We start from the raw sequence: 231,427 nt of genomic DNA, 5'->3' as shown, positions 1-231,427 counted from the left end.
ACTGTACAGTGGTACCTTGGTTTATGAACACAATTGGTTCCGGAAGTCTGTTCATAAACTGAAGCATTCATAAACTGAAGCGAACTTTCCCATTGAAAGTAATGGAAAGTGGATTAATCTGTTCCAGACGGGTCCGCGGAGTACTCAACCTGAAGCGTACTTAACCTGAAACATAGGTGTAATTTGTTCCGGAAGTCTGTTCCATAGCTGCCAAGTTATCCCTTTTTTAAAGGGATTTTCCATTATGCTGAATAGGCTTCCTCGCGAGAAAAGGGAAAACTTGGCAGCTATGGTCTGTTCATAAACTGAAGCGTTCATAAACTGAAGCGAACTTTCCCATTGAAAGCAATGGAAAGTGAATCAATCCATTCCAGATGGGTCCGTGGCGTTCATAAACCGAAAATTCGTAAACCGAGGTGTTCATAAACCGAGGTTCCACTGTACCTTGAAGCAATTCCTCATAAAAAGCATCAGCAATAGAAACAGTTGCACAATTTCATACTGTGGCAACTGTAGCAATTGCGGAATTGGGGGTGGGGGAGAGAAACAGTCTAAAGCACTGTACTGTACTAAAATACCGTATTTTTCCATCTATAAGACTCCCCCATGTATATATTTTGGGGCTCCAAACTGAGAAAATTGGGGGGGGGGGAGGATTGCCCAGACTTGTTGAGCTTTTTATGGGGGGTGGTGTCGAAAATCGCTAACCTGCAGGACCGCCACAGCCAATTGTCTGCATGCTCACCAAAAGCAAGCGCCAATCGCACGCCCAAGTGCCGCAGCAGCCAATAGCCAGCGGACATTCCCGCACCTGCCAATCACACGCAAAAACGCCACTGACAATCTCCTGCTCGCGGCAGCCACCAATCCGTGTATAAGACGACCCCCAACTTTTAGCATAATTTTTAAAATAAAGTAACCTCGTCTTATACATGAAAAAATACGGTAAATATCCAATGTGAAACGGTTTTTCAAGTCCAATATAGATGCAGCATGAGCTGGGCTAAAGGGCTGCAGTTTTAAACTGGGGTGAGGGAGGTGAGGACCCAATTGCCCCAAGAGAACAGTGGGGTGAATTGGTGTGAGCTGTAAAATGGGGTCACACCTGCTTATCTGCTTGCCTTTAAGCCTTCACTTTTGGTTTAGCTAGCTGGGCAAGGGCAGGCTTCTCCTGCTGCCTGCCTGCCAGCTACATGCCAGTAGTGGGGAAGAGGCCTCTAAGCCAGGAGTGGTTGAGGGGGCTGTTGCTGCCGAGCTTGCTTTTCCTGCAAGTAAGCCTCCCACATCAGTGGCCACCCTGAAGTGTAGCGGCAAGGAATTCTGCATGTAAATCTCTTGATACACCTTTATAATAAAGCATTTGAATTAGAATAGAATTCCAAGAGAATTGTCGAGTTGGAAGGGACCCAGAGGATCATCTATTCTAGTGGAACCCCCTGCAATGCAGGAATATGCAGCTGTCTCTTGCAGGGATCGAACCTGCAACCTTGGCGTTATCAGCGCCACGCTCTAACCAACTGAGCTACTCTGGAGTTTTGTGCATCTTGCTTTGGGTTCCCTGCAACTGGGTCCTTCGAAGCATCAGTCAACCCTTTGCCCTGGTCTGCATTTGGATCTGCAGATCAGAACAGGAGGGCATGGCGGACCCTCAGCATTAAGGATATCACCTTAAGTCCTAATCCATTGCAAAGATGCTTAGGATCGTGGACTTGGAAGCTACCCCAGGGGTCATCTAGTCCAGAGTTTCCCAAACTCAGTCCTCCAGCTGTTTTTGAACTACAGCTCCCATCATCCCTGACCATTGGTGCTGGTAGCTTGGGATGATGGGAGTTGTAGTCCAAAAACAGCTGGAGCCCCAAGTTTGGAAAACACTGATCTAGTCCAACCCCCCTGCAATGCAGGAATAAGTACCGGTACGGTACTTCTTATGCAACAGTGAGTCTCCTTGACTGAAGTCTTTGGGAGATCTGCTTGGCGTATGCCCAGGGCCTCACTCAGCCTTCCTGGAACAAACAATTTTATGGTTGTTAATAAACTGCACAGATCATGATGAGAACTTAGCAGCAGGCGGACTGCCTTGTCAAATCAGGCCAACGTGCACCAACCTGGGCCTGTCCTTGATTTGCGAAGCTGGCAAAGCAGATTCCTGGGAGATAGGAGACTTTGCTCTGTTGGTTGTGCTCAGAATCAGGTATTCAGAGATAACCTTTATCTGGCTATGGAGAAGGCAGTTAAGAGTGTTATAAGAATTCTAAGGTCTCAAACATAGAATAAATGTTCCTAAATGCACAAAAGCAAAACAGTGCATAAACCACGTGTTTGAAATAGTACAGGAGAGCAATCCTGAAGCCATTTTTGACTCTCCCGAATTGACCTCAATATATTTTTCTGCAAGGAGGAAGGAAATGAGAAAAGCTTTCCAATTGTCGGGCTGTAGGAACCTCCCTGCAAATACAATCCAGCAAGTATCTGTTGAAGTTGAGCAAACTATAGATAAGTGTAAGAGAGATTCAGGAACTAAAGTATTTACCATCCCAGGCTACTCAGAAAATGCAACCAAGTAAGGCATTATCGGGTATCCTGGCAGACAGGAGGGAAGCAACCCTCTCAAATTTCTGCTGGAGACCACCTCCTTCTGTGATGTACATAGGTATGATGTTTTTGGGGGGGTCTTGGGCTACAGGGTAGGCAATTTCAAAAGTCTATATAAGTCTTTATAGGGGCTTGTTCTGGATAGCTCCTATCTCCTTGCAAGGAGGGGAGGGAACTCCGTTGCAAAAGAAAAATAAAGATCTGCCTTGCTTTCTATGGATCTGTTATAGAAAATTATAAGGGGGTTGCAGGACACCATTACTAATGAACAGAGAGGGGTGACCGAACCTGACAGCTGCAGTTACCCAGAATCCCTCGCAACACCACCTTCTTCGCCTCTGCTCCACTCCAGAGACCCTCACCCCTCCCACTTGGACTCAACCCTGCCTTAAGGAAGGCTTAAGGATCAGCATATGCACACATTTCCACATGACTAGCAACTTGGGAGCCATAATTCCCTGTCAATGGTACCTCATTCACAATGGAAGACTCCTCTGAACAAAAGACAGTGATCAACTCTTATGAAAATGTTAATTTCTCTTTGTGTTTAGGAATTCACACCTGGGAGGGGTGATAGGAGGACTAGGAGAGGTATCAAAAGTGCTCAGATTTCTACCTTGAACCCTCCTTTTTTGTGAGGTATTGATTACATAGCTGTGATGTAGGAATGATGTATTGGGGGCGTTTCTTGGTGATGGGGAAACTGATAAAAGTGGAGGTTCTCTTTTGTTCTGGGTTCCTTCCTTGTTCTCCTGCGTGAGGGGAAGGACCCTGTTGCAACAGCAAATAAAGGCTTTGCTTCTCAAACTTCTCTGGTTGGCCTCTGTTATATATTCTCCGACCGATGGAGAACCCAATAAGGCTCTTGTGTACCCCATAAGGGAATTGTTGTTGTTGTTGTTGTTTAGTCGTTTAGTCGTGTCCGACTCTTCGTGACCCCATGGACCAGAGCACGCCAGGCACTCCTGTCTTCCACTGCCTCCCGCACTTTGGTCAAACTCATGTTCGTAGCTTCGAGAACACTGTCCAACCATCTTGTCCTCTGTCGTCCCCTTCTCCTAGTGCCCTCAATCTTTCCCAACATCAGGGTCTTTTCCAAGGATTCTTCTCTTCTCATGAGGTGGCCAAAGTATTGGAGCCTCAGCTTCAGGATCTGTCCTTCCAGTGAGCACTGAGGGCTGATTTCCTTCAGGATGGAAAGGTTTGATCTTCTTGCAGTCCATGGGACTCTCAAGAGTCTCCTCCAGCACCATAATTCAAAAGCATCAATTCTTCGGCGATCAGCCTTCTTTATGGTCCAGCTCTCACTTCCATACATCACTACTGGGAAAACCATAGCTTTAACTATACGGACCTTTGTCGGCAAGGTGATGTCTCTGCTTTTTAAGATGCTGTCTAGGTTTGTCATTGCTTTTCTCCCAAGAAGCAGGCGTCTTTTAATTTCGTCCATAAGGGAATAAGAGCAGATTTTGCTTAAAACAGATCTTACCTCCATCCATTCATCTCTGACAATAATGGACTTAGGGGACCCAGTCCCTTGGGGAGTTTGGCAGCAAAAGCCAAACCCCCTTTTTTCTATAACAAGAACATTACAGAAAGAAGAGGAAGAAATATCCCTCAGAATAAGAACTGAGTTTGTTGGCAACCTACACTATGTCCAAAACACACAGAATTGTGTTGTAGAGTTTCCCCCCCCCCCCCGCAAAAAAAATCTGCTTTTCAGACCAGATCGGCAAAGTTTGCATTTGAATTTGAATGGCCCTTCCGGCTGCTCGTAGTGGGTTACTGATTCTTTACTGTTTAGATCTCAGGATGGGACTTTCTGAATTCAAAGCATGATCTCTGCTTGCTGCTGCTGAGCTCTGGGAAGATTTTACATAACAGAGATTAGAACTTTGGACTTTTGAGACAAATAGTGAGTTCTAATTCCAGGAAGGAGTGGCTTGCTTGTTGCAGAACCGGATGCTTTCTATTAAGGTCCTAGAAAGCAGATGGCATTGACCGCAGCTGATTTTATCATTTTGCAATTTTGAATAAATTTGTGCTCCTGCGAGTGATTCTTCCAAACCATAGAAATGAGACCTGCCAAGGAAGCTGTTTCATCGGATCGACTCAGGCAGTTTGCTTGCTCGTCACTGAATAGGGCAGAGAGGAGAGGAACTCTGCACATGCTTTTGGGTTGCTGTTTTTTAAGCTGCTACTTCACACCTCCTATCTGGGCCCTGGGAATGACCAGTCCTGAAGGGGCTGAAGAGCACCTATGTAAATGCATTTATTAAATAATATTAAAGCAAGCAGGCAGGCAAGTTGCAGGTGGAGTGAAGCAAGCTGGCACCCTGACCTGGCAAGGGGTTGATTTGTAGGGGGTGCAGAAGTCCAGCAGGGGAAGTATGAATCTGTTCCATTCCCCACTCGCTATTATCAATGACAATAATTACTTGCATTTATATTCAACCCCTTTCTCCGAGGAGTGCCTGGTTCTCCTCCTCCTCATTTTATCCCCCCCAACAGCAACCCTGCAAGGTAGGTTAGGTTGAGAGGAAGTCTGGCACCCAAGGTCATCCTGTGAGAGCTTATGGGCCTGGTGAGGAATTCGAACTCTTCTCTCCCCCAGGTCCCAGTCTGACACTCTAACCCAGTGGGGGCCCAAACTTGGCCCTCCAGCTGGTTTTGGACTACAACTCCCATCATCCCTAGCTAACAGGACCAGTGGCCAGGGTTGGTGTGAATTGTAGTCCAGGTTTGGCCACCACTGCTCTAACCACTGCACCACACTGCCTCTGTCTCTTTCATGCAAACGTTTGTTCTTGTTTTTTCCTTATTAAACATTTTTGTTTTGAGGCTGAAAGTAGCCACATGCAAGCAGCTCTAGCAGGCAAAACAATCAGCTGTCAGATTCTCCCCAGCTGCTTCTTTCCATTCCAAATGCTGCTTTTCAAACACATTCAATACTCCTCCCTTACTATCCAGGGAGGATAGTAGTAAGAATTGTGTCTTTTAAATCAACCAATTAAATCATTTCATTGCTTGATCGATCAACCAACCAACCAATCCTATAACTTGCCCCTCTCTTTCTTTCCCTCCCTCCTTAACAGCTGCATGAATAGCGCCGGATTAAACACGCCCCTCGCAGGGAAGCTGCAGGGCTCCACTGCGCAGGCGCGCAGGAATCCTCCTGGGAGGGGCGGGGTCAGCGAGCCTTTCCAGCCGCCGGGGACCAGGAGGCTCCACCCACGCGCCTGCGCACTGGGTACGTGAAAAACCTAGAGCTAGAAAAAAGTAAAGAGGAGGAGCACTTCCGGTGAACGAAATTGGGGGAAACAAACCAGATCCGAAACACACCCCACCGCAGCAGAGCGCTTCCGGGGCATAGCAGATGCGCTTCCGGGGGCATGGGGGATTCGAACCAGGGCCGGCTTCTCCCTCAGCAGCGAAGTGGGAGGTGAGGGGGGAAGGGAAGGGAAAGGGGGGCAGGAGATAAGGAAATGCACGTGGGGGAGGGAACGGGAGGCACCGCGGGCTCAATGACCCGGATGCTGTTGGCCACTGGAGGTCATGGCCTTTGGCAGTTCCAAAAATAGGGCGGGAGATCTCACTTTGTGAACCCCCAAAGGCCCCGCCAAGTATCCCTGGGCTTGAGAGAAAGTTGGGGGGGGATCCTGACCCCATAGAAGGAGGGAGAGAAGGAGGTGCCCCCAGCTGGGGTCCCTTGCTTAATATTATATTATAATTGTGAATGAATGAATGAATGATTTGTTACGGTCGGAGACCAGCTTATAAAAGCACATTTGGGGGAACAATCCCGGAGGACAAAACATATATATAAAACATTGAAGAACGGTAAAATTAATGTTTATACGTGCAATAAGCATATAATTACTTTAAAACTTTAATTACAGGTAGGTAGCCGTGTTGGTCTGTCGTAGTCGAAACAAAATAAAAAAAATCCTTTTACTAGCACCTTAGAGACCAACTAAGTTTGTCATTGGTATGAACTTTCGTGTGCATGCACACTTAAGCTGCCGCAGAGAACTGACACTGGGTCGCTCGCGGAACCAAGTTTAGGGATTTTCTAACAAACTTTGTTTCTAACAAACAAACAAAGTTTGGATCAGGGGAAGGTCTATGCCTGCAGATCTGAACACAGAATCTGGCGACCATCCCGGTCGTCTTCTGGTCTTTGCCTAGCAGGAGCAGGCCGAATTTTCGCATTTCCAGGAGGTCAGCTAGCCTCACCAGCATGGAATCAGTGGTCTCACTATGTGCCTCTTCATAGAAGGGGCATCTAAAAAACAGGTGCTCTGGGCTTCCTATTTCCCCCAATGAACAGGCGCAGAGTCTTTGAGCATATGGGAGTTTTTTGTAAAAGTTTTTCCAGGACTGGCAAGGGCAGAGCCAATCTTCTGGCGAGTGTAAAAGCCCTTCTTGCATTTTTTGATAGGAGAAAGAAGATTATTTTTATTTGTTTCTCATCTTGTGTTTGCTGAAGACCATGTGTTGGGTACTGCCTGTGCCTGGGATCCCTTGGTACAATGTGGTGATGGTTTGGGTTTCATGGGCTGTGCGGCGGATGAGTGGAGGATCATTCTTTGGGGACAGAGGTTCAGACCTGCCTCTGTCCTTTACAGTCTCATAGCTGACTATAGTGCTTTTCATTCCAACCATTTTTCTTCTCCCAATCCCTCAGGAAGACATGTCCACGCTCTTTCCTTCCCTCTTCCCACGAGTCACTGAGGCGCTGTGGTTTAACCTGGACCGGCCATGTGTGGATGAGAATGAGCTTCAGCAGCAAGAGCAGCAGCATCAGGCCTGGGTGAGCCATGCAAGGAGCAGAGGGGGCTTTGGGAATAAAGAAGAGGAAGGAGCAGGGCTGTCAGATGGAGCCAGCCATACATTAGGAAGAACTTTCTGACAGTAAGAGCTGTTCAAAAGTGGTGGCCTCTCCTGTCGGGGATTCTTGAGCTGTGATTGGTTGGACTGGATGACTCTGGTGGTCCTTTAAACCAGGCTTCCTCAAACTCGGCCCTCCAGATGTTTTGGGACTACAACTCCCATCATCCCTAGCTAGCAGGACCATGGTCAGGGATGATGGGAATTGTAGTCTCAAAACATCTGGAGGGCCGAGTTTGAGGAAGCCTGCTTTGAACTCTATGCTTCTGTGAAGTGAACAGGAAAAAGAGATTTCTCCTGAGGGCAATCTTATACTTTGTCCGTTGGAAAGCCTGTCCTTTCGCCCGCTCCCTCCCTCCCATTCACATGCCTTCATCTTGAACCTTCCTTCTGGATGTCCTTGATAGTCTCTCTGGATTAATTTTTTAACATTTTCTCCCTTTGTCACAGCTGCAGAGCATCGCTGAGAAAGATAACAACTTGGTCCCAATTGGGAAGCCTGCCTCCGAGGTAACAACCATGTCAGCCCTTGGCATACTCTGGGGTGGGGCGGGGGTGTTCTGCACCTAGATTGGGAGGGCTTGTTCAAGGAGCTATGGATTTGGGTAGGTTATGGGCTGCCATTACTATTTTTATCACCATCATATACTTAGATAATGAGGAAACGGCCATGTTGCCCTGGGATTGCCTCCACCTCCGTCACTTATCTTAGATGTGCCTAATGGCTTCACTCCATCTCTTGGGTCGTTTCCTCTCTTGGTTCCTCTCACTTGGACCATTTACATCAGGATCTCACAATTGCCACCCCCATATCATCCCTCCTCCTCTGCAAGCCTAAACCCCCTGGTCCCTATCAAGCCTTTCCCTGGTTGCTCTTAAAAGCGGAATGGTTCCTGCTCTCCTGGTTGCTGTTATAACCATCTTCTGCAGAGTGCACAGAAAAACAGGCACCTGTATCTTGCGGGGAGGGGGGGCAAAAGCACAAGGCCTTCTAGGCTTAATTAGGATGTGAGAAATTCTAGGCTTAGGAGATTTGAATTACCCTTTAGGAGCTATGGAACATAAGAGCCGAGAAATCCTGGACTCCTTTTAAGAAGATTGTAAGAAAGGGAAAGGAACCGAGACGGGTGTTTCATATCGTTTAGAAGGAGAGCTTGTAGGATTGAGAGGAACTTCCTGCGTTTTAAAGCTGCAGTCCGCCTTGAGGATAGCAGGGGCTGTAGATAAACTGTTAATATTGTCTTGAGGGCTTACATTGTAATTCACATAGTTGATTTTATTTGAAATATTGTTATATCACATTTCACGGTAACAGCCGCATCGAGGCAATTTGCAAAACATAAAGCAGAGTAGCCAGTTAAGTCAGCTGTTGACCAGGGGCTGGAATAGGAAAGATCCCACATTGTGGACAAGGGCTCTGTGGCGCACAGGAGCCGGGAGGAGAGGCTGGCAGGAAAGTGACGGCTGCGCCTTTGCTTTGCCTTAGCAGACTTATGACGAGGAGGAAGAAGAGGACGACGAAGATGACGAGGACAGCGAGGAAGACTCTGAAGATGACGAGGACATGCAAGACATGGACGAGATGAATGACTACAATGAGTCTCCGGATGATGGGGAGATCAATGAGGTTAGTAGGGGGTTCCTCACGGGTCTTGGCTTCCTTGTTCCCATGTCTAGATCTGGGAAGAATTCTGTGGGATTCACTGTGGCGCCCTTGTAGCCAGACAGCGGACCATGAGGGAGACAGCAGTACATACGAGGAGGGCCTCAGCGGAGGAGCAGTGCTGAAGGAGTTGAGCAGCTCAGGGGGCCTGGGCACATAGCTCACATCCTCACAAGAGGCCATCCATTCGCAGTGGGCATCCCTATAAGCGTGGCCTCTTAACAATTCATCGTTTTGTGTCCCTCCCCAGGTGGATATGGAAGGGGCTGAGCAAGATCAGGACCAGTGGATGATCTAGATTCCCAAAAGGACTAAATCCAGCCTTTGGGTGTGTATCTGTCCTCCGTGGAGCAGGAAAACAGGGGAAGGTCTCCCCAAGCCGGGCTGTTTGCAAAGCAGGCTGGGGTGTGTGTGATCCAGGCCTGTCCTGAATCCTGGCTGGAAAAGTGGGACTCCTTCGTGCCCCCATCCCTGCCACAGAAGTGCTGCCCTGCTGGGCTCTTTGCTTGTCGTTCTGCTGAACTGTTTGAGGCAGCTAAAGACTCCAGAGAGGAAAGGAGTTGAAGTACAGTGCTTGACTTTGGCAGCAAAGGTCTTTTGTTTGCATTTGGTGTGTGTGTGTCTGTTTTCTGCTCTCGGCAGAAACATTTTTGTCAATAAACCTTTTTCTTTTGTTATCTGGCCTATGTTTTTTCTCCTCCTCCCTGGCATGTGGTTTGAGGCTACATCACAGTGGTGGTGGGGAATTGCCTGCCCACCTCTGAGAAAACAACATAAGAATCAAAGACTCTTAGAATCATAGAATTGGAAGGGACCAATCTAGTCTTGAATTCTGGTGCTGGAGGAGACTCTTGAGAGTCCCATGGACTGCAAGAAGATTAAACTTCTCCATTCTGAAGGAAATCAGCCCCGAGTGCTCACTGGAAGGACAGATCGTGAAGCTGAGGCTCCAATACTTTGGCCACCTCATGAGAAGAGAAGACTCCCTGGAAAAGACCCTGATGTTGGGAAAGATGGAGGGCGCTAGGAGAAGGGGACGACAGAGGACGAGATGGTTGGACAGTGTTCTCGAAGCTACGAACATGAGTTTGACCAAACTGCGGGAGGCAGTGCAAGACAGGAGTGCCTGGCGTGCTATGGTCCATGGGGTCACGAAGAGTCGGACACGACTAAACAACAACAATCTAGTCCAACTCCTGCAATGCAGGAATTTTTATTTGCACAATGAGGGATTCAACCCCATGACCCTGAGATTAAGAGTCTCATGCTCTACTGACTGAGCCATCTGAGAAGAGCCTGCTGGATCAGGCCAATAGGGGCCCATCTAGGCCAGCATCTTGTTCTCATAGTGCAGACTTCCTCAACCTCAGCCCTCCAGATGCTTTGAGACTACAATTCCCATCTTCCCCGACCACTGGTCCTGCTAGCTAGGTATCATGGGAGTTGTAGGCCAAAAAACATCTAGAGGGCTGAGGCTGAGGAAGCCTGTCATAGTGGCTGTCCAGATGCCTGTGGGAAACCTCCAAGCAGGATCTGAGCACAAGAGCATCTCTCCCTGTGGTTTCCAGCAAGTGGTGTTCAGAAGCATTGCTGCTTTCGACCACGGAGGGCAGAGCATAGCCAATTCCTGCTCTTTAAACAATGCATGCAGACTGTAGCGGAGGCAGAAATTCAGTTTGGAACAGAACTGGTGTGTGAAATAACAGGCAGGCTCAACAGCGCAAGCAATGCAGAGAATTTGTTGTGCCACTAATATTTTAGAGGCATTAGTGAAAAAGTGTGATCCAATTTGCTTGGAGGTTAAACGGCAGGGTGGGGGGAGGTTACTACAGAGAGGGACGGCACCCAAATTGTGAGAATTCCTCCCTGATCATATTCACCTTGGACCTTTCATTGCTTTTTTTTTGGCACCAGGCTAAATCTGGCCTGTTAACAACTTGAAATAATGTCTGAGCCCCCGCTTAATCGTCTTCTGTTGTTTGGTGTTTTAATGGCCTGGTTTCACGGATTTCGCCTGCCCTGCTGTTTTTATTGTAGTTTTTAAACAAAAATTTGTTATTATAAGCTGCTTTGGTGACATCGTTGATTGCAGGGCAGAAATCTGATTAAATTAATTAGTACAAGGAATTTGTGGTGGTTTTTCTCTTGGTCTTCAGTCAGTCAGGGTGTTGTAGAATTTGCTGTGGTTTTGAAATGGGCACATTTGGTTACTGACCTTTGAGCAAAGCGCATCTAAACATTGCAATCCCTGGCCATCTAGGAGAGGTGCTATTTGCTAACTCCTTCTATTTTGTTCAGACTGAAAAAAAGACCGTTGGAATCAGTGCAGATAATTTTATTTTCTGCATACAGGTAGGTAGCCGTCATCTGAAGAAGTGTGCATGCACACGAAAGCTCATACCAAAATAAAAACTTAGTTGGTCTTTAAGGTGCTACTGAAGGAATTTTTTTATTTTATTTTCTGCAATCATTCAAGTTAGATTTCTAAATATAATTCACAGTGTTTCCCTCTTGCCTTCTTTTTGAACCGCCTTGAACTAGACTGAGGCCCGTTAGAAACTTAGAATTGGCGAGGTTGACAGGAAGAATAAGAGATCAGAAGGAACAAAGGTATCAGGAAGAATGGGGAAAGTTTGTAGAATATCTAAAGGAATACTGTTAAAATATTAAAACACTAGTAGGATTGTTTTGAAAATACAGCACAAAAAGCATATAGTCATTGTCAATAACACATGTTCGGAAATTGTTAGGGCAAAATTCTGGGTGCGAGAATGCTCAGCCACCCAGCTCATCAGGCAAGGGCCTGTGGTCGTTGCGGAGTATAAAAGGAAGGAGTCCAGCCACGATCCAGAGCAAACAGCAAGGTTTATTACTGCGCAGCAGGTTCAATGCCAGACTGAACACCGTGAAGAGGACTGCAAGAACTTTTAAAAGTTCCCACCACCATCCCATAATGCACATCGAAAGCATCATACATACATCACTTGTGACAGGGTAAAACGTCAGAAAAGGGGAAGGTGCAAGGGGCATTAGCATACAGGTAAACAGGAGGTAAGCAGGATTAGCATAAGGTAACAATGCAGGATGTCCCAGGTCATTGTTAAGCAAGTACCAGTAAGTATCTGGGAGGGGATCCTTGAGTTCCTGGTGGGGAAAAACAATGGGTCCAGGTGTGAGTATTGCCTCTGGCTTCAGAGGGTTGGGAATGGCAGGAGATGGTACCTGAATGGATTATGGATATGCAGAGGAGCACCACCCTGGCTACCTGACCTCTTGCTTAAGGGATTATGGCTGTTCCCTGCATCCCTGAGAGCCCTTGGCCAGAGTAGAAGAAGGGGGTTTCATTTAGAAATAAAGATACACTGTATTCATTCATAAAGAAATATGGTTACATAGAGTCTCAGGCAACAGAGAAGGGTTAGGAAAGGGAGCCTTTATTACTCAGGGCTTGATCTTGAGGGGGTTCGTGTTGGTGCGATACTAGAGTGGTGTTGTAGGATCAGACGGGGTCCCCTTGAGGGCATTTGTGCCAATCTTGATTCCCAAATGAAGCCTCGTTTGGGTGCCCCCCCCCTATAAAATTCCCTAACAGTAATGTTCGAGGTGAATGACGGACAAGAAAAGATAAAACGCAGAACGTGGAAGATGGTAAATAAAACCAAGAGAAAAGAAAGAGGAAGTCCAGTTCGAGAGAACAAGTCTAGATGATAAGAACATATAGGAGGATCAAAGGAGGTGTAAATAAGAAATGATACATTGGTATGTTTGGAAAACAACTTTTGTTTTTCAATGTAATTGACATGTATTACCAGATGCATGGCAGTTTATTTGTATATTGATTTAACAAACTATTTGTATGATAAATGGAAACAATACAAAATGAAGTTCAAAAAAAATAAGATAGACTGAGGCCCGTTAATCAATTCCAATCTAGAAATCTCGGGGGGGGGGGGGCGTTCTGTTTGCTGACAGAGAAGATTTCAAACGGCCAGTTGATAATTGCAACATCAAATAGCTCACTTGCCTCAATTTTATCATCTGGCAAGGCCTGCCATGAGGAACTCAGGTCTGCATTCCCCAGGGACTCAAACTAAATAAAGACATAAATAGATCAGCTTAAAAACTGGCCGGTCTTGTGCTAGGAGAGGAGCGTTGGCAGGTCTTCAGTACTCGCCCAAAAACCGGAAATTTGCATGAGAACAAAGTCATTTTGCTTTCCTTATATTTGTGTCATTTCCATGGCTGTTTGCAGGGGTGTGTAAATCGGGACAGAATCTTCTTTTGCTCTCCCAGCAAGGAAGGAGAACACCCCGTCTCTTTGTAGCCGCATCTCAGGCTCTTGAGGAAGGAGCTATCTAGGCCCCCATTGGCGATGTTATAAGAATTTTAAGGTCTCAAATATAGAATAAACATTCATAAATGCGCACATATCTAAATATATAAACCATGTGTCTGAAATAGTACAGGAGAGCAATCCTGGGGCCATTTTTGACTCTCCCAATGACCTCAGGTATTCCTCTGCAGTAAAGGAGGCAAATGGGGGAAGCCTTCCCATTGTCTTTTTGCTTGCAAATCCTGTCTTCAGGGCGTATTTGTGTATGAATAGGGTGAGCCTGTGACCTGGATTCAGGAACTAAATTACTAAAGTATTAGCCATCACAAAAGAATGTCCGGTCTGCTCAGGTAATGTAATCAGTGAGCATTATCAGGTATCCTGGCAGGCAGGATTTCTGCTGTAGACCACCTCCTTCTGTGGTGTGTATGTGTGTGTGTTGGGGGGGGGGGTCCTTGGGCAACCAGGTGGGCAATTTCAAAAGTCTTTATAAGGACTTGTGCACCATTGTTCTGGGTTCCTCCTCCCTCCTGTGTGCGGTGAGTGGGGACCCTGTTGCAACAGCTCCTTGAATGAAGATCAGAACTAGCCGCTTTGCTTCTCAATATTCTCTGGTTGGCCTCTGTTATTTCCTCTTAAGGACTCTGTATGGGCTCCGGAATACCCCATAAGGGAAACAGAGCAGTTTCCCCTATAGCAGTGACATCTCCCATCATTGCAGACCCGTCCAGGTGAGCTGGGCCATGCCGTCAGGTATGGCTCGGAAGTACTGCAGACTGGTCCTGTGAATCCTCCACTTGTACTTGCCGCAGGCCTTGACGTACTGCAGGAAATGAGGCGCGCCGGGGAAGATGATGTTGTCGGCCACGACGGTGGCCCCTTCCAGGAGGAGGTCGTGGGCTTCCAGCAGCTGCAGGTCCCTCAAGTAGCAGCGTTTCCAGTGGTCCATGAAGATGAAATCCACGTGGCTGAGCCCGTATTTCTCCTTGAGCTGGGGGATGACTTCCTGCGAGGGTCCCCGAATGAGCTCCACCTACGCGAGAGAAGCGGTTGAAAGAGAGGCAGCCTGCCACCAGGATCCATCCACAGAGAAATCTGCCCAGGGGCCCATCTAGCCCAGTATTGCCTGCACAGCTGCTCTGCAGGATCTCGGACAAGGGAGTCGTGTTTAAAGGAAAATGCTTAACAAACTTAAAAGCTGGTGTCTGGGGAGGGGAATAAATTGATTGAAAATGTAATGCATTGTATTGTAACTTTTGAATAAAGGGCTTTGTGTTGTTGTTTTTAAAAGGGGGGAATTATATGTAAATATTTTAAAGTTTAATAAAAAATTGACAAAAACAACAACAGAGTGGCCTCTACTCCCTGTTACTGTCTCTTGGGAATGTGACTCTCTCCTTCTGATAGCTCGAGTTTCCCCTGCTTGAGTGTGTCCCAGGCCAGGGCCTAGCCCTGCAGGTTTTGCTGTTAGGGGTGTTACGAGAATTTTAAGGTCTCAAATATAGAATAAATATTCATAAATGCACACGTATCTAAATATATGAACCATGTGTCTGAAATAGTACAGGACAGCAATCCCGAAGCCATTTTGACTCTTCCAATGACCTCAAAAAGTCCTCTGCAGTAAGGGAGGCAAATGGGGAAAGCCTTCCCATTGTCCTTTTGCTTGTAAATCCTGCCTTAATGGGGTATTTGTGTATGAACAGGGTGAGTCTGTGACCTGGACTAAAGTATTTACCATTGCAAAAGAATGGCCAGGCTGCCCAGGTAAAGCAATCAGTGACCATTATCAGGTATCCTGGCAGACAGGATTTCTGCTGTAGACCCACCTCCTCCTGTGATGTATGTATGATGTTTTGGGGGGAGGTCTTGGGCTACAGGGAGGGGGGGCAATTTCAAATGTCTCTCTATAAGAGCTTGCCTCCTGCGTGTGGTGAGTGGGGACCCTCTTGCAACAGTTTAATAAAGATCAGGTTCACTAGTCCAGTGTTTCTCAACCTTTTTTGGGCCAAGGCACACTTGTTCCATGAAAAAAATCTCGAGGCACACCACCATTTAAAAAGTTAAAAAATTTAACTCTGTGCCGCCCTATATTGACTATATAATTATGACTGTAAGAAACACTTGCCAAAAAGATAGTAATTTGTGTCTCACTTAAGATTGTATTTTTAAAGTTTGGTTGTTAATTTAAAAGAAATAGTGAAGCTTTTGTTTCATTAGTTTGATGAATAAAAATGATGTCCTTTTATGATTATGTACTCAATAAATGGGTTTTTTGGGGGGGGGAATTCCCTGGATGCGCACTTTAATGAAATGTGTGGCGTACACCTATGCAAAATTGTTTTGCTGGGATTCTCGACAGGAAGTGCTGTGTCATTAATCGAAATGATTTAGCCTGCCTAAAATGAAAATACGTGTTAATATCATGACAGACTTATGCTGAAGAGTTTACTTTTCATCAATAAAAGTTTAAACACACCTACACAGAGTTCAGAGCCCCGCCGAGGGAGGAGGAGGAGGAGCGGACCCAGCGACACACCTGCCCCGCGGCCGCCTGCTTGGAGCCCAGCCAGGTGCGCGGCGGCAGCCATGGCGGGAGAAGGGCCGCCGGCGGGAGCCGAGCACCTGCCTTGACGGCCCCTGGGCGCCCCGTGAGCTGTGCCGGGCTGCCAACGTCGGGAGAAGGAGACCTGGCTGGCAGAGTCGGGAGACCATGAGAGCGTCAGCCCTGCTCCCTCCCACACAGTGCGGGCTCCGGCGGGTGCCTTGCGGCCGTCTGGAGGATGCCGGACGACTCCCGGCGTTCGGGAGAAACCGCCGGAGTTCACAGCTGCGCTTTGCGCATGTGCAAAGGACTCCCGAACGTCGGGAGCGTCAGCGTCAGCCCCTGCCCCCTCCCACACAGCGCAGCTGTGATGACAGGCGCCTCGGGCGCTGCACGGCTCGGGAGTCGGGCGCAACTGCCGCGGGCGCCGGACAAGTGCCGCGGGCGCAGCGGCTCGGCGCCCCTGGCAGCCCGGCACCCTGGTGCATTGCTGGCGACAAGTGCCCTTCTCGTCGCCGCACGTCGCGGCACACCAGCCAGCGTCTCGCGGCACACTACTGTGCCGCGGAACAGCGGTTGAGAAACGCTGCACTAGTCGCTCTGCTTCTCAATATACTCTGGTTGGCCTCTGTTATTTCCTCCTACTGATAGGCAACCTATTTAAGGACTCTACATGGGCTCTGGAAAACCCCAAAAGGGAAAGGGAGCAGGGGCAAATCAGAAAACGCCTTGTCCTCTTCTGCCTGCCTGCCTGCCTGCCTGCCACATGGCTGCAGCTACGTGCCTGGCCGTGGCAGCGGTTGCACAACAGACACGCGGTAGAGAACGGAGGAAGCACAAACAAGCACAGGAGGTGAATCTGCCAGCTCTCCAGAGCCTGCCACCCTAAGGCAACTGCCTCGCTTTGCCTCTATCTCTGCCCCCGGCAGTTTGGCAAGGGCAGCTGCGGAAGCCCAAGCCACTCACGGTGTCATCGTCGAAGCCAGCGAGGCGGATGACCTTCTCGGCCACGGCCGCTTTGCGGTCGTCCATCTCCACGGTGTACAACCGGGCGCCCAGCGGCAACAGCTGTGCGATGAGGATAGTGGCATATCCACAGTAGGTGCCCAGCTCCAAGACTCTGAGGGGGGCCTTCTCGTAGATCAGCCGCTCCAGGATCTTGGCTAGAAGGCACCAAATAAATGTTGCGTTTGGGGTGAGGAAGGATCGAGGGTGCGCAGCAGCCAGCCACCTCTTCTCAATTTCTTCCCTGCAGAAGGGCGGTTGTTCTAAGGCAGCGTTCTCAAAGACGGTGCCCTCCGTGGGGCTGACCAGGACTGTTGGGAGCCAGAGTCCAAAATCTCAGGAGGGCACCGTCTTGGGGAAGCCTGTGAAACCAAAAAGTCCACCTACGAATAGCCGCTGCCTTCGCAGTCCGAGGGCTAAAGTCTCATGCTGCTTGTACAGCTGTAGAAGCTATTTGGGACCTGCTATTTTTGGCTGGCTGGCCTTAGGGAGCCCTGTCTCCTGCCTGGATCAAGGCAGAAATGTGACCCTCTGGCTCCAAGCCCAAGACTTGTGTTGTGGTTACTCCGTGCCAGAGGTAAAGACTCTCTGCCCGTGCTCAGAGGCGATCCTAGCTGGCTGGAGCGTGGTGCTGATAACGCCCAGGTTGCAGGTTCAATCCCCGCAAGGGGGGCTCGGACTACATGATCCCTTCCAACTCTACAATTCTAAGCCATGTTGGGATGCGCCAAGGCGCTGAAACCCGGTTCGCAGGCAGCTTCAGTGTGCCAGCTGCCAATGCAACAGGGCTCAACACTATTCACAGCTGCACTGCTGGCTCCCCGACCAGAAACTGGCGCAAAGCACCCAAAAGTCTATTACATGATTCTTTGCTTGTGTTGGCTGTGGGGTGGGCCCTCGGGGAGGGGGTGGAATCGATTCCGCTGTGCCTCTTTCGTGAATGTTGCTTCACTTAAACGCTTTGAAACGTCGTCCTTTGAAAACCAACCAATTCCTGGTGAGTTTGAAAGCTGCAATAAATTGTGAGGGAACACCCGGGACCAGAGGCCACTGACCCCTACAGCTCGCTTTTACAATTGTATATTGAGTGTCTTGCAGCAGAAGGGGGAAATATAACGTAATAATAATTATAATGCAAATTAATGCAAGTAAAGGTAAAGGGGCCCCTGACCATCAGGTCCAGTCGTGTCCGACTCTGGGGTTGCGGCGCTCATCTCGCTCTATAGGCTGAGGGAGCCAGCATTTGTCCACAGACAGCTTCTGGGTCATGTGGCCAGCATGACTAAGCCACTTCTGGTGAACCAGAACAGCACACGGAAATGCCGTTTACCTTCCCGCTGTAGCAGTACCTATTTATGTCCTTGATCTTTGACATGCTTTCAAACTGCTACGTTGGCAGGAGCTGGGACCGAGCAATGGGAGCTCACCCCGTTGCGGAGATTCGAACCGCCGACCTTCTGATCGACAAGCCCTAGGCTCTGTGGTTTAGACCACAGAGCCACCAGCGTCCATTAGTGCAAATAAGCAGCCCTAAAAAACAGCCCAGGTGCATCAGGGCTAAAAGATGTTTCAAAGTGAATAACTAAAAGAGATGGTGAGCTTAGAAGGTCATTGAAACCAGGTTGTTTTGAATAACTGGCACACAGGCGTCTGACTTGATTACTGTAAATGAACCTATCATATTTTTTTTCTTCATTCAGCAGGGTTAAAGCATCTTGAGTCTGTCTGTAAACCACAAGGTTGGTTGTTTGAGCTGTGGACAGAAGATTCCTGCAATGCAGGGGGTTGGACTGGATGACCCTCGATGTGCCTTCCAACTCTACAATTCTGTGGTTCTACATTCCTTAATTGCTGCTGCGGTCTCTCTAGTCTTTGGCACAGCCTTCTAGCAGAGGCGGTCTGGAGCAGTTTAAATAGGCAGAAAGAAAGAGGGATAGTGTGACCTGGCCTTATCTATTTGCTGTTTGTGCTTCTAGCTTAAAAGGTAAAGGTAAAGGGACCCCTGACCATTAGGTCCAGTCGTGACCGACTCTGGGGTTGCGCGCTCATCTCGCATTATTGGCCGAGGGAGCCGGCGTATAGCTTCCAGGTCATGTGGCCAGCATGACAAAGCCGCTTCTGGCAAACCAGAGCAGCGCACAGAAACGCCGTTTACCTTCCCGCTGTAGCGGTTCCTATTTATCTACTTGCACTTTGAGGTGCTTTCGAATTGCTAGGTGGGCAGGAGCTGGGACCGAGCAACGGGAGCTCACCCCGTTGCAGGGATTCGAACCGCCGACCTTCTGATCAGCAAGCCCTAGGCTCAGTGGTTTAACCACAGCGCCACTTGCCCTTCACCAAATACTTCCAGGGCAGGTTACTGATTATCACAACTGACAATAGTACAAAATTATAGACTAAAACCACAAAAAACAGCCACGGCTATAAATAAAAAACTCAGATTTGGGATCAGCAGTTTTGCTGCCTGCTTTAGAAATTTGATTGCTTCCACTATGATCTGCTTCTGAATGTGTAGATATATCGTATTGGCCTGAATATAAGCCTCACCGTTTTTCCACTCCAAATTATGACTGAAAAGTTACATTGCGGCTTAAATTTGCGACCTTACAAAATGGGCTTTTACGATATCGCTGCTGAAACAGACATGCGGTAAAATGAAAAGGGAGCGGCTTATATTCTGGTATTGTCTTTTTTTCTCCCCCCCCCCTTGAATTTTAAAGGTCCAACTTATATTTGGGTGCGGCTTATATTCGGGCCAATACGGTACATCTAATAAAACAACATCTTGAAGGGGCAACAGGAAGTTTAAAAACTACAGAATTCTCTCCCCCAGGAGGCAGTGAGGGCCAACAGCTTTCATGGCTTTAAAAGAAGATTAGACAAATTCACGGAGGAGACAGTTGCTAGACACAGTGGCTATTTTCTTTCTCTGCTGTTGTGCCTCTGAATACCAGTTGTTGGGAATCACAGGAGGGGAGGGCACTGTTGCCCCCCTGTCCTGCTTGCAGGCTTCCCCAGGGCATCCAAATGGCCACTGGGAGAACAGGAGGAACCACAGAATGGTTGAGTTGGAAGGGACACCAAGGGTCATCTAGCCCAACCCTCTGCAATGCAGGATGGGACCTTTGGCCTGATCTAATACGGCTCTCCCTATGTCCTTACCAGTGTGCGCTCTCCCTCTCACTACAGTTAGACCTAAGAAGAGCCCATTCCCTGGAACTCCCCGCCACTTGATTGAGTCAAGGGGCCAAGGCAATCGCCTCGTGTCTCAGGCCTTCAACACGGGGCAGGTTGTTCAGAAAGAAACAAAGACAAATGGGAAACCAACAGATCCGGGATTCCTCACTGCATTCCCACCCCATCCAACATTTCTCTGGTGAAAACAGGGACATCCTATTATTCCATCCCCTCCAACATTTCTCCGATGGAAACAGGGACATTCCCCCGTCCCCATCGCACACCTTTCTGGGGTCCCAGGTTGCTGAGATACTCGCAGTGGTAGCTCCAGTGGTCAAAGGTCTCCAAGATATGCTGGGGGTCTCCTGGGATGGTGTGGGTCAGGACGTACTGGAAGGCCCTCTCTTCCTTGGGGATGCCCGTTAGGTAGTCTCGCAGCCGCCGCACCAACACTGCCCGGTAAAAGAGGCAGAAGTAGTGCCGGTAGCGGATGAGCAGGGTCACCACGAAAGGGATGAACGCCAGCGCAATAGCCGGGGAGACCATGGCGGTGTGCCGAGAAGCCGTCCGCCGTCCTCAGACCTGTGGGAGACACAAGCGGGGCAGGGGAGGCCTGGGTGACACCCTCAAACTCTGGATCAGCCTTCAGTCTCGTTTACTTCCCTGGGAGCAAACCTCACGGGTCTGGATGGGGCTTACTTCTGAGTAGACACGAATAGGACTGTTAGTCCCTTTTCTATGTCTTGGGCCCAGGCTATCTGAAGGAGCGTTTTATCCCAAACGAATCTGCCCAGGATCTGAGACAGTGATGGTGAACCTATGACACATGTGTCAGACATGACACGCAGAGCCCTCACTGCTGGCACACGCCCCATCGGCCCATTCACGCTGTTGTTGTCCCCCCACCCATTTGTTCTCCAGCTCCTCCTCCCGCTACAGCTTGTCTCCGCTGTTAAAACCCGGATCCTTTTTTGTTGTTGTTGTTGCTGCTGGTAGCCAGAGATTGGTTTTTAACCCTTTCTGTGCTGTTTTTTCTGGCGCTTTGGCAGACGATTTGGTGTAACAGCATTCGTTTTTTAACCCGTTCTGTGCTGTTTTTTTTGGCGCTTTGGCAGACTATGTCGGTGCTGCGTGTTAGTTCCAGCGAAGGTATTATTTGTCATTTATTTGTCATTTATTTCTGTTCTCTTTCCACCACAAAAAGAGCAGCAGCTTTGGGGCATCCCCCCAAAAGCAAAGCAACTTTTGCACCCCCCAAAAAACCTCCAATTATACATTTTTGTTATTTAAACTATAAATATCACGAAATTATGGTTTTTTTCTCGAAGTGACACACCACCCGACTTATGCTCGGTTTTTTGGCGAATTTTGACACACCAAGCTCAAAAGGTTGCCCATCACTGATCTGAGATCTTCTTCAGGGGAAGCCCTTCTCTCTGTCTCACCAGCCTCTCGGACATCTTCGGTGGGGATGCAGGAGAAGACCTTCTTGGTGGTGGCTTTCAAACAAAGACGCGCTCTTCTAAGCCCACATCCCCAGACTGTTCACATTCCTGTCTATGCTGGCTTGGTCACGTCTACAGAATGGAAGATGGCAGGGTCCTCGAGGACGTGCTCTTCAGGCGCCAAGACAGTTGGCAGACCAACTCTGCACTACGAAGATGCAAACATGCCATGAGCGCTGACGGCATCAACCCGCCCTGTGGGAATCCCTTGTGGGATTGTGCCTGGAGACAGCCAGTCGGGTTGTGCATCTATAGCAGTGACCAGAGAAGGAATGACCTCTGGGAGGAGAGCAGAGAGAAGAAACGCCCCCCCCCCCCGGTGCATCTGCAGCAGCACAACCAGAAGCCTTCCTCTGCCCCAGCTGAAACAAAACATGTCTCTCCTCTATCAGTCTCTACACTTTGACTTCAGCCCCAAAGGCACGCTCCTCCAGTGGTTGTAGTCTGGCACTCTAACCACTACACCTCACAGCCAGCGAGACCCTCCACCCAGGCTGCATTATTCCAAAGCATGTAACTTTTCTAACAAACCAGATCCAGGTTAACTGCTGGCTGCCTGCCTTGCTTTTAAGAGACCTCCAATATAGATAGGTGCATCTTTTGAATTTGGTACCCACAGCAGCTCTTCAGGGTGGGGATACAGTAGTTCAGTAACATCAATGCCAGCCGTCATTGGACAGATATAGTTTGCCATAAGGGGGTCATTCAGCGTGTGAAATTGAAGAGGCAACTACGGTATTATCTGGCGGTCATTTTATCATCAGAAGGGAATGGGGAGCGGGGCAGAGTGGGGATCCAAAAGGACGAAGAAACAACCTCATGTGTTTTGCAAAGAACTTTTGGGGGTAGGATCTGTGGGGGGCAGTTTAATAGAACGAGTAATAAACCAAATGGAATTGGTTTCCTCGTGGATTCTGAGCTCTGGGAGTGACCAAGAACCAGTGTTTAGACCCAGAGTGTCAGACTAAGACTTTGGAGAGGCCAGGGTTCAAATGCCCATTTGATCACTTGAAGCTCGCTGGGTGTGATGTTGGGGGCCAGTCCCTGCCTCTCAGCCTGCCCTACCTCACAGGGTTAAAGGTAAAGGTAAAGGGACCCCTGACCATTAGGTCCAGTCGTGACCGACTCTGGGGTTGCGCGCTCATCTCGCATTATTGGCCGAGGGAGCCGGCGTATAGCTTCCAAGTCATGTGGCCAGCATGACAAAGCCACTTCTGGCGAACCAGAGCAGCACATGGAAACGCCGTTTACCTTCCCGCTGTAGCGGTTCCTATTTATCTACTTGCATTTTGACGTGCTTTCGAACTGCTAGGTTGGCAGGAGCTGGGACCAAGCAACGGGAGCTCACCCCGTCACAGGGATTCGAACTGCCGACCTTCTGATCAGCAAGCCCTAGGCTCAGTGGTTTACCTCACAGGGTTATTGTGGGGATTAAATGAGGAGGGGGAGAATCGCGCACACCATGCTGGGGACACGGGGGGGGGGCAGCAGCTCTTACCTGCTCGATTGTGTCCCACCTGGAGGCTGGGATGCGGAGCCCCTCTTGACTCCCCTAGGCGTCTGGGGCGAGAGGCCGAGCGGAGCAGCAGCCCTCCTGCCGAGAGCCATAAATGATGGATGGTGTCACCTAAGCTGCCTCTTGGGTTTCGCTTCGCACCTGCCGTCATCCTGGCACAGGTGACAAGGCAGAGGGAGCTCCCCTTCTGAGGGAAAGGTGGAGGCCCTCCCCCCCCCCCGGGCAGCCTCTGCAGAAGCAAAATAAGCCACCTCGCAGGGTTACTGGGAGGATAAAAGGAGGGGAGCTAGATCAATGAACCCTTGCATGAATGGTGGTTTAACAAAATACAATTTTTTATTATGAGTATTTTGAAACAACAGGCATGCCCATACGTCCCAACAACGGAGTGAGCCCTTTTTGCATCTACGTTCTTGATTAGATTTTCAAAAACCAAATTCCTCAGTGCCAAAGAGCATAACTGGAAACACGTTGGAACAAATCTCATTTCGTCTCGACTGTTTCAGCTCCCTTTGAGAGGGGCCAGTTTCTCCTCCCCTGATCCCACCCAGAGGTCTGCGCTTGACCTGCTTCCTTTCAGCGGCTCCGAGGCTGAGATTAGCCCAGTCGGTGCATTTAGCCAGAACGCTGCGTGGAAAGGAGAAGCTGAGCCTGTTGAACTTCTGCCCGCCACTCACCTTCCACCATTATTGTTGCTATTTATTAAATTTGTCTGACTGCGGCGTCATGCTCGAGAACCACCACCAATGTTGTGGTGGCCAATGCCATCAGTTTGCAGGCTGGCTCACCGCCTCAGATTCCTTAAAAGACCCAGGCTGGCAGTGTAGCAGATAAGAGTGTCAGCACCTCCTCGGAGGAAAAGGTGGGATATAAATGGAATAAACAAATCATAAATAAGAGGAGCTCCACGGACGAAGAGGTGCTTTATGAACAGCCCCTGCCCAAGGTCTTAGAATCGTAGAGTTGGAAGAGACCACAAGGGCCATCCAGTCCAACCCCCTGCCGAGCAGGAAACACCATAAAAGCATTCTTGACATATGCCTGTCAAGCCTCTGCTTAAAGACCTCCAAAGAAGGAGACTCCACCACACTCCTTGGCAGCAAATTCCGCTGCCGAACAGCTCTTACTGTCAGGAAGTTCTTCCTAATGTTTAGGTGGAATCTTCTTTCTTGTAGTTTGAATCCATTGCTCCGTGTCTGCTTCTCTGGAGCAGCAGAAAACAATCTTTCTCCCTCCTCCATATGACATCCTTTAATATATTTGAACATGGCTATCATATCACCCCTTAACCTTCTCTTCTCCAGGCTAAACATAGCCAGCTCCCTAAGCCGTTCCTCCTAAGGCATCGTTTCCCGGCCTTTGACCCTGAGAGAGACACTTATTTGACTTGTAGAACACGTGTGCCTCTGAGTATGTGCAGAGTGCCTTTCACTGAGCTAGCCAGAGCCTGCTCCTCCGCTTTCTCTCAACACACGTCTGGGATGAGGCGATGGAGCGTCTGCTTCAGAGAGCTTCATTTCCGCTGAGCTTCATTCCCGTCCGACTGAGCTTCCCTCCCTCCCAGAAACCACGAAGGAACTTTCACAAACCAGCCGTATATTTATTGATTCATGTGTTAAAAGCAAACATTTTAGTGGATAAAGAAGCCACGAAATGCAAACACACAGTATAAAATGCTGGGTTTCGGGGGAAATATCACACACACACACCCAGTAGTCTACTAATTTGAGGCTGGGGAGGGACAAATGTCTTTTAACACTGCCATTTCCATGCAGATGAAAATTCTAATCCAAATGGAAGTATGGAATGGTGGCATCCTAGAGCCTGAAACTGGCTGTTTCTGGCGTCCAACCCCTGGCCGGTGAAGTTGCTCCCCCCCCCCATACCTACAGAAGGGTCATGGCTCCACCAGATATTTATCCAATATTAGATACCATATCCTAACACAATCTGGAGGAAGTGTCAGGCATGCCAGAAGCCCGGCTAAATCTAAACGCATTGTCTGGCTTGAATCATAGATGTGCAAAGTTGGAAGGGACCCCACAGGGTCATCCATCCCACCCCGCTGCGATGCAGGAATTCCACTGCAGAAGATAAATTGCAGAACCTGGTTATGGGAGGGGAGGAGGAAACGTTGCTGCCTCTTAACACTGCATTTTCCGCACGGCCCGGGTGAACTTCTTCAGCTCCTTCTCCCCCCGCCGCCACCTCCTGACCCAGGACAGGACGAGCCGGCCAGCTACCCTGTGCCCCATGGCAAGGACCACGGACCCAGGGCCTGCCGCTGCCACTTCCTCGCAGGAGCAAGCCTCTCCGCCAGTCAGCCACAGAACCGGCCTCTTCCGCTCTTCCTCTGACCAGCCGTCCTGCCTGTAAAGGGTGCGTCCCCGGAGCTCAGGGATCAGCTGGAGGTCCCCGTCGATGGCAGATGAAGATTTGATGCTCATTTTTAAGGCTGTGGGAGACAGGGAGACGCAGGGGGGAGGGACAGGGTTAATGGGAAGTCTCCTCTGCAAGTCGGGGGGTTTTCCGCCTCCTGTTTTGCCCACCTCGCTCCCTGCCGTCAAGGGTTGCCCCAGCAATTCCTGTGGCGTTTCTGGTCACCATTGGCTAGGACCCCCCCCCCACCTCCGTATGCCTCCTCATGAGGGCCGGATTTAGGTCTGAGGAGGCCCTGAGCTACTGAAGGTAATGGGGTCCTTTATATGTCCAGCTGTCCTTTGTCAACAGCAAATGGTCGCTGCTTTTTTGTGTGTGTTGAATATGCTATGGACCTAATAGGTATCTAAAGTCATTTGCACATAACATAATATGTATTTTATCAAAGTAATTGTTGAACTGCATTACAGTTAAGAAGAAGTACATTAATAGTGAAATAATTATTAAGCTCTAACTTTAAATGATTTTTTATTCATAACAAACTTAAGAATGCCAACACATTGGCATTTGGCAACAACAAAAGTTCCTTTAGAAACGCAATTTACAAAGACTAGTCTCTAGAAACTTTCTATAACATGAAATAATAATAGGTGTAAATATATGATGCAAACTACTAATAATTATAAATAGCAGAATGTAGGCACTCTATATATAGAAATGAGCAAACCAGTGATATTTTAGGGAGCAGGCTAGCATGACTCACATCCTAGGAGCCTACGCAACACAAAACACTGTTGCTGTGCGTAGCTTTTATTTTATTTGTTTTTTAATCTTATATTTTGGAAATGTACATCCTTTTAAAATTTGGGGGGGGCCCCAAGAGAGTGGGGCCCTAAGCTATAGCTTGTTTAGCTTATACGTAAATCCGGCACTGCTCCTCATAGAATTACAAGGTTGGGAGGGACCCAAGGGTCATTTAGTCCAACCCCCGCAATGCACGAGCCACGGCTAATTTGGGGCAGGCAGGCAGGGTTGTAGGTTGCTGATTATGTTCACATTCGTGGCTTGAAACACGGCAATATCATTCCATCCACTGTTGCTTTGCAAGCTGCATTTGCACAGAGAGGTGTTTTCTGTTATTTATTTATCAATCAAATTTATATACTACCAGCCATCTAAAGATCTCAGGGCGGTTCAAATCAGAAGGGGGGAGGGGTATGCCTTCAACCAATGTGCAGGACTTTTTTGGGGTGGCCTTTCCCGCAACCTCCCCCTGCCTGCCCGATGTTCACGAAGCTGTCAAATGCACCAGCATAATGGCTGTTATAGGGTGTCCACATTGTGGCTCACCCCGTATCCAGTTTTGTAATCAAATAGCAGCACTAGCCAAGAAACTACTAAACTGGTATGGATTTTGCCGAACGTCTTGCGAATGTGGCTTCAAAAATTAGATGCGGAATAATTGGTAATGGGAGCATATCCTGAGTCAATGCGCCAGTTGAAGAACATTTGTGAGTGCAATGAATGAATGGCCCTTCCACCTTCTCTCCCAAGGAACTACTTCTGGGGATCCCCCAGTAATTTGGGGTTGAAGGAGAAGAGAGGGAAGTGACATTGCACTTGTGGGCGTTTTTCCATTCACATGATTCTGCCCCCCCCCCGACATGCAACACCACTTTTCCCCGGCCAACACACAGAACGAGAGACTCACCAAAGTCCTGGCTGCAGACGTTCTCCAGGAATTCCTTCTCCCCGATCTCAGTATGCAGACAGGCCGCACACACTGTGTCTGGAGGAGCAAAGGGAATATACCCTAAATATACGCAGCTCCTTCAACCGTTCCTCATCAGGCATGTACCCCGAAGCCCTTGGTTCATCTTGGTCACCCTCCTCTGCACACCTTCCAGCTTCTCAGCATCCTTCTTAAACTGAGGTACCCAGAAATGGACGCTGCCTTTCCCAATTGAATCACAGCATACATCTGCTGATATCTGTCAGGGCAGGTAACCAATTGACTGAGTCACACTGACGCACTGATTTATTTTATGTACTGCATTTCTGTTTTGTCTATTGCACTTGGTTAGGGTGGTGCTGTGGTCTAAACCACAGAGCCTAGGGCTTGCCGATCAGAAGGTCGAACTCTCGTTGCTTTGGTCCCTGCTCCTGCCAACCTAGCAGCTCGGAAGCACGCCAAAGTGCAAGTAGATAAATAGGTACCGCTGCGGTGGGAAGATAAACGGCATTTCTGTGCGCTGCTCTGGTTTGCCAGGAGTGGCTTAGTCATGCTGGCCACATGACCTGGAAGCTGTACGCCAGCTCCCTTGGCCAATAAAGCGAGATGAGAGCTGCAACCCCAGAGTCGTCCGTGACTGGACCTAACAGTCAGGGGTCCCTTTACCTTTAAGGAAATAATATGTCCGACCTTCCTCTCCAAGGAGCTCAAGGTGGTGCACATACCGTAGTTCTTCCCCCTCCTCGTTTAAAACCCCAACAACAACCCTGCGAGGTAGATTGGGCTGAGAGAAGCTGGCGAAGGGTGCCCAGGGAGCTTCATGGCCGAGGGAGGGTGCGTGATTCGAACCCATGTCTCCCAAGTCCTTGTTAGACTCTCTGAGGGAAGCGATGAGGGGGAAAGGCAGCTCAGAGGGAAGGGAGGACCTGGCTGCTTGTAACCCACGGATGGACCTCCCTGGGGACTTTCCCACCCCAGCCACCCACCCCGCTCACCTCCCGCCTACCTTCTTTGGGGATCTGCACCCTGTCATCCGGGCCAGCCGGCGGGACGCAGAGCTCGTTCCCCCGGGGGAACCGGCTGCAGTTGAGCATCTCCGGCCAGGGGAAGCCAAAGGCAGCCATGACGGGCGTGCAGCCGTCCCGGACGGCCTCGCAGAGGGAGCGGCAGGGGAAGATAGGCTCGTCCAGCTCGCTGATGCAGACGGGGGCGAAGAGGGAGCAGAGGAACTTCTTGGTGTCTCGGTGGCACTGCTTGGTGAGGAGGGGCACCCAGGAGGCGGCCTGCTGCAGCGCCTCCTTCATGGTCTCGTGGCCCAGGAGGTTGGGCAAGCGCATCTCACTGTAGCCCACGCCGTGGCACAGGCTCATGCTGCTGGGCACGGGCTTGCAGCTGCTGCGGCGGCTGCTCAGTTGCGCCAGCTGGTGGGTGAAGGAGGGCGAGGAGGAGGAGCAGGAGGAGGGGAAGGAGCAGCTCCAGGCGGCCAGTAGGAGAGCAAGCGGGATCTGGACCTCCATCAGGAGCCTGGAGGGGAAAGAGAGAACTGCAGTGGTACCTTGGTACTCAAACTCTGAAAACCCGGAAGGAAGTGTTCCTTCCACCACAAAAGAACAGAAATGAAAACAAATCACTTCACATACAAAGAAATTTTCGCATATAAAATAAAATTCTTCCATATATTGGGACTTCTGTCATTCTCAATAGGGGTCCATCATTCTCTTGTTGAGTGCATATTTGCATATTTTAAAACTTATCATTAATTGCCCAAATTCTTGGTAGAATATATCATTGCAGAAGTTATTCAAAACATGTCAAATATTTTAACTGAGAACCATGTTCTTTTAAATATAATTTGAATAAATCCCATTCTTTGTTAAATTCTTGGTTTGTCTGATTCCTAATTTTCCCTGTCATCTTTGCCAAGTCTACATATTCAAATAACTTTGCCTGCCATTCCAATTTAGTTGGTATTTTATCTCCCTTCCATCACCTGACTATTAACATTCTCGCCACAGTCGTTGCGTACATAAATATCTTCCTTAATTCTTTCGGTATATCTACATCAATAATACCTAACAAGAAGGCTTCTGGCTTTTTGATTTGAACATTTTAAAAAGCTCATTAGAGATGATTTCCAAAAAGTTTTTTTTAAATCTTTATTACATTTCCACCACACATGATACATTGTCCCCTCTGATGCTTTACATCTCCAGCAAAGATTTGAGCTGGTTTTATACATTGTCGCCAGCTCACGGTGTAGCGTACCATTGGTAGAACATCTTCATATAATTTTCTTTTGAAGTATAGCATGCCATAAACTTTAAGTCATTTCACCAAAGCTTTTCCCATGATGCCATTCATAATAATTAGTATTATTAGATGATTACACCTGCCGTTATCTATTAAACGGCTCTGAGGGTGCGATCTTGGCACTGACAAAGCAGCCACACCAGGCAGGGATGGGAGAGAGGTTTGGGGGCTAAGCAAGGAGGAGGAAGGAAGGATCATTGGGGCAACAGTCACCAACCCACATAAGATAAGATAAGATATCTTTATTGTCATTGTCCCCTTGCGGGAACAACGAAATTACTCGGTTGCTACATCCACTCAGATAAAGCATTCCGCATAATCCAAAATTTAAAAACCTAATTAAAAACAGTAAATATAATACAAATAACAAGTAAAATAAGATGACTTCAAAGTCCAGGCTTTCCATTTACGGTAAGGCCAAAATCACTCTAGAGAAGAAACTGTTCCTGAGACGGCTCGTTCTTGCCTGCATAGTTCTATATCTATATCTATTTCAGCAGGAGCTGAAAGAAATGGTGACCAGGGTGCGTTGGATCTCTTGATATGTCTAGCGCTTTTCTATGGCACCTGGTGGTATAGATTTGTTCTAAGGTGGAGAGTGGGCAGCCAACAATTCTCTCTGCTGTTTTAATAATTCTACACAGCCCTGCTCTGTCCTGAGAAGTACAGCTTCCGTACCACACACATAAACCGTACGTGAGCACGCTCTGTATGGCACAGTGATAGAAGGAAAGCAGCAGCTTTTGCGGAAGATGGTTTTTCCTTAAAATTCTCAAAAAATACAGTCTCTGCTGCGCCTTATTCACAAGCCCCCTTGTATTAACACTCCAGGACAGATCCTCCTGTAACTCAATGCCTAGAAATCTAAACGTCCCATGATGCCTGATTAAGTTTTCCCATGGGCAAATATAGCCAGGTCCCTGCCGCCATGGAGCTTACAGAAAAGGGCTTGGTTCAAGAAGCAGGGGAAGCAGGGGATGAGTCGTGTTTGTGTGCTATTCTAGGCATGGGGAGCAGGAGGGCAGAAGTCATGAGACATGGACCATAGCACGCCAGGCACTCCTGCCTTCCACTGCCTCCCGCAGTTTGGTCAAACTTATGTTCGTAGCTTCGAGAACACTGTCCAACCATCTCGTCCTCTGTCGTCCCCTTCTCCTAGTGCCCTCCATCTTTCCCAACATCAGGGTCTTTTCCAGGGAGTCTTCTCTTCTCATGAGGTGTCCAAAGCGATCCTTCATGGATCACTGCCTTGTCGTGGCGAAGGGGCTTGAATAACTCGGAGAAGCTATGAGCTATGCCATGCAGGGCCACCCAGGATGGACAGGTCATAGGGGAGAGTTTTGACTAAACGTGATCCACCTGGAGAAGGAACTGGCAAGCCACTATAGTATCCCTGCCAAGAAAACTCCATGGACAAAGACAACAGGCAAGGAGACAAAGAGGGTTCAGCAAAGCAGGGAAGTGGAGTCAGGCAGAAATGCCACTGGGAGAGAACAATGTGCTATTAGAAGGTGGGGAGTTAAATATCTGGCATGCAGTGGATATTTCATGCATTGTTTTCCAGGCTTGTTACCTTCTTTCCTTCCTCTAGCCCAGGCTTCCTCAAACTCGGCCCTCCAGATGTATTGAGACTACAATTCCCATCATCCCTGGCCACTGGTCCTGCTAGCTAGAGATCATGGGAGTTGTAGGCCAAAAACATCTGGAGGGCCGAGTTTGAGGAAGCCTGATCTAGCCAGTTGGTTAGAGCCTTGTGCTGGTAACGCCAAGGTTGCAGGTTCGATCCCCATATGGGACAGCTGCATATTCCTGCATTGCGGGGGGTTGGACTGGATGGTCTTCAAGGTCCCCTTCCAACTCTGAAATTCTATGTGCTACCCCATAAGGGAAAAGGAACAGTTTTTTCTTATATTCTTATATCCTTATATTTTTCATATTCCCTCGCTGTGAGAAGCCAAGTTACAGGGAACCAGGCAGAGGGCCTTCTCGGTAGTGGCACCCGCCCTGTGGAACGCCCTCCCACCAGATGTCAAAGAGAAAAACTACCACCAGACTTTTAGAGGACATCGGAAGACAGCCCTCTTTAGGGAAACTTTTAATGTTTAATAAATTATTGTATTTTAATACTTCTGTTAGAAGCCGCCCAGAGTGGCTGGGGAAACTCAGCCAGATGGGCGGGGTATAAATAATAAATTGTTGTTGTTGTTGTAACATATGGTTCCCTTAGCCCAGCATTCCCCTTTAGACATTGGTCCATTTGGCTCCGAATTGCCCACCCAGCCTGGCAGTGCCCCCCCCCGGGCTTTGTGGAGAGGAGCAGTCCCAGCCCTACCTGGAGAGGCGTGGGGTGGGGTTGGGGTACGAACTTGGTTCCTCCTTCTGCACGCCAAGCAGATGCCCCCCTGCCTCTGAGCAACAAACTCCCTTTCTGCAGATCCGCAATTTGCGCCTGGTTCCAAGCTCGCAAGCTTCCCCCCCAGTCTGCTTCACCCCTTTACCCTCCGTCTGACTTTCACCCCCCCTTAGAAGAGCCCCCCCCCAATTTAAGGTTTTACCTGGCTGGGTCTGGCTGGGCAGGAAGCCTTCCTGAAGAAGTCAGGATGTTTTCAGCTCCTCTGGAAAGGAGAGAGGTTGCAGGAACAGCCAGGGATGCGTTTGGTCTTGAATGAGCAAGACGCGGGAATTTAACTGCAGGGAATCCGGTGGGGCTCACAAAAGGGCTGTAAAAGGCGGAGGGGGGGGGAAACCCACCCCACCCTGTAATTATACCTTAGTTCTCTCTCCAGAACAATAAACTTAGATCTGGAGGCTGTTTGTTCCCCCCCACCCCACCCACTCAAAATGACGTCCTCCCCCCTCCTTCTCCTCCTAGCTTTGGCTAAGGAACATATGCCATGCTAAATGGTTTCTGCCTTGGAAAGCAAAAAAAGAAAATAAGCAAAAGCCACTATCTCTCCCAGCCATCAGGAAAAAGAGGTTGAAAACTTCAAGAGAAGAGAGGGAGGGAGACCCCAGACAGCAATACATTTCCTTAAAAGCCTAGATAAGGAGGAATTTGCTTCTCAAAAGCTGCTTCCTCTTGCCCCCAAGCACATTTAGTCTGCATACTTCGTCTGACATCTATCCCACTTCAGTGGGGCTTCCTCCCACTTGAGCATGTCTAGGATCTCCGCCTTACAATCACTAATTTTCCTCTTTTCTCTTGCCAAGGTGCATAAGTCAATTAGCGAAATCTACCCTGCAGGGGAGCATTGGGATGTGGGTGGCGCTGTGGTCCAAACCACTGAGCCTAGGGCTTGCCGATCAGAAGGATGGCAGTTCGAATCCCCATGGCGGGGTGAGCTCCCGTTGCTCGGTCCCTGCTCCTGCCAACCTAGCAGTTCAAAAGCACGCCAAAAAGTGCAAGTAGATAAATACGGTAGGTACCGCTCCAGCAGGAAGGTAAACGGCATTTCCACGTGCTGCTCTGGTTCGCCAGAAGCGGCTTAGTCATGCTGGCCACATGACCCGGAAGCTGTACGCCGGCTCCCTCGGCCGGTAAAGCGAGATGAGCGCTGCAACCCCAGAGTCGGTCACGACTGGACCTAATGGTCAGGGGTCCCTTTACCTTTACCCTGGAGGGAAGTCCAATATCTACATGAATAATAATGATAATAATAATAATCTGGGCGGCTTCCTACAAAGATTAAAATACATTAAAATGTCACACATTTAAAACTTCCCTAAACAGGGCTGCCTTCAGATGTTTTCTAAATGTCAGGTAGTTGTTTATCTCTTTGACATCTGATGGGAGGGCGTTCCACAGGGTGGGTGTGGAAGGCTCTCTGCCTTGTTTCCTGTAGCTTTGCTTCTTAAAGTGAGGGAACTGCCAGAAGGCCCTCGGTGGTGGACTTCGGTGTCCAGGCAGAACGATGGGAGTGGAGACGCTCCTTCAGGTACACTGGGCTGAGGCTGTATAGGGCTCCAAAAGGAGCGCTCCGAATTGAGAGTGAATGCGTGGGAAAATGGCAAATGCAATTCAGTGCGAACAAGTTTAAAATGATGTGTGTGGGTGCAAAAATAAAATAAAATCCTAATTTCACATTTTGACTCACGGCGCCTGAAGTGGTGGTGATGGACCAGGAATAGGAGCTTGGCTTCACAGCAGAGAGCTCAGTGAAGATGCCAACCCAGTGAAACAGGCAAATTCCATGCTAGGGATAATTAGGAAAGACAATTAAAACTTCCGATATCACAGTGCCATTATGCGAGTCTATTGTGTGACCGCATTTTGAGTACTGTGTACAGTGTTGCTCGCTTTGCCTCTAAAATATTATTGTGGAGTTGGAAAAGGTTCAGAAAGCGGCGACCAAAATGATAGAGTGACTCTCCTATGAAAAGAAGTCTGCTTTGAGACTTTGTAGTTTAGAGGAAAGGCGAGCCTGAGACAGCATGGCAAAGGTTTATGAAGTTATGCCAAGAGGAAGTGGACAGAATAAAGTTGTTCTCCCTCTCTCATAATACTGGAACCGGTGGACATTCGGTGAAGCTGAATGTTGGGAAATCCAGGACAGATAAAAAAGGGACTTCATCATGCAACTGTGGAACTCTCTCCCACAGGAAATAGTGACGGCCACCGACCTGGATGGCTTTAAAAGAGGACTAAGCAAGTTGATGGAGAAGGCAGCCAAAGGCTAGTAGCCACAATGGCTTAGTGGCCAGAGGCTGTATGTCTCTGAATATCATTTGCAGGTGGGGAATATCGCAGGTGGGGAGAATAATCTTGCGCTGCCTGGAGTCTTGCTTGTATATTTTCCACAGGCGTTAGGCTGGCCACGGTGAAAGCAGGAGACTGTATTAAATGGCCTCTTCTTGTGTTCTTACGGCAATGCTTAAAAATGTGAGGACAACGTGCAGTGGAGAGGGAAGGTCAGTTAACTGGAATAAGGGCTGATGAACTTGTGTACATAAAGATTAAAGGACAAAGGAATTCATTCGTGGAGAAGAAGACGTGATACTTGTCATGTTTCGGTTCATCATCTTGAGTCAACATCAAATACTGCTGTTCTTTTCCAAACTATATACAGTGGTACCTTGGTTCTTAAACACCTTGGTTCCCAAACACCGAAAACCCGGAAGTAAGTGTTCTGGTTTTCAAACATTTTTCGGAAGCCGAACGTCCGATGTAGCTGTCGGCTATTGTTTCCGGGGCGCTTGCACCAATCAGAAGCTGCCCCTTGGTTTTTGAACATTTCAGAAGTCAAACGGACTTCTGGAAAATATTAAGTTTGGTGCTTTTGTTTTTGCTATTGATTTTGTGCTTTTATTTTTGAGGATTTTTCAGTCAATTTGTTTTTGTGACTGTGTGGAACCCAGTTCAGCTATTGATGGATTGATTGTGTGACTGTGGAAATGGATAAAAGCCCCCCATCCAAACAATGACTATCATCAGTGCAGGTAATAAAAAAATTAATTTTAATCTTTATCATCTACAATACTGTCTTATTTATTTTATAGTATAGAACATTGATTATTGCTTTCATTTATGGGTCAATAAATCAGGAAATCAGCCCTGAGTGCTCACTGGAAGGACAGATCCTGAAGCTGAGGCTCCAATACTTTGGCCACCTCATGAGAAGAGAAGACTCCCTGGAAAAGACCCTGATGTTGGGAAAGATTGAGGGCACAAGGAGAAGGGGACGACAGAGGACGAGATGCTTGGACAGTGTTCTCGAAGCTACCAACATGAGTTTGACCAAACTGCAGGAGGCAGTGGAAGACAGGAGTGCCTGGCGTGCTATGGTCCATGGGGTCATGAAGAGTCGGACACGACTAAACAACTAAACAACAACATGGGTCAATGGTCTCATTAGATAGTAAAATCCATGCTTTGGCCCAGCCGCTTCATCAGCTCTGAATCTACTTGTACTTGTCCTCCGCTCTTCCTCAGTAGCATGTTGGACGCCTTCCGACCCGAGGGGCTCATCTTCCAGCGTCATAACTTTTATATGCCTGTTGTCTTTGTCCATGGAGTTTTCTTGGCAGGGATACTGGAGTGGCTTGCCAGTTCCTTCTCCAGGTGGATCACGTTTAGTCAAAACTCTCCACTATGACCTGTCCATCTTGGGTGGCCCTGCATGGCATAGCATAGCTCATAGCTTCTCTGAGTTATTCAAGCCCCTTCGCCACGACAAGGCATTGATCCATGAAGGGGGGTGATGGGATTAGGCTTGGCCAACCAAGTGCCTCTTGGCACTTCCTGGAGTCCCTTTTCAAGGGCAAAAAAGCATTGCAATGGAGGAAACTGGAGTTGATTTTATATGATTTTAAAAACTAGGTAACTTCCCTGAGCTGTCAAGTCGAAAGGATACATTTATACATAATATTTATAACATTTCATAGAATCATAGAATCATAGAGTTGGAAGAGACCACAAGGGCCATCCAGTCCAACCCCCTGCCAAGCAGGAAACACCATCAAAGCATTCTTGACATATGCCTGTCAAGCCTCTGCTTAAAGACCTCCAAAGAAGGAGACTCCACCACACTTCTTGGCAGCAAATTCCACTGCCGAACAGCTCTTACTGTCAGGAAGTTCTTCCTAATGTTTAGGTGGAATCTTCTTTCTTGAAGTTTGAATCCATTGCTCCGTGTCCGCTTCTCTGGAGCAGCAGAAAACAACCTTTCACCCTCCTTCATATGACATCCTTTCATATATTTGAACATGGCTATCATATCACCCCTTAACCTTCTCTTCTCCAGGCTAAACATACCCAGCTCCCTAAGCCGTTCCTCATAAGGCATTGTTTCCAGGCCTTTGACCATTTTGGTTGCCCTCTTCTGGACACGTTCCAGCTTGTCAGTATCCTTCTTGAACTGTGGTGCCCAGAACTGGACACAGTACTCCAGGTGAGGTCTGACCAGAGCAGAAGCGCATTTAACAACTTTAAAGATGTGCGCCCCCCCCCCGGTGATTTCCATAACAGGTGGCAAACACCTCTGTGGACTATTGAAGCGCATCTGACATGGACTGTACTCCACGAAAACTTAGGCTATAACGTCACACGCCACCCCAGTCTCCAAGGGGAAGGGGACTCCAGGGTTCTGTTTCCTTTGGAAGAGGCCAGTGGAGACCTCTGTGTCTTTAAGATGTGTGGTTTAACTTACACATATATACAACCGGAGCATAGGATGGAGGGGCTTACAGTGCTAGCACTCCCCTGGCTGGGTTCCCCCTTGGTTTTTCCAGGGGAGCCCCAGGGGAGCGCAAGACACCTTGCTCTGTCCTGCAGCTTCCAGCCCTTTTTCACTCTCTCACATGTTAGGGCAAAATTCTGGGTGTGAGAATGCTCAGCCACCCAGCTCATCAGGCAAGGGCCTGTGGTCGTTGCGGAGTATAAAAGGAAGGAGTCCAGCCACGATCCGGAGCAAACAGCAAGGTTTATTACTGCGCAGCAGGTTCAATGCCAGACTGAACACCGTGAACAGGGCTGCAAGAACTTTTAAAAGTTCCCACCACCATCCCATAATGCACATCGAAAGCATCATACATACATCACTTGTGACAGGGTAAAACGTCAGAAAAGGGGAAGGTGCAAGGGGCATTAGCATACAGGTAAACAGGAGGTTCCTGCCAACCTAGCAGTTCGAAAGCATGTCAAAATGCAAGTAGATAAATAGGAACCGCTACAGCGGGAAGGTAAACGGCGTTTCCATGTGCTGCTCTGGTTTGCCAGAAGCGGCTTTGTCATGCTGGCCACATGACCTGGAAGCTATACGGCCAATCATGCGAGATGAGCGCGCAACCCCAGAGTCGGTCACGACTGGACCTAATGGTCAGGGGTCCCTTTACCTTTAAACAGGAGGTAAACAGGATTAACATAAGGTAACAATGCACGATGTCCCCGGACATTGTTAAGCAAGTACCAGTAAGTATCTGGGAGGGGATCCTTGAGTACCTGGCGGGAAAAACAATGGGTCCAGGTGTGAGTATTGCCTCTGGCTTCGGAGGGTCGGGAATGGCAGGGGATGGTACCTGAATGCATTATGGATGTGCAGAGGAGCACCACCCTGGCTACCTGACCTCTTGCTTAAAGGATTATGGCTGTTCCCTGCATCCCTGAGAACCCTTGGCCAGAGTCGCAAAAGGGGGTTTCATTTAGAAATAAAGATACACTGTATTCATTCATAAAGAAATATGGTTACATAGAGTCTCGGGCAACAGAGAAAGGGTAGGAATTTGTTGTTGTTTAGTCGTTTAGTCGTGTCCGACTCTTCGTGACCCCATGGACCATAGCACGCCAGGCACTCCTGTCTTGCACTGCCTCCCGCAGTTTGGTCAAACTCATGTTCGTAGCTTCGAGAACACTGTCCAACCATCTTGTCCTCTGTCGTCCCCTTCTCCTAGTGCCCTCAATCTTTCCCAACATCAGGGTCTTTTCCAAGGATTCTTCTCTTCTCATGAGGTGGCCAAAGTATTGGAGCCTCAGCTTCACGATCTGTCCTTCCAGGGAGCACTCAGGGCTGATTTCCTTAAGAATGGATAGGTTTGATCTTCTTGCAGTCCATGGGACTCTCAAGAGTCTCCTCCAGCACCATAATTCAAAAGCATCAATTCTTCGGCGATCAGCCTTCTTTATGCTCCAGCTCTCACTTCCATACATCACTACTGGGAAAACCATAGCTTTAACTATACGGACCTTTGTCGGCAAGGTGATGTCTCTGCTTTTTAAGATGCTGTCTAGGTTTGTCATTGCTTTTCTCCCAAGAAGCAGGCGTCTTTTAATTTCATGACTGCTGTCACCATCTGCAGTGATCAAGGAGCCCAATAAAGTAAAATCTCTCACTGCCTCCATTTCTTCCCCTTCTATTTGCCAGGAGGTGATGGGATGTGCAGAGGAGCACCACCCTGGCTACCTGACCTCTTGCTTAAAGGATTATGGCTGTTCCCTGCATCCCTGAGAACCCTTGGCCAGAGTCGCAAAAGGGGGTTTCATTTAGAAATAAAGATACACTGTATTCATTCATAAAGAAATATGGTTACATAGAGTCTCAGGCAACAGAGAAAGGGTAGGAAAGGGAGCCTTTATTACACAGGGCTTGATCTTGAGGGGGTTCGTGTTGGTGCGATACTAGAGTGGTGTTGTAGGATCAGACGGGGTCCCCTTGAGGGCATTTGTGCCAATCTTGATTCCCAAATGAAGCCTCGTTTGGGTACCCCCCCCCCTATAAAATTCCCTAACACACACAACAACCCCAGCTATCCTTCTTCCATCTACCAGCCAAGTGAAGGGAATGGGGGAGATGCCTACCCCCCCTTCCCCAGAGAGTACCATCATTGCAGCTCTTGAAACCTGGCGCATTCTTTGAGATGCCATTAAGCTGGCTAGCCAAAGCCATCCCCTTAACAAAGGAACTGGTTTGGCAGGCTCCGCTGCCTTTCCTACTCAGTTCTAACCCTTGCTGGATGGAGGATCACAGGCCTGGAAGGGATCCAGGTAACCCCCCCCCCAAAAAAAAAACCACACCCTGTTGCAGCCTTATTGCTGATAAGGGTCCTTTGAGTTGCGTTTAATAAATAATAAATCTGCGTTTAAAGTGCCACTGGAAGCTTTGTCATCTAAGTATGTGACTAAACACAGACCACAAAGCATAATGATCTTCCTTTTTTGCTTTTAACTTCCAGCCAGAGGAAGAGTTCTGGAAAGCTTGTCCGCTGTTAAGTCATCTTTTGCTTTGTGCTAAGAGATTTTATATGCCTGTTGTCTTTGTCCATGGAGTTTTCTTGGCAGGGATACTGCAGTGGCTTGCCAGTTCCTTCTCCAGGTGGATCACGTTTAGTCAAAACTCTCCGCTATGACCTGTCCATCTTGGGTAGCCCTGCATGGCATAGCTCAGGCATCCCCAAACTGCGGCCCTCCAGATGTTTTGGCCTACAACTCCCATGATCCCTAGCTAACAGGACCAGTGGCCGGGGAAGATGGGAATTGTAGTCCAAAACATCTGGAGGGACAAAGTTTGGGGATGCCTGGCATAGCTCATAGGTTCTCTGAGTTATTCAAGCCCCTTTGCCACGACAAGGCATTGACCCAGAAGGCTGATCGCCGAAGAATTGATGCTTTTGAATTATGGTGCTGGAGGAGACTCTTGAGAGTCCCATGGACTGCAAGAAGATCAAACCTCTCCATTCTGAAGGAAATCAACCCTGGGTGCTCACTGGAAGGACAGATCGTGAAGCTGAGGCTCCAATACTTTGGCCACCTCATGAGAAGAGAAGAATCCTTGGAAAAGACCCTGATGTTGGGAAAGATTGAGGGCACTAGGAGAAGGGGGCGACAGAGGACGAGATGGTTGGACAGTGTTCTCAAAGCTACGAACATGAGTTTGACCAAACTGCGGGAGGCAGTGGAAGACAGGAGTGCCTGGCGTGCTATGGTTCATGGGGTCACGAAGAGTCGGACACGACTAAACGACTAAACAACAACAACAACAAGAGATTTTACAGTTGGTTTTACAGGCATCGAGGATCCCTGGATTTATTATTATTTTCCTGATGGACCAACATCCATAACAGTGATAGTAATGGAGATTTTTTTTCCATCTAATAGGTTGACACGGGAGTACTGTACTGTATAACTTTTTAAAGGCACTCAAAGAATTGTGGACTTTATACACTTCCATCCTACGGTCTCCCTCGGGAGGCGGTGGACTCTCCTTCCTTGGAGGTTTTTAAGGAGAGGTTGGGTGGCCTGCTGTCAGGGATGCTTTAGCTGAGATTCCTGCCTTGTGGGGTGGGGATGGGGGTGGACTAGAGGACCCCTGGGGGTTCCTTCCCACTCTACGGTTCTTAGGGTCCAGTATTTCCCCTCCTCTCACTGCCCTTACTTCCATTTCTTATTCTTCCCACAGCCTGGATTGTAAGCTCCTTGGGGCATGGCCCTGCGGGACTGTGCAGAGGGTGGCGTTTCAGGAAGAAGCAATGGAGGCTCTGGAATTACTTGACAGTGAATTTACTCTCCTAAGAGCTGTTTTAAGTAAGGGGCATTTAAGGGAAGGATATTATTCCTCTTGATAAGAAGTCTGTTTTCCTTGTTAAGTAACAATTAAGGCCTTGACATTAATGTTTATTCATATTTTTATTACAATTAAGGCCTTGGCATGAAGGTTTACTCCTATTTTTATTATCATTACAATTAAGGCCTTGACATTGATTATTATTGCAATTAGGGCCTTGACATTAATGTCTATTCAGGCCTTGACGTGAATATTTATTCCTATTATTATTTATTATTACAATTAAGGTCTTGACATTAATGTTTATTCCTATTAATATTATTATAATATGCCCGCCCTCCGCGAGCATGCGCACTCGCCGCCACACGATTTCTCCTTGGGGAAATCCTCTTCCCCGACTGCGCACGCGCGCTCCCGGTGGCGGTGGGGGCACAAAAACCAAACACCCACCCAAGCTCCTCCTCCTATTCCGCCTGTTCCGTATCACGTGAGCTCGCCTCGCCTGCCCCGGATGTTGTAGCCGCGCGGTCACGTGAAAAAACACCTCCCGCCCCCACCGTAGAGCGAGCGTCACGTGGCCGGAAGAAGGTCAGGGAGGGGAAAGAAACACGAGAGAGCGGCGCCCGCGGAGGGGAAGGCGGGCTGGGCACAGGCAGGCAGGGGTCGCCGCCGCCGGAGGGCCTCGCCCAAAGCCGCATGTGACCAGCGGCCCACCAGGACAGGCCGCTCTCCGGACGCCGCCATGGGGTGTTGTTACAGCAGCGAGAACGAGGCCTCGGACCAGGTGAGAGGGGAGGGGGTCTTCCCCGCTCCCCCCCCGGGCTGCCTCTCCTTGCCACGCTCCCCACTTCTCGGCTGGGCGGGCGGGCAGGCGGTTCTGAGGCTCGGGGGGTCCCGCTTGCTGGGGCCGGGGAGAAGGGGGCAGGCAGGTGAGGGGGCTCTGAGGGTCCCCCTGACCCGCGCACCCACACCCGTTCGAGGAGGCGCTTCCCTCTCGGGCCTGGTGCGCGTGGAAACTCTCGGAGCCAGCTCGCAGGGGCCGAGGTCCCTTTGCCACCCCTCCATTCAAGCCTCGCCCTCCCCCTGGCGATGGGCACGGCCATTCATGTGGTGTGCATGTGACCAATTATGCGGGGGGGGGAGGGTTAGACCCCTCCCAAATATTGTGTCCGAGTTGCCACCCCTGGTGGAGACCCACTGCCGTGCGTGCGCCTCGGGGTGGGGGTGGGGTGGGGGCTGGAGAGGGCGCTTAGTGGGCTCCGAGCATGTGCCCAGAAATGCATTGCTGGGGAGCAAGAAGGAAGCCGAGGATATCGGCCTTGGGGAGGCCATGGCGTGGGAAGGAATCGCCCTCTGCTTCCCCGCCTACAATTTTGGCCAGTTGCTGCTTAAAGCGATGCTCGCCTCCCTCTTTTCCCACCCTGTGAGTCTTCCTCCACCTCCTTTGTCACTGTGGTTTCTCCGCCTGTTGCTCTTTCCTGCGCCCTGTTCTCTGCTTGTCATTTGTGACAGTTTGTTCCTTTACATTGTCATGCCACAGTAAGGAGAGATGTGCAGCTTTCAAGGAAGGCACGCTTGTCTTCTTCAGTCTCCTGATCTCAAATAGCACGGTCTTTGGTGCTATATGCCCCTAGTACCTGTTGCTGAAGAGTTTAAGAAATTTATCTTGGGGGGGGGAACGCCTTTCTTGGTTTCTGGCAAAGCCTCCGGTTGGGTTCTCCTCCTCCCACATTGCAGGTGAGGCAACGTGCAGCCCTGATGGGTGTGGCCCAAGGGGAGCCTGTTCTGCTGCTTTCTAGCCTGCCTCTCTGGTGTGGGTAAAATAAAACAAGCTTGCCTGTTTTGGCTACTGCAGCATGTGAAGCAACAGGGGCACCTCTGGGAGCCTCAGTGTTCAGCCTTCCCCTTTGCCTAAAGCACAACTTCCCAAATTCAAGTCATGTGATTTCCCTGTAATGAAATGCAAGATCTGTTACCATTCTCACTGCTCTCAAATGTGCAGCCTTGGTAAGGCAGGGAAAGGGAGCCCAGGCAGGCCTAGGAAAATAGTTTGCATTCCAAGCAGACAAGGTGGAGTGGTGAGGAGGAGCCCTGGCCATCAAGTGGCGTTGGAAATTACTCTTTTACCTGCCTATCAGTTCACCCTGCGCTGTGCAGCCTGAATGAAACAAAACTGGTTACCTGGAGGCTCTTTGGAGATGTCCTTGTTAGCGGCTGGCATATAGCACATTGCATAATAACCATAATCAGTAAGCAGAATTACTAGTATTGAATAGCTCAAGGCAGCCTGGCTTGGGGTTTTTTCGTTTTTGTTTTAAAGCATAGGAGAGAATCCTCTTTCCGTTTGTAGTAGATTCTGCACGGAACTTGCTTCTTACATGACCAAGATAGAGAGGTCTTCAGTAATATTCTCTTCCCTTCAGATCTGAGGTTGCGTCTTTGCTGATCATGCCTTGGCCAGGTTGTGTGTATTTGGGCAGGAGGGGGGTGGGGAAGAGTGCAGAAACGCCTTGGCCTGAACTCAACAGATCTCTGTTACTTGGCAAGCCCAGCCAGATCAGCTGTTCTGGGCTGTCAGCCTGCTCACTTTCTATCTCTCTTGCTGCTATTCTTGGTGGCATCTATCGCTGTCATCTTGAAGGGCACCTGTGAAACTGTCACCGGAGCCGTCAAAGGGTGGGGGAATACTCGTGTGTGTGTGTGTGTGTGTGTGTGTGTGTGTGTGTGTGTGTGTGGCATTTGTACTAGCCTTTCAACCAACTAGCATTGCTAGCCTCCTAACAACATTGTTTAATTTTTTTATTTAAAATACCTTTATGCTGCCTTCAAGGTTGCATCCACAATACAACAATAATTAGAAGTGGGATACTTCTTTGTTTAGTTTCTCTGCCGATCTTATCGCAGTGAAGGGAAGAGTGGATCATATCAGCCCTTTCCTGGAATCATTGTGTTTACCTCTGGCACACTGGCCCGTCAGTTTCCACTAGCTCTTACTGTTTAATGCTCTCTGTGTTTGTGTGCTATGGGTGGAGCATGCATAGCCTGAAAGTGAGAAGGGCCCCTTCAGCCACCCATGCTCATTTCTCCTGAGGTGACTTTTTACTTTGGCCACTGGTCTGACATTATCATCATCATCATCATCATCATCATCATCATCATCATCACCACCACCACTACTAGAATTTATTTACCGCCTTATACCTGGAGGTCTGGGGACCCAGGTGGCGCTTTGGTTAAACCACTGAGCCTAGGGCTTGCTGATCAGAAGGTCGGCGGTTCGAATCCCTGTGACGGGGTGAGCTCCCGTTGCTTGGTCCCAGCTCCTGCCAACCTAGCAGTCCGAAAGCACGTCAAAATGCAAGTAGATAAATAGGAACCGCTACAGCGGGAAGGTAAACGGCATTTCCATGTGCTGCTCTGGTTTGCCAGAAGTGGCTTTGTCATGCTGGCCACATGACCTGGAAGCTGTACGCCGGCTCCCTCGGCCAATAATGCAAGATGAGCGCGCAACCCCAGAGTCGGTCACGACTGGACCTAATGGTCAGGGGTCCCTTTACCTTTACCCAGAGGTCTCAGGGCAGTTCACAGATTTAAAAATCAAAATATAAAGCCACAAAATACATAATTAGAATACAAACAACAACCCAATAACCCCCCCAACCTCCAACATTTTAAAAGGGCATAGGGTGCCAATCAAATCAACCAAAGGCCTGGTTAAATAGGAACATTTTTGCCTGGCGCTTAAAGGTGTATAATGAAAGCAGCAGACGAACTTCCCTGGGGAGAGCATTCCATAGATGGGGAGCCACTGCAGTGAAGGCCCCGTTCTTGTGTTGCCACCCTCTGGACCTCTCAAGGCGGAGGTACATGAACAAGGGCCTTGATACAAGGCATCTTCCTCTGGTGAAATGACAGGTGACAAAATAGCTCCTTAGATACCATTTTCAGGTGTGGGCACCAGCATGGTTCCCTTCGGGAGGCATGAAGACGGGAGTCAGGGAGAACAGCAGGGAACCCACTTGATGCTGGGAAATCTGCATGTTTTTGCATTAAAAGAACTGAAGTGCAAATGTATCGCTTTGTCCATCCTTCATCCCTTCTGGAAAGACAGAAAGTTCTCCTGTGGTTTCACTTCTTAGCCTTGCGGCCGAGAAAGAAAGCAGAACTTCTCAAAACAGATCTTCCTCGTCTGTTCTCCAGCCCTCTTTGGTTCAAACTCTGAAAGAAAGAACGGGAAGTTCTCTTGCGTAGATTCTGTGTAGCTTTCTTTTACTTTTGCCTTTCCAGCCTGTCTGGGGCTCGTAAGGCGCCTCTTAAAACACTAAGGAACTTGGTGCTGGGAGGGTCCTGTTGCAGGGTACGCCTGGAAGTCACACTTGGTTTTGTTTAGGACTAGCATAGCCGTCTGCCCTGGTGGTTGTACTTCGAAGGACTCCTTTCGCACTTTGACACGGCTGAGTCCCATATAGGCTTCATGGGCATTGGGGAGCAGTTAAGACTTTTGAGGGAGCTCTTGTCAGGCCTAGACAGAGGCAGGGTCTCGGGATCCCCTTTGCAGGCAGGAAGAGCATTTGCCCATTGCGCAACAGGCGTGTATGTCTCTGAGGCCTGGAGTGGGAACTCTGCAAGCAGCAGCTGGAGGAGGGAAATAGTTTTCCTTCTGTAGTCTTGCTCGGATACTACCGATATTGCATGCTTGGTGCAGCCAAGTGGGCTCTGTTGTCAGGCAAGAGGGGAGCCCTCTAGCTCATGCCCTCAGTACAATGGTACCTCGGTTTGCGACCGCAATCTGTTCCGCGGAGGCGGCCGCTCGCCAAAGGCACGGTTCTGCACATGCGCCGATAGAGGGCTTCTGCGCACGCTGCGCAGATCGCTTCTGCACATGCGTGAGCTGCACAGATCGCGTCTGCGCATCCGATGCCACGGAACCCGGTTGTAAACACTTTCGGGGCCGCGGCGGTCGCTCGCCAAAGCGGTTGCTCACTGAGATAGGCGTAAACCAGGGGTCCCCAAACTAAGGCCAGGGGGCCAGATGCGGCCCAAACGCCTTCTAAATCCAGCCCGCGGATGATTTGGGAATCAGCATGTTTTTACATGAGTAGAATGTGTCCATTTATTTAAAATGCATCTCTGGGTTATTTGTGGGGCCTGCCTGGTGATTTTACATGAGTAGAATGTGCCCTTTTATTTAAAATGCATCTCTGGGTTATTTGTGGGGCATAGGAATTCATTCATATATTTTTTCAAAATATAGTCCGGCCCCCCCACAAGGTCTGAGGGACAGTGGACCGGCCCCCTGCTGAAAAAGTTTGCTGACCCCTGGCGTAAACCGAGGTTTGACTGTACAGTGGTACCTCGGGTTAAGAACTTAATTCGTTCTGGAGGTCTGTTCTTAACCTGAAACTGTTCTTAACCTGAGGCACCTCTTTAGCTAATGGGGCCTCCCACTGCCGCCATGCCGCTGGCACGCGATTTCTGTTCTCATCCTGAAGCAGAGTTCTTAACCCGAGGTACTATCTCTGGGTTAGCAGCCTCTGTAACCCGAGGTACCACTGTAATCGGTTTGTCTATCTATGTGCTCAGGCTCTGTATCCCAGATATGCACAGATCCATCTTTCCCTTTGCTTCCTATCAAATGCACAGATGTGGCTGAGGGTTGAGTAAACTTGTGCTCCACGTGTCCATACAGTGCCCATAAGAGGTTGGGCCAAGGCAGTGCTATTTTTTCTAGAAAAGGAGGCGCCTTCTCTGATAATGGCAATGGCACCCGCCTGAGAGGGGCCGGAGCTGAGTTGCGGTGAGTTCCTTCTGAAATAAAAGCCCTGGGCCCAAGGTGCCCCCGAGGAGTTTGCCCAGAGGGATGGGACTGTGGGGCTGAGAACAAAGATCGGTTGCTTTTCTTCACACCGTTGCGGGTAACAAGCCATGCAGCTGCAGTTGGCTGCGATCAGAAGGAAACAAGGCTTTGGTCTGTTTCCAATTATGAGGACAGCGGTGGTGGTGGGAGCTGCACCTCGGAGGGGGTCTGGTTTCAGGAGCTGCAGGGAACTGCCTTGCCAGAGTCTCTGCCATTCCTGAGAGAGGCCGGGAGGGTCTGCCTGGCTGCATGAATGAGAGCCGAGCACTTGCTGTAAGCCAGACACGGAAGCCAAGTGCCCCTTTGGAGTGATTTGGGACCTGCCCAGGGGGTTGAAAGCCAAGGAGTCCACTGAAAATAGGGGCGAGGGAGAGAGGGAGCCTGGGCTGAGGAAGGCAGGAGAAGCGTGGCATGTCTACCAGCATCAGGAGGGGACACCATATTGGAGAAAAGGTGTCATGGTACGTTGGCCTCCCTTTCCAGAAGGATACTCAGAAATGTGGTCTCCTTGCAAAGGGTTGCTACCCCGTCAGGGCCAAAGGTGACCTGTGCTTGTTGGGCTACTTGTGAGCAGGAGGAACTCTTATGTTGAGCTGAGTTGATTTAATATTTGTATGCTGCTTTTCCAGCAACAGATGTCGAGCTCACAGTGGCTCATAAATGATTGCAGTGGCATTAAAAACAACATACATTGCTAGTTACAGGTGGGTAGCCGTGTCGGTCTGACGTAGTCGAAACAAAATAAAAAAAAGCTGGAAGGAATTTTTAAATTTTGTTTCGACATACATTGCTATCATTTTAATGCCAAACACAGTAGTGTATAAGGCAAACAACAACAGCAAATTCAAACAAAAACAACAAAACGACACAATTCAGTAAAGTCATAGTATTGCCAGGATCCTTCATGATCACATGGACTCTTGCTCCAGAACAACAAAAAACAGATTAGCTGTTCGTTGTCCAACGCATTGTTTTTCAACCCTGCAATGGGGGGAAGCCACATTCGCTGTGCATTCACTGTAGGCATTTACATGGAACTATGCAATTTAAAACTCTTTGGGGTGGGCAGGCAAGGGGTGCCCAGAACAACACCAGCGGGGAGAAGCTCAGGAAACCAGCGGCTAGTGCAGGCATAGGCAACCTTGGCTCTCCAGATGTTTTGGAACTACAACTCCCATGATCCCTAGCTAACAGGACCATTGGTCAGGGATCATGGGAGTTGTAGTTCCAAAACATCTGGGGAGCCAAGGTTGCCTATGCCTGGGCTAGTGTGTCGCTTTACCAGCTGAGCTAGTGCAGGCAAGGGAGTGGCTCTGCAGCCAAGGTGGATTTGATTTAAATCAAATCGATTTAAATTACAATTTAAACCACTAGTCAGTAAGACTGGATTTAAATCATTTTTTTTACAGACTCCTCCTTGCTGGTATAATCTTAATATTTACAACTGGGAAGAAGGGCCTGGAACCAGTGAACTCTTATTAGTTGACTGGCAAGCACTTCAAGGTCTCGCCAAGGACTTACAGATCCCACTTACTATTTCCACCCCCCTTTGGATTTGCGTATACATTCAGGTTCCTATTCTGTACAGTTAAGTGTCAGTGCAGTTGTTGGAACCCAGTGAGATTGGGAAGAGGTTGCCTTCAGCACTTGCCTCAAGTCTGAGTTGCACAATTATTCCACAAAGATCCCAAGACTTGTGGAGGATTCTGCTCACAAGGTTGCACTTTCATTTTTACTGCTTCACACTTAGCTACTTGTGCAGATCTATTCCACTCCAAACAATCTATTCATGGAACCTCTTGAATCTTAACATTTAAGAGGTTTGGGGGTGGATTCTGTGTATATAGATTTGCAAAGGAACAATAGGATTAAGGGTTTTTTCCTCCTCAACTGTTCAATGTTCATTTTATAACATTTTTCCTGTGAAGAAAAGGCATGTTATCTCTGTAGACACAAATTCACAGTTCTGTGATAATATCTTTTCGTTAGAAAAAAACTGCCCCAAATAATCTTACAGAAACTTCTTGAAGAGCATGACATTATGAATGGATTAATGGAATTCATTTACCAAAAAAATTAAACATTGCATATAAAGCCTCATGCTACATACAGTAATTAAAAACAAACCCTTATTTCCTGATGAATAGCATTTGGACTCTGATGTAACTTAAATAGAAAACTATTTTCTATAGAAAATAGAAAAGCATTTTACTTTTTTAAAAAATCCAATTTAAATAAAAAGAAATCCGATTTAAATAAAAAATAATCTGATTTTTTAAAATGAAAAAAATATCATTGATTTTTATCCACCCCGTCTGCAGTCATAACCTCCTGTTCCCTCCCCCTCCACTTTAAGAAAGCTGCACACCCTCCATATTGCAAGCCCTGTCCCTTTGTCAGTCCAAAGCCCTGGGAGCCTCCTGCACGTGATCCTCAGCTGCCCACACCCCTTGGAGAGCACATCATCATCTTCCACTCCCCCTGCTGCCCACCCAGCACCATCTCCAGTGGGAGGAAATGGGGCTTGCTTCAGACCCACAGGCTGTGCCAGTGAACCCCCTGTGCAATGGGATTTTGTTTCCTCTTCTCCCAGCAGGCCCCCCAAGTCTGCTCCGGAGGGTGCCCCAAACCTCCAGAGCTGATTTTGAGGCCATGCCAGGGGGACCTGGCAGACCTAGGCATGGAAGTCAGAAGCACATTCTGTGTTCAGAGGAGCTGCTGGGCTGCCTGGCTCTCTCCACTAGCAGCTCCTATAGATCAGCTGGAGGGGGGGGGACAGGGGCCTGTTGGGGGCTTTGTCAGGCAAGATGACGTGCTAGGCAGTTTGCACAGTGGTGGCCTGGCTCCAGCAGCGGGCTCTCTGTGTGCTGAGAGGAGGGGTGCACACCCTCTTCCATTGTGCATTTGACGTTGTTGTCCCCCGCCCGAAATGTCTGAACCGGGGTTGAATGTTGAGCCGTTTAACTCCTGTGTTCTAACTCCTGTGTGCAGGCAATCTGCAGCAAGTGAATACTGGATTGGGGACCCTTCCCTTGCCTGCCAGTGGCTGCTGGGTCCTCTGCAAATTTTGAACGCTGTCTTTCTTTCCCTCCTTGCTTTCCCCACCTTAGGGCGATGAGTCTAAGCCCTTGTTGCCCACTGCTTCCAGCCCACCCAAGCCCTTAAACGGAGCCGAGCCCAACTGCTACAGCCTGCCTTCAGCCCGGACGGACGAGCAGGCTTTGCTGTCATCGATCCTCGCCAAGACAGCCATGTGAGTTGAGCGCATGTTTTTCTTTAACGTGGAGGTGGAAAGTCAAACGGATTCATAAAAACATAGAATTGCAGAGTTGGAAGGAACCCAAAGGGCCATTTAGGCCAACCCGCCTGCAATGCAGGAACAGAACGACCAGGACCAAAACAGGCTGTGCTGCAGTAAAAGCAGCCTTCCCCATCCAGGCGACGTTTTTGACTACAGTTCCCATCAGCCCCAGGTTCCTACGTGATGATGGGGGTGCTGGGAGTTGTAGTTCAAAACGTCTGGGCAGCTCCAGTTTGGCAAGAGCTGGCCTTGCGTATCTCTGGTGGGGGAGCCTCCTGAGCCACCTTTTGCGGAGCTCCGAGGGCAGGAAGGACCTTGCATGCTCAGAGGACCAAGGACTGGGCGGCAGGCAGTGGGGAATGGGCTGTGCCCCTCCTGGGCTGCCTGTGGTCTTCCAGTGGGGCACCCGTCCAGTTGGCCTCTGTGGGGAACAGGCTATGCTGGCCTCACACATTCCAAGGGAAACCTCCAAGGAAGGGGGGATCCTGTGACCCCTCAGACGTCGTTGTTTAGTCGTGTCCGACTCTTTGTGACCCCATGGACCAGAGCATGCCAGGCACTCCTGTCTTCCACTGCCTCCCGCAGTTGGGTCAAACTCATGTTCGTAGCTTCGAGAACACTGTCCAACCATCTCGTCCTCTGTCGTCCCCTGTGACCCCCTCAGATAGTTTGGGTTAATTTCTCCTTCCTGAAGCGGGTCTTCCCAAGGCTGGGCAATTAAGATTCTGGGCCAGCGACAGCTAAAATTTGTAACACACGGAAAGTACAGTGCAGAAGCTGCCTATCAGTGCTTGGCATGCTGGCGGAGGGTCCGTTCTCAGGTCTCAGTCAGCTGCTGGGTGGCTGGGTACAGGGTGGATGTTTACTTTTATTAAATGTATACCCTGCCCTTCCTCTCAAGGGTAGCAAGCAATCAATAATAAAACAAGTTAAAAGGTCTTTTAAAAAACCCAGCTACCACAGAGATCACCATTTTCTGTCTGTAATAATTGCCGGGAACAGAATCTATTAGATGGTGCCAGTTTCTCTTCTTAATCTCCTGTCTCACTCATCTCTGCTTCCTTTTATGTTTTTTTAATATAAAAAAATATTAACAAGCAAGACTAAGTATTCCAAAAATTCAAAGGAGAAGAGAGAGAAAAAACAATTGTGCATGGTCAGGTATAAGATAAGGAGAGAGAGAGAGAGAGAGAGAGAGAGAGAAAGAGAAACTTACAAAAGAGGCAATACAGCAGTATTCCAAGGTCAGACGTATAAACAGCGGGTCAAAAACTTTTATAACCAAAACCAGTGCCAGATGAATTGGCATTTGGGTGGGATTTGCCACCCATGAGATGATCGTTAAATGAGCTATTACCCCTCTGAAGCGGGTGGGTCAGGGTCTCTGATCTCTGCCCTCGCTTTCTTGCAGCAACATCATTGACGTTTCGGCCGCAGATCAGCAAGGCATGGAGCAGCACGAGTACATGGATAGAGCCAGGCAGTACAGGTAGGTCTCCCCCCCCCCCCCGGAGCCCAGAGCAACTCTTTCCTGCTTCTGTCCTGGAAATTCCTCCCCCACCCATTTTCTTCCCACCTGCTTCTTTGTCCTTCACCTACCTGTTGTCGGGACCCTAAATTTAAGAGGTGGGCTGCTAAACATATGAATTAGGTAGACCAGGCAATTGAGAATCACTCTGCTGTGGGACTCCAAACTGGTCTGGGGCCGAGATGCTTCACAGGCCTGGCCCTGCTTCACCTAGAAATGAAAATAACGTTCTCCCCGCCCAGCCCTCTCTTTAGAGCCAGGTGTGGGCAGATCAGAGTTTATGGATTTGCTGAACTGATCCACTCCTGGCTATCCCACCGTTTATTTGTTTGAGTTGGATAATTTAGTGGTGGGGTGGGGGGGGGCGAGGGAATAATTTTGCTCTTATTTTAGGAGCCAGAAGTGTCTGCTGGAAAACACCCAGATTGGCCTTAGGGCAGCAGTTCCCAAACTCCCCACCCTGGACTGCTTGAAAAATTCTGAGCATCTCGGTGGACCATTCAGTGATCTTTTCTTTTTTTCTTTTGCCTTTTACAACAATTGTTATGCGCTGTACTAGATGCTGTAGGGTTGTATTTTTGCAAACATAAAATGACGTGGGCCACGGGTGGTCCACAGACCCCATTGTCGTCCCACACCTTGATGCCCACTTCCTTCTTTTTGCTCCCTGCTGGTCGGTCGGTCGGTCGGTCTCTCTCTCTCTCTCTCTCTCTCTCTCTCTCTCTCTCTCTCTCTCTCTCTCTCTCTCTCACACACACACACACACACACACACACACACACACTCCCTTTCTCCTGCCTTTCCTTCTAGCACCAGGCTGGCCATGTTGAGCAGCAACCTGATGCACTGGAAGAAGCTCTCGACGCTCCCATCGCTCACCACGCAGCCCCATCAAGTGCTTGCCAGCGACCCCGTTCCCTTCGCAGACTTGCAGCAGGTGGGTACGCTCCCCCCAGGGCCACAAGGCTCTGACGCCCACTTCCGCCGTTCCCCTGAAGTAAGGCTGGAGAAGATCTGTGGCCCTGCAGGTGGTGGGGTTGGACCACGACTGTGTCATCCGGAAAAAGAGCTTGCGTGGCATAGTGGGTAGAGTGTCAGGCTAGGACCTTGGAAGACTAGGGTTCAAATCCCCATTCAGGCATGAAACTCCCTCCATGGGTGACCTTTGGGGCATCAGCTGAACCTCCCTCGCAGGGTTGTTGTGAGGATAAAACTGTGGAGGGGAACTATGGATTGCAGCCCGGCTTTGGCTCTTGAAGCTGGCAGAGTGAGCTGGCCACGTGCACCATCGATGCTCACCTGCAGGGCTGGGCCATGCCACCCCACCCTTCAGTATCTAATCAATAGATTAGATCCCCTTTTTAAAAAGAGAGCTGGCGAGAGTCACTCTGCGGTTATAAGCAGCTGCTGCCATGGCGCCTCTCAGGACCGGTTGCTGAAGAGCAGCTGTGGGAGACACTTCTGGCTGCCTTCCCCTGCTTTTGTGGGTTGCCGGATGCGCCCAGGAGGACCACTGGGCTGGATGAAACCGCAGGTGGATCCAGGTCCACTTTCTCGCCCTGGATCGACCTGTCCTGCCCCATTACTATATATGCTGCTTCAGAGAGTTTTCTGATCTCTACAGTTTTTGTAAAAAGGTAAAGGGGCCCCTGACTATCAGGTCCAGTCGTGTCCGACTCTGGGGTTGTGGCGCTCATCTCGCTCTATAGGCTGAGGGAGCCGGCGTTTGTCCGCAGACAGCTTCCAGGTCATGTGGCCAGCATGACAAAGCTGCTTCTGGTGAACCAGAGCAGCACACGGAAACGCTGTTTACCTTCCCGCCGGGAGGAGGTTGGACTGGATGGCCCTTGTGGTCTCTTCCAACTCTATGATTCCCGCTGGAGCGGTACCTATTTATCTACTTGCACTTTTGAACTGCTAGGTGGGCAGGAGCTGGGACCAAGCAACGGGAGCTCACCCCGTTGCAGGGATTTGAACCGCCGACCTTCCGATCAGCAAGCCCTAGACTCTGTGGTTTAACCCACAGCGCCACAGTTTTTGTATTTACTTATTTTTTACATTTGTATACCGCCCTATACCCATAGATCTCAGGGCGGATCACAACGTAAAATTACAATATAAAAAGCACAAAATGTGTAAGAAAAATAATAACAAAAACAGACAAACCTGGGCCCTACCTCCCCGTTTTTCCTTTCTGCCGTTCTGCCTGTTCACAAGCACTTTGGGTGGGTGGGAGGAATCGGCTCCTGGAAGCCGCAAGGGGCGGGGTAGATGTCACACAACAACGGTGTGAGGAGACATCGCCTTCCCTAAAACAGGAAGGCATTGGGGGCAGGCAAGGCCGGCCCTTCCAGGAGGCAGAGGGAAACAGCTACCTCGGGCGGCAAATTCCGCAGGGCCAAAAGCGGCCAGGAACATGAGCTTGTGTGGTCTGCCCGGAGCTAGTATGCTGCCGTGGGGTGTGGTGGAGGACTGTTCCACCCCCCAGCTCTGAAGAGTCAACTTTTGCCTGGAATTTTTTGCCTTCGGGCAGCAAACAGGCTGCTCCTGGCGGCAGCGGCATTGCGTCCTCACCTGTGGCCTCGTGAATCAGCAGCATCCAGTTCAGCCTTCGCCACGCGGGGGACCATGGGATGTTTGGGCCTCCGTGTGCTGGCTGGGGCTGATGGGTGTTCGGATTCCAAAACATCTAGAGGTCCCCGTTTTGGCAAAAGCTGAATCAGAGGCGCTTTTGAGTTTGCATAGGCCTTGTCTAAATCTGAAATGGTTTTTTGGTGACTCGAATCTCCTCCTGGAGTACCCTGTATATGGCTTACCCCTCCCTTCTCTCCGTCTCCACCCAGGTCTCCCGGATAGCTGCGTATGCCTTCAGTGCTCTCTCCCAGATCCGAGTGGATGCGAAAGAAGAACTGGTTGTACAGTTTGGGATCCCCTGATGCCGATCCCGCAGACACCTGTAACGTCTTGTTTTTTTAACAACCTTCCACATTTCCTTTCCTCTCCCTCGCCACGGTCGGCTTTTCACTGCAGTGGGACTTGGACGGATAAGCGATACACTGAACTTCCTGCCACTTGCGCCCCAGAGACAGTCGCCAGCTGCCAGCTCCCAGGGGCTGGTCGGACCCACGTTTCTCCCCCCTCCCATGTGTGTTTGTGTGTGTGGGGAGGTCATATTTGTGCCAGCCCGTACATAAATTGGTTTGAGGAGGGGGCAGGCCCTGAACACTGTGCATGCTAAGCCCAGCTCCTAGAGAGCTGAGCACCACACTATCGGTCATCGAGGGGACAGGGGGATGGGATCCTGAGGCCCACTGGCGTGGGGGGGGGGCAGCTGTGCTCGCTTTCATTATTTACCTTTCCCCCCCTAATAAGGCCCTGAAATTCTTGCCTCCGGGGTTGGGGGGGCTGAGACGCGTTGCAGCTGCTACCTGCCCCTTCCCACGTGGGGTTCAACCTGCATTACTTTCCCGTTGCTGCCCGCAGAATGCCGGGCTTTATTTTTAGGATTTGGGGGGAACCAACGAAGGGTGCGTTGGGTTGTCGTCTTCTTCCAAATAGGAAGGAGGGGAGGGAAGAAGCCAAAGAGCAGCTTGTGGGGGGTGGGAGGGGAGTGGAACACACCCTGGAGCTCCGCTTTTTTGGCGTCTCACCTATCACCACCCTCTTTTTAAGTGGCTGAACTGTCGTTTCGTTTTAATTTTTTTGGTTTCCTTTATTTTGCTAAAGTAGATAAAATATAAGTATGTTCATCATCCACGCAAAAGGCTGTTGGTTGTTTTGTCGCGTGACTCGGTCGATCTAGGGGATGGCGCAACGCCCCCCCCCCAATGAAGAAACTTTGTGCATCAAGGGCTTTTACGTTAACAGGAAAGGTGAGGGACTTGATAAACCCTTATAAAGTGACGCACAGCACAGAGAAAGGGAGGGAGGAACACCAAAATTCTCGAGCATCCGAAGAAGCTGAGTGTTGGGGGATTCAGGACAGGCAAAGGAAAGGCCTTCACGCAGCGCGTAGTTAAGCGAAGGGACGTCCAAAGGAGGTAATGACAGCTACCAATTCGGATGGCTTTGAAAGACTAGAGAAATTCACGGATGAGGAGATGGCTGTTAGCCAGGATGGCTGTGCCCTGCCTCCCCAGTTGGAGGCAAAAATGCTTCTGAATCCCAGTTGCTGGAAACCTCAAAGGGGGGGGGGAGTTGCTCTTGTGCTCGGATCCTGCTATTGGTTGGCCCTTGTGAGAAGAGGATGCTGGCCTAGATGGGCCACCGGCCTGATCCAGCAGGCTTTCCCTAGGTTCTTAACGTTAAGGGAGCGAAAGGAAACGGGAGCTGCCGTGTGGGGTGGAGTTGGGGAACGTGGGCCCTCAAAGCTCAGGAATAAGGCAGGGAGGAGGTGCCTGCCGGGATCTGGGTACTCTCTTTAAGAACAAGCAGAACCGGAGAGCTGACACACCTGGTGCCACTTGGACAAGCACATTTATTGGAAAAGAAGGTGGCGAACGCCAAGGAAGATATACAGCAGTGGGGGCACCGCCCCGCAAAAAGCGATTCCCCCGCACAAACGTCACTGAATGGAAACGGGTCTTCCAGCAGGTCAGGCGAGACTCCCTCTAGCTCCATAACGAACAGGAGGTGCTGTCTGCCACAGAGGTCTTTCCTGTCACTTAGGAGTTTGAGATGCCAGGATTTGAACCCAGGACTCCCTGCGGGTGCTGTGCCACTGAGCCAGGGATGGGGGGAACCAAATTTCCGGCGTATGAGGGCTGCACTTCCATGGGAAAGGGGGGTAAGGAGGAGAAGGGACTCAAGGCTGGCACAAGGAAAGGGTCCTTCCCTGCTCAACCCATTGTTAGGAGAATTTGGAGGGCAGCTGCTTTAAATCCACAGCGGCTGCATCCTCTGTGCGTCTGTTATGCTGTGCCAGAATCCTTGTTGGGTTTGCCGTGACCCTTTGGCCAAGGGCAAAGGGCCTTCCCCTGCCCTCCAAGATGGCTGCCACCACGCAGGGGCTGATGGGAATGGAGAGTCCAGCACATCTGCAGGTCAGGAAAGGCAGGCTGGCTGGCTGGCTGGCTCGCTCCCGACATCTGAAACAAAAAGGGAAAACAAAGGTGCCTTGCGCACCTTCGGTTTGCAGAAGGGGCTGGATGGCTCTCCCGACGCTACAATTCTCTGATCAGCTGGAGGGCTGCTAGCGCCCTAGCGTACGTGGCTTATTTTCCACTGCTCCAGAAACCCAATGGCTTCAAATGGCAAGAAAGGAGATTCCGACTAAACGCCAGGAAGAACTTTCTGGCAGTAAGAGCTGCCTGGCAATGGAACAGTCTCTCTTGGAAAGCAATGGACTCTCCCTCCTTGGAGGTTTATAATCACAGGTGGTGGTGGTGGGGCCATCTGCCAGGGATTCCTTACCTGCGATTTCTGCATTGCATGGGGTTGGGCTAGATGATCCTTGGGGGTCCCTTCCGACACCACAGTTCTAGGATCCCATGAACCACAGGTTCCTCACCCCGACATATCCCGGAAAGCAGGAAGGCTGAGGCCGTTGGGCACAACTGCAGGAAAAGGCTCCCGGCCCCACACCACCCCACACCACCCCGGCCCACTCCCTGCCCCCATCCATGCTCTGCCATGCCAAGCTGCTCGAATTCTTTATTCCCAATAGAGGCTGCAGGTTGCAGGGCCGTCCTCTCCCTGCCGCCAGAGCGGTAGGGCCGTCAGTAGTCGTCCCTTCTCCTCCGGACTTTCTTTGGCCTGATGTTCATGCGTCTCCAGACGGCCGCAGTGGTGCGGTCGAGCTTCGTGACTCCGCTGAAATCGAAGGACTTCAAGTTGGGCAGAGTGGACAGGACGTAGCTCCTGCGCAACGTGCAAAGTACAGTGCCGGGGTCAGCATTTGGAAGACAGCCTGCCTGCTTGCCCGGCTCCCTCCTCTCCTTCACACGGAGCACAGTTTAAACTCCAGCCCCTGTCGCTCCCTGTCCTGTGTGCCCCACACTCCTCTGTTTCTTTTTGGGAGGCGAGTGTTTACCTGTAGCCCTTCTCCTCCTCAACGGGGTTTCCGTGCAGCGTCAGGTTGCGCAGGTGCGGGAGCACTGCCAGTTTGTCCACCTCTGAAAGCTGCTGGATGGCGTTCCCGTGAAGGTTGAGGTGGCGCAGGTTGTAGAAGGAAGTCAGCACCTGGGCAGAGAGGCCGGCAAGCAGCGGGCTCAGAAAGGCAACAGCAGCCGGGCAGGCTGCAATCTGCCGGGTGCTGCGCTCGGCAGAGGTCCCTACCAGTCTCCAAATCCAGCCCCCCCCCTTCTGGTAACTTCCAGGCTGGACTACTGCAATGCGCTCTCCGTGGGGCTGCCCTTGAAGGCGACTTCCGTTGGTTCAAAACACAGATTACTGCCTGGGGCTCTATTTAGATCACATACCTTTTCCCTGGTTGGTTTGTTGTATTAATATAATTTTTTATTAAAATCTTCATTGTTTTAAAACAGCTTCCCCCGGTTTCCGGGCCCCATTCAAGGTGCACAATTTGGTATTTAAATGACACAGGTCCCAGGTATCTGAAAGGTTGCCCCTTTCCCTACAGATCCTCTCGGGTGCTGAGATTGGAAGAGGGGGGGGACCCTTTTGCTTGTTCCTCCACCCCCAGAGGCCCAGGGAGAAAGGGCCTCCTCTGTGGCAGCCCCTAAGCTGTGGGACTCCCTCCCCACATAGATCTGTCTGGCGCCTTCATTGCACCTCTTCATCCTGCCTTTGGACATGTCTATTTTTAGCACCCACCTTATTGTTGGGATTTCAAGCTGTTTTAAATGGGTTCTGATGATGTGTTTTAATGCTGTATCCTGCCCTGGGAGCTTAGAGTGAAGGGCGGGTAATCAAATTAACGAAATAAATAATAATAGCTCCAGCACTCAACTGAGGCAGCTGCACCCCAGTTAGCATCTTGATGGCCGCCCACCAATGACGGTGTTGCTGGTGTGTTGTGCTTTGCGGAGCAACAGTGAAATCTGTTTAAAGGAACGGACTACGCTACCGGGTCGATGATGGGCAGGTCATTGAAGGAGAGGTCGATCCAGTAGATTTCCTCTGGGTATTCCAGGAGCTTGCTCACAGTCTCTGTGAATTGGGTCAGGTCCCCGAGGGTGTTGTTGTTCAGCCAGATGGCCTGTGTCAGCAGCCGGCCCCCTTCGGACCGATGGATGGGCTTCAAGCCGGCCCTCGGCTCCTCTGTCAGCAGGTCTGGAGGTGGGAGAGAATGGGCAGGGAAGCGGGCGCTGACTCGCGAGGCAGGTTCAGGGAAGCAGGAAAGGAGCACTTGCTGTGCGTTCTTATTGCACGGCTAAGCTCTGCTGAAGCAGCAACCCTGTGCCTCTGAGCATGCACAGAGGACATTTCCTTTGCCACCATGCAGCTGCTAGCTGCTTGTCACGTTTGAGACCAGGGGGTTCCCAGGTTTTAGGGGGGCCACCGTCCCCCCCGGTTCCATAAACTCATCCGCAATGCCCCCTATCCTATAAAAAGCATTATTCATAATAGCAGTTTGCATGACCCACTTTGGAAGGCAATAGCCCGATGTAATTCAGTTCATTCAAAATGCATTTTAAACTAGATAGATAGATAAACTTTTATTTCGGCCATAGGCCCATAATACACAGCAAACAAGGATAAAACAGTGTAAAACCGTCATACATAAAATCAATCAGACAAAATCAACCTCATACAAGGAACTCATGTACAACATATTTAAACGTTTCAAGTGATTTTGTGGGGCTTTAAAGCTATGGTTAAAACGTTAGTACATTGCAGGCCTTCATTGTTCATTAATCAGATCTGAAGGTTACTCGAGTGATGTAACTTGATATCAGTAATCGTAAATTAAATTATGCTGCTTTTTGTAAGAAAGAACTGAAATCAAGTATCTTGCTACAAGTAGAGTTCTGGTCGAATCATCTTGCAGCAGGTATGTTAATTGGGACTCCATTTAAAACTAGTTGAATTAATAATTCACCAAAGTGAACAAACTTGAGCCATTGTTTTGAATAAGGCTTTTAAATAGGGTAGAGTAGGGGGCGCTGGGGTGAGTTTATGGAACCGTGGGGGTGAGTTGGGGAACCGGCGGGTTATGCCATACCTTGCATGAAGCTGATGCCCCGAAAGGAGTAGTCCAATGGAGGTGCCTGGAGGGAGGCTGTACTGTAGTTCCACCGGGTGCAAGTCTTTCCCGCTGTGCTAACAAAACACAATCGCACATGCAGAAAGGTTGGTGCCATTTGTCCGGGGTGTGTGCGTTACACAGGGGGCCTTGCTCCCCCCCCGGTTGCTCTGCCTTGCCCTCCTTGGCACTTCTCACAACGTGTGGGGCTTACAATTCATTTTTACTTTACTTTTTTTACTTTTCTTGGTTCTTTTCCTGCTCTTTCCCCCCATCTCCACAACAACAACCCTGTGGGGTTGGTTAGGCTGAGAGGCAAGGACTGTGAGCTTCATGGCCGAGTGGGGAATTGAACTCTGGTCTTCCCAGGTCCTGGGGTACCACACTCTCACCGCTAGGAAAAAAAAAAAGAGCCTTTTCTTTAGAGGAAAAAGAACATGACTGACGTTTATAAAACTGCCTGGCATGGAGAAAGTGGACAGAGAACAAGATTTTCTCTCTCTTTCTTAACACAAGAAATCGTGAATATCCAGTGAAGCCGGATGTGGGAAGATTCAGCACAGATTGGGGAACTCCCTGCCACAGGAGGCAGCGATGGGCACCAGCCTGGATGGCTTTAAAAGAGGACTGGGCCAGTGTCCTTTTCTCACAGTGACCAACCAGGTGCCTGTGGGAAACCCGCAAGCAGGATCCAAGCACAAGAGCATCTCTCCCCTCCTGTGATTCCAGCAACTGGCTTTCAGGAGCGTTTCTGCCTCCGAATGCAAAGCCAGAGCAAAAAAGGTAAAGGTAAAGGACCCCTGGACAGTCCAAGCCCAGTCAAAGGCGACTACAGTGGTACCTCAGTTTACAAACAATTGGTTCCGGAGGTCTGTACATAACCCATAGCTGCCAAGTCTCCTGTATTCCCCGGGAAACCCCTGTTTTTCCAGCCGTTTCCCGCTGGCAGCCTGGATTTTAAAAAACCCTGTAAATCCACCAGATTCTTACCAGCCCAGTGAGGCTCCTGCGCATGTCTGGAGTCTCTGGACATGCGCAGAAGCGATTTCTGGTGCTGCAGCCATGTTGGAAATGGGCAAAGCATGCGTAGAAGTGGCTTCTGGTGCTGATCTGCCCAGTTCCAAAATGGCTGCAGTGCAACTTCCGGCGCTGCGGCCATTTTGGAAATGGGCAGAGCATGCATAGAAGCGACTTCTGGTGCTGATCTGCCCAGTTCCAAAATGGCCGCAGCGCGACTTACGCTGCCGTGCCACAGCCGATCCCGGATTTTTCAATCTGGGAGTTGGCACCTATGACTTAACCTGAAGCGAACTTTCCCATTGAAAGTAATGGAAAGTGGATTAATCCGTTCCAGACGGTCCGCGGAGTACTCAACCTGAAGCGTACTTAACCCGAGGTATGAGTGTAATTGGTTCCGGAAGTCTGTACTTAACCTGAAGCAAACTTTCCCATTGAAAGTAATGGAAAGTGGATTAATCCGTTCCAGATAGGTCCGCGGAAACCGAGGCGTACTCAAACCGAGGTATGACTGTACGGGGTTGCGGCGCTCATCTCGCTTTCAGGCCGAGGGAGCCAGCGTTTGCCCACAGTTAGTTTTCTGGGTCATGTGGCCAGCAGGACTAAACTGCTTCTGGCACAGCATAACACACTGACAGAAATCGGAGTGCACGGTGTGACGAATTGACACAGTTTTGAAATGTTTATTCCTACCTGGCTGGAAAAGAGTTACTCCACCTCCAGCCTGACTGACATAACATTCTGATGGGGGCGGGACTGTTCCCAGTTTAAAAGGAGGGAGTGTCGGTTTGGTCAGTTAGGGAAAGTTGAGAGGCCAGGAGAGTGGGAATGTAGATGTGGTTTAGGAGAGCTTGAGGTTAAATGTTTGACAGAGTTATTGTGCAAATGAAACAAAGCTGATAAACACATTAAACGTTAAAGACACTACTATGTTTTTAAGATAATAAAATTTCATCTTTTTTTTTGCCAAGAAGAATCGTCTTTATTGTTCCAGCGGGGTATCAGAACTCACAGCAGTGGTGGCTCAATAGAGGACAAAACTTACCTCGGGAATAGAGGCGACAGTTTGTGTCTTAGAGTTACACTGAGGAGGCTTAGGAGGATAACCTGGGGGGTGCCACAAAGTTGCCGGAGTGGAAAGGGCAAACTTTTACAGTGGGGAATCAAACTGAGTGAGACCCTTTACTGTAGGCAAAAGGTTATTCCGTCAAACAGCCTAGAGTTTCTTAAGATACCAGGCCACGTAAGCTGGAAGACACTCTTTACTAAGAAACCCACAAGTAAAAAGGGGTTTATTTTAAGGCGGCAGGAGAAGAGGGTGGGTGGTTTCACCTCTGGTTTCCTGTGTCACATTTTGGTAGTAGAGAGTGGGACATTTCGTCACACACAGATACGCAGTTTACCTTCCCACCACAGCAGTACCTATTTATCTACTTGCACTGGTGTGCTTTCGAACTGCTAGGCTGGCAGGAGCATAGCTACCGTGGCTAGTAGCCCTCAAGAGCCCCCTCTTCTCCGTGAATTTCTCCAACCCTCTCCTAAAGCCATCCAAGTTGGAATCCATTCTTGTCTCCTGCAGGAGGGAGTTCCACAGTTTTAACTGCGCTGTTGTGAAGACCCCCCCCCCTGTCCCAACGTTCAGGTTCGTTAGATTAGCCACTGTGCCTACTAGCCATCCATAGCTCCACAAATAGGTCTAATCCTCACATTCGAACCCAGGTGTGCAGAGTGCCGACATGTGCTTTCTCGGGAGGTATCCGGTTCACCACTGCAGGCTGTCTTTTGGGGGTCTCTCCAAGAGCGACCGCCTTTCGTTACAACCTTGAAGTCAAACTGGGAGGGTGTGTTTGGGAATGGTAAACACTGCAGGGCTGTCGTCAGAGATTGCTGGTGAGGCCGTGCCGCCTGTCTCCAGCAGAGGGCAGCAGTTTTCCCCTCGCTTCGGAGCAAAGGGCACATTTCTATCCGTGCTGCCAACTTCTTGCCTGCCATTACCAAAGGAGGCCAGAGGCTGTGCACACAATGTATGAATGGGGCCTTCAGACACTCCCCTCCCGCAATGCAAATACCGTGGTGGTCATAAAATTGAAGGCTGCCTGTTTTTGCTTTCGCCAAACTAGGGCCTTCCAGATATTTTCTGAAAGCTGGTCTGTACTGACCATGGAGCCAGTGGGGCGTAGTGGTTAGAGCATTTGGACTAAGATCCGGGAGATCAGGGTTCGAATCCCCCCCCGGCCATAGGAAGCTCACTGGGGGGGTCACTCGGGCCAGTCCCTCTCAGCCTAGCCTACTTTGCAAGGTCGTTGTGGGGACTAAATGAGGAGGGCAAGAACCATACAAGCTCCTTGGGCTATAAACAATACGATAATTCTGAATCGGCTCTCACTAGCTAGGAGATAAATCTTGTGGCAATGGTAGAAAGCTTTCTGAAATTACAGTTTTTGCAGCATTAAAAGTCATGCAGCAAAGTAGAGTTTTTAGAATTATTAACAGCAGAAATCTATAGCAGAACTGTCAAGGTTGCTACTCACCTGGGAAACGATAACGCAGAACTAGCCTGAGGGAGATGGAAAAAGAATTAAGAAAAGTGTATTATCAGCAGGGAGATCTAACATGCAGAAAATTCTTCCACAGAGATAGACAGCTGAATTTGCCCCCCCCCCAAAAAAAACAATTCAATGGTGCTGTGTACCCAACTCTACCGAGGTGTGAATTAAGAAGTCTGCCCCTCCCAAAGCAAATGGTTGTGAAGGTGTAAAACAACAATAAAAAAACAGAGATTGGTTTTACTATATACATAGGCAAGGTACCCATTACTGAGTCAGGCTCCCCAGGTGTTGTAAGAATTTAAGAGAATTATCTAGCTAAAGGGTCTGATTCCGGGTGGAATCCTGTCTCCCAGCCCCACCTGGGATTTTCTGCCTGCTGAGCAGATGCTGCTGTGCCACTGAGCTGGGCATCTCTCTGCTGGGTACAGGTAGGCAGCCGTGTTGGTCTGAGTCGAAGCAAAATAAAAAAATTCCTTCAGTAGCACCTTAAAGACCAACCAAGTTTGGGGATGCCTGTTATAGATTACCAAAATCCCTTATACGGCCTTAATCCCAGCTGTTATAAAGGTTTTACAACAGGGCTGTGGGGGGGGGATCTATTGACTTTCCAGATGTGGACTCCATCTCCCATCGGCTTGAGCCACCATGGCTAATGGTCACGAATGACGGGAGTTGTAGTCATTCTACACATGGAGGGTCACAGGTCAGTCTACCAGGGAGGGTGGTCAGATGCAAGAGCAGACAGGACTCCTGCACCTTTAAGAGTTAGACATAAGAGGGCTATTTGTGGCTGGTTTTGAGCCACAAAGCCTTTAAATGCTCAGGAACACTTCTCCCCACATAGAATCATAGAATCATAGAATCATAGAGTTGGAAGAGACCACAAGGGCCATCCAGTCCAACCCCCTGCCAAGCAGGAAACACCATCAAAGCATTCCTGACAGATGGCTGTCAAGCCTCTGCTTAAAGACCTCCAAAGAAGGAGACTCCACCACACTCCTTGGCAGCAAATTCCACTGCCGAACAGCTCTTACTGTCAGGAAGTTCTTCCTAATGTTTAGGTGGAATTTTAGGAAGAACATATATGACTGCATAGACCAGGCATCCCCAAACTTCGGCCCTCCAGATGTTTTGGACTACAATTCCCATCTTCCCCGACCACTGGTCCTGTTAGCTAGGGATCATGGGAGTTGTAGGCCAAAACATCTGGAGGGCCGCAGTTTGGGGATGCCTGGGGTACACCCTCAGGGGTTTGCTTGTGCACTGCAAGTTCTGCCGGCAAGAATCATAGCACGGTATAGTTGGAATGGATCCCTGGGGGTCATCTAGTCCAACCCCCTGTACAATGCAGGAAGCGGCTCCCCCTAAAAATTGCAGGGTAGTAACGACCCCCCGTTTTTTTGTTCATCTTGTTTAATGGGTCCGTGCGCCTGGCTGCTGACCAGAAGGTTGGTGGTTCAAGCGCACCCCGGGATGCCTGTGGGCAGGATTCCTAAATTGCAGGAGGCTGGACTAGATGACCCCGTTGGATCCTTCCCAACTCCACCATTCTATGATTCCACGAAGAAGAAGAAGCAAAGCGATTGTACGAAGGGATGCAGCGCTTCCGCCAGGTCTTGCACGCTCTCCTCCTTTTCCACAAGAGCCTCGCTGCTGCAGCTGCGTTGCACTGATCCTGGTATTTGCACGCGCACCCCCGACGTGCCTTGCACGGATCCCTTGTCCGTCCCACTCCCCCACCCCCGCCTTAGTTTGCACGCGAACTCACCATGCCCGCTGCTGCTTCGCCCGCCGAGTCTGCCTCTCTCTGCCTTGCACATTGGAACGCGGCGCGGACAGAGGGCGGGACCGTCGCCACGGCAACCGAAACACACACCGCGTGGGCGGAGCCTTCTCCACGCCCCCCTGGCCGACGCCGCGGGGCCCGCCGGGAAACTAAGCCCCTCCTCGCTCCCCTAAGCCAGGCGGCGGCGGCGCACGCGCGCGGGGCCCGCCGGGAAACGTAGTTCTCTTCAGGCGCCGTCCTCCGCTTCTGGGCTACGAGGCCTCGGCCGCTGCTTCTGGCTTCTCGGGCTTTTTATTTTTCTATTTTGTTCGAAACTTTTTAACCCTCGCGGTGCCGGCGGCGGCTCTCCTGTCCCTTGGGCCGCGGGGGCGACGGAGGCCTAGCCGCTTGGATCCGGAGGCTCGCGAGGAGGACGGCGGAGAGGAGGCCCCAAGGGAGGTAGGCAAGCGGGCGGGCGGGAAGATTTTTTTACCTCAGGAAGGCAGCCCTCCCCTCCTCGCTCTTCGTGGGGTGTTGTTGTTTTTTTTGGGGGGGGGAAGGGCGCTCCCCAACTCCTGGAAAGGGAACGAGCCTCTCCTGTACCTTCCTTCCCCGTGTGTAAAATTTAAATTTAAAAGGGGGGGGAAATCCTCTCTGGGAGCCGCGGGGGGGAGGGGCAGGTTCGTTTTCGTTTCATGTCGTTAAATTTACCTCAAGAAAGTAGATTTCGTGGAAGAAAAGGGGGACACACACGACGACCTCAAAGCGAGAGAACAAGGGAAACAAACAAACAAGCCCCCAAAGTGTTACTACCGATTTAAGAAAAGTTAACGCTAGGCTGTAAAACCAGTCCGCTCCCCCCCCCCCATTTCATTTTAAAACTCGTTAAGATCTGGACAGGGTCGTCCGAAGGGGTTAGAAAAAATGTTTTTAGAAGGCGCCCAAAAGCGGGAGGGCGAATGAGGCGCTTCCCCCCCCCCGTGTCAAGTGGCGGGTAGTTCCGCTTCCTCCGCCTGCTCTCTCAATAAGCCTGGGGAAAGTGAGCGGCCCCGAGTTCGCCTTGACTAGGAGGAGGAGGGGGGTGAGGAAGCCCCTCTCCCAACTGGCCTCTTAGTAAAAACAATTTTTAATGGTTTGTTTCACTTGCCTCCCACCTGTGGATACTAGGCAAGTTGTGAAATACAAGCCGGTGTTTCTGTGTTTTCTCTGTTTATTCCAATTATATCCCGGCATTTTCCTTCCCAAGGAGCTGCCCCCTTCCTCATTTAGTCCCCCAAACAACCCTGCGAGGTAGCTTAGGCCGAGAGAGGCAGTGAGTGGCTCCCAAGGTCACACCTCGTGAGCTTCATGACCAAGTGGGGATTTGAACCTGGGTCTCTCCCAGGCCCTGGGCCAATACTCTTAACCGCTAGCTATGAAATTCACAACAAGAGTGGGGATTTAGAGCTGGGGTCTTCATCCAGCAGCCGTACCACTTTGCCACACGGGCTAGGAGTTGCTATATTGCTGCTTCTCCTCTTTAGATCTGTTTTGAGGTTTATTGCTCTTTTCTTCGGTACGTATTTCTTCCTCCCTTTGTGAGCCTGGGCTTAAGTTTTGCTTCCATTTGGCACTCTGGACAGCCCTGCAAGGTAGCTTTGGCTGAGAGAAGGATACACACACACACACACACACACACACACGGCTGACCCAAAATTGGCCAAGTGAGAAATGGCCTTAATCTTAACTTCTGCAGCTACTTTATTTTAAAAATAGAAAAGTAAGCATTTATGTTTTTGTCTTTAAAAATATAGAAGACCTTTACTTCCCACCCCTACCCCTTTGCAAGTCACGAGCATTGGAGAATTAATTCAGAAAAAGTTTTAAAAGATGAACTCAGCCAGAATACAAATATGTACTCGCTTATCCAACTGCACTCCCCCTGCCAGTTCTCAACAACAGAAGAGCCACACGCTTTACAATTTGGCATTTCAGATGAATTGAATATTTTGGTGGCACTTCATTTGGGGAGTTCCCACCTTGAGCAATGCCACCTACCGGGGTATCTTGCACTTAATAATACTAGTAACAATAGCAGTTCATCTTCAATGTTCATAAATGCTCTGTACAGGGAAGGATCTGCTTTGCTAGCCATTTGCATATACCAGATATCCCCAAACTGCGGCCCTCCAGTTGTTTTGGCCTACAACTCCCATGATCCCTAGCTAACAGGACCAGTAGTCGGGGAAGATGGGAATGGTAGTCCAAAACATCTGGAGGGCTGAAGTTTGGGGGTGCCTGGCATATACAGTACTGTAGTTATCCACTACAGCCACACTGAAGATGTAAGGGTGACTGCCCCAGGTTTGTGTGGTGGTTTGCATCCTGAATTGGAACCGGCATGTCTGTCCCCCATCTGGTGTCATGGTCAGAATACTGACTCAGCAACCCAAGGCTCAGATCTCCCCTAAGCCATGGAACCGGTTGCTCGCAGCCCAACACAGAGCGGTGTGGATAGAAAAGAGCAACATACACTGCTCTCAGTTCCTTGGAGGAAGAGCGGGAAACCAATGGTAACTTTTTAAAAGTGCCCCGCCAGGATCTGTGTGAGGGAGATGGCTGGGTGTGGTTGGTCAAATTATTTTTAGTTCTGCTTTGCCAGGGGAGGGAGGGGCCTTTTGGGTGAAGTCCAAATCAAGCATAGTGGGGCGGGTTATCTCCCCTCCAGATTGGTAGCAGGTTTGATGTATGGCAAGTGGCAGCTATTGATAGGGCCTTTTTTGTGGGGGTGTCCAGAGAAGTCTGCCCGGGTTTTAAATTGTTTTTGTTTTGTTTTGTTTTTGCAACACTTCACTGAACAATAACAGTGATACTTGTCACTCCTGTGGAATTGTATTTTTTGCGCTGTGTTTAGTCTTTTCTCCTTTTTTATTATTTTGCCCTGTGTTTGTATTTTATGGCTGCCCTGTCAGTGTTGTTAAATTGAAAGGTGGTTTGCAAATAATGAGTCAGCTCAGCTATTCACCATCTCTTTGAGATGGGAAAACAAGTACGGCATTTCTAAGAGTTTTTTCACTTGTTGTTGTTTAGTCGTGTCCGACTCTTCGTGACCCCATGGACCAGTTTTTTCACTATGCAGTTGCAATTAGTTGCCTATGGTTAGGTCGTTTTAATTGTATTTTAATTACTAAGTACAGACTCGAAAAACTAGTTACTGATAGCTTATTATGGATTGTCATATACAGGGAAAAGACAGGATATAAATAAAATAATAGTAACAACAACAACATCCTGGCCAGCAACTGTTTTCAGTATATGTATGGTGAAAACTTGAAAACATAATCTCAGAGCCTCTGTCTATAATTTTTGAGAATTCTCTGAGAACAGGTGAGGTCCCAGGCAGACTGGAGGCAAGGAAATGTCCCCATCTTCAAAAAGGGGGGAAATGAAGACCCAGGTAACCACTGACCAGTGAGTTTGACATCTATACTAGGAAAGGTCCTAGAACAGATAATTCAACAGTTGGTCTGTGAGCACTTAGAAAAGGATGCTGTGATTACTAAGACCCAGCATGGGTTTCTCGAAAACAAGTCATGCCAGGCAAATCTCATTGCTTTTTAAAAAAAATAAAGTTACAACCTTGGAAAATGAGGGAAATGCTGTGGACATGGTGTATCTTGATTTCAGTAAGACTTTTGACAAAGCCCCCTATGATATTCTTGCGAGAAAGCTGGCAAAATTTGTCTTGAACTAGGTAACTGTTAGGTGAATTTGTAGCTGGTTGACTGACTGAACCCAAAGATTGCTCAGTAATGGTTCCTCGTCATCCTGGAAAAAAGTGACAAGTGGGGTGCCGCAGGGTTCTGACCTGAGTGTATTATTGTTCAACATCTTTATAAATGTCTTGGATGAAGGAATTGAGGGGATGCTCATCAAATTTGCAAATTGACATTGAACTGGGAAGGGTAGCTAATGCTGTAGAAGATGGAATTCAAAATTACCACAACAAGATTATAAAATTGGGCCCAAACTAACCAGATACTTTAAAATTTTACAGCATGCTCACTTGCAAGTCACTCCATGTCCCTGGCTGCATTGCATAGGATAGGTGGTGCTAAAGCGGGGGGCGGGGGGGCAACCATCTTTCTGTGGGGGGCTGCATTCTCTCAAGGGTAATCTATGAGAAGAGGCAGAGGGAGGGCCCCTCTCACTCCCCTCCCTTCTCTTTATGTACCGTATTTTAGCTGAATACAAGGGTATGAGGATTGCCCTGTACTTTTGGGAATAAATTTGAATGGCGAGAGGTGGCCCTCCATACTTTTTCCAAGAGGGAGTTCCAAGCATGTTTTCGTACAATGTTGTAGTTATATAGTAATATGATATGAGGGTCACCTTATGAGGGTCTAACCCCAAAATGTATATACAAATAATAAAAGAAGGACAAGAAGCCACGAAGGACAAGATAGATAGTCAAAAAGGTGGGTGTGGAAAAGAATAGAAACACAAAGAGGAGAGGCTCAAGAGTGAGCAACAATTGTTTCAGACTAGATGTGTGCAAAAGCACTAGAATCTATGTACGTAGTAATTATGAGATAAACTAAACATATACACAATGTGCAACTAAATCTAAACAGTTTGGGAAACTACTGAGGGCTGGCTGATGAGCCAACCAGCTAATTAATGCTTCCAAATTCCAAGATAATAAGATGAATCTCAAAACTTCCTGGAAACAGACCAGCTGCAAACAGGCTTGTGTATACCTGCCCAATAATCCACTTTGTGTAGAACCTAACTTTAAATGAGCCCAGCAAACAGTCAACTCTTGCACTATACAAATGCAAGACTTAACAATACTTTAAAATGGTGGGTACAGAGAAATAATGAAAACTGATAGCAGAAGCAGCAGTCCTTTCTATTGTTTGATCCTGCTGAAACCTTCCCCAAAAGCTATCTGTACCCCTCAGAAGGGTGGCTAGAACAGCAAGCAGTATCTGACTACAGTGGTACCTCGGTTTATGAACACAATTGGTTCCGGAAGTCTGTTCATAAACTGAAGCGTGTATGCTCTAAAAACCCTGTTTCAGCTTTAAGACTAACGTATGAAATACTGTGTCCAGTTCTGGGCACCACAATTTAAGAAGGATGTTAACAAGCTGGAACATGTGACAGCCCTTTAGATATTTGAAGATACCATAGTTATTGTGTCTCAGTTTCCTCTTCTCCAGGCCAAACATACCCAGCTCCTTCAACAGTTCCTCATAAGGCTTAGTCTCCAGACCCTTGATCATCTTGGTTGCCCTCCTCTGCACACGTCGTAGCTTATCAACATTCTTCTTAAAGTGTGTTGTCCAGAACTGTACACAGTATTCCCGTTGCCTGATAGAGTGGTATTATTGCTTCCCTTGATCTGGATACTATACCGGTACGGTATTTCTGTTGATGCAGCCTAGAATAGCCTTAGCTTTTTTCTGCTGCATCACACTGTTGACTTGGGTTAACCCCTAGATCCTTTACGCATGTACTACTGGCATGCCAGGTGCCCCCCATCTTATATTTGTGCAGCTGGTTCTTCCTGCCTAAGTGCAGAACCTTACATTTGTCCCTACTGAAATTCACTTGATTAGTTTGGGCCCAGTTCTCCAAGCTGTTAATGTCTTATTGAATCCTGATTCTGCCCTTCTGTTGCATTAGCTGCCCCTCCCAGTATGGTGTCATTTGTAAATTTGATGAACAATGTTTATAAAGACATTGAACAACAACTCTGCGGCAATCCACTTACTATTTTTTTCAGGATGACGAAGAATCATTGGAGAGCACTCTTTGCGTTCAGTCAACTAGCTACAGATCCACCTAACAGAAAAGGAGTAAATACCGGTAGCAATAAAGAGGTGGAGAGATCCAGTAGCAGAAAGCAGAAGGTCATTGTTGTTCACTGAAGTGATCTCAGAAGTGGGTTAGTAGAATCCAGATGTTGAAACCTTTTTGAAGCCAAGGGGCTAGCTAGGGAAACAATAGTGGCTTCCAGGAGAGGAAGGTTTCCTGGAAAATTTTCTAAACTGGAAGTATTGCTGTTTGAACTCTGCCTCATAAAGCAGAGGAGTAAATGAAGGAGCAGTTGTGCTTGTTCTGTTTGTTGTAAATGCCAGGCGTGGGGGAGGGTGATTGCTCAATCCAGAGCTGGAAAAATTCCAAGACCAGGAAAATTCTGTGTTGGTGCCTAAGAACTTTTGGCACTTTTTCCATCCTTGACAGAGCCAACTCCAGAAACATTCTATTCCTCCTGCCACTTGAGAATTGGATGTCATCCCTGGCCCTCCCCTGGCTGAACACAAATTTGAGTGTGTGGAGGGGGATTTGATGTGTGGTCGAAGGTGGAAGTTGAGGTACTCAGAAAAAGGGGTTTACTTCTAAGCATGATGACCTCAGTGGTTCCAAACATTTAGCTTGTTGCCAGCGTTATTCATTCTCATAGTATACCCATTGAAATTAATGGATGTGACTTATTCTACTTAACGGGGACTTCCTGAATAGACATGGCGAGGCTTGCACTGTAACCATTCATGTCATTGGGTCTCCATTGTCTCAATTCTTCCTTTTTTTTTGTATCATGCTTTATGATCCATGGGTGGTGTGATTACTTTTTTAGGTTACATTTTATAGCCTACCCAGTGCCAAAGGGCCCAATTAACTCAGGTAAATCTGATTGTAATTCCTTAAATCAAAAGCAAATGAAAGCCTTCCATCTCAGCATAGTTTTATCCAAAAAAAATCAATCAGTCTCATCAAGCATGACCTTTATAGTGAGGACTCTTTGATTTCATCATTCCAACTGCTTGCTTCAGAAATGCAATGCAAATTTAAATCATATGGCATGCCATTCTTCCATCTAAGAGTTCATCTTGAGATCATGAAGGCTGCTGCTGCTGCTGCTACCATGATTAAATATTGCCACATTCCTGAGTGAGATGTGGCCTTGGAGAATCTCAAGTCAGAAATGAGGTCACCCAATGCCAGAATACAGGAGCAGCATTTGTCATCTCAGAGCATCGGTGCAATGCTTGACCTTTTGGGAACAGTGAATATGTGACATTATTTCCTTCACAGAAATAGTTAACTGTACTGTCCAAAGTGTTGTGGTAGCCAATTTCCCAACTTTTGCCCTGCCCTTTGACATCTGAGGTGTATGTTTTAAAGACCCACTCCATTTTCTAAATTGCAAATTGATTTTAATATTGTCATGTAACCTGCCATGGGACCTTATGGTGAAAGTCAGGTAATAAATCTAAATCATCATTATCATCTTCCCTGAGGCTCCCGGAAGAGCTGGTTGATTTGAGCTGAAGGTAAATGAAGAGAAGCCCAGGTCCTGTGGATATCACAAATGGCATGAGAACATTTTGCTGTTATATTGTTTTGTTTTGTGTTTTTTTTTGTTTCCATATTTTAAATTGTAAGCTGACTGAAAAGCAGTACACACAACCCCCAATTTGTGCCGGGGTTATTTTCTGTGTCATCGTGCCAAGTGGTGGAGCGCACATACCGTAAGTCCATTTCGCCCCCTTTTCCAGTCACTTAAGGTTGCCACAATGAGTGTGTGCATGGTTGTGCACTGATTGCACCCATGTAAATCGGTTATCACCTGTATATGGTGGTCAGTGAGGGTTTGCACCTGTGCCAGTCAGAGTGCTCTGAGAACTGTAGGAATTGGTGTCAAGGTCTGGAATGTTAACAGGTAAATCTAGTTAAACTGGGTGTGTGATGAGAAGTCCCAGGAGTCTTTGTGGCAAGCTGACCAGGGCAGACTCCTCAGTGCCTTATGTAATTATTTAGTTCACGCATGCCACAAAGACTCATGGGGCTTCTTCCCGCCCCATGAGTTGTGGGTCTGAGTTAAGATACATTTGCCTCTGCCCGCAAGACACCGGGTGAAACTGCCCCAGCTTCACCTCAAGAGCTGAGGTGGTTTCGCCCAGGCGCTTGCAGGCTCAGACAGTGCAGCTTGTTTGTGCCGCTCAGCTGGGGATCAGCCCCTTCCCGGCTGAGATAACTCCAGTGCTCTCACCGCTCACATATGAGTGGATGGAGCATTGGGGCTCCTTTAACTGCTCGCTGTGGGGAGTGGCCACCCCACTTCCTTCAACTGAGCAGATTCACAGAGCCCCCACTTCACTGCCAGCTTGTGGGAGCCAGAGCCAGGCTGGGGGCTCCTATAATAGCTCGACTGAGGCAAGGGCAGCTGTACATTCCTTAATCAAGCAGTTTAAAGATGCAGAGGGAGGAACAAGCTGTTTCAGCACCTTTCTTCCTCTGTGTCCTATGAAGGCAGAGTGGAATGGATTTTCATTCAGCAGTATATTGCTGGTGAAACTGCCACCGCTCCAGAGTCCCTCTGCTAGCAGCGCCCACTGGAGGAAAGAACTCTTAACTCCCCACCCCCACCCCCGTGGACGCTGCTAGTGGAGGGATTCAGGAGCTGTAGTGGTTTCACCAGTGATACACAGATGAATGAAGCCAATATCACGGTCTGCTCCTCATACTGGTCCTGGGCGATATATAGATATTTCACCCAGGCCTAGTCTGAGCATTGGACAGACCTCCTTCAAAGGGAGGGGGAGAGTTGCTTGGATAGACCTTAGCAGAAACAGGACAGTGTGTTTGCAAGGGGAGCAACCTTCAGCATTTGTCCCAGGCACTTTGTACCTGCATTAGCATGACTTGCTATTCAAGTTGGATAGGGGTACAGCCAGTGTAGCTGATGTTGCACTGAAAAACTATGTGCATTTGAGTGGCTAGGCTTACAGTTTCACCTGTAATTCAGCAGCTGCTGTTTGTTTGTGAAAGACTGAAAGTATGACATTGGAGGGGGGGGGGGAGAGATGTTCAGAAAGATGGACACCACTCCCTTTTACTCCCTGAATGTTCTTCTTGGCACTACATGTGATGTACGGTAATGTTGGTCTTCAGGAAATAAATGAAAATGAAACCTACCTCCTTTTTACCTGCTCTTTATCTGAATAGCTCATGGGTGTAGCCAGGAGGGGCAGCAGCCCCCCAATAAGTAAAAATCAATAAAAAAACTGAGGTACTTACCCCCTAACAAAAGCCGCCCCGAACAACAATACTGGCAAGAGCCATGCCCCCCTCCTACCGGTAAATAGAACATGTTTTATTTATAATTTTTATAATTTATACAAAATACAGTTACATAAAATGATAGGAACATAATGAAATATTGTTGAAGCAAAAAAAAACTTGGCTTCTCGCAACGAGGGAACTGCCAGAAGGCCCTCGGTACTGGACCTCAGGGGGTGGAGACGCTCCTTCAGGTATACTGGACTGAGGCCGTTTAGACAGCTGCCCTGGACACAGAATTGACCTGCGCATCCATGGACAGCTGTGAGTCCAAAATGACTCCCAGGCTGCACACCTGGTCCTTCAGGGGCACAGTTACCCCATTCAGGACCAGGAAGTCCACACCTGCCCGCCTCCTGTCCCCCACAAACAGTACTTCTGTCTTGTCAGGATTCAACCTCAATCTGTTATCTGCCATCCATCCTCCAACTGCCTCCAGGCACTCACACAGGACCTTCACCACTGGTTCTGATTTGAAAGAGAGGTAGAGCTGGGTATCATCCGCATACTGATGGAACACCCAGCCCAAACCCTCTGATGATCTCTCCCAGCGGCTGCATGTAGATGTTAAAAAGCATGGGGGAGAGGACAGAACCCTGAGGCACCCCACAAGTGAGAGCCCAGAGGTCTGAACACTCATCCCTCACCACCACTTTCTGAACACGGCCCCTGGGCTCTCACTTGTGGGGTGCCTCAGGGTTCTGTCCTCTCCCCCATGCTTGTTTGTGGGGGACAGGAGGCGGGGCGCCTCAGGGTTCTGTCCTCTCCCCCATGCTTGTTTGTGGGGGACAGGAGGCGGGCAGGTGTGGAGGGAACCAGGCAGAGGGCCTTTTAATGTTTAATAGATTATTTTATTTTATTTTTCTGTTGGAAGCCGCCCAGAATGTCCGGGGAAACCCAGCCAGATGGGCAGGGTATAAATAATAAATTATTATTATTATTATTATTTCTTCTGAGTAGACAGTTATTTACTAGATGCAAGTCAGCAGCACCAGACGACCCCACTTGGGTAGGTGCTGGAGTGGATTTCACCCCACGTCTTGCAGAGCCAGTCTGATGCTGCCTTCGGACCCTGCACCCCTTGGCAACATCCGAAAACCCTGATCCACCAGGCCCAGCACTGGTAGCAGCAACAAACAGCTCTGGCTCTTCCAGCCCAAACCATTGCCACCCCACCACTGCACTTACCGGATGTTTTTTCCCCTTCACTTCTTCTGTGGCCCCCTAGCCTTGTGCTGTGGCTCCCGATTTACGTATTTTTCACCTGTGGCCCCTTTGGAATATCCTGCCCCCCCCCAAGGCGCCATATGGCCCCTGGTTGGGAAACACTGATATACATTATGTCCTCCCACCTTTGTTCTCATAGCAACCTTGAGTTACAGGTTAGTTAGACTGAGTAATTTACCAAACCTACCCATTGAGCTTCATAAGTGTGTGGGGATTTAAATCTCACTGTCCTCCATCCAAGGCCAGTCTTCTGCCTACTATATGACACTGGCTGTCTTCAAACTGGCACTCATATTTGTTTAGCCTTGAGCAGGAAACATTTGCACTGGCCCTGAGCATTTCTTTTTCTAAATAATAAGATTTTTATGCTTTTCTCTAAGGAGCTCCTAGTGGTATACTACAACATTCTGTTCTTCCAGTCTCTCCATAAAAGGCTATTAACGTGTCTTTTTCATTCCAGGGTGTATTATCATGTCGTATCTCTATGCTAAGATGAACGAAACACATTGCTCTCCCCAAATACTTCTGACCTGTGAATGCCACAAGGTGGGGAGCAACAATGTGAGGTTGAAATGGAGCCCCCTCCTTAGCTCGAATGACTTGTACGGAAGGATTCCCTCTGATATCTTTGGTCATGAAACCAAACCGCAGATACCGTAGGTTTTTTTTCAAAGAGAAGGGGGTGGGATTTCTGGTTGCGCAACAGACAAGTTAAGCCAGAAAATTGGTTCCCTTTGCCTGCTGATGGGGCCCCCTTCTAAGGAGGCCTAACTCAATTGTTGCTGGCTGACAGTAACTAAAGAAATAGTGTATCTGAAGAAGTGTGCATGCACACGAAAGCTCATACCAAAATAAAAACTTAGTTGGTCTTTAAGGTGCTACTGAAGGAATTTTTTTAAGTAACTAAAGAAGTTTGCAAAACCTAGAGCTGTAACCTGTGTCAAGTAGATTGTGGATTGCTTGATAGGATCTTGCTTTTTCTGTTAACATTTCCAAACTCCTTTTCAGAGAGAGATATTTGTAGTATTTCAGTGTTCTTATTTCTTAGTGCTGTTTCATTTAGCTGCCAACCTCAGTGTTGTTAAAGAAAAATTATGGGAGTACGAGTTTTACACCGCTTCCCCCAAGATTCCCTCTGGTCAGCAAAAGAAGGAGATGGCAGCCAAGTTGAAGAAGCAAAACAGCAGTCAGTAGAGCTGATCTTTATTTGTTGTAACAAAGGTTCAAACAAACAAAAAGAAAAAGAAACAACCCTGTGCAACGAGTTGCAAGAGATTTTAAAACCTTCCCGCTTTCCCATGAAACATCACTTCTAATCACCATCAAAATGTCACAAAACTAGCAGAAAAGAGGAGTGGTTGTCAGGCAGAAACATGAAACTGGTTGCTACCCCTGTCAATCAAGTACAGTGGTGCCTCGCTAGACGAATTTAATTCGTTCCACGGGTCTTTTCTTATAACGAAAAATTCGTCTAGCGAATCCCATAGGAATGCATTGATTTTTTCAAAAAAAATTGTCCATAGGAACGCATTAATTGAATTTCAATGCATTCCAATGGGAAACCGCGATTCGCTAGACGAATTTTTCATAAAACGAATTCGTCTAGCGAGGCAACCTCCGCTAGAAAAAACCTTTCGTTAAGCGGAAATTTAGTTAAGCAGGGCATTCGTTAAGCGAGGCACCACTGTAAGTTCCCAACACCTTCTAAGCTACCCACTTCCCAAAGAACAATACTGTAAAAGTATTTACATTTCCCGTAGCAGTGAGGCTTTTCAGAGCATCCTTTGAGAGGATCAGGGTTCAATGTACTATACTGATGGATTTCTGTCTGGGGTACTTGTCCTTGAACACCTTCTGCCTCCCATTGTGAAGCTAAGGTCACACTTTAGGGAGGAGCAAGGAGTACATGACCTTATGCTCTTGGGATTATGAAGCCCTGGATTCCCCACTTCAAGAGGAGTCATTTGTTGTTGGTGGTCAAATTGTTGGAATGGAATGATTATTTGAAGCTTCTGTAGGTTCTAGTCTCAGGGTTTCAAGTTGCCATTGAGCCTCTTTGCTGTAGATTACAGTCGTACCTTGGTTTTTGAAAGCTTACTGTACTTCTCAAACTTTTTGGTTCCCGAACGCTGCAAACCTGGGAGTGTTCCAGTTTGCAAACTATCTTTGGAAGCTGAACATCTTGACGCGGCTTCCACGGCTTCCGTTTGACTGCAGGAGCTTCCTGCAGCCAATCGGAAGCTGCGTCTTGATTTCAGAACATTTTTGAAGTCAGACAGACTTCTGGAATGGATTCTGTTTGAGAACCAAGGTACAACTGTACTAGCAAGAAGGGCAAAAGGGGATTTTGTGTTTGTGTGGTGGTGAAGGGGATATTCAGGCTCATCGTCCTGACTGGGCTTAGGCATGGAGGGGGTGTCACTTATGTCACCCACCCACCCACCCAGTAACAGTGTGTTACTGATTTGCCAGAGGCGCAAACCTGGAAAGCAAATTAGAACTCTAAATGCTTTTGTAGCACTTTTAAGACTGCAATGTTATCCATGCTTCGTATGGAGTAAGCAACATAATTATTATTTATTATTATTATTATTTATTATTTATACCCCGCCCATCTGGCTGGGTTTCCCCAGCCACTCTGGGCGGCTTCCAACAGAAAAATAAAACACAGTAATCTATTAAACATTAAAAGCCTCCCTGAACAGGGCTGCCTTCAGATGTCTTCTAAAAGTCTGGTAGTTGTTTTCCTCTTTGACATCTGTTGGGAGGGCGTTCCACAGGGCAGGCGCCACCACCGAGAAGGCCCTCTGCCTAGTTCCCTGCAACTTGGCTTCTCGCAACGAGGGAACCGCCAGAAGGCCCTCGGTGTTGGACCTCAGTGTCTGGGCAGAATGATGGAGGTGGAGACGCTCCTTCAGGTATACTGGACCGAGGCCATTTAGGGCTTTAAAGGTCAGCACTAACACTTTGAATTGTGCTTGGAAACGTACTGGGAGCCAATGTAGATCTTTCAAGACCGGTGGTCTTATGTGGTCTTGGCGGCCGCTCCCAGTCACCAGTCTAGCTGCCGCATTCTGGATTAGTTGTAGTTTCCGAGTCACCTTCAAAGGTAGCCCCACGTAGAGCGCATTGCAGTAGTCTAAGCGGGAGATAACTAGAGCATGCACCTCTCTTGCTAGACAGTCTGCAGGCAGGTAGGGTCTCAGCCTGCGTACCAGAACTCAATTGGACCTAACTTCCAACTGAACATTCATAGGATTGGGTTGCAAGTGCCTTGCAATCATTTTCTCCTTCATTCTTTTAATGACCCTACAAAGCAAAGCACTGTTGGTTCTTTTTAAGTTACAGGTGGGGAACTGAGGTTGAGCAAATTGTAAAAGGCTACCTAGTGAGTATACAGCTTATGGCAGAGACTCTGGTTTCTTTTCTCTGTATCACTCACTTAGACATTCTGCTTGTAGGCTTCCTTCAGCTTGTATACCGTAATTCAAAGCTGTTGTGTGATTGAAGGGCAGGGGTCAGCAAACTTTTTCAGCACTGTCCACTGTCCCTCAAACCTTGTGGGAGGCCAGATTATATTTTGAAAAAAAATATGAACGAATTCCTATGCCCCACAAATAACCCAGAGATGCATTTTAAATAAAAGGACACATTCTACTCATGTAAAAACATGCTGATTCCCGGACTGTCCGCGGGCCAAATTTAGAAGGCGATTGGGCTGCATCCAGCCCCGGGCCTTAGCTTGGGGACCCCTGTTGTAGGGGTTATGGCAGAGAATGTTGGAAACTTCCCTGAAGAGAGTTTGAAAATCAAAGGCACAGTGAATTTGGACTCAGATCCCCACTCAGCCATCACTGAGATACATTTTACAAGTTTGGTTTAGAAATTTAATAAACAAACAAATGTTTCAAAGTGGCATTAAAATTATAAAATAGAATAACTGTGTTTTATTCTTTAACACATTAATTACATTTTAGCATGAAAAGTGATTGTGACATCATACAACTATACTATATACATAATAATAAATATATATTCTACTGAGGTCCCCTTTGAAATATTTTATCAACGGACAATAAAACATGCAACTTTATTCTTTGAGCCACAAATAGTACAGTAGTTGCGTATGAGGTTCCCCACCTCTGTTGTAAACAGGCAAACTCGGGTCAGGGACAATAGTGCATGCATTGTGTCTAATGTTCCGTTTCTCTGTGAGTTGAGATTCCAGTTTTACCCCACAGTAGACAGGGGAGGAGCAGAGCAGGCAACAACAGTGTCTCTCCCCCCCCTTCCATCAACCACACTGGAATGTTAAGTTACTGGCAGGGGCTCTGGCATGCAGCCGCTTCAAGGTCCCCCCCATCAAGTGGTATATAAATTTTAATAATAATAGTAATAAAACTGGCAACCCCAATCACTGATGTTGGTTTCCTTGCACTCCCATTAAGGAGCTCAGGGAAATTTGGAGATGCATTGGCAAGTGTTAAGTCTGTTTGCAGGCCTCATAGCTCAAATTAGGTGCCCTTTAAATAACAAGGAATGCCCTTCTCTGGCAGGAAAAGAATAGTCTCACCTATATTGCGATTGTGCTACAATTGTGTGTTGGGCTATTCTGTACGCCAAAATAGCAGCATTTTGGTTTATTCTTGTAGCTGAACCTGCTGTGAGCAGACTTGTTCTATTCCAAAAAACACAACTGCATTGATACCTCTCTGAGGGCAGGAGGATAATAGCAGCAAGAGGTAAGCCCCCCCCCCTTCATTGGTTGGAGGCCTTTAATGTCCCATGGGACTGATGCAGGAATGTGCCTCAGCCTTTAACAGCTGTTTCCAATGTAGTGTTTTGCAGTTCAGCAGACAGAGAAAGGGCTAAAGATATGGCAACCTCTTCTCTCTCTCTCTCTCCCAGTCACGGCATTTCCCTACATTTCATTTTTATGTTGGTTCTCTCTTGTTTAGGCAATTAGCTTTCTTGTCCATTCTATCTGTGTGTAAATGTTAATGGTTTGTTATACATGTGTTGTGCTGTGCTGTGCTTTCCATCTGATGAGGTAAAAGGTAAAGGGACCCCTGACCATTAGGTCCAGTCGTGACCGACTCTGGGGTTGCGTGCTCATCTCGCATTATTGGCCGAGGGAGCCGGCGTATAGCTTCCAGGTCATGTGGCCAGCATGACAAAGCCGCTTCTGGCAAACCAGAGCAGCACATGGAAACGCCGTTTACCTTCCCGCTGTAGCGGTTCCTATTTATCTACTTGCATTTTGACGTGCTTTCGAACTGCTAGGTTGGCAGGAGCTGGGACCAAGCAACGGGAGCTCACCCCGTCACAGGGATTCGAACCGCCGACCTTCTGATCAGTAAGCCCTAGGCTCAGTGGTTTAACCACAGCGCCACCTGGGTCCCATCTGATGAGGACCGAAGCTATAAAAATGCTGAAAGCCCATTTGCACTGTATTATCATTACCATATCAAGAGGCAGAGGAATCCTCACATTACTGTGTGTTTATTTGGGCCAGTGAGTTTTTGTGCCTGCAGGCAGCTTTCCCCCTTCAGTTTCCTATGGAAGCTTGAGGGTTAAAAATCAAAGTCCCAGCCAATGCAAAAACTCACTGTTCCACTGCAACCCACAGGTCATGATTTCCCTAGCCCTTCCTAATGTAGTGCTAATACACTTCCATTTGTGCATAATACTGCAGGTCTTACAAGTTCAGAAACAAGAGGGGACCCCCCCCCCAAATGCTCTTTCCAAATGGAGGTCTTGAAGGTCTGGCTAGTTTTGCTAACCCCTTGTAAGACACTACCAGGAGTCTTGGCTTTCCCAATGAGCTATGAAAGGTGGTTTTAAAATGCATCCCCTTCCTAATCCCCTGGAGACCAGCTCTGAGCTGGAGTAGAAAGCATCACAATTGTGGCAGTGCCCCCCCACCAAAAAAACTGATCAGGGTATTTTCCTCTTTGAGGAAAATATGTGGATTAGCTTAAATGAGTGAAAGACTCCCTGCTGGAAGCTACCTTGCTTCTCATCACAGCAGGTCATCAATCGAACAGTGATGTGATGCAGCACATGCTTTTTCAAAGGAGGGTTTATGCACAAAGTATTTCCAGGACACAGCTATAGGGTATTTGTTGGTTTGTTTATTTGAAAAAAAATCACAAACTGCCTCTGCCCTAACAGGAGCTTCATAATAAATAGAAAAACTAAAGAACCTCAAGCAGTAAAATCAACAAGCACCTTGATTACAAGTGCAGTAAGAACATGTTTTATATTTTAAGTATAACATTTTAATCCCCTCGTCATATGTGGTGTCCCTTGCCCATTCCCCCCATGTGGTGGTTAAGCTATGATGCTGTAACAGACCCAGGGTCCCCTGCTGAGCAAGCACCTGGACCCTCAGCTCCCTTGTCAAAGCTGAATATTCAAGCCATTTCTAAGGTCTTTTGTTTCCACCAGAAAGGCAGCAGGAGTTGCTAATGGAACCTCTTTAGGCAAGGAGTTTCAACTCTCCGGTCTCCGCATCCAGAAGACTCTTGCCCACCTACTGCACAAGGTAGAGGCACTTGCAAGAGGGTCGTCTTGGACTGCAGGGGATGGCATATAGAGTTGGAGCGATTCCTTCGAATCGGCAAGAAGCAAAGGCAGCTGTCAAGGTCAAAGCAAGCCCTTGCCTTGAGCAGAAAACTAGCAGCTCACAAAGGCAGGTCTTGAGGACCTGATAAAATCCCATGTCCTTCTAGCTCTTTCTGTGTCCGAACCATCTTCAGAGGTAGCATCTGTTGCCCGAACCCAGAGCTCCATCTTGTAGGCTTTTGTAACTAGCTCCTGGCCTGCCTGCGACAAATCGGGACTTCCTGGCCTCTAGGCGAGCAGGAGCCGCCTCGTGCCCTCCTCCGTCTAAGGACAACTTGGCATTGAAAGGCGGCGAGGAGAAGACCCGCCTGACCCTGCGGGGAGCCCCTCTTCGCCTTGAAGGGCAGGAGGCGCTGGGCGCTGCGCTCGCCTGTCTCTGAGTCGGGGTGGGGAGAAGCATTTAGCAGGCTGGCGGTGGGGGCGGGGGGAGCCGAGTGGCTCAGTCGGCGCCCCGGCGCTCCTCCTTCCCTGGGCCGGGCGCCTTTAAAGCCTGCCGACTCCTTGCTGTGTGACGTGCGCCTGGCTCCTGGCCGGCGAGGGGTGGGGAGGAGCGGTGGCGCCGCTGCTGGTGCGGAGGGACCCTCTCCTCCTTCGCCTCCGCCTCCTGCTGCTGCTGTCAGCCCGCCCGCTCGCCTCCCTCTCCGAGAAGCGAAGCCACAACTTTTCTTTTGTGCGCGCGCGTTCACTCCCCCCTCCCCTTGGCTCTCTTCTCTCCAGATTTTAAACCCTAATGACGGATTAAAAATCTGGCGCCCAGAAACTGGCTTTAGAAGTCCGGTAAGGCCTGAACAAAGACTCTCTCTTTTTCTCTCTCGCGCTCCTTTTTCTTCTCTGCCTGGTTTGATTTGCACACAAACTGCGGGGAGGGGGCCGCCTTTCGCCTTTCCCCCTTACGGCTCTTCCTCGTCCCACTCCCCAGAGTCCCGCGGCCGCGAGAGGCGCCGAGCAAGGAGTCTCCTCCGTGCCCGCCTTTTGTCCGAAGCAGCGCAAAGCAGGCAGGCATTGCCTGCTGGGGCGAAGTTGGCATTTGCCAACATCCGGGAGTTTGGCGGTTTGGTCGCTTTCCCGAAAGTGGAGGGGGGGGCATGTTTTCTGCCTGTGTTTTCTGCCGCCGCCCAGGCCCGAGGATTGAAGTGAGCGGGCTTCGTGGAGGTGCGCGCTTGTGTGTGTTTGTGCTTGCCTGCCCGAAGGAGCCCCATCGAGCCGAGCGGCGAGCCTCCCCTGCGGGCTACGTGCTCGCTGGGCTCTTGGAAAGCGGATCACGCCCCCTCCAGTCGCCTCCCTCCGCCTGGCCTCTTAATCTGCGCCAGAGCTTGGAGGGACCGGAGGGGGAAGAGCAGAGCATAAACAAGAGCGGGAGGAGAAAGCGACCCGGGGCGCCCTCGCCTCCTTCTCCTCCTCGTCCTCCAGCCCCTTCTGCAAAGGTGCCCGTGGGCTGTAGACAAGCTCCACCGAAAAGCGGCCTTCGCCGCTGCTCCGCGCTGCCTGCTCGCGCCACAAGCTGTGCGCTCTGCTGCCGCCATGACTCTCGGCTGCGCGGCATTACTGCTCTTCGCCCCGCAAGCCGGGAGGGGGGGTGCGCTGCGCTTTGCTTGGCCTCTAGTTTGAGGGATTGAGGTACAAAAGTATGCGCTTTGAAAGCACATCAGAAGTGTTGTCGCGCTTGCCTCGAAGATGCCCAAGAAACGTTGCCCTTGCCACTATGGTGTGTGGCTTGGGCTGGCAGGCTTTCAACAAGACAAGGCCTGCCTTCCGCAATGAGAGGATCAGGTCTGCTGCGTTTGGCCATTCCCGCCTGCTGACCTCCCTTCATTGAAATTAAGAAGCTCACTCTTTCTGGACCTGCGGTCTCTCCAAAGCACTGGGTGCAGCTGGTGTGCCTCATACCTAAAGGCAGACCCCTTTTTACTTTATGCCAAGCAATAGGGAAAATGCAGGGCCACAGAATTTGGTAAAATCCATAAGATAATTTGAGACCTAGTGATTAGGTTGCAGCTTCTGTAAGCGGCCTCTGTGTGTGTCGCCCCCCCCCCCCCCAATGTTTGAACTGTAGCCTGTTGGAGTTTTTCTGTTCTTCAGAATCCCAGTAAATGCATAGGAAAATTAATGGGATTGCAACAAAAGATTGCAGTGCATCTCCAGCCCCTAAGAGGAATGCTGCTGTTACATTAGGCATTGGAAAAGGATAAAGGGCACCTTTTCTCTTCCCCTGCTGTGCTGTATAGTGCTAGAGGGCTGCTAGTTCCCACCTATGCATTTTATTGCAATAGTGTATATATATAATGGTTTGGAAAAGAAGTCTCTTTCCTCAATAAACAAAAATTCTTGTATACTGGAGGGACAGATGTGTTCCTCTTCCTTGAAGCCCCATCTGTGGAACAACAGTCCACTTTCAAAGCTGCCTTTCCCATGCTCTCAACAAATGAGCCAACTTTTTTGTGTATGAAATCCAAGACATCTACAAAAAGTGAAGTACTCACACAAATGTTTGGTAGTCTTAAAACAGGGGTCCCCGGACTAAGGCCCGTGGGCCGCATACGGCCCAAAGGCCTCTTTTATCCAGCCCGCAACGACCCCCACCGCCCGCTCTTACCGTGTTTCCCCCTTTTTAAGGCGTAGTCATAAAATAAGCCATAGCAGCATTTCTAAGCATTTGAGAAATATAAACCGTACCCCGAAAATAAGCCATAGTGATAGGCGCTGTGCGGAAGAGAGCACTGAGCTCCCTGAGTCAGCAGCAGCAACGCCGGCCGCAGCAGTGTTTGCTGAGTCCTTTCTTGCTTTTGGGACTTGGTTACTGTGCTGGCTTGGGATGGTGTGTGTGCAATTGCTGTTGCTGCTTCGTGTTTTTCAGCTGGATTCTCTGGATTCTAAGCACTTTCCCCCCGTTTGTTTGTGAAGCAGCACTCGGCTGCAGCCCCTGCCTCTCCCGACGGCTGCATGAATGCGAGGCTGGAGTTGATCGCTATCTCCTTTTCCATTTCTTTTGTCTTTGAGCACCCGGCCCCGCCCCCTCTCCCCTTCGTGGAATGAAGAACGGAGTTTTAGCAGCATTTCCTCATTATAAAAAAAAGGTCAGGAACTTTTACTTTAACCTCAAAAATGGGATATTTCCTCTCTCTAAAAACAACTCTGACCTGAACACCAATAAAACGGGGGTAGATCACCTCCAGTTTATAAATCCGCAAGTAGATCGCAGTCTCCTGGAAGTTGGGCTCTATACTTTGGCTGATTGCAAGCCTTTGCATCTTTAAAAAACAAAAACCATGCGCTTCTCAGTCTTAATTTTCCTTTAATTCATCCCCCTATACCCTCCTCCAACCATTGCCTCCTTCCATTCCTTACCCCCCTCCCTCTCTCCCCACTTCCCTCACTCCTGTGCGATCTCATTTAGTCATATAATTGCTTTTTCTGTTGTGTTGTCTATTTTATATTTAATATTATTACCCTTTATGATGTTATTTTTTCCCTTGCGATAATTATTTATTTTTTATCTTTAACTAACTTTCCTTTCCATATTTTTCCATATATAACTCAACACTTTCCCATTCCTTCTTAACTCTTTGGATAGAGTGCCCCCCCCATTATTGTTGTTAATTTTACAATTCCTGGATTTTTTATGGAACCGAACAGCTTGGGTGCTTCAGAATGTGCCTTCTGTTGCTACAGGGCTATGGGGCTTCACTATTTGACCCCCCCCCAGGTTGGGATTTTTAAAGTAGTTCTGTGGGTCCCAGGGCGCAGAATCACCCCCGATCCTTTCCTTTGTCTAAACAGACCTCTTCCCCCCTGACTTTGGAAGGCTGTGCTTCAAGGGTGATACCAGGGGTTTTTTAAGACCTGCGCCTCTTAAGGATTGTTACGGTCCATAACTTCCATTGCTTTCTACAGGGTTGGGGGTTTAAAGCACTGCCACCCCCACCCCACCCTGCAGGTGCTCGGAACTGGCAGCGCCAACAACGCGCCCAGCAATGTGCAGAAGAGAGCACCGAGCATCCTGAGCCAGTGGGTCCCAGTTGTACCAGCCCTTTTTTTTTTAAAAAAAAGACACCCCCTGAAAATAAGCCACTGTGTGTTTTTTTGAGGGAAAAAAGTTATAAGACGGTGTCTTAAAAAAGGGGAAACACGGTACTGGCGCAGCGGCGCGCTTCTGGGTCGGAACAAAGCACTGAAAATCATTTATGTGCATGGGCCTTACGCAAACATCATTTCTGGTGCACTTCCGGGTCGGGGGAGTCCCATGCGCATGTGCACAAATGATTTTCGGCGCTTTTTTTCGACCTGGAAGCGCGCTACCGCCCCTGTAAGAGTATGTGCGCACGGGCATGCACTCCCCCGCCCTCTGGTCCGCCGCGCGATCGGCACGGCGGGCACCAGCCCGAAGCCGGGTAAGTTTGGGGACCCCTGTCTTAACACATATTTATAGTAGTCATTCATGGCACATTATTTGTATGAAAAGTCTCTGAGCCTTCTCTACTTCGCATGTCCTTTTGAGTGGATACCTGCAGGCAGTTCTTTCCACTGGTAATCAGGCAGGTGGCTATCTAAAAGTCTGTCTTCAAAATACCTTCTTTCTTTTATGCAGAAACATGCCATATTTATGTGGATGAGGCTCAGTGGGCTTTCTAAGTGATCCTGTTTAATGCCATCTTCCTGCCCAGAGCTAACAAGAAAGCAGGACTGGATGGGATGTTGGTCTGAACCAGAGGGGGGAGAGGGCCTTGATGGAACCAGAAGGTAGCCTTATTCTCATTTCTTAATTACAGCTAAGAGATTACTATAATAGAATATTGAGGCATCTTGCAGGAGGTTTGACACTTAGGATTTTTGCTTAGCCTGCTCAAAAATAAATAGTTGTAGACAGTTAGTTATCTGACTCTTAAAATTATTGCCTCTTTTAACTCCTAAAGTTCTGTTGCCCCAGAAATCTGAAGCATAGAGTTAGAACACTATTCCTTGCTTTTTATTGAAGCTGTGAGGCTAAAAGAGATTTTGGATGGACACTTCATGAATTGAAGATTTTAATTGCTGTACCATTTGTGGGTTAGATGGGACAAACACACATCACATCACTTTCGTTACCTACATCAGGCATAGGATGTTCCTACCACGTCTGAACTGTTAAGGCAGGCATCCCCAAACTTCGGCCCTCCAGATGTTTTGGACTACAATTCCCATCATCCCTGACCACTGGTCCTGTTAGCTAGGGATCATGGGAGTTGTAAGCCAAAACATCTGGAGGGCCGCAGTTTGGGGATGCCTGTGTTAAGGTGACTGCTTTCCTGGGGATAAATTGGCTGGCTTGCTTGTGCCTGGTGACAGATAAATTTGCCTCAGGGTTTTCTGCCTTGCCACTGAGCAACAGGGGTAAAGTCCAAAGGGGGATGGCAGAGTGCTGGAGTAGCAGTTATTCCAGTCAGAGGTCAGGTCCACAATGTGCTCACTGGGTTAGTTTTTTAGCTCTAAAAGACAATGGCAGCATGCAAGCTGAGTGTGCTAAATAAATGTTGCAAGCCAGCTGTGGGAAGAAAAATCCTTTAAATATTTAGGTAGGGCGTGAAATAGTATCCAGCCATTGAGCAGTCCCCACATCCCCATCACTGAGGCAGCCTTGGAGGCAGAGATAGGCTACAGCAGCATCATACTCACATTGACCAATTTAAAGTGGCTTACAAACCCTTTTTATTACTGTGCTTTTATACTGCCTCTGTCGACAAACTTAAGGGGCTTGCAATCTCCAAGATCAAAACAAAAAAGGATGCAAAAGTTGGACCAATAAAATAGAATTTTCACTTGCCATTCATAGCCTGTTCAGGAGCTTCCTTGACAGGCTCTCTCCTTCCATATTCCTCTCAGTTCACACAGTTCTTTTAAGTAGTCCCCAGGATGTTGGGGTTGCCCCAGCTGAACTTTCTCAAGTGGCATGAGCTTGCTAGCTGATGGCATGAACTTGCTAGTTTGGGCTTAGAGCTGGCGCTCTAAGCAACAGTTCCCTGAGGAAGTACCATACCTAAACTTATTTATTTGCCCTTTGCACAACAAAAGACGCAAACAGGGACTTGCAGCAAAACGTTGCAGAGAATCCCCACCCCTAGCGGAGTGGAAACAGCAGTGTTATGGTTAGGCTCACAGAGGACACCTTCTTTGCTACCTTCCTGAAAACTTGCCCAGCTGTGTTATAAAGTGCTAAAGCCCTCGTTTCACCCAGCTGCTCCTCTTTCTAGGGCAAGCAACTCTGATGGTGGCAACACACCATTTCAGCTACTTCAAAATGTTGCAGTGAAAGTTCTGATTCATCTTCTGGCTCCTCAAATGAATTGAGCCTGAAAACATGGACACCCAAGTGGTATTGGCCTCTAACATATTCACCAGCAACTGAAAAGTACTATTTACACAATTTTATCTCTACTGTTGGAGGCAGCATACAGTTGCTGGGAATTGCTAGTGTGGAGAATGTTGTTGCACTCATAGGAACATAGCAGTAGCCTACTGGATCAGGCCAGTGGTCCATCCATTCTAGCATCCTGTTCTCACAGTGGCGAACCAGATGCCCATTGTGGGAAACCAGTGAGCAGAACCTGAGCACAAGAGCAGTCCTCTCCTGGGATTCCCACCAACTGGTATTCAGAAGCATTACTGCGAAGGTACAGAATAGACATTACGGCTAGTTGTCATTGATAGCCCTCTCCTCTGTGAATTTGTCTAATCGTTTCTTAAAGTCATACAAGTTGGTGGCCATCACTGCAGCCTAGGGGAGCCAGTTCTATAGTTTGGCTATGTGCTGTGTGAATAAGTAATTTTATTTTTTTCTGTCCTGAATCTTCCAATTAAGCTTTATTGGATGTCCACTAGTTCTATTGTTTTGCAAGAGATGGAGAAAAACTTTTCTCTATACACTTTCTTGTTGCCATGCATAACTTTATAATCCCTTGCCTTTTCTCTGAACTAAAAAAGTTGTAAATGCTGCAACCTTTCTACATCGGGCAGTCACTCCACCCCCTTGATCATTTTGATTGCCCTTTCCGACTCTACAATATCCTTTTTGAGTTGAAGTGACTAGAATGGCACAGTATGCCAAATGTGTCACACCATAGATTTGTGCAATGGCATGATACTGGTAGTTTTATTTTCAATTGTGCTGTGCACTTCTCAGAGGTGTCTGGTTGGCCAATGTGAGAATAGGATAGCCTTTTCTTCTCCCCCTTCTAACTATTCCACTTGTAACTTCATTATGTGTATCTGCCTGGTCACTCTGTCATAGTATTTCCTTAAAAAAATTCCTTCCAGGAATGGATGCATACGAAAGCTCATACCAACGATAAACTTAGTTGGTCTCTAAAGTGCTACTGGAAGGAATTTTTTTTATTTTGTTTCAACTACAGCAGACCAACACGGCTACCTACCTGTAAATAGTATTTCCTAGAAGACAGAAATCCTTAGTTGCGTGTAACTGCTCCCTTAGTGTTCACATTTCACGGTTTTATGAAAAAGCACTGTTGAGAAGCCTCCAGTTTGGAAGTCCATGTAGAATTCTCACTTAAATTTGACATGCAAAGTATATTTCTCAGCATTATGACAGCAGAGACAGAATTGAAAATAGGAGGCTTTGTTAGGTGTGGTATGCTCTTGCATTAAGCTATAATTAAAAGTAGCCTCCCCAATAACTTGTTCAGGGGGGGTGGGGAACCTATTTAAGCCTGGGGGGCCGGATTGGAACTGGTCCAACCTTTTGGGGGCCACATTCCAGTGGTGGGTAGAACACCTTGCAAATGCATGCAACTCTGCCCCTCCTCCCCTGCTCACAAGCACACATGCACTAGCCACACATATATCACAGAACTAGAAGTTGTGCGCATGTACACACACTTAACACAATCAACACTTTCAGTCCACTCCACCACACTTGAGACTGGAAAGCTATTTAGAGTTGATCTTTATAAACAGCAGGCAGAGGAATTTTATCTCTCCCGTCTTAGCACTAAAACTTACATATGTGTACAGTACTAGGAAATTTTGTCGTAGAATCATGGAATTGTCGAGTTGGAAGGAATGTCTGAGAGTCCTCCAGGCCAACCCCCTGCAACATTGTCAAAAGATGTGCTTCCATCTTAAATGTTTGGTTATAAAAGTGCTGCAAGTGTTAAGAATCTTTGTACCCTGTGCAACTGCTAACGCCAGTGTTCGAAATTCCCATTGTTCTGGGTGCATTTTGCAAGAAGGAATTTCATTAGCGCAAGCAGTTTCTGCTGAGCTCTGGACACAGTACTGCACCTAGGATTTCAGATTAAAACTGAAGAGTGGAAGGAAAGAAGGGCCTTTTTCCTTCTCCCCCACTTCCAGCTACTCGCTGAAGACTCGAGAAGAGACCCTCTTAAGAATATTAGGGGGGTGGGCACGGCAAGGACTAGACCATGTGAAAAATTAACATAATATATTAGCGGCAGTTCATTCATTTTCAGCTTTGTCATTCTTGTTATTAACAACATTCCATTGTTGCGCCCATAACCTAGGTTTAAGCTGCCATTTAGTTCCTAGCCTTCATATCTCAGTTTCTAACACTGGCTAACACCCTGCTCATAAAAACTTAGTTGGTCTTTAAGGTGCTACTGAAGGAATTTTTTTACCCTGCTCATCTGTTTGTGTGTGTTGCTTGAGTCTGGCATGCTGCTTGCCTTGTTATAAACTAAGAATGTATTAAGCTTCTCGAAGGGCTGAAAGGTCAACAGAGGACCATAGCAAATGTGAATCTATTAAATTTTTTATGTTGTTGTTGTTTAGTTGTTTAGTCGTGTCCGACTCTTCGTAACCCCATGGACCAGAGCAATTTTTTTATAGCTTCCCCCAAAATCTGAAGCTTTGCTAGCCAAGGGATATTAATGTAACTCATTCGTAGCACATCAGTAGTGTGGGGAAAAGCCTATTTTCATGCAGTTTCCAATAGGCCTGTCTGCTTACCTGGGGAGACAGCTTTTACCACAGTTGATACAAGTTTATATGCCTGATATATTGACTGATGTGTCGAGATTTCTGGGCACCAGGTTGGCAACCACAGTTTAAAAACCTCTGCCTTAGTCCATAGTTAATACCATTTCCATTTCCACTGTGTGTGCTTCTCCTTCTTGTATACTGTGAAGTGTTGTAAAAACAAGTTACAATCAAGTATTGTAGTTGAGATCGTAGAATTGTATCGACATTCCGTTGTTGCAGCTGTAACCCAGGTTCAAGGTGCCATTTGTGCCTAGCTTATTTATATAAGTTTCTAACACTGTTTGCACCATATATTTCTAGATTCAGGTAGGTAGCTGTGTTGGTCTGACACAGTAGAAATAAAAAATTGTCCAGTAGAACCTTAGAGACCAACAAACTTAGTTGGTTTGGTATCTGAAGAAGTATGCATGCACACGAAAGCTCATCCCAAGTACAAACTTAGTTGGTCTTGAAGGTGCTACTGGACATTTTTTTTTTAATTTTTATATATATTTCTGTTTACACCATATGGTTCAACTCTTTCAGAGAATCTGGAGAAGTTTCTTTGGAGAGCATTCTATAAATGCAACACATGGGCAAGTCTCCTGTGACAATTTAAAAAGTGGGGCCATTCCATTGTCACGGGTGGGACACTTGGACCATGTTTTTTGGTATTCACACATGTGTAAGAATGTAAATATACATAAAAATTAACAACCAAAATTTGAACTATGTTCTTAATAAGATACTGAACATTTTACTAATTTTTTATTATTTTTATGGATATTTTTGACAATTTTATTAAATGTTAAAGTATTGTCACGGGTGGGACAAAAAAAGGACACGGAGCTTGAGATAAGTTTGATTTATGGAAAAACTCTGTGAGTTGGGAGGTGAATCAATTATAAACTCAGCATATCTGTTTAAATCAATGTTTATTGGTTACAACTATGCAATCAGAAATTTAGGTTAAGAAATTTAATGATACAAAATTAAGGAAAAAATGCTGTCACGGGTGGGACAATGAAATGTCACGGGTGGGACGCGTCTGGCATACACTTGATTTAACATACAATTAAGGTTGTTAAAAATGGAATAATTACAAAAAAACCTTTTGCTATTACTATACTTACTATCTACTATAGCCTACAAAGTATAATGTTGTATTTACTAAAATTAAAATCTATTTAAAAAATATTTTCTTCTAGTCCATCTCTGGGCCAATTAACCACTTTCAAACACATCTACATTTTCAGTAAATTCATAAAAAATGTTCCTTCTGACTCGTTTAACATTAGGTTGGGGTAAGATACTAAGAATATGTTCAAACTGCACATATGATATGTCTTTTTCATCAACTTGAAACAGCTTTCCAGAATTGTTAACTGCTCGCATACACATCACCTTGACTTCTCCATCATCTTCAACATTACTTTGGCATATTGCAGCATATCTATATTTAGTAGGCCTGGTTCTTTGTCTTTTTGTAGTTGCTTCAAATTCAACTAAAACATATGTCCCAATAGTCACTCCATCAACGAACGGCTTCACTCCAACCACCGGCACATCTGTTTCATTTGTACAACTTGCTACACCATCTTGTTTTTCTGTGTCACTATCAGAATCTCTGTAAACATCAGAAACTTTTAACTTGAACAGTTCTGTGAAGACTACGTGGGTGGACTTTTGAAAAGAAGGTCCATAAACTAAACTTCTTTTGTCTTTAGCTTTAAAAAAATGGTTGGACTGCACGTTTGGAATCTTCCTCACCAAAGTCCAGCGCTCATCTAGCATCGCCATATTTGCACTGATATCAGTAGGTGTTAAAAGGACAAACTTCACTCTCGGTACTGCTTTTTCAGCACATTTAACAAAATCTGATGCTGAATTGATTACTACTCTCCTTTGTTTCACTGCATTCCAAACTGCTTGCTTAGTTAATCCACCAATCCCATCCACGGCACCCTTGCCGTGGGATGTAGCAAAAAAAACCCATTCCCCATCAACACCAAAGTCTTCAGGCATAAAACACAGATTGGACAGTGTGTACTTATTTTTGAACTGACCAGCACACCCATCAGAAAAGATTTTGACCTTTGTCAGTCTGTTAAATTCTTTCTTAAGTTCTTCAATTATGGCTTTTAGGCATGCATATACTGAGTATTTGTCGTGGGTTAAGTGATCCAAAACCACGGCAAAAGAACGTACTTTGCCTTGAGTCCAAGCGCAACCAGTAAATACTGTGATTTGGTTGTGGGTCCAGTGTGCACTTTGGATTTCATCTTGCGATGTTGCCAAATAGTTTTCAGCAAAATCCACTTGAAGAATCACCTCATCATCAGCTACTGTGTCCTTCATATTTTTGAAAGCTTTAGCTTGTAATCGCTTTACAAAGAAGTGCTTCTTAAATTTACTAAATTGATTTTGTAGCTCATTGACAGCTTCTTCTATGGTTCCTTTTGCTTCAAAAACCTTAGGCCGGCTAGAACAGTCATCTTTCCATTGCTTCCAGAAAATCTCAGACGACATGTTTAAGTCTTCATCAATTAGGGTGTGCAAATTAAGTACACACTTTTTGCATTCACCATTCATGCACTTTTCATTTTCCAAATCACAACAAGTAAGGCTCAAAAGATCAGAATGTGTGGAAGGAAAAAAAATGTCTTTCCTACTTATGGCTTCAATTAGGAAATTGAAATTAGCGTGGTATTTGCAAACGCAAACATTGTGTGGCATTTGAGAAGCTAAGTCAATATTTTTAGGCCTCAGTTCATAAAATTTTGATTTGCTGATTTCAACTGTTGGGTTATCAATCTTAAATAAGGCATAGGCCTCTTGGACTGTCATATTCATATGCCGCTTTTGGATTTTGATTCTTTTTCCACTTGTTGGATCTTTAATAGATTTGACATCCTTAATTCCTGGTGCCTGCCTGCTAATATCATCTGAATTATAAAACCCATGGACCTTTGCGATATTATCTTGTGAAATAATAGAACTTTTGGTGTTCTGTTTAGGGCTTTTATCAAATAGTGTTTTTGACGCTTGAGGTGAACTCTCATACACAAGCTTTCGTAACACGGCTATTCTTTTCCGTGGACTTAATGGCAACACTCTTTTAACTTTGGTAACAGCCTTTCCAAGAGATTGTGGGCATTTAAATGACCCAATCTCTGGAATAGTAGTGTCGCCAATTGGCCTAGATTCTTTTTCTTTTATCTTTTGTCTGTACTTTCTTTTGCACTCAGTTTCTTTCCGTCTGTATTCCATAAGTGATTTTGCAGACAAATTCTTTACCAACTTCATCTTTTCTCGCCTCTTCTTATCTCTGACCCTCTCCTTTTCTTTGAAGCTTTCACATTTGTTTTTATCTTGTTTTAGTTTTTCACGCAGCTTTCTCATACGTTCTGCAGATGTAGTCTTTCCCATTTTGTGTATTGATTCAAAGGTTATATTATCTTTATTACTGTATGTATTCGCATTAGGGTAAAGTAACGGTAACTGCCTTTATGTTCCAGAAGGAACAGCTACTATTGGTTCATTCAAGCAGCTGCATTTGGCTCCTTAGTCTTATTGGTTTCCACCAAAAGGCAGCTTTGTGATTGCTTGAGATTGTTCCCTCCAAAATGTATCTCTTTCTAGCTAGTTCCCCTCTCCTCAGTCCCTCAGTCTTGTTTGCCAGAATAAAGAATTATTACATGAGGAATCTGTCTCCTGTCTGCAGAGAGCTGAAATCACTTGCTGAAATCACTAACTCAAGCTACAACAGTTAGCAACCTAATAAAACAAGCTGAAAACTGTCACGGGTGGGACAGAAAAAAATTATTAAAATTTCATGGTGTTTACATTAATTAACTGCATTTTTATTATTGATAGGTGTGTTATACTCTAATACATACTCCCACAATAAAACAAACATAACCTATAAATTAGTTTTATCACAAAATAAACTTTTGTACCTTTTGCTGTCACGGGTGGGACACTGAAACAGCATCCCATTCAATAATAAAAATAAAATAGAAATAACTTACCTATTTAAAATTTTTCAAGTCCAATGTGTAGACAAAGTTATTCACTTTAATAATATACCAACAATGACAACCACAATTTTTGTTTATCTTTAAAAAATAATGCCAACCTAAATGAACAGAATTAAGCTACACAATCAGAAAAGTGATACTGAAACTTCAAGCTCAAATTTCTCATGAAAAAAATAATTTCAAATTCTTTTTTCCTTTGGAATATTGAACTTTAATATGTTTAGTTAATGAAACTATAAGTAAAATAAGTATATTTTAAAAATAATTTTTTTCTTATCAGGCTCATTTTTCACGGAATGGCCCAGTGGTTGGGAAGCAGGTCAGAGTGGGTAGGCTTTGCAAATTAAGATAGCTGGCTCATCATTTCCCTGTAGTGTGTAATCTAGAGTGGTGGGTTTTTTTTGGTTTAATGTCCCTACAGATATTCCACAGCCATTGCTAGGGAGCTTTCAGAAGGGATACTTCTACAAGTGATGGGCTTTAGTTTTATTTTTGCACACACCCTGCCACCTGAGTTTTAATGTATTGTAGGAAACAACATTTTAAATAGTCTCTACAACAGTAGCCTCTGTGTATTAGCTAGTTTATCAGCTGTGTGAAAGATGCATGTTTTACTGACCGTGAACCAAGGATTACAGAATCCCAGCATTAAAAAGGAACACCAAATTTGCATGAAATTGTATTTTAATCTTTTTATAATTCTAGAGTGCCCAGGGATGGGATTTCTAGCCAAAGCAGTTAGATGTCACAACTGGAAGTAATACGTGTAAAATACAATCAAAATAAAATTGGATGTTTGGGGAAGGTGCTGTGGCCATGAAATGACACACAGTCATTATTCAGAAAAGTTGTTGCACAGGGCATAGAAATCTCCCTGTGTGTTGAAAGCTTGCTTGTTTAATTTCTGAACCTCAAGCAGGTAGTTACAGCACTCTTGCAAGTTTTAACCTGCAATTATGAAATATAGACACTTTCCCTTTTTTTGTTTTGTGAAAGCTGACATTGTCAGTTTTGATACTTCAGTACAGAATCTGTTTGTGTGAAAAAAGCAAGTGGTCCCCAAATGCTTATGCCATAGTGGATTAGTTTGTCTCTAAAGTGCCACAAGAACCTTCGTTGAAAAAGGAATTAAATACTGTTAGCAGTTGGGGATTATTTGAGGTGATGTGTTTCTCTTCTGTAAGGATTGCATTAAGTGCTTATGTTTAGTGTATTTTCCCACATAGAATTTTTATTTTTATTTTTTCATTCTGCTTTGTCCAAATTCAAGATGGCATATGTGAGACGAATAAAAAAATAGACGGAAACCTCTCTACCAAGCCCAGTGCTGCAGTGGGGATTAGAGTGTGAGAGAGACAGTGTGTGTGTGTGTGTGTGTGTGTTTGTGTGTGTGTGTGTGTGTGTGTGTGTGTGTGAGAGAGAGAGAGAGAGAGAGAGAGAGAGAGAGAGAGAGAGAGAGAGAGAGATGTACCTGTATGCTGCATGTCTTATGTGTGTAGGGTCTGTATGTGTGAGGGTATGTGATACAATCTGGCACAAGGATTTAGAAGCAATCACCAGCCCCTTGAATTAGGCCCAGAAGTTGATAAGCAGCCAGTGCAACTTCTGCAATGTTGGCTAAAGGTGCTTTCTTCTTCTGACATTTGGCAGGCGCTCAGTGATTTATTGCACCTGCTGTGCTTCTGAATTGTCTTCAAGGGCAGCCCCATATAAAGTGCACTGCAGTAGTAGGCCCTCGAAATGACCAAAGCAGATATAATTATGATGAGATCCCCCTGCAAAATAAGTGGAGGTAAAGCTTACCTTATAAGGGGTGTTTCTGACACACCACTGCTATCTTACCTACAAGCAAAACACAAGGACAATGTGGAACTATCCATGATGAGTCTGTGCTCTGCTTTATAGAGACAAAATCATTTTTTGTCTTGATGATGGGAAAAAAATGGGAAAGACGAATCTGTAAATATTCAAATGAATGCTTTTTTTTCAATAGGTTTTAGAGATGTGATGATTGCAGTTGTGCAGGCAGCTGAGAGGAACAGTTCACAAATGACAACTGCTCATTGCTCCACGGTGCTCGATCTCCTCTTGTCAGCTGTGGTTTGACAGCCACAGGAAGCAAAGGCTACTGTAGCTGAGGTGGCCTGGCAAGAACAAGTGATACTGGTGGAGCTCAGTGTGTGTCAGTGTACATATGTCTGCACATGCATGCACACATATGGAATAGGGTGCCTCACCCTGGAGTTCCTCGAGATTGGAACCTTAGCATGTGGCTTCTGTCTAGCTGCTTAAGAGCTTGTTGTGCTATCACATTTAGACTAGAGTTTGGGTGCTGGGTGCTGTGAAACAATACAGAAGTTTTCATTCCAGTTCCTGTAGGGATAAGATAAAAAAGGCCTAGTTGCATGCAGAAATGGCAGATCTTCTTCGTGGCAGTCTTATAATATTCACACATTTCATAAAGCTCTGGAGCAGATCAGGCTTGGTGACTTAATTGTAGAAATGTATACTTTAACCTTTAGGGTAAGTAGTTTATACCATAAAGTACACACAAAGGAACCTTTGGTGGTCCTGTGCCTTGCTTTCCAACTGAGCTTCTTAGTTTCCTCCCCACTTTTCAATGTATCATGGATGCTCTTTACAGCCAAATCAACCTTTAGAGTTTACTCTTCTTTTCATCTTACTGGGTTTTTTTGGGTGGGGTGGGGTGAGGGAATGGCTAATGGAGAAGGAGTAGCTTCTCTTTTGGAGCTTTTGGACTGTGGCCTGAGTTAATGTTGATCCAAATTGAATAGAGAGCAGGAGGTTCAGTGTAAAGATATTTTATTAGGAAACTGAGAAAGACCAGTTATGATCATATTTTTATTTTCAGCATTTTACCAAAGCCAGTTTGCATGCCAGAGCTCATTATGTCATGTTCTCCGGGGGGGGGGGGGGGTTCCAGGAGCACAATATCAGCAGAGTATTTTGTTAGCACTGTCCTAAGTGAGAATATTTGTAAACAGTAGCCAAGGTTATCCATAGCATTTATGCCACATGGGCAGGTTCTGCCTTGACAAGGCATGTGTTGGCATCTCCCAGTCCAGATGGCATCTCTAAGAATCTGAGCCATGCAAAACTGTCCCCCTGGGTATGATTTGTATTCAACAAATGCAGCTCAGGTCTTCCCTTGCTTCATATCCCAAGATCTGATCAGTACTTGTTAACATGGATAGATGGCTGATGTCAGTTCCATGAAACACAAGCAGATAATGTACCTACACTAGATCAAAAGGAAACCTCTAGAAAGTAGGCGGTCCTTATCTGACCTTGAATTTGGGTCAAAATATGGCTTGTTATCAAATATGCATGTGCATATGATGGGCCTAAACGTTTGGAGAAGGTTTAAATAAATATATGTATATAATCCTCCTCCTACTGGCAGTAACTTTTCTGCATTGGGTTTGGGTTTCCCCTGCCTTAGCCAGCCAGAGGCATTTTCCTAGCCAAAGTAGTTGTCTTCAGTTGTTTCCAGAAAATGCAGACAGTGGGCATATGGGAGTGTTTCAACAAAAATGCTGTTCTGCAGAACAGGGGCAGTCACACTAAAAGCCCTGCTCCGAGTTACTGTGGAGCAGGTTTCTAAGGGATCATTTCCTTCTTCCTCACAGTGACCGAGACCCTCATTTTCCATGACAGCATGGCAGCTGTCAAGTCCCCAAAGGCCTTGTCCACCAACCTCTCTCAGCTTCTGCAGGTCAACCATTTTGGCCTTGGGAGAATGAACTTGGTTCCCTGAGGGCCAGGAACGCATTGCACCAAGCACACCCCCACCTGTCCAGAAGGCAAGACAGTTGTATTTACTGGTATAGTATTTTGTACAATACACTGCATGCTGTGCCCCAGCTGGCTTTCTCTGTGCATATCTGTTTTTATAGGTTATTGAGTTAGTTTACTTTGGGAGCTTAGGATTTGTTGGGGGGAGAGAAGTCTTCCCTGTCCTCCTTCCTCTGCTGTTGAACTCACTCTGCTGCTTAACTTGCTTGCTGCTTTGTCACTGGGGCTGAGATGTCACATCCGCTGAGACTCCCTTCTTGCTCATCCAGTGGGCTCTCTCATTGGGTGGTTCCAAATTTAAGTCCTGACTAGCTTCCCTCTAGGTTTTGATGACTAAGCGGTATATAAATCCTGTTATATAAATAAGTGGCACCAGGTGATTGACATGTGGGTGGCTTCCTCCACCTGTCAGTGTTGGCCGGTGGGCTCTTGAATCTAGGATATTGTATCTAATGTATGGTGAGTGTCACTCCTTTTGTGTTTTAAAGAGCCCTTGTGATTGTAGCACCAACCTTACATTTTATAGCCAGTTGTTGAGCAGCAATAGAAACTAATGGGGAGCCATAGAGGTTCCCAGTGTTTCTTCAGGGGCCTTGATCACCCCTTCCAGCAGTAAACTTGTATGCCTGTCATTTGGAAACGAAACAGCACTATCCAAAAATAATTGTGGCTTCCTCTACATATTCAGGGGACCCCTTGGTACACAGGGTTATTTTTTTAAAAAAAAACCCTCACCTGTTTGTGTAATCCAGTAAGCTGCATAAATTTACTATTCCATGTTGAGTCTTGGGAAGTGGGAGCATGCAGATAAAATGTGTGAGTCCTTTGAGAGTTATGATCGGCATGTAGGTAGTTACGGAAAAACAACTGATTAGGGGCTTCACACATGACATTTTAATGTGCTGTTTTGTGAACCTGATGGCTTGTAACATGTTACTGTGTAGAATTACTAAAGCCATTTTTGAACACATGCCCAATACTACAAATGCCTGTTTTGCATGTTTCTATTTCGGCCGCGTCACTTTGTGTACATTAGCACAGGATTCCAAGCCAGCTGCCCACATATTTCCTGTCAACTAACTGCTTTTTATGCTGGAAGATTCACACATTGAAGGAAAAGGCCTTCTAGAATTCTAGAATGAGGAAATGTTGCAGCTAAGAACTTGTGTGAAATCCAAGCTTGCCTCAGTTGTGCCACAAGTAAACCAGGGCATTTTGTTGCAGATTTGAAGTGAGCATTCTGCTTTTTCTTGATTTGTACTGCTGACTTGTATTTTCCTTTGCTTTAAATTGGAGAGCATAGCTAAAAAGAGCTGTTATTTCCTAGAGTTGTGGTCCCTCTGAAGTCCTGGAGAGAGCTGTGAGAGACATTACTTGCGCTTTCTTGAGGAAATAGTGTGTTTTGCATTGACAGGAGTCCTGGCTTTTCAGTCTTCTGTTGCCATCAGACATGCTGGTCTGAAGGTTGAGTAATGCCTTGATTTTTATTCTTCCAAGCAGGTGCAGTGATTAACATTTTGCAGTGGTCTCCCTCAGAAGGTGGTGGACTCTCCTTCCTTGGAGGTTTTAAGGCAGAGGCTGGATAGCCATCTGTCATGTATGCTTTATTTGAGATTTCCTACATTGCAGGGGGTTGGACTGGATGATCTTGGAATACATTCCAACTCTGCAGTTCTATTAGTCTATAAATATATGACACTTAGTCAAACTGTTAAACATTTGTTTTTCTATATAATTAGGTACTGTAGATAACTTGCTTCCACCTGGAAGCTTCATATATTTCTTCAGGAGGGTTTTTCCATCATCATTTTATTTGTATGACATCTTTCCATAATTAAAACCATGCTCAAGGCGTCTTACAACATAACAAGATTTACATAATTATAACGTAACAAAAATAGTCAGAATAAACAAAACATCAAATAGTACACAACTCAATTGAAACAATGTCCACATAAATCATAAGATTAGAAAAAAGATACAACAATTAATATTAATGAATATCCTTAATTAATAGCAAAAAACCAACAAAGCACCTTAAACAAACCACAGCCCACGAGTCTGTTCAGCAGCCTCAGCTTTTGTAGCTGCAGAGCTCTGTCTTCCCAGGCCAAGTGAGAAAAGGCCAGCAAAGCAGGGAGCAGGTCTTCCAGGACTTGCAAGACCCTCCAGAATGCTGTGATGTTGCCAAAACCACTGAGGGTCCCCCAGGGTTTTGCAACTCCTATAGGTACCCTGTTGTGATACTGTGATGCCCAAAGGTTTTTTGCAAGGGCCCAAAACCCCTCAAGAATTGCCACACAAGGTCTTGGCTGTGGTCCCCAGAGGGTTGACCATGGGTCACTATGGTCCTTCACATAAGAAATGGTTAGCGACTGCTGATGCAAAATAGCAGCAAGGCGTAAAAATATTTGACACGTAAGACAAAACACTAGGAAGGAAATACTAGGCTCAAAACTTCCATGCCTGTGGTTTTCAATGGTTGGTTCCAGGTTTTCCCCTTCCCTTTGACGTTGGTTCATAACAAGGTTCAAAGAAGGCCTATCATTAGTAACAAGTGGCAAGTCGAAACAGATCAAATGACATCCCATTCTGCCCCTCTTCCCAGGCCAAATAAAAGGGGCAAATAGCAGCCCTAGCTTAAGGCAGGCTAAATCTTGTTTTGGTTGGGGTTGAAAGAGGGGCCTTGTGTTCTCTTTGCTTCTGGACAGTTTTCCTATTTCTTCAAAGTTGCTGTTTGAAAAAGCCCTACTTTTACTAAAGGTTCTCAATACTCCATGAGCTTGTTTAGTTTCCATACTATTTTTTTATGGGGAGATTGTAACAACAGGAAGCCTCTGTGATCCACTATTTTGTCACAACTGTTCCTGTCCACTTGGAGCCAATCCAGGCATTCCCAGGTCATTTTCTAGACTATTGAATAGGACGGAACTGTCATATGTATACTTGTAGGGGTTTGCATATTTGAATGTTCACTAGCATGTTTTGCCTATGCATTGTCTTAAAAGCTTTCAAATATACACTCATCCTCCTAGACATCTAAGATGGTACAGTCCTCTGTGCCTGTTTCTGTTTTAAACAAAACAGACTGGTCTTGGCCATGGCAAAAGATAACTGGCTCAGCTTTTACAAAACCATTGCAGAGTGTGGGAGTAGAAAGACTGGTAGCTGGAGAAGTGGAGCTGTTATGATGGATTAGTAAGAAAACCTGTTTGAATCAAGTTCCCCATTGGTGTGTCACATTAATACAGAAAAATGCATACTAATTGACTGGTCTAACCATGAAACATTGTTAATGCAGTACTTTGCATTCATCAGGTTGCCAGCGGGACCAGTTGGCTGGCCCTTTGTAGGCTAGCTTTGTAGGAGCCTACATTTACAGTCCTGCTATCAAGGAATGTAACATTAAACCTTTGTGCGGGCCTTAGCATTGCATTTTCTGCTGGTTAAGAGATCTGAGGCAGGACAAGGAGCCATGAAAGCAATAAGTGTGTTTCTCTCTCTTTACCTGTAAAAACATGGAACAAAGCCAGTTACTTGAGTAACAGCTGTCCAGAACTTTAAAGAAGCAAGGGCTGGTCATAAAACTTCAATCCAACTTTCCCTTTTATCACAGGAGCCGAGGTTCCCACAAGGGACAGAACAGATGCACTTTTATGTTATTTGCTGTTGGAGTGTAACTTCTTGATGGGGAGTGAAAATTACTTAATTTCAAAGCTTTAAATTCTTCCCCTCCTTTCTCTTGGCCTTTCTAGGTTGGAGGGTAACCTGGCAAAGCACCAAGATGTCGCTTCACAACACGAGAGCCTCAGCTCTCCTTGCTTGGGTAAGATGCCTCTTCTTTATTCTTTATACCGGTAGCTGCTTAGGATGTGGCTACACCTTGTACTCTGGTGCCTTCTTTTCCCTCTGGGCTAACTGTGCTCTGTTATCCCTGTCCAAAGTACTTTGTGTGGCTGACACTTCCCTTTGCGGCACTGCGTTTTTGATCCAGCAGATCTTCCCTGCGAGAAACAAGTTCCTAAGATGTAAAACATGTTACCTTAGGAAAGGCGAAACTGGCAGTTGTAGCAAGAGGACCAGCTGCGTTTCAGTGACAAAACGGGCAATGAGATGTCCATAACTCAATTGTAGGGTATCTTTTTCTTTTTTCTTTTGTACACAGAAGGTTCTGGGTTCAGTCCCCAGAGTCTCCAGGTAGGGTTGAGGGAGACCTCTGCCTGAAGCCCTGGAGAGTGTTTAGTGTGCCAATGTGATTCAAGGCCTGATTGTAAGAATTGAAGCAGTGTAAATTTTAAGTTGTCATTTAACATGGTTTATTAGCCACATATGCTCCATTTTTTTTGGAAATGTGCATAGAAGTATTCATGGGAAACTAGATTTAAGTCAGCCCCCCCCCTTCCTGATTTATGTAATGGGTTTAAATCAATGGCACCCTGAGGAATATTTTCATTGGGGAGAGTTTCTTTCCTTGGATGCTCTGTGAAGCTTTCAGATATGCTTGAGATCAGTGTTGAGACCTTGGATTTCATCCAAAACTTTGAATTTGTTGCTTGCCTTTTTATCAGGAAAGGGGTGGAGGTGAGGAGTTGGACCTCTTTATGAATGCCTAAAAAGCTGGCACTTCCTAGATGTAATTGTCAGTTGCTCCCACTCCCTCAAACTCCTTAAAAGATATTGATGAGGTTTATGTATGTTTGGAAAAGGCCATAGTTAATGTGAGAGCTGTTTAAATTAAGTCTACTGTAACTAGGAAAATTTTTCAGATACCCCCAGACAGTCATGAAGAATGAGGGTTCATTGGAGCAATGTTGTTCAGTGGCTCCCACATGGAACTGTTTGCATTAGTTCCTACATGGGGTTAAGACACCAAGGCAGGGGGGAGTAAGAAAATCCTTGCTGAAACAATCTAAGTGCCTATCTGGTCCACCACTGTGGGCAGCCAGAGCCCTCTGAGAAGTTCACAAGCAGGATCTGAGAGCACCAGCCCTCTCCTACTGGTAACTGAGCCTGCTGTCTCTGATTCTGGAGGTAGCATATAGCCACTGGGACTTGTAGACTAAAACCCATGTAGAGTTGTATCAAGCAGGAGGCAAGGAAATTAAATAATGTGTACTTCTTCTGCGCCCTATTCCAAAGCCTCATGATCAGCTGTGATGTACCCATTAAGTTTTTTCTTTATGGCAGATGTGTAAGGCATATTCCTGTTGACTTGCTGAAAGCTATTATCTATCACTCATCTTTGTGTCTGATCTGAGATTCTTGCCTCTCCAAGCACAAGGTGTATGCAGTGCATTGCTAAGTGCTTGTATGTTTTCCTTATTGGGGTTTCCACCAAGCTTACATGTGGATAAACTGCAATTGGTACATCACCACAACTCTCAGAATTGATACACTGACTGAGCTTATTCCTTAACTTGCCAGCAAGTGGATTTCTAGCCTGTGATTTGATTCATCTTCTCTTCTTCAGGTGAACAGTCTGAAGCTGGATGATACCCTGAATTCATTGTCTCAGCTCCAAGACTGCAGCATTTTCATCAAGATAATCAACAAAATGTAAGAGGACACCTTTCCTTACTTGCTATACTGTGAAGTCAATGTGCATTGTAATGCTGTTGTTTTTTTAAGTCTTGTAGGGACAGAGGCTGAATGCTACAGCCAGTGAACAGCAGTAGCAAATAATGTACAAAAAGTGATCAGTATAACTGCTGGTCCAGTTCGAAAGCACATCAAGTGCAAGTAGATAAATAGGTACTGCTCCAGCGGGAAGGTAAACAGCATTTCCGTGTGCTGCTCTGGTTTGCCAGAAGGGGCTTAGTCATGCTGGCTACATGACCTGGAAGCTGTCTGCAGATAAACGCTGGCTCCCTCGGCCTATAGAGCGAGATGAGTGCCGCAACCCCAGAGTCGTCCACGACTGGACCTAATCGTCAGCGGTAACTTTACCTTTATAAATGCTAGTCATAAGGATGATCAAGTTTTGAGGAGCCCTGCAGGTGCATCCCCTGGTGCTGGAAAACCTTTCAGTTAGTTCCCATCCCTGGCTCCTCTAGTGCAGGGGTCTGCATCCTAAGGCCCATGGGCTACAAGCGGCCCACGGGGGTTGTTTAACCAGCCCACGGGCCGAGCCGCCTGCTCAGCGAGTCCCTGCGCGCTGCATTAAACCAGCGTGGGGACGGGGACTTGCTTCTGTGGTGCCGGAAATCGCACATGCGCAGACTCCAGAAATCGCATGTGCGTGTGTGGCTATCCGGCACATGGAGGGATCTCCACTGGAGTGAACAGGCCCAGGCGAGGTAAACCTTGCTGACCCCTGTTCTACTGCTTTTACCTCTATGCAGTAGGCCACTCTTTGCAGTAAAAAGTGTTTGGAAACCAGCTGCTTTAATAACGCACCCCCCTCCGAATGCTAGTACAGAATTATGTACTTGTGTAAATTCTCACTTCCCCATAGCCCTGACAGTGAGCTTCCTCCCTTCCAGTGTTGTTCAAGTGCATAGGTGATATCTGTAGCACTTTCATAGTCTTAGGAATAACCATAGTAGAACTCTGAGGTTTTAAGGAATTGTAGCCTGTTTGCTGTTGATTACATTCTTTGTCTCTTAATTGGATTCTGAATTAAATGCAGAACTTATTCTGATATAGTGTGTTTTTAGTTGATGGAAGTTATTTTTGTACTTTACATCCTTAGCTGGGACAGCCTCTCTTGACGCACCTTGGCTATTGTTACCTGTCCTGCTGGACAGCTGGAGTTGCGTTTAAGAAATGATTCCCAGTTGTGTAGGAGGAGGTGGTGAAGAGGACTTCCTGCAGAGCCTGTATTTACTCAAAGCCTCCTTAATCCCATTCCATCTGGTTTTGAACTCTGATAAACAAATCAATGAAACAAGCTGCCAGGCTAGGCACTTTGCCTGCACTGTAAGGACTTTGGTGTTTATGTAAAGGTTTGGGGAGGATGAGGAGACTCGGTTCAAAAACTGCAAATGATCTGTGCCTCAGTTTATGAAGTACTGTGTAAAAGGGGTGTCGGGTTTTCTTCTAAACCTCCTGCTGGATTTCAGGAATTAGTGGTTTCCCTCCACTGCAGTTCTGTATATACTTAATTTTCATCTTCCCTTGGTAATTGTTCTAGGAGCATATTGGAGGTGTGCAGGCAGCTTCACAATTTCTTCTGAAATGCTTGAAAGCCCAAGGCACCCTGGAATTCAGCTTATACTGCCCAGATACCATTTTAATGTTTTATCTGTCTGGTGTTTTCATACGCTAATATGCTTAAATTACTTTTCTACAAATTTACCCAAAGCAACATATAAGAATAAATGCTAACTACTAGAATGTTGCAGGCAACGAAACAATCACAAAACAAACAGGAGACAAAAGTCAGAACTCTAAAACATTAAAAGTACTGTTAAAATTTGTTTTAAAAGTGATATCCAAGTACTGATAAGAAGGTGCCGAACAATTTTGTTGGTGTTCCAAAAATGAGGTGCCATCATACTCTTCCCACCAGACCATGGAAGGTCTCAGACGTTAGTCACATGTGGGTGAAGGTGACCCTCAATGTACTCTGTCCCAAGGTGTTCGTCGCCCTGGATTCCTTTGGGAGGAAGGGCGGGATATGAATTGAATCATAATAAATTTGCTATTCTTTACCTACCTGGTTCAAGCACCTTGCAGTGAAGCAAATCCCTTCCTTGAATTTTTAGAGCTAACATTTTAATTCTTGGCAGTTTGCTGTGTCAGCATCTGAAGCTGTGTCAGACACTGCTGAGCAGCCTGAGCTCAGAGTAGATGAGTGTGGGTGCTTGGCTGAAAAAATGCCACTGACCAAACGTCCTAAAATTGTCACGCATGGAACTGGGATAGCTCACAAGTTGGTAGCGCATGATCCTCTTGATCTCAGGGTTGTGAGTTCAAGACCCACGTTTAGCAAAGGATTCCTGCATTGCAGAGGGTTGGACTAGATGGCCCTTGTGGTCCTTTTCCAACTCTGCAGCCCCATGATTCTCAGATAGTTGTTTCAGGCAGCATAGTACAGGGGTTATTCCAGGCCTGACTCTTAGTGTTGCAAACTTGAGAAGCAGCACAGTTGACTCCCCCTTGTGGCTCTTTTGGGTGCATCATTCTGCAGTCTCTGGTGGCCGTTGCTCACAATGTAAACAAGGAAGTAAACAGAATCTAATAGTTAGTAATTAAGTCTGGGGAGTTCTGCCTTTGGATGCAAAGGATAAGTGGAGGTCACTAGGGATAGCGACTGTCTTTCTGAGGGTTTTGTGTTCTGGTCTGTTTTAGTCTTGCAGTCTGATCATCAAGTCTTTCCTCCACCCACCGTTCCCAGTACGAACCCAGTCAAATGCTCCCATAGTTTCTGGTCATGCAGAGACACCAATGACATTGATAAGCAGGTGGCAATTGTGGAGTTTCCCACTGCTGCCTTTTCAAGAACAATCAGACCAGCCTTCCCCAACCTGGTGCCCTCCAGATGTTTTGGACTACAACTCCTATCAGGCTCATCATCATATGGCCATGATCATTGGGACTCATGGGAGTTGTAGTCCAAATCAACAGGAGAGCAATGGGGAGGGCTTGATTGGACAGCTTTAGGGACTGATACATCATTTAATCTTCTATGTTCATAGGAAGTCTATTTCAGATTGCTTTATGGTATGAATGCCCTTTACGAAGCAAGCAAAAAAAAATCCTTGACTTTGTCTTTTAGCTAGATCTCCTGCTTCATTAATGGCGTAATAGCTTAAAATATGCATATTCTTTTTCACTTAGTAACACTTATCCCTGCCCACAAATACACCAGCCTGCTTTGAATTGGAACTAGTTGTACCCAGACTACTTCCCTGTCCAGTTTCACAAGGGAAACGGCTACCGTTTTACCATGTTACATAGCTTCATGCTTCAAAGAGGTCTATTCTAGGTGCCACAGTAAACAGGCTGGGCTGTAGATGTGAACTGACTTAATGTGTGTCCCTCTTCCTCATTTGTTTCTGATTCTCATCATCCCTCTGGTCAAATAGTTCATCAGGAATGACTCTGTCTCTCTGTTAAAGTGCTTGCTTTGTTCTCTTCCAGTCATGGCTCTGAAGAGGGATGGGACCCTTTGCAGCAGAGTTTGCCAGATCGGGTTGCCTATGTCGTCTGCTTTCTCAAGAGTAAGAGCTCCTGCTACAGTGCCTCTTGGCTCTTTCTGAATTTAGATAATCTGTTGTCTACACATCAGCCTGAGCCTCCATCTGCCACACTCTCCAATGTGGAGGAAGCTGGCAAGCAAAGCTGTTGTTAATGCAGAAACTTCTTTACATTCTCCCGTGTTCCTAGAAGATGGATAGAGTTGGTGGCAAGAGTGGCAATTTTCCATACTGCACTGATTTTTCCCACTCATACAGTTAAAAATTACAAGAGTATATGAGCCTATGTGCAGCTCCCACAATGATTTTGTGAAGACTGAGCATTGGAAGAAAGTAGCCAGCAGGTCCCTCTACCCATGTAAGGCCAGGGGAGGGGAGGGGAATCAGCATGGCAAGACTTGCTAGGCTTAAGTTCCCCTTCTGCCTGCTGGTCTCCCTTGTGCAGGAGAGAAGAGAGAAAACTCAGCCAGAGACATTTAGCTGCCCAGAGGTGATCCTTACTTGCCTTGGGTCCACTTGGTGAAAGGCTATTTCAGGCCTGATCTCAGGTACAGTCCAAAGGTGCTCATGGCAAGCTGCCACAGCTAAAGAAGAGGAAGCCATTGGGACGCCTCTGCTGCTTCTAAACAGTAAATGCCCCAGAGCAGCTAAAAAGGAGAAGTGTACATAGATGTAAAGCAATCTAAGCTTTTGAGCCTAAATGGACAAAAATGTAGTGGCTACACTCCTTATTTTTGCAGCCAAAAACCTTCCTAGATCTTTTTGATAAACCACCCCTGCACTCCCAGTTTGGCAGCCTTCCACCTGAGGATGGGGTGTGGGTGGGTTCCATAGCTAGTCTAGACCTTTTCCTTGGGGTTGGTGCTGTGGTTGAATTCAAAGATGCCTTTTTAAAATTCACATTTCCTCCTTCCAGAACGCTGCAAGCACAAATCCTCAGCACAGAACTTGGTATCTGAGGAGAAGCTTCTAGCAGCAGAGGAGTTGGAGCTAGCCAAGGTATGCTCACACCTGCTGCTCTCTTTATTTAGGGGCTCAGGCTGGCAAGTTAAATCTCATTGTGGGAGATGGTGGTTAGCAGCGTCAAGAGGACATCCTGGAATGAGATTCTTAACGTGCCCCCAGAGGGTGAGAGGGTGGTGCTCAAACAGGGCTCAATAAATGCTAAAATGCATTTATTGCTAAAATGCTAAAATATATACTGTATTTTAAAGTCATCGGCAGAAGGCCAGGTAACACATTGCGGCTTATAAAAGGGGTGAGCGTAATGGTATGAAGGAGCAATCCACAGTACATTGCACATGAATAAAATTGGGAAAGGGAGAAATAAGGAACAATGTTATGCAGATGATGATTATATGGAAAGCAAAATAGAATATGAATATGTGACTTTTCTATTAAACTTTGAGGAGCAATATGCAGGATTAAAGTTAACCATCGGTGGATCATACGCCGCCTCCCCCCCCCCCCCACAAACTCCACCAGCCCTCTAGTTAAAGTTTACTGCATTATTCCAGCTGTCTGAACAGCACAGCATTCCAGTTTAAGAGAAGAACACAGCTCCCAATCCAGAGTGTATATTTGTGTGTTACTAGAAATCAGCACTGTCCAGGATATAGGATCCAGGAAAATTCAAACCGGAAATAAAGAGAAAAAGATAAAAGTCTGAACCTCTCTTAGGAACAAAATAATTAGAGGTGTGCAAAATGTATGTGAAAAACTCAGCATAGAAAAACTTAACCCAATATAAAATCATTACAGGCAGCAAGAATGGAATCTAAAAGCAAAGTTTTCTTCTCCGTGTCTGTTTTGGAGAAGAAATGAGTCACAGCACAAAAAGGCATTAGAAATAGCTAATGTGAAAAAGAGATGAAGCTAGGATGGAGTCCAGATATTCAATCAATCAATCAATCAATCAATTTGTGTCCCATCCCTCCTTCAAGGAGCTCTTAGTCTCCTCCCCACTTATCCTCACAACAACCCTGCAAGGCAGGTTAGGCTGAGAGGCAGTGACTGGCCCAGGATCACTCTTCACGGCTGAGTGGAGATTTGAACCCCGATCTCCCAGGTCCTAGTCTAACACACCAACAACTGTACCACATTAGAGAAACTTCCCTCTGTTGCCCAACATCCCAGAAGCCTTTCCTTGATCGCTGATTGATTCCTTTTCGCTCACAACAAAACTTGGTTCAATATGGATAAACACCTGCAGAAACAATTTTCCATTGTTTGAGCATTAATAGGATCCCAAGCCTTATCAGGGTATAGTGAGTCTCATGAAGGCATCCAGCACTGCTATCCCCATTTAATAATAGCAAATCCTTTATGTTCTTCACACTGACTGAGGCCTTAGGGAGGCTTTTAATGTTTTTAGGGAGGCTTTTAATGTTTAATTGTTTTATTTCATTTTTCTGTTGTAAGCCGCCCAGAGTGGCTGGAGAAACCCAGCCAGATGGGCGGGGTATAAATAAATTATTATTATTATTATTATTATTATTATTATTATTATTATCATTATCATTACCAGCTTCTCACAGACTCCAGCAAGGCAACATGATGACCATAAACAATATACAATATGAAAATCTTTATGGAATTTCTTCAAAACATCAAAAGTAATAAACTGAAATCTTTGAATGTCTTTAAATGAAGCGCGATGTCAGACTTTATCCGATGGAAAACAAGCTGTGAAGCTTTGTGTAAACAGCAAATATGATGTCCAACACTGAACAGTGATTCCGGATAATGACTACTGTTTTGTAGAATTCTTAATCAGTACAGTGGAAGGATATAGGATTGCTTCATTAACCCATCTTTTTTTCCAAATATGAAAATGCCAAATGCTATGGAACAGTGCTCATGTAATTATGGAGTCACTGGAAAATTACGCAGCAGTGGTGGAAAGATAGCAACCAATCCTGGATCGACGTCCAGCTTATTTTAAAAGGGTTCTAAGGACATCTGTAGAAAGCTCTATACATGACACCAGAGTTCATATCTTTGCATCTTCTGACTGGCAAAATGCACACTCTTGCCCTCCCTTTGTATGTGGCATGCGATGTTAACGTCACTCTGTCTCTGCCGTTCTTCAGGTGGTCATGCTGCTGTTTTACTATGCCTCCATGAGTGATAAGATTCCCAGAGAATGGACCACGGTTGAGTATGATCTCCAGGTAACTCAAACATTCTGCCTTCATCTGTAGAGGCCTTATCAGCTAAGTGACCTTTTGGAGCCTGCTAGGCATGGAAGAACCGTCTGTGGTGATGGTTGTGGGGTGGGTCACATTCCACAAAGGGTAGTCCAAGCAAAAGCTGCAAAGGGGAAAGCTTGCTTGAAGGGCAGGATACCTTCCTCTGGCTTTACATGTGACCAGAAGTGCCATTGGCTTGGAACCACAAGTAGGGAGGGCTGCATATTTCCTCCAGTGGGGGCATCTGGTTGGCCGCTGTGAGAAAAGCCATGTGCTGAACTAGAGGAGCCATTTGCCTCATCCATCAATGAAGGCTGCTCTTAGGTTCACAGTTGCTCAAGCTTCCCTGTCTCCTTCTCTTCCTCCTCCTCCTCCTCCTCCCTGTTCCTGCAGGCGGAGATGGCCAAGTCGCTGAACTTCATGTTGTACAACGAAGATTGCCTCGGTGAGAATCTGGAGACCTTCCTTCAAAAGAAAAGTAAGTGCCGGGTGAGCATGCGGGAGTGAAATACCTTCAGGGGCACGAGGCTGCCCTGCCGACTTCAGTGGCTCAACCTAGATCGGGCCACACTGTTTGATCTCATGGCTGCCCCACTGCAGGTTTGTTGGAACAGCAGTGAGCAGTGGGAGGGGGCAGCGGTTCCTATACAGCGAGTCTAAAGAGGATAAAGACTGAGTCACTAGTTGGGGGTGGCGTTATTTGGTGAGCTATCTGTTGAGATGCAAGTGTTCTTGGCGAGGTTAAGGCATTGGTTCAAAACCTACTGTCTGGCTTTTCCACAGGCTCTTTCAAAGCAAGTAGGAGCCAGGTGTAGGCATTAGCATGGCAGAATTTACAGAGGTGGGGAGAGTCAAAGGGAACGATGCTGGCTGAGCTCTTGCAAATTGGTTGGAGTGAGCAGGAGCTTTACTGGCCGGAGATACTGCATTGATGCAGAATACTGCTGTCCAGAGCTGGCTCAAGACTTACAGCCCTTATATGGAGGCTTCTGAAAAGCACTTCCCTGTGGAGGTACTCTGTCTTCTGGCCCATTGGCATGCAACATCTGCATGCCAGTGGTGCACATCTCCAGCCTCAATCAAGTTGTATGTTGTTCTTGTTGTTTAATCATTTAGTCGTGTCCAACTCTTTGTGACCCCATGGACCAGAGCATGCCAGGCACTCCTGTCTTCCACTGCCTCCCGCAGTTTGGTCAGACTTATGTTGGTGGCTTCGAGAACACTGTACAACCATCTCGTCCTTTGTTGTCCCCTTCTCCTTGTGCCCTCCATCTTTCCCAACATCAGGGTCTTTTCCAAGGATTCTTCTCTTCTCATGAGGTGGCCAAAGTATTGGAGCCTCAGCTTCAGGATCTGTCTTTCCAGTGAGCACTCAGGGCTGATTTCCTTCAGAATGGATAGGTTTGATCTTCTTGCAGCCCATGGGACTCTCAAGAGTCTCCTCCAGCACCATAACTCAAAAGCATCAATTCTTTGGCGATCAGCCTTCTTTATGGTCCAGCTCTCACTTCCATACATCACTACTGGGAAAACCATAGCTTTAACTATACAGACCTTTGTCGGCAAGGTGATGTCTCTGCTTTTTAAGATGCTGTCTAAGTTTGTCGTTGCTTTTCTCCCAAGAAGCAGGCGTCTTTTAATTTCATGACTGCTGTCACCATCTGCAGTGGTCAAGGAGCCCAAGAAAGTAAAATCTCTCACTGCCTCCATTTCTTCCCCTTCTATTTGCCAGGAGGTGATGGGACCAGTGGCCATGATCTTGGTTTTTTTGATCTTGAGCTTCAGACCATATTTTGCGCTCTCCTCTTTCACCCTCATTAAAAGGTTCTTTAATTCCTCCTCGCTTTCTGCCATCAAGGTTGTGTCATCTGCATATCTGAGGTTGTTGATATTTCTTCCAGCAGTCTTAATTCCAGCTTGGGATTCATCCAGCCCAGCCTTTCGCATGATGAATTCTGCATATAAGTTAAACAAGCAGGGAGACAATATACAGCCTTGTCCAGGCTTCGTCAGCCAACAAAAAAAAACACCTGAAACATTTTCTTCATAACCTGATTGATCTGTCCACTTAATAAACCGAATTGTTCGTTCCTTGAACTTCTTCAGCTGACCCAAACGGGGTGGGTGGGAGGTGCATGGACCCTGGGCTTAAGGTTTTGCTTTTGCTATTTTCTTTGCTGCTGCCAAGCTGGTTCTGACATTCTGCATACCCTCCCTATTTCTTCAGTGCCACAATCATCCAGTATCTCCAGCACCAGCTCGGAGGAAACCACCCCACCAAGGCGAGAGGTGCACTTCTTGAAGCTGCAGAAGGTCGCCTCTTCATCCAGCATGAATAAGTAAGTTATTGACGAGTTGCTTCCCAGGATTTGTGGTTGTGATTCCAGCAGTCTGATGCCACACAGGCAGATGGAAACCCTCCTTTCAGGGCACTTGCAGGAATTGATATGGCCCCTGCCTGGGGAAACTAAATTCTGTGCCAAGGGGACACCAAATCTCTGATCTAGACCTAACTAAGTTACTTGAGGCTTTCCCCTCAGTTTGTGAAGGTGGAATCTGGGTTTTTTGTAGAATTCTGAGTTGCCTTTGGAAGCGTGGAAATCGTGGTTTGCACAGAAACTGGCAGGGAGAGAATAAAGAGGTGGTGAAGAGATGATAAGGAGTTGCATAGGCAGTGAAGCCCCATACCATAATTATTATTAATAATTACTATTATTGCATTATCGCCTGCCCTTCACCAGCAGATTCCAGGTGGGTTATAACAATATAAGACACAGAACTGAAAACAGTTGGAAGGAAATTCAGTCGCAGGAATAGGCCGGGTTGTGAAAACATGTTGTACCTCTGGTGTCAAAGGCTGGGGTAAAGAGACTTCCGGGGTAGCCAGGTGAGGCCTGGGAACAGGGTTCTTCCTCCACCACAGACCCCCATGTGGCCAAGCTATGTGTCTGCTCAAAACAAAATTGGTGAATCCCAATGTGGGTGCAAGTGGGCTAAGAGACCTTAAATGTCAGTTTGGAAAGCGTATATGTGCCTGCTCAATTTATGTTTCTAGTGATATGCCCAAGGAAGGAGGTTACATTTAAGCCAACTTTAATGGAAGCTTCTAAAAATAGAAGATAATAACATAAAAATGTGTGTGAATGACAATATATCAAATATCATTTAGATTATAGAGTCAGCTGAGTAGGTGTAAGACTTCACAAGACCTTGGGTCTCTATGGTTCCTTAGATCACTTAATAACATTTTCATTAGATCTAGGTTCCCCCACTCCCACACAGTGTTTTTCTGGGGAACAGTTTGAAGGGAAACTCAGGAAAATACAGTGCATTCCCCTGAGACAGTTCTCTTTTAAGCAGCTCTCACTCCAGTTCTTCAAATAGTTCCAAGTAAAATTTTTAAAAGCAATGTTGTTAGGTTCTGCTTGAATGTCTGCTTCAGGGGAAGGGGCTGTAGCTTCATGGTAGAGGGCCTGCTTTACATTGAGGAAGCGCCAGGATCAGTCCTCACAGGCACCTCCAGATGAGACCCCTGCCTGAAATTCTGGAGAGCCACTGCCAGTCAGTGTAGGCCAGGCACCCCCAAACTGCGGCCCTCCAGATGTTTTGGCCTACAACTCCCATGATCCCTAGCTAACAGGACCAGTGGTCAGGGAAGATGGGAATTGTAGTCCAAAACATCTGGAGGGCCGAAGTTTGGGGATGCCTGCTGTAGGCTGTACTGAGCTGGATGGACCAATGGTTTGACTCAGGAACACAGGAAGTTGCCTCACACTGTCTGCCAAGAGGGGCCAGAAGAATTCTGGAAGCCTGATTGGGAGCAAGTGCTGCTGTCTGCCGTAATGGAAGGTGGTGCATGTCATAGAGTCTGAACTGTGTCCACTTCTTGGCACTCTCTTTGTGATCTCACAGAGGGGCTTGTTCAGCTGGGCTCTCATTGTTGTCTGCAGTTGGAACTGCGGCTGTCACTGACATTGGCCATTCTCTCGTTGGCTGAGTGGCATGGGATAAGCCGAGATTTGAACTCTGCTTCAACCTCTTTGCACCTTGCATGGTGGTATCCCTGGCTCTCCATTGCTAGTATTTGCTGAACTTGAGCAGAGAGGAGCTGGGAACAGATGCCAGCGTTGTCTTGCTCTAGATGCTCTTCCCTGTTGCAGATGCGGGGATGGCTTTCTAAGACCATATCACCATGTCCTGTAGCCTGAGTGTGCTTAGCACAGCATGCTTAGAGACATTGCAAAGCACATCTCTTTGTGTGTCAGCTAGATAAATAGGATGGCTGGGTCATGTTTCTTGGCACAATGCAGAATTTTTTAATAGCGCTTGTAGAATCTGAATGGTTAACCATTTATACTTGTTTCCTTTTTCGATGACATAACACAAACCACGTTTTGCTCAGCAAGAGTTTTGTGCAAGCATCTTTCACATTTAAAAAATAAAAATTCAAATGCAGATGGCTGGTACTTCTTTGCAGGTGGCTCCCTGGCTCCTCTGCCTCTCCTATGGGTGACATCATGCATTCACCCCAGTTTCAGATAAGGAAGCTGAAGAAGCTGCTGGAAGAAGAGAGAGAAAATAGAGATGAGCTGGAACACGAGCTGGCAGAGAGCCGAAAGCTCGTTGATGAAAAAGGTGAGGGGGTCAGCCCCTGGAGTGGAGTGGTTGCTACCAGGGACGCTGAGACAAGCCGAGCCCTTTTCTCAAGCACTTTTTGTAGGAAGAAGCAATGAAAGTGCTCCTGAACCTCTCAGTTGCAGGAAAAGAGGGTGGTAGCAGTGAACCATCAGGGGATGGGTGTGACAGCAAAAGCAATGCTAGCAGTTCCTTGGAGACCGTTGATGTATTTGTAGGTGTATTATTTTTTTTCTGCTGTTTTCACTGATGTTGTATGGCTGCCCTGGGCTCCTAGAGGGAGGTTGGGACGAAAAATCATTATTAATAACTGTTGCACGACACTCCAATCTCAGCGGGCGAGACTCCAGTGGTTCCAGGTCCGCTTACCCAGGGTTTGTGTTTCCTTTTGGAAATCAGGCACGGCTCAGACTGTGGTGTCTTTAGGATATATGGTTTGTTTACGCATATATACGACCTAAACCTGTGATGGAGTGACTCAGGGCATTAGCACCCCAGAGGGCCTTGCTTGCATAGCTGCAGCTTTGAATTCAAACAAATTCACACCATGTGCTGACCCTCTCTCCAGCTTGCTGCTTTTGCCAGTCTGCAACCTTTTTTCCTCGCTAGGTCACATTGCAGCCAACCCTAAAGACTCCACTTTAAACTCTCCCTCTGTCTTCTAACCAACTCTCTCCTTTGCCATTGGCCCAGAGCCCCCTCCTTGGTTTTTCTAATGGCTCATTACCTTCCCATTGTTCTCTAAATGGCCCATCTCCCAAGCGCTTACCTCAGGCATAGGCAAACTCTGGCCCTCCAGATGTTTGGCTCTACAATTCCCATCATCCATAGCTAACAGGACCAGTGGTCAGGAATGATGGGAATTGTAGTCCCAAACATCTGGAGGGCCGGAGTTTGTCTATGCCTGGCCTACCTCATCAGGAAAATGGCTTCTATTTTAACATTTGCCTTGATTAAGTCCCAACCCCTACTGAACCCAGGAGTTTTAGGGGAGTCTGGTACCCACAAGTGCATAACATAATAATCTTAACTAGAAGGAATATGATCTAGATAAGAACTAGATGATCTGTTAGGATCCTAATGGAACTTTCCATGGACTAGAATCTAAAATCCTGCTGCTAATTGTGGTCAGCTGTAGATCCATCCAACAAACCTCTTTACTGGCCCCACCAGCTCTCCTTTCTGTTAAAGAGGGTAGACCCAAACACCCTCGCTCACCTTCCTCCAAATTCTGCAGTCAGATTAAATTTCTGCAAAGTGAGCAAGTTGCCTAATCCTGCATTCAGATGCCATTGTTATTTGTCTTTGTTCCCTGTGCTGCTCTGTCTGTTGTGCAACCCTGTTGTTGGGTTGCTTGGAGGCAGAGCAACACACATCCAGAGTTGCTGTGTCTGGATGGAGAGGAGCCTGGTTGCTGTACAGGGGGAAGCCACCACGTGCCTTTTAGTTTCTGAATAATCCGTGTCCTCTCTTCTCCCCTCCTGCTTCAGAAACGCGGATCCTGGTGATGAAGCAGCGGATCGACCGCCTGACTCTCCTACATGAGAGGCAAGCAGCGGATCAGCTGGAATCTAAAGAAATGGAGGAACTCAGAGAAAAAAACGAGAGGTACTTCCTCCCTTGGGCTGAGAACCCCTCTGGTTCTCTTCATTTTGAGTCTTGCTCACTGCTTTGAAGACTTGAGTCGAAAAGTTGGATAGAAACCTACTAAATACGGTAATATTGATTTGCTCTGTTGGACTTTCCTGGCTCAGATTTGGGGTGCTGGGTTGCTTTGAAGAAGACTTCGCTGGGTAAGAAAATAGTGTTGGCCTCTGGCTTCACCTGCTGGTCAAAGGTGGTGAGGACACCTTGGGAATTAGGCAGCTCCCACAGTGTACCTCCGTTATTCCTATCTTTAATCGAAGCAGCCAGGGTCTCTCCTTAGCTCCTGCCCTTTTCATTATCCTTATTTGTCTTATTATCTTACTTGTTTTTACTGCCCATCACTATTTATTGTTGCTGTTTCGGCCTTTAGTGCCTTCCTTGCCATGACTGGTGCCTTTGCCTTAAAAGGCTCTAACCAACTTGCTCTCCATCCTCCTAGCATCTTTGCGTATCTTGTCTACCCTCCACATTGTCCTTTCTATCAGCTATGAAGCTCGTTCACTGACCCAGGGCTAGTCGCTGTCTCTGACTTAACCTGCCTCGTAGCATTATTGTCAAGAAAAAGTGCAAAGGATCCATGTGCATTTGCTCTAGCCCAGCTCCTTGAAAGAAAGGAGAGGGAGGAAAGGCCATCAGTGCTCTAGGGACTGTGCCACTGCTGTGGTGTTACAGTATCTGGCACATGGGTTAGTTACAGGTAGGTGTTGTTGTTTAGTCATTTAGTCGTGTCCGACTCTTCGTGACCCCATGGACCATAGCACGCCAGGCACTCCTGTCTTCCACTGCCTCCCGCAGTTTGGTCAAACTCATGTTCGTAGCTTCGAGAACACTGTCCAACCATCTTGTCCTCTGTCGTCCCCTTCTCCTAGTGCCCTCAATCTTTCCCAACATCAGGGTCTTTTCCAAGGATCCAAGTAGCCGTGTAAAAATATTCCTTCCAATAGCACCTTAGAGACCAACTAAGTTTGTCACAAGAAAGCTCATACCAATGACAAACTTAGTTGGTCTCTAAGGTGCTACTGGAAGGAATTTTTTAATTTTGTTTTGGCACATGGGTGCCATTTATGAAACAGCTGAGAGAGTCATTTGCAAATCTGTTCTCTAGGCACACCTGGCTTATGATCGCCTTCAGCTGCTTGGGGTTGATTCTTATTTAAAACAGCTGAGAATTATTCTCTTCCTCCTTCAGACTTGTTTGTAGCTGACATTCAGTGGGGAGAGAGGAGGGTGGCATGTCTTCTTTCCCCTCATTTACTGTCCCCTCTCTCAAGCTCCTGATCATTCACTCGGAAGGGGGAAGATGTGGAATCTTGGTCCCTATTATATCCTAGAGATCCATGGTAAGCAGGAGCTGATGTGCTCAGTCTAGGGCAGGGTTTCCCAAACTTGGGTCTCCAGCTGTTTTGGGACTACAATTCCCATCATCCTTGACCACTGGTTCTGCTAGCTAGGGATGATGGGAGTTGTAGTCCAACAAAAGCTGGAGACCCAAGTTTGGGAAACCCTGGAATAGGATTTGTTGGCCCTCTGCTGTTGCTTTGACTAGACCCCCCTTTCAGAAGTTGACTTGGGACCTGACTGAGGGATGCTGGTTTGTCAGCCCCAAAGAGCCTTGCGCATGGCATCTTTCAAAGTCTGCTGTATTGGACTTTGGATTTCATAGTACTTAAAGGGAGCTGAGCTGTTCTAAGCATGGAGCTCCCTCAAGAAGTCTTAGCAGCAGCAACCCTTAAAAGCTGTGGAGCAAGGCAGGCAACCAGGCTGTCTTTCAACCCAAAGAGCTCTCGGCCTTGTAGTGGAGGTTCAAGCCCTGCCTGTATGTTGCCTGCTTCCTACAATCATAGAATCATAGAGTTGGAAGGGACCCCAAGGGTCCTCTAGTCTAGCCCAACCCCCTGCATTGCAGGAATCTCAGCTGAAGCATCCATGACAGATGACCATTCAACCTCTGCTTAAAAACCTCCAAGGAAGGAGGTGATCCACACCCTGTGTTGGGAGAGGTTCCCTGAGCTGCTGCCCTGCTCTTTGCTCCAGAGCCCATGCCAAGGCAACGGAGCCCTCATGCCCAGAAGCCACTCTTGCCCTCAAGTAGCGCTCTTGCTTCTTTTCATGCCTGCCTCCCTCTCTTTCTCCCTCAGCCTCCTCATGCGCCTGCATGAGACACTGAAGCAGTGCCAAGACCTGAAAACTGAAAAAGGCCAGATGGACCGGAAAATCAACCAGCTCTCAGAAGAGAATGGGGACCTCACTTTCAGGGTACGTAAGCACCTGTTTTCTATTGCTGCTGCCGCCTCGTAGTCTCCAAATGCGGGGTGGGGGTGGGGGTGGGTGGGGAGAGGCACGCTTATACTGGACCTGCAGGCTTCCGTTTTGGAAAGGAACTCAGCGAGGTTGAGGTATTGCCTCTGCCTGCCTGGAACTCGGGTGACCCTTGATTCTTTTGCTGCGCCTTGAGATCCCAGAAAGGGTTCGCTGAGTTTTGGTCTTGGAGCAGAAAGGCATTGAGGTGGCACCCTGGAGAAATGTGGCCCGTTCTTGACTCATGTGTGGTAAGACCACAGGGAATCTTGAACTCAAGTGGTTATTTCATTTATTTATTTAAAATATTTCTATCCTGCCCTTCATCTATACAAATAGCAAGAAACAGTACAAAAAAACCATCTAATAATTACAAAACACAGCATCAGAATAAAGAGAGGCAAGGGAAAACTACAGCGGCAGAGCGGGTTACACAAGTCCCCATGTGAAGGCCTTAGAGGAACTTGTGGTTCCCTTACACAGAGTCAGGCCACTGGTCCATCTTGTCTGCTCTGACTGGCCGTGGTTCCCTGGGACCCTCAGGCAGACAGAGAGGTCTCTTCCCCATTACCTGAGACCATCTTAACTATAGCCAGGGATTAGACCTGCAACATGCTGGATGTAAAGGATGGACTCCACCCTGAGTTAAGAGGCCCTTCCTGTAAAACCTCGGTCCCCCAATCCAATGCCCCTTAGCAATGCTTATGCTTGTCTTTGAATTGAACACAGGGACCTCAGAGGAATCCCAACAAGGCCGACTGAGCTTATAACCACCTGTATTCCACTAGGAGTGTTAATACTGTTAACTTAGGTAATTTAGATTGAAATAATAACTTAGTTTCTGGAGTTCAGAGGCTTTATTGATGCAGGAACTATTAATAGGATTAGTGGAGCTGCGAGAGATGAAATTTTCCATCTTGTCTCAACAAGCTGGGACAAAACAGCAATAAAATTGCTCAGCTTTTAAGGGGTGGAGTTAGCCTATAGAGATTTACAAGCAAGTGCAGGCAAGGTTGCTAGACAAATGGTGTCCTTGTGTGGTTTAAAGTAACACATGAATTGTCTTAGAAGTTCATTGAGAAGGAAATGTTATTTGCTTGTCTCCAACAAATGCCAGCCATGTTTTGCTGCTGCCTTTTCTGCATGTTTCATTACACACTTGCAGTAGAGGGTTTGTTCTGCACAGTCTGCCACAATTTCAGAGCAGGGGAGTTTGTACCAGTGCTAAAGACAAAGGGAGCAAGTGTCAAATACTGTAAAGCCTTTCCCTGTTTTTGCAACACAGCTGCGGGAAATTGCTCACGTTCACACGGAACTGCAGGAAGCCATGAATGAGCTCTCGGAAGAGCACAACACAGCTCTAAGGGAATGGGAGGAGCAGAGGAGCCGTCGGGAGATGGAGCTGAGCAGTGCCCTCAATGAGAAGGTTAGTGGGCAGGAAGAGACACCCCCCTTCCATCCCCAGAGGGGTAAGGCCAGGAGGTCTGCTCTCCTCATCCACATAGTCATCACTGTCATTGATTTTCTGCAATAAATGATGCTTCAGCCTGCTAACAAATACACAATTTCACCAAGCTACAAAATACAGGATTTTTTAAATAACTTAATAGAAATGTCTCGTTAACAAATAATCAAATTAAACAACCCCCCTCTAATTCATAAGAAGGCTGAACAACAAAATAACAAATATTAAACAGCAAAAACGATGTGCCACCAAAATTAAATCTTGGCCCCAAGAGAAGCCCCTAAACAGCCCCCTGCCCTGATTGCCTCTAGACATCCTGGGCAGTGTGTTTCTCTGGACTGGCAGGTAAGGTGGCCTCTGGCAACTTCATCAGCAGCTTTTGTAGTTGGGATCAGTCTTGGCCTTCCGAGGCAGAGTGGAAATTGACCAGCAAAGTAAGGAGCAGGTTCGATTGGCTACTTCAGCAGTAGCTTTTATAGCCCATAATAGGAATGGCATGAAGAAGTAGTGTGCCATTTGTACATCCTACAGTGTGCTGAAAAGGGATTTGTAACAACACGGATTGACTTCCCAGGGCCTCTGCTTCTGGTCAGGGATATTTGCCTTTCAACAGATGCTTCTGTGATGCTTCCTGGGCTCTGAATATGCTCAAAACATAGTTGCTGCCTATGGCTGCCACTTCCGTTGTGCTCTTCCCCGGGAAGAGCTATTTAAGGAGGTTGTGGGTATGTGCAGAAATGGTGGTGGCTGTTCAGTTGTTGTGCTTCACACATTTCACTCATGGAAGCCTGGCCAGGAGTTCTAACAAGCAGGGAGCCCTCCCCCTTGACGGAGAGGAGGTCATCCCTGGGCTCAGTCTTGGGCAACAGGAGTTTGTGTAGGGGGGGGGGAGTGAGTTGCAGATAAGTAGTGTGGCTTTTTCCTTGTTGGACACCACACAGCCACATGGGTAGATCCCTGGAAAAGTTCACTAGATGGAAAGGAGGAGGCACTGTGTGCTCATTGCCCATGGTCCTTTGCCTCCCTGGACCAGAAGAGGTGTGAGCAGGTGCATCTGCCTCCAGCAGTCAGAGGTGATGCGGTCCTCTGTGGCGGTGGCTGGTTAGGGGTTGGACCAACTGGGTTGATGGTTCTTTTCAACTGGTTCCACAATGCCATTCCCCACCTGTGTCTTGTTCTCCAGAGGTGCTTGGAAGAGAAGCTGGAGATTCTGCAGGGAAAGTACTCCTTGCTGGAGGACCAGATGGCGAAGCTGAGGGAGACCACTTCCTTGCCAGAGAAAGGAGAGGTCATGGGTGACATTCTGAAGGTAGGAGCAGGGCCCTGGCGAGACGGATCCCAGTAGAGAAATGTCACTTGTCACCGGGGGGGGGGGCAGGGCGGTCAGGTGGCTCGCTCCGTGAAACCCTTGATAACGCCGTGTCACCAACTAGTTGAACTGCATTGTTGTATAAAAAGGAGTGCATATTTCAGGTGCCACATAACACCCCTTCCGCATTTGTAAGAACTCTCTTATCTTTTTGTGTGGCAGCACCTGCACTTTGGAACTCCCTGCCTGTTGACGTCAGGCAGGCACCTTCACTGAACCCTTTTCAGTGCCTGCTAAAAACAGTATTGTTTAGACAAGCCTACCCAGATGTTTAGAAAGTTGAAGCAAATGTTAATCTGTTTTTAGTCTATTGTTCTTTTAACTTTCCGAATGTCCCCAAAATCGTTGCTAATTTTTCTTGGTGATAATTTCGTTTTGTCTATTTTTTTGGGTAAGCCACTCTGAGGGTATGTGTTTTTCCACAACCAAGCAGTGCATAAATTTTTACGAAATTATAAAAAGGGATGTTCTTGAATAAAATATACATTCATATTCATTCCATGTCTGCAGAACAGATATTTTTGTTGAATAAGAGGTGGGGTAACTAATGTTGCCCAATGGACTGGATGAAAAAGTGGCCAAACTCAGCTGACAGGCATTTGGTGCCAAATTCAAACTGCCAAATGCCAGCTGTGCAGGACACTTGGGATGGCACTTTGCGTGTCTGGCTTCCCATGGTTCCTTGCCAGCTGTGGCTTTACCTGTCCTAGGCCTGGTGGCATATGACATTGGGTGAGTGGCAAAGAGGTGTGGCTGGCTGGAAAGGCGCTCACGGACCAGGGATTCCCTACCTCTGAATTAGACTTCAGAGCTTATTTCTTACGATAAGTGTGCCCACGGGAACTGTTTGCCAAGGGATTCTGCATCAGCTCTGCTCAGAGGCACAGGCCACTGACTCATCTATGTTAGGCTCGTGGTTTTAGTCATGAAACTGCGTAACGGAAAACCACATCTGGGCAGTTCAGGCCACTCTTTGCAGAGTTAATGCAGGCACTTGTGGCTTTTTATTGTTAATTCAAAAAAACACTAATAGCTTCTTTGACTTTTTACGTGTTAACATTGGGTATATTTATAGAGACACTTCCCTTAAAAAAAGAGTGTGACTTGAGGGGATGTCTGCCTTCGTTATTGCTAGCAGTCCCAACTAACCACAACATTCTTAACTTGGACCATCGTAAAAATATTTTATTCCGTTTCAGTTCTTAATGGGCTATAACTAACTTGAAAAGTCCCTTCAGTTGTAGGAGTTGTGTCTCTCTGTGTATTCCCAGATATTGCAATGTGGTGTTTTGGTCCACTGATCATTAGCCTGGTCCGCTGTATTGCAGGGCCTGCCTTAGCTCTGGACTTGCCTACTCTTTCTGCTCCCTACAGCTTCAGCCTGCCTTACTGGCCGGTACATGTATCTTGTGGACCACCCTGAGATCTATGGGTGAAGGGCAGTATATAAAATAAAGCAAGTCTGCCCCTGGCACCTCAAAAGCTTCAGTCAGGCTCTGTTTTCTTTAAAAGCAAACAACAGCAGCAAAATACAAAAGCCAAACAAACAAATTTAAAACAGCCTCCACATTCATTAAAGGTACGAAGTGGGGGAAGTGACCTATGGCAAACACAGTCGGCCAGTTTGAGTCCTCCGCCTTGGCTGGCCTCTGCTTCAGACAGGCAGAGCTGGGGTCCCTTGAGTGTGGTGCTGAATGCTGATGAGTACAAATCATGGCCTTCTGTCTCGGCACAGCCTCATTCTCACTGAGGAGTGGTATGGTCAACTCAACTTTATGCGGAGGTTACGTTCCGGGGATAACACGTAAATCCAACATCGCAAACAGTCAAAACAATCCTTTAAAGCCATAAAAAGCACAGGGCAACACTTACTGCACACTCCCAAGGTTGCCCTTCACATCCGAATGCTCTCCCAGGGTGAGTGCAATGGCAGGTGGGATTGCTGGCAGTCTTTCCCCCTTCTGACTCCCCCACCTCTTCCACACACACTCCTTTTTTTAAAAAAAAAAAAAAGGTCAAGCAAGAAGATTCCACCTAAACATTAGGAAGAACTTCCTGACAGTAAGAGCTGTTCGACAGTGGAATTTGCTGCCAAGGAGTGTGGTGGAGTCTCCTTCTTTGGAAGTCTTTAAGCAGAGGCTTGACAGCCTTCTGTCAGGAATGCTTTGATGGTGTTTCCTGCTTGGCAGGGGGTTGGACTGGATGGCCCTTGTGGTCTCTTCCAACTCTATGATTCTATGATTCTAAGCACGTTAAGCTGGGATTGTGTAAGTTAAGTGCATAAGCTGTGAGTCTGTATTTGGGCAGTATTGGAGGGGAAGGAGCAAGGCTCGTTCTGTGTGTTCTCTGGATGCATAACTTTGTTTGCTGTTTCTTGTCCCACCAGCTTGAAGAACTGAACCAGCAGGTGGCCTACCTGAGTGGCCAGCAGACCGAGCTGCAGGCAACGGTCCTCCGCCTCGAAGAGGAGAAGCAGCTGCTTGAGGCCAACCTCCAGTCCGAGAGGAGCAGCTTTGAAGCAGAGAAGCGCCAGCTCACAGGCCTGCTCACGGAGCTGCAGAACTCCCTCTCTGAGAGCTCTCGAGGCAAGGAGAAGCTGGAGCAGGATTTGCGTGCCCAGGAGGAGAGCCTGGTCGCTCAGGTCAACGCCCTGACGGCTGAGATCGCCAAGCTGATGGGCTTCCTCCACCAGAAGGACCAGGACCTGCTGCTTCTGCAGCAGCAGAAGGCCCAGCTGGCCGAGGACTTGCAGAAGAGCGAGCAGGCCTCCCGGGCAGCCCTTCAGGAGCTGAGCCTCCAGGTGGACCAGCTGACCAGCACAGTGCAGCAGAGCAGCCAGAAGCTGACGCAGGTGGAGGCTGCAGGCCAGGAAGCATACAACAAGGCCGCCCAGGAGAAAGAGCTGGCCCTGAGGCAACTCCAGGAGAAGGAGGCGGAACTGTCTGCCTTGACCGAGCGGCTGCGTGCTCAGAGCGCCTCTGTCGCAGAAGCCCAGAGGGAGAAGGCCGATTTGAGCCACAAGGTCCAGGAGCTGGAGGCTAGGATCTTGGCCCTCACCGCACAGTGCCAGCAGAGCGAGGCCCAAGCAGGAGCCGTGTCGGTGCTGAAAGGCCAGCTTCGTGAGGCACAGCAGAAGCTGGCTGACAAGGAGAAGCTGGCCAAGGAGAACACCCGTCTCCAGGAACGGCTCCTGATCCTGGAGGAATCCGTCCGCAACACAGAAGGCATCTTGGAGGATGAGAAGAGGCGGGCGGCCGAGTCCTTGGAGGGCAACCTCCGGCGGATCGCAGAGCTGGAGGAGCAGATTCAGGAACTGAGCAAGCACCGGGACCAGGTCCAGCGGGAGATGGGTGAGGAGAAGGCCCAGAGGCAAGCCCTGGAGCGACAAGTGCAGCAGCTGGAGGAAGCCTCCAGGACCAAGGTGGAGGAGCTGCAGCACCAGATGGCAGAGCTCTCCTCTGTGGCGGCCAAAGGAGACCCAGGGGAGCTGGGGAGGCTTGAGGAGAAGGTCCGAGCGCTGAGCGGGGAGCAGGAGCAGGCTCACCTGAGGCTGCAGGCCGAGCAGCAGAAGGTGGCCGAACTGGAGGCTCAGGTGAAGCACTTGAACAGCAAGCACCAAGGAGCACTGGCTGAGCTCCAGGCAGACGTGGCTCGTGCCACCTCACAGGTCAAGGAGAAGGAGCGCACAGAGGACAAGCTCCGGGCAGAGATTGCCTCTCTGCAGGAAAAGGTAGCTGTGGCTCAGAAGGAGGCTGCCCAGAGCTTGGCCAAAGGGAAGAAGGAGGAGCACGAAGCAGCCCAGGCGCTGGAAGTTGCCACCAGGGAGCTGGCTGAGGAGAAGCGCAAGGTAGCCGAGCTGGAGGCTCAAGTGAGGCTGGCAGGGGATCAGAGCCAGAAGGACCTGAGTGCAGCTGAGTCCAGCCTCTCCAGCACCAGGGCAGCCCTGGAAGAGAAGGAGCGCGAGGTGGAGAAGCTGTCTGGCCAGCTGAAGTCCCTGAAGGCCAAGCTGGAAGAGGCCTCCCAGCAGCAGAAGCGGGAGCTGGCCCTGCACGAGGAGGAAGCCAAGCGGCTGTCGGGCGAGGTGGAACGGGCCATGGCTGAACTGGCCGCTGAGAAAGTCAGCAAGGCAGCCCTGGAGGTGCAGCTGCAGAATGTCACCAACGAGCACCGAGTGGAAGTCTCTGGGCTCCAGGAGGAGGTAGCCAGGGCCCAGGAGCTGGTTGGGGAGAAAGAGCGGGAGCTGGAGGAGTTGCGCCTCAAGTACATCTCCCGCAGCGAGGAGCTAAGGGACCTGCAGAAGACGGTCAGCAAGCTGAAGGGGGAACTGGCCTCCGCTGAGGCCCTGAAGGAGAGGGCTGCCAAGATGGAGAGCGAGCTGCAAGGGTTCCTGGAGGCAGCCCGGACCCGGGAGGCCGAGATGGACAGCATCAAGTCGATGATGCACTCCAAGGACGCCTCCCTCAAGAGCCTGGAGGAGGAGAAGCGGCAGCAGGAGCAGGAGTCCACCTCCAGCCGAGAGCTCTACCAGGGGCAGCTGAAGGAGTGCGAGGCTCTCCGCACACAGGTGGAGAGGCTGGAGAAGCAGTGCAAGGAGCAGCAGACCACCGTTGCCCGGCTGGAGAAGGTGGCAGCCGCCTCTGAGCGGGAGCAGCAGGTGGAGGCAGAGGCTTTGAAGCGGGAGGTGGTACAGCACAAGGAGAGGGCCACGGAACTGGAGCAGCTCCTGGAAGCATCCAAGTCCAGTCAAGAGAAGCTGAAGAGGGAACTCCACGACAAAGGAAAGGAGCTGGCCCAGAGCAGAGAGGCGGCATCCCGAGCCGAGAAGGAGCTAGTCGTCCTACGTGCCGCAGCCCAGGAGAAGAGCAAGTCTGAGGAGAGCTGGAAGGAGCAGCTGTCACGCTGTGCCCAGGAATCGGAGCGCCAGGCCAGCATCATCAGCAGCATGGAGAAGGAGACATCCATCATGCAAAGGCAGCAGCTGGAGAAGGAGGGGGAGGTCAAGGACCTGAGGCGGCTGGCCCTGGCTGAGTCCGAGAAGAGCAAGAAGCTGGAGGAGAGGCTGCGGATCCTGCAGTCGGAAATGGCCACCGCTGCTTCCCGGGCAGCTGAGAGGTGCTCAACCATGAAAGCCGAAGCGCAGAGCTCCCAGGAGCAGGCCGAGAAACTTCGGGTGTCGGTGGAGGCCCTGAAGAAGGAGCGGAGCGCTGCCTCCAAGCAGCAGGAGGACCTCTGCAAGGAGCTTAAGTCCTGGCAGGAGAAGGCCTTCCAGAAGGAGCAGCAGCTTTCCGCCCAGCAGCAGGAGTTCGCAGGGGCCCAGGCCCTGATCACAGAGCTGATGCCCATCAAGTGCCTCTACCAACAGCTGCAGGCGGAGCAGGCCTCACAGGAGAGCAAGCACCGGGAGAAGCTGGAGCAGATGCAGAACGCCGCCTCCCTCCTGCAGGCGGAGCTGGCCAGGGCCAAGCTGGAGCTGGCGGAGCTGCAGGCGGTGAAGGAGAGGCTCCTGGAGCGGGAGCAGGCCATCCAGCAGCTGCAGGCAGAGAAGGGCAGCTACGTGGGGCAGCTGGCCACCCTCCAGCAGGCCCAGGCGCAGCTGGCCGAGGAGAACCGGGGGCTGCAGCGCCTGGAGGCAGAACTGGCCCAGGCCAAGAAACAGCACAAGCAGGAGCTGGAGTCGGTCAGGCTCGACTCGGAGAAGCGGATGGCCGCCATCAAGCGAGTGGTTGAGGACACCCAGAAGAAGTACGAGGAGGTCAAGAAGAGGCAGCAGGTGCAGGTAAGGCCCCGCACGGGATCCAGTTGCTTTTGGGGGTGGGAGTTGCCGAGTGGCTAGCCCTAGGCAGCTGCATCTCCCCGACCCATCCTGCAGTTTCTTTGCCCTCTTGAAGCAGGGTGGAGGGGTTGGGGGCAAAGCTCATCCTCTTTGTGCCACCACTTTGTCCCTACTCCCTTGCTTCACCCGGGGACAGCGCTGCCTCTGGAGATTAGGCAGATGGAGTAAACATTCTGGGATCTGGCCTAGATTTGCCTGCCGGACAGAAAATGATGGTGGCTCTTAATGGTTTTCCATTCTGCTTATAAACTCTGGTTCCAGTTCACTTAATGAAGGGGACAGCTCTGCAGGGCCACCCTTGAGCGACAGAAGCATCTCTCTCAGGATTGGATGAGGTTGCAAGACACCTGGGGGTGGGGGCGCACCTTGCTGCATTCTGTATAGTGCAGTCCAGATTGAGGGGATGTGCAGAAGCGAGGTGCGGCCTGAAAGGCTCAGCAGACCTTATTTGGCTCATGGGGTGCATCTTGAGCAATGGGGACCCATCTCTAGAATTTTGGGGTCCGCAGTAGGCCAGTAGTAGATACTTTCCCTGAAAGTTAAAGCAAGCAAGTTAACAAAGGGGGTGGTGCTGCTGCTGCCCAGGAGCCATGTTTGCTTGAGATGCCGGCTATATGTTATCCTTGACTGGGCTCCCTTTTGCTCCTGCATGTGTACGCAGTGTTCTAACACTGCCCCTCCAGGTTCCACAAGTCTTCTCCTCTTTATTTATATACTGCCGTCTCAGCTCTGAGCCTCTGGGGAAGGGATGAGCAACACCCTCTTGGTCTGGATTGGGTGGGCAGTTGAGCTCCCACCTTTGCCACAAGTTGCCCCAGCTGCTTTTTGTGGTGTTTTCACGTCTGCCTTCATTGCTTCCCCCTCCCACCCACCCCCCAATCTTACAGGTGGAGCAGCTAGAGGTATATCAGAAAGAGCGAGCTAATGCATGCCAGGTAATGCATGCCAGGTGTCAGCTGCTTAAACGGTGACAGTGCATGACGTAGCCGCTGCTGCTGCTGCTTCCCCCCCTCCATCATGGCTGCCATCTCCTGTTGTGAACTGTTTGCAATGGGGGCTTACGGAGGACAAGTAATAAGGCCGCCGCCACCCTCGTTTGGGGGCTGTGTGGGAAAACAGGGCTTCACAATCCCTCTCTAAAACGCTGCACTTTATGCCCAGATGCCTCCTCACACAGGTCAGCAAAACTTTTGTTCTCTTACTTTGACCAAAAATAATAATAATTACTTGGCAAGAGCAGAAAGCACACAAATCCTGTCCTTTGCACCATAGGCAATACTGTCCATAGGCAAGGAAGTCGCGCCAGCGGCCAGCAAAGTCAGTCTACTTGGGATTGTTGCTCTCCCAGCAGGTCTCCCAGTAATTGTAGTATGAGGGCTTGCTACACACCCACACAACATTTTTTGTTATCCCCCCCTTAAAGATCTCCTTGGTGCCACTTTTTCTGATAGCTCCGCAGTACAGCACTACATGCATCCTCTTGCGCCCTCTCATCCCAACACCTGGGAAGCCTTGGGAGCAGCTTGGGACGTACCAATGACATCCCCTGTAGAATTTCCCACTTGTCTTTGTAACTCCTGGTGGAGCAACCTGCTGGAAGAGGCCAATGGCCCATCTAGTCCAGCATCCTGTTCCCAGTGTAGCCAAGCAGGTGCCCCAAAGGGAAACCCCCTCACAGGATTTGAGCACAATCCTCCATGAATTTATTTGATCCTCGTTCAAAGCTATCTAGGTTGGTGGCCATGACTGCTTCCTGGGGGAGTGAGTCTCATTATTTAGCTATGTGCTGCGCGACGAGGTGAGCTCCTGTTGCTCTGTCCCAGCTCCTGCCAACTTAGCCATTCGAAAGCACACCAGCGCTAGTAGATAAATAGGTACCGCTGTGGCAGGAAGGTAAATGGTGTTTCCGTGCTCTCTGGCTTCTGCCACGGTGTCCCGTTGTGCCAGAAGTGGCTTAGTCCTGCTGGCCACATGACCCGGGAAGCTGTCTGTGGACAAACAGTGTCTCCCTCGGCCTGAAAGCGAGATGAGAGCCGCAACCCCATAGTCACCTTTGACTGGTCTTAACCATCCAGGGGTTCTTTACCTAGGTTTACCTGCATCTGGAGCACTGTCTCCTGTTCTGGGCACCCCTTTTTAAGACAGGACTGCGCCAAGAGGGGAGTAGCCATTTGAAGCCAGAGGTGGCCTATGCCGCAGGCCCTGCCTTGAGCAGCGGAGAGTAGGGCTTGATGATCTCCGAGGTCCTGTCCCTCTCCAGCTGCTGCATCTTTTGGCATTCTGTCTTCCCCATCTCCTCCTTATATTTTCCTCCGGTATAGGAGAGAATCTCTGTGAATGATACCACTCTCGGGAGGGGAGACCTTGAGCTGCAGGCAGAGTGCAGGGTCTGCAACGCAGGGGGGCCAGCCCTCTAACCTTCAGGGTTACCAGGAGCTAAAAGCACTGCCACCTCTCTTGGCCATCTGCAAGCAGAGTTGCACCTGAAGACAAGTCCGCCCTCTCACCCCTGTGTTTTAAAGCCCTTCATTAAGAGCAAACCAGCTTAAACGAAAAGCCCCTCAAACAGCCCCCCCGTCCACTTCAGAAACCCTCTTGGACCTTCAGTGTTTCCGTGGATCCCTGATGCTCCCTTACCCCCAGGTGCACAAGAGGCAAACAGTTGGCAATGGAGACCCTGCTTTGGGGTTGCTGGGGAGACCTGGAGGCAGGAAATGTGGGGCGGGGCGGCTAATTAACCTCCAGCATAACTTTCATCGCAAGTCAGAGCATCTGCTTGCGGCACACCCCATCTCTTCTGCTTGTAGAGAGCTGCTCTTCCTGGGAAGCTGCTAACCCCCATGCACCATTTCTTCTCTGAAGCCCACTGACCCAACCCTGCGACTGGCATGCGGTGTTTGCGCATCATAGACTTGTCGGTGGAGGGTTGGGGGCTGCTCTGGTGCTGCTGCTTCCAGGAAGCTTTTGCAGAGGCAGAATGTTTAGGACGGGGAGCTCCAGTGATACTGATGCTTCCTGGGTGGAAGGGAACCTGTCGGAGGGTATGCCTGTCGGAGGGTATGTGCTTCCAGGCATAGAGGACTCTGGCATGCAGTTCTTTCTGTGTTCCTGTAGTAACTCTTGAGGGTCTGTGGCATTCGGCAGAATTCAGACTCTCGTATCATGGCTGCAAAAAGAAGCTTGAAAAAGGTGTGTAGTCGGGGAGGCTGAGCAGTGCTTGCATTGAGTTGGGACCTCACAGCTGCTTTCCCCCTAGCAATCAGAATCATTATCCAAATACACATTCAGTGACCTTTTAGTGTTGCTTTTACCAGGTGCAGAACTTGGCCCTCCCCCCTCTTTCTTTCTTTCTTTCTTTCTTTCTTTCTTTCTTTCTTTCTTTCTTTCGCATGGGGCTTGACTTACTAGAGAAGTGTTTAATGCTGAAGGGGCCAAGCTGAGTAACACAGACAGCGCCAGATTCCTCCTTCCAACCCCCAAACTGGATAAAGTGGTCAGTCCCGAGATGTCCTAAACTGTAACTCTTTGATGCCCTGCTCATAGAATCATAGAATTGTAGAGGACCCAAAAGGTCATCTAGTCCAATCTGCTGCAATGCAGGAGTCACAGCTTTTGGTAAAAGGGGGAGACTTCTTGGCCTCCTGCCAGCCAGTCCTTTTCTAGGCATGGCGGTTCCAGTACAGCAGGTTTAGGAGGGGGACAGAGATTGCGGATTGGGTGGCTTTGTGCAGTGCCATAGGGTGCAGCGCCTCAAAGAGCCAGGAGGGAGTGGCTGAACAGTGCTTTGAGCAGGAGGGGTTGGAATAACTATTCTCTCTCTCTTCCCCGCCCCCTTTTCCTTTCCAGCTGGAGGAGCTGAAGCAGAAGTTGGTTCAGCAGCAGAAGGTCACTCAAGCCGAGCAGCAGAGAGCCCAGGTGAGCTTCCAGAGATGGAGGCTGGAGAGAGTTCTCCTAGTGCAGAGGTTCCCAAGCTTTTGGGGGGCACTGCCCCATTGGCTTCATAACTTCATCCCCAGATCCCCACCCTATCCTATAAAAAGCATTCAGAATAGTGGTTTGCATGACGCACTAGTCCAATCCCCTGCAATCGAGGGCGAGGGAAATCAAGGAAGAGAATAACAAGAAATGTGAAACAGTAATAATTAATTGATTTTTAAATTCAAAATCCAATTAAAGCTATTTAGTTTTCAGCGATGCCAGCTTTTCAAAGACAAGGGGTGGACAGGACTCTTGTAAGTCTACTGAGCAACCTTACTCAGCTGTTGCAAGAAGTCTAGGGCAGGCACCCCCAAACTGCGGCCCTCCAGATATTTTGGCCTACAACTCCCATGATCCCTAGCTAACAGGACCAGTGGTCGGGGAAGATGGGAACTGTAGTCCAAAACATCTGGAGGGCCGAAGTTTGAGGATGCCTGGTCTAGGGGAATAAAGAAAACAATTTCCCTCTCTGGCACTGTAAGGGAATATCTGTGTCTCTCCTCAGCAGGTGCACGAAGAAGAGCTCCAGGCAGAGATTAAGCACCGGAATGAGAAGATCTTGGATCTCCAGTCTCAGCTGGCCCAGAAGGAACAAGCTGCTGAGCATTACAAGGCGCAGGTAGAAAAGGGGGAGCTGGCTCCCTCTGGGGCAGAAGTGTGGGGTGGGAGGGGAGAGAACCATCACCCTGGGTTTCCTACCCTGTATTAAACAGTCACAGCTAAGGCAGGTACTAAGAAAAGACGTTCTGCCATTAAAAGGCCTCAAAATTCCATAGCTTACAAAAATGGCACCCGTTGAGCTAACAGAACTGCATGGTGAGGTTTGCAAATGTGGGTGTGTGGAGGATAAGTACACTTTGTGATGTTGCACAACAGCATGGCTGAGCAAGGGTCTCTTAAGGAAGCACCAGCCTTGGCTTCCGACGTCCCGGCTTTGCGTGAAATTGCCTCAAGTCTGGCCTTAAACCGGCAGGTGTTGTGCTTGACGGTTGCCTCTCTTTTCCTCGCCCCTCAGATGGAGAAGGCCAAAACACACTACGACGCAAAGAAGCAACAAAACCAGGAGCTGCTTGAGAGGCTGGGAGTCCTGGAGGAGGTGGAGAGGGAGAACGCGGAGCTGAAGGCCAAATCGGAGCGCCTTGTGAAGGAGCAGCAGGATTTGGTGAGGCAGATGCAGGAGGCCCAGCTCACCTCCAAGAACCTCTGCAGCCTAGAGGCACAGGTAGGGCCGAGGGGCGGTGGCTGAGGAGGCAGGGTGCGTGCGCACGGCAGGGCCCAGTCCATTTTCGTTCCAGGCCCTGCCCACCCACCTGTGCATTTCCTCTTGCAAGAAGGATCTGTGGGGTCCCTAGGTGCAGGAGGCATTCCTGGGCAGGTTAGATTCCCAGCTAATTTAGTTTTTGGCAAAGATCAGGAGGGCTGTGGCTTTGCATGCAGAAAGTCCAGAGTCCAGGGGCATTTGTAGGTGGTGGAAAAGGCCCTCCACCTGAGACACCAAAGAGCCAGGTGAGATCCTATGGGGGGTCCTTGGAGGCCTGCTTGTCCAACCCCCTGCAAGGAACCCAGGGCTAGAGCACCCCCAGCATGTGCATGACAAACTAGCCTCTACGTGAAGACCTCCAGTGAGGGGGAGGCCCCACCAGCCCTCTGCATAATCCCCACAAGGGCTTTTCTCCTACGTTTTCCTCTGGAATCTGCCCTCCTGAAACTGAAGTCCCTGGAAACCTCATCTGGGGCAGCAGAGAGCGAGTCTTGGCCCTTGGAGCAGACAATGATGGGCCAGAGGGACCCGGCCTGACTTGGTCTAAGGGAGTGGGTGGAGCTCTGCAGATGCCAAGAGGAAGCAGGGAAGGACACGCCAGCCCCAAACACCAAGCTGTGCATGGAGGGCAACGCTTGGGCATGCCAGATGCCACCGGTGGAATCATTGGTGCCTGTGGCTGAGAATTAAGTTCTTATCTCCAGGAGAGCCCCTGCAAGTCACGGCAGGCAGGACTGGGAATCAAGGGTATGCTCTGAGGCAGTGGCTGCCTCCTTGTATGGTTTTAAGTGCCTTTGTAATTAGGCAAATAACATGGTTAAATGGCTCGTGGTAGGTTTTCAGGACCTGCCTAGTGCTGTGTCCTGAAGTGGGTGGGAAGGGCTGGTGCAAAGTTGAGTAGGGCAGTGGTGTGGGTGTGTGATCTGCAGCAACAATCGCTATACTCTCTGTGCTAAGAAGTGTTGGTCAAGCAGCCCCCCCCCCCCCGCTTCTTGAACTGAGAAGTCATTGTCCCCCATACTGGCAAAGAATCAGCCACGTGAGCTAGCCACTTCTGACAGACAACCTCTCCCCCATAATAACAAGGCCACATTGTGTGAATACTTCCCCCCCCCCCTTTGTAGCCTAGCCTTCCTGGCTAAGATGCAAAGCTTTAATAACTTGGAACCATCCTTTCAAACTTGGTGCTACTTACTCTTGGACTTGCCCTAGAACTGAGAACTTGAAAAACCTCCTGCCATATGCACAGAGCAGAGCAGCAGGCAAAGCGCATCCTGCATGTATCATCAAGGAAACGGAATATTCTGTGCGTTGTTTACCTTAGCCTGTTTTCTGTACCCCAGGGATGGGGGAACATGTGGCCCTTGCAGGTGTTGCTGGGCTCCAACTCCCTCCTGCTCTAGCCAGGAAGCCAAAGGACCAGGGGTGATGGGCGCTGGAGTCCAGCACCCTCTGGAGAGCCATGGGTTCCCATGCTTAGTATATGTATAGCAACATATTTACCTGCAACTGAAGTGAGGTGGACTTGGCCCAGTTCTAACGTAGATGCATGCAAAGAAACATTTAATTGGCCATTTTGGTTCTAGTGGGTCTCTTGACTTCCTTGGTGCGTGGCTTGCTCGTGGCACCCTGCCCCTTACCGTTAACCAACCCAAACGCAGGTGGAGTTTGCAGATCGCCAGCTGCGAGAGCAGGGCAAGTTCCAGCTGGCCACAGATTCATTAAAAAGCCGCATCACCTTCCAGGAAAGCCCAGCCGATGTCAGCACAGACAGCCTGGACATGAGCACCAGCGATGAAGCACAGCCGCTCAACTCCACCAGGTACTGACCCTCAGCTTAGAAGGCAAGCAGGCGGCTGCAGCAGAGCAGCTCAGCTTCCGTGCCAGCTTTCTTTCCTCCTCCTCCTCTTCCTCCTTCTTAGCTCTTTGATCAGCCATAGAGCACAGGCTTCCCACCCTTGCAGCTCTAGGACCAAATGCATGTTTCCCCAAGGGTGGCCACTCACAGGGTCCTTCATTTGGCAGGCCTGACAGTGAAGCAACTTTGGAGACATGGGACATTATTATTATTATTATTATTATTATTATTATTATTATTATTATTTATTTTATTTATTTATACGCCACCCATCTGACTGGGTTGCCCGAGCCACTTTGGGCTGCTTCCAACACATTAAGACATCAAAAACAGTAGTAAAACATCAGACATTAAAAATTTCTAAAAGTCAGATAGTTGTTTATTTCCCCGACATCTGATGAAGGGAGGGCGTTCCACAGGGCAGGTGCCACTACCTAGTAGGCCCTCTGCCTGGTTCCCTGTAACTTCACTTCTTGTAGTGAAGGAACTGCCAGAAGATCCTCAGGGCTACACCTCAGTGTCCAGGCTGAACGATGGGGGTGGAGACGCTCCTTCAGGTATACTGGGCCGAGGCCATTTACGGCTTTAAAAGTCAGCACCAACACTTTGAATTGTATTGTGAAGACTTCTCAGCTTCCTTGTTCCTGGGAATGTGAAGAGAGGGTTCTGTGGTTGTGGCCTCCCTGCCAGCTTCATGATCCTCTCTCCCCCCACATCCCATCTCTCTTCACAGCAGGAGGTCTCGCCGTTCCATCTCTGAATCTGGGACAGCAGAGCCGTCCAAGGCTTCCCACCGGCTGCCTCGGAAGGTGGAGACTCTGGAGAGCCTCTATTTCACACCCATCCCCACCCGCACGCGGTCCAAACTGGAGAACAGCGTTAATTCCACGGGCGATGTTTCCTTTGAGTCGGGGCGGAAAACACTCTCTGGCCGCCGGCGCACCACACAGGTCATCAACATCACCATGATCAAAGTAATGTGGGGGCCACCTAGGGATGGGAGCCAAGGTGTGGTGATGGTGGCTGTGGAGATAGGTGGCATCCAGGGCTGCTCAAACGGGCATCCTCCATAGCCAGGTCTGTCATACACTTTTAGCAGCCGGCTTCCCTGGGTGTGGGGAGTAGCAGGCGACCCCTGCTATTAGGGGTGGATTCAGGAGAGCTGCCCTCTTGAGGTAGTTTACTAGGAACAAGGAGTGATGAATCCAAGTTGCCAAATAGTTCAGGGATTTGGAAGAGCTCCAAAACAAGCTTTCCAAGTAGGGTAGTAAAGTGGCAAATGCACTTCCATGTAATCAAGTGTAAAATGATGTGTGTCAAGGCAAAAAACACGAGCTTCATGTCCGTTCTCGTGGGGTCTTGAATTGACAGTGGTCATGAACGAGACCTTGGGGTCATAGTGGATAGCTTGATGAAGGTGTGGACCCGGTGTGCAGCAGTTGGGAATTGCTAGGGATCGATAGGAAAGGAATTGGAAATAAAACTGCCGGTGCCATAATGCCATTATACAAACCTGTGGTGCAACCTCACTTGGGATGCTGTGTACAGTTCCATTGGCCCTTCCTCAGAAAGGATATTGTAGAGTCGGAAAGGGTTCAGAAAAGGGCAACAAAAATAATCAAGGTTTTGGAGCAACTCTCCAGTGAGGAAAGAATGCAGCATTTGGTGCTTGTTAGTTTGCAGAAAAGCCGAGTAAGGGATAGGGGAAGACAGGGCAGAAGCATCTAATATTCTGTCTGGTGTGATGGAGGTGGAGAGGAGCAGCTTAGCGGGTGGGGGCAGAGTTAAGCCGCATCAGCAGCTCATCTTTGTACTCACCCTCCTCTTTCTCCTCCTCCTCCTCCTTGTGCTTCTACACAGAAACACACTGAGCCAGGAACTCCCCAGAGTGCTGACGCCTCCTTGTTCAGCGTGCAGTCCGCTGAGTCTCAGAGCAGCACCTTGAGCCAAGAGCCGGTCAAGACCCGCCTGCGTTCCGCATCCGCTTCCTCCACCCGCTCCCTTGCCAGCCTCCCCTCTCAGGAATCCCTCACCAGGCTGGGCACCTCTTCCCCCAACAACACGACGTTGATGAGCCTGCCTGGCTATCGGCCTGCCACCCGCAGCTCCATGAGATGCTCCCAAGCCGGAGGGGCCAGTTCTGGTGAGTGCGGGGGGTTGCGGCGGCAGGACCCGGGGCAGCCTTCACCTTGGTGGGGCCCCCTGACGACGTCCTGGACTACAACTCCCAGCCAAGCATGGATGGGTGATGCTGGGGCCAATGGGAGTCGTAGTCCAAAGCATCTGGAGGAGCAGAAGAAGCTCGGCAAAGGCTGTTCTAGAGCTTCACCCTCAGTGCAGAACCCCAGTCAGCAGAGTACAGCCATTGCTCTGGTGAATCTCAGAGGAGTCCAGTGAGCTCAGTGATCTACACAGAATCCGAGAATATGCTTGAAGGGAACCCCAAGGGTCTTCTAGTCCACCCCCTGCACAGCAGGAATCACAGCTAAAGAGTCCCTGACTGGTGCCCCTCCCACCTCCGTTCATGAGCCTCCAACAAGGAGAGCCCACCACCTTCTGAAGGGGTCTGTTCCATGGACAGACAGCTCTTGCCCTCAGAATAACATAAGAATAATAATTTATTACTTATACCCTGCCCATCTGGCTGAGTCTCCCCAGCCACTCTGGGTTTCCAACAGGAGTTTAAAAATATATTAAAACAGTCATTAAAGAAAACTTCCCTAAACAGGGCTGCCTTCAGAAGGTTTTCCTGCTGGCTACATTTATTCTCCCTGCCCGCCACCATTAGTCCACCATGCCTGACAGTCAGTGACAGGCTGATGGTGGTAGTAGTAGTAGCAACAGTAGCAGTAGTAGTACGGTAGTTTTATTATTTATACCCACCTACTCTAGGCAGCTTCCCACAAATATAAAAACATAATAAAACGTAAAAGATTTTAAAAGATGTCCAGATGTGTGTCAGGAGAGCTGTGTGATGACCTGTCTCCTTGGGCATTCCTTGGCTTGCTTTCCCTTGCTGCTTTGCTCCTTGGTGTGAGACTTCCTCCCCCGGAGCCTGATGGCAGACTGCCTGCTCTCTGACTGTTTGTGGCCGGTGATGGCATGACTGTGAAGGTGGCACTGCTTGGCTCCTCCCTTCTAAAAGGCATCTCGTAGAAGCCCTCGCAAGGCCTGGAATGGCCATGCATAGAACAGCCAGCAGAGGTGGGACACGGGAGAGCCAGGATGGATAAAAGGAAGGGCTTCTTCACACAGTGCATAATTAATCTGTGGAACTCCCTTCTGCAGGAGGCAGTGAGAGCTAACCACATGGACGACTTTCAAATAAGATTGGACACATTCGCGGGGGAGAAGGGTTGTCAGTGGCCCTGCTCTGCCTCCACAATTAGGGGAAGCAAGGCTCCCGAATGCCAGTTGCATGTTCCAGCAGGGTTATTCTGAAGGTCCTTGTGCAGTTGGGAAAGGCTGGCTCAATTAACTACGCATGGGGTGCTCTGTTTTGCCCTCTTTCCTCTTCGTCCCCATGAAGTGGGTGGGGGCAGAGGAATCTCTTTGATTGGAATCACTGTTGTCGATTATCTTGCGGAGAGCCACTTGGGGCGCCTCCCTTCCGTGTGGCTGGTGATGCAACCTGGGAAGTGAGCAGCTGACACCCTCCCTTGTCTCTCCCCCCCCCCCCATTTTCAGGGCGCAGCAGCTTCTATGCGGGCAGCTGCCAGGAGGAGCCGGAAGCGCTTGACGAGTGGACCCGCATTGCTGAGCTCCAGCAGCGCAACAGGATCTGCCCACCTCACCTGAAGACCTGCTACCCCCTGGAGTCTCGGGTGAGTGTCGCCAAGGGGCCAGCTAGTCCTGACTCCCACGGCAGCTAGCAATAATGTTTTCAAGGCCAAGGATGCGATGCCTGCTCCTGCTGCTGGTTTAGTCCGCGCCTGGAGAATTCTGTGAACGGAAAATGGGATTCTGCAATGCAGATCAAGTTAGTGGGTTGGACACCCCCCCCCCAAAAAAACACAATCATGGCCCTTTGAGGGCTAGTGCATATGTATGTGAATATATGGGTAAGGAGGGGAGGGGTTTGGGAAGAGTGTAAAAGGGGTGCATAGACAGGGATGGTGAGCGGAGCAAGCAGGGGTGCCAGTCCCTCGTGTGTTTGTGCATGTAAATCTTAGTCAGTGCTCCTCTTCCCCACCTGTCAGCCAACCCTGTCACTGGCCACCATCACAGACGAGGATATGAAGACGGGGGACCCCAGAGAGACCCTCCGGCGTGCCAGCATGCTGCCCTCCCAGGTTTCCGAGGGCCCTGCCACCCGCCGCAGCACCCTGAGCTCCGCGGCGGCCGCGGGGGGCATTGCCACTCGGCAGCAGAGGAAGCGCATTTCAGATGAACCCCACCAGGCTGCAGGGACCCCAGAGGTGAGCGGCAGTGGCCTGAACAAGCTGGATGGGGGAGGGTTATTACGGGAGTATTGGGTAGGCCCAGGGTGTAATGGGGCAAGTTTGCCTGTGTCTTCTAGGGCAGGTGCTGGTGGGGACCAGGGACCCTTCAGTCCCTCTGGGATTGCAGCTCCCATCATCCCTGAGCGTTGGGTGTGGCTGGCTGTGGTCGCTGGGAGTTGCAGTCCAGCGACATCTCCTGCTCCCCCATTTCTCAGCTCCCCACCTTGGCAGGGAGATGAAAGGCACCATTGTCTTGCTCAGAAGCATCAGACCCCAACTAATCTCTCCTCCACACACCCCTTTTCTCCGTTCAGTCCAAGAAATCTGCCACCTGCTTCCCACGACCCCAGACTCCCAAACTGCGGAGCGAGGAGCACAAGCGCAGCACCCATGCGGGAAGCAAGAAGGACAAAGCCCAGGCAGCCAACAAGCAGGTAAGGAAGCCTCAGAGCTTCTTACTCTTCCATCGGGCTGACAGAGCAGGGTGCAGGGAGCCTCTGAGGCTGTGGCATTGCTGAAGCAGAGGCAGGGAAGTTTTTAAACAAAGGTTGGATGACCACCTGTCAGGGATTCTTTAGCTATTATTCCTGTGTTGCAGGAGCTTGGGGTCCCTTCCAGCTTTACAGTTCTATGGTTCTCCAAAGTATGATCTCTCCTTTCTGCCTATCTATACACAAACACCAGACTACCACACACACAAACTCAATCTCTCCCTAACTTCAGACGTGGGCCTGGTGCTTTTCTGCAGTGATTTTAATAACTGGGGTGGAGGAGGGGGTATGTCAAGGGATGCTAACTCTTCTCTTGAGTTCCCTTGTGGGGATGAGAGAGCACAGAAGAGCTGCTGAGGCCTCCGATTCTCCTGACTCCTCCCTCTTTCCCTGCAGCCCAACAGGCGCCAGTCGATGGCCTTCAGCATTCTGAACACTCCGAAGAAGCTGGGCAACAGCCTCCTGCGCCGGGGGCCCAACCGCAAAGTGACTCCCAAAAACTCACCTCGGAGCAGCAGCCGGAGATCCCCGAGGGCAACATCATCACCTAAGGGCAAGGTAGGAGGAAGGAGGGGCCTCCCCTTGAGAGTCCCCACGAGTCTCTCACTCCCAGCATCCCCTTGGAGCAAACATGGGCGGGAGGGAGGTTCTGCCTGGAATGTGAGTCTGCATTTAGTGTACAGTATTTAGATATAGAGTCTGGTGGAGCTAATAGAGAGAGATGAGGGCTGGAAAAAGCCATGAGTCTGGGACTCCTTGGAGCACAGAAGGCGGTTTGCCAGCAAAAGAAGACCAGAAGAGGCTGCTGGATCCGGCCAATGGCCCATCTAGTTCATCATCCTCTTCTCACAGGCTGACCAGATGCCTGTGGGAGTCGAGCAAGGGCTGGGTGCATTGCTCAGTCATAGGGTCGGGCACCCCCATGTGCCAGGCATGACTCCCCATCCTTTTGCTCCTTCAGGTCTCATGGGCTGCCGGAGCAGGCCAGCCTCCCCTTGTGCAGTGCAAGCAGGCCTGTATGGAAGCTCTTCTGGCTGGGTCACACCAGGGGCAGCACGGGCCTCCCTTTGGGCTGCTATCCCCTCCCCTCCCACTGGTGGTGTGTGGTTTCTGGGTTTTGCAGCACCTGTCTTGGGTGTGGGACTCTGCCCTTGCCCAGGGGACCGGCTTCACCTGCTGTCTTCTTCCTGATCTGCTGCCGTGCAGAAGAGTGACGAGAGCCACTCTCGTCGTTCTCATAAGACTGTGGAGTTCATCTTGGGTTTATCAAATCTGAGGGGCAGAGTGGGGGAACGAAGCTGTCCTCCTCTCTGGGCTTCCGATTAAGAGGCATGTCAAAGCAAGGCAGCTTCCTCAGGCAGCAGACTTTGGTGCCCTTAAGGTGACACACTAGGAGGAGGATCGTTCCCATGGGGCACAAGCGTGGCTCGAACCAGCAGGAGAGCAGTGGAGATGCAGGAGAGCTCTGGCCGCAGCTGCCCTTCATTCGGTGGAGGCTTGTACAGGAGAACAACCCAGAGGATTGCAGAAACAGTGGGGTGGGCGTGGTGGTCCCAGTTAGATCCTTCTGCCTTTTGAGCTTCTGCCATTGAGCCCACCCAACTCCTGTCTTCTTTTCCCCTTCCTGCAGGCAAACTCCAGGTCCACGAGGAACACCAAGTTCTAACGCCATTTTTCCTGGCTGAAAACTCCCCCGCCTGCCGCATCTCCCCAGAAGGAAGGGAGCCAGGTGCCAAGGCCCCTCAGTCTCTGCTACCAGCTGAGCCGCCGGCAGCCTTCCTCCCCCTCCTCGTATTCCCTCCCAGCTCTGACATGGCCTGAGACCCCAGCCTTCTGGCCAGGATGCCAACTGGTGCACGGACTCTTCACCCCGCCCCGTTTTCCACGTGATGGTGGGTGGTGAGCCTCCTTGGCTGAGAGATGGGGAGGGTGGCTTTCCCCTCTGTGGTGATGGCAGCCGTGTGTGCGTGTTGAGGGCGATGGGACAACCTCCAAACCATTCCAGGGACTGGCTCTTAATACCAGCCACTGTTCCATCAGGCAGGAATCGGGAGTGCTTGGCAAAGGAGGACTAGGCTGGCAGTATTTTACGCTCCCAGGGAGGCAGTGTCATAATGTTTACCACCTTTGCCAATGCAACACCCCCTCCTTAAGCACCCAGAGTGGCACACCTCCTATTGAGGAGCTAGGTCCCCCTAGTAAACGCTCCCTCCCTTTCACGCCGAGTAAGGAAGGGCTCTCTGCTTGCCTCATTGGCGCAGTAAATGGCCAAGGCACCAAAGTTGGAGATGTTTTGTGGCAAGGCGACCCTCTTCCCAACCTTGGTTCTTTTTTAAAAACAACCAATTGTAAAGCAAGGGCCAGCAGACTAGAGAATTGGGGTGGGAAGCTTCTGTCAAACATTGAAGACTAGTTGCTTACTCATTACCAGAAGCTGTGGGGGGAAACACATTTCTCTCCTCTGCAAAACTTTGCCCTGGTTGTCATAGAGTCATGTGCCTGCTTCCTGGTGATGTGAGCCACCATTTGGGAGCTGGGGTGGCTTTTGTGCAAGAGGGGTGTTAAAAAAAATAATCTCTTGAGCCTGGCGACTGGAGGAATCATTCCCGGGAGGAGGTGGGAGCGCCAGCTGTCTGAAGGGCCCCTTGCTGGTGGCTGGGCAGGAGGAGGAGGAGGAGAAAGCTCCATTATGTACAGGCTGTGCATTCTCTCCCTCCCCTTATTCCACAGGCTTTACTTAGCTGTGTTGCTTTGTATTGTACTCTGTAGGCACTGGCATGGAGTGGGGCAGGGGGGAGGCCTCACTGCAGTGTCCCTCCTGAGAAGGGGGCGGAGGGATGCGTGGCTGTGCAGGGGCAGCCGTGGGGCCAGTGCCCACGCATGGATCTTGGGGGGCACAATCCGGCCGGACCTTTTCCTGCAGATGCTCCATCAGAGTGCACAGGAGCTGTGCAAAGGCCCCTGCTTTGGATCCCTTCCGTGGGCAAGCGTCCCACAGCAGGGCCTGGCCCTCAGGAGAGCCCCGCTGGATCTCCCTGGTGAGCTGTTTCCTGGACTGGGGAGGGACACTGCCTGAGGGTGCCCCCACCGCCACCACTCGCAGCCCTCTAATACTCGCCTTTGTAGAGAACTTAGCAATCAAATGTGTCATTTTAAAAAATGTTTCTACTTGTAAATAAATGGTATTTTTCTCCCAAAAAAACAGTGGCTTGGTGGTGTTTCCTCCTGCTTTGAGTGTACCAGAGGCAGGGCACAGCCCAGAAAGCAGCTTTCGGTCTAAGATGAGGGCGTTAGGGCTGAGAGGTACGAGGAGCTGCCTCTGAGCTTTTTGGACAAAGTGCATTTTCTCTCAACGCTTTTGAGTTTCCACAAAGATCCATTCCCCCCAATCCTTTTAAAGATGGCTTTTATTGAAAACTTTGGCACAGGACAGAGTCAGCCCGTGTCCCTGTTGAGCAAGTCCTGTTCCAAACCTACCCACGCCTGACGCAGAACAGCCCCTTCCTTCTGGGGCATTAAAATAGCGCTGCCTCCCCCAGGAAAGTGCTGTCCAGGCTGCCATAGGAGTGGCCCTGACCATTCACTGGGGCAGCAGCCACATGGGGGGGAAAGATACTTGGAGCGTGGTGGATAATGGCATGGACTGATTTTCAACTGAGTAACAAGGTGCGCTGAGAAGGGCTGCAGTTGGTGGCGGCTGCATAGTGAGGGCAGTGGGATGCTGTGTGTGCCAGTCAGCTTTAGGTACATTTTAAAATAGAATTGTAGAGTTGGAAAGGGGCATCTAGCCCAACTTCCTGTAATGTTCTCAATCACTGCCTGACGGTCAAATGGTGGGATACAAAAGGCCCCAAAAGGGTGAAGGTCCTATTGCTTTCCTAGGCGGCTTTTGTTGGCCCCCCGGAGGGACATGGGAGGATGGATCCCTGGCCTGATCCCTCAGGACTCTGTATGTTTTTATCAAGAGAAAAGTACACCTCGTCTCTCCAGATGAGTAGACCCACCCACTGACAGGGTCACTTCTCAAGGTTAAGTTTCTGTTAATTCACCCTTGAGCCAGGATGCCAGGATGGTACTCAGCAAGTCCCTACAGCACAGTCGTCCCCCCCGCAATAACAGAGCTGCCTCTGCCACCACCACCTGGGGCCTGCCTGACCCCTGACAGTGGGCCAGAGCCTCCTGCCACCCCGCCCCACACGAGTAGCCCAGGAGGATTTTGTGGCCTCTTAAAGTTGTCGAGAGCCAAGAGGGTTGCATTCTCTCCATTCCTTGCCTCATTCAGGTTTCCCGGCAGGGTAGCAGGCCAGTTCCCACCCTGAAGTCAGGCTGAAATAGACCCAGATCTTCACAAACACCTGAGACAGGTACACCTACCACCACCTGTTCGTTTTGTGGCCCAAAGGCAGGGCCCTCTTTCCAGGGAAGGCGCTGCCCACCTTTGCAAGCTGCCCAGTTTTGCAGGAGGGTCTTGGTGCAAGGGAGAACATGGGGCTCCCTTGTCCCTGACTCTTACATCTTTCTAAGATCAAACTAGCCCTGTGTGATGGGCCCAGCCCCCAAACTGGAAGCCAATGCGAACAGCATTTCACATACGAATTAAGCCCGTGCATATCTGCTGTCCAAAGAGGACCTTGGCTCATTGACAGAGCACATCCTCCACCGGGGAAGGAGCTTGGGATGCGAATCTACTTAAACGCGTCGTATTTCAGGCTGCTGCTGGGAGTGGAGGCAAGATGACGAAGGCAGCAGGAAAAACCAGTGGCAGCCGTCCACTTGTTCAAGCTGGAACATCAAGAGGATACCTCTAGCTTTTATTTAACACAGTTCTACATATTGCTTGGAGCTATATGGGTGAGGTTGAAAATCCTCCAAGAAGGAATGGCATTTTGCTACCTTTCCCACGCCCTCAATGTCCCATTTGTTTTCCTCCTTCCTTGAGGAGAGGTCTCCTTCCTCTGGAGTGGGTGGCTGGAGCTGGCAGAGGGGGTCCTGCCTGGAGCAGAGAGAGACTGCGTGACCCAACGGAGAGCAGAAGCAACCGGAAGTTGGTTTCCCAGCAGCCACGACGCCCGCTCTTCTCCCATCCCTCGGCTGCACCGCTGCCCTCCTGCATCTTGTGTCCCTGCAGAACCGCGAAATACAGAAAGAGGGTTGGTTTTCAGAGCACCTACTATATGTAGCGCAAGATGCCACAGGCCTGAGCCAAGCTTTTCCCCAACATGGGGCTGATGGGAGTTGTCATTCAAAACATCTGGAGGGCGCCAGGTTGGGGAAGCCTGGCTATTATACCGCTGTACAGTGGTATCTTGGTTCTCAGACTTAATCTGTTCCGGGAGTCGGTTCGACTCATGAAACGGTTCGAAAAGCAAGGCACCACTTTTGTGCTGCTGGATTGGCTGCTGGAGCTGCTGGCACTCAATTGGAAGCCTTGTCGGACGTTTGGATTCTGGAAAAAAGTTAGCAGACACTCACTTCCTAGTTTGCGGCGTTCGGGAGCCGATTTGTTCGGGAGCCAAGCTGTTTGGGAACCAAGGTACCACTGTATACATAAAGGAAGAAAAATAGCTTGCAAGGGCTTAAATGACCCATTGGGTGCCTTCCAACACTACAACTCATACATATGGTACACAGAGGCATGCAAACCACTTTGTGGGTATTTTTTTAACAAGTGGTGTATTTGGGGGGGGGGGAATAATGAGGCCACAATGTCAGGCCGTAGGCTTGTGTCAGTACAATGCAGAGCATCAGAGGAGTGCAAGACCAACTCAGTGCTGGCGTAACTGGCACATATCCTGTCGGAGAAAGTCCTGCTACTCCACCTGGGACTGCCAACAATTGCTGCTGCCTCTTTGCTGGAGAGCATCTCTCTCAGAATCTCCTGCAAACAGGCACAAATGTGGGGCCTTGTCATTATCGAGTCACAGTGCGAAGGGGGACCCTAAGTTGCCACCTTAATGAGCTGACAGTACCTGTTTTGCATTTAGAATCGTAGAATTGTAGAACGGGAAGGGTCTGCCAGGGGCCACCTAGTCTTAGCCCCAGCAATGCAAGAATTGCAGTTAAAGTGTCCCTGACTGGTGGCCATCTGCTTAAAGACCTTTACAGCTGGAAAGCCTGGGGGGGCAGCGTTGCTGTGAGTGTTCAGCAAACACTTGCATAGTGCATGCTCCTTGCTCCAACAAGGATCTTCTGCTTGGAGAGAAATGTGGTGTTTCACAGGTCCAGCCCTTCCTCTTCTAGGCAGGGCCTTGCACTCACAATTCTTGCACACGAGCAATTGGAAGGTGCAGAGAGTTTAGGGGAGCTGCCTGTTTACCTCCGAAGCTCTTGCTCAAAAGTCCTTAGGTGCTGCCGCTGTTGATCTGCTCTGGGACTTTGCCACGCTGATTCCTGAAACGTGGTGTCGGCTTCCAGTTGACGGCCTTTCGCGCTGCGCCTGCCGGATCGAGGATGACGCATTCAAACCTTGTGTTCTGTATCTTCTTTGTGAAGTTGTTGATGATCAGCTCCCGTTTCAGGGACAGGCCGACGCCCTTGGCTTTCTCCCTGGGGTGGGGAAGAGAAAGAAGGAAGAAAATAAGTTGGAAGGGAGACAGTGGACCTTGGGAGAGAACAAGTTGGGGAAAGTGTGTGCCTTTATTTAGTGTTGGTTGCATAAAATGTATACACTGCTTGGTTCTGGAAAAGCCTCAAAAGGCTGACAAAAAGAGCAACACGGTGGGATTATTAGCAAAAACTATTTAAATTGTTCGGAAAAGTTTAAAGCCAGCATTGACCTAAAAAACACATGGGCATTCTAAACATTCTGGGTGGGCCTCTCTATACAAAAATGTTTTCTGCAGAGGCCCAAAACAGCACATCTCTGACTGGCATCGATAGGCAGGAAGTTCCAGAGTGCAAGTACTAGCACACTAAAAGATTGATTTCTTACAAATGCAGAACAGGTATAATGTACATCTGTAACACTGCCAGTTCCACAGATTGACGCGGTCGAGTGGGCACCTGGATGCTTTAGTTGAGATTCCTGCATGGCCGGGGGTTGGACTAGATGTCCCTCGGGGGTCCCTTCCAACTCTCTGATTCTGTGTGGGGTAAGGTGATCTTGCAAGTAAACTGGTCCCAAGTAGTTATGGGCTTCGCATACACCTAAGAGCATAAGGAGAGTCTTCAGGGTGAGGCCATTGGGCCACCCAGCCCAACCCTTTGATCTCAAAAGTGGCTGAGCAGTTGTCCATGGGAAAGCCAGCAAGCAGGATGGTCAAAGGCCTGGAAACGATGCCTTAAGAGAAAGAATATTCCACCTAAACATTAGGAAGAACTTCCTGACAGTAAGAGCTGTTCTGCAGTGGAGTTTGCTACCAAGGAGTGTGGTGGAGTCTCCTTCTTTGGAGGTCTTTAAGCAGAGGCTTGACAGGCATATGTCAAGAATGCTTTGATGGTGTTTCCTGCTTGGCAGGGGGTTGGACTGGATGACCCTTGTGGTCTCTTCCAACTCTATGATTCTAGGATCCGAGCCCAAGATCCACTCTCCCCTCCGTGGTTTCCAGCAACTGGCGCCCAGAAGCATTGCTGCCTCCGGCCGTGGAGACAGAGCAATAGCCATTGTGGCTGGGTAGCCGTTGATAATTGGACCACCTTGAACGTGGCCAGGTGTAACAGCAGGGGCAGGTCCTCCGAAAGCTGCAGGCTGCTGCAGATGTCACCTGGAAAGGCTGGACCCCAAGCAAAGCCTCTCCTCCATTTCCCCTGCTTTCTGTCCATGGGAGGCTGCCTTCGGGGGGAGTCAGGTGGCTGCTCCATCGAGCTCAGCGTTGCCCCTCCCCGACCAGCAGCAGGCGCTCTCCGCGGGGTCAGAAGTGTTTCCAGCCCTCCCTGGAGGCGCTGCCACTGGGGACTGAACCTGGCACATTCTGCATGCAAGGCAGGTGCTCTGACACTTTCAGAACCGTAGAACTGCAGGGTTTTGCGGGGGGGGGGTGGAATCCCAAGGCCCATCTAGCCCAACCCTCTGCGGGGAAACGGACCGACTGCCGGGTCCCCTGGAAGCTGCAGGGTTTACTCACTCGGTGCGCCCCTCGCTCACTTCGCCACGTGGGTACAATTCCGACACAAACTGGCCATTGGCCAGCCAGTACATGATGCCGCTGTCTTCGTAATCTGTGTAGCCTTCGCATGGAATGCGGATCTGTTTACCTGAGCAGGAGGAGAGATCACACGGAATCACCTGACAGGGCCCAAAAGGAAGGCCAAACAGCCCCCTCCCCTTTGGAAGGAGTGGCTCTGGGGGACCAGGCGGTTGGAGGATGGATGGCGGCTAACAGATTGAGGTTGAATTAGGGTCCAGTCGCTGACAACTCTGGGCTTGCGGCGCTCATCTCGCTTTACTGGCCGAGGGAGCCGGCGTACAGCTTCTGGGTCATGTGGCCAGCAGGACTAAGCCGCTTCAGATTGAGGTTGAATCCTGACAAGACAGATGTACTGTTTGTGGGGGACAGGAGGCGAGCAGGTGTGGAGGACTCCCTGGTCCTGAATGGGGTAACTGTGCCCCTGAAGGACCAGGTGTGCAGCCTGGGAGTCATTTTGGACTCGCAGCTGTCCATGGAGGCGCAGGTCAATTCTGTGTCCAGGGCAGCTGTCTATCAGCTCCATCTGGTACGCAGGCTGAGACCCTACCTGCCTGCAGACTGTCTCGCCAGAGTGGTGCATGCTCTAGTTATCTCCCGCTTGGACTACTGCAATCTGCTCTATGTGGGGCTACCTTTGAAGGTGACCTGGAAACTACAACTAATCCAGAATGCGGCAGCTAGACTGGTGACTGGGAGCAGCCGCCGAGACCACATAACACCGGTCTTGAAAGATCTACATTGGCTCCCAGTACGTTTCCGAGCACAATTCAAAGTGTTGGTGCTGACCTTTAAAGCCCTAAATGGCCTCGGTCCAGTATACCTGAAGGAGCGTCTCCACCTCCATCATTCTGCCCGGACACTGAGGTCCAGCACAGAGGGCCTTCTGGCGGTTCCCTCATTGCGAGAAGCCAAGTTGCAGGGAACTAGGCAGAGGGCCTTCTCGGTGGTGGCGCCTGCCCTGTGGAACGCCCTCCCATCAGATGTCAAAGAGAAAAACAACTACCAGATTTTTAGAAGACATCTGAAGGCATCCCTGTTTTATTTTTCTGTTGGAAGCCGCCCAGAGTGGCTGGGGAAACCCAGCCAGATGGACGGGGTATAAATAATAAAATTATTATTATTATTATTATTATTATTATTATTATTATTATTATTATTATTATGGCGCATGAAATTACTGGGGTGCAGAGGGTAGACTGCACACCTGTGGGGATCTGGGCAATCTTGAATGGGCATTGAGAAAGCAAAGGGGGGTGGGTGGGTGTGTGCATGTGCCAGCCAGACAGAAGCCCTCTTGGTGGGGGTGGGGGTCCTGCTGGTTTCAATAAATGCCTTGCAGGGAGAACACTGGGAGTGAGCGCTCCAAGTCTCTTCCGCCCCCCCAAATGACTGTTCTCCACACCTTCCAATCTGAAGGCTTTAAATGTGCTTTATAACCTCAGGCTGCATGGTAAAAGACTGCCCCATTCAGGCAACCCACCTGCTTGCCTCAAAATTATCAGTCTTTAAGGTACCACGAGTCTCCTTTAAATTTTGGGAGGGGGCTAGCAGACCCTCCCAGCTTCCCCCGCCACCTGGAATTCAAAGTTCCTAATGGCTGTCCGGGTGTGGGCAAATATATAAGAGGGTGCTGGATCAGGCCAATGGCCCATCCAGTCCAGCATCCTCTTCTCACAGTGACCAACCAGGTGCCCCGATGGGAAACACACAAGCAGGATTCGAACACAAGAGCCCCCTCCCCTCCTGCAGTTTCCAGCAACTGGGATTCAGAAGCATTGGTGCCCCCCCCCCCGCTGTGGAGCCAGAGCAAAGCCAGCCTAGCTAGGAGCCATCGATAGCCCTCTCCTCCTCCATGAATTCGTCTAATCCCGCTTTAAATCCATTCAGGTTGGTGGCCATCACTGCCTCCTGTGGCAGGGAGTTCCACAGTTTAACTATGTGTTTCATAAATAAGTCCTTTCTTTTCTCCCTCCTGAGTCTTCCAACATCTAGCTTCAATGGGGACCCTTAGAGGTACCTGCTGGATTTGAGGCAATATTCCTTGTGCAAAGAAATAATTCCCTGTAGGGGCTTTAATCCTTCTGCATATAAATATCGGGAGTTCTCCAAGGAGAGGCTGACCGATTCTTCCTGACAAGTCTTCTGCTCTATACTAAGGACAACTCGAGCTGCTCCTGGTGGGTCTTGGAGAGGCCTGGTGGGCCCTTCATGTTCCTGGGGGGGGCAAAGGTTCCCAAAGCTAGGCTTCATTGGTTATCGTCTCTCCATGGACCAATAATAGTTCCCCCGGATTCCCCAGCACCCTTCTCAAACCGGTCTGACTTGTTTGTGCACGGCATTACTTACTGCAGGAAGGTTTCTGTGCGACAAGGTCAGAAGAGATGTGTGGCTGCACATTTGCGGCTGATTCTGAAAAGAGAAAACTCTTGAAATGAAGAGGAGGCACCCTGGGACCCTAGGATAGCCTTTTCTGCTGGTGCAGACGGGTAACCTCCTAATCCCCCCCCCCTGAGATGACTGGTGTGTGGTTTCAGATGGAGAGCCACAACCTGACCTGCTTATTGTATTGCAAAGAAGAGAGCACTTTCTGAAAGGCGCAAAGGCATTCAGGCCACACACCCCTTGATGGCATCGTACGGGCTCCTGAGTATGTTGGCAGACCACCACTGCCCCTTACCTACGTGGGGCTACCTTTGAAGGTGACCCGGAAACTACAACTAACCCAGAATGCGGCAGCTAGACTGGTGACTGGGAGCGGCCGCTGAGACCACATAACACCAGTCCTGAAAGACCTACATTGGCTCCCAGTACGTTTCCGAGCACAATTCAAAGTGTTGGTGTTGACCTTTAAAGCCCTAAACGGCATCGGTCCAGTATACCTGAAGGAGCGTCTCCACCCCCATCGTTCTGCCTGGACACTGAGGTCCAGCGCCAAGGGTCTTCTGGCGGTTCCCTCGCTTCGAGAAGCCAAGTTACAGGGAACCAGGCAGAGGGCCTTCTCGGTAGTGGCACCCACCCTGTGGAATGCCCTCCCACTAGAGGTCAAAGAGAACAACAATTACCAGACCTTTAGAAGGCATCTTAAGGCAGCCCTGTTTCGGGAAGCTTTTAATGTTTGATGGATTTCTGTATTTTAGTGTTCTGTTGGAAGCCGCCCAGAGTGGCTGGGGGAACCCGGCCAGATGGGCGGGGTAAATAATAAATTATAATTGTTATTATTATTATTATTATTACCATCTGGTTCCCAAGTGCTGGCAAGACTTGTGGAACAGTCTGCTCAGGGATTTGCGGTCCTGCTTCTGCTTGGCTCTCCCTTTGCGTTTAACACCCCTTTGTATTTAACACCTGTGTCCCACTCACTGTAGGGCTGGAGCCTGTGGATTAGGCCCCCTGCCTCAGCCCCGCCAAAGAGCCAACAGGCTCTTTGTTCTGGGTAGAATTGTAGAGTTGGAAGGGGCTCCCATGGGTCATCCAGTCCAACCCCCTGCAAGGCAGGAATCTCAGCTAAAGAATCCCTGGCAGATGCCCTATCCACCACCTCCGCTTTAAACTTTCCAGTGAAGGAGAGTCCACCACCTTCCGAGGGAGTCCGTTCCACATTCGAACAGATTTTACCACCAGGAAATTATTCCTGGTGTTAAGTCGGGGTCGCCCTTTGAATGCCTTGGTTCGGGTCCCAACCTCTGGAGCAACAGAAAACAGGCTTGCTCCACCTGCCCTGCGGCAGCCCTTCAGATATTTGAAGACGGCATCGCCTGTCATTCTTCTGCAGGCTAAACATACCCAACTCCTTCAACCGTTCCTCACAAGGCTGGGTTTCCAGACAGAGATGCTGCCAAAGGGGATGGAGACCCTCTGGAAAGGTCTGGCAGCTGCCGATCCCTGACTGCTGACCACTCACTTTTAAATGGCCAATGGGTTTTGTTTTTTTTAAGGGAGGGGGTTTTGTTAGAGGGTTATCTCCTCCCACTGGCCCCTTTGCCTTACCTTGGAAGGAGGTGCCGCTGCAGATCAGGGCCAAGAGCAGGCAGCGGGCCTGGTGGCGGAAACCTGGAAAGGGAGTGGGGGTAGGTGGGGGGGAGAGACAGTTAGCATATGCAGCCAGCAAGAGTCTCCACCAACTCATTGCTTGTCCCCAGAGCCCTGCAGCCCAAGGGAACCTCTCCCCAGCTCACAAGGTGCAAATCGCGCCTTCGCACGTCGCGAACCTTGGGAACGTCCTGCTGCAGGATGGTGCAATGGCTACTGGCTTCGATGGCTTTGACAGGTTAAGAGAGAAAGGAGGTGGTCTAGCCACGGTTAGCGGCTGCCGTACCCAGTTGCCGAATGGCAGTGGCTGAGCGCAGGGTGGGGCTGAGCAGCAAAAGTCAGGCTCCAGCTGCTTTGCGGCAATTGAAATGCCTGCCTGCAGAAGAATGGGAGCTTTTTACAAAGTACTGTACTTAAAAAGGCAACAAAAGGACTTGGACTCCATGGCAGGTTTTGAATAAACACTCACAAATTTATAACATGAAGAAAATAATATGTATTAACAAATCAGAGAGGGAAGCTGAGGGAAGTCTGGGGGGGGGGGAGAGGGAGGGAGGGAGGGAGGGGAGGGAATAAAAAAAGAGGGAAATGTAATTGACTATATTGATAACTTGTTTTGCTAAATTTGTTTAATAAAAATTTTATAAAATAAATTAATAAATGAAATGCCTGCCTGCACTGCAAATTTAGAGGGGAATTGGCCAACATATAAAATGTTATTAGAGAAAGATGAAGGAAATATCAGATTAAAGGAATATAAAGAGATTAAAGGGTATTTAAATGTATGGCTGCAGTATTTTCAAATTAATCAAAGGTTTCAGAAAGATAAGGTAACAGGATTTGAAGACAGTTTTTTCCAAATTTGATAGAATATTATTGGGAGGGGATACCAAATATTATATATATATATATATATATATATATATATATATATATATATATATATATATGATTTATTATTGGAATGGGAAACAAAAGATGAATTAACAAAGGAGGCCATGATAAAATGGGGACAAGATTTAGGGAAGGCTATAATGGTAGAAAAGTGGGAGAAATTATGGATGAGGGATAGTAAATTTACGCCAAATTATGACCTAAGAGAAAATATTCTTAAAATGCAATATAGGTGGCATCTTACCCCGGCGAAATTGGCAAAGATATACAAAGGGAGTGATAATTCGTACCAGAAAGGTGTCAAGGTGACATATGGCAGATGCAAAACAAAAGCAAAGCATAAGCGCCAGAGGTCCTAAGATGTAATAAAATGTGAAAAGTGACCAGGCGCTTAGTTCCCAGCAAGGGATTCCTTCCTCTCCCTCAGAGGGAGGCAGTCAGGCCAGGAGGAGCCCAGGGTATCCCCCGTCACACCGTCCCCAAAACCACCATCAGGCCAGCTTTACGCTGTCCATCCATTCATGGATGTGCTTTAGCATTTTAACTTTGTATAGCACCTCGGCAGAAAGGCAAGGTGGAAGTGCAAGGAATAAATAAATGAGTAAATGCCGGCATAACACGAATGGACAAATTATTATCTTTATTGCTACTGCACCACGTTGAAAATGGTCATTCACAAATGCCCCCAGAGAATAGAAGAAAATGGTAAGGGACCCCAAGGGTCATCTAGCCCAACCCCCTGCAATGCAGGAACATACCCTCTAACATTTCCCTGATGAAAATAGATAATGATCGTTTTACTGTTCATACCCCGCACATCTTACTTGGTTACCCCAGACACTCTGGGCAGCCTCCAACATATATAAAAACACAATAAAACATTTTTTTTAAAAACCCTTCCCTATACAGGATATATCAGCCCTGAGTGCTCACTGGAAGGACAGATTGTGAAGCTGAGGCTCCAATACTTTGGCCACCTCATGAGAAGAGAAGACTCCCTGGAAAAGACCCTGATGCTGGGATAGATTGAGGGCACTAGGAGAAGGGGACGACAGAGGATGAGATGGTTGGACAGTGTTCTCGAAGCTACCAACATGAGTTTGACCAAACTGCGGAAGGCAGTGGAAGACAGGAGTGCCTGGCGTGCTCTGGTCCATGGGGTCACGAAGAGTTGGACACGACTAAACGACTAAACAACAACAATACAGGATAGCCGTCAGACGGCTCGGGAGTCAGATAACTCCATACCCCACAACATTCCTCCAATGAAAATTGGGACATCCTAAGAAAAAGAGGGACACTCCGGGATCAAATCAGAAACCGGGACGGCTTCTCTAAATCAGAGACTTCCCTGGAAAATAAGGACACTTGGAGGGTCTGCAGGAATGAAGAGCTCAAGGATCCCTGATCCCAAGGATCCCACTGTTGAACATCTCTTCCTGTCAGAAGTTGCTTCCTGCTGCTCAGTCGGAATCTCCTTCCTTGCCATTTGGATCCCTTGGTTCAGATCCCTTGGTTCAGATCCTTCCCTCCGGAGCAGCAGAAAACTAGCTTGCTCCATCTTCCGCGTGGAAGGCATTTGAAGTTGGCTCTCCTGCCTCCTCTCAGTCCCCTCCATTCCAGGCTCAGCACCCCCAGCTCCCTCAACTGTTTCTCACAAGGCTTGGTTTCCCTCAGAGAACTACACTTCCCAGCACCCTTTGCAAACCACAGTTCCCAGGATTCTTTAGGGAAGTTGTGCTTTGAAGGTGCGCAGCCTTGGCTTGAAGTGTACAGAGTTACACTTCAAGAAAGAGGGAAAGTTCCCCTTGGACCTGCGGCTGCTTCCTCCCTCTTTTGCGATGCCACTGAAGGGGCACGTCTGTGTGGGTGCAGATGGCGCCACTGAGGCTGCAGAGTGTGTGGCTCAGAAGCCTTGGCAGAGGCGGTGGAGGCGGCTGGCTCCTTACCTGTGGCTGAAGACATCCTCTTCGTCCTCTTCGCAAGGAGGGTGTCTTGGCCGAGGGAGAAGGAAGAGCTTTATACATCTGGTTCCTGACTCACAGGAAGTAACATCAACGCTTGCCCTTTCTCAAAGTCTCTGCTCAAAAGGAGAGTTGGGGGGGAAGGTTGGGGGGGGGAAGCAGGTGGGTTGTAGAGGCCGTGTGGTGCTTTTGGGATCAGCACAGCATGTCTGCGTTCCAGCCTCTCTGCCCCCATGACTTGCCAGTGAGTCCAAAAAGGATCAGACACAGCTGATGTTGGTTCTTTCAAGGAACTCCAAGAACATTTTGTGGATTGCTGACCCTTCAAAAGCCAACTTGGACACTTCCCCCTTTCCTGGAAGCGCAACAGCACTTCTGCCCCTCTCAGTTTTGCTTTACATTTCCGCTGGCATTGCTAAGTCATGGGAAACCCACCTGAAGACACAGATTTAACTAATAATCCGAAAAATCTCAGCCCTACGTTGTGCAAGGGGGAAAACCCGCACAAGCTCAGAATGAATGTGATGTCTGGTGGGAAGGACCGCTGGGTTTTTCTCAACTTTTGTTCTGAGCTAGATTTAGCGCCACGTGAGCTTCTGGTGCAAAGGCTTTCTGTTTTCTTTAGATAAGCCCTTTCTTACTCACTGCCCTCCTCGCCTGGAGTTCTGGTTGGTTTCGTTCTTGAGCTCCGGACTGCAGAAAGTGCTTTTGTCCAAAATGAAGCCCTTCAGTCCACAACTGACCTGGAGCTGGAGTTCCCTGCACTGACTCCTAGGGGCCAAGAGGTTTTCGGGCCCCCAATAAAATATTTGAGGGGGCCGCCCCGCCCCCCCCCAAAAAAGTTGATGGGCATTGCCATTCAGATGGTGTGAATCCATAGCAGGGACCAGAGGAGGAATGACCCCTGGGAGGAGCACAGGGAGACAAAACGCCGTGGTGCGTCTGCATCCGTGAAACTGGACACCTTCATCTGCCCCAGCTGCAACCAAACATGTCTCTCCCTTTTCGGTTTCTACAGCCACAGCAGGTGCTATAACTCCCCAACGATTTGACTTGACACCCTGAAAGCGCATTTCTTCGTTGTCTCCCAAGACAGACAGGTGCCAACAAGCAGGAGTTTAAGACATAGGAAAAGGAAAAATTCTAAAACGGGTAAAAAAAAGAAAAATCATACCAACTTCCTAACCTTTATAGCGTAAAGCAGCTGTTGGCAGAGGTTGCAATACTGCGGGTTTCATTTCTTTTGTCTCCTTAATAATTAACCTCTGGGAATGTGCAGCCAACCGCCTGCCTTTGTAGCCTTAACATGTCCACATTGCTGGGTACTTAATGTCTCTGCCCAAATTGTGCCCATTGGAGCACTCTGTCCAGCCATCTGCCCACCCACCCACTGATCCTTCCTCTCCCTCCTCCGCCTCCTTCTGGGAAACATAGTCTAGCTGCCGCCAACAGACAGGGTGATCTCAGCGGGTCACTGGCTCTCCCCTTGCCTGGAGCGAGAACGACTTCATAGCACAGCCATGCTGCCGCCCATTGCCCACCTGCTTTGAATCAGTTAATGATGGAAGCCAGCTGTGGATCCCTTTCTCCCAATGGAGAGGGGCAGGAAGGGGAGCCCCCCAGGCCCCAACCCTCATGGATGGCCATGGGGACCTGGGCTTTTAAACTTCTTTGCAAATGGCCTGATGGTTGAAGGAATTGGGTTGTGTTTAGCCTGCATAAGAAGCGTCAGAAGGGATATGAGAGACATTTTCAAATGTCTCGAGGGCTGCCCTGTGGAAGAAGGAGCAAGCTTGTTTTCTTCTTCTCCAGAAGGCAGGACCTGGAGATTCCGACTAAACATTAGGAAGATTTTTCTGTGATAATTTTTTTATCAAGGTTTTCAGTATTACAGCAGATAGATAGATAGATAGATAGATAGATAGATAGATAGATAGATAGATAGATAGATAGATAGATGTAACAAATACAAAATAAGGCAAAGACAAAGAGGAATGAGTGCCTGCTATGTACGTTTCCGAGCACAATTCCGAGCAGCGGCCGAGACCACATAACACCGGTCTTGAAAGACGTACACTGGCTCCCAGTACTTTTTCGAGCACAATTCAAAGTGTTGGTGCTGACCTTTAAAGCCCTAAATGGCCCTGGTCCAGTATACCTGAAGGAGCATCTCCACCCCCATTGTTCAGCCTGGACACTGAGGTCCAGCTCCGAGGGCCTTCTGGCGGTTCCCTCACTGCAAGAAGCCAAATTAAAAAATTCCTTCAGTAGCACCTTAAAGACCAACTAAGTTTTTATTTTGGTATGAGCTTTCGTGTGCATGCACCAAAATAAAAACTTAGTTGGTCTTTAAGGTGCTACTGAAGGAATTTTTTTATTTTACTTCGACCCAGACCAACACGGCTACCTACCTGCAAGAAGCCAAGTTACAGGGAACCAGGCAGAGGGCCTTCTTAGTAGTGGCACCCGCCCTGTGGAATGCCCTCCCACCAGATGTCAAAGAGAACAACTACCAGACTTTTAGAGGACATCTGAAGGCAGCCCTGTTTAGGGAAGCTTTTAATCTTTAATAAATTATTGTATTTAATATTTGGAATCCGCCCAGAGTGGCTGGGGAAACCCAGCCAGATGGGTGGGGTAATAATAATAATAATAATAATAATAATAATAATAATAATAATCTCCAAGGCAATTGACTAATCTGGAAAATACATATATTGTTGAATAGAAATAAGTCCAGGAAGAAAGTCTTATCACATCCATATTTCTCTCAAAACCAGTCAGAAGAGAAGAGGGGCAGATGAAGATGATAGACTTTGCAGAACTGGTGAAGCTGGCAGGGAAAATCTGGAACCAGCATGATTGGAGTAAATTCATACGATATCTGAAAGATCACATCACTAGCAGGGTTGTCTGAAGACTTGTAATGAGAAACTTTCTATCTTTCTATATTCAAATTTTGAGATATTTTGCAATGAGTATAATTAGAATTGGAAAGTGTATACATTGCAATGATATAAGGGTTAATTTTGAAAGCCATGAGGCGTTAGGGAAGGAAGTCGATAGGCTCTAAGAGCCAAGGCAGTATAGTGGATAACGATGATGTGAATGTATAATGTTAAATGGAAAACAAATAAAAATTATATAAAAAACAAACCAACCAGTGAGAGGAACTTACAGTATTTAGGTGCACATCACTGCCACACAAGAGTCCAGTTTGTTTTTTCGAGATAAAAATCCCATGTGCCATGTGACATTTTCTTGTAAGGCAATGCTCTAGATGCCGTTCCACGAATGTGATGTCCAATAAAGTTTTCTGATTTGGACAATCACAAAATGAGTTACCAACCGCAAAAAAAATATCAAGAGTTATTTTGATTTGATCTTTACCTTCTGAGGGAATTATGGTTCTGATGAGTTATGGTCAGGGCAATATCTGCATCCATGAAAATCAGGGATTTTCTGATACAAATTAAATCTATTTCATCCCCCCCCGCAGCTCTGGCTTGAAACCTACCCAAGACAAGAGGGGGGATTAACGTTCTCCATCCTCGATAGCAACTGCCTTGACAAATACACCTGGGAAATTATGTTTGCTTTTAAAGGAAGAAAGTTTGATGTGTAAATGAAGCCACCACTTCAGCCCTTTTGAAGATGAAATGCCACCTATGCCTAAAATAAAATAAAAAAACAGGAACAGGAACAAGAGGCGGTTACCCACTTTGATTCAGAGACAGGTGCTTGACCGTCAGACATGCTCAGTGACTTGAACTCATGGCAGATTTGAGTCAAAAAGGGCAAAATTATTCCACGGTCGAACTTTGGCCTTCAAACCAGCCGTGTGATTTGCATAGCAATGTATATGGAAATCAGGTGGTTTTTTTCTAAAGGACCTGTTTGCATGCTTTGTCTATGTCAGCCATGCAAAATTTGAAATTATGCAGGGTCTGAGTTTTCTGAGGTTGACTGTTAGCTGCAGCAATAGCCTCAATGAAGTGGCCCTTTGCAACTTTTAGCTTCCCCCCATAATTTCCACAGGACAATTTTACCCCACTTCTGCTGTTTCCTCCCCCCTCCACCTGTACCTTCCTTTCTAACTTCCCAGAGCATGCCCTGTCCCCCCTCTCTCACTGGGAGGGCAAAAGCCCACCCTGGTTCGTCCTTGAGGTATTCTTGCGTCCAGTCCTCCTTCTCTTCCACATCTCCCACTTGTGGAGCATTCTGCCATTCTTCTTCCTCCTCCTTTTCAAATTGTACAGCTTCTTCATGCACCATGGAAATGTCCAATGTTGGTAATTCCTCTTTGTCCTCTATATCCAATTTTACAGCTTCATTTCCAGTCCTGTTTTCCATGCAGTTTTCTCTATTTGCCTCTCTTAATTGTTTATTATATTCACGCAACTGGTTGGTATACAAATTCAGTTCCTTTCTAATGTCAAAAAGTTCTAAAAGAATCTTTTGCCAAAGCTGGTCTTTTGCGGATGTTGAGTCTAGAGCCATCTTATCTATTCCAGTCTCATGGGAAAACAGCAAGTTGCACCACAGGGAATAGTGGTAGTGTTATTCCAAAACATTGTACTCCATTTTGTTACCCAGGCTGGCATCTTTTCCTTTTAATTTCTTTCAGCCATACCCCCACTTCTTCTTTTTAGCAATTCCACAACACAAAGTCCAATCGCTGATCCCTCCAGGGACCTAGATCTGGCTCCCTGGGGGGCTTCTTTTAAGTCCAATTGTTAATAAATTGGATACTTCGTTTCACCTTCCCGGCAAGCGATCAGGTTACTGTATCACAGTCTCTCAATTGGAAGAGGTCGGCTCCCTTTTTAAGCCTCTTCCGTGGCCAATTCTATCAGATCTTAGACTTTTATTATTCTTTTACTCACGGTTTCCCAATTTTGATTTCTTTTGCTGTGGGAGAATCCACCGCTCTCCACCGCCGGCACGGAGCTTCGCTGCCATGAGGGTGACAGTGACGCTCAAAATGGCCCCTTCGACTACCACCCCACTCTAAACAGGGCTCTTAACCGAGCTTACCAGAAAGTAGGGGAGTCAGAATTAGGGCGCTGCTGAGCACTTTGTCCCCATAAAGCACAATATGGGGCTCTTTCGGGTAGTCGCGTTGCTTTTGCGGCTTTCCCCCCCCCCCCTCGCGGCGCCAGGTTGCCTCGGAGCTCGAGGCAAACCCCACTGGACGGCGCTGGCAGAAGACCGGAAGGGCTTGGGCTAGTATTTAAATGGTAGCCGAGGCCTCCGCCCTGTATCTCCATTCCTTGGCCCCGGCCTGACTCTGTGAGTTGTCTGGTAATGGCCGCCTTGGTGATTTCAGTTGCTCGGTTGATGACATCATTATTTGGCGCCGCCCTTCAGAGCTTTTGCTGGTGACAGCGCACAATCTGCCTTTCTATTGGATGCTGCTGGAGTCTTCAGAGCTTCTGCTGGTGATGTCTAATTTAATTGTGTTTAATCATTATTTTAGGTATGAAAGGTGTGCTTTTGGGGGGGGGGAATTTATGCCAGATCCCTCCCTGATGGGCAAGGTACGCTTTGTCCTAATTTGATGCAATTTGGTTCAGTGGTTACGGGGGAAGGGTGTTACATCCGCGCACACAGTGGGAACATGTGTGTGTGTGTGTGTGTGTGTGTGTGTGTGTGTTTGCCTTGTAAATTTATGAATAATTAAATTAATTAATTATTTTTTATTATTATTAATAATAATAATAATTTATACCCTGCCCCTCTGGGCGGCTTCCAACAGAAATATTAGAATACACTCATTTCTTAAAGATTAAAAGCTTCCCTAAACAGGGCTGCCTTCAGATGTCCTCTAAAAGTCTGCTACTATAGTTGTTTTTCTTTTTGACATCTGGTGGGAGGGCGTTCCCCAGGGCGGGTTGCGGGTTTATATATTTGAGACCTTAAATTCTTATAAGAGTGTATACGTCCATACAAGGAGAGACGGGGGGGGGGTCTGCTCAGCCTGCAAATCTCCATGCCCAGACGAAAGTGTGGCAGATTCTTATCTGAGAGATGTTGCTTGCACATGATGCAGCCTTGACAGCACACTCTGAGGAAGCTCAGCATAGGTTCATCATGGCTGCTGGAAGGAGTGCACAAACAGACACCTTCATCTGCCCCAGCTGCAACAAAACATGTCTCTCCCCATCTGTCTCTACAGCCACAGCAGGCGCTGTAACTCCCCAATGGTTTGACTTCACCCCCAAAGGTGAAGTCTCCTCCTCCATTGGCTACCGAGACAGATGGTTGAGCGACTGAATGCACCAGTTCGAAGCCTGTTTATTTTATTTTTTAAACTTTTGCCTGGCCATTCTTGCAAGGAATTCAGGGTGGCATGGGTGGTTCTTCCAGTCAACAGCAGCTTTACCCTCACAATGGCCCTGTGAGGTAGGCCAAGCTGAGAGACAGGAGCTGTCCCAAGGTGGCCCAGTGAGTTCCATGGCTGAGAGCGGAATTTGCACCCAGGTGCCCTCAGTCTTGATCTGCATCAGTGAGCCTTAAGAGAACGCATACCAGCAGGGCAGTCTGGAGCAGGTCGGGCGCCCTGGCGCTGAGGCGCGGAGATAGCTCCGGCGCCCCCGCCCTCGCAGCGTCCCGCCCGGTTTCCACACGGCTTCGCCGCACCGCACCGCGCACTGCCTCCCAGCCCGGCGCCCTGGCGCACCGCGCCACCGGGACCTTACCTAGAGCCGGCCCTGCATATCAGTTACAGGAACTGGGGCAGTTTGCCTGCAAAGCACAGTCACAATGAGTTTGATGAGTTAACCCAGAGATTCCCAGTACTGTAATTGCAATACAGTACTAATAAAGATAATCTCTCTCGTCCCATTTCTCCAAAGTACTAGGAAGCTCTGAGTGAGTCCTACAACTCCAGAAATAGGCACTGCCTAAAATAAAAATAAAAATAAAAATAAAAACAGGAACAGGAACAAGAGGCGGTTACCCACTTTGATTCAGAGACTGGTGCTTGACCGTCAGACATGCTCAGTGACTTGAACTCATGATGACAGAACTGAGTCAAAAAGGGCAAAATTATTCCATGGTCGAATTTTGGCCTTCAAATAGGGAGTTGCTGCAATTTTGGGATGATCCTGAGGAGCCCACAAGTAGTTTCCATTACACGTCCTAGTGCTTGTGTTTCAGTCAATCACGCCACAAAATCACCATGAATAATCACAGAGTAAGTGTGAGTGTGCGTGAGACAGATTAATTTTATTAAACTTGTATCCTGTCCTCCCCAAAGGAGCCCAGAGCAGCAAACATCAAAATGTTAAAACAATGAGGTTCCGGTTTCCGCCGGCAGGAATGGCGGACCTGTTTTCCATCCCTCTGACCTTCGTAAGGAATTTGGCGGTTGCTAGGGGAGTAAATGGCAACCCCCTACCCTCTCCGGGGGTTACGGAGAGGGGCCGCTGGCCCGCGATGCCCCCAGACCCACTCCGACTGTTTATGGAGTGGGGGGAGCTTGGGCTGAAAAGCACTTACGAGGGCCAGGACTCCCGGACGCTAATCTGCATGGCGGGGATTTCCATGGTTAAAGAAGATAATTAGGCTTAAATCTATGGACATACTTCAGAAGGAGGGGAAGAAGCGCTGTTTACTGCTGAGAAATTTATGCTGCTAAGGGAGAGGAGTCAAAGGCTGTATTTCATCTGGAAGAAGGATTGATGGGGACGGAGCGATAAGGGAAGTGAGTTTTTTTTTATTTTTCTTCATATGAGTTACTTCGTACCTTCCCAGACGCGATGTCCTGGCTTGTTTGGAGTGAAAGAGAAGCAAAAGACTGTGTGAGTTGAACTTTATAAACTGTTGTTACTGAGCATATTTTTTAAAGATGTGGAGTTGCCGATGAGAAAAGCCCCCCCCCCTAGTTGGACGGAAGGAGTGCCTGGACGCGTTCGGAGGATTTATGAGCTGTGATGCACTTTGATTTGGAGCAGCGACCTGAAGCTAAGTTCAGCTATAGGGCAAGGAGATCCATTAATTTACCAAGAGTTTATGGTTTGATGTTTGGGTCTTCTGCCTGGAAAAGCTGTAAATTTTACAAAGATCGTTAATCTACATGGCTATGAGAGAAAACGAAAGTGATTTGAGCTTTTTAAGATGGCGCTGCTTCGTGTTGACGCAACAGGGAGCTCCAGACTAAGAAGATTTATGGGGAGGCTGGACTGATTAACCCACACAGGAGAAAGAACATCTGTGAAACCTTGTTTGATATTTATCTCAGCAGCTGGGAAACAATCGGTTGAAAGTGGAAAACATCTATGTGACTGTAAGGGAAAGATTTGGATTATTATGAACTTGGAGAGACGATTTGAACTTTAGAAAAAAGACGGCAGTGGACGGTTGCGAGGAATCCCCAATTTCTTGAAGCATGGGAACCCAAAAAAAATTTTCTAGATGATTTGGCATAACATTCGGTTTGATTGATATATATGTGTATAATTTGAAATAATGAATGTGATATAATTGGTTTTAATTGGAAAACTAATAAAAATATATTTAAAAAAAAATGTTAAAACAATGCAACTGGAAACATCTGCAAGCAATTTAAAACCAAATTGTGCTTGTGTCCCACACGGACTTGCTTGTGAAGATGTGACTAATTTCGCTTGGCCTGGGAACTGGGGGTGAACATCAGACCAAACCTGCCCCTTGGCAAAGTGCCTGCGAGGAGAGGGCAGCAGTAGGATGATTAAAGGCAACAAAAACCCACAGCAATTGCAACACTTTTGGAGTGTTATAGAATTTTTAAGGTACGCACACATAGCGGATGCGCACCCCACAGAAAACCAATCCTTCACCCTTCAAAATTTAGGAAATATTGCCTGAGAAAAATCACACCTTATTTTAGTGCACAGAGGTAAAAAAAACCTTCTGCAGAAGGAAAAGATTGGAGAAAGCTTTCCCAATAGCTCTTTTCACTTACAAATCCTTCAAATCCTGTCTTAAGGGCATATTTGGTGTATGAATAGGATGGGCCTGTGACTCGGATTCAAGAACTAAAGTATTTACCATCTCAAAAGAATGGCCAGGCTGCCCAGGTGATGCAATCATTACAACATTATCAGGTATCTTGGCAGAGAGGAGAGAAGCCATACAGACCACCTATTTCTGTGATGTATGTATGATGCTTTTAGGGTGTTGTTGTTTAGTCGTTTAGTCGTGTCCGACTCTTCGTGACCCCATGGACCATAGCACGCCAGGCACTCCTGTCTTGCACTGCCTCCCACAGTTTGGTCAAACTCATCTTCGTAGCTTCGAGAACACTGTCCAACCATCTCGTCCTCTGTCGTCCCCTTCTCCTTGTGCCCTCCATCTTTCCCAACATCAGGGTCTTTCCCAAGGATTCTTCTCTTCTCATGAGGTGGCCAAAGTATTGGAGCCTCAGCTTCAGGATCTGTCCTTCCAGTGAGCACTCAGGGCTGATTTCCTTCAGAATGGATAGGTTTGATGTTCTTGCAGTCCATGGGACTCTCAAGAGTCTCCTCCAGCACCATAATTCAAAAGCATCAATTCTTCGGCGATCAGCCTTCTTTATGGTCCAGCTCCCACTTCCATACATCACTACTGGGAAAACCATAGCTTTAACTATACAGACCTTTGTATAGGTCCGTATATAGCTTTAACTATATAGCTTTAACTACCGTATACGGACCTTTGTATAACTATACGGACCTTTTAGGGTAGTCTTTGCCTAAAGGGTTGGGCAATGTCAAGAGTCTTCAAAGGTTCCTGCAAACTTTGTTCTTGGCCTCTCTTACCTCCTTGCAAGGTGGGGGTGGGTAGGGGATAGGTGGGACTCTTGCAACAACAACAAAAACCGAAATATCTGCCTTGCTTTCCCGGGATCTTGCCTCCATCCATTCTTCTCTCATTGATCATGGACTTAGGGGACGCAGAATCCCTTGGGGAGTTGGGCAGCAGAAGCCAACCCCCAATTCTTCTACAGCAGGAGCATAGGGTCAAAACCACCCCTGCTTCTCTCTTCTTCCTCCTTGCAATCAAAATTTAGATTCTTGTATGCTCTGTGAAGGCAGGGACGTGCTGTTTTATTTCTGCTTCTGAGATACGGTATGTTAAGCACCATGTTCCAATGATGATGGAAATTTACTACAACCCAGAGTGCTGCTCTGTTAACTGAGTCAAAATGGACATGTTTTCTCCCTGCAAAGTCAGCACAGTGCAAATTAATGTCAAAAGTCTGAGTCACAGCAAGTCATCAGAATTATTTTGCTTTATTTTCCTTTCAAGGAACCCTGACGTGTTTTCATGAACAGAGTACCATTTGAGAAAAGAAACAGGAACCCGTCCACCCGTCTCTCCCCCGACCCAAACTGCTCCAGGCAAACCATTCCTAAACACCACTGGGATGGGAATTGAAACAACCATAAACTGCTCAAGTGCAGAGGGACCACTTCATTTGGGGTGGGGAGCATAAATAAAGCTTTGCTTTTGAAAAGGACAGGTTAAAGGTAAAGGTACCCCTGACCGTTAGGTCCAGTCACAGACGACTCTGGGGTTGCAGCGCTCATCTCGCTCTATAGGCCGGGGAGCTGGTGTTTGTCCGCAGACAGCTTCTGGGTCATGTGGCCAGCATGACTAAGCCGCTTCTGGCGAACCAGAGCAGTGCACGGAAACGTCGTTTACCTTCCCGCCGGAGCGGTACCTATTTATTTACTTGCACTGCAACAAAATGTTGCAGCACAGGGCTCCTGTTCAATGCTCCAGCCAGCCATGGCCTCTCCCCTGACGTTCAACTTTAAGATGCTCCCTTCAATTCCCTCTCAACAGTCAGGAGACACCCCGCACTGTGCATTGAAAGCAGTGTCACGCCACTTTCAAGCAGTCAGGGTTTCTCCCAAAGAACCCCGGGAACTGTTGTTTGCTAAGGGCGCTGAGACTTGTTCGGAGGCCCTGTCCCCTTTGCAGAGCTACAACTCCCAAGCTTCCTGGTAACTGGAGTTGCTTAAAGTGGTGCGATCCTGCTTTCAATGCATGGTGTGCCTATCACCACTTTTAGCTATTTCTTCAAAATGCCCCCCCCTTCTGCAAAGTTCCTCCCTGGAGACCGCAAGGACCTTCCTCTCGAGTGTGGATGGTGCTGCTTTGGCTCGTAACAAGGGACACTCATTATATAACACCACTAAGAGGAAATGATGCCCTCCTTGGTTAAACAGGAAGAGACATCCAATGAGCTATATTTTCTTGGGAGAAGCTGGCCAGAAGTCTGTTGATGGGGACTTTGCCAGGGCGCCAGCTGAGTAGAAAAGGCACTGGGGGGGGGGGAGAGAGCTCATGCTTCCCTTGTAGTAGTGGGCGGGGGGGGGGCACAGGTTCCCTCAAACCTCGTCTGACACGCAAGGCCCTCCCAGCCAAACAAGGAACTTTTTGGAAATACGAGGAGCACGCAGTTCAGCAGAATTTATTACAACACATTCGTTTAGGGGAGAAAAAGAATTAAGCCACGCTATGCCTTTCAAAAGACCTTTTTGCAGAAGAGATCATCAGATTGCAAATGTCTGGTTTGTGGATCACACAGTTGCAGACACAAAGAGTCAAACGAGACCTTCTCAGTTTGCATAACTAAATATGCTTTTTTGGGGGTGGGGTGGCAAACGAGTGCAGAATGTGGCTCAGCCCCCTTGAAGCCGCTGCATCCTTACACTACTTGACTCTCCCCAAATTGCACCGTACCTTTCTGGATAGCGAAGTCACCCCACAAGGGATCCAGCAACACATTTTTGACCCTTTGCCCCACTGGCTGCCCAACATAACCCCCAAATACCGGCATGCATTGGGGCGAGGAAATTCTTGCAACATGCAGAATGTTACCTGCCACCCTCAAAACTTCCCCCGTCCGATGGCCCACTTGAAGCTTAGCACAGAACCAGGAAGGTGCCCCCAGGAAAAGTGGGGCGGGTGGGGAGAAGGAACTCCAGTTGCCGAGGAAGGTTTATTTCACCCCGTGGAGACACCTTTCGGAACAACCCTTCCTGGAATCCTTGCCAAGTGCATGAGGAACAGCTGCCGAAGCATTTTATGCGCTGGAAGAGGATCTCCCTCTTGTCCCAGGAAGGATTCCCCCCAATGCACTGGGTTTTTTCCACCCTCTTTCACACATTCAGCAGTTGCCACAGGGCAGGGGGCGAAATGCAGGGCTCGAGACCGCTCTCTCTCGCCCATCCACAATATACCCAACTGGCCTAGCCGCAAGAGGCGCTGCCCACAGCTTTCCCTATCCCGGGGCCTTGCAAATCCTGGGGCTGATGGGATTTGTGGTTCAAAACATCAGGAGAGTCGAGAGGGGCAAAGGAAGGCTGAGCGATTCCAATGCTGGCGCCATTTCCTGCGGACTTCCTACGTCTGAGTTGCCCCAACTGCACTGGAATCGGATGGACGGGGCCATCACTCTGGGAGCTTTGGCTTCACGGGGTGATGCCTGGCTGTATAAGGGAGGCTTGGGGGCCAGGGGCAATTGCCTATCTCACCCCAGGAGGGTCCAGCCCGGCCTGTTTTCCATCACGGTGCTCCCAATACCCTGGAGAAGCCGGTTCTGGTCACCCAAAGGTGGCCGGTGGTGTGGGCAGCAACCGAGTGGCAGGACAAACACAGGCTCTCTCACTGGCTCAGGGTTGGGGGTACCCTCGCTTGCCACTTCCCTGCTGAGCAGCACCCTATTGCACACACAGGCACACTCTTTCTGTGGGGCTGCGTGGGCAAGGAGTTGGGAGTTCGGCAAGGGTTTCCCTCTGCCAAGAGGTTCCTCTTCTCTGTTGTTCCTCATCAACGTGCTTTCGGAAGAAACGCCCCCATGCGTCCCCGCAGTTATGTCCAAACAGGGAAAGAACAGAGGTTGCAGACAGAAATCATCGGGGGCGGGGCGGGTGGGTGTCCAAGGTGGCCAGCTTGTCCATTTCGGGGGGCAGGGAAGAGTTGGCAAGGCAGGCCCCGATTCGCAGCTCCTCTTTGTCGAGAGCTGGCGGGCCTTGCCTCTTCCGACAAGAGACCACCAGCGAGACATGCTCTCGTAGAAAAGGAACTAACTGTACAAAAAAATGCCCGGCTACCAACAGGGATGTTGTAAGAGAAAAACAGTGCAAAAATACAGAGAGAGAAAGAGAGAGGAGGAGATTTTTCTGAACCAGCCCAGGTTTATAAACCTAAGGCAAGCCAGGGGGTGGTTACTACTTCCAGCAAGGCAAGATATGTGAAGATATGTGAAGTTGGGGAAAGGCTGCTCCGAGCTGGAACACTCAAAGAGGGTCTTCTCCCTCCAAACAAAATGCACATTATTGCTGCTCCCCACCCCCAGGCCGTTCCTGGGTAGCTGGTCTCACTTTGCCAGCCCCTCTTCTGTATCAGGATGGTGATGGGGTGGCAGGCAGAGACATTGCCCCCCCCAGGCCTCATTTGGGCAGCCCAGCTGCATCCCACAGCCAAATCTTGCTTCTCAGAACTGCTGCGCTGGCTAGGAGGGGACCCCAGTGCGAATCCTGATCCCCCACAAGGGACGGGGCAGGGCTGGCCAGCAAGGGCAGAAGGTCTGCACAGCTCCTCTCTGCTTATTTCTTTTGCTCTACGGCAACCATAACTAAGGACGAGCGGGTTGGGACGGTAAGGGAGGGGCCCCCAAAAGGTTCTGTTTCCTTTCGCATCAGCAATAAAAAGGTTTTAAATATGCTCATTAAAATAATTCTTTTCTTTTCTCTCTTTTTTCCTTAAAAAAAAGATTCCTCTCGCTCCCAACCCAAGCAGCGGCGACACCCCCTTTTGTGCAAAGTCCTCCCCCCCCAAATTCCAGCTGTCGCAGCAGCTGTTGAGCAAGAGGCCGCGATCCTGAGAGGTCAGTGGTTCAAAACGCATCTCCTCCTTTGGGTGTCCTCAGCGCCGCCCTCCGCCACGCAGCTCGGTGGGCGCAGCTCCCCAGGCGTGACCCGGACGGAGGTGGGAGGAGGGAACTGGTGGGGGGGGGAGGAGGAGCGGGGTTACTCCAAGCCCAGGCTGTAGTTGATCCCTTGGACCAGTCCAATGATGACCGGCTGCCAGGCCACCAGGTAGCGGAGCCAGTCGAGGAGCTGCCCGTACATGACGTGTGGCCGTTCCCAGCTGGGGTAGAAAGAGTTAAAAGGAAACGTGAAGTGCAAAAACCAGGTGGGCCCCAAAGCGGGTGGGGTACCTGCTCCTCCCGCTTAGTAAAGGTAAAGGGACCCCTGACCATTAGGTCCAGTCGTGACAGACTCTGGGGTTGCGCGCTCATCTCGCATTATTGGCCGAGGGAGCCGGCGTATAGCTTCCAGGTCATGTGGCCAGCATGACAAAGCCACTTCTGGCAAACCAGAGCAGCACATGGAAATGCCGTTTACCTTCCCGCTGTAGCGGTTCCTATTTATCTACTTGCACTTTGACGTGCTTTCGAACTGCTAGGTGGGCAGGAGCTGGGACCGAGCAACGGGAGCTCACCCCGTCATGGGGATTCGAACCGCCGACCTTCTGATCAGCAAGCCCTAGGCTCAGTGGTTTAACCCACAGGGCCACCTGGGTCCCTATGCTCCTCCCGCTTAGAATTGCCCAAATTAACGAGCAATGAGTTTCAGACCTCTGCAGGTCCGAAGCTTTGGCAGCTGCAGGGAGCAGGTTCTTCAAGCAGAACATAGTTAAAACTGTGGAACTCTCTGCCACAGGAAGCAGTGTGGCCGCCAACCCAGAGGATGGGACAAAATCATGGAGGAGAGGGCTGTTGATGGCTCCTAGCCAGGATGGCTCTGCCCTGCCTCTGTGCTTCTGAACACCAGTTGCTGGAAACCACAGGAGGGGAGAGGGCTCTTGTGGTTAGCTCCTGCTTGCTGGTTTCCCACAGGCTGGCCACTGGGAGAAGAGGATGCTGGACCAAATCAGCTATTGGCCTGATCCAGCAGGCTCTTCTGACGTTAAGCCCAGGGCTAGATCCCTTCCTCTCCTCCACGAATTTGCCCAGTCCTCCTTTAAAGCCATCTGGGTTGGCCATCCCTGCCTCTTGTGCCAGGGAGTTCCATAGACTAACTGTGTATCTTTTCTTTTCATCTTCATTGGATGCCCACGAGATCCAGGGTGACGACAGAGGAAAGGAAACTTTTCTCTGCCTGTCCCTTTGCCAGACCATGTGTCATTTCATGCACTACAATGGCACCTTGGTTCTCAAACGCCTTGGTACTCAAACAACTTGGAACCCAAACACTGCAAACCCGGAAGGAAGTGTTCTGGTTTGCGAACTTTTTTTGGAAGCCGAACGTGCTCCGTTTTGAGTGTTACACTTCCGTTTTGAGTGTTGCGCTGAGGTCTGTCAGTTTTCCCTATTTTGCATTTTTGTTTTTGTAACTGTGTGGAACCCAGTTCAGCTACTGATTGGTTGATTGTGTGACTGCAGTACATTGATTATGGCTTTCATTTTATGGATCAATGGTCTCGTTAGATAGTAAAATCCATGTTAAACTGCTGTTATAGGGTGGTAAAACTTTTAGGGTGGTTTTAGGGTGGTAAAACTTTACTGTTTTAGGGGTTGCTTTCAAAAAGTCTGGAATGGATTGATCCATTTTGCATTACTTTCTATGGGAAAGCGCGCCTTGGTTTTGGAACGGACTTCCAGAACGGATTAAGTTTGAGAACCAAGGTACCACCGTACTGCCATAGCTGCAACCTCCGATGGAATGGGCAGAAGAAGCTCCTCCTCTCCAACCTGCACCCAGCCCCAGGCTGCCTTTCAGTCAAAGGAGCTGCTCACTCAGTGCGCCTGTTCTGGCTACAGACACCGCCGAGCTTCCCGAGCCACCCTTCCCCCCCTCTCCCGCAGACCCCCTTCCTTGAAGGATACGGGTTGCTGAACATCCTCTTCAGGTCCACCTTCTCTTTGCAGTAGGGGCAAGTCTGCTTCTTCCCAACGATGCACCAGCCGCGGATGCAGAACTCGTGGAAGCTGGGAGGGGCAGCAAGTTAAGGGCAGAGGGGGGGAAGAGAGAGAAAAACCAGGCACACCCAGGCACATGCGGACTCGGGAGGCAGCAGAGAGATCTGGCCGAGGGGGCCAAGCGCAGAAAAGGCAACGGCATGTTGGTCTGCTGCTGGCCGCCTACCGGGGGGGGGGTCGAAAGGAGGGACAGAGAGCCCCCCCCCAAATGTCCTGCAGAAGCACCACGGAGCAATGGATTCAAACTTCAAGAAAGAAGATTCCACCTAAACATTAGGAAGAACTTCCTGACAGTAAGAGCTGTTCGGCAGTGGGATTTGCTACCAAGGAGTGTGGTGGAGTCTCCTCCTTTGGAGGTCTTTAAGCAGAGGCTTGACAGGCATGTGTCAAGAATGCTTTGATGGTGTTTCCTGCTTGGCAGGGGGTTGGACTGGATGGCCCCCGTGGTCTCTTCCAACTCTATGATTCTTTGCTGCCTCAACTTGCCCTGGCTGCAGCTGGACTTCTTGTTCACTGAGATTCCTGCACTGCAGGGGGTTGGACTAGATGACTTTCTGGGCCCCTTCAGAGTCCAATTCTACGGTTCCAAAGGACCTGGCGCAGCTCCTGTGGTTAGGCAGAGGGCTCCAATTGGAGAACAGCCTTTACTGAAGGTGTCACGGGCTTTGAAGGCGCTCAAACTCAGGACGCAAGGGAGAAATGCGCTAAGAGGAAGGCACGCTTGGCAAATCCACACTGTGATCAACTCTTGCCCGGAAACCAATGTCCCCACTGTGGAAGGACGTGTGGGTCCAGAATTGGCCTCCACAGTCACTTACGGACTCACTGTTAAAACCGTATTTATGTAAGACAATCTTACTCGGTTACGAGTGATCGCCAAAGAAGAAGAAGAATGGTTCCATATACATATTATAAGGTGTGACCATACTTGTGATGCTGTATTATGTCTTTGTGATTTATTGCCTGTACGCGGATACATTCAAATGGAAAGTGGTATAGCAACGCAATAAATCAAATTGAATGCAGCCCAAGGCAGCCATTGGCTACTTGGGTGCCCTCCTGCCTTTGAACGGAAGCCTGCAAAAGTCATGTGGGGATACGTACGCTTGTACATAGATTCCGGCCATGACCGGGCCCCGAACTGTCATCGTAACAGGGCAGAAAAACAAACACACGAGGTGCCCCCAGCGCTTGTGATGGACGCTTGCCAGTTCCACGCCTCTGCCTTCATGTGTCACTCCTGGTTCCTCTTATCTCCAACCACAACCACACACTCGGGAGCCTCAAGGGCTCTGCTGCATCACTAACCAGGACTCCGCCACAAAGCTCAAAGGCTGCGCTCGGGATCCCTAGAATCACGGAGCTGTGGAGTCGGAAGGGAACCCCGAGGGTCCTCTAGCCCACCCCCTGGAATGCAGGACTCTTTCACCCAATGTGGGGCTCGAACCCACAACCCTGTAGTCTGAAATGGCCAGAGGGTGCCATGCTGGGAAAGGCTGCTAAGCAGCAAAGGCTCAAAGGCCATGAAGCACAGCAGGCCCAGCCCATGGCAGTTTTACGAAGTGCCCTTTCCCCCTTTTGATTCCTCTACCAAGCAACACAGAATCAGAAGGGATCCCCAAAAGTCATCTAGTCCACCCCCCTGCAATGCAGGAAGCACGGCCGAAGAATCTTCTTCCTCACCCTTTGCTCGTTTTCCACTCAAATTTTCCTACGAAAGAGTGCAGAGGTAAGAAATGTTTCTGGCTGAAACCAGCGGCCACAAGTCATGACATTTCAGCACAAGCCGCAAGGAGTCTTGCTCCCCCGCCGCCCCGGCGCATGTGCAGGAAGCCACAAACCACCTTCCAGACGCAGGGAGGCAGCGTCACAGAAACTGGGCCAGGGAACCTCTGTTCCGCTGAGAAGCAGTCATGAATTTAGTCAGGGACCCAACGCTTCCCCTGGTTGCGGTGTGGGCAAACACAAACAGTGATGACGGCACCCCTGCAAAGTCACGGCTTCCAGGAGAAGGGAAACCGGGCTTGGCCCTTTGAAGAATTAGATCGTCAGCACTTAGAATTGTAGAGTTGGAAAGGGACCCCCAAGTCCACCCCCCCTGCAATGCAGGAATCTTAACTAGACCATCCTTGAGAGGTGGCCAGCCAACCTCTACATAGAAACCTCCAATGACAGACAGCCCACTGGGATCACAGAATTGTAGGGTTGGAAGGAGCCCCCAAGAGGTATACAAAAGATGAAATGACAAAAGATGTGACGATAAGATGGGCAAAAGGTTTTGAGTATAACATCGAATATGATGCGTGGTTGAAATTATGGAATGAAACATTGAAATTTACTGCATGGACCGCTTTGAAAGAGAATGTAATGAAAATGATGTATAGATGGTATTTAACGCCAGTAAAATTAGCTAAAATGTATAGGATGAGTAGTAAATAATGCTGGAAATGTAAAGATAATAATAATAATAATAATAATAATAATAATAATAATAATAATAATAATTATTTATTATTTATACCCCGTCCATCTGGCTGGGCCTCCCCAGCCACTCTGGGCGGCTTCCAACAGAAAAATAAAACACAATAATCTATTAAACATTAAAAGCCTCCCTGAACAGGGCTGCCTTCAGATGTCTTCTAAAAGTCTGGTAGTTGTTTTCCTCTTTGACATCTGTTGGGAGGGCGTTCCACAGGGCAGGCACCACCACCGAGAAGGCCCTCTGCCTAGTTGCCTGCAACTTGGCTTCTCGCAACGAGGGAACCGCCAGAAGGCCCTCGGTGCTGGACCTCAGTGTCTGGGCAGAATAATGGAGGTGGAGACGCTCCTTCAGGTATACTGGACCGAGGCCATTTAGGGCTTTAAAGGTCAGCACCAACACTTTGAATTGTGCTCGGAAACGTCCTGGAAGCCAATGTAGATCTTTCAAGACCGGTGAATAAAGATAAAGATGGTGAATTTTATCACATGTGGTGGACATGCGAGAAAGTAAAAGGATTTTGGGAAATGATATAGAATGAGTTGAAAAAGATGTTTAAGTACACCTTTCCCCAAAAAACCCGAAGCTTTTCTATTGGGACTAATAGGAAAGGAACTAGCAAAGGGAGATCAGAGACTATTTATGTATGCTACAACTGCGGTGAGGACTTTATTAGCCCAAAAATGGAAATTACAGGAGATACCAACGATTGAGGAGGAGCGGACGAAAATGATGGACTATGCAGAACTGGCAAAGTTGACCTGCAGGATCCGAAACCAGGGAGAGACAAAGTTCCAGAAGGAATGGAGTAAATTTATTGACTATATGGAGAAAAACTGTAGAGGTTTAAGGACACTGGTGGGACTGAAGTAAACCCTACGAATTTAATCTATACATGTTTGTAAAAAGGAACTGCGAGATAAGAGTGAGAAACAAAGCCGAATGACGGGAGGGAGGGAAGTCACAGCTCGGCAGAGCGTAAGGAACTGAGAGGGGGAATTTAAGATGGAATGTAATTGTTTTTGTTTTGTTGCTTATTTAGAAAATTTAATAAAAATTATCTTAAAAAAAATAAAAAAGGAAGGAGCCCCCAAGAACCACTTGGTCCACACACACACACACCCCGCGATGCAGGAATTACCGAGAGCACCCTCGCCAAAGGATACACGTGATTGCAGGACAGTCTGTACGTGTTCTCGATGATCCCTTCTTCATTGACGTCCACAAAGATCTGCTGGCCACAGACGGCACAGACACTGTCCGAGAGGTGCTTGGTCGGCATCCCTGACGCGCTGTAGAACTGCTCCGGAGGCGCCGAGAGGCCGGGAGGAAGACACAGAGGCCCAGGGTGAGTGGAGGCATCTCAACTCAGGCTCCCTCCTGGGGGGAATACCAGCAAGCCAGCCCCAGAGACCACCTTGGCTGCGAGACCTTCAAGACCTGCTTCTCAGGATCTGCAGACTCACTTGAGGGGGTTTAGCTTGGGTCATGATTTAATTGTGGATATGTCAGTTTCACTGTTACTGTTATTAATTTCCTGTGACTTTATTTTTAGATCTTTCCTGGGGATTGCTTAATTTTGTCCCATGTGCCTTCAAATGTCTTTATTTACTGCTTACAACTACTTTTGTTACGTTTTCATAATTACGTGAACTTCTCGTGTTGCAAGCTGCCTTGAGCAGGACTACAACTGTGGAAAAGCGGCTCAGGAACAAACTACGGTGATGATGAAGGCTGCGACGAGAGCGCAGAGCAACTGCCGCCAGGTGGCAACCGCACAGAAAACTTTAACCATGGAAGGACCCCCATCCGAGAAGCAAGACCTGATCCAGGGAGCTGAGGCTGGCTGCAAAACGGTCAGGGGGTGATACTTTGTCACCCTTTTATTGCTGTATTTATTATTTTAGCATAGCGGTACCTTGGTTGTCAAATGACTTGGCTCCTGAGCAAATCAGCTCCCAAACGCCACAAACTTGGAAGTAAGTGTTCCGGTTTTCGGAAGCCGAACGTCCGCCGTGACTTCCGCTTGAGTGCAGGAAGCTCCTGCAGCCAATTTGAAGCCGCGCCTTGGTTTTCGAACGGTTCCGGGAGTCGTATGGATTCCAGGGAACAGATTAAATTTGACAACCAAGTCACCACTGTATTGTTAACGTTGTTCACTACTATTTATACAGCTGGTGTGTTTCTTCCTCCAAAGGTTTGCTATATGAAACATTCATGCGTTATATGATTCCCCCACAATGGCATTCTGTATTGTGTATCTTTCTTAATGGAGACTTTTGGGTGACAAGCGACTAAGAATATGAACAAATTCCTACGCACACTGCACATATAATAAATTATTATTACAGTGGTACCTCTAGTTACGAACTTAATTTGTTCCAGAGGTCCGTTCTTAACCTGAAACTGTTCCTAACCAGAAGCGTGCTTTCGCTAATGTGGCCTCTTGCTGCCGCTGCGCCACCGGCACACAATTTCCGTTCTCATCCTGGGGAAAAGTTCTCAACTCGAGGTAACTTTTCCAGGTTAGTGGAGTTTGTAACCCGAGGCTTTTGTAACTCAAGGTACCACTATTATTAAGGAGGTTAAAACTTGGTACTCTGTTTCTAGTTTGATGTAGATGCTGTGAGTCACATGTATAACTGTTAACAATGCATTTTAACATGTTTCCTTTGTGCACTGTCTATTTCTGCATGCTGATAAAGAGGTGCCAGAAATATGCTCCTTTTCCTGTATTTTTTTTATAAAAAAAAACCTTGTTTCAAAATAATAGCCAGAATAGACACACAACAGGTGCTATCAGTAATAATATAAGTTACCTATACCTCACTTTTATACTTCATTTCTTCTGGGTTATTTTTGATGTTGTTGTTCCTCATGCATATGACTTTCTCTGCATTGAAGTTTATTTTCAAACTTGGGGAAGTGTGGGTGGAGAGCTTTATTGGAAAGATTAACCCACCGCTATTTACATGGAGATTCCCTTGTGCAATAAACTTTTGTGATTCAGACTTCTCTTCTTGCTAATTCTGTTTGCATATGTTTCCTGTGTTTTTGGTGCTTCCCTAACTTTTAAGGTTGCCAAGGCCGCCGCATGGGACCCGCGAGAGCGTTTAGGAGGCAACCAGCCGGCCTGAGAGGAAGGGAGGAGGGTAAGGGCTGGCATGGAAGGGGTTACTTTGCCGCCGTCCCGCCCTCTGCTGGCTTAAAGGGGCAGCGTGCCATTATCAAGCAACCGACGCTGGCAGTAGCAACCACGTTACCAGGGCTTTGTTATATGCACGCACTTTTACCTCGGGGCTCTTCCTGCCCAGCCGAGCCTCGGGCCTTGCCGGGCTGTGTGTGTGTGTGTATGTCCAGGCGTGATCTGCCAGGCAGGCTGGGTTCAGGACCCTGGCGGACCGGATCTGGCCCACGGTCCGTAGTTTGAGGACCCCTGCTCCAGATGGTTTGGGGCTACAAATCTGATCACCCTTGAATGTGTTGAGTGTGGTTGTCATGCACACATCTCTGAGTGCCTCCCTCTGGAAACCGAGGGCATGGTTTGCCTTCGTGTGGCTGCACTTTGCATCCTGAGGCTATTACGAAGAGTGCTTTTCAAAGAAGCTCTCTGGCACCGACTGGTGGCCAAGGTTTGTCACGGAGGTAGGGAGAGACACCCCTCTCTTCCTGCGTGCACAGTATGACCTGCCAGCTCATCCTCCTGGTACTGAGCTCAGCTGCGGCATGAAAAGCCTCCTTGCCCAGGGAAAAGTCCCGTTGTCCCCCCCGTCGTCGTCCCCGTATAAAAAACTAGTCCAACCCCTGGCGCTTGGTTTAGCTGAAGGCCCGAGGGAAAGGCGGCTTTGATGCTCAGAATTCCACCGCCACCCAAGCTCAGGGCAGAGCAGCCCTCAGCTGCTCACAGAAGCAGGATGCAGCCCAGGAAGAGCAGCCTCAAGGCAGCTGGGGCAGGAACACCTCCAGGCACCATCCTCATGCCTCTTAGCTCCCTCTTCCGTTCTCCTTCTGTGCCTTGCAAAAACCCCATCTTTCCCATTGAACTGAAACTTGAGCAAAATCTCTCTCTGGACTTTCCGGGGACCCGATAAGATCCGGTTCAGCAGGTGAGATTGGATTTTTGCAAAGCACAGCTGCAGAATGACAAGAAAAGCTCTCGAACCCAGGGGGGAATTAACCGGGACACAAAACAACCAAAATACGGGGCAAGTGAAAGTGTGGGTGAGCCCTTGGTGACCGACAACATCGTATTATAAGCAACTCCCCCCACCCCCACTTTGTTTGTAACTTTCGGACTGAGGCACATCAATAAATTTCCAAAATTAATTGGGACCCTATCAAGGGAGCTCCAAAACTATCTCTGCAGCCCGTTTTTAAGGATCTGAACGTGGACATAAGGCCAAAGGACTGACTTGTGCTGTTGGATGCTGCCAGATTATCTATTACTTGAAAGTGGGAAAGTATTACAAAACCTACATATTTATCCTCTGCATGAATCTTACCCCTATAGTGGAGGCCATGTAGTCAGCACACATTTCGGCAAAGTCTCGCTCCAGGACTCCGTAGTAGAGGCCATAGAAGAGAAGAGAAATCCCAAAGTCCATTCCATCTTCTGGCTTGATTCTATCGAGGGGAACAGCCTTTCGTTAAGTCCCACACTGACAGACAGACAGACAGCTCAGGGCAACTGCTAGGGCCTTTACTGAACACACCACTCAGAAGCCACGCTGCAGGTTCTCTCACGCAAAGCTTAATTTCACCTCTTACGGGGGAAGAGGGAGCCTGTCTAAGGAAAACGTCTCCCTTCAGGACAAAATGCTCAGGGGCAGGCATGGGGGCTACACTTCAAAATGAACAAACTCTCAATGTATATGTGGATCAGCCCCTTGGGGATTGCAGTTTCCCAAGATTTTCTGGGAGTACAACCACCCCCCCCTCCCCGGCGAGTGGGGCCAATGGATGGGGATGATGGGAGCCTGGGAGACTTCCTAGCTGCGTGCTCAGGCGAACCAGGCCCTGCAGGTGCCTGAGGGGTTTGGCTTCCTCCCGGGTCTCTGATTCCTCGCTTTGCCCCATGCTGCACTCTCTGAATGAGGCCCGATGTTTTCTGCACACCCAGCGTTTCTCAGCGCTAATGCAGAGTCAAGGATCTGGCACGGAACTGGTGCCCTGAACACGTCAGCTGCTAGCATGTCTTCCTTTTCACAGAGAAAGGGGCTTGCGTCTCCCAGGAGAGTGGGGTTCCTAGAAGTCAGGAAGTAAACGTGGAGCAAGCCTTCCGGTACAGTGGAACCTCAGTTTACGAACACCTCGGTTTACGAACACCTCGGTTTACGAACTTTCGGTTTACGAACTATCCTAACCCGGAAATTAGTAAACCGAGGTGCCCGAGGCCTACTGAGCGTCTGATGCCTTCGGGGAGGCCGGGCCTTCGCTCCGATGCCTCCTGGAGGCCCGGAGCGAAGGCCCGGCCTCCCCGAAGGCATTGGAGCAAAGGCCAAACCTCCCCGAAGGCATCGGAGCATCCGATACCTTCGGGGAGGCTGGGCCTTCGTTCTGATGCCTCCCAGAGGCCGGGGAGCGTTTCCGCGACTGGGCTGCAGCCGTGAAAGTGCTCCCCGGCCTCTGGGGGGCATTGGAACGAAGTCCTGGCCTCCGGAAGGCATTGGAGCCGGGACTTCGATCCGATGCCTCCCAGAGGCCGGGGAGCATTTTCGCGGCTGTAGCCCAGTCGCGGAAACGCTCCCTGGCCTCTGCAAAGGCATCAGAGCAAAGCGGTTAATCCGTTCTAGACGAGGAAAAACACCCCCTAAAGCAGCAGGGCCTTCGCTCCGATGCCTTCGCGGAGACCAGGGAGCGCTCCCCGGCCTCCACGAAGGCATCGGAGCGAAAGCCCTGCTGATTTAGGGGGTGTTTTTCCTCGTCTAGAACGGATTAATCAACTTCCCATTACTTTCAATGGGAAAGTTCGCTTCGGTTTATGAACACTTCAGTTTATGAACAGACTTCTGGAACCAATTGTGTTCGTAAACCGAGGTTCCACTGTATTTAAATGGGGAGGAGCTGCACGTCGCCCCCTCCTGGCTGCTGCTTCCTATGTTCCTCTCCTTTCCTCTTTGCTGTTCGTCCCCCAACGCTGTATGATTTGGGTCTCTTTTTGGCAGAGATCATGCTCAGATCCGCAGACCACGTTCACGAGACAGACTGTGAGGGGCACTGAGGGTTTTGCCTGGGGTTTGTCTCTCTACTGGTTCACGCTCAGCATCCAGACTCCCAATTCCACAGCGAAGCAGAAGAAGGGGGCAGAAGGGAGAGTGTGGGGTCACCTCCTTGAGGCTGGGCGTCTTCTGCTGCAACTGCACCACACCTGCTTAATTTAGGGCTGGCTTGGCTGTTTATTTGGACGATAAAAGGTGCTCTGGGTCAGCATGAGATGCACCCTGTGAATAACGTCGCTAAAGCGCAGCCTTCAAAATCACATTCCTCTCCCCGGGATCCCTGGTCCCTATTCCTGGGGAATGCCTCTCAGATCACAGGATGACGCTGGGAAAATGTCTCCCATTTCACAGGGGTAGAAGAGAGCCAGCGGGATGCAGTGGTTATGAGTGCTGGACATCTCATAGCCCCGCACCCCTCATGTCTTGCTCTGCGCTACCAAATTTGTGCCCATTCGACTGCCCATCCCACTTCCCCAACCTATTCTTCTGATGCGCCATGTACTAAGGCGAGGGCACATCTATGAAGAGGGCGGTTTTGGCAGCCAGTGGGAGACTTAAAAGCTAGATCTCTTGCAATGCCAACAACAGAGGGGTTCTCTCACCTGAATAATAGGTTAAGCCCAAAGAGCGTGAACATCACAGCCATGTAGCCAACAATTCCCGTGGCGTAGCTGATCTTGTATATTAGCAGAAACCACTTGTACACCAACCTACGTGCAAAAGAGAGAAGCGAAAACACAGATTCAGGGCAGAGGAAAGAAAGTCCTTCGTGGAGCGCAGAGTTAAACTATGGAACTCCTTCCGGCAGGAGGCGGGGATGGCCCCCACTTTGGATGGCTTTGAAAGAGGATAGGACAAATTCACAGAGGAGGAGAGGGCTATTGTTGGCTCCTGGCCAGAATGGCTCTGCTCTGCCTCCATGGCTAGGAGCAGCAAGGCTTCTGAATTGTTGGAAACTGCAGGAAGCGGGAGAGGTGCTCTAGTGCTCAAATCTTCTTTGCAGGTTTCCCTTTTGGGCGTCTGGTTAAGCACTGGGAGAACAGGATGCTAGACCAGGTGTGCAATTTGCTCCAGTGTTCTTATGTAAGAGCCAAGAGGTTTCTGCTCACCTGGGAGTCGTCTGGACGAGAGGTTTGCGTGTTGCTCTGAACGTGACAAAAGCGGTGACGACCGAGAAGAAGACCCAGATCACCAAGAACCGCCACCAGTGCAGCTTCACTGTGAAGTAGAGGGGGACGACCCACATCTGGAAGAGGGTCATCATCTGCAGCAAGGGAAGAAAAGGAAAGAGTTCTGGGCAACGCAATTTAAGGAGGATGTCGACAAGCTGGAGCGAGTGCAGAGGACGACGACCAAGATGATCCAGGGTCTGGAATCCAGGCCTTAGGAGGAGCAATCGAGGGAGTTGGGGATGTTTAACCCAGAAACGAGGAGAGTGAGAGGAGATATGGTAGCCATCTTCAAATATCTCCAGGATGGAAGATGGAGCAAACTATACATAGAATGCAAGCTGGGTTCATTCACATTTTCTAGTGCTATTTGTACTGTTGTGGACCATTTGCATTGGTTCCCCCCCCCCCGCTTGCCCAGTGGGATACCATGTGGGTGGGGCTTCTGCCCAAAGAGGGCGGGGTCATAGTCACAAAGCCCAGCCCCTCCTCATCCAGTTCCACCTACAGAACGCAGCCTCATCCCCTTTCCCACGGTGGGGCTTCCACAGGTGGCACCCCTGTGAGGGCGGTGGAGGGGTCTCAACAACATGTGCCCTGGGGAGGGGGCAGCTTACGTTATAGGAGCGGGGGTGCCTCTGCTTCCACTGCACCAGGAGGAGCTGAGCCACTACCAGGGTGGCGATCAGGATGAGGACCATCTCGGCGTGCATGGCCTCGTGGCCCCGGTGCTTGGCGTGCATCCGAACGTGTTCGACCCTGCAAGGAGAGCGGAGCAAGTCAGTCTCTCGCACACTCACAGTCTTTGCAGCTCTCGCATCTCACGTAAGCACAGGGGGCGCTTGGCAGCATCACACCTGCGTGGCAAACTGGATTCTGCAAGAAGACATGGAAGGGGTGGGGGTGGGGGGGTGTCCTGGGCCACAGCAAACATGGAGTTTGGTACAGTACGATTGCACACATTTAGCTTCTTGCGGTTTCAACCATACGCGGTTGGAGAGAGGCTTAGTGAAACTGCACAAGTTAAATCCAAGCAAGGCAGAGAGCTGAACAGTTTTTTGTTTCTTTTTTGCACTAGGTCAGGGTTCTTAAAATGGAGGAAGGTTCCTGAATTGGCCCCTGTAGGAAGCAAAATGCCAGACCAATATGATCGTTGGCAACACAAACAAGGATGCAAAGGAGCTACAAAGTGAATAAAAATTACATAAAGTAGCAGATGGATAACACTGTATTGGGGGGGGGGGAAGCAATGGAAACAGGCCGGCTGGCACTATTTGTCCAGGTTGCAAAGCTGGGCAGCGCTTGGCACAGGAGGTGAGGTTGCACAGCCCAATGGTGAGCTCAAGTGCCAGGGGCACCTGTAGCTAAGCTGAGCTATGGCAGCCTCCCTCAGTCCAAGCAAGGGAGGGGAGAGCAGGAGCCTTTTAAAGGAACCACCACCCAAATGCATCAACTGTTTGAAGTCCAGTCCTGGGGCTCTCCCAGGTACCCTCTTAACACAGGACCTGTCAAGTTTTTAAGATAACCACAAAATAAAAGGGCAGCTCAGCTCCTCCTGCAAAGACTACTGTCGTAAAATGGAGAAGAGGGAGGAGACAGGAAATTTTCTTGAGGGGCTGCGTAATTTTAGATTTCCACAAGCGCTTTGTGCACCAGCCATGAAGAAATCTGCGGCAGGCAGGCAGGCAGGCAGGCAGGCAGGCAGGCAGGCAGGCAGGCAGGCAGGCAGGCAACTTGGTCCTTAAAGGCCCAACAGAAGAGAAAACAGGTGCTATCTGACAAGTCCATGAACCTTGCAGGCAGGCAAGCAGGCAGGCAGGCTCTTCACTCACCTCCATCTCTCCTCAGGAGTCAAATGCGATAAATCAACCTGTGTGGGAGACAAGAACAAGCAGCTACAGCATAAGCCTGGAAGAGAGAGTGAGAGCGAGAGAGCAGGCTGCAATCTCTCGCTTGAGCAAGAGCCAAGCACAAAAACTGCTCCTGGATTCCGAAGTTTGATGGAGGCTTGAGGTGCTCCATGAGTGCCAAGCAGTTTTCTTTCAAAATACTTTTCTTAAATTAAAAGCGTGAACTTAAGACACGGGAATAAAAACATGACATTCTCTCGTTTCGCATGCCAGCTACTACTGCGCCCTGCACCCAGCCATCCCATGATGAGCAGCCTTGCCCAACCTGGCACCCTCCAGAGGGGTTGGACTACAGCTCCCATCAGCTCACACCAGCAGAGGCACAAGAGGGGCTGATGGGAGTTGGAGTCCAACATGTCTGCAAGGTCTGACATTGGTTATCCCTGCCATACATGAAATGAACCACATCTAAGTGAATTGGAGATTTCATTTCATAGAATCATAGAATTGTAGAGTTGGAAGAGACCACAAGGGCCATCCAGTCCAACCCCCTGCCAAGCAGGAAACACCATCAAAGCATTCTTGACAGATGGCTGTCAAGCCTCCGCTTAAAGACCTCCAAAGAAGGAGACTCCACCACACTCCTTGGTAGCAAATTCCACTGTCGAACAGCTCTTACTGTCAGGAAGTTCTTCCTAATGTTTAGGTGGAATCTTCTTTCTTGTAGTTTGAATCCATTGCTCCGTGTCCGCTTCTCTGGAGCAGCAGAAAACAACCTTTCTCCCTCCTCTATATGACATCCTTTTATATATTTGAACATGGCTATCATATCACCCCTTAACCTTCTCTTCTCCAGGCTAAACATACCCAGCTCCCTAAGCCGTCCTCATAAAGAATTTCAAAACTAAGCCATTACAGAACCATTAAGCAATAACAGCAATAATAATAATAATAATAATCTCACTGAGTTGCCCCAGCCAAGTGTTAAGCAACCGCTTCGTGGAGGGATGGGCAGATTCACATGTACTCTTTTGCCAGCATGGAATCCCAAGGAGCTCGAGACCTCATTGTCACATGCTGGTAAATGACACAGGGATACGCATGTGTAACCTGATTCATCCGCTGCGGTTTCCGAGGGATCCAGGCACACAGATCATTCAACCCCTATCTGGAGTTCTCCCTCAAGTTACTCGGAGGTAGCTGTGTTGCTGGAGCACAAAGTACTTGGGGCATCTTGAGGAATCTATTTGCTGTCGCCATGACTTCTCTGCTTTAGTGCAAGACAGGCATAGCTATAGAGAGACATAGCCATCATCCACGCCACTCACCTTTAGGACAGCCATCTCAACTCTTCAAAGCAGACAAGCATAGCTGACCTTCGACTCCCTTCCGCAAACCTGGCCTCTCTGAAATGCCAATCGGTCTTCCGACCCCCCCCCCTCCACTGCACTGAGAAACAGACAGAACCTTTGCAGCCCAACAGATTCCACCTGCATTGTTAGGTCACCTTCTAGGAGAGGGTAGGGAAGATTCTTAGAGAAGTGCCAAACACACCCACCCACTTCCTCGGGGGGGGGGGGGTCTTGTGGAATTTTTTCAGCACCATCTATGCCCCTCTGCACTTTTTTATAGAGTAACATAACCAAAAAAGCAGGTCCCTGCCCCCAAAGAGATTACAATTTTGACTCTGGGGTGGTGTGAGATTCTAATGGGGCTCCTGTGTGTAGCTCATCGCCTCACAAGTTTCTGTGCAAGGGTTGGAAGAGGATGGTCTTGCCCATGGGTAGGCAAACTAAGGCCCGAGGGCCGGATCTGGCCCAATCACCTTCTAAATCCGGCCCGCGGACGGTTTTTACATGAGTAGAATGTGTCCTTTTATTTAAAATGCATCTCTGGGTTATTTGTGAGGCATAGGAATTTGTTCTTTTCTCTCTCCAAAATATAGTCCGGCCCCCCACAAGGTTTGAGGGACAGTGGACTGGCCCCCTGCTGAAAAAGTTTGCTGACCGCTGGGTCTTGGCTGAAGGGAGGCAGCCGTCTCATTTGCACGAAGGAGCTGCCTGTCTGGAGCTCCATAATTTAAAATGAGGTTGAATTATGGCCAGAAGATTATCTGGAAATATTATACTATTTTTAAAAAGCACAACTTCAAGGATTTCCCAAAGGTTGGGGCGGGGGGGGAGTAAACACCTTTAACAGTGAAATCTTATATATGCTGTCTCAGATTGAGTTCAGGGGACCTTACTCCCAGGTAAACATGCAACATGCACTAAGTGATAATCTGAAAAGATCAAGAAGCTGAAGCAAAATGTGTCCACCCAACTACTCTGCACAGTCACCTATTAGCTCTTAAAAGACCAGCAGATTTTACAGATGATAACACAGTTGAGGTTCCTCCTTATTTCTCCCTTGCAAAGCACACTCAAGATTTTTCTCTGCACTCTTCCAAAATGGAGCCATCTCCCTTTAAAACCACGAGAACAAAAAATGCTCAGAATTTTACAACAAAGGCCTTTTGGTCATGAGAAAAGTGTACGGTCTTTAGGAGACCTGCTTTAGTCCACCTTGGCACAGCGAAATATTTTGAGGCAAGAGGTAGAATTTCAATCCACCGGGGTGGACCAGGGCCAACTTCCGGATTCTTGCAACAAGTGCCGGACTCCAAGGACTCCTCCAGCTAGCAAGCGTGTGCATATTTAGGATCACCAGACACACACTGAGTCATGCTCCTTCAAGGCCAGGGGACCACTAATGCCCCCCTCGCACTGTGAATTTAAGATGCAGCTGGTGGATCGCAGGGCTGTGAATAACAAAAAAAACAGACCGAGCATCAGCCCCACCCTGGCCTTACGTTGCAACAGGTAGCCTGTGGCAGGGCTTACCTTACAGAGGGCAAAAGGACAAAGAGGAAAGAGCAGGCAAGAGCAATCATGACTTAGGCAGCTGCTTGCAACACGGAGGCGGTAGGCACAGCATATCTTGCTGCACTCGGGGCTGTTTACTGCCACACGGGGAAAGCGGGCCAACTTTCTCGCCAACTTAGCTAATGAAGAAGGTTGATCCTGCAGCAGGATTCTCTTTGCCCAGCCAACAAGCAGGGCAGGAAAACAACCTTTTTCCATGCAGGAGGGAAAGAAGCCCAGCAATGCACCCGCTCACCAGATCTCTTAATGTCAAATGAGAAGCTCTGAGGTGTCTGCAGTTATCTTTGAAGGTGCTGGAAGTGACTCCCAGCAACCTACTCAAGTAAACACGCTTTCTTGTACAGAGGGGCACATGTGAATCATAGAATCCTAGAGTTGGAAGAGACCACAAGGGCCATCCAGTCCAACCCCCTGCCAAGCGGGAAACACCATCAAAGCATTCTTGACATATGCCTGTCAAGCCTCTGCTTAAAGAGGGCTTCCCCTGCACTGCTGTAGGTGCCCCATAGTGCCAACATTGGAGGCAGCCTCACACGGGTCCTGCCCACGTGCCCAGGGCTCGCCATGAAAGCGCTGCCACTGCCATGGATCCTCGTGTATCAATGTTCCTTGTGTAGGAAAAGTCCAGCAGAATTATTATCTATCAGCAACTCCATCTGCAGGCAGAAATGAGGAGGAAAGCACTGCGTGGCTCTCCTTCCTTCCTTCCCTGTCTGACCCCAGCTTCTCTTATTGCAATTTGCTGACTTGTGTCTTCCTATCAGCCCCCAAATTACTGGAATATCCAAGTGTTAACAGGAGAAGAAGGATTGCATATTCACTTATTCTGAAATATAGGATTTCTTGATTTCGCAGTTTGCAGAAGTTATGTAACCAACTTCTTGTTTCTAAAAAATGAGAGTCCATGGAAGCTTTTCCTCAAATACCACATCCTAGACTGCTCAATCTTATGTCTCTTGGAAAACAATCCGAGGTACGCAGAACTGAACTGAGCAATAAGGCTATCAACAGCAACCGGCCAGGATGGCAACCAGGTTTTACTGATATGTCTGACTTTTAAAAATTGTTTTCATTTAAAATAAAGTGCACTTCATAAATATTCAAATAAATACAAGCGTGGGTTTAAAAAAATATCTGTAGGCATTTTAAGAGAAGCTTGATTTTATAGTTTTAACTTATTTTTATTTCGTATTGCATCTTTGTAAGCTGCGTAGACTACTGCAGTTACACGGTATACGAATTATATTAAAAAATACTTCCGATATGAGAGGCAGCCAGTGATGGCTGGTGCCCGCTGGGCCTGGTGAGGTGGAAGGGTGGTTTAAGAAGGATGTTGACAAGCTGTGTGCAGAGGAGAGTGATCAAGAGGAACAAGGGTCTGGAAACCAAGCCTGATGAGGAACGGTTGAAAAAGCTGGGCATGTTTAGCCTGTAAAAGGTACGACTGAGAGGAGATAGAAAAGCCGTCTTCAAATATCTCAAGGGCTGTCACATGGATATAATTATAATTTATTTGTACCCCACCCATCTGACTGGGTTGCCCCAGCCACTCTGGGGGGGCTTCCAGCACATATAAAATCACAGTATGTGCTGGAGGAGGAAACAAGCTTGTTTTCTACTGTTTCAGAGGCTAGGACCGAAAGCAATGGCTTCAAGTTGCAATACAGGAGATTCTGACTAAACGTCAGGAAGAGCTTTCCGATTGTAAGCGCCGTTCAGCAGTGGAACAGACACCCTCAGAAGGTGGCAGAAGCAGAGGCTGGATGGCCATCTGTCATGATGCTTTTGCTGAGATTCCTGCCTTGCAGGGGGTTGGACTAGATGACCTGCAGGGGTCTCCTTCCGACTATGATTCTTTGGTCTGAGAGGAAGGATGGGGAGAGAGGGGGGGCAAAGGCGGTTGGGGTGCAGACTTGGGCGGCAACCACGACGCTCTCTGGGCGAGCTTGGGCCTGCCGGCCGCAGCCCAGTCTACCTGGCAGGGTTGTTGTGAGGGCAAATTGAGCTGGGGGAGGAATGGAGCTGGGGTGGGGTGCGAAGGGGATACGCGGATCCCTCTGAGGAAGGTGATATGATTTTGTCTGTCAGGGTAAGGAAATAGAAAAATTCCTTCCAGGAGCACCTTAGAGACCAACTAAGTTTGTCATTGGTATGAGCTTTCATGTGCATGCACACTTCTTCAGATACCCTGAAACAGAAGTCACGAGACCCTTATATATAGTGAGAGGGTGGGGAGGGGTATTGCTCAGAAGGGTGGTGGGAATGGGGGATTGGCTAATAGGTGTGGTAAACCCGTGGATGACTGCAATTGGTCTTACAGGAAAAAGCAAGGGGTGAGATGACTAAAGATAGCTTTATCATGTATAATGAGATAAGAATCCAATGTCTCTATTCAGACCAGGTCTCTCCATGGTCTACCTACCTGTAACTAGAACTAGGGGAAGGAAATGCAATGGAGAAACCAAAACGGATAAGGTGCTACCATTAATAAAATAAAATACATTAAGGGTTTAACCTAAGAAGCGCGTGGAGGTTAAACCGAGCATTAAGTGGCAAAGGCTGAGGTCCCCTGAGATTATATTTAATTAAGAAGAATAACAATGATGCTGTTAATGATGATGGCAATAGTAATAATGGTAATAATAATACTACCGGTACCGGCGGTTAGGATGCTGCCCCTCCCCCTCCGGAGCCCCCAACCTCCGCCCCCACCCCTCCCCACATAGGCCCCTCCCACCACCGCCGTGGGGCAGCAAGCCCCGCCCTCACCTCCTCCACGTCGCGGTCCAGGGGGCCCCCAACCTCCACTTCCACCACCGCCGCCATCTTGCCCCCTCTCCCTCCCTCCAGCGCCGCGGCCAGGTGGCCAGCTCGCTTCCGCCGGAGCCCGCCAATCGCCGCCCACTGCCGGTTCCCACTCGGCCAATCGCCCGGCGCGCGAGCAGCCGCCGGAGGGGCCGATTGGAGGAGGCGGGTCCTGGGGGGCGGGGCCGAGCTGCCCAAAGGAGCCTGTCAAAGCGGGGGAGGGAGCGTCCGACATGTGGCATATTCGTAAGCGGGCGCAAAAAGTCCTGTATGGCCAACACGGCGCTCAGGTACAAAGTCATAGATTCATAGAATCATAGAGTTGGAAGAGACCACAAGGGCCATCCAGCCCAACCCCCTGCCAAGCAGGAAACGCCATCAAAGCATTCCTGACAGATGGCTGTCAAGCCTCCGCTTAAAGACCTCCAAAGAAGTAGACTCCACCACACTCCTTGGCAGCAAGGTCCACTGTCGGACAGCTCGACAGTGTCCTGGCAGGCATTTTCTCGCAACCGCCGCAACAGACTTCACAGGATCGCCAGGTGCTTTTTACGCTTTTCATAAGAGCAAGAAATTGATGGACGCTCCCTCGCTCTCCCCCGCCCCTTAAATCCAGCTGGGCGCGGCGCTTTCGAGGCCGGCGGGAGGAAGGACTACGGTTCCCAGCATGCTTAGCGGCCTGTCCTGTCAGAGTTCCTTATTTTTAAAACATAAGGAACAAATTTAGCGTCGTGATTCGAAACGAAGTCGGCTCCACCGTGTAGTAAAATGCATTTATTTATTTATTTATTAGCACAACACGTTAAGGAACTGCCTCGGTGACGTCACGCGGAGAGGCTAGCAGCCAGCCAATCAGCGTCGAGGGTCAAGGGGCGGGTAGTATTGGCGGGAGATTGAGAAACCCCGGGAAACTAAGGAAGACGCTCCCGGGATCCCTGGGGCGGGGAGATTTCTCAGATACCTCATTTGCATACGTTAATTCCCGGGTCCTGCGGGTGCTGAGAGAAGCCCCCTCGGGAAGAGAAAGAGCTGCGTCCTCACCTGCGGAACAGAAGCAAAGGCCCCGGGCATCTCATCCCGAGGGAGTAAGAAGCGGAAGCAGGGGGAAAAGAAACCCATTTCTCTCCCCCCCCCAACCAGGTGGGACTCGGGATGGGAAAGCCCCATAAGCGGAAATGAAAACCTGAGCAAATGAGGGTGACTCACTGAATCCTTGGAAATGGCTCCAGTCAAAATCAAATACGTTGTGTCTTTCACATTTCAGGTAACCCCCATGTTCTTTTAAATTAAGGGAGTTACGAAACAAGCTGAGCTCAAAACATCTAGTATATTAGTAGGCAAACAACTATTTAAAAATAGTAGAAAGCTTTGAACGTTGATATTTTTAATTTTTTTAAAAAAAACACCAATTAATACCATGTCACTAACTTATCATATAACTGGCTCTTTTTGTGTTCCAAATGGTAACCAGTTGTTTTTATTATTTTACTAGCTGTGCAATGGGGCGCTTAGACCCAGAGTCTCACCACTAGTAGTTCTAACCCTCTTCTGGCTCTAGGATCTTCTGGCATATGCCATTTCAAATTAAGGACTATAAACTTGCAGTAAAAGAGATCTGAGCATCTTGAGATGCCAACTTCAGTGCCAAATAGTGGACTGTGCAGTTCTGCAGCAAGCTAGTGGGTGCAGAGGGATGAGTACTGCCCTGAGAATATCCAGAAGTAGAGTCATGTGCTGTGCTCCTCAGTTGTTCCTTCTCGCTCCTTTTTCTGGGGCAGGATCCCAAGTCCCCGGTGGAGAACCTGCTGCTTGAAGAAGGGGTTCGGCCCTGGCTCAGCTGTCCCCAGGACCGGAGCAGGCAGCTGAAAGCAGAGCTGCAGTTGGAACACGCAAGCCGCATTGGCTACATTGATGTTGGTAAGCATGTGGGAGGAAGTAGCAAAGGAATCCCCTCTCTGGGAACAAAAGGGATAGAGAGAAGTTTCTATCCCTCTCTCATAACACTGGAACTTGTTGAAATCCAATTAAGCTGAATGTTGAGAGATTCGGCAAACGTTAAAGTCCTTCTTCACGCAGCACAGAGTTGAACTGTGGAACTCCCTCCCACAGGAGACAGTGATGGCCACCAACTTGGATGCCTTTGAAAGAGGTTTAGACAAATTCATGGAGGAGAAGGCTTGCCAATAGCTACTAGCCATGATTGCTGAGCTTTGCCTCTGTGGTTGGAGGCAGAAGTGCTTTGGGCATCTGGTTGGCCCCTGTGAGAACAAGATGCTGAATTAGAAAGGCCACTGGCTTGATCCAGCAGGCTCTTCTTGTGTTCTTAAGGGCTGATGTTTTAACTGCGAGGCAGGATTAAAAGCACAGAGCGAGTGACACGCTGCTTTAAATTCAAAATATGTTAAGATAACATGTTCTTCAATGAGGTGTTGGCATTCTGAGCAAATGTATTGCAGTGTAGGTTTGTGTCCAGGTGATGGCTGCGTAGCTGAGTCAGTGGCTCTTCAAAACTGAAAAATTCATAAATGAGTTTTTTTTTTTGGAAAACAAAACAAAAGAAAGGAGCAGGAGACTAGGGCGGGCTGCAGGGCTCCGAGTCTGAATGTTTATGAACCCCGTATGAGTGCACTGCAACTCAACTAAATTGAGGGGGAAAGGAAGGCAGCGCCAGCAGGAGGGAACTTTCGGACGTTTGATAGTCAAGGTGCAAGTTCTTTGGTGCAGAGCTTGATGTTCTGTTTGTGCTCTTCAGGGAACTGTGGCTCTGCCTTCCTTCAGATAGATGTGGGGCGATCCTCCTGGCCTCTGGACCAGAGTTACCTCACTCTGTTGCCCACCACAGCCCTGATGATGCCCGCTGATGCAAAGCTGGATAAGAATCGTTCTGCAGTCCGGATGTTTAAAGAAGGTAAGAAGGTGGGCACTCTTCAGCCATGCGGAGAAACATGTGGACTGTAAATGGGCTGGGTTGTATTTGCTAGGCATCTCCCTGTCTGTGCCCCACAGGAGACTTCCTGGCTTCAGCCCTAGGCGAGAAGTGGGATCGTATCAGACTCACTTGTAGCCAGCCTTTCAACAAGCGCACGCAGTTCGGTCTCTCCTTCATCCGGATCCGCACTCCGCAGGACACAGACGACAGCAAGTCAGACCCAGTCTCTATTCCTAGTCAGGTACAGATCCATGGGTCATGGCTAGCTATCCTGCAATTTTACGCAAGCATGGGGGCCAAAATCCAGCAAGTAAAGAATATTGTGCACAAACTGGGCATTAAAACTAGTGAAGTTGTTTGTGTATATAAATAAAATAAAATAATAAAAACAAAATAAAGTGTGCACACTCTCCCCATTTATTTATTCATTTATTTTTCAAATTAAAATAACAATCGGGAGGCTGCGCAATTCTGCTGTTTCTCTGCTCAAAAACCACCCTCTCCCCCCAGGTGGTCTATAAAATTATCCATGGAGAAAGTGAATAGAGAAAACGCTTTTCCTCACTCTCTCATAACACTAGAACTTTTCAACATGTTCAGTGAAGCTGAAGATTCAGGACAGATGAAAGAAAGTATTTTATGTATTACGTAGTTGAATTGCGGCTCTTGTTCGCAGGAGGCAGTGATTGCCACCCACCCAGATGGCTTAAAAGACGGTTAGACAAATTCATGGGGGAGAAAGCTCTCAATGGCTACTAGCCATGGTATCTTCCGCTTCTACTGCCAGGGGCAGTAATGCTTCTAAATACCAGTTGCTGGGAATTGCAGGAGGTGAGAGTCCTGTAGTGCTCAGGTCCTGCTTGCCGGTTTCCCACAGGCATCTGGTTACGAGAACAGGATGCTGGGATTTGGCCTGATCCAGCAGGTTCTTATGTTCCCTGTCATATGAAATCACTTGAGGGATTTTTGAAGGTCTACTGTTCCTAGCAGCCACCATTATTCAAATGCAGAGTGACCTTGTTCTACCTTGCTTTGCTTGCCAGATGCTGGCAAGGATGCCCTGCTTGTGAACATCCCTGAGGCCTTTGATTGGCAGAATAAGATAAGATACCTTTAATGTCATTGTCCCCTTGCGGGAACAATGAAATTACTCGGTTGCTACATCCACTCAGATAAAGCATTCAGCATAACCCAAAATTACTACAAAACCTAATTAAAAACAGTAAATACGATATAAAATAACAAGTAAAATAAGATGATTTCAAAGTCCAGGCTTTCCATTTAAGGACAAAATTGCTCTAGAGAAGAAACTGTTCCTGAGACGGCTCGTTCTTGCCTGCATTGTTCTATATCTCCGTCCCGATTTCAGGAGCTGAAAGAATTGGTGACCAGGGTGCATTGGATCTCTTGATATGTCTAGTGCTTTTCTATGGCACCTGGTGGTGTACCCTGTTTCTCATATTTTAAGGCATCCCCATAAAATAAGCCATAGCAGGATTTTTAAGCATTCATGGAATATAAGCCATACCCCGAAAATAAGACATAGTGATAGGAGCAGCAGCAATGCCGGCCGCGGCAGGAGGAGGAGGAAAAAAATAAGACATCCCTTGAAAATAAGCCATAGTGTGTTTTTTTGAGGAAAAAATAAATATAAGACGTGTCTTATAATATGAGAAACACGGTAGATTTGTTCTAAGGTGGAGAGTGAGCAGCCAATAATGCTCTCTGCTGTTTTAATAATTCTGCCCGGCCCTGTCCTGTCCTGAGAAGTGCAGCTTCCGTACCACACACATAAACCGTACGTGAGCATGCTCTGTATGGCACAGTGATAGCAGACAATACTGAGCCAGGTGGGCTGTTGTTCTAGCCCAGAATGGCCATTCTTATACTGACGAGCAAAATCTGCTGTATTTTTTTTGTATTTGAGCTGAGCTATAGAAGCAGGGGAGGGGAGGAAGGGGACAAGAGGAGTATTTTACAGAGGACTTCCTCGGTTTGCTAATTATTGATCTAATTATTGATCTCTTAAATGTTACCTCTCTTCTTTCATCCTATTTGTTGCCCACAGGCTCCTTCTGAGTCCAGCAGCAGCCCATGGCTCTCCAATGCAGCCTTTTGCAGGACGTTCTTCTCAGAGGCGCCATCGTAAGTACCTGCGCGTGCATCCATTGCCAGTGTGCAGCCATTGCTCGCATCCACCTCTGGCACAGGGCCCCCGGAAGGATGGACAGAAGGGAATGCAGACCTTAGCCTGAAAAAATGTTAGGTCTTCAGGAAAAGGCTGGACTGTCACCAGTGTGCTTTATGTGCAATACGTTCCATTTTTGGACAGGGCAGGTTGGAGCAATAGAGAACAGACAGTCCTTTTCCAGTTTCTAACTCTGTTCTTGTAGTTCTTTTGCTCACGCCTGTCTCTTGGTAGCAGCATTGCTTCCAGGAGGCTGGAGTCTTGGTTTCTGCAGTGGCCTCTTGAGGAAGCAGCTGTTGGGTTTCTCTTTGCAGGAGCACCGAGCAGGAAGCGGCGCTAAAAAGCCGGCTGCAGCAGCTGGACCCAGCCTCCAGCCCTGGTGCCTGGATGAGCCGCCCGGCCAGGATGGTGCTGCACGGGGCCTGTGCCCGCAAAAGAGCCTTCCCCCCGGTGCCTGGCTACACCCCTCCTCCTGCAGAGAGCAAAGAGGACGGGCAGAGCCAGCATGAAGCTCAGGAGCCAGTTGTGTCGCGTGAGTATTGGGGGGGCGGAGAGATGGGGACACTTCTGTCTGCCGAGAAGCTACCCCTCCAAGCACCAACATGGGGGCAGATCCACAAGGGGGAATTCAAACTGTGTTTGATGTGTTGAGCTGGTCTTGTGAATATTCCAGCCCGTGTCAGAGAGAGTGGCTTGAGCACCCTGGGATAGTGCCCGACAAAATCTTAAAACCTTGGACTGACTCAGCCAGATTCCTGATGGATCTGTGCTGCTGATTGGGGTTTTTTCCCCCTGGATCCTTTGTTGCGACTAGAACTGCAGGTGGACTTGGTGGCACAGAGTGCATTCTGCCAGATTAGGCTTGTGGCCCAACTATGACCCTCTCTGGACAAGGGATAGCCTCTTTAGTTATCAGGTGCACAGCCTGGGAGTCATTGTGGACTCACAGCTGTCCATGGAGGCGCAGGTCAATTCCGTGTCCAGGGCAGCTGTCTATCAGCTCCATCTGGTACGCAGGCTGAGACCCTACCTGCCTGCGGACTGCCTAGCAAGAGTGGTGCATGCTCTAGTTATCTCCCGCTTGGACTACTGTAATGCGCTCTACGTGGGGCTACCCTTGAAGGTGACTCGGAAACTACAACTAATCCAGAATGCGGCAGCTAGACTGGTGACTTGGAGCGGCAGTCAAGACCACATAACACCGGTCCTGAAAGATCTACATTGGCTCCCAGTACGTTTCTGAGCACAATTCAATGTGTTGGTGCTGACCTTTAAAGCCCTAAATGGCCTTGGCCCTGTAGACCTGAAGGAGCGTCTCCACCCTCATCCATCTGCCCGGACACGGAGGTCCAGCTCCGAGGGCTTTCTGGCGGTTCCCTCCCTGCGAGAAGTGAGGTTACAGGGAACCAGGCAGAGGGCCTTCTCGGTGGTGTCTCGGTGGTGGCTCCCACCATACCTGCCAAGTCCGGGTCGTAAATATCCGGGATCGGCAGCGTGCGCATGACCGGAAGTTGTGTGACGCAACTTCCGGTGGCGCTTCGCCCTTCTATGGGCACCAGAAAATGGCGGCGCCAGTGCCGGAAGTCGCTTCCGCGCATGACCGGAAACACGTAAAAGCGACTTCCAGCGCCGGTGCCGCCATTTTCTGATGCCCATAGAAGGGCAAGCGGCACCAGAAAAATGGCCAGGTAATTAGGGTTGCTAACAATTGCATTCGCCTCCACTCATAGCTGCCAAGTATCCCGATTTAAGGGACAATACCGGGATTTTTCGCTAAACGGGAGACCGCCAGGAAACGCTAAGAAAAAAGGGGTTTTCCCGGCGGATACGGGATACTTGGCAGCTATGGCTCCCACCCTCCCATCAGATGCCAAGGAAATAAGCAGCTTTCTGATTTTTAGAAGACATCTGAAGGCAGCCCTGTTTAGGGAAGCTTTTAATGACTGATGTTTTAGTATGTTCTGATGCCACCCAGAGTGGGTGGGGGAATCATAATAAATAAAATAAAATAAAATCATCATCATCAATGCTCTGGGAACCTCAAGATTGGGCTATTGTGATGTGCTTTATGTGGGGCTGCCTTTGAAAATGGTTTGGAAGCATCACTTGGTGCTTAAGCCACTGAAGAGAAATATAGACCTCCCTCACAGCCTGTTAAGAGCCACTAGAGGGAGGACGAGAACCATTATAGAGTCTCTGGCCAGTCAGTTCTTCGCTGCTCTCTTCTAGCCGCAAAGTAGATCAGCTACAATCTTATCCTGCCTGCAAAGATGAAAATAATTTAGTCCGTTTAGCTTAGAAGGATAAAAAGGGAGGGGGACGGGACAATAGCACTCTCCAAACAGGATGGCGTGGATGAGGATATTCTGTTTTCATCCTCACAGTAACCCTGTACAGGTTGGTCTGTCGACAAAAGAAGATGTAATGCAGGTGGCCTGTGAATGGCACCGTCTACTGAAACAGCGCAGGAGGGAGTGGTTTTTTAAAAGCCTCCCTGTAGCCCTGAGCATACCCCGTCCCCGTCCCCCATGACTGCTGGGTTGAGATCCTGCTTGTGAGTCTCCAGCTCAGTCCCCAGAGACTCTCGTCATTGGCACAAGACACATCCAATGGCTCTTTTTTTGGCTGTGGCGATTTTAATTATTTATTTTAAAAATGTTTGTATACCACTGTATCATATATATATATATATATATATATATATATATATATATATATATATATATATATATAAAGTTTACAGCAATAAAAACCAGGCAGAGAGTCTTCTCGGTGGTGGCGCCCAGCCTGTGGAACACCCTCCCATCAGATGTCAAGGAAATATAAACCACTGTCTGATTTCTGAAGGCAGCCCTGTTTAGGAAGTTTTTAATGTTTGATGTTTTCTCGTGTTTTTAATATTCTGTTGGGAGCTGCACACAGTGGCTGAGAAACCCAGCCAGATGGTGTATAAATAAATTGTTGATGTTGTTAGAACATAAAACCAATAAAAAGTTGACAACTTTGAGCTCTGGTCTCCTCAGCTGAAATCCCCCCTCTGCCCACTGTATGTGACAGCGGATCTCTACTTGGGGTACAGACACTGGCGGACAAAGGCGGGTGGACGGGCCGCCCCGGGTGACATCCGGGGGGGGTGACATTGCAGCCTCCCCCGCACCCTGGGGCGCTCGCCGTGCACCCCTCCCGACGCATGCCACGCCCCCGGATGTACACCACTCCCGGTGCCAGAGCAGGTACCTCCGCTACTGGGGACAGCATGGCAGTATGATGATGATAATGATAAGAATAATAATAATAATAATAGGTAAAGGTAAATAGACCCCTGACCATTAGGTCCAGTCACAGACGACTCTGGGGTTGCAGTGCTCATCTTGCTCTATTGGCCGAGGGAGCCAGCGTACAACTTCCAGGTTATGTGGCCAGCATGACTAAGCCGCTTCTGGGGAACCAGAGCAGCGCATGGAAACGCCGTTTACCTTCCCACTGTAAAGGGGCCCCCGACCATCAGGTCCAGTCGTGTCCGACTCTGGGGTTGCGGCGCTCATCTCGCTCTATAGGCCGAGGGAGCCAGCGTTTGTCCGCAGACAGCTTCCGGGTCATGTGGCCAGCATGACAAAGCTGCTCCTGGCGAACCAGAGCAGCGCACGGAAACGCCGTTTACCTTCCCGCCGGAGCGGTCCCTATTTATCTACTTGCACTTTGATGTGCTTTCGGACTGCTAGGCTGGCAGGAGCTGGGAAAGAGCAACGGGAGCTCACCCTGTCGTGGGGATTCAAACCGCCGACCTTCTGATCAGCAAGCCCTAGACTCTGTGGTTTAACCCACAGCGCCACCTGGGTTTACCTTCCCACTGTAGCGGTTCCTATTTATCTACTTGCACTTTGACGTGCTTTCGAAGTGCTAGGTTGGCAGGAGCTGGGACCGAGCAACGGGAGCTCACCCCGTCACGGGGATTTAAACTGCCAACCTTCTGATCAGCAAGCCCTGGGCTCAGTGGTTTAGACCACGGCGCCACCCGCATCTCTTAATAATGATGATGATGATGATGACGTATACCCCGCCCATCTGGCTGGGTTTCCCCAGCCACTATGGAATAAGGGTTTTCATCAGTGGGTGGACAGTCCTGCCTTGTGGAGGAGGGTTTGGGCAAGATCCCTTCTTTGGTGGTCCTTTGTTTCCATCTCTCTCTGTGGGACCTCATTTGCTGTGGAGCAGTCAACTCCACAGGTGAGTCTTACAGGACACACTAGCCCTGCATGACTAATGTTGCTGACTTGGTTCATCTTGCAGGGCCCAAGCAGGAATCGTCTGCCAGAAGAGGGGGCACGAAATCAAGTCGAAGACGGGCATCATGCAGCAACCTGACGAGGTGATTTGGCCGTGTGGGGAATTTCCTTCCGGTTCAGTCCCAGTCAGCTGCCCTTCAGATGCAGCTCAAGGTTCAAGGTGGTGGTTTTCCAGAGCAAATCTGTGACCATCTCTGCATCTTGTAGCTTCTGTTAACCTAGCAAAAAGAAAAAGAAAAAAGATAACCTTTCAGGACTCCTAAAGGGTGTGATACTGGTGGAGTAACCTGAATACAGCCTGTTATAATGTGAGAAATTAATGCAGTCTGATTTGTTACATCCCTGAAAATAGAAGGCAAAATATACTCAAAGGGAAAATACCACCATGCATAGTAGTCGTTTTGAATAAATAGTGTATGTGTGCTGAGCTGTGTGTGGTATAAAAGGAGACTTTAAAATCTTTTAAATGAGCAACAACCTTCTCCACAGGTCTGCAGCGGCTTCTTCTGTCAAGCGTGGGGATAATTCTCGAAGGGAGAGAAGAGCCCCTGGCCAGCAGGGAAGACGGAGGAACATGGGAGGTGAAGAGGAGGAAGAGGAAGAGAGGTGGCCTCGAAAGAGAGAGGCGGGGTTGGGTGTGTGCCCCATCTGTGAGGGTGAGTAACAGAATGGAAAGAGGAGCTCAAAGAGCAAACATGACGAGGATTCGGCGGTTGGAAAAAGCATGTCGCTAGGAACGGGTGGCAAATTCAAATAAGCTGCCTGCCAGGACCGGTGCGACCATTGGGCAGAGGGAGGCAGCTGCTTCAAGTGACGGGAGCTGGGGGGGGGGGTAGCAGCACTACCTCCTTGGCTGTTCCCCTCTGTTGGAGGGCAGAAGCGGAGGCGCAAAGCACCCTCTAAACTAGCCGGCAGCCCTCGGGTGTGCTGGGGGATGCTGCTATATCCTGTTTCCACCTTCTGAACATGGAAGGCGGTCGCACCATCTCGTCCTTTGCCTCAGGCAGCAAAATGTCTTGGGCCAGCTCTGCTATCTGCAATCAATCGCTGAATAGCAATTTATTTTCAAAGGATGCTTTCTTTGTGTTTGTGTGTTTGTTTGTTTGTTTGCTTGCTTGCTTGCTTGCTTGCTTGCTTGATGTTTCCTGTCTTTGATTTGCAACACGTGGCACTATTTGGCGAGGAGAAATTGTTGGGAAAAAATGTTTGCACCCTGCTGTTTGGGGGAAGAAGCGCGTTCTTTTGCACCGTGCTAAAGGGATTGCCGTCGTATTTGCAACGTGCAGGAGGGTTGCACATAATGGTGTTGCAGTAGTATTCTAACCTCGACTGGCAACCTCAGAGTGGATTTTGGCCAGAGACAGGGGTAGGTAGGAGAGCTGCTAGCTTCTGGTGGCTCTTGTCAGACCCTGTTGCTTCCTTCCCCAGGTCATTTCCCCGCCAATCTCTTACCAGCCCATGCCTCCAGCTGTGGAGAAGAGGATTTTGAAGCGAGCTCTTCCTCCTCGCCTTCATCGCCGTGGGAAGAGCTTGTTGCAGACTGCGCCCACTGCCCCATCTGCCAGTTCAGTTTTCCCGCTGCTGAGATTGAGAGACACGCCAGCAACTGCGGGGAGCCGGATGAGGCCCTGGGGAACAGACCCTCCTGGCTTTGGGCAGAACAGGGCGAGTAGATGGGGGGCAAGTGCCCCAGGGCAGGCGGCCTTCGCTGGTCAAGCCTTTAACCATTCAGTCGCACGTTTGGTGGTCAGCTGGGATCAGGATGTAGCCAGAACAAGGAGCCCGCAAAGGACACACAGTGCTGCCACAGGGGTGGAAGTGAGACTAACAAGAAGAGAGTAAGAACTCCAGTAATTGGGGAGAGGAACATGTTATTTGGGTTACTCTCCCTCTGGTCTGATTCTTCTCACCAACATCAGCACACGCCAGATCGCTGGGGCTCATCCTGATTCGATGCTGTAGTTCACGGCCAAGACTGTCGGAAAGATTCCTCAGAAAGGCGGCTTTCTTCCCCGCTCACCTTCTCCTCTCCCTCAAGGAAGCTGAGGGGCGGGCACTGCACAAGCCCATACTGGTCTCTTTCCCGTACAGACCAGCAGCACGAAAACCGAAGACTGAATTAAATGTTTGAAACGCTTGCCAGACTCCAAACTCCTGTCCCCCCTGGCTGGGGCCCCTGGGAGCTGTAAGTTCTGCAACATGTGGAGGCCACAGGTTCAGGGCCATTTGGACCAAGGGGCCAGTTGTAGGAATATGCCGCTGACAATCTTTGTTGTTAAAAATTGGGGATTTTTCTGAAAAGTTGTGTTGCGTGTCGCTGAATGAACCGATTGTCCTTTTTTAAAAAAATTTCCCTCCGCACATTCATAGGCACCAATATTTCAAAGGGAACCCCTGCCCTGCACTACAATTCAGTGGGGAGCTTCATGCATATTCCTCGTTCCCGGGCAGGGCATGTGCAACGTCTCTTTCTGATACTTTCTGTTGTTGCAGAAATGCCCCACCGTAATGGAATCTTAGTGACCCACTGCTATTATTTGTGAGCCACCTCTTAAAAAGGAAAGAAAAGCAGCTGCCCTCATTGCTCTGCCCGCTTGTAGCTCTGGCCCCGCCCACCACTGGAGTGCGGCCCTCAGAATGTTGGCCAGAAGGGAAGGTGGCCCTTGGGGTGGAAAAGGTCCCCCAGCCCTGTTCCAGTTGCCCCTGATGGTCCAGGTTTACAGTGGTACCTCGGTTTATGAACACAATTGGTTCTGGAAGTCTGTTCATAAAGTGAAGCGAACTTTCCCATTGAAAGTAATGGAAAGTGGATTAATCCGTTCCAGACGGGTCTGTGGAATACTCAACCTGAAGCGTACTTAACCCGAAGCATGGGTGTAATTGGTTCCGGAAGTCTGTTCATAAACTGAAGCGTTCATAAACTGAAGCGAACTTTCCCATTGAAAGTAATGGAAAGTGAATTAATCTGTTCCAGATGGGTCCGCGGCGTTTGTAAACTGAAAATTTGTAAACCGAGGTGTTCATAAACCGATGTTCTGCTGTAATTCCAAAATGCTGAATGGCACCTTAGCTGCTCTAATTGCTTAATGTTTTGAATGATATTCTGCTTTGGCGGCAGCAGACCACTCCTGTTTTATGCCACCCGCTTCAACGGCCACGTACTAATGGACTGGGTGCACTTGGACCCTGCTCCCCCGTGGGAAGCCTCCAAACAGAATCTCCCCACTCTGTCTCCCAGCAAGTGTTATTCAGAGGCACAGCGGCCTCAGGCAGTAGCGATCGAACCTAGCTGATATAGAAAAAACCTGCTCCTTTTCCCTTGTGGGGTATCCAAGAGCCCATCTAGAGGTTCCCTATCAGTAGGAGAAAACAAGAGGCCAACCAGAGTATATTGAGAAGCAAAGCAGCTAGTAAGCCGGATCTTTATTAAACTGTTGCAACAGGGTCCCTACTCACCACACACAGGAGGAAGCCAGAACAATGGTGTGCAAGCCCTTATATAGACTTTTGAAATTGCCCACCCTGTCGCTCAAGACCACCCCCGAGAACATCATACATACATCACAGAAGGAGGTGGTCTACAGCAGAAATCCTGTCTGCCAGGATATCTGTTAATGGTCACTGATTGCTTTACCTGGGCGGCCTGGCCATTGTTTTGTGATGGCAAATACTTTAATTCCTGAAACCTGGTCACAGGCTCACCCTGTTCATACACACATACACCCTTCAGACAGGTAAGCAAAAGACAATGAAGAGGCTTTCCTATTTCCTTCCTCACTGCAGAGAAATATCTGAGGTCAATTTGGGAGAGTCAAAACGGATTGGGAGAATCAAAATGGCTTCAGGACTGCTCTCCTGTACTATTTCAGACACGTGGTTTATATACTTATGTATGTGATTGCCTTGTACATTTATAATCATTTATATTTGAGGGACGTGGGTGGCGCTGTGGGCTAAACCACTGAGCCTAGGGCTTGCCGATCAGAAGGTTGGCAGTTCGAATCCCCGTGATGGGGTGAGCTCCCGTTGCTCGGTCCCAGCTCCTGCCAACCTAGCAGTTCAAAAGCACAAAGTGCAAGTAGATAAATAGGTAGCGCTCCAAGCTCCAAGCGGGATGGCCCCGCTGGGCTCTGGCTATCTAGTGGAGAGGGGGAGAAAACCTTTCCTTGATGAAGCAGGTAGGTAGCCGTGTTGGTCTGGGTCGAAGTAAAATAAAAAAATTCCTTCAGTAGCACCTTAAAGACCAACTAAGTTTTTATTTTGGTATGAGCTTTCATGTGCATGCACACTTCTTCAGATACACTGAAACAGAAGTCACCAGACCCTTATGTATAGTCAGAGGGTGGGGAGGGGTATTACTCAGAAGGGTGGTGGGAATGGGTAATGCAACTCATTACCAAGCTTAAAACCATGGAGAGACCTGGTTTGAATAAGGACATCGGATTCTTTTCTCATTATACATGATAAAGCTCTCTAGCACCTTCTGCAAGACCAATTGCAGTCATTAACAGTCATTAACAGTCATCAACATTTCCATTTCACTGTATCTGAAGAAGTGTGCATGCACACGAAAGCTCATACCAAAATAAAAACTTAGTTGGTCTTTAAGGTGCTACTGAAGGAATTTTTAGTCATCAACAGGTTTACTACTCCTATCAGCCAATCACCCATTCCCACCACCCTTCTGAGTAATACCCCTCCCCACCCTCTGACTATACATAAGGGTCTGGTGACTTCTGTTTCAGTGTATCTGAAGAAGTGTGCATGCACATGAAAGCTCATACCAAAATAAAAACTTAGTTGGTCTTTAAGGTGCTACTGAAGGAATTTTTTTTATTTTACTTGATGAAGCACACACTCTTCTCCTTAATAAAGCAAGCAATGACACGGGGGGGAGGAAACTGGACAGAAGCTGAATTGACCAAAACCCACCCGGTGAATTACCTGGAAAGGAAATCATGAAAGGAGAGAATTGTGCAACCCACTCAATGCTCCATTCCCCAGTTGCCTTCCATGATGGCCTGAGGCAGGAAAGGGAGAAGGAAGAGGCTGGGGGTCTAGCAGAGCAGATGTGCAAAGGGAGAGAGGCAGGGAAGGAGGAGAGAGCTGAAAGCAGGATGCTGCTGCTGCTGCTGTGACAAACAGCCCAGGCTCCTGGGGGAGCAGGGTGAGGCCTTGCTGGAGGCTGCCCATGGCGTTCATGTGGCAACCCAGCCCCCTGGGGGGTTGGCAGGTGGGCCCCACTGCGCTCCTGCCTGCTCCTGCCCCTGCCAGGGAAAAACAAGAGATGCGCACAGGCAGAGGGCTGGAGAGGAAAGCCTCCAGGAGAAGCAGGACACCTTCTTTTCAGCCAGGCCTTCCCCGGTTTCGTTCTGCTGGAAGGGGAAGGACCTGGAGCATCTCTTGCCAGTCACACCTGTAAGGAGCTGGCGCTTCTGCCCTGGGCAGGATGGCACTGGAGTTTGATGGCATCACGGTGAGTGCAGAGCAGCGAGGGGGGCTCCTTGATGTGATAGATAGATAGGGCAGGCAGGCAGGCAGGCAGGCAGACAGACATGCCCTTTTGGTTTGGGTGACTTTCTCTACTGTCGGCTGCTTCTCTACTAAGATTTTCTGAACTGCCGAGAGGCGAGCTTACATTTTGCCCCAGCAGGGAACGGTCTCAGCCCTCTCCAGGACGCAGGAATGTGAACTAGCCAGCAGGCAGCTGGACTGCAACTACGGCAGACCTTAAAGGTAAAGGTAAAGGGACCCCTGACCATTAGGTCCAGTCGTGACCGACTCTGGGGTTGCGCGCTCATCTCGCATTATTGGCCGAGGGAGCCGGCATATAGCTTCCAGGTCATGTGGCCAGCATGACAAAGCCGCTTCTGGCAAACCAGAGCAGCACATGGAAACGCCGTTTACCTTCACGCTGTAGCGGTTCCTATTTATCTACTTGCATTTTGACGTGCATACGAACTGCTAGGTTGGCAGGAGCTGGGACCAAGCAACGGGAGCTCACCCCGTCGCGAGGATTCGAACCGCCGTCCTCCTGATCGGCAAGCCCTAGGCTCAGTGGTTTAACCCACAGCACCACCTGGGTCCCTAGGGCAGACATTACTTGGTGCCAATCCAAGGAATTATTCTTAAAGTTGTTTATGTAGCGAAAGGTCGTTGCTTCCTTGGCTCCCTTGCCTGTCTCTCCTGCTTCCAAATCCTAGCTCCTGCTTCAATGCCAGGCTCCTCCTGCCCTTGGGCTCTGGGTGAGAGTCACAGAGTTCTGCACCCTCGCTTTTTAGCCATCCTGCATGATGCCTCCCTGTCTCCTTTCCATTGCAGCACCATTTGCTCTTGGGTGCTTAATAATAATAATAATAATAATAATAATAATAATAATAATAATAATATATTTATACCCTGCCCATCTGGCTAGGTTTCCCCAGCCATTCTGGGTGGCTTCCAACAGAACATTAAAGGCCTTTGCTTTTTGATCAGGTCAGCAACCTTTTCAGCCGTGGGCCTATCCACCCCAGAGATTTGGGACCCATGGGATTCACTGAGAGGGAGAGAAGGCTCAGTGCACTGCAGAGCCAACAAGCATGATGGTGGGGAAATAATAATAATAATAATAATAATGTGGCTGGTTTCCCCAGCCACTGGGCGGCTTCCAACAGAACGTTAAAATACAAAAATCTATTAAACATTAAAAGCTTCCCTAAACAGGGCTGCCTTGAGATGTCTCCTAAAAGTCTGGTGGTAGTTTTTCTCTTTGACATCTGGTGGGAGGGCATTCCACAGGGTAGGTGCCACCACCGAGAAGGCCCTCTGCCTGGTTCCCTGTAACTTGGCTTCTCGCAGGGAGGGAACTGCCAGAAGGCCCTTGGCACTGGACCTCAGAGTCTGGGCAGAACGATGGGGGTGGAGACACTCCTTCCGGTCTACTGGGCCGAGGCCGTTTAGGGCTTTAAAGGTCAGCACCAACACTTTGAATTGTGCTCGGAAACATACTGGGAGCCGGCAGCAATGCAAACCCTGATGTGGCAACAGCTCTTGCTATCTCCCACCCGGATAATGCCTCTCAGGCACCCTGCAGGTCTCTCTGGATAGCAATGGAGCTTCTCCACTTCAGGTGCAGCCGTTTTAGCTTTGTTACCTGGGCCGTTTCCAAGTGACTGTCAGCAAGCTGCCACCGCCCGCCCCCCTTTGCCTTCTTCCTCAACAAGCAGCTTCCCCAGGGGGACTCCTTTTCAAATCCATGTGGCCCTCCTGTGCCAAGGCAACTCCTTGCAAATTCAATCGGCCGCAGCCAAGAGGGGAAGTGGAAATGGCACTCGGAAAGCGAGGGACTTAATTACCGAAGAGGTAATGAGTTAGGGCTCTGGGGAGGCAGGCAGGGAAACCACCTGGGCTGGGTTGGTTCTTTCCACCGCCTTTTGTGACGGGAGCAATTGCAGCAAATAAACATGGCCCCCTAACGCAGCTTTTTGCCAACCGGGTGCCGATGGCACCTGGCTGGCAGGGTGGACATCTGTCCAGAAAAGGTTGCTCTATCTAAGTGCCATCCGGTGGTAGCCCGATATCTGCAGCACTGCTGGCCACAGAGCCAAAAAGGTCTGACTCAAAATCCAGATGTGAGCATCAGTTTCCCTCGCTGTGAAATCTCCAACCATTTTCTCTTCTCTCCATCCCCTTCCTTCCCTTCTGAGAGCTGTGTTACGTTTTTTCATTTCACTTTTAATTTGTATGCTACCTTTCTATATCAGCCAAGGTAGGTTTAAGGTAAAGGGACCCCTGACTGTTAGGTCCAGTCGTGACCGACTCTGGGGTTGCGGCCAGGGCCAGCTCTAGGCCCGCTCCCGGTGGCGGGGGGCGCCAGGCCACCAGGGGCGCGGCTGCGCCCGCTGAGAGGCGCGGCTGAGGCTGCCCCAGGCGTACCTCCGCTGTTCAGCGGCTTCAGGCCACTCTCCGGAGGCGCGCAGGCCTGGGGCCACCTCCGCCGTGCGCAGGGGCGTCGCAATAGGGGGCGGGCAGCACCCCCTGGCCAGGGTCGTTGCCCTACGGCAGGCTGGGTGGCGCAGTACAGCTGCGCCCGCGGCAGCCCACCGCGCTGGGAAACGGGGCGGGGGTGCCGGAGGGATCCAGCGCACCACGGCGCCAGGACGCCGGGCATGCTTAAGACGGCCCTGCTTGCGGCGCTCATCTCGCTTTACTGGCCGAGGGAGCCAGCGTACAGCTTCCAGGTCATGTGGCCAGCATGACTAAGCTGCTTTCTGGCAAACCAGAGCAGCACACGGAAACACCGTTTACCTTCTCGCTGTAGTGGTACCTATTTATCTACTTGCACTTTGACGTGCTTTTGAACTGCTAGGTTGGCAGGAGCTGGGACCGAGCAACGGGAGCTCACCCCGTAGCGGGGATTCGAACCGCCGACCTTCTGATCGGCAAACCCTAAGCTCTGTGGTTTAACCCACAGCGCCACCCGCGTCCCTGAGGCAGGTTTACCACAACAAAATAGACAACAACGATCACACACCTTTCGACAATCTGATCCGATGCAAAAAAAAAGTCATAATAAAAACGTAACTTTAAAATATGCCTAAAGTACCGTAATATTCAATAAACCTTTAGAATAGAATAGTATGTGATAAAATTAACCCTCAGAATATCAGGAAATAGTGATTAAATGGAAATTCACTCTTAACAATTACAATAAATAATTACTAAACTATAACAAATAGAAATAGCAGCAAATCACAGTGCATAAAACACCACAATGCATACAAAAACATGTAAATGGGTCAGTGTGAGATGGGTCAGTGTGAGAGGCTGTTAACCAGAGATAGCTGTGGGCAGGATCCATGCACTGCAGGGGGTTGGACTGGATAACCCTCAAGATCCATTCCAGCTCTAGAATTCTATGAAATTGAGAAACAAAGACAAACTTATAAAATTATTATTATTATTATTATTATTATTATTATTTTAAAAATCACTAAAAATTGGAAGGAAGATGGTGGGGGATTTCATGCACACAGAATTACATTTTTAAGAATTACTTTTGGCCTCCAAAGCATTTGATTCCTTGCATTGTGAGCTCCTGGGAGGAGAGATGGTGGAGAACGTGCAGGGTGCCTTCATTGAAACTACAATGGTACCTCTGGTTAAGAACTTAATTCGTTCTGGAGGTCTGTTCTTAACCTGAAACTGCTCTTAACTGGAAGCACCACTTTAGCTAATGGGGCCTCCTGCTGCCGCTGTGCCGCCGGAGTACGATTTTTGTTCTCATCCTGAAGCAAAGTTCTTAACCTGAGGTACCGGTACTATTTCTGGGTTAGTGGAGTTTGTAACCTGAAGCGTCTGTAACCCAAGGTACCACTGTACTACAAATTGTATTGAAACCTATACGGCGGCTCGGGGGAGGGCTTGGGAGACACAGTCAGGACGGGTGCCATTGTCCCGCACCCCCGACGGCCCTTGTGGACACCTGTTTCAGCAGCAATACCCCTCACCCAGCCCCCTGCTCCTGCCTTCATCCGTAAGCCGCGCTGCTTCCAAACCTGCTCCTTCCCAGTGTTGTGAGAATTATAAGGTCTAAGATATAAAATAAATGTACCAGGCAAATACACACACAAATATATAAACCACATGTCTGAAGCAGTACAGGAAAAGTCCTGAAACCATTTTGTTTCTCCCAAATTGACTTCAAATGTTTCTCTGCAAGGACAAAGGAAATGGGGAAACCTCCCCCATTGTCTCTGTGCTCATGAATCCTGACTTAAGGGGTACCTGTGTATGAATAGGTGAGCCTGTGACCTGGATTCAGGAAGTGAGTATTTATCATCACAAAGGAATCGCCAGGCTGCCCAAATAATGCAATCAGTGATCATTCTCAGGTAACCTGGCAGGCAGGTTTTCTGCTGTAGACCGGCCTCTTCCGTGATGTATGTATGATGTATTGGGGTGGTGGTGGTCTTTAGCTAAAAAGGTAAAGGACCCCTGACATTTAAGTCCAGTCGTGACCGACTCTGGGATTGCGGCGCTCATCTCGCATTATTGGCCGAGGGAGCTGGTGTACAGCTTCCAGGTCATGTGGCCAGCATGACTAAGCCGCTTCTGGTGAACCAGAGCAGCACACGGAAACGCCGTTTACCTTCCCGCTGTAGTGGTACCTATTTATCTACTTGTCGCAGGGATTCGAACCGCCAACCTTCCGATCGGCAACCCCTAGGCTCAGTGGTTTAGACCACAGCGCCACCCATGGGGGTGGCAATTTCAAAAAGTCTATATAAGGGCTGGCACACTATTGTTCTGGGTCCCTCCTGCCTCCTGAGTGTGGTTGTGAGCACCCTGTTGCAACAGTTAATAAAGGTCATGTTTACCACCTGCTTTGCTTCTCAATATTCTCTGGTTGGCCTCTGTTATTTTCTTCTACCAATAGAGAACCCACAAAAGGACTCTATATGGGCTCTTGGGTCCCCCATAAGGGAAAATGAGCAGGATTTTTTTTCTTATAACACCAGGATCAGAGCCCCTCAGCCAGTGGCACCCCGCAAATCCTGCCTTGCCCTCTTGCCTTAGAGCAGCTCAGCCAATCAATGCAAGAGGCTTCAATGTTCTTCATTGCTCTCAAAATTCTTTAGCAGACTGCAGTGCAGATCCTTTGATCCCCTTGGATATTCTTTTGGGGGGAAGTAACAGGTCTTTAGATTAATAAAGATAAAACCAAACTCTTGGTTAAAAATATGAATGATGAGAGTAAAAACAAATTACAAGATGTATCCGTCTTAAAGGTTGAAAGAAAGGTTAAGTATTTAGGTGTATGGGTAACAGCAAATAATATTCTTCTGAAGAAGTGTGCATGCACACGAAAGCTCATACCAAAATAAAAACTTAGTTGGTCTTTAAGGTGCTACTGAAGGAATTTTTTTAGCAAATAATATAAATTTGTGTAAAGATAATTATTTAAAAACTTGGGAAGATATTAAAAGAAATGTGCAAATCTGGGATAGAATGAATCTTTCACTATTAGGTAGAGTGTACAACTATAAAGATGAATGTATTACCAAGAATCTTATTTTTGTTTCAATCAATTTCTGTGATTGGCAAGACAGATTGTTTCAATGCATGGCAAAAAGATATTTCTAAATATATATGGCAAGGGGAAAAACCAAGAATAAAATATAAAATATTGATAGATGCAAAAGAAAGAGGAGGTTTTTCCCTGCTGGATATGAGACTATATTATGAGGCATTTTGTCTTTGTTGATTGAAGCAATAGATAACATTAGAGAATTCACATATTCTATATATTTAAAGAAGATGAAATAAATGAGCAATTTAAGTTACCTATTCCGGCATATTAGACGACTGGGCGTATAAGACGACCACCAACTTTTCCAGTTAAAATATAGAGTTTGGGTTATACTCGCCGTATAAGAAATACGACCCGGCATATAAAACGACCCCTGACTTTTGAGAAGATTGTCCTGGGTTAAAAAGTAGTCTTATACGCAGGAATATACTGTAATTTGGATATGCAGAAGGTATTAAAAATATATTTAAGAAACCGCAGAAAGGTGAAGGAAGTTAAGTTTTGAAATGTCAAAATGATTGTAAAATTAGTGAAATGTATAAAATTAGTGAAATGTATAAAATTAGTGAAATGTAGAAACTTGAAAAGTATAAATAAATAAATGGAAAAAATAAATTGGCCCTTGTTGTCTTTCCATCTACCCCCTTAGCAACCCAATTGGAAAGAAATTGTGAACAAGAAGTTGAAGTTCCCGGAAGGCCTCCTCAACGCCATCCAAGATGGGCAACTGATGAAGGTCCAGCAGCTGCTGCAGGTGAGTGACGGGATCCTGAAGCAGCTGGATGAGGCCGAGGACCGGGCGTGGCGAGAGGCTCTCAACCTGGCTATCCGCACGGGCGGCGAGGACATCACCAAGACGCTGCTGCGCGTTGTCAAGTTTGACTTCCGGCAGATCCACGAGGCCTTGCTGGTTGCTGTGGATACCAACCAGCCCACCGTGGTCAAGCTGCTGCTGGACCGCCTGGACCAGGAGAAAGGCCGCAAGATGGACATCAAGTCCTTCTCCTCGGCCTTGTTTGACAACTCCATCGACAACTCGCGCTTTGCCCCGGGCGTGACGCCCCTCACCTTGGCTTGCGAGAAGGACCTCTACGAAATCGTGGACATGCTCATGAAGAAGGGCCACGCCATCCCGGGGCCGCACAAGGTCTCATGCTCCTGCCTGGAGTGCTCCAACGGCCGCAAGTTCGACCTGCTCAAGTTTTCGCTTTCTCGCATCAACACTTACAAGGGCATCGCCAGCCGGGCACACCTCTCCATCGCCAGCGAAGACGCCATGTTGACGGCCTTCAAGCTCAGCCGAGAGCTCAAGCGCCTCTCCAAGAAGGAGCCCGAATTCAAGGTCTGTCTCTGGCTGCACCCACTGCATAGGTGTCAGGGACTGGACTGAGGAGGAATGGAGGGAGCCCCCACCTGAGCCTTCTCAAGGGCCGGAGGACAGTATTGATTTAGAACAGCGGTTTGCAGAGGGGCATGGTCCAGAGGGGGACAGCTGGGAAATACTGGGTGAGGAACAGCTAGAAGAGGAAACACCAGGAGAGAGACAGCTGGCAGGTTCAGTGTCCTTGGACGGCATTCCTGACCCCCCTTCGCCTGAGGCTAGATGGGCTTTGAGAGTGATAGAACAGAGAGCGCAGCGGCAACAAGCTCAGATTACCCAATGTTGGAGTGACATAGATTAATGCGGGCGGAGGGGGTGAACCTCTACTGGGAGCCACGCCATTTCTAGGGAGATATGCTTTCCTTTGTCGCTTGCTGTGATTATTAAATAAATTGGTAAGAATGCTCCTTTCATTTGATCTGCTTATCTCTGCCACTGAGGGAGCCTGACAGTAGGTCAAGGTAGGGAACATCTACGGCCCTCCAGGTATTGGACCACAACTTCCATCACCCCTGAACATTGGCCATGTGGGCTGGGAGTCCAACAATGTCTGGAGGGCCACTGGTTCCTTAGCTTTTTAATTCCACAACACAATATTCACATCACAAGCCTAATTCTTTTTAGAGAAAGGAGTTGGGGTGGGGATTCCATGCAGACCATGCTATGCATCCAGACAATTCGGATTCTGTGCAGAGAAAAGCCGTTCTCTTCAGAATTGGGGTGCCCTTCCGAGCCAGATCCAGATCCTTCCTTCCTTGATCCTGCCTTGTCCTTGTCCTCCCATCCAGCCTGAGTACCTGGCCCTGGAGCAGCTGTGCCAGGAGTTTGCCTTTGAGCTGCTGGGAATGTGCCGCAACCAAAGCGAGGTGACGGCCGTCTTGAATGACGTTGCGGATTCCTCGAATGACGAGGAAGAGGAGGACCTCGATGACCAGGCCTTTGAGGAGGGGATCCCCAACTTGGCGAGGCTTCGCTTGGCTGTCAACTACAACCAGAAGCGGGTGAGCTTGTCAGAGGAACATGGTCTGGGGGCAGAAGGGAGCAGTTCCGGATTTAAGGCAGTGTGGGCCATTATGCTCATCTGCCTTCAGTAGCAGGAAAGCTCCGCTGGATGAAACACAATTACCTCTGGTATATTTTTTGGGAACCCTGCAACATGTTTAAGTTTTTACTCTGCTAACTATACATTGGAGATCTGCTCTGGATCAAAATTGAGTAGAATTCATGACAGAAATAAGATGTGGGCCACAAATCCAATACATTCAGGATTGGCACTATCCATAATAAATCCAGTTTCAGCAGACTTAACTTAAACTTACAATAATTTATAATAGGAGGAAACCTTAACAGTAAGCAAACTATGTACACAGCGGCGTAACTAGCCCTTCTGGCACCCAGAGTGGCAACCCACTCCGTACAGCGTGTGCGCAGGGCCGTACACGGCGTGCACAGGTTGCCGGTGGCGGCGCTCGAGTGCTGTGATCCTCTGCTTGCGGCTGAGGATCCTGGCGCTGGAGCACCGGCGGCGGCAAACCACAAGCAAGCCACAGACCGAAGTTTTTAAAAAGCCTCGCTCTGCTGCTTGCTTGCTCACCTGCTCGATGCCCGCTTTGCTTCTTCCTGCTGGGGCAGAGGTGAGGCGAGGGGTGGGCCAGGGAAGGGCGTCAGCCGCCGCCGCTGATGCCCCTCTCTAGCACGCCCCTCACCTCCACCCCAGCAGGAAGAAGCAAAGCGTGTGCCGGCCAAGCCAGTGAGTGAGCAGCCAGCCGCCGAGTGAGGCTTTTTACCAGGCGGCGGCTGGCTGCTCACTCGCAGGGGGGACACGCCGAGTGTCACACCCCCTCCAGGGTGGCACCCGGGGCGGGACGCCCCCTACACACCACTTGCTACGCCACTGTATGTGCAGAATAGCACACCACAAGAAAAAGAGATCGAAAGAGAAACTGAAACCCAGGGTCCTTACTTTTATAGTCAGCATGACCTTGACCAGGCATCCCCAAACTTCGGCCCTCCAGATGTTTTGGACTACAATTCCCATCTTCCCCGGCCACTGGTCCTCTTAGCTAGGGATCATGGGAGTTGTAGGCCAAAACATCTGGAGGGCCGCAGTTTGGGAATGCCTGACCTTGACAGAAAGAGATAACAGAACCAGTTTAAGCCCGCTGCACTCAGCTTCTCGGAAGGAATAACCCAAACATCATGCTGAACCTTCTGCTTGTTTATTTCAAACAGAGAAGTTTCCATAACTCTCTTGAATTAATTAGAATAGGAAAGATCTCTGCACATCAGATCAATACTTTCTGCACTAAGAAATGCAAACTGATAATCCCCCCCCCTCCAGTTTGTCGCCCACCCCATCTGCCAGCAAGTGCTGTCGTCCATCTGGTGCGGGAGCCTGCAGAGCTGGCGGGGCAGCACCTCGCTCTGGAAGGTCTTCGTCTCCTGTTCCATCTTCATGGGGATGCCTTTCCTGTGCCTCATCTACTACGTGGCCCCAAAATCCAAGGTGAGGGGTTTGTGGCCGGACTCGTTTCTCAGCCTCCACAACAGACAGATCAGCTGGGGGGTCCGTAGTAGAGTACGGTACATTCCCCTGTATATTGCAGGAAGCAAGTTGGTAGATTTGTTTGAATCTCTTTATTGAAGCAATACAATCTGGGCTGTCCAGATTGGGTTTCATCCTGGTAAATCCCCTTTTGTTCCCTCTTAAAAAGAACAAAGACACAACAGTGTTCTTAAAAGTATAACAAAAGTTTACTCACATTCAGTTCACGGTCGGTTCCCTGAAGGCAGGCTATAGCTTGTAGTTACAGAAGAGGGTTTGAGTTCATCCCATTTGGGGATGAGCCCCTGTGCTGCTGGCTGAGAGCCAGCAGATAGCTAGATACATCAGTATCAGAAGGAAGCAGCAAAAGAGAGTAAGGGAAGATGGCTGCGTGACCAGCCCTTTTATGGGGTCTCCCAGGGTCAGGCCCATCTACCTGGTCACACGCAGGGAGAGGAAGCTCCAGACCAGGTGTGACAGGAAGTCCTCCTGGCTTCAGTAACATCCCCTGTGTGTCCAAGTGTTGTACTTGACTGCTTATGTTACATCCCACAGGCCCTTGGTAGGCTGCCCGAATGGGAATGTGGCCCTTGGGTTAAAAAACGTTTCCCCACCCTTACTCTAAGGCAAGGGGGCACAGCTCCAACTGCTCAAGGGGCACAAGGCCTTTGCCATCAGTTCACACAATCCTAGAATGTTGTTACCCAAGTAGGCTTATGGGTGCTTCTCTTAAGCATCTCCCCCTCCATACTTTATGTGTGGAAGGACAAAAAACTGAAGAGCAAGTCATGTGGAGATCTCAGGGCAGGGAGAATGCATTTAAGAAGTGCAAATTTGCAGGTTTGTAACAGAATGTTGCCACATGGCTAGCCGATGATGCAAACTGGTCCTGATTTTTTAAAATATTTTGATGGAACGGACACAGCCTTAGTGATCTAAATCAGCCTTCCTCAATGTGGTGCTCTCCAGATGCTCAATAATAATAATAATAATAATAATAATAATAATAATAATAATATATTATTTATACCCAGCCACTCTGGGTGGCTTCAAACAAAAGATTAAAAATACATTAAAATTAAAAATACATTAAAATTTAGACTACAATTCCCAAAACACCTGGGGGCATCAGGATTTTTTTTGGGGGGGGGACTGGTGTAAAACACTGTGTGCAACTCACTGAGCATTTTCTCATTTCCTCCTCAGTTTGGCAAAATGTTGAAGATCCCCGTGATCAAGTTCCTTCTGCATTCGGCCTCGTATGTCTGGTTCCTGGTCTTCCTTCTGGCAGAGTCGCTGGTGCTGGAGTACAACAACGAGACCTTTTCGGGGCGGAACCAGAACATGTGGGAGACGTCGCTGCACATGATATGGGTGGCAGGTCTGTGCGGCCCACGTCAGACTGGCAGGGGAGGGCAAGGATGTGGGCAGGAGATAATTCTCCACTACCACCCTGAGGGTAACCCGGATACCTCAGTCCCACACTCTGTGTGGGCTTTTATGTGTCGTCCAGGTAAAGAGCTCCACTTAAAAGCAGGGCCAGTGCTAGGGTTTTTTGCGCCCTAGGCGAGATCACCTTCTGGCGCCCCCAGGGGGTGAGAGGGGGAGAGAGAGAGAGAGAATAAGGAAGGGAGGGAGGGAGGAGGGGTGAGAGGGAAATAGCGAGAGAGAGGGAGGGAGGGAAGAGAGAGAGAAGGAAGGGGGAAGGGGGGGAGGGTTGGGTGGGTGGGAGAGAGAGAGAGAGAGAAAGAAGGGGGAGAGAAAAAGAGGGGGGAGGAAGCCGCGAGGGAGGGCTCCGTCTGGGCCGCTTTCCCTCCCCCACCCCACAGTGAGCCAGGGAGAAGGGAGACGCGGCCGCCCGCCCCTGCAAGAGGTGGCGACAGGATCAGCGCCCCGAAAGCGCTCCTTTCGGGGCACTCATCCTGCCGCCGCCTCTCGCAAGAACAGGTTTCCTTCCCCCCCCGGCAGGCTGGCCAGCGCCCCCTCCATTTTGGCGCCCTAGGCAACTGCCCAGTTTGCCTAAATGGACACACCGGCCCTGCTTAAAAGGCTTGTTGTAAAAGGAAAGAGGTCAGCAGACACTGGAAAAAACCTGTGTATCAGTTTCAAGTTGCAAAGGATAGGTCACCACACTAAAGACCCACTTCCTGGATGCCAAGGACGTCCAACTCCCAAGAGACTGCGATCTACTCCCAGAATTAAAAAAATGGCAGTGATCTACCCATGGGGGGGGCACCCAAAGTTGTTCAGTGTGTGTTTTTTTTAGGGAGGATGCCAAGGTTATTTTGTGTTTTTTTAGGGGGGCTAGGCCATAAATCGCTCACCAAAAAATAAAGCACGCAGCAATAACTCCGTCTTCCATTTTTGCAATCGTGTGCCAATGAAGGACAGAGTGAGGGGGCAGGGCCATATATTCTCCCCCCCCCCACAGAGGAAAATGACCCTGTGATCGACCGCTATCACTCGGGGATCAACCTGTTGATTGCAGTCAACCGGTTGGACATCCCTGCTGTATGCCATACAGAACAGACCACCTGATGAATATTATTTTAAAAGCCACAGTTTAACAAGCTATGGTTTATAACCAACAAAAAAGAGTTATGGCTTGCCCTCATGGTTTGCTGCCAGGAAACAAGTCATGGATTGGGCTGGGTTCCCACATTTAGGGCTGGGTATTCCCATTCAGACAAACCATCGTTAGTCTGAAGAAGCCGTGGCCTTGGCATTATGGGCAAACAGAGACAAGGAGGGGGCACCGGGTAAGCTTAAGTGGAGAAAAATAGATTGAGAAGAGGCATCAGAGGTTAACAGATGTTCTGCCCCTGGCAGTAGTCCCAGCTGGGTGATGGAGTTCTGGCCAAGTCAGGGACACCAGTTCACATACCACTAGGACCACTTCCAGGTTCAAGAAACAGAGTCAGGTCAGGTTCCAGCAGGGCAAAGTCAGGCAAAAGCAGAGCGTCATCCCAAATAAGCAAAATCAGGCAAGGCAGAGATCAAAACCAAAAAGGCAAAGCAGCAAGGTAGGTTGCCCTCTGGATAGTTTTCAGGGGAGCCTAGACTGGAAGTCGGAGAAGGCAGGCTTGAATGTTGCTTCTGCAGCTGGACAACCCAGGTGGAGCCTCAAAGAGGACTGCACCTTCCTCTGAGCAGCCATCCCTGATGGGCAAAGCCTCTGAAAAAGACACAGCCTGTTTTAGGGGCTCTTGAGGCTGGGTTTCCACTATGGTCTCCAAGCTGGAGTCCTTGGTAGGCAATGTGACTTCTTCAGGCCAGGGAGGGGCTAGCATCACAGACCACCTGGTGCTGGAACTTCTGAGGAGCCCAAGACGTCAAAAGACTAGCTCACAGGGCACGCACTCCTCCTCGCGGCCCAGGATGCCCCCTGAACCCATGGCCTCTTCCCCCAAGGATGGGGAGCCAGAGCCCTGCTGGGCCATGGCTATGAACAGCCAAGGCTGCCATTCCTCCAGCTGTGCCCAGTGGTGGGTTTTTATTCCCTGTGCTTTTCTCCTCCAGGTTTCTTCTGGTTTGAGTGCAAAGAGGTTTGGATCGAGGGCTTCCGCAGCTACCTCTTGGACTGGTGGAACTTCCTGGACATCGTCATGCTCAGCATGTACCTGGCCTCCTTTGTCCTCAGGCTCCTGATCTTCTTCCAGGGCCGTGTTTTCTGTCTGGATAACAAAGAGTCTGCAGAGTGCCGTTACTACACGGAAGCGGGTGAGCAGCTCCCACAAGCTGGGATCTCTTTCCTTCTTCTGCATTGGGCACTGGCTCCGTAGGTGCATTGGCTTGTGAGTTTGATAGAACATCAGTTAGTTAGTTAAGAATAATACCTGGCTTTCTCTCTGACATGGTGCTGGAGGCAGGGAGGCGCTGAGTCCAAAAGCACCTCGCCTGTCGGTAACCCTCCAACGCTGCCAGTATGAAGCAGCGGTTCTTCTGTTCATTAAGAATTTAATCAGGACTAGCTGGCCCTGCACGCGTTGCTGTGCGTTAATCTGTCAAATGGAGGTTAATAGGCCCCCTTCAGATCCCCCTGAGCCTCAGAGTCCCCCTGTTTTACAGGATCTTGTGGCAGAGGCGGGGTTTGTGGGTGTGGCGCGTTGTTGTGGCTAATCCATGTGACTGCCCCCATGTGTCCCAATCCATGATCTATTCTGTTTGTCCCCCCCCTCTCCGTGACCGGCGTATGTCATGACGTTTTGAAGGATGGTATTTATTTTTGTATTGTGGTTATTTTGGGGAGGGGGGTTTGGTGGGGGGTAGTGGTGCCAAATTTTAAAGTAAAAACCGCTTGCCATGCCCCCAAGTGCATTGCTGTGGGTTTTCCCCCCGGGCCTAGTGGGGGCCTGGCAGGGGCCTACATAAACAAAGGCCGTGCTGCGGCCTGCAATCCATGCGCTTGCCCTCTCCCCCCCCAACGACAATTCCCATCTTCCCTGACCACTGGTCCTGCTAGCTAGGAATCATGGGAGTTGTAGGCCAAAACATCTCAAGGGCCGCAGTTTGGGGATGCCTGGTATAAAGCCTCAGTTTAAAGGGGCATGACTGCCCTTAATTAAAATGGCCGCCGGAGCCTCGCATGTGACACAACGCCCGCTAAATTTTAAAGTAAAAACCCCTTGCCGTGCCCCCAAGTGCGTTGCGGTGGGTTATCCCCCCCGGGCCTAGTGGGGGCCTGGGGGCCTGGCAGGGGCCTACATAAAACAAAGGCCGTGCTGCGACCTGCGATCCGGGCACTCGCCCTCTTCCCCTTCTCCCGGGCCTAGTGGGGGCCTAGCAGCCTGGCAGGGCCTAGGAGTCTGATAATGGCCGCCTGGGTGGTTTCAGTTGCTTGGTTGATGATGTCATTATTTGGTTTGTGGGTGTGGCTTAGATTTCACAGGAAGGGAGGGGGTGGAGGAGGGTATAACGCCACTTGAGGGCACTGTTTGACTTGGTGGAAAACCAGGTCTATACCTGCCCAGGTGTGTAATTTGAGGGATTTTTGTCCCCAACAACGCTCGGGAAGTGGCCTGGATCGTTGTGTGAAAATTTCAGGACGATCGGTCAAGTGGTTACGGAGAAAAGTGGAACACGCAGTTTCACGATTTTTACATTTTTATATATATAGATGAATGTACAGACACGTGCTGGTAATGATGGGACAAGATAAAAAACTGCTGAACTGAAAAGCTACAAGGCCGTACAGATTTAAATCGGAAAGAAGACCTCATTCGATCTAAAGGACAGTAGGGGGGGAGCCAATGGCTTTATTAATGACTTGGCAACCCCCTGAGAATACTAATACTACTACTACTAATAATAATAATAATAATAAATACAGCAAGTGAAGGGAGTTGGGAGTATAGATATGGATTGCAATGACAAACGGAATGTGAGGAAAATATAATAGTAATAGTTTTAGGCATAAAGGATCAGTTGATCCCTTAAATTAATAAGGGGTCAATAATTAATGGATTAAATAAACTGCTAAAGATGATATATAATGAAATTCAGAAGGAGGGGTTTGAAGGAAGTCACCCAATGTTGTTACTTAAAACTAGGTTTTTGTGAGAAACACCTCTGTCTTATTTGTTTTGTTTGTTTGTTTGTATTTTGGTATTGTTTTTTTATATAAAATGAATAAAAATTATTATTTTTTTAAAAAAGGATCAGTTGATTGAAACTAATACCTCACACAGGAAGAAGAAAGGAGAACTTCACTAGAGAACTTATAAATTATTTAATGTGTTAATACGAATTGAAGTTAAATCATTGTAGCTCTGGTGTAAGGGGTTTTATCAAGACTGGATTATAATTGGACTGAGCAATAGTTTGGAAGCAGAATTAAAGGGAATTAGTAGACCTTGAAGCCCAGCGCACGAGGGGCCACATAAATTTTATAATTGGCTATGTGGTTGATTTGTATTTGAATTGGCATTGTAATTTGGTTAATTGAAAATGGATAAAAATTATTTAATATAATAATAATAATAAATAGACTGGGTCTGGTGGGAGTTCAGAATGTCTGGAGGGTCCCAGCTTGCGGAAGACAGCCTTTAGAATGTAAAGACTTCAGGCATGGATACTGGAAAGGGCAGGGAAGGGCTTTGACTGACAGAAACCTTGCCCCATAGAGAAGTGACTTGCCTAATGTCCGCCACACACCCAGCGCAGGTGCCCCTTGCTTCCCTCTGATCCTTCCTCCGCTTTCTGACCCAGAACGTCGGGAGTGGCACACCGAAGACCCCCAGTTCATCGCCGAGGTGCTGTTTGCCGTGACCAGCATGCTGAGTTTCACCCGCCTGGCTTCCATCCTGCCCGCCCACGAAACCTTGGGGACCCTGCAGATCTCCATTGGCAAGATGATCGACGACATGATCAGGTTTTTTGGGGCGGGTGGGGGAATCAGGAGCTTTCCAGAGTCTGCCTCACGAGAGTGGTGCATGGTCTAGTTATCTGTCGCTTGGACTACTGCAATGCGCTCTACGTGGGGCTACCTTTGAAGGTGACCCGGAAACTACAACTAATCCAGAATGTGGCAGTTAGATTGGCGACTGGGAGCAGCAGCTGAGACCACATAACACTGGCCTTGAAATACCTACACTGGCTCCCAGTACTTTTTCGAGCACAATTCAAAGTGTTGGTGCTGACCTTGAAAGCCCTAAATGGTCTTGGTCCAGTATACCTGAAGGAGTGTCTCCACCCCCATCATTCTGCCCGGACACTGAGGTCCAGTGCCAAGGGCCTTCTGGCGGTTCCCTCGCTGCAAGAAGCCAAGTTACAGGGAACCAGGTAAAGGGCCTTCTCGGTAGTGGCACCCGCCCTGTGGAACGCCCTCCCACCAAATGTCAAAGAGATAAACAACTACCATACTTTTAGAAGACATCTGAAGGCAGCCATGTTTAGGGAAGCTTTTAATGTTTAATAGATTATTGTACAGTGGTACCTCGGTTTATGAACACAATTGGTTCCGGAAGTCTGTTCATAAACTGAAGCATTCATAAACTGAAGCGAACTTTCCCATTGAAAGTAATGGAAAGTGGATTAATCTGTTCCAGACGGTCCCGCGGGGTACTTAAACTGAAGCGTTCATAAACTGAAGCGAACTTTCCCATTAAAAGTAATGGAAAGTGGATTAATCCGTTTCAGATGGGTCCGCGGAGTACTTAAACTGAAGCGTTCATAAACTGAAGCATGGGTGTAATTGGTTCCGGAAGTCTGTTCATAAACTGAAGCGTTCATAAACTGAAGCGAACTTTCCCATTGAAAGTAATGGGAAGTGAATTAATCCGTTCCAGATGGGTCCGCGGTGTTCATAAACCGACAATTCATAAACCGAGGTGTTCATAAACCGAGGTTCCACTGTATTTTAATGTTCTGTTGGAAGCTGCCTAGAGTGGCTGGGGAAACCAGGCTTATTATTATTATTATTATTATTATTATTATTATTATTATTATTATTTCCCCACCATCATGCTTGTTGGCTATGCAGTACACTGAGCCTTCTCTCCCTCTCAGTGAATCCGATGTGTCCCAAATCTCAGGGTCACCACCTCTCTTCTTGGCCCTTGAATGTGGTCCCGATATGGGACATGACTAGTTCTTGTCTTAAAGCGGAGACCTGTTTTGGCAAGGAGGCCAGAGTTGAAAATACTGCAGAAATTGGAGTTTTCTTGGTGAAAACAGGAAATCAAATGGAAAGGTTCCAAGAACTCGGGCCAGGAAGGAGATTAATTATGAATTCTTCAAACTGTTTTTTGCTTAGGGTAATGAGACAAATTCCTGTTGAAATGATTTTCAAATCCAGGACAAGACCCTGTTTCGTTTATTCTTCATCAGCTATAGTTTCATGGTCAAAGTGTACCAATTGTGTTTGCCAGAGTAGCAAGCACAAGCCCAGCTGGCAGGAATGGGGCAGCAGCCTCTTTTCCGTGTCCTGAGATGGTTGCCCCGAATGACACAGATGACCCCAAATATATGAAAGACCACCTCCTTCCCTGCCGTTAAGATGGGCAGAGAGGCCCCTCTTGGTAGTTCCACTGCCCTGAGAAGTTTGGCAGCCTTATCTGGGGAAGACTACCCCAGGGAATTCCTTCCCCATAGAGCTGTGTCCAGTATCATCATTTAATAGCCTCCATCATATGCTAAAGGCACACCTCTTCACTTGGCCCGGGGACACCTGAGATGCATATTTTAAACCCACTCCATCTTCTTGACTTTGTTTTAGATGGTTTAAAGTCTTTTTATTAGCTTTTTTGGTTCCTTATGCTTCTTCCCCTCTCCAGGTTCATGTTCATCATGATGATCATCCTGACCGCGTTCTTGTGTGGGATGAACAACATCTACGTCCACTACCAAGAGTCTGAGAAGCTGGGGAGGTATGCCAACCTGCTTGTACTTCCTACAGAAAGCACAGAAATCAGCTCACACAAAATCAATATGCAGTCGTAGATCGGAAGTTGAACAGCTTAGTTCCCAAACGTTTTGGCTCCCGAACGCCGCAACCCCAGAAGTGACTGTTTCGGTTTGCAAACTATTTTTGGAAGCCGAATGCCCGACGGAGCTTCCTGCAGCTAATCGGAAGCCGCAGTTTGGTTTTCAAACGTTTTGGAAGTCGAACGGACTTCCGGAACGGATTCCGTTTGATTTCCAAGGTACGACTGTAGTACGAAAAACAAGGTTGGCTGGAGTCCTGCTTTTTTTTGGTCTCAGGAGAAAACCCAGAACCAAATGTCAGCGCAACCACCAGGTGCAAATCCTTACCTTCCAAGACCCGGACTGCAGAATCCGGGACCGGCAGGCGTGTGACCCCGGAAGTTGCGTCGACGCAACTTCTGGTGTCGCTCCGCCCATCTATGGGCACCAATAATGGCCGCCGCCGACACCGGAAGTCGCGTCTATGCACTTCCAGACATGCGTAGATGCAACTTTTGAAGCCGCCAGCGGCCATTTTTGGTGCCCATAGAAGGGCAAATCGGAAAGAAAAAAATGGCTGCCGGCAGGAGAAAATAATGGAAAAAAATGGGAGACGAAGTGATACGGGGGACCACCGGGAAAAGGTAAGTAAAAACGGGGGTTTCCCGGGGAAAACGGGGTACTTGGCAGCTATGTGCAAATCGCAAAACTTTGCCAGAGGAAACTGGTGAATCACCTGTGGGTGTCCCCCAGGCTATTAGTATTTTGTGAGAAGGATTCAAGCATGTGTTGGAACGTTAGGTTTGCAGAATTAAAATGAATTAAGGAGTTCTGTTGTTCTAGTGTGACAAATCCACAGTCTGGAATGTGATAGCAGAATGCATTGAAACATGTGGGGTGAATGAATGATGAACAGGAAGACATGTAAACACCCTACAAGCAAATCGGGGGGCTCCTTCTCCTATAGGCATGCCATAATCAAACAAAAAGGAGCGCTCAGCAAAGACTGGATTTACTAATCAAACTTCCGCATAAGCTTTGAGCAAGTCGATCAGGATGCTTGTTGAATGAATGTTGAATAAAGAGGTTTCTGAAGGTTATAAGAAAAAAAAAACCTGCTCCTTTTCCCTTATGGCAGGGGTGGCCAACTCCCAAGAGACTGCGATCTACTCACAGAGCTAAAAACTGACAGTGATCTACCCCCTTTTGGGGGGTTCAGGTCAAAGTTGTTGTTGAGCTTTTTTTAAGGAGGGAGAGAGCCACATTTGGGGGGGGGGCAGGGCCAAAATGTTGAGCTTTTTTTAGAGGAGCCAAACTTGTTGAGCTTCTTTGGGGGGAGCCGGTGATCTACCAGTAATCTACCACAGGCATTCAGTGATCTACTGGTAGATCACGATCTACCTGTTGGACGTGCCTGCCTTATGGGATACCCGAGAGCCCATATAGAGTCCTTTTGTAGGTTCCCTATCAGTAGGAGAAAATAACAGCGGCCAACCAGAGAATATTGAGAAGCAAAGCAGCTAGTAAGCCTGATTTTTATTAAACTGTTGCAACAGAGTCCCCACTCACCACACGCAGGAGGGACGAAGAACCCAGAACATTGGTGTGCAAGCTCTTATATAGAGACATTTGAAATTGCCCACCCTAGAGCCCAAGACCACCCCCCATACATACATCACAGAAGGGGCAGTCTACAACAGAATCCTGTCTGACACGGAAACAGTTGATTGGTTTACCTGGCTGTTAATGGGTTTACCAGGAAAGCCTGGCTATTCCTTTGTGATGATAACTACTGGTACTTAATTCCAGAGCCCAAGTCACAGGCTCGCCCTATTCATATCTTAAATGTGCCCAGAGTGCTTTGTGCTTTGTGAGCACAGAAACAAGGGGGAGGTTTTTCCTCATTTCCTCCCTCTTTGCAGAGAAACATTTGAGGTCAGTTTGGGAGAGGCAAAATGGTTTCGGGACTTTTTCCTGTACGGTACTGTTGTCAGACATGTGGTCTATATATAGGCTATATATAAGACCTTAAAATTCTTATAGCACTGAAGGTGTCTTACTAGTACCTGGGAGAGCAGGGTTCAAATCCCCACTCACCTATGAGCAGTTTATGACAGCCATGAAGCTCACAGGGGGACCCTGAGCCAGCCACTCCCTCTCAGCCTCATCTACGTTACAGGGTCGTTGTGGGGATCAAATGAGAGGGTGCCCCACGAATGCCACCTTGGGTTCCTTGGAGGAATAAATGCAGCAAACAAGCAGCCCTGTAGGGAGGAGGCACCCTTGACTCGACCCTTCCCCCCCCCCCAGCTGTTTCAGCTTGCCATCCCTTCTCCCATGCAGCTTCAACGAGACGTTCCAGTTCCTCTTCTGGACCATGCTTGGGATGGAAGAACACGATGTGGTGGACATGCCCCAGTTCCTCATGGCTCAGCTGGTGGGGAGGGTGCTGTATGGGGTCTTCACCATCGTCATGGTGGTCGTCCTCCTCAACATGCTCATTGCCATGATCACCAACTGCTTCCAGAAAATTGAGGTGAGTGCTGCCGCCGGGGGTGTGGGGGTGATTGGGGAGAGGTGGCCTTTAAGGTGCACTGGAACGGGACTGGGGTGCGCAAAGGGAGAGGCTAATAATAATAATAATAATAATTATTATTATTATTTATTATTTATACCCCACCCATCCGGCTGGGTTTCCCCAGCCACTCTGGGCGGCTTCCAACTGAATATTAAAAACTGTACAGCATCAAACATTAAAAACCTCCCTAAACGGGGCCGCCTTCAGTTGTCTTCTAAAAGTAAAATAATTGCTTATTGCCTTGACATCTGCTGGGAGAGCATTCCACAGGGCGGGTGCCACTACCGAGAAGGCCCTCTGCCTGGTTCCCTGTAACCTCACCTCTCGCAATGAGGGAACCACCAGAAGGCCCTCGGTGCTGGATCTCAGTGTCTGGGCAGAACGATGGGGGTGGAGATGCTCCTTCAGGTATACATGACCTAGGCCGTTTAGGGCTTTCAAGGTCAGTACCAACACTTTGAATTGTGCTCGGAAACGTACTGGGAGCCAGTGGTGCATGCTCTAGTTATCTCCCGCTTGGACTACTGCAATGCGCTCTGTGTGGGGCTACCTTTGAAGGTGACTCGGAAACTACAACTAATCCAGAATGCGGCAGCTAGACTGGTGACTGGGAGCGGCCGCCAAGACCACATAACACCGGTCTTGAAAGATCTACATTGGCTCCCAGTACGTTTCCGAGCACAATTCAAAGTGTTGGTGCTGACCTTTAAAACCCTAAATGGCCTCGGTCCAGTATACCTGAAGGGGCGTCTCCACCTCCATCGTTCTGCCCGGACACTGAGGTCCAGCACCGAGGGCCTTCTGGCAGTTTCCTCGTTGCAAGAAGCCAAGTTGCAGGGAATTAGGCAGAGGGTCTTCTCGGTGGTGGTGCCTGCCCTGTGGAACGCCCTCCCAACAGATGTCAAAGAGGAAAACAACTACCAGGCTTTTAGAAGACATCTGAAGGCAGCCCTGTTCAGGGAGGCTTTTAATGTTTAATAGATTGTTGTGTTTTATTCTTCTGTTGGAAGCCGCCCAGAGTGGCTGGGGAGACCCGGCCAGATGGGCGGGGTATAAATAAATAAATAATAATAATAATAATAATAATAATAATAATAATAATTCCACTGCTGAGAGCCATGCTAATTTCCAATTTGCTGCTGGGCCAGTTTCAAAGTACTTGCATTAATTCACAAAGCCCTAAACAACTTGGGCCAAAAATGGCTTTAGATCCTCTGATGAGTTTAATGGTTCCCCGCAACCCTCTTGACATTTGGTTGGCCATCACTTTAGTGCCCTGTGGAACTCCCTGCCAGTAGAGGTTCACCAGAAACCAGCTCTGCTATATTTCAGATGTTTTTGGTTTTTCAAAAACTATATAGTTTGGCAGATATTTGTGACAGGAACTTTTTGTGTGGAACCGACCAGCATTTATTGATATTGTTAGTTATGTTTTTAGGGACACCTTAGCTTCTTCTATTCTCATATTCCTGAGGGCGAGCACTGTCTTGTTTCTTGATAGTTCTATTGGTCTTCTGTAAGATCCTCTGGGAGATTTTTGTGGGGCTGAAGATCAGGGCAAAGATAGATAAATAAAGAGCACTCCTCATATTTACTTGCCGCCTCTTCTCTCCTGTGCTCTTCAGAACGATGCCGACGTGGAGTGGAAGTTTGCCCGCTCCAAGCTCTACTTGTCTTTCTTCAGGGAAGGCTTGACACTGCCAGTGCCCTTCAACATCATCCCGTCACCAAAGTCCATCTTCTACGTCGTCAGGTAATTTGTCAGGCTGCTCCTGAGACCCTTGAGGTGGGGAGGGTCTGATTTGTTGTTTAGTCATGTCCAACTCTTCATGACCCCATGGACCAGAGCACGCCAAGCACTCCTGTCTTCCACTGCATCCCGCAGTTTGGTCAGTTTGGTCTGATAGTTCTGTGTTAAACTTAGCCCTTGGCAGCAGAGCACTGGTTTAAGGATTGGCAGACTCCCTGTGTGCCCCCCTATCTGCAAAACTCTTGCTTTTACAAGCACTGTGCGCCTTCTGCAGTTGCCAGAAACCAGTCCTTGAATGTGACAGCCCATAATAGCAGGGCACCATCATTGCATTATTTTTGGAACGTACCCCAAACTTTCCCCCTCCTAGTCAAGCCTATTCAGTCATGTTATTTTAAAATGAACTTTTATTGTGTGTAATGCTTTCAAGATCCTTTGCCCTTTTATTTTTTTATTTTTGGAGTGGGGCGTATTGGGTTACTGTTTTTATTTTTATTGGGTATTTTGTGGTTTTATATCTTGGTTTTATTCTGTGAACTGACCTGAGACCCCCAGGCAGAGGTGTAGCAAGCCCAGGTGGCACCCGGTGCGGTTTTTTTTTGGTCACACCCCTCCCCCCCCACGCGGCTCTGGCTCTAGTAAAAAGTGAAAAACATGAATTGCAAAAAAACTAGAGCTTACAGAACAAAACCAACTTCAGATAGGAAATCAGCATTGAAAGAACATATAAGAACAGTTGAAAAATCTCATGCAAAAGAAAAAAAATGTTCCCCAGTGGGGGGCGCCAAGTATGTTTTTAACCCTGGCTTCTATTGGAATATCTTAATGAATAGTTTCTCTTTTGCAAAACAGGATCTCCCCCCCCCCCGATAAACAGTATGTAAATTTTGTTAAAATAATAATAATAATAATAATAATAATAATAATAATAATAATAATAATAAACATTACCGTCTGCCTTGTTCACGGGCCTCTCAGCTCACCTCTTGCCTACCCCATCTTCTCCCAGGGGCCTCTTCCGCTTCCTGTGCTGTTACAAACCAAAGCGCCAGCAGAAATACCCCCCCATCACAACCATTGTAAGTTCCCTTTGTGTCTGTTTCACGGGTGTGTTCCTTGCACCGAGGACTCTGCTTGCTGTGGGCTGTGTCGCGCTCTCTTCCTCAACTTTTGGGGAGATTGGGGGAGACATACAATCCTTCTGCCCACTCCCCGCCCCATGAGTGCCTCTTGGCAGTAGGAGTTGAGAGGGGGGTGTCTTGCGTCTCTGAAGACATCACAGGCGGCAATGGACCTTGGGTTCGGGTGGCTTACCTGACCTCCCAGCGGTGGACTCACCTCCCCGCTGCTCACGAGGAAGGATATGAAAGGGTTAAAGTGTTGGGGAGGTTGGCGCTGTGTCGGGGAGGGGGGGTGAGCTTGCACAGGAAAGACCTCCCCATTGCCTTGCATCTCCCACTCTCCCTCCCAGTATACAGCAGCAACTCTGTTGCCCGGAGGTCAGACCTCTGTAACTCCCCCCCCCCACTCCTCCACAAACTACCTATTGGGCCCCTTTCCCTCCATTCAGTGACATTTATGAAAAACTGTTGCATCAATTAAAAATTAGTTTATGGGCCAAGTTGCTTCTGTGCTGCACCAACAAGCCTGTGCATTCCTAGGGCCATAATGTCCTGCCGTCTTCTGATTTTCAAATTACTGCATCTGTTTGCTTTTCAACTAATTATTTCAGAGGCCATGCCTCTCTGGGCACCCTGAAGCATGTGCAGAGTGCTTTGCAGCCACAACCGCCAGCCCCCTGCCTTCTAGCCCAGTGTTTCTCAACCTCTTTTGGGCCACGGCACACTTGTTCCGTGAAAAAAATCACGAGGCACACCACCATTAAAAAAGTTAACAAATTTAACTCTGTGCCGCCCTATATTATAATTATGACTGTAAGAAACACTTGCCAAATATTGCTTTCCGGCGGGTTAGCGATGTGTATTGGCGGCCGCCAGGCTCGTTTGCACTGAGCTTTGGGAAAGAGGAGGAGAAATATTGCTTTCCGGCGGGTTAGTGATGGATATTGGCGGCCGCCAGGCACGTGACAATGCAAATCGCCCTTCTCGGCGCCAGCCAGCGTCTCGCGGCACACTAGTGTGCCACGGAACAGTGGTTGAGAAATGCTGTTCTAGCCTCCAGATGCAAGCCTGGAGGTGTGACCCCTCCTGCCATGTCTTGTTTGGGAACCCTGCCAGCCCCCTGACTCTGCCCTTCTGCCCCCCCCAGTCTAACCCCTGCATGGAGGAGGGTGGCCAGCGTACGGAGAGCCGCGCTGCCTACCGGCGCCAAGTGCTCAAGGCTCTGGTGCAGCGCTACATCGACACAGCCCGGCGGGAGTTTGAGGAGAGCCGCAGGAAAGGTAAGCAGTGTTGCCTCGGAAGGGGGGATCCTGATGGGTGGCCAGGCCCAGAAGGTCTTGCCCACCACCCTCCCTGCCAGATGTCTGCAACCAGGTGCCCTTAGCTGTCTCAACCACAGCTCCATCAGCCCCAGCCAGCTCTGATGTAGAATGCAACAAAAACTGAAATAATGGGCTAACGCTGCCAATTTCTTCAAAAGTCCAATACAATACAAGCAGCACGCAAGGGCACAAGATTCAATCAAGTTTCAATCAAGTATTATTAGTACAAAAAGAAAACAATAAGAGAACCATATACAAGTGCTGACACAGAAGCCAAAACCAAACGTCAAGCAGATAGCATATACAAATAAATACCGAAAGGCAAACCAGTCTTTATGGTCTTTGAGGCTATGTAGTGGTCAGCAAAGTGGCAGCAGGTCAAACGAGGTGTCAATGGTAGACAGGCTGCCGGCATTTTTCGCCTGTTTCGCCCATATGACGGGCTTCTTCAGTAGTTTCTCCTTCTGCTTTCAGTTATGTTTAATGCATTCAAATTCGTATGGAACCACTTATCTTGGCACTAAGCTCAAACTAAGAAATCTCTGAATATAAGAAATTGAATATGTAAATGTATCAAAGCCGCATGAGAGAACCTTTTGAAAAAGAACTTGAGCATTGTGGCCTAAGCCAAGATAAGTGGTTTCAGTCAGAAACGGCAGGTTCAGGTTGCACATTTAGAGCTGATTGGGCGCTCTCGTGCGACAAACCCGCTTCCCCAAATGTTCATTCTTTTTGCCCTAAGGAACGTAATGGGATAACGCCCTGGAAAATGTGGGGTGGTGCTCACTTTGACGTAGCAGCATCTAACCTTCCTGCAAGCAAATCTGAATGAAGGCTCAGTAGACAATCCCTACAGGCTAGTGCTCCTCATGAAGGCGCTGTCTCCAAAGCCTAGAGGAGGGGAAGCAGTAGGATTGCTAAGTGACTAGAATTTCCATGGCGCCTAGGCAGAATCTCATCCCCACGAGGGCTCCATCTTTTGTGTCCTTTTTGTGGGAATGTTCAGGGTGGCAGGAGAGGATATATTGTTTATTAATATCCTTCCTAACTTGCGCTAGCAAGTTCCTTTACTTAGCAGAGTTACGTTCCCCTTTTTACATGCACAGCAGATACCTGGTTGCAGGCTCGTGTGAGCCTCTGACTATTATACAATTCAATCTGTCTCAGATTGAATTGTACGCTCCTGGTAAATTCCCTTGAATCCCTCTCAAAAGAATAAAGGCGCCAGTGGGCGACACTGCATGCTCTGCTACCGGGGGCGGAGAGCAGGCGGGGGTGTGGCTGGCGCCCCTGAGGGCATGGCACGCATCCCGGGGTGTGGTACGCCACCTGTGAGGGCGTGATGCACGTTCTGGGGGCATGACGTGCTGCTTGTGGGGGCGTGGCACCTGGTGCGCATGCAGGGGTGCTGCATGTGTTGGGGGTGCGCGCCGCGATGGCACCCTACTGGAATAGTGGTGCAGGGGTTTGTCCGCTCCCTCCGCACCCCCTTCCTCCGCCAGTGAAAGATGTGGCAATCTTATTCAAAGTCAATAAAAGAAGTTTACTCACATCAGTTCACAGTTGGAGTCCTGAAGGCAGGCTTAGTTGCAAATATGTACATGTGGATCTACCCCATATGGGGGGAATAATCCCAGTGCTTCTGCTAGCTGAGAGCAGGCAGAGCAGTCCTAGCTAGAAGCTGGTCAAACGAAGGAGGAAGTCAAAAAGAGAGAGGTGTGCTGCGTGACTCGTCCTTTTGTTACCTGGACAGGTAAGGTCACATCCACCTTCTGTCACATGCAAAAGGAAGGATGTTCCAGCCAGGAGGAACAGGAAGTTTCGACTGGCTGGACCAAACATTCCCTCGTATGTCCTCTCTAGCATTTCAAGGAGTGTTGGACTTTTTGCCCGCAGATCTGGGGAACCGCCTGACGGAGCTGAACAAGTCTGTGGTGCGCCTCCTCTCCGACATGAAGCAGCTGCGCCACACCGTGGCCGACAACGGCATGGCGGACAACCCCTTGAACGGGACCAGTGTCCTGCACAAGTACATCATGAAGGTGCGCAGCAGCTTCCAGAGCTACGATAATGAGGCAGGCGGCTCTAAGCAGGGGCCCCCCACGGACACCGCCTTGCCCCAGGATGGGGCCATTGCTGAAGAGGACGCAACACCGTTGCCTCAGGAACCCTCTGAGGGACAACAGGCGGAAGCTGAGGAAGGGCCGCCCCAGGGGGAAGCTGAGGAGAGACAGCCTGGGGTGGAGGCTGAGGAGAGGCCGCTGGAGGTGGAAGCTGAGGAGAGGCCACCCCAGGTGGAAGTAGAGGTGGCAATCGAAGAGAACCCTGTAGGAGAACCAGAGACTTGACCTACCTTCTCTCCAAAGACAAGTGATCTGTCCCATTCTCAGCCGGGATCCGCTGTAGAGTTCAGGGGGGCGTTTACTTAGCAGCCTAGGGGGAAGTCATGCTTGTAGTGTTTGCCCCATTTCTGACATGTCCGAGGGGCAACACAGTGTCTTTTCTTAAGCCAACATCCTTTGCCAAGCGAGAGAATGCGTATTTCATTCATCTGGCACAAGGGCTCTTTACTGAGCAGAATGGGAAGGCTGTGAAGAGCTACTTTATAAATAAAAATATATTTTAAAAAGCTGGACTCCTGCTATTGGCATTTTACCAAACCTTCAACCCACTTTGAATTCTGTTCTGCTTAAGATTTGACGTGGAGGTCAGTAGGATTCCACTAGGCCACAGTAAACGACTGCCCCCAGTATCTGGGGTGCAAACATCTTGGTCGAGGTGGTGGTGAAATAATAATAATAATAATAATAATAATAATAATAATAATAATAATAATTTATTCATACCCCGCCCACCTGACTGGTTTTCCCCAGCCACTCTGGGCGGCTTCCAACAGAAATATTAAAATACACTAAGATTAAAAGCTTCCCTAAACAGGGCTGCCTTCAGATGTCCTCTAAAAGTCTGGTAGTTGTTTTTCTCTTTGACATCTGGGCGTTCCACAGGGCGTTCCACAGGGCGGGTGCCACTACCGAGAAGGCCCTCTGCCTGGTTCCCTGTAACTTGGCTTCTCACAGCGAGGGAACCGCCAGAAGGCCCTTGGCGCTGGACCTCAGAAATGGAGGAAGCCTACCCAGGATGAGGTTAGAAACAGCGCTGTGAAGACGGGAAGGGAGGTGGCAGTTGTAAAACACCAGTCCTACTCTGGCAGTCCCTGACTGTCCTCCACAAGCC

The 231,427-nt window shown here is 48.8% G+C and overlaps 10 protein-coding genes and 1 non-coding gene across 27 annotated transcripts; 5 read left to right on the top strand and 6 right to left on the bottom strand.

Moving 5' to 3' along the window:
* Window positions 1–1,458: 1,458 nt before the first annotated feature.
* On the bottom strand, window positions 1,459–1,528 carry TRNAI-GAU (transfer RNA isoleucine (anticodon GAU)). The gene has a single exon. It is a non-coding gene; the product is annotated as a tRNA-Ile (tRNA).
* A 4,428-nt stretch (window positions 1,529–5,956) lies between these two features.
* Window positions 5,957–9,822, top strand: ANAPC15 (anaphase promoting complex subunit 15). Of its 2 annotated transcripts, none has more exons than XM_035116736.2 (5): window positions 5,957–6,034; window positions 7,280–7,405; window positions 7,933–7,992; window positions 8,972–9,109; window positions 9,396–9,822. In XM_035116736.2, exons 1-5 carry the CDS (start codon window positions 5,969–5,971, stop codon window positions 9,441–9,443), a joined length of 438 nt encoding a protein of 145 aa, XP_034972627.2. In that variant the 5' UTR covers window positions 5,957–5,968; the 3' UTR covers window positions 9,444–9,822. The 2 variants fall into 2 exon arrangements, with proteins under 2 accessions (XP_034972627.2, XP_034972626.2); XM_035116735.2 differs by having other exon boundaries at window positions 8,969–9,109.
* A 3,009-nt stretch (window positions 9,823–12,831) lies between these two features.
* Window positions 12,832–20,751, bottom strand: LOC118085766 (transmembrane O-methyltransferase homolog). Its single transcript, XM_035116734.2, has 3 exons — window positions 20,490–20,751; window positions 16,990–17,186; window positions 12,832–14,511 (listed from the first exon to the last, which is right to left on the bottom strand). Exons 1-3 carry the CDS (start codon window positions 20,749–20,751, stop codon window positions 14,191–14,193), a joined length of 780 nt encoding a protein of 259 aa, XP_034972625.1. The 3' UTR covers window positions 12,832–14,190.
* Window positions 20,752–24,818: 4,067 nt separating this feature from the next.
* On the bottom strand, window positions 24,819–32,381 carry LOC118085477 (secreted frizzled-related protein 2-like). The gene is made up of 4 exons (XM_035116172.2): window positions 32,203–32,381; window positions 28,344–28,861; window positions 27,317–27,394; window positions 24,819–25,681 (listed from the first exon to the last, which is right to left on the bottom strand). The coding sequence occupies exons 2-4, from the start codon at window positions 28,852–28,854 to the stop codon at window positions 25,371–25,373; spliced, it is 900 nt and encodes a 299-aa protein (XP_034972063.1). The 5' UTR covers window positions 28,855–28,861; window positions 32,203–32,381; the 3' UTR covers window positions 24,819–25,370.
* Window positions 32,382–41,210: 8,829 nt separating this feature from the next.
* On the top strand, window positions 41,211–55,078 carry LAMTOR1 (late endosomal/lysosomal adaptor, MAPK and MTOR activator 1). The gene is made up of 5 exons (XM_035115887.2): window positions 41,211–41,422; window positions 49,606–49,748; window positions 51,208–51,285; window positions 52,135–52,261; window positions 54,168–55,078. Exons 1-5 carry the CDS (start codon window positions 41,381–41,383, stop codon window positions 54,258–54,260), a joined length of 483 nt encoding a protein of 160 aa, XP_034971778.1. The 5' UTR covers window positions 41,211–41,380; the 3' UTR covers window positions 54,261–55,078.
* A 1,837-nt stretch (window positions 55,079–56,915) lies between these two features.
* Window positions 56,916–64,874, bottom strand: LRRC51 (leucine rich repeat containing 51). 2 transcript variants are annotated; one of them, XM_035115885.2, is made up of 6 exons: window positions 64,805–64,874; window positions 63,019–63,044; window positions 59,450–59,547; window positions 58,352–58,557; window positions 57,356–57,504; window positions 56,916–57,183 (listed from the first exon to the last, which is right to left on the bottom strand). In XM_035115885.2, exons 1-6 carry the CDS (start codon window positions 64,805–64,807, stop codon window positions 57,042–57,044), a joined length of 624 nt encoding a protein of 207 aa, XP_034971776.1. In that variant the 5' UTR covers window positions 64,808–64,874; the 3' UTR covers window positions 56,916–57,041. The 2 variants fall into 2 exon arrangements, with proteins under 2 accessions (XP_034971776.1, XP_034971775.1); XM_035115884.2 differs by lacking the exons at window positions 63,019–63,044; window positions 64,805–64,874 and having other exon boundaries at window positions 59,450–60,419.
* Window positions 64,875–65,016: 142 nt separating this feature from the next.
* Window positions 65,017–142,528, top strand: NUMA1 (nuclear mitotic apparatus protein 1). 12 transcript variants are annotated; one of them, XM_060273965.1, is made up of 27 exons: window positions 82,261–82,543; window positions 86,428–86,503; window positions 102,345–102,415; window positions 104,060–104,145; window positions 107,674–107,753; window positions 108,646–108,728; window positions 110,822–110,902; window positions 111,314–111,398; window positions 113,148–113,259; window positions 115,398–115,555; window positions 117,046–117,163; window positions 119,341–119,458; window positions 120,786–120,926; window positions 122,149–122,274; window positions 124,721–128,110; window positions 129,055–129,102; window positions 132,014–132,082; window positions 132,651–132,764; window positions 133,161–133,367; window positions 135,068–135,228; window positions 135,998–136,238; window positions 137,125–137,407; window positions 138,952–139,088; window positions 139,464–139,682; window positions 140,021–140,140; window positions 140,594–140,755; window positions 141,828–142,528. In XM_060273965.1, exons 2-27 carry the CDS (start codon window positions 86,491–86,493, stop codon window positions 141,861–141,863), a joined length of 6,459 nt encoding a protein of 2,152 aa, XP_060129948.1. In that variant the 5' UTR covers window positions 82,261–82,543; window positions 86,428–86,490; the 3' UTR covers window positions 141,864–142,528. The 12 variants fall into 12 exon arrangements, with proteins under 12 accessions (XP_060129954.1, XP_060129948.1, XP_060129947.1 ...); XM_060273964.1 differs by having other exon boundaries at window positions 86,352–86,503; XM_060273971.1 differs by lacking the exons at window positions 82,261–82,543; window positions 86,428–86,503 and adding an exon at window positions 65,017–65,260.
* A 2,338-nt stretch (window positions 142,529–144,866) lies between these two features.
* On the bottom strand, window positions 144,867–157,485 carry IL18BP (interleukin 18 binding protein). Of its 2 annotated transcripts, XM_035115360.2 has the most exons (6): window positions 155,196–157,485; window positions 152,311–152,373; window positions 150,670–150,732; window positions 148,261–148,390; window positions 146,514–146,743; window positions 144,867–145,319 (listed from the first exon to the last, which is right to left on the bottom strand). In XM_035115360.2, the coding sequence occupies exons 1-5, from the start codon at window positions 155,209–155,211 to the stop codon at window positions 146,539–146,541; spliced, it is 477 nt and encodes a 158-aa protein (XP_034971251.1). In that variant the 5' UTR covers window positions 155,212–157,485; the 3' UTR covers window positions 144,867–145,319; window positions 146,514–146,538. The 2 variants fall into 2 exon arrangements, with proteins under 2 accessions (XP_034971251.1, XP_060129957.1); XM_060273974.1 differs by lacking the exon at window positions 155,196–157,485 and having other exon boundaries at window positions 152,311–152,520.
* Window positions 157,486–166,637: 9,152 nt separating this feature from the next.
* Window positions 166,638–188,638, bottom strand: RNF121 (ring finger protein 121). 3 transcript variants are annotated; one of them, XM_035115855.2, is made up of 9 exons: window positions 188,581–188,638; window positions 182,870–182,907; window positions 181,655–181,796; window positions 180,978–181,132; window positions 180,471–180,578; window positions 178,153–178,273; window positions 174,817–174,950; window positions 171,079–171,180; window positions 166,638–169,348 (listed from the first exon to the last, which is right to left on the bottom strand). In XM_035115855.2, exons 1-9 carry the CDS (start codon window positions 188,635–188,637, stop codon window positions 169,084–169,086), a joined length of 1,122 nt encoding a protein of 373 aa, XP_034971746.1. In that variant the 5' UTR covers window position 188,638; the 3' UTR covers window positions 166,638–169,083. The 3 variants fall into 3 exon arrangements, with proteins under 3 accessions (XP_034971746.1, XP_034971744.1, XP_034971745.1); XM_035115853.2 differs by having other exon boundaries at window positions 166,638–169,337; XM_035115854.2 differs by lacking the exon at window positions 188,581–188,638 and adding an exon at window positions 185,452–188,453 and having other exon boundaries at window positions 166,638–169,337.
* Window positions 188,639–189,394: 756 nt separating this feature from the next.
* XNDC1N (XRCC1 N-terminal domain containing 1, N-terminal like) lies at window positions 189,395–200,340 on the top strand. The gene is made up of 9 exons (XM_035115358.2): window positions 189,395–189,880; window positions 190,395–190,533; window positions 191,369–191,524; window positions 191,623–191,786; window positions 193,614–193,690; window positions 194,048–194,265; window positions 198,024–198,102; window positions 198,509–198,675; window positions 199,448–200,340. Exons 1-9 carry the CDS (start codon window positions 189,836–189,838, stop codon window positions 199,690–199,692), a joined length of 1,290 nt encoding a protein of 429 aa, XP_034971249.2. The 5' UTR covers window positions 189,395–189,835; the 3' UTR covers window positions 199,693–200,340.
* A 3,128-nt stretch (window positions 200,341–203,468) lies between these two features.
* LOC118085070 (short transient receptor potential channel 2-like) lies at window positions 203,469–230,541 on the top strand. Its single transcript, XM_060274015.1, has 13 exons — window positions 203,469–203,495; window positions 209,743–210,435; window positions 211,263–211,475; window positions 212,816–212,980; window positions 214,226–214,400; window positions 216,539–216,739; window positions 219,227–219,389; window positions 221,293–221,385; window positions 223,766–223,985; window positions 225,626–225,753; window positions 226,760–226,829; window positions 228,019–228,151; window positions 230,090–230,541. Exons 1-13 carry the CDS (start codon window positions 203,469–203,471, stop codon window positions 230,539–230,541), a joined length of 2,733 nt encoding a protein of 910 aa, XP_060129998.1.
* Window positions 230,542–231,427: the final 886 nt, after the last annotated feature.

This window comes from Zootoca vivipara, chromosome 4 (genome assembly GCF_963506605.1).
Source record: "Zootoca vivipara chromosome 4, rZooViv1.1, whole genome shotgun sequence".
Taxonomy (NCBI): Eukaryota; Metazoa; Chordata; class Lepidosauria; order Squamata; family Lacertidae; genus Zootoca; species Zootoca vivipara.
Note: the sequence above shows the minus strand (reverse complement) of the source record. Positions and strands in the feature narration are given on the sequence as shown.

Excerpts from the sequence above, each read along its gene's own strand:
- ANAPC15 (XM_035116735.2), top strand. The coding sequence starts at position 5,969 with ATGCGCTTCCGGGGGCATGGGGGATTCGAACCAGGGCCGGCTTCTCCC. Across the intron at positions 7,406-7,932 it reads AGCAGCAGCATCAGGCCTGG|CTGCAGAGCATCGCTGAGAA; the intron begins GTGAGCCATGCA and ends CCTTTGTCACAG. Across the intron at positions 7,993-8,968 it reads TTGGGAAGCCTGCCTCCGAG|CAGACTTATGACGAGGAGGA; the intron begins GTAACAACCATG and ends GCTTTGCCTTAG.
- LOC118085766 (XM_035116734.2), bottom strand. The coding sequence starts at position 20,751 with ATGGTCTCCCCGGCTATTGCGCTGGCGTTCATCCCTTTCGTGGTGACC. Across the intron at positions 17,187-20,489 it reads CAACCTGGGACCCCAGAAAG|CCAAGATCCTGGAGCGGCTG; the intron begins GTGTGCGATGGG and ends GGTGCCTTCTAG. Across the intron at positions 14,512-16,989 it reads CTGGCTTCGACGATGACACC|GTGGAGCTCATTCGGGGACC; the intron begins GTGAGTGGCTTG and ends TCTCTCGCGTAG.
- LOC118085477 (XM_035116172.2), bottom strand. The coding sequence starts at position 28,854 with ATGGAGGTCCAGATCCCGCTTGCTCTCCTACTGGCCGCCTGGAGCTGC. Across the intron at positions 27,395-28,343 it reads GGTGCAGATCCCCAAAGAAG|ACACAGTGTGTGCGGCCTGT; the intron begins GTAGGCGGGAGG and ends TTGCTCCTCCAG. Across the intron at positions 25,682-27,316 it reads CGTCTGCAGCCAGGACTTTG|CCTTAAAAATGAGCATCAAA; the intron begins GTGAGTCTCTCG and ends TGTCTCCCACAG.
- LAMTOR1 (XM_035115887.2), top strand. The coding sequence starts at position 41,381 with ATGGGGTGTTGTTACAGCAGCGAGAACGAGGCCTCGGACCAG. Across the intron at positions 41,423-49,605 it reads AGAACGAGGCCTCGGACCAG|GGCGATGAGTCTAAGCCCTT; the intron begins GTGAGAGGGGAG and ends TCCCCACCTTAG. Across the intron at positions 52,262-54,167 it reads CCTTCGCAGACTTGCAGCAG|GTCTCCCGGATAGCTGCGTA; the intron begins GTGGGTACGCTC and ends GTCTCCACCCAG.
- LRRC51 (XM_035115884.2), bottom strand. The coding sequence starts at position 59,588 with ATGGCACCAACCTTTCTGCATGTGCGATTGTGTTTTGTTAGCACAGCG. Across the intron at positions 58,558-59,449 it reads GGGCATCAGCTTCATGCAAG|ACCTGCTGACAGAGGAGCCG; the intron begins GTATGGCATAAC and ends TCCCACCTCCAG. Across the intron at positions 57,184-57,355 it reads GAGGAGGAGAAGGGCTACAG|GAGCTACGTCCTGTCCACTC; the intron begins GTAAACACTCGC and ends CACGTTGCGCAG.
- NUMA1 (XM_060273965.1), top strand. Across the intron at positions 117,164-119,340 it reads CTCAGAGAAAAAAACGAGAG|CCTCCTCATGCGCCTGCATG; the intron begins GTACTTCCTCCC and ends TTTCTCCCTCAG. Across the intron at positions 140,756-141,827 it reads CATCATCACCTAAGGGCAAG|GCAAACTCCAGGTCCACGAG; the intron begins GTAGGAGGAAGG and ends CCCTTCCTGCAG.
- IL18BP (XM_060273974.1), bottom strand. The coding sequence starts at position 152,449 with ATGAGTTGGTGGAGACTCTTGCTGGCTGCATATGCTAACTGTCTCTCC. Across the intron at positions 150,733-152,310 it reads CAGCGGCACCTCCTTCCAAG|AATCAGCCGCAAATGTGCAG; the intron begins GTAAGGCAAAGG and ends TTCTCTTTTCAG. Across the intron at positions 148,391-150,669 it reads CGCACAGAAACCTTCCTGCA|GTAAACAGATCCGCATTCCA; the intron begins GTAAGTAATGCC and ends CCTCCTGCTCAG.
- RNF121 (XM_035115855.2), bottom strand. The coding sequence starts at position 188,637 with ATGGCGGCGGTGGTGGAAGTGGAGGTTGGGGGCCCCCTGGACCGCGAC. Across the intron at positions 181,133-181,654 it reads GGCACCCCCGCTCCTATAAC|ATGATGACCCTCTTCCAGAT; the intron begins GTAAGCTGCCCC and ends CCCTTGCTGCAG. Across the intron at positions 169,349-171,078 it reads AAGAGGATGTTCAGCAACCC|TTCTACCCCAGCTGGGAACG; the intron begins GTATCCTTCAAG and ends CCTTTTAACTCT.
- XNDC1N (XM_035115358.2), top strand. The coding sequence starts at position 189,836 with ATGGCTCCAGTCAAAATCAAATACGTTGTGTCTTTCACATTTCAG. Across the intron at positions 190,534-191,368 it reads CATTGGCTACATTGATGTTG|GGAACTGTGGCTCTGCCTTC; the intron begins GTAAGCATGTGG and ends TGTGCTCTTCAG. Across the intron at positions 194,266-198,023 it reads TCAGGAGCCAGTTGTGTCGC|GGCCCAAGCAGGAATCGTCT; the intron begins GTGAGTATTGGG and ends TTCATCTTGCAG.
- LOC118085070 (XM_060274015.1), top strand. The coding sequence starts at position 203,469 with ATGGCACTGGAGTTTGATGGCATCACG. Across the intron at positions 210,436-211,262 it reads AGAAGGAGCCCGAATTCAAG|CCTGAGTACCTGGCCCTGGA; the intron begins GTCTGTCTCTGG and ends CCTCCCATCCAG. Across the intron at positions 214,401-216,538 it reads GCACATGATATGGGTGGCAG|GTTTCTTCTGGTTTGAGTGC; the intron begins GTCTGTGCGGCC and ends TTTCTCCTCCAG.